The 267,700-nt window shown below is 43.3% G+C and overlaps 1 protein-coding gene and 1 non-coding gene across 8 annotated transcripts; both read right to left on the minus strand.

The window, feature by feature from the left end:
• Nucleotides 1-12,949: 12,949 nt before the first annotated feature.
• On the minus strand, nucleotides 12,950-219,182 carry DGKH (diacylglycerol kinase eta). Of its 7 annotated transcripts, none has more exons than XM_069970557.1 (31): nucleotides 218,984-219,182; nucleotides 188,244-188,405; nucleotides 123,875-123,985; nucleotides 102,297-102,377; nucleotides 84,321-84,425; nucleotides 83,187-83,319; nucleotides 77,565-77,671; nucleotides 76,615-76,740; nucleotides 75,822-75,924; nucleotides 73,013-73,175; nucleotides 71,821-71,929; nucleotides 70,995-71,134; nucleotides 70,677-70,764; nucleotides 68,497-68,588; nucleotides 67,431-67,530; nucleotides 65,131-65,410; nucleotides 61,367-61,495; nucleotides 59,729-59,863; nucleotides 57,538-57,655; nucleotides 53,475-53,585; nucleotides 50,951-51,047; nucleotides 50,294-50,401; nucleotides 46,779-46,892; nucleotides 46,463-46,597; nucleotides 42,805-42,971; nucleotides 38,360-38,465; nucleotides 37,564-37,656; nucleotides 36,851-36,970; nucleotides 30,650-30,758; nucleotides 26,640-26,770; nucleotides 12,950-17,590 (listed from the first exon to the last, which is right to left on the minus strand). In XM_069970557.1, exons 1-31 carry the CDS (start codon nucleotides 219,038-219,040, stop codon nucleotides 17,501-17,503), a joined length of 3,720 nt encoding a protein of 1,239 aa, XP_069826658.1. In that variant the 5' UTR covers nucleotides 219,041-219,182; the 3' UTR covers nucleotides 12,950-17,500. The 7 variants fall into 7 exon arrangements, with proteins under 7 accessions (XP_069826658.1, XP_069826659.1, XP_069826657.1 ...); XM_069970558.1 differs by lacking the exon at nucleotides 218,984-219,182 and adding an exon at nucleotides 216,065-216,083; XM_069970556.1 differs by lacking the exon at nucleotides 218,984-219,182 and having other exon boundaries at nucleotides 68,497-68,582; nucleotides 188,244-188,542.
• On the minus strand, nucleotides 181,607-181,799 carry LOC138794288 (U2 spliceosomal RNA). Its single transcript, XR_011363439.1, has one exon. It is a non-coding gene; the product is annotated as a U2 spliceosomal RNA (small nuclear RNA).
• Nucleotides 219,183-267,700: the final 48,518 nt, after the last annotated feature.

Genomic DNA, 267,700 nt, shown 5'->3' on the forward strand with positions numbered 1-267,700 from the left:
GCGCACGTACAGGCGACGGAATTCCGCGGAATTTATCCACGAGAATTCCTCAGTGTGAACCCACCCTAATGGTATGTTCATACTGAGGAATACTGAGTAATTTGAAGCTGATTCTGCTTGAAATTCCACCCGTAAAATATGAACAGAGCAATGTCCCATTGTGTATAGTGGGATTTCGGCTCTGTTGTTCACACATCGCAAAATTTTCTGTCGCAGATTCGCTTTCCACCCAAAGAATTTACATGTCTTTGGGTGGATTCCGCTAGGAGAAGCCCTATAGAAGTCAATAGGGCTATCAAGGTATATAAAATGTGATGCAGTACAAATAGGTGAATATTCGGGGCTCCACTGATGATGTAGATGACTCCTCTGTCAGCTCTCTGCCCATGTGTAGTTGCCACACCTATGTTTATTGCTTATATACAATTTTAGACTGTCCATTGTGGTTGGATATCAGTGGGTCCTACTGCATATCTGTATAGGATTGGTCACCTAGGATTGATGTTCGATCTGAGATGTTAGATCTTAAACAGGTATATCATGCTTCTTTTATATTTCTGTATAATTCTTGTTTCTATAATAAATGTTACATTCTAACACTCTAATTACACAGAGACAATCAAGGTCTAGTTGGCATCTGGCCCCATGCACCTTTAAATTAATTTATATGTGGGTATTGGGCACTAAGGAGAAGCCATCAGAAACAGAATGATCAGAACTAAATGCCCCATTTGAGGGAACATTTAACTACTATAAATGTATTGGTTGAAGAATGGTTGTCTGAACAATACTTATCTGTTCAGCTCTATGTAAGAGAGCATGTGTATAGGTTTATTGCCATATCTTAGTATTATACAGTGTCAATAGTCTATCTGTGAAGCCCACTGTATTGTGAGCAATACAAACGCACATGCAACTATAGATAGATGCCCCAAGATAGGTTGCTGCCACCAAATATTCTACCGTCAGAGCCAAGTGGATTGTATACTCACTTCTCACACACATACTTCTTACATGAGCCAAACTGCTTGCAGCACATATCAGGATAAAGCAGGCTTGGAAGAATTCTTCATTGTTAAGAAGCAGAATAAGAAGGTACATCTGCATGGCAACCTCATAAACATCTACATTTTTCCAGACTTTCATTCTCTGCTGTCTCAGCAATTCTTTTATTGGTTTTAAAGGGGTAGTGCGGCGCTAAGAAATTATTCACAAAATAACACACATTACAAAGTTATACAACTTTGTAATGTATATTATTTATGTGAATCGCCCCCTTCCCCGTGTTCCCCCACTCCCGCACGTGGACCCGGAAGTGTAGTGTACCATACATACCTGACACGCGCCGTCCCTGATCTTCTGTCAATGACGTCAGGTATGTATGGTACACTACACTTCCGGGTCCACGTGCAGGGGTAGGGGAACACGGGGAAGGGGGCGATTCACATACATAACATACATTAAAAAGTTGTATAACTTTGTAATGTGTGTTATTTTGTGAATAATTTCTTAGCGCCGCACTACCCCTTTAATATTGGAAGATGGTATAAGCAGATAATGAATTATAAAAGCACACCATCTCTTTTGCTATAGATGGAAAGATTTGGTTGTATAGGCTATTTCATCTTGGGCTACTTAGCAGTTGCTAACACACTGTGATATGTATTTATTGATTTTTAGGCCGGGTTCACACGCTATATGACAGCGGGTGCTGTGTGTGAAGTTCGTCCCAGGTAAAATTAATCTATTTTTAATTGGAATGGGGGAGCATTCAGATGTGCTTGCATTCCAATTACCCATAGCAGACAATGTAAAGTGCGGCTGGTGCAGCACTTTATATTTTCTCTACTGTCAGTTTTGTGTGGTGACTATTCAATGAATAGCGGCTGCACAAGACTGACATCTCTGTTTTTTCACGACCACATGGAATCCCAGCCTGAAAGTATACAGTGTGTATACGCTCCGGTTGGGATTTCATAGCAATTAAAGTGATCAGCAAATTCATTAAATAACATACCTGATTTACATCTGCTCAGAAGCAAGTGTAGACTTCTGTGCCCACCCTACGGCAGGCGCAGGTCAAGTCGGATTCATTAATAGGCATACGCCTCTTAGTGAATCTAGCAGGGCAAGTACGCCGGTCTTCATAAATGTTCCCCATGAAGTCTGGCCAGTACAGAGTGTCCCATTTCAATGTGTCCATCAGTCAAATTACTTCTCTGTGAGTGTGCAGCTGACCATGACTTTCTGTGTTTGGTCTTTTTTTCTTAACCAGCACAAGACTAAATAGCTGACTTCTGGAGACTGGACCTGGATACAAGTAAGTATAGTTTTGTTTTAAAGCATGATAACTAAAAAGAAAATAATAATGTAAATTGCAAACATGTCTTATATCACATCCCCTGCTGATTTCGATTTTGAAAGTTATAAACGATAGGTACCATTTAAGAACATTTTTTTTAAATGGTTGAATTATCAAAGCCATGGGACCACACACACGCAGCCATGATACCGTCCAGGAAAGAGACATGTTCAGTGACCTGAAGTTCAATGCACTTTAGGGCAAAACGTATAAATGAATCCAAGAACAGCAAAGAACCTTGTGCGGATGCTGGAGAAACTGGTTATGTGTAGAGGAAATGGGGGAGGAAGTTAGAAAAGCAAAGGACACTATCCAAACTGTGAACCACAAATAGGGATGGGGTGGTGGCAGCATCATGTGGTCGGGGTTCCTACTTAGTACCCTTCAGAAAACAAATGACATTATAAGAAAAGAAAGTTATGCAGAGATATTGAAGCTACATGTTAAAACATCATCCAAGAAGTTAAAGTGACTGTACCACCAGGCCCGGGCTGAAGCACTGGAGGCGGGCCGACCCCCCGCCCAGTGGGAAGAAACCCCAGCCCCTCCATGACGTGACTCCATTAGAATCAATGGAATCCTATCATAGAGGGGCTGGGGTTTCCTCCCACTCAGGGTGGGTTGGCCCGCCTCCAGTGCTTCTGCCTGGGCCTGGTGGTACAGTCACTTTAAGACTTGGGCACAAATGGGTCTTCTAAATGGCAAAATGGCTTAGGGGCAATACAGTGAAAGTAATGGAATGGCCTCTACAAAGCTCACATATAGTATTTTGGTCAGTATTTAGAATGTATTTATTGGCAATGCTACCAACTTTTTGAATGGCCAAAGAGGGACACTTGCGGTTCACTCTAGGGAAATTTTACAGACATTTCTATACTTTTTAATTCAAGGATGCAATCACACCTACAGGATCTGCTGCAGATTGATGCATATATTTATTTATATTGATATCTGCAAATGTGCAGTAGATCCTGTATGTGTGACTGCATCCTTACATCCCAGTCACAAAAGGGTAACCTTGTCTGTAATTACAGACCCACAACTGCGGACAGGATTACGAGTGTTTCAGTAACTGTCCATGTTTGCAAGAACCCACTGAACCCACTGTCATATATGTGATACACAATGGCTTAACGTGTACCTGTCATTATAACTTTCAAAATCTACATCAACAGTAGTTGTGATATTAAGCAAGTTTGCAATTTACATTTTTTCATTTTTATTTTTTTAGTTATGGAAAATATGGCATTTCCTGTTTTCTGACACTTTTTTTTCTAAAAAAAAAAAAAACAGGAAACAGTCAGAAAACAGAAAGTCCTGTGTATCTGAGTGCTCACAGAGAGAAGGCAGTCGTGTGATTGACGGACACATTGAGCCGTGACTCTCTGTACTGGCCGGAATTCCTGTGTTTAATCTGCTTTTTTTTTTTCAACCAGCACAAGTCAGAAAACCTACCTTCAGGAAACTGGACCTGCATACAGTAAGTATAGCTGTTATATAGCTGCCTTCAGGAGACTGGGCCTGGATACAGTAAGTATAGCTGTTATATAGCAGTCTACGGGAGACTGGACCTGGATACAGTAAGTATAGCTGCCTTCAGGAGACGACCTGGATACAGTAAGTATAGCTGTTATATAGCTGCCTTTAGGAGACTGGACCTTGATACAGTAAGTATAGCTGCCTTCAGGAGACTGGACCTGGATACAGTAAGTATAGCTGTTATATAGCTGCCTTCAGGAGACTGGGCCTGGATACATTAATTATAGCTGTTATATAGCAGCCTTCAGGAGACTGGACCCGGATACAGTAAGTATTGCTGCCTTCAGGAGACTGGACCTGGATACAGTAAGTATGGCTGTTATATCGCTGCCTTCAGGAGACTGGACCTGGATACAGTAAGTAAAGCTGTTATATAGCTGCCTTCAGGAGAATGGACCTGGATTTCTGGTAAGTTCAGCATTGTTTTACAGCATGATAACAACAAAGTCGATGTTAAAAATCTGACACATTGGTATGTTCACACACCATCAATAACTGCCATTTTTATTGAATGCCGCCATTTAACGGCAAATAACGGCCATTATTTTAAACCATTATTTGTTGTTAAATGACAATCAAAACAGCCGTCATTTTAATGGTGTGTAGCCTTAGACTGCCTAGTCAAGATTACTCTTCCCTTGTCCCTTGACATTCTTGAAATATAAGTAGACAGTGTACTATGATTAAAGTGTACCTGTCACTTGAAAAAAAAAAAAAACAACAAAAAAACACTTGACATTTTGACCCTGACCAATCACTAGAATGAGCAGGAGAGAAGTCCATGGCTAAACGCTTCTGTGCACAAAAGTGATCATAACTGGCACAGAGCTGGGTGAAAACTATGACGTGTAAAGTAGTTTTTTTTTAAGTGACAGCACCCATTTAAATGTCAGGAATTTAACAAATGTGGCTAAGGTTTATATCAACCTCTGATTCCAGCTGTATCATGTACACTCCACCTGTGTGACAATGAATACACCTCGTTATGTGTGCAAATTCATTTTGACACAATATGCTGTGACATCACCGCCCATAGATCCTATTCCTTCTCCAGTCACTTTCAGCTTTTGATCCAGTGACAGAGGAAGAAGTCTCCAAGCTTCTCTCTTCCTGCTACCTGCTCTAGTGACCCTATGCTCCAACAACTCATCCAGTCACTCCTGCCATCACTACTCACCTAACTAAAATATTCAACCTCTTCCTCTTCTCTGGTATCTTTCCATCTTCCTTTAAACATTTTATTATAACCCCACTACTGAAAAAAAAAACAAACAAAAAAAAACAAACATACTTTGACCCACTCTGTGCACTTATCTACCTGTCTCCAGTCTCACATCTCTAAACACCTGTAATGTCTGGTCTATTCTCACCTCACCCTGTTATCTCTATACCTCTAATCCACCCCATACATTATGGCTTCAAATTCCTTCAATGCACTGCTCTCACCAAGGTGTCAAATGGTCTCCTGAAGGCCAAATCACAAGGAAACTACTTCTTGTGGATTCTCTAGGTTCTCTTAGCAGGGGTTGACATCGTAGACCACCAGCTCCTCCTGTCCATGCTCTGCTCTCTTGGCCACAAAGACTCACCTGGTTTTCTTCTTACCTCTCTGGTGTTGCCTTCAATACCATCTCTACTGGAGATGACACCCAATTATTCCTTTTTTCTGTTGTATGTGGGGGCTCTGGCTTCCTCCTGTTGGCTTGCATTCCAACCATGTTTGTAAGTGCTATAAATAGTGATTTGTCTCCTATCTGCCCAGTTGTAGGCTTATGCCCAGTTGTAGGCTTATTTAGCCCAGGAGAGGCTATTGCTAGTGTGAAAATGCTAGAGTAAGGACCATGTCTCTAAGGACACTTTAACGTGGTGACAAGGTACACTCTGATCAAATAGTTTGCTCAGATCCTAATTTTTTATATCTATAGAGCAAGTTTTGTGTACAACGGGGGAGTAGATACAGTAAGCACTTGCAACTGTAGGTTGCTGTTGCACTTTTTTTTGTCAGTACAAAAATTGTGTGTAAATCTATTAAGAAATTGTGTGTAATCTACTGATATAGTTGCACATAAATTATCTCAAATGAAAATATAAATACTTGTTGAAGGTGGACCTGTCAGGGGAATTCATGATTCCCTGTGCCAGCACAGAGTGGGAAGACTGCACATTTGTTTTAAGCAACAACAGGACTTATACTGGACACTGCCCTTTTTTTTAAGCAACAGGACTTATAAAAACAAAAACAAAAAAACACTTCATAATTCTGCCACTCTGGGCCGGTGTAGGCAATGATAACTTCTCCCCCAGTGACTCAACACATGACCTCCTTTATCCAGAAAACAATGACTTCTGTATCATGCCAGCATTTCCATGTCCGAGGTGCATATGCACTGTTTTGCTTGTATCCAGAACATATTTGTCACGTGAACATGAAATTCATCCAAATCTTTATATATCAGTCAGCCTTGTAACCAACTAAATTGTCTTCAAGATAACTCACTTCAAATTATAAGAAAGGAGTCATCCACAGCAACAGAGAGGAGTCCTATAAAAATATTGGATATTTTTATGTGGTAAATCCATAGGCACCTCCTTCTCATATAAAACCTCGAACCACAGAAACCTTCTCATCAGTGATGGTATTTTTTCAGCTCAGGCTAGGCACTGTATACACTGTAGATATTAGTCCCATTTGTTTAATGGAGTTTCTCTTTACACATTTTCATGGAGACAGGTAACAGTCATTTTGATGCGGTGTTGTTTCCAAGGTCACAGACGGATGTTATTTTTCACTCTATGTTCCCATTTGTTCTTTTTATTGAATATGTTCCCATTTGATCAGTATTTTCACCAAAACCAGGTGTGGGTGCAAATAGTTTTTCTATGGGTCAGCTCTGGTTTTGGTAAAAAAAAAAAAAACTGGTTCTGCTTTTTGTCCCTCGTATAACTAGTGTGTACTAGCATCAATGTTTTAGTGGTGTATGTGTGCACTGTTGCACTATACTAACATGTGTTGGAAGTACAAGTTGTAAGAAACGGACCTTGGAAAATATATATCTTATATTCAGCCATTTTGGATATATTTTATAAGGTATCTATTTATTGGAATGAAGATGGAGGACTACAGATTTAGCCAGGGTTTACCTCATCCCTGACACATCAATTGTATCAGGGAGCTAGGTTAAGTCAATTTGTTTAGTTAAATGCATCATTGTGAGCAAGATTGACACAGGCTATATCTGTATATATGTATGTATATTGTTACATATCTGGAGTCCATGCAGGCTAAATACCCACTGTATGCCCAGATTCTTGCATCATATAGCCACTTGGTGTCACAGGTAGAGTGTTTACATGTGCAAGATTACATTGTGATACCAACTGACAATATGGCAATGATCTAAAAGGTAGAGACAATGACAATGCTTGATGATATAAACATGGCTGAGGGGAAGGAGGAGGAGGATAGGAGGGAGAGGAGGACAGAAAGGGGAAAGAAGGTAAAGGGGAAAGAAAGGGGAAAGAAGGTAAAGGGGAAAGAAAGGAATGACCAGACCTGAAGGAGCAACTACTGTGATGGAGACCTGTGTGTAAGAGATCTTGTTGTGGTAACTATGGTTGTATTTCATATTGTTGGAAATGTAATATGTTAGTTTGGTCTAGTGTAATGTGTATTGTTTAGTGTTACATTGTGTCCTCTTTTTGTAATTATTATTGTTTTCTGCTCTTTTATATGTTATACAACTCTTATAACAAATATAAAGGCAAAATTCCACTCTGACAATATGTGATTTACTTTACACTCGCTCTTGTATTTCATTTACTGGCCCAACCTCGAATCTAAACCCAGTAAGAGGGTGGTGTGTATATATATATGTGCATTATCTATACTCTGGATGTATATTTATATATACATAATAATTCTTACAAAGTGAACCTTTTTGAGTAATCTTCTACCAAGACAATATGCAGGCACGAACAAAAACAGGCTCATTCCATACAGTGAATGTATTATGTTTATTTGAGAAGGAAGATCTCAGTTGAGCGCCTAACAAAAGGCAGCAGCTCAATTATTTACAAAAACAAACAAACATTGCCTCCATCAATTTACAAAAATACACATCTCAGTGACTTCCATACATTAATAATAAATAGGTTATGATGCATCCAACAAAAAGGCACAGAAAACTGGTCACTTAGTAGTCATAAAAATTGCTAACTAGGTTTACAAAGCCACCCAATATCTGTACAGGGAAATGTAACATTATATTCCAAAGGTGTAACCACAAAACATTGTTTCATTGTATGCAATAAATAGCTTAAATTTGTATACAGTCTATTAAAAAATAAAACCTGTGCCATTGTAAACAGTATGTAAACAAACAAAATTCACTTTATTCTGAACATCGTATCTAAGTAAAGCCAAAAAAATTACACTGTATGCTTTATTATACTGTTTCCAATTTTGGTTTGCAGTTGTGCAATGGACAGCAGCCATTTTTTCAGAATTGTAGTCTATTATGTGTGGAGTATCAGTATCAGCGGGGTAATCATCACTACTTCAGTAAGGAGCAGAGGAGAATAAGCTATAAACCATGTACATTCAATACTTATTAAAACTCCTGTAAACTTTGATTCTTGTGTACAACCAAGCTGACTGACTACTGAGAAATACCTTCTTAGGCTTAGTGTTTTATTAAAAGGTGTGGTTACCCTCAGTTCTATTGAACAGCCACTCCATGTGGGGAAAACCTGCACTACCCTTGTGTCTGTAGACATGTCAAAAGTTTGAAATAGTTGTGATGTAAGTGTTGAGTTCCCCAATGGTCTCCCCAACTCTCCTGTGAGGGACGTCAACATAGATGTTCTACAGAATCTATCTTCTTTTTTTTTTTAAGGGGGGGGGGGGGGGGGTTAACTTTCTAAAAATACTAGTTTCCAAATAAATGAAAGCAGTTATTGGAATCTGTGTTACTAACAGGAATTGATGGCCCCAACAGATACAGGATGCTTCAATTTACTAAATATTTAGATCAAACAAAATGTGGCCTGCTTTGTAACTAGATACACCCTCATGCACACTGTATGAAGCATTTGTATGCAGATACTTCCTGAGTACAATGTGCCATGAGATGTAATCAGAGTAACGTGACATCAGATGGAGCTTGCTGCAGATTGTATCCCACAGGTTCTGTATAATTATTTGGGGGCACATGTATGGCCTACAGATTTACATGGGTGCTACAGGTTCCTATTATCAGGAATGTTTCAGATGTTAATCCTTATCGATACAAAATTATCAACACTTCGGTTTTTGGTCTTATTAAGATCATTAATAGAAAAAATCTATGCACTTATATTTAAACAGTCATCAAACATACTAGGAAGCTCGAACAACACAGAAATATTTGCATAGAAGTACTTCTGTAGAGAGGAAAGTTTTTGTTGTTGCGATAATTAAAAAAGGCAAAATCACTTACCTTGCTAGTCAGAAAGTGACCAGGGCACTTTTTAGACCTACATTTTAGTGTAGATATAATAGAATCCACAAGCTACTTTGGAATATTATAAAAAGTTTACAATTAACCAACCATTATAAATCATCGAACCCAACAGTAACAGAACACTTAATGATGGAGACCAGATTATACATGCAAAGCAAGAGTAATGTTGGCCATTGGTTAAAAGTAGGTATGGTCCGAACCTGGTTCGGTTCGGACGAACCCGAACCCTCGGAAATGATTCCCGCTGTCTGCCCGCTCAGTGGAGAGGGTGGATACAGCGGGACGACCGCCTGGAAAACTGGGATACAGCTATAACCATAGGCTGTATCCCAGTTTTCCAGGCTGTCCTCCCGCTGTACGGAGCGGGCAGACAGCGGGAATCTGATGCCGAGCATTCGGGTTCATACAAACCCGAACCTCGGCAGATTCAAACCATCCCTAGTTAAAAGTTTAAGTAATAACTAATTGTTAAAACTTTCTGACATGCCATGGAAACATGTGGGGTCTGGTTCCCAGGACCCCATATAGCACTGAAACTAAAGTGCAAACTGGCAGAGCATAGTGATAGAAAGCAGGTGAGTGCATATACCACTTGGCTCACCTTGCCAAGAAGAGCCGAGATCTTTCATTTTGGTATGTGGTGCGGATCTCAGGACCTGGACCCCTGTTAATCAAAATTTCTGCCCTGTCAGAAATGTTTTCAAGTGTCTGGTAATCCTTACCAAATGTGTTTTTCAATCTAGCCTGGCACATTATCGTTGTTATGTTACGTGTTGTAGGGAATATCTTTTGTCAGGTCAGAGAAATGTTGCCTTGACCAGAATGATTTACTTATCTTGCACAGATCCTGCGGTATTATAGCTCAGAGCGGCATTCCTAACTCTACTGGTTTAATTTAAAGCAACTGAATAGATTTGTTTATATAGCTACTGTGTATTGCCTAGTGTACAGATGACACATCAAAGATCAAAACACCAGAGACAACTGCAAGGTATTTGAAAGTATCTCAAGTTGAAAGCCTGCAGAATTATGAATGCAGCTCTTAGTTGTAATAAAGCCTGTTATCGAGCATCAGAACAATTAACACAATATTTTTTATAAATGACTCAAATGTTTATGTAGAGTCAGTCTTTAATCATGATATGTCTGTGTCTACTACTACCTACACTACTACCTACTGAATGTGCAGCTACTTTATCATAAAACTTCTGGTGGAGTTCTACATCTGTCAGGGGTTTATTGAAAAGGATTTTTGGGGAGAGTTGATGTAAAACCTTAGTACTGTGAAGCTCACACTTTTTCTACTTTTTTCCACTTGTTAAAAAACATGTAATAAAAATGCTACCAAAACAGTTATCCTGGGAGGAAAAGGTTGAGTATGAAAATCCTTCAAGAATAAATAAGAAAATATCAATACACCTTCTGTCTTCCCTTTACCTTAATCTATGACCCAGGGGGCTGTTTTTTATTGTTTTGTATTAAAAACCTTAATCTAAAACATAGGAAAACATCAGCACCATTAATTGTTACAGATTCTACAATAGGAGTGTTGGGCCTATCTTGGGTTTTTGGTTAATACTAGACCACTTGAGACCAAAGATTATTACTCTTAGGGAATATGTACACTACGATAGAGTCCATTCTGCACAGGCAGATTACGCAGTCTGCGCAGAAAATGAATGGGGTCATTCTTCATGCGGACTGTGGAATCTGCCTGACCATAGAATGGAGTCTATGGCACAGGCATATATGCGGTCGGGGGTGAGCTGGGTGATCCGCCAAGATTCCGTAGTTTGCACATACCCTTAAAGACTAATCCAGAAATCCCTTATTTTTAGGTAGTTCACATGATGGCATAATCTCCAGCCATCATGTGTAAATCTCTCCGGTCCTCAAAAGACATATCTAGAGGCAGTGTTATTGTAAAGGCACGATTGAGGCTACTACCCGGTTCTTGGTAAATAACAGGGAATGTTGTAAGTGCCAACCGTAGATGTGCTATAGACTAGTCAATTGCAGACCCACTGAGATATCTGTGACATGTAAATTATGTAATATGGCTGCTTTTCACTGCATGAAGTAAAGCACTACTGACTGGTGGAAAACTTCCCAGGAGTTTCACTGGATTTATTTTTGGAGTAACAAATCACAATATGGAAAATGATTTACTCACTTTAACAAAAGGGGCATTCTGACTTGTAAAATGTGTTGGTACTGCTGGAAACCATACAAATTATGATTTCCTTCGCACTCCTACCACCACCTTCCTGGACCTGGCACAGCGCCTCTTGTGTTTGGGATTAGAAAATGAGGAGTGAGTCAGCAGCTGATGTGGAGCACTACTACAGGCACTGATTGGCTGCACGGGCGATACATGTGCTGCAAGAACAGTGCAATGGGACTGGCTCTGGGATGAAGGCGGAGGGAGCAAAGCAGGTCAATATACATTTTTTCATGGTATCAACATGTTGTCTACAGCTTGATGCAGAATTGCTAAAGTTTGTCTGAAACCAACCTAAATAGTGAAAATGATAGCAATAGTCTAGTTATAATAGCAATCAAAAGACCAGATAAAGTAAGGGCCCTATTACACATGATGATTATTGTGTGCAAAATCGGTATATCATTCGAATTTAAGAGATAATCTTTTGTGTTTATGCAGGAAAGGTTAACACTAGAGATGAGCGAACCTGGAGCATGCTCGAGTCCATCCGAACCCGAACTTTCGGCATTTGATTAGCGGTGTCTGCTGAAGTTGGATAACGCCCTAAGGCTATGTGGAAATCATGGATATAGTCATTGGCTGTATCTATGTTTTCCAGACAACCTTAGAGCTTTATCCAAGTTCAGCAGCCACCGCTAATCAAATGCCGATCGTTCGGGTTCGGATGGACTCGAACCCGAACCCGGTTTGATCATCTCTAGTTACCACGACAAACGAAACTTCGCTTATATGTTGTGGAGCGCATCTTTTGTGCTGACCATAAAATCATTGTTAATCATTCGCAAATTTTTGGTACACATACACATCATTCATTTATAATTACGATCAATTGCATACTACGACTGATCGTAACTAATGACTATCACTGTGTATTATGGCAAATGATTTCAGGTCAGTCCCAAAAAACATTTATCGTTAATTGGAGATAACAAAAAAAAAACCTTTGTCTAATAGGACCCTAAAGAGTCCAACACATGTAGCAAATTTAATCCATGAGTCTAAATTATGAATGCATCAATGTATAGCACAAATGATGTGCAATGTGTTGGGACTTCACTATGTGCACCCCTGGTGGATTGTGGTGGGCCAGGTTATTATTTTTTTATTTTTTTTTAACAACAAAACCATTTCACAAGTCCCTCTGTACAGCTATGACACTGATGGTGTTATTAAAGGAACACCCTGGCAAAAGCTGAATTACAGTGATATGTATATTGCAAGGAATAAAAAAGGGTAGAGAATGCTACACCCAACCCATTCAAATTCTGCACTTTGCATAACATAATGGAGTAGATTTATTCTAATATTGACACACCATGGTGCATCCATTTCTCTACTTCATGCATAAAGTGCTGCAATCATTATTTGTAAAAGAAATGTGGTACTGGCTGAAACGCAGAGTTAGATCTGGTATTGTTTTCAACCACTTTTCCAATATTATAATTAGCAACTTGACATACACAGTAAATAAATGAAACACACTCTGGTCTATATACTTTTTTATACGCCCGGCTTGAATGCCATATTTGTTTAATGTACTTATACCAACAAGATGGTGTAAATTAAAGGGGTTATCCAGTGTTAGAAAAGCATGGCCACTTTCTTCCAGAGACAACACAACTCATGTCTCTAGTTCAGGTGTGGTTAATTGGAACTAATTGATAACCCAAACTGGAGACAAGAGTGGTGCTGGCTCTGGTAAAAAATTGGCATTGTTTTTCTAATGCTGGATAACCCCTTTAAGTGGGTTATCCATGATTAGAAGAAAAAAAAAACCAGCTTCTTTTTTGTGAAAACAGCACCCATCTCAGGTTGTGTGTGTGTATTGTAATTTAGCTCTACTCACTTTAATGGAACTGAACTGTAAACTAAACCTAAACTTAGGAAAGTAATGGTGCTGTTTCTGGAAGAAAGTAGTCATGTTTTGTAAGCCTGATACATTTTTTGAGTAGACTCACACACACCGGATCCGCAATGGATTTCACACAGTGAATTTGCAGCGAAATCCGCTGTGGATCCCTTGCCTGTCATTTTCAATCAGATTACATAATCACAGCAGGATTGACATCCCCGGTGGCCGGAGCATACATTACCTGCTCCACACTCCTGCTTGCTTCCGGGGCTCCTGGCGTCTGGACGTCCCAGCTGGGAACCTCGAAGCAAGCTGGAGTGCGGAGCAGATAATGTCAATCCTGTGAATTTGCAGCGTGAAATCCGCTCTGGATCCGGTGTGTGTGAGTCTACCCTTACAGTTATCCAACCCCTTTAACTAAAATCAATTATACCTGGAGTGTTCCTGTAAGCAACCTATTACATGACAAACAGTCAAAGAATAAAAAGGTAGCATCAAAAGGGCATGCCAATTTACTGGAGGCTACAATCTAGACATGAAGTTGGAGCTGCCAAGAAAATCATTTTTACAGTAGGAAACTGTCCATAAGTGCAAGAATGTATGATAGGGCAACCCTATGTACACTAATGATTTAATAATACATAGTATCTATTTGATGCAAAGTGTAATAGTGCAGGCACCCCTGGAATCAGTGTGCCATATAGGATAGCAGTAAAAAGTATAACAAAGCTTTGTAATGTTAGCCATGAAATGGTTACTCTACTGGCAACGCTGCATATTTGTGAGCCTAATGCATAATGCTTCAGTGAGCACTCTAGAAAAACAGCCTGCAGGAAGAAGAATCCGATTAAACAATTACATGACATGGTCACAGTAACCCTTCTGAAGAAATACCAGCAAATACATATTTAGTGAGGCAATATTCATTTATAGTAAAATGGATAAAAGCAAAATGCTCACATCTCTTAACACTGAAAATTAACATCCAAGTTTAAAAAAGTCAATATTACTTACACATAGTTTCATAAAACTTTATGTATGTCGATACAGTGCTGAAACATAATATACAAATATGCAGGTCAACTGCATAACAGTGAGATATTTAGATTCCAAACAGATACAGTATTAAAGTAGTGCACTGGCAACCCCTTTATTATAGGCTTTGTGTGATAAGTTACCCCACAAAAACATAGCATGCGCTTCATTAAAGTAGAAATATTGCACAAAGATTGTCCTGCTTTTCCAGAAAGCAGGGATGTTCTAATACGCAACGTCATTCATGACAGAGGGGGGCAAAACCAAACTCTTTTTGGAAATCAGTAAGCTGAAGATGGTGAGGGGGTAGCTGTAAGGAGGCTTAATCTTGAAATGTTTCCTTTCTCTTTGATAAGCACTTTGTACTGTATATTTAACATCCACAAAAAGTTTTTGCAATGGTGGAGCCATTGACCTGTCCTGAATAAAAAAACAAGCTGTGTATTCAACAATGTGTTAATATTTTTTGCAATGACTAACTGGATAAAAAATACTGCACATGGGCGTGCCCACTCATATGCCGGACTCTCTGGTTTCCACTGGCAGTGTTACAGCGATCACGTAAAGTGCACTTGTTGCCCACGCAAACAACAAACCATTTGGTAGACAGAATTTTCCCTAAGAAGGCAGCTAAGAAAATGCACAGGGTTTAAAAGTCATCAATAATTCAAAAAAATTTTAACTCATGGAATTCGTGTGCAAAATGGTTGCCCAGTTTGGGTATAACATTAGGGAAATACCGCCATTCAGCCCGTGGATTGAGTAAAAGACAGCAAACAGTACACAGCTTGAGGGGAAATTTGGCAATTTTCTATTTCACTCACTCACTAACGTTCATTGTGTGCCCATAACTTTAATGTCTGATAGTGTGGTTCGTAGCAAACCACACACATTGCTGGTCCTTTCACTAGGCTTTTATACAGTTTGACCTATTGTAATATCAGACACAATGGCTGATACTGCAAGGTATGTGAATAGCTGGAATTGGAGGAACCTCTTAACAAGAATAAAAATCTGGCCTGAATAACTGCAAAACACCATTTAAATGTAAGATTTACAAAAACTGTAAAGGTTAAGAGCTAGTTAGACCCCCATTATAACAACTTTCTTAAACCTTGACATGTAAGAACTATAAAGTATTGTGTCATGAGCCAACTCCTAGGCATGCTTGTTACTGGGGCTCCAGGGATAAAGATAGGGATAACCTAACATATATGAAAACCAAAGAAATCCTATTCGGACCAGACTATAAAGGGGTTCTCCTGCACTTCAGGAAGCAGTCAGATGTGAGCAGCATATATATTATATGCAGTACAAAGACTGTATTCCCTTTGTGGCTATGTCATTTCAAGACCTGCTTAGCATTTGCACACCTATTTCCAAACCTACAACTCGGATGTATGATAAATAAAGATGAGCGAACCTGGAGCATGCTCGAGGCGATCCGAACCCGAACTTTTGGCATTTGATTAGCGGTGGCTGCTGAAGTTGGATAAAGCCCTAAGGCTATGTGGAAATCATGGATATAGTCATTGGCTGTATCCATGTTTTCCAGACAACCTTAGAGCTTTATGCAGGTTCGCTCATCTCTAATGATAAATGAAAAATTTACAACCACACTGGATCCTGCAGTACAGAAGAACGCTAAACATGTACAAAAAGCATACAAGACTGTAAAAGTAGAAATTATCTGGCACTACCACTCTATGGGGCAGTTCAGCAAATCCTGCATCAGATTTTTGATTGTGTATAGACCTTTTAAGATCTACTTTATTAGGATGAGTGGTGTGAAATGAGACCTGGAATTTAGCAGACTACCTATGGAACTAATGAAATATTCTATATAGCTATAGAAAGTTTGTGATGGGGAAATGTGATGCAAGCAGCAAAAGAGTTGGCACCTTGGCCATATCTGTGGATGAAAGTTATGTATATGCTACCAAAAAGCTGGTGGGAAGACCACCATTATTGTATGCTATTGCTACATTGAGGATTATGATCTTACGACTGCTGCTAAACTCCCATAATCCGGCTATACATCTAAAATGATATAAGGCATTGGAAAGGGTCCCCGTGGATATTCAAGATAAATTATTTTGTGAGGTAACCATCTTTGCAGAATAAAAATTTGCAATAACCTACATTTTCAGTATTAATTACTAAACAATATTGACTATCTAGAATAAATATGTAGAACATACATAATGCACATCATTTTCTTAGGATACATGGCACATGGGCTACATGTTCACACCCACAATCCCCCGGCCACTGACCATAGTCATGCAAAAATATACAACAACTAATAGAAAAGTGCCTTTAACCAACAGACACATCAGTAGTAATAAATTAATCCATATTAAATTCAATATAAAAGTTGTTCAAGTTCTTTTTTTTTTCTTTTTTTTGACATTTTTGTATCAGATATGTCATGCAACTGAAATACAATTTCAACAGGCACTCCATGCATTTAGATTGCATTCACTTTATACAAAGTGTTTTAGAATCAAACTCCTTGGCCAGTGAATGAGCGGTACCTGAGGCAGCGTGAACCAAGATTACCCATATAGGTTTGGCTCAATTGCATTTTGGCCTCCCCTGTTGTTTGGAGGTTTGGGCCTCATACAAACTAGCATGTTGACTTTTTGCCATAAAATTATATGTTGTCAGACATTGCAGATGGCAGCTTTACAAATGTGCCAACACGACCCGAGGTGGCTTCTATCTAACCAATAGTCTCTTGGAATCAGTAAAGCCACATGTACAAGTGCAGATCCAAACTTAACCAAACTTTGTAAAAAAAATTTTTTTTTTGCTAACTTTGGCACAAACTGGTAACTCTAAACCAAGCTTTCAATAAGCCAGGCATTTTCTTCCAGCTGTATACAACCTCTTACTGAACCAGTAAACTAAAAACCGTACAGTGCCTTGAAACAACTTGAGCCACTGTCCAAGCCTCGCTCCATGCAGGGACACCAGCAGTGCCTTCACACCTCAGAAAAAGCTGGATTTTTGCCGAGCTCCTTAATTCCCTGTAGAATTCGCTTCATATGACCCACTTTCATTATCCCCAGATCCTGCAAGAAAAACCAAAGAATTTGTTATCCTTAATGCTATGCTGCAAATTAAAAAATTGTGACTTTTAAGAGCATTGTGCAAAAAAACTACAACAGTAACTTGGACTTCAGGGGGAGAGTTTTAATTATATTAAGGGTTTTTCCACTAAAGGGTAAGTTAAAGAACCTGATCAGTGAAGGACCATCTGAAAGAACCCATATAGCTCATCGGAAGAGAGGAGCTACAGTGTTAAGTCAAGTCTAGAGGCGGACGCAGATTTTATCTAAACAGTGAACCTCCCCGGCCACACAATGTGCTGTGGAACTAAAACATAGTCACATGTAATTCAAAGGATTGTGTTACAGTTTCCATGCACAAAAAATATCTAGTAAAACTGCGCAAAAAAAAAATATCAAAAGCAACTCATGTTTTTTCCATTCTTGGACCGTATTACAACATGTCTGGGTTTTTTTGTCACGGATTGCGGATCAGCAAAAAAACTAGATGTATGAATAGCACCATTGAAAATAATGGGTTGTAATGCATTCCGTATTTCCTGGTCAGGGAAAACAGATGAAAAATACTGACGTGTGAATTAGGCCTTAGTGTCAGCATCCAGTGTGATAACAAAGATCTACATTGTCAACTGGTCAGTGACCACCGCTCGGTTCTAAATGTTGAATTTGTTTAGATTCTTGACGGTGGTGAACACCTTGACAGCTTAGAGACACTGCTGTGGTCTTGACTGCCCAGTTAACAGCCAAGGTCCTTATAATGGCATGTTAAATGCTGAAACTAAATAACACTGATAGGTTAGTACTGGGGGAAGATAAGAAAAAAGTGTACAGATTTGTGGATTATGACGATCCATGGCCACTCTGCACCACAGCCCTGTAATGTTACAGGGACTAAATTCATAAGAGATTGCTTTTACAATAATACGCTTAGCAAACAAATCATATTGCATCTTGCATCTGAGTAAATGGATTTTGCCGCATTGTTTTCCTTTTTGACAAAATAAAAGAAATGAGCAGCCCAAATTATGTATGACAGACTTATAAGACATTAATTTCAAGGACATTTAAGGTGATAGAACAATGCAGGTTAATGGAGACAACAGATCAGCCAATGGATAAAATTATGGCACTGTACAATGAAACATTATAAAGTTACGCAGGGCTGATAAAAACAAGCATGTCACAGTAAAGAAATGGTTATTACAGCTAACAAATGAGGAGGAAATAGGAGTTAATCTACTATCTAAAAAATAAAATGGTTTTACAACTTGTGAAGTGACTTGGAAAACTGTCAACCCTAACATAACAACCAAGTTACAGAATCATGGTAATAGTATATACAGAAGACATATCGTCCAGAGTACACATTCATCCTTTGGGGGGCTGCACTAATAAACTAAGGGATCTTTTACACAGCCCCATACAAACACAAACTAGCTCGCATCGGTGCTGACATACAGTGCCTTCAAAAGGCACAATAAATCGTGCAGCTGAATGCGCGAACGGTTACTGCATTGTTCATGCAGACATTTACATGCCGCACAGATAGAGATATAGACATGTTTGGCCATTCAAATATAATGTCATCCTATCTTTCCCTGTTAGCAGTCCAAAAACACTAGTATTGTAAAACAATAATTTAATAGACAAACATACAGTTCCACGGCGCGGTGTCTGGTAATAGACAAACACTTTTTACTAATCTTAGACAAACCCTTTATGGAGACAAAGAAGCAGTAAATATACAACATAAAAAAATATGATAAAAACAAGTACTTGTGAATATTATTACAAGCAAAACTTCTACAATGTGCCTAAGGCAGCATCTCAGGAGGGTGGTGTATAAGACAAGGATTTTCTCCTTGGAGTTCTTAAATTGCTGCATCTTCCCGATTCCTGCACTCAACATAATATACAGTGTGCAAAAAAGGGTCCGTGAAGCCTCAGTTGCGAGTCTCAAAACACGGGAATAGCCAGGGAAGGAAAGCCTGTTGCCAAGGGGTGCCTCCCAGTGGGGAGATCACCAAACCACCCTGATAGGTAGCCCCTAAAGTCCCACTTAGTTTGAGTATTGGAACATAAATAGGGAAATACCAGGGTGTCCTCCTTTGCGTCAAAGTCTAACTCTGTGGTGAGTATCGCGACATGACAAGGGTTTACCAAAGCCAGGCATCCATCCACAGGCAGCTGTTTCAGGGTATTTGCCCCTCCTCAGTGTAGAGTAGGATTCTGGCTGACAGGGGCAATGAAAAATAGACCAACAAAAACACAGCAATCACGGAACTCAGGGAGAGATTAGCGTCAAAAAAATCTAATTTAGTACTCACTCAAGAGACTCCACTGAAACATTGCCCCCTATAAACTTATATATTCATTTGCGAGTCTCAAAACACAAAAAGAGCCAGATATCCCTCCAGGGAAGGAAAGACTGTTACAATGGGGTGCCTCCCAGTGGGGAGATCACCAAACCACCCTGATACGTAGTCCCTTAAATCCCACTCTGTTGCCAGCATTGGCACATAAATAGGGAAATACCAGAGTAGCCCTTTAAGTACTCCATTGGATTTTTTTGTCGCTGATCTCCCTGAGCTCAGTGATTGCTGTGTTTTGTTGATAACATACAGTAGCATAATCTTTACTTAAAGGATCACTTAAAGGAATGTTAAAAAGGTTTATGTGGCTGTGGCAATACAGTAAAAAAAAATATATATATTCTCACCTAGCCCTGGTTCACTGCAGCTCCTGTTTGACTCTACCTGGTCCTCCAATCATCTGTCTTTTTCCTGATTCTGAAACAAGCACTTGATGCAGGACCTGACTTCCAAGGGTCAAAGCCAAAGCCAGGAACAGAGTAAAAACAGAGAACAGGTGTCATAAGGGAACACTGGAAAAAACTCTATCTTCTCTTCAAATCCATTCCTGGCTTTGGCTGATTGCAGTGGTGTCCTGTCTCAGGTACTATTTGGCTGAGAGGGCAGATCCTACACCGAGCGGTAGTCTCCCCCCCACACACACTATGTACGTGCAGTTCTTCACACCGTCCACAAGCTTAGATGCTGCACATTTGATTTATACATGTATAAAACTTGTCTTTCTTCTTTCTGCTCTAAAATCGCTTAATTTTATTGGTGGACAGTGTTGACTCGGCAGGCTTCATGAGAGTTGGGCCCTCTCCCCGGCCAGGAGATGGGGCCCAACTACCGTAAAGCCCTGCCTAGTTGACATTGTTTTTGCAATCCGTTTAACGAATAGGTTTTATGGAAAAAACGAATGCAATTGTGTGTCATCCATTTGGATCGGTTTTCCATTGACTTCCATTATAAAAAAAAATGGATCGAAATGGCTGCATTTTTTTAACCTACAGAGAAGTAGCGTTAGGGTATAAACCCACACACCGTATACGCAGCAAATACGCAGCAGTTGTAATGGTGAAGATTTGATGCTATGTTCAGTTATTTAGATCTAATCTGCTGCGTACTTGCTGCGCATTTGTCGCGTATTTGCTGCGTATCGCAGTAGTAAATACGCTGCATATACGGTGTGTGGGTTTATACCCTTAACTATGTTTTTATGTCTGTTAAAAGTTACCAATTAAAAATGGATACGTTGAACGGATTGCAAAAATTCAGTGTGAACCCAGCCTTACTGTGCGAAAAATCATATCATTTGAATTTAAATGATAATCTTTCCGTGTGTATGCAGGCAATGATCAAATGACAAAGGAAAATTTGTTTGTGTGTCATTGATCTTATTTTTTCAGCTGACCATAAAATCATTGTTCGCTAATTGTTCGGTGTATGTACACATTGTTTATTTGTTCATATAGTGTAGAGTGTACAAACAATTGTAATAACAATCGTAATTACAATAGTTATTGCAATAGTAACTAACGACTATTGTTCCATGTATTACAACAAATGATTTGAGGTTATTCAAAAAAGTGCTCATTTGCAATTGTTATCGGAGAAAGCAATAAAATCACTTGTCTAATAGGACTCTAAGGTGGGTGACAGTATCACTTTAAGGGTCCATTCACACGTACAGAATTTGCAGCAGATTTGAATCTGCAGATTCTATGTTGTGTTTAGTCATTTAGTTACTTTGATATTTGCAGCATCAAATCTGCTGCAGATCATGTTTGTGTAAATTGACACATTAAAAAAAAAAACTCATCTTAAAAGCTGACAAACACAAAGTTTACCTCTTTACTCAATTTTCAAAGGGAGTTTCTGGGCAAAAAAAACTTTCCTTACTACCTTTCTGTATATTAAAACAATAAACAATTGCATACTTGCCTCCCTCTCTGGCTCACTGTGCTCCCCTTCTGCCAGCTTCTGATGATTTTCCACTTCCAATCACAGTGTGGTAGAGACTGAGGTAGCATGGGAAGTCATCAGAAGCTGGCAGCATGGGCCACAGCGGAGACTAGAAGATCTCACATCAGGAGCAGTGAGGAAGCAAGAGAAGTAGGTAAAACCATTTGGTGTTTTAATTCAAAATTAGTCAGTAAAGAAAGTTTTCTGTCTGACCAGTAAACCCCTTCATAGTCTCATTATTAGAGACAAATCACAGGGGTTTATCACACTATTAAAATGTAACATTTATTATACGGCTAAAACATTAACAGAGCTCAACAAGACAAAAAATATACACCAATGTACCCACTGATATAGGGTGCTATCTACATCATATTATATAGGTTGCCTGGACCACAACTGATCCTATGAATAAAGGCAACACCACCCAAAACTGAAAAAAATTGTAGTGAGAAACACATCAACTCCAACCTGACGTACTTGGATTTAGTAGCCAATACACCAACAGTTGACTGATTGGGTTGACAAGAACATGTGAATTGCATGGCATCAGCATTAATCTGACTGTACATGTGAATAAACTTTTAACCCCTGATGAACCATGGCTAACACCAACGGGGAAATGCGTCGGGTTGGTGTGTTTCTCGCTGCATTTTTTTCTGTTTTGGGTGGTGTTGCCTTTATTCATAGGATCAGCTGTGGTCCAGGCAACCTATATAATATGATATAGATAGCACCCTATATCAATGTATATTTTGTCTTGTGGCTTTTTTTAAACATTTTAGCCGAATAATAAATGTTACGTTTTTAAAGTGTGATACGCCTCTGTGAATTGTTTTTGTAATACGTATCCACAGCCCTCCCTCGGTAAGAATTTGCTAACAAAGTCAGTAACTGTCATTGTTAGAGACATTGTAGGCCTGTTTCCTTACCAGGATGGACCCACTTTAACCCCTTTCTGCAAATAGATGTACAGTACAATAAACATCTAGTTGGGTAAAGGAGCTGTGGTCAAGCCATTAGCTGCAAGTGCATGCTATAATATACAGCCAAGTGCAGAGATAATTCATAACTCTTTAACCCCCTGGATGCAGCAAACCACCAATGACAAAAATCACTTATCACTGGATCAAGCACTAAGAAATCTATAATAAAGGTTTGAAAACTGAATAATTTAGGCTTTACGGTTGTATAGAGAAGTCCTCATACAGTATCACTTTAAGCTTGCATCCACCTAAACATTTGGGTCTTTAAGCCCCTAACGACCCATGCTGTACAGCTACAGCATAGCAGCCTGGGCTTTAACGCATCATGAAACAAAAAAGTACAGAAATACCAAAGTAATCCGTATAAGTCCCACAATGGGCCAGAAGGACATGTTTTGCATATTTTTTTTTTGTGGTGGTGGTGGGGCTTTCCAACAAACAGTTTATGACTGGAAAAAGTACCTTTGTATTGCAACAAAATATAAAGTAAAAATAAAGAAAAAAATTTAATTACTATTAAAAATTACAATTACAATTTTAAACATTTAGAGCCTTGAAAAGGAGGATTGCAATGGCAGAAACGTGTTGCCAGAAGACAGAAACACACTCCAGACATCTACAATGATCGATGTACCTATTCAAATATTCAAATGAATTACGATCATTGCCAGTCTGCAAAGATCCAGACTCTCTGACTGTTTGTATTAGCAAAAATGAACTACAAGAATATGTAAAGAAAAGGCAGAATTTTCCTCATCTCCCAGGAGTGTATTACTTGCCTTCTCATAGACAGGCAACTAACTACTCTGCAGACATTGAAGGGGAGGATGCCGGGGTCTCAATGTTAATGATACTATTCTGACCAAATCTAATAAAGTAGAACTCTGTTTAAATATAACACCTAAATAAATTCTGGAATTTAAAAACATAAATAAATAAAAATTGAAGGCTTACTGCAATCTCAAGGTACCCCCCCCCCCCCAAGCTGTGTACCATTCTTTTACTCCTGTGTCTTGTCCTTGGCATCTTTTATGCTCATTTCTCTTCCCCTTCCCTTTCTGGGTTGAACACTTCACAGATCCAGCTCACAAAAATCAACTTCATGTAGCCTTGCTTATACAACTTTGTAATGTATGTTATGTCTGTGAATGGCCCCCTTCCCCGTGTCCCACCACCCCCACCCGTGTACCCGGAAGTGTGGTGCGCTATACTCACCTGTCACGTGCCGACACCCGTCTCCGATCTTCATTCAGTGACGTCTTCTTCGGCCGGCGAACAGCTCCCTCTGTTCGGAATGCTGGCCACCCTCTGCAGCGTCATCCGATGCTCAGCTGCGATTGGCTGAGCATAACTGTGCTCAGCCAATCGCAACTGAGCAGCTGATGACGCGGCCTCGTCATCAGCCGCGATTGGCTGAGCATAACTGTGCTCAGCCAATCACGACTGAGCACAGTTGTGACGCGGCGGAGGGGGGGGGGGGGACGGGCGTCAGCGACTCGGCCGTCCGTCCAAAGATGACGTTTGGCACAAAATGGCGGACGGCCCTTGACACGGATCAGGTAATGTATAATGCACCAACACTTCCAGGTACACGGGTGGGGGTGGTGGGACACGGGGAAGGGGGCAAATCACAGACATAACATACATTACAAAGTTGTATAACTTTGTAATGTGTGTTATTCTGTGAATAATTTTTTAGCGCCGCACTACCCCTTTAAGTATACAAGTATATTGTATTATTAAAAAACTTTGGGCATATTACTTATTTAGCTGTAATTTTGCCTCGCCAGAATAACCCTTTAAAGACTGTACTGGATAAAAGATTCGCACTTTACTCTGTGCTATCCAAATTTTAGACAGCAGTTTCATGTCAAATATTTGTAGATAAGAAGGCTATCCAAAGCCCCTAATACATGGGGCGATGTGGAGAGCAAGCAAGCAACCTGTGTGCTATTACATGCACCAACATCGAGTGAGGAGGAGCGGGTAAGAGTTGGGGGGGACTGTAGGGAGCTGCAATTGTCAGATCATCTGGGCAGCCCATAGGAGACAGCGGCGGTCGGATCGACGGCAGCAGATCGTTGCCAGGCTGATCGTTGGAGTTTCAGCCTGTTGAAAGACAATGATCAGCCGAGATCAAGCATGTCTTCTATTATACAAAGCGATTATCAAGCATGTCTTCTATTACACAAAGCGATTACTAGCCATAACGACCGATAATCGCTTCGTGTAACACTTGAGAGCAATGCTTAACACTCAGAATCCAAAAAGAGATGTGGTCTTGCACTACCAGAGTTATTGATTCGACCTGCTGGTTTTGGCTCCTAGTCCTTATCTAGACACATTTAGGTCTCATTCACACTATCCGTGCCGTGATCCGCATGAGGATCGCAGCACAGTTCCCCTAGCCGGTGCCCTCACCGCCCCCCCGGCACATATCCCCCCCACCTGGCCGCAGAGATGACAGGAGAGCATGATGTGCTCTCAGCAGACAGGAGAGCATGATCTGTGCCGCAATCCGCACTATGTCATGTCCTATTTTTTCGCAGGTCGCGGTCATGTGAATGGCCACATTCACTTCAATGGGCTCTAAAATTGTCTGTGGTTGCGGATCCACGACCACAGACAATTTCAAGGGATGTGTGAATAAGGCCTTAGACTGCATTTACAGGGTGCTCACTCTAATGAAGAGCAAGATTGGTTAATAGTACAATAAGCAGAAAGACAAGCGACCCTCATTATTACATTCTGAGCAATTTTCTTTATTTTAATGCGGTTACAAGTTCATAGCAGGAGTGAGAGTGCTGTGAGTGCAAGGCAGTGACGGCCTGTTTTGTGCCTTACTGGCACTTCTTCGGGCTGCACAGCTTTCTGTTTATTGTACTAAAATGCACACCAGCTATTGCAAATCCTTGTAACAGAAGGACAGCTTCCTCCAGTACAGGAGCTGTTTCTACAGGGTGACTTTCCATTCTCGTCTGGCAAGTATGGATCCACAGTGGGATTCAAATTACCTTGGTACAAAGCAAACAGTTTCATTACCTACGCTTAAGGGTGACCCTCAAAGAGGTGGAGAGTTTTTTTTTTTTTTTTTTTTTATAATCTCAGCCCTCTGGAAGCTCCACATCAGCCAGAAAGCTTTTACATAGGTGCCACTGCCGCCTTAAATTCAGTGTCACCGGTAAACTTGTATGATGCCCTGTCCAGTCATTGGGTTACCATTAATAAAATAAATAATAAACCTTGACACATAAAAACTCAGTGCCACAAACAGAGCAGAAATAGTATCAGCATTATGATATGGAGAACATGAATATAAAACATAATATTATGCAGTGAGACATGATGGATGCATAAGTTATTGATGGAGAAATCTGCCACACTGCGTGAATGGAAAGACGTCAATAAAAACACTGATTTTTCACCTTCCACACTGATCCCACTTTATCTGGAATAATACCAATTTCTTTTTATCAAAGATTTTATTTTGTAGATTTATTTAGGTTATGAACTTATTATACAGACTGAAGGCTGTGTTCATGATACCAGTGATGCTGATGTTGTAGGCTGCAATGGCAGTGTAACACATAAGGGAGTGCAGGCCACAGAACAGTGCAGATTAGTATACAGAGAGACTGTCATTTAAGCCAAGCTACAAGCACATAACAAGAAGGGGACAGGAAAAGAGGTGTAATTCCCACGAGAAGGGAAAATCTTAAGAGAGTGGAAAAAGTAGCACAAAGGAAATACCTTAAGATCCCGCCTTTCCAGATGCACTAGCTCTGAACCTCGGATGTCATGACGGATGAAGATTTCTTTGTACTCTCCCAAACTCAGCAGATCCAGCCAAGCTGCAACTTCATCTGTGCCCCATTTTTGAACTAACAAAGTTAAGAGCAAAACCCCCTTAATTTGTACATGCACAAATGCATAACAAGCATAGGTTAGGCCAAAGAGTGGAAAACAGAAATGCAGTGCTAGCAAAGGGAAAAGAGAAAAGGTATCAACTCAACAGACCTAATGGTTTGATTTGTTTTGCATGCAGGTTAAAATCAACAGTAATTCCAACAAATGTCTGTACAAGGACTGGGTTTGTTGCTTTGCAGCCGTGCTTTCAGCTTCATCTCTCACTAAGGCAAGTTGGGTAGTACTACTAATAGTAAACCATCTGTGAACTACAGAGAATTTGCTCTACAGGTTAGGATCAGTGGTGCAAGGTACACATTTGCTGTAAAATGCTACCATAAAGGTACAAGATAGAATTGAGCAGGTTCCAGGACACAGCTCAAACATATAACACAGAGTTCATTATCCATACACAAGTTACTGTATTACTGGTATGAGCAGAGAGACAGCATTTACTGGACTCGTAATACTCAGCTGATCATAGACTGTGGGAGGAATAAATAAAGATTGTAAAAACCAAAATGGTCTGGTTTACCCATAACAGGCAATCACAGCTCAGATTTCATTTCTTTACAAGCTCTATTCAAATAAAACCAGAGCTGTGAATTGGTTGCTATAAGCAAAACCAGGCATTTTAGGTATTCACAGTTTGTGTTTTTATGACAGACCTGGCCATACATAACAGAAAATATGGCTGAATGGGATCCTCCTGACCTGACTCATCCTGATGGCAGATATCAGACTAAAGAAGGATGGGTCATGCTGGATTTCAACATGTTACTTGTCCCTTCAGGAGACATACCACAGTCTGTGGCAAGGTGGTTATTTTAATATATCGGTCTAATATATCCTGACTAGAGATTAACGAACCGGGTTCGGGTCCATCCGAACCCGAACTTTCGGCATTTGATTAGCGGGGGCTGCTGAAGTTGGATAAAGCTCTACGGTTGTCTGGAAAGAATGGATACAGCCAATGATTATATCCATGTTTTCCACATAGCCTTAGGGCTTTATCCAACTTCAGCAGCCACCGCTAATCAAATGCCGAAAGTTCGGGTTCGGATCGACTCGAGCATGCTCCAGGTTCGCTCATCTCTAATCCTGACAAATAGGCATAGGGATGGAGCTGCAGTGGCATGTAGTCATTATGCTGCCCCCGCCTCCATCCAGTCACTCACGCTTAATTGGCATTCTGAGTACTGGGAACTTAATGCAAAGCCCAGTTATTAGGATCCCAAGGAAGTGTGAGTGCACAGGAGGAGGGCCATGCTGCCTCCACCCTCCCCCCAACCACTCACACTTGATTGCACTTGGGGATTAAACACTGGTATTTTAAAAATGCCACACAACAGCTACAAGGTACTGGGGGGTTTACACACCACCAGGGATGTGACTGACTGATTTTTTGTGTATTAGCTTTCAGCTATAATATTCTGACTAGAATCAAATTAATTTAATTTTCAAAAACGTAAATCTTCAAAACAGGATTAAGCTTCAAAAAGTTGAAGGTAGGCTTACGGTCAGCTGCGAATCACATTTCAAACTGCTGACACTGTTAGATGGCTGTTAGGTTAGGGAGACACATGGTACCTTTTATATATCGGTCTCTGCATCGATAACATAGAAAAATGCTTTTAATCTCCAGATTAAAAAGGTTTTCCCAAGCTCCTCATCTGCTGCCAGCTGTAATGCCTCCTTGCTCGCCTTCCCAGCACTGTCCCAGCTGAAATTCCCAATCAGAGTCAGGTATGGGAGGAGGATCAAGAACACATTGCAGTTTGCAGCAGAAAAGGAGTGTAAAAAACCTCTGACAGCAGTCAGCAGTTTGGTACATGAATTGCGATTGACAGATTCCCTTCATGCTCACTGCTAACAGACCCAAGGGTTTCAGGGCTCTAAGAGGAGCCCAAGGCTATGCAAAAGTCAAAATTTTATTCCAAGCACTGAGATCATTTTCTAATTTCTTAAATGTTGAAGGAAATTTAGGCCATGAGCAAAGAGAAGTCTTTCTGGCCTTTTTTTTTTAATGATAGTCTACCCATCAATAAACATACGTATAGGGGAGGATCCAACAACCCACCAATAAGCTGTCTGTCACAGCCATGGTACCCACAATACAGGTACATTGTAAAGTGGACGTACTGGGTAGTGCAGCTACCTTCTTCACTTTAAATGGGAGGTGAGTTGCAGTAAGGCAGCCCGGTCACAACACAATAAATAGAGCTGTCTGCTTCTGGCTCCATTCACTGTATATACAATTGCTATGGTTCTGGCCAACTACTGATCAGATGGGGTGTCCACTTTTGAAACCGCCACTGATCAAATACTGGCGACCTATCCTGAGGATAGATTATCAATAAAAAAATTGCCAGAAAATCCCTTTTATATATAATTTGGCTTTTCATTGCAATATAAATTAGCTGATAACCAGGTTTGTTGCAGAACATGGATATTACGGATTTCCTTTACTTGTACGGTGCATCTGTGCTGACTATGTCTCCACGTGTGCAGAAAACTTGGCACCTACTCATTTCAAAATGCAGCAAGTTCTTGGAACCAAACTTATCAAGGCAAAAAACACATTTAGAAGGAAGAAGTATGAACAAAAAGTTAACACAGAATTTGCCAGCTACGCAAATCATTTTCTGCACCAATGCCTTGTTAAGTTTAGTCATGCAAGGTTTCTAGGAATGGATGCCAAGGACTGATTAGAATACAATTATACAGGAAAAACCTGGGCAATATATGATTTCTCACAGACATAATTCCTCATTGCGACTGTTACTGAGCTCAGAACCTGGTAAACCAGGGAAGAGAGAAAACACTCAGAAAGATGAGGATTATATGTCTTACTAGGCTTTTTGTTACAACCTGATTGAGTTATAATCAAACTATCGATGAAAGGGGGGGGGGGGGACCTGCAACATGTTACTTCACGCTATGTAGGCAGCAGGCTGATTAAAAGTTTGCTGGGCATGAATGTATAGATGGGTTAGCAGCTTATCTTCCAGATTGTAGGCCAACACTGGTGGAAATACTGGCCGATCTAAATCCAAAACAGACATGCCTGCTCCTTTCTTGCAAAGTGCACCTTAAAGGGCAGTACCAGGTATCATTGAAATAAAATTATCACATTAATATGTGCTAAAACCCTAGAAGCAGACAGAAACATTGATAACACTGAGTAGAAGTTCTTATACGGATCAGTCCCATAACCTACCACTTTCAAACAAATGGATGTCCTTCAATACTAAATAACACTGTGCATATAAAAGAAAACCAAAGCATGTTTCCAGATATGCAGCTGGATGCACATCTACTGTACAACTTTAATACTGCGTGGTAGCATCATGTGCAGAGCAGGCTATTGCTGTTGTTTAATACTAACCAATAAGGTGTAGTAATATGTGTAAGTGGCAGATTTTAGACATTCTACATACACAACCTCTAACATGGTACAACAGACAGTATCCTTACCTTGGTAAAAATCAACAGAAAGACAAGTACCAATCTAATCTAACAGATACATATAGCTAACTGCATACAGGAAATAAAACTGCTAGGGTTTTACCCATAAGACCTAAATAGAAGCTTTAGCTTTTAGATTACAAAAGGTTGTCGGACAAATTTGTATCTAAACATGTATTAAAAAGGTAAAATACACACTAATCAGTTATCAGAGCTGTCCTTTATAAACATATATAGATATGAGTATTAATGGCTATGACTTTACCACAATATACAGTGATGAGAAACAGTTTGTGTCTCATCAAAGGATGACGTATCATGGAGCAGACAACATAAACCCAGTGCGCCATTCTGTACCAACACTACCAAGACTGGCAGACACATACCAGGCTGAGGGCTGGTCTTATGCTTCTGAGCCTTCTCCTTTTTAAACTTTGGCACTATACGAAATACTGTGCTTCTACTGTTCCTTTTTGTATATTCCAGGGGAGGATCCTGTTTAAAATAAGAAAATACTATGTTAGCACAGTAACATTATTGCAGGAAACGCTTATTACAGTAACATCTGTAACATACTCAAAGTCCAATAGGTAAAGATGACATTATAGGGGTTAATCCATAAAATAGAATCAAAAATAAAGTCCTAGGAAAGCCTGATTTGAAGACAAGGAGAGGAGGCATTGATACACATTGCTTACACCAGAGAGTGCTGGGGAGCAGACATTCCCGCTGCTTTTCAGAAGCATTAGCGAAAGACATATGAGCCAGCGGGGCAGTTCCCCTGTAACACTGCAGCTGTAAGGCCAAGGGCCATATTACACAGCCTGATATTAGGAACAAGCGAGCGCCAACCTGTTGGGGAGGGCCTTCATAGACGATCTTTACATTGTCCAGGTAGCCTGGTCTGCTGCCACTACTCCTATTGCATGGAACTGCGGCCAGTAGACTGTCCCTATTGTTATCTGCATTTTGGTTCATACAGAGAGGCAACGATTGTGCATGTGGGCTGATTGTTGCCAGGGCCGGACTGGGACTTAAAATCAGCCCTGGCAATCAAACCCCAGCAGCCCACATACCATATCCTTCCCTATATATCATGGATAGCCGTGTAAAATACGAGCTGTAGCAAATTCTGCTTCATTTAGCCATGTCCCCACTACTCCCCTAAACATGTGAACCCCACCATCAGCACCTGAAAATAATGCTATAACATGATCTGCTGATGATTTGATGCGGCATATATATGCATTCATTTCAACTGATTAAATAAGAAGCATCAAATCCGCATTGGATTAGGTATGAACGTGCCCTTACAGGAAACCTGTGGGCTCTATACCAGGTACACAGCTGTAGATCCCAGCGTATAGGTCAGGGACTGGACCTTTAGTCCAGTGTAAACCTCTATAATCATTCTTTTCATTACCAGCTGAAGTGTCACAGAGGTGGAACCACAGCAGCACCTTCTGCCCCGCCCCTGCCTGCTCTGACTGATGGACATATAGGGTGCTGCTGCTGCCGCTGCTGTTGTGAAACTTTAGTTGGAAATGAAAAGGACAATTATATAAGTTTACACTGGACTAAAGGTCAGTGATATCTCCTCACACCTGTCTGCTGAGATTTATAGCCCTAGACCTGGTACGGACCTCACAGATTCCCTTTATAGGAGAAAAACATGGCCACCTTCTTCCAGAAACAGCGCCACACTCTTCTTCAGTTTGTGTGAGGTATTGCAGCTCAGTTCCATTGAAGTGAATGGAGCCAAGTTGTAATAACCATACACAGTCTGAGGACAGGGGTGGTGCTGTTTTTGGACAAAAGTTACTATATTTTTTAAATCCCTTTTATCCTGACTATGTCTGCACTCCATATAATGGCGGTCAAAGCTACATAATAAGCTGCTAGATAGCCATTTCCTACTGGATATCTATCTATCTCCTATCTATCTATCTCCTATCTATCTATCTATCTATCTATCTATCTATCTATCTATCTATCTATCTATCTATCTATCTATCTATCTCCTATCCCCTATCTATCTATCTATCTATCTATCTCCTATCTATCTATCTCCTATCTATCTATCTATCTATCTATCTCCTATTTATCTATCTCCTATCTATCTATCTATCTATCTCCTATCTATCATCTATCTATCTATCTATCTATCTATCTATCTATCTATCTATCTATCTCCTATCTATCTCCTATCTATCTATCTATCTATCTATCTCCTATCTATCTATCTATCTATCTCCTATCTATCTACCTATCTATCTATCTCCTATCTATCATCTATCTATCTATCTATCTATCTATCTATCTATCTCCTATCTATCTCCTATCTATCTATCTATCTATCTATCTCCTATCTATCTATCTATCTATCTATCTATCTCCTATCTATCTACCTATCTATCTATCTCCTATCTATCTATCTATCTATCTATCTATCTCCTATTTATCTATCTCCTATCTATCTATCTATCTATCTATCTATCTATCTATCTCCTATCTATCTATCTATCTATCTCCTATCTATCTATCTATCTATCTATCTATCTCCTATCTATCTACCTATCTATCTATCTCCTATCTATCTATCTATCTATCTATCTATCTATCTATCTATCTCCTATTTATCTATCTCCTATCTATCTATCTATCTATCTATCTATCTATCTATCTATCTATCTATCTATCTATCTATCTCCTATCTATCTCCTATCTATCTATCTATCTATCTATCTCCTATCTCTCTATCTCCTATCTATCTCCTATCTATCTATCTCCTATCTATCTATCTATCTATCTATCTATCTATCTATCTATCTATCTATCTCCTATCTATCATCTATCTATCTATCTATCTATCTATCTATCTCCTATCTATCATCTATCTATCTATCTATCTATCTTTTTTCTGTGCATGATAACACTGTCATAGTTAACACCAGTAAGCAAATATTATCACCATACTGTACACGTTACTGCCATACTGTCACTAAGCAAACCCACCAATATTTCCTATACTAACAGTATATAAGTAACAAATAATATCACCCCACCATGAGCACGGCCATTATCACCACATAGTGACTAATACCTCTACACTGTGACTGAATACAATCCACTATATACAACACTAAAATTACCAATAATACGAGTAATACCATCACACCATGCCCACTACTCCCACCATACGGTGACTGGATAATACCACTATACCATCACACCATGCCCACTACTCTCACCATACAGTGACTGGATAATACCACTATACCATCACACCATGCCCACTACTCTCACCATACAGTGACTGGATAATACCACTATACCATCACACCATGCCCACTACTCTCACCATACAGTGACTGGATAATACCACTATACCATCACACCATGCCCACTACTCTCACCATACAGTGACTGGATAACACCACTATACTGGCACCAAATAACAGCCACTATCTAAAGACCAATATTCTCCCAAAGCAGCGACAATAGAACACAGATGTTACACTCTGTCCCTCCAGCTGTTACAGAACTACAAATCCCATCATGCCTGGACAGCTAAAGCATGACGGGAATTGTAGTTTTGCAACACCTGGAGGGCAGGAGTGTGACACCCCTGATACTGAGGCAGATCCCAGCTGTATAAAGGTTCTGCAGACCTTACAGGTGATTATAGTGCAGTTACATCCTGTCACTCACAGTAGGCGTCTTCTCTGCACTTTTCCTTTTCTTCTCCATCTGGCTCCGGTCATCAGGAAGGCTTCTCTGGCCATGACTCCTCTCCACGGGATCTGTCAGACAGACATTTTAGGCTTCTTGCTCCAGCAACATCCTCATCTATAAATTCCCCCATATAGAATAGCCCCCCCTGCATCCCCCCATATAGAATAGCCCCCCTGCTGTACATCTCCCTATATAGAATAGCCCCCCCCGCATCCCCCTCCCATATAGAATAGCCCCCCTGCATCCCCCTCCCATATAGAATACCCCCTGCATCTCTCCCATATAGAATACCCCCCCTGCATCCCCCTCCCATATAGAATAGCCTCCCCTGCATCCCCCTATATAGAATAGCCCCCCCTGCATCCCCCCATATAGAAAAGTCCCCCTGCATCCCCCTCCCATATAGAATAGCCCCCCTGCATCCCCCTCCCATATAGAATAGCCCCCCTGCATCCCCCTCCCATATAGAATAGCCCCCCTGCATCCCCTCCCATATAGAATAGCCCCCCTGCATCCCCCTCCCATATAGAATAGCCCCCCTGCATCCCCCTCCCATATAGAATAGCCCCCCTGCATCCCCCTCCCTATATAGAATAGCCCCCCCTGCATCCCCCTCCCATATAGAATAGCCCCCTGCATCCCCCTCCCATATAGAATAGCCCCCCTGCATGCCCCTCCCATATAGAATAGCCCCCCTGCATCCCCCCAATATAGAATAGCCCTCCCTGCATCCCCCTCCTATATAGAATAGCCCCCTGCATCCCCTCCCATATAGAATAGCCCCCCTGCACCCCCTCCAATATAGAATAGCCCCCCCTGCATGCCCCTCCCATATAGAATAGCCCCCCTGCATCCCCCCAATATAGAATAGCCCCCCCTGCATCCCCCTCCCATATAGAATAGCCCCCTGCATCCCCCTCCTATATAGAATAGCCCCCTGCATCCCCCTCCCATATAGAATAGCCCCCTGCATCCCCCTCCCATATAGAATAGCCCCCCTGCATCCCCCTCCCATATAGAATAGCCCCCCTGCACCCCCTCCAATATAGAATAGCCCCCTGCATTCCCTCCCATATAGAATAGCCCCCTGCATCCCCCTCCCATATAGAATAGCCCCCTGCATCCCCCCAATATAGAATAGCCCCCCTGCATCCCCCTCCCATATAGAATACCCCCTGCATCCCCTCCCATATAGAATAGCCCCCTGCATCCCCTCCCATATAGAATAGCCCCCTGCATCCCCCTCCCATATAGAATAGCCCCCTGCATCCCCCCAATATAGAATAGCCCCCTGCACCCCCTCCTATATAGAATAGCCCCCTGCACCCCCTCCTATATAGAATAGCCCCCTGCACCCCCTCCTATATAGAATAGCCCCCTGCATCCCCTCCCATATAGAATAGCCCCCTGCATCCCCCTCCCATATAGAATAGCCCCCTGCATCCCCTCCCATATAGAATAGCCCCCCTACATCCCCCTCCTATATAGAATAGCCCCCTGCATCCCCCTCCATATAGAATAGCCCCCCCTGCATCCCCCTCCTATATAGAATAGCCTCCCCTGCATCCCCCTCCTATACAGAATAGCCCCCTGCACCCCCTCCCATATAGAATAGCCCCCCTGCATCCCCCTCCTATATAGAATAGCCCCCTGCATCCCCTCCTATATAGAATAGCCCCCTGCATCCCCTCCTATATAGAATAGCCCCCCTGCATCCCCCTCCTATATAGAATAGCCCCCCTGCACCCCCTCCCATATAGAATAGCCCCCTGCACCCCCTCCCATATAGAATAGCCCCCCTGCATGCTCTCCCTGTGTGGCCACATGTGAAGGGGTTAAAAAAAAAAAAAAAACATTCTCACCTCACCTCGCTCCCAGCAGCTTCTTTCTCCGGATCTTCAGCAGCTTCTTTCTGCTGCAGCAGCGTGGCGGCGGCGGCTGCGGCTCTCCTCTCTCTCCTCCAGGTCCTCAGCGGCGCGTCAGGGAAGTGACGTCACCGCTGGGGGCCTGGTGGAGGTGGCTGCAGACGTGCCTGCGCGCGGCACGTCTGCGGCCCTTGGCACTTGGGGGAAGCACAACGGGGCGGAGACACGCCACCGCAGCCCCCTCCCGCCACCACAGCCCGCTCACCTCACCCCGGCTGGCCCGCTCCTGACGTGCTCCGCCAATCAATGAGGGGCCGCTGCGGCCCCACGTTGATTGGATTGGAGGAGCATGTCAGGAGCGTGCCGCAGCGGTGATTTTTTTTTTTTCCATTAGACAGCCCGGGCGGCCCACGGACTAGTAATCTGGCCAGCCCAGCGGGCATTTGCCCGCCTTGCCAGATTACCAGTCCGGGCCTGATTGTTGCCTTTCTGCATGAGTTATTACAAGAAACTATTATCGGCCAGGTATGGCCAATAATTGCTTCATGTAATAATACCCTAAGAAATTGTGGTAAGAGTTCAAGAGTGACATATGCAACCAGGCTCTTGCTGCAAGTACCCACAGGCACTGAAGATGTGTTCTCTACTTTTTTTTATTTTTTTTTATTTTAACCCTTTCCACTTCCACAAAAGTGAGTGGTGGTGGTGGTGATAGGATGGAGCAGCAGTATGGACTCATGACCGCAACTCACGTCAAGAAGGGGACCAGGACCAGTTGCAAGAACCGTGACGGTACCAGTGATCACACTCCTAGCAATATCACATTCCTCACTTAACCTGTGAAAAGGCAATAAATGTTGCTTGTGGCACTACCCTTTTATTATACTGTATTTATTTTCATGCATATGGTTGTGTACACATACACATAATATTTTTTGTGGAATAACCCCTTTATTAATGTGCCCTGCAAAAATGCATGTCATGTACCTCCTCCTCATCTGGCTGTAAGACATAGTAAAGCCAGGGAATCTCCGCTAGCTTGGTTAATTCTACTTCCACATCATGCAGTGCATTGGACAAAAGCTCTTCATGGTGGGCTTCCAGCTGCTGCAAAACAAATAAGAAATCGTGAAAATCAAATACTTATTGCTATTATCAAGCATTAAAAAAAAGCACAGCAACTTTCTTGCAAACAGCACCACTCCTGTCCTTAGCTTGTGTGCTGTATTGCAATTCAAACACATTAAACTTTAATGGAATAAAGTTGCACACCCAAACTGAGGACAAGAGAGTTGCTGTTTCTAGAAGAAAGTGGCCATGATTTCCTAATCCTGGATAAGCCCCTTACGAATATCTGATGAATAAGAAAATTGCAGTGAAAGCAGATGGTCTGTCTTTATACTGGTGGAGCTTCCTTATGCTGGCTTTGAAGCATAGATTAAGTAGCAAAAATATGATGGTAAATTAGTTTGATCTTAATTTGAACTTGTACAGAAATCAAGCAAGTGGCTTACCAGCTGTTAGAAAACTAAACTTTGCATGATGGGAGTTGTACTTTATTAAAGGAGGTAAGTTAGTAATTGCAATCAATTTCCCCCCTTCCCCTGCAGAATACCGGGTTTTAGAAAATGCTGGACTTCTCCTTTAAGTAAATCATTGTTACCTCTGTAAGAATTGTATGGAATATGCCAAAAACTTACCAGTGGGACTCTCCCGACCAAGAGAGATTCTGTCTCATTGTGCAGTGCCTTTACATTCACAGCTACCTCTATGGCAGTATTCCTAGTAAGATTCTATAATTGTAAAAGACAAGAAGTTGCTTGGTTTGAAAACAATGGTGAAACATCATAACACATTTTATCAGCGGGCGACCATTTTGGAAAACAGCCTTCTTTCAATCGAATTTCCTCAGATATAATCACGTTGGAGGCTGTACCGCCTCGAATAATCCCCCCCCCAAAATCCCCCACATGGTGACCCTGGTGGGACAGTGATTAATAAAGCATGGACACCAGCAGCTCTGTGCTGTAGCTAATATAAGGGGTCCCAGCCCTAATTACGGGCGGTCTTACTCAGTGCTAGTTATCTTTGTATAAATGTGCATAAAGAGAAAGCTGTCAATTACTGAGGATGACCGATCACATGACTACGTAGCGCATGTCATAGAGACATGTCCAAAGTTTTGATCGCTCCAGGTATGACCTGTACCGATCCGGAGCACTAAAAATACAAAAGAGTCAGTCTCCTAATGTAAGTCTAAGGAGCCCAACTCTCCCCACTTGTTTTCACGATCGATACAGGTCCGAACACTCAAATCCGAATAGATCAAAACTTTTCACATGTCTCTACGTTTTTACAAATGACAGGTACACTTTAATTGTGGCAACAGAATAATATCTGATACTGTACCATATGATACTATAGGGAGTGGAACTATAGGCTATGGGATAGGCATCCTTACATAAAACAAACTCATCCCAACCACTACTAACCTACCTCGGGAAATCTGGGATTGGCTTTATTCAGTGCATGTGAGCAGGCATTCACTGCATGTGCCAACTCCTGCTCCAGCAAACCATGAGTTTTTGCAGCTTCACATATTCTGTGGGGGAAAAAAAAGTATATTTAACTATGATTTTCAGATCTATATCTATTCAGTAGTGTACTAGGACACCATCCTGATGGTATTTCATCATATAAAAACAAGTTGAGACAGCACTTCAGTAAAGATCAATTCGTGGCTGCTTTATTCACCAAACTATGCACTGTTCCTGCCATGCATTGATTAGCATTTCATCATAGAAACTTAGTTGTGTTCACTGGCTTCTGAAGGACAAAACATCCTTATTTATAAAATATAGAAAAGTGACGTTGCCCATCATTTTCTATTATATCAGTTTGTCTGTAATGAGACAAGGAATAATTAAAGAAAATAATTCAATAAATCAGCTTAAATTTTAATAGTATTACAAAAAAAAAACCTACAATGTGTCTGTATAGTGTACTGGAACTATCGCAGAAAAAGAATAAATGTAGCTAATGGTGTGTTTACACAGGCAGATTTATCTGACAGATTTTTGAACACAAAGCCAGGAACAGATCATAAACAGGCAATGGGTCACAAAGGAAAGACTGAGATTTCTCCTTTTTTTAAATCCATTCCTGGTTTTGGCTTTAAAAATCTGTCAGATAAATCTGCCTGTGTAAACACACCATAAGGATTAGGCACCCTATTACTATCAAATTGCCATACCTACAATCTCCACAAGATGTCCTCGCTGTCTTACAGATAGACTATGCAACTGCAATATTAGGGTAAGGATTTTTATACCGTAAAGGCTTTTACCACATTTATACTTCTAGTCTAGTCAGATCAAGAAGATGTAGCACATTGTGAATTTGTGCATTTACAAGACTATAGAGCCCAATTGCCAAATAAAAGAGCACTAGCACAGACAGTGGTTCTTTATAAAATGGATTTAGATTGTAGGAAAAACATTATCAAACAACCTAATAGGAATTTAAGAGTATGGCTTTTCTGGGAATTTCAAATTGATGACCTATCCTTGGATGATCCCTCAGTATCAGATCAATAGTGGTTTAGGCTCTTGGCACCCCACTAGCCCTTGGCAGTCACTACTGATAAACAATGAGGAAGCCACAGCACTTGCCTCAGTCCCTTCAAACAGCCAGTCAGCGCTGTCAGTGGCCCAAAGCGGTCAAGATCAGAAAAAAACTTTAAATACAGAATAATTTCCCCATTCCAGATTCATCTGTTAGGGTACAAACCCACTTGACGTATTTGCTGCGTGAATCAGTCTTAAAAATAAGCAGGCAAAACGCAGGTTGGCTTTATACAATTGTTCTGCGTTAAAATACGCAATTGCGTATTTTTGAAGCATGAAGCTTGTTGTTAGCAAAGCATCAGTTGTTAACAACCTGTGTGAAAAACGCATGTAGCTTCATGCTTCAAAAATACGCAATTGCGTATTTTAACACAGAACAATTGTATAAAGCCAACCTGCGTTTTGCCTGCTTATTTTTAATTCACGCAGCAAATACGTCAAGTGGGTTTGTACCCTTAGCCTGATCAGACAGCTTAATTAAGCCGTTGGTAATGTTATGTAGGAAACAGAAAAGGATTTCCTTACAGAAAGCTAAAAAGGTAATGTGAAAAGCAGATAACCCCTTTAAAGGAGAAGTCCGGCCAAAATTTATTTTTTATATGTTATTACTTATGGAAAGTTATACAATTTTCTAATGTACATTAATTATGGGAAATGCTCATATACTGCTATTTCCCTTAATTTAGTGTATCAGGAAGTGTTAGAATTCTCTCAGAAGCAGTGACGTCACGACCAACGGTGTAATTCCTATGGAGTGTCCAGCAGGGGGCGCTCTCTATATAGAAGTCAATGAGTACCATTGACTTCTATATATAGTGCGCCCTTGCTGGACACTCCATTGGAATTACAATGGATGTGTGTATGTAATGTAATGTACTGTACTTTGCGATTGAATACATTTATGGAATACTTTGGGGAGCAAGTGTCCTTGCTCCCTAAAGTATCCCATAAATGTAATCAATAAATACATTTGCTGGGCACCGAGCAGGGAGGGAGAGAGGTGCAATCTACCTCCCCCCCTCATTGCTCGGTGCTGGGAACATATACAAAGTACTACTCCCCCATTATCTGCAGATAATGGGGGAGTAGTACCTGTGCTATCTTATCGCCGCCCGTGCCGCCGCTCACACAAGTCCCGCCCGCTCCGCCGCCGACGCTCAGACAAGTGCCGCCCCGCTGACTTCCCGCCACCCGTGCCGCTCCTCACACTATGCGACTGGCCACCGCTCTCTGCTCCTGCAGGCCGGTCGCGTCAGCCCTCACCCACCCCGGCCTGGGACACCAGGAAGCACCAGGAGCGCCGTGCTGCCGGCCAGGGTGGGTAAGGGCTGACGCGGCCGGCCTGCAGAGAGCGGTGGCCGGCCGGATAGTGTGAGGAGCGACACGGGCAGGCGGCGGGGAGTCAGCGGGGCCATAGTGTTTCGAGGAGGATGGGGAGCGGAGGAGGAGGGGGCACTACTGTGAGCGGCGGCGGCGGAGGAGCAGGTGGCACTTGTGTGAGCGGCAGCGGAGCGGGCGGCACTTGTGTGAGCGGCGGCGCGGGCGGCGATAAGATAGCACAGGTACTACTCCCCCATTATCTGCAGATAATGGGGGAGTAGTACTTTGTATATGTTCTCAGCCGCTGCAGGGAGGGGGGAGGTAGATGGCACCTCTCTCCATCCCTGCTCGGTGCCCAGCAAATGTATTTATTGATTACATTTATGGGATACTTTGGGGAGCAAGGACACTTGCTCCCCAAAGTATTCCATAAATGTATTCAATCGCAAAGTACAGTACATTACATTACATACACACATCCATTGTAATTCCAATGGAGTGTCCAGCAGGGGCGCACTATATATAGAAGTCAATGGTACTCATTGACTTCTATATAGAGAGGTGCCATCTACCTCCCCCCTCCCTGCAGCGGCTGAGAACATATACTTATTATCTGCAGATAATGGGGGAGTAGTACCTGTGCTATCTTATCGCCGCCCGCGCCGCCGCTCACACAAGTGCCGCCCGCTCCGCTGCCGCTCACACAAGTGCCACCCGCTCCTCCGCCGCTCACATTAGTGCCCCCTCCTCCTCCGCTCCCCCTCCTCCTCGAAACACTATGGCCCCGCTGACTCCCCGCCGCCTGCCCGTGTCGCTCCTCACACTATCCGGCCGGCCACCGCTCTCTGCAGGCCGGCCGCGTCAGCCCTTACCCACCCTGGCCGGCAGCACGGCGCTCCTGGTGCTTCCTGGTGTCCCAGGCCGGGGTGGGTGAGGGCTGACGCGACCGGCCTGCAGGAGCAGAGAGCGGTGGCCAGCCGGATAGTGTGAGGAGCGGCACGGGTGGCGGGAAGTCAGCGGGGCGGCACTTGTCTGAGCGTCGGCGGCGGAGCGGGCGGCACTTGTGTGAGCGGCGGCACGGGCGGCGATAAGATAGCACAGGTACTACTCCCCCATTATCTGCAGATAATGGGGGAGTAGTACTTTGTATATGTTCCCAGCACCGAGCAAGGAGGGGGGGAGGTAGATTGCACCTCTCTCCCTCCCTGCTCGGTGCCCAGCAAATGTATTTATTGAATACATTTATGGGATACTTTAGGGAGCAAGGACACTTGCTCCCCAAAGTATTCCATAAATGTATTCAATCGCAAAGTACAGTACATTACATTACATACACACATCCATTGTAATTCCAATGGAGTGTCCAGCAAGGGCGCACTATATATAGAAGTCAATGGTACTCATTGACTTCTATATAGAGAGCGCCCCCTGCTGGACACTCCATAGGAATTACACAGTTGGTCGTGACGTCACTGCTTCTGAGAGAATTCTAACACTTCCTGATACACTAAATTAAGGGAAATAGCAGTATATGAGCATTTCCCATTATTAATGTACATTAGAAAATTGTATAACTTTCCATAAGTAATAACATATAAAAAATAAATTTTGGCCGGACTTCTCCTTTAACAGTGAATCTTTCTGCACAATCCTATGACAGGTCCTAGAAGCCAAAAACAGCACAAATGATTTAGGCAGGGACAACTCACCTTACAAGAATGATACAGAAACTACGGACTACCATGTTTTCAGAACTAGCCTAGTTCTATTTAGATATCCTTCATCAATCCAACAAGCCTCATCCAAGCAATGTGGTTATCAACCACATTAGTTTATGCATTAGGTTTTTCCCAGGAAGCTTGTGGCTCTGTTCCTAATAATACTCGGAGAACACAATCTAACCTAGAGACTCAAGAATCCAGCCTAGGCACACATGGGCAGGTTATGCACTTCTCACATTTGGTTACTGCTAAAATAACAAACGATAAGACCTACCTTGAAATGAGTTCCTCAGCAGCCTGTGAGCAAAGATTGATCAATGTAACCTCTTCTTCTGATGCCAAGTCCACTGCTTGTGGAGAGTACAAATGGGGGCGAAGGGCTGGCTTGCAGGAGTCATACTTCTGCTTATCTTCCCAGGACTTCAATGTATTTTCAAAAGCCTGTTCAGAGAGCAATATACAGCCTTAGGGTACAAACACACACGGCATATACGCTGCGTATTTACTGCTGCGATACGCAGCAGATATGCAGCAGATTAGATCTTAATAACTGAACACAGTATCAAATCTGCTGCGTATCTGCTGTGTTTGTTTGTACCCTTAATAAGGAACAAAAAGTACAACACGATATATGCCATTGTCAATGATGTATACAAACAGCAATATCCCCTACAATGATTTAAATACTTTATGGCTCCAGTCTACAGTATGTCACACTTCTAGTAGTATGTAAATACTATGGTTGATCTGAGCAATGTCTTTTACATATAAAGTTAAAGACTCATGAGAAGAGTCTCATTGTGGCAGATCATCCACTGTCCTGTTGGTTTTTGAAAGATGAGCTCAGATTTTCCAATTGATGTAACTGTTTACGAGCAGAAATTTGGACCTGCCGTCATTGGTGGACAGGACTGCGAGGAGGAAGAGTTGGAGCAGCTGTGTGGGAGGACGTGCTTGTTTCTCCAGCAGCACAAGGTCGGTGTTCCTAACGTGTCACCTACTGCTACCCCCCTGTGCGTTGCATGAGCCAGAAGCCACATGACCAGAGGAGGAGGAGCTGGATCAGCTGGGTGAGGACGCATGCTGTGCTGTACAAGGTACCTACAGTATCCCACAAACACCTCCCTCCCCTGATGCTGCCTTGTGTTGATTAATGTCGCTGGAGCGACGTTATTTACTGTACTCTGACTAACTCAGGCACAGAGAAGCTGTGCCAGTGTCATCCACGGTGGGTCTTGGCTGTCACTGATAACTGGGCCCGCCATAACAGTCAGCACTGAAGCCACACTCCAATGTTCACAGTAACTCTATAAATGCTGCGGTAAGCACGACCTCAGCATCTATGGAGCTGCAGAGAGAAAACTCTCCCTCTGTATGGGGAGAATTCTCTCTTTGCACCATCAGGAATTTGTGAAGTGGAGGGAGGGAGCTGGCAGCTGATGGGAGCCCCGTGATCTGTGTGCATTGGAGAGAGGGCTGGCACAGAGAGGGGGCACACAAAGAAGGGCTGGCACAGAGAGTGGGCACAGAGGGAGTACTGGCACAGAGAGAAGGGCTGGCATAGAGGGAAGGGCTGGCACAGAGGGGCAGAAAAAGAAGGGCTGGCACAGAAAGGGGGCACAGAGGGAAGGGATGGCACAGAAAGGGGGCACAGAGAGAAGGGCTGGTACAGAGAGGGGCACACAAAGAAGGGCTGGCATAGAGGGAAGGGCTGGCATAGAGGGAAGGGCTGGCATAGAGGGAAGGGCTGGTACAGAGAGGGGCACACAAGGAAGGGCAGGCACAGAAAGGGGGCACAAAGAGAAGGGGCACAGAGAATAGGGCTTGCACAGAGAAGGGGCACAGAGGGAAGGGTTGGCACAGAGAATAGGGCTTGCACAGAGGGAGGGGCTGACACAAAAAGGGGGCACAGAGAGAAGAGCTGGTACAGAAAGGGGGCACAGAGAGAAGGGCTGGTACAAAAAGGGAGCACAGAGAGAAGAGCTGGTACAGAAAGGGGGCACAGAGAGAAGGGCTGGCACAGAGAAGGGGCACAGAGGAAAGGGCTGGAAGAGAGGAAAGCGCTGGCTATGTGTAGCAATGATTTAGTTAGTTAAATTTGTGCCATACAATAACCCCTCTCAGTAATTTGTCTGGTCTGCCTTACACCAATAATTCTGTAATAAACTTCAGTTCAGTTTCAGTTGTTTTACATTTTATGTAGAATAAAATTATTATTATCCAGCGCTAAAAAGACATGGCCACTTTTGTACCACTTTGGTCTCCAGTTCAGGTGTGATTTGCTTTTAAGCTCCATTTACTTCAATGGAACTGAGTTTCAAAACCTGCACCCAAACTGGAGACAAGAGTGATGCAAAAGTGGCCATGCTTTTGTAGCGCTGGATAACCCCTTTAGTTTCAATATCTTGTGCTATACTGAACAGAGACATGGATGGATTTGCTTCAGTGTTGGTTTTAGCATTATAAGGTTACTATACTGTATATAGAAGTATTTGTACTGGCAGTAGGTGTGATTTCCAGTTCTGAAAAACCACCAGAAAGGCTACCACACTATTAGGGCCCAAAAACAGAGGATGAAAAATTGGCTGGCCAGTCCTGTCTCTGTTTAATGGGGCCAGCAATGAGTCATTCATTGGCTGAATGCAACAAAACAGTAGGGAACTTCTAATAACAGTAAACTGATTGGCCAGGATGCCATAGGGAGTTTATAGCAAGATTAGTCAGTCACAATTACAATATCCCTTTAATTCTCCTTTTATGCAATTTTACCTACCTGCCATATAAAACCCTCTGAATCAAGTCAACTCTGCCTACAATCCATTATACTGCATCCTCCATTCATGTAGCATAATGACAAAGGTGCAAAATTTTCAGCTAAAATCATTAGATGAGAGACCCTGCGGAGTAAGGTCTGTTCATATATCAGAACCCAATAACAACAACACGTTTGTCATGTCCTAGTTGTGTTGTCAAATAGGGAAGTAATGTTTGACAAAACAAGCCCAGAAAGTACAGCCTGTTATTCTGACCTGATGCACTAGTCTAAACAGTCATCTGGTGTTTATTCTGAGCATAGGAAACACACACAAATCCGTCCTCCCCTTATCTATCACTTTCATATTCAGCCCACTTTATGATATAACATTGCCTCGCTGCAGTGTACAGAGAATGTCAGTTCTGCACACATCCACAATGATGCAAGACGTCACCATACTGAACACATTGTGACAGATGTCATGGCTCAGCAGTCTGTGACAGTACAGAGGGAAAATAACATCTCACATTGATGGATGACTGTGCTGTGAGATTAAATTACTGGAATCGCACACAAGAAAGAAGATTCCAAATTCTAAAAAAACAGCTTAGTAGGTATGTCCAATAACCCAAGGAATCAAAAACCAAACTGTACAGCAGAAATATAATGCAAATGCTCCAGGTATTCTAAAATCTTAGCAGCTCATATGTCCCCTTCCCCCAGTAATCATGGTTGTAGAATTGAGACATGTGTCATCTCATTGCACCATGCAGACTTGTGTACATCAGTGTTACACTGTGACAAATCTATGCACACTCCACACTTGCAATGCATGTTATTTCAGCAATTTTTGTTGCCATATTGATACTTGTACCCACACTGCCACCTAGCCAGCAATGGATACCCTTCTAATCCAGAAGAATACACGCTGGCTTGCCCTTTGTGTCATGCTCTTCCTTGCAGCAAGGATATCAGCCTGTTCCAGAATTATATTGTTGCACTCATAATGTGACTTAAATATTAAAGGAGAATAGAAATTGCTACATTATTTAAATTAAGAGAACCCAGCTAAGAAGAAAAGGTTAATAACCACCAAAAAGATGAGAAATGGAAATTAAATTGATATTCCTCAGTGGAGGGTAATGATGCATTGAACAATCAATCCTAATAGACTTACTCTATCTCTGGTTAACATCTGGGCCCTGTTTTTGTGCACAATTTTTATCACACCAGGAGGCTGGATCCAAGCTTCCCCATCAACCTGTACAGGAACCCCCTCTTCTCCAAGGATTGTAATCTTCACAGATCGACACTAAAAAGGAAGGGGAAAAGGAGTAAGAAAAGTCATGTTTTGTTGGATGTCTTATGTATAGTGGGATCTTCCCATTAAAACAATGCTTCTAGGGAAGAATATGTCTGTGCATTCAGGATCTATTCAAGTATGCAATAGTTTTTAATTTGACAAAAAGACACAATTACTCAACATTGTTTACCTGAGCTATTCTGTGATGCTGAAGCTTGATCACCCTAGAAACAGCCATCTGCATACTCCCAAAGACTGCCACCACCTCCAGGATTTTATCATCAAAGGAAGGAGCACCAAATATCTGGGATGAGCAAAGAAGCGCAACGTATGTAAATACATATTCACCGAAGAAGCCAATGTTATTTGATTCGGTTATGCCAATCTACAGAACTTTATGTTAGATCGCAATAATGACAGCTAACATTGAAGGGCTTGTCAGGAATTAGCAATTAGAATGGATTTCATTCAAAAACAGCACCTCACCTGTTGTATGTGGTATTGCATCTCAGCCCCAGTTACTTTATATATTCTGGAGACTAAAGAGCAGAGCGAGCAGTGACAGCAATCACCACTTGCTGTGCAGAGGCTGTTCTTTATGCGCTGCCACACAGAGCAGGGGATCGGGAACTGCGGGACTTGGAGAGCCCTGCAGTTCCTCATTCAAACACTGGTGGCAGCAGAGGGGTGTCACCCCTTACTGCTGCCAGTCAATGGAAGTGCCTCTGTAGATAAAAAAAAAAACACTATACTATAATATTAATTTTAATAAGCTTATACTACAAAGTAACATAACTTTATTGATGCAATGCATTTGCAACATTTTTTAGTCTTTGGATAAACCCTTTCATAGAGTTCAGCTACAATGTAACACATCAAATACAGTATACAGATTATTATGGAGCATGCTCCAGATATTTTGTATTGTTGTGAACACATAACCAGGTTTGCTACTGTTTTAAAAATATACGTGTAGTAGGTAATGGTGAGCACTCCGACAGGTGGTGGTGCCTGGGAATAGGCACAATAGACAATGGAGGAAGCTCCCGACATTCACTGATGTTCTGCAAAATGATTTATTAGCATAAGTGCAAAAAAGTCCAAACACAGACAGACTGATATCGGTCTGTCTGTGTTTAGACTTTTTTGCACTTATGCTAATAAATCACTTTGCAGAAGATCAGCGAGTGCAGGGAGCTTCCTCCATTGTCTACCGTTTTAAGAAAGCAGCCAAGTGTTTCTAATCCAGTAGAGCCCCTTTAAGGGAATATTAAAGTGCACCCACACTTATCAGACATTTACGGCATACCCTGTGGATATGCCATACATGTTTAAAGAGTCACTGGCGTAGTACAGGCGAGTATAGGAGTATAGTAGTAGTAGTATATAGTAGTACAGGTAGTATAGTACTTTGTAATTGGGTTTATTAGACAAATATGCCATTATCTTCATTTAAAAAGACTTTTCCCAGCCCCCCCCCCCCTCTCTCTCAATCACTGCTCATTATCAGGAAATCTCCACTGGTTTACATAAGTCAGATCCTGTCTGTTCTATGAAGAGGGGAGGAGGGAGATTTGTCTGCAGCAGACAGCAGAGAACAAAGGATTACACAGCAGGGAGCCATTAAAAGCCCCTATTCAGAGGTCAGAAAGGTCAGTGCTGATGTCAAAGGAGATAGCCTGGTAGATTAACTCTTTGTTGTCCCGTTTTGGTGCCTCATCTCCCTTCACCCCTCCCCTCTTCATAGAGAACAATGAAGAAAAATCGCTTATAGTACTGATTTCTGCAATAAAAAAAAACATGACAGTTACGCTTTAAGTCTTAGAATACCAGAAAGTATCCAGTGCACTGTCGACATAAAGGTAGCCTATTGCACTTATCCTTATGTGAATATGATTGTGGGAGGACAACTGTTGGATGATTTTTACATTCAGTGCCCCAGTACCCGTATCCCAGCTACTTTTCGTATAAAGTTATGTAGCTGAGGAATACCTTGGTTAGTACTCTAAATGGTGTTGGTATCATATGTTCTCTATATTTACTGCTACTTTATTGATCACACTGGTAAAACAGCATAAGGTTTATTATCAGTGTGAGGATTACCATTGCTGTGAGGATTACCATTTACCACACCCAAAGGGTCACATGTATAAAAGTAAGACACAGGGTCACAGGATTCTCTCAACCAACGAGAAAAGAGCAAAGAGACCACTTCAAAGCCCCAAGTCCAGTATTCTAGAAGTGTTTGTGAGTAGACCAAGCTAAGTACAGAAGCCTAAGCACTGGTCTCCACAAGTCGACTTCTACACAACCTGCTACATGGATGACACTATTGCCATTCCATGCTCCAAAGACACATTCTACAATCCAGTTCTAGTCCTGGGTTACACATTTTCTGCTCCAGGAACCCCTGGCATCTAACATTCTCTTATGGAACCTCCAGTGGGTCCTGATCAGCTTTTGAGATACAATGAGACTGCTTAGTTATTAGATTTTTACACAAGAACTGATTAATAAAGTTACAGTTGTTTTACAGAATCCTAGTGTAAGAAGAAATTCACCTGCACTTTCTATCACTAACACAGCTCATTGACAAAGCAGCGTGGCTTGGAACTAGGGACATTAAGCTGGCCACGTACACATACACTACTACACCCAGCTTGCACTGCCCAAGATAATACCAGTTGCCACCTCTTGATCACTGCATATATATGTTTTTATCAGTCTGGGGAATGAAAAACAGCAATAAGATTGTAGCTGGGGAGGGGCAGGGTGTCCAGAATTGTGTCCTGCTGAAGCTAAAAGCCCTATTACATGGAACCATCATCATTTAAAAATTTGCTATAACGTCTGCAAATGAGCGATTATCTGCCAGTGTAATAACACTCAATCAAATGACAAACAAAAGGTTAATTGTTGCCTTTCATCATGTCGAAAAATTATCGTTGGTTGTTCGCATATCAGTTTTTCGCAGATAGAACATGCTGTGGGTTGTCCTAAGGAATGATTAGCGACCATATAACCACGCAAAAATGATTGTTTATAACAGCAAATCAGTGAATGTAATAATCTCAGAATCGATCGCTACTAAAATCGCTAGTTTTTAATTGTTTTGGCTGTACCGAATCTTTACACAATAATCGCTATATGTAATAGGGTCTTAACTCCAAACCTCAAAAATAGAAATCAATATGACACATGAAGGCACCAAAAGAATAATAGCGGTGCGGCCCAAGACTCATACAAGTAACATATACCTTACATTCAAGTATTTATAAAAGCAGGCATAATATTATGAGGCTAAGTTACTAGGAACACTGCAGTTAATACAGCAGTGCATCTTCTTGGAAATGTGACAAGCCTACAGGTCAAAAGAAGCAAAGAAACTAGAAGAACTGAAAGCCATAGACTACAGAGTTTTCTTATCTCACTGTGCAATCGCCCATAAACTCCTCAGTCATCATGCGTCCGGGAAAAGTCTTTGTTATTTTTTTTCTTGTATGACAAGATTCCTGCACTGAATGCACAGACGTTCCCACGCCTAAAATAGCAGCACTTTGTGGAATCTGCAGCAAGCTACTGCACTAAGAATACCATGAGGAAAAGAAAGTGTAAAGGCTATTATATGACGCAACAAGAAAGAGTCAGCCATGTAAAAGCTAGAAGTCTGACATACTGTAGGCTTTCTTGTTCTGCTTAACTTACATCATCCTCTTTGGTTCCACCCCAGAAGTTGGTGCCGCCAGCATAGCTAGGGATGTTTAACACTGCAATGCCCTGGAGACTTGGAAGGGGGATGTACTGGCCATCACACTGCCAAGAGTAAAACAATGGAGAGTAATGAACAAAACATCAGGAGCTGTTTGCATGACCAGAATTTATATAATGTAAGACACAGACTATACATAGAATATGCAGACAGGAAATAGACCACAAATCAGACCATAGCTACAGTATATAGCAAACAGCTACAGCACATAACACAACGCACAGTTACAGTATATAAAGTTAAAGTACGTAGAGGCCATGCACCCCTCTGTGTGCAGCTGCAGCCCCGTTTTGCCCTCTCCCCGTCCCTCTGGCGCAAATAAGGCAGAGGGACCAGATGAGAATAAAATATTTGCAAAACCAGCTTTTGCGAATATATTTATGTGCATCGGGCCCATCTGCACCATAAAAGGCCATTTTAGCCCGATAATACACGTCCCCTATAGGAGTTCTCAAATATGTTGTGCTAATCGCAAAATCATTGCAGTCACAAGAGCTGTGAGAAATGGAAATATATTCAGACCACGGGGTTATGCAGATGAGACCATGCTGTGCAACATAAATCTCCTGTAAGACTGATCTGCTCCAGATTACCTCCAGCTGAACCTTTTGCTCCAGATTCTTATAAGTTCTTTGCAGCAACTCCTTGGTTCCAAGGACTCCATACCACATCATGTTTTTTGTACGGCTTCTGTAATAAATTGTAAATTGATTAAATGAAATATTCAGATTATAATATGAAATACTTTAGCATATATTCCATTGTAGTCATTCAGGTAAATTGCATTATTTTTTAGTTTCTTTCTATGTACAGTTTTAAATGAAGTAGAGCTTCTCAAATTGAGAGGTGCCCTCCTTGGGCTCTGACCAATCAGATACGGTGTAGTATTTAGGAAAGCCAATCAGTCTAATCAGCTGCTTTAAAAGTAAGCTGAACAAGGGATGAATCCATCATGAATTGTCAGCAGCAGCCATTATGTTAAGAGTCAACGAAAACATACAGGACAGCTGTAGTGCTACTCAAAGAAGAAATCCAGTCATCCAGTGCCGGACAAATTTACATGTGATTCTATTGCCCCAAAAACAGATGCTTCTGATGAAACAAGATTAAAGATTGAACAATGGTCTACTTTGCTGTTATGTTCCCTTAGAGTAGGAGATGCTAAGGATGAAGGTAGTTTTCTTTCCTCATCCTCAGTGCCATTTTCCTGCAATCTTCCTTTTTATTAATATGTTAGACATTTTGGTGCACTGGAGATGGTACTACAGCCCTGGGTGCACCAATCTGCCTGCCAGCTCGCTGGCTCCTCATGAATATTAAAGCAGTGCTCTGCAGTGGTGTCACTCAGGCCACTCATCATTGCAGAGTGTTGGATGAATATTTATAAAGAAGCAGCAGGTGGATCAGTTCACTGAGGCCTGTAGCCCAGCCCGCAGAGCTCCAAACCACCTAATTGACACGTTATGGAGGATTGGAGGAAAACAGCACTGAGGATGAAGGTATGAAAATTACCTATATTCTCAGCGACCCCTTCCCCATGGAAACAGAACAGCTGCTAAGATTCTTCTAACAAGCTGATAAGGTACCTGTCACAATGTTCACTGCCCCGACCAGCACGCAATTCCTCCTGCTGCTAGAAGTTCGGGTAACTATGCATTTGGCTTTCACAGGTCCATTTCCTGCACAAGCCCCATTCTGACCAAATAGGGCTGGTGCACGGAATTAATCTGATGTGATTGTATGCACAGTTACCTGAATTTCTTGTGGCAGGAGTGACTGAATGCCAATTAGGGAAGCAAACATGACAGGTAGCATTGAAATATATCACTATGTCTTTCAGCTCAGAACGCAGGATTGGAGCATTTTTGGTAATTAAAATAGCATCTCAAAACATCTGGATGTGTTCTGTAAATAGGCAAGAGTCACTGACATGTTTGACGCAATTTCTCATACTATACTATAAATATCTTTTTACTTGTACAGTTCTACACCTTACAGGGGTTATCCAGCAAAAATATTTTTCTTTCAAATCAACTGGTGTCAGAAAGTTAGATTTGTAATTTACTTCTATTAAAAAATCTCAAGTCTTCCCATACTTATCAGCTGCTGTATGTCATGCAGGAAATGTTTTATTTTCAGTCTGACACAGTGCTCTCTGCTGACACCTCTTTATATAAATCCCCATAGAAAACCCTCTCCTAATGTGGACAGTTCCTGTCTCGGCCAGAGATGTCAGCAGAGAGCACAGTGTCAGACTGAAAATAAAACAACATTTCCTGCAGGACATAAAGTAGCTAAAAAGTATGGGAAGACTTGAGAATTTTTAATCGAAGTAAATTACAAATCTATATAACTTTCTGACACCAGTTGATTTAAAAGAAAAACATTTTTGCTGGACAACCCCTTTAACAGCATTCTACTATTAAAGGGGTTGTCCGGCGAAAAAAAATTATTCACAGAATAACACACATTACAAAGTTATACAACTTTGTAATGTATGTTATGTCTGTGAATGGCCCCCTTCCCCGTGTTTCCCCCCACCCACGCTAGACCCGGAAGTGTGGTGCATTATACTCACCGCATGTCGTGTCGTCCACGGTCTCCGATCGTCAGCAGTGACGTCTTCTTCGGGAGCTTGGCGGATCTTCCCGAGTGCCGGCCACCCTCTGCAGCGTCATCCGAAGCTCAGCCGCGATTGGCTGAGCATAACTGTGCTCAGCCAATCGCGGCTGAGCGGCTGATGACGCGGCCACGTCATCAGCTGCTCAGCCGCGATTGGCTGAGCACAGTTATGCTCAGCCAATCGCGGCTGAGCTTCGGATGACGCTGCAGAGGGCGGCCGGCACTCGGGAAGATCCGCCAAGCTCCCGAAGAAGACGTCACTGCTGACGATCGGAGACCGTGGTCGGCACGCGACAGGTAATGTATAGCGCACCACACTTCCGGGTACACGGGTGGGGGTGGTGGGACACGGGGAAGGGGGCCATTCACAGACATAACATACATTACAAAGTTGTATAACTTTGTAATGTGTGTTATTCTGTGAATAATTTTTTTTCGCCGGACAACCCCTTTAACCATACATCTTTTTGTGTAAACCAGTTGATCCCCTATTACCTGCACTTTTCTGGGTGCTCCTCACGTTTGTTGTTAAATTCTAGGGAAATTTTAGCATCTAACCCAATACCAAAGTAGTTGTTCATGACACATTTTTCTGAATAACCTTCTCTGTTAAAAGAAGGAGAGAAATATTAGTTCATAATACTAACATGCAAGACAACTTTAAAAAACTTAGCAATCAAGACCTATGTAGAGCGTTTGACAAACTTGAGGTATTATCTTTATTTGCTTAATAGGAACCTGCCTCAGTGAAAATGCAGTCCAATCTGCAGGCGGCAGCATGTTATAGAACAGAAGAAGCTGAGCAGATTAATATATATGTTATAAGTAAAGTTTTTATTTATTCCTCTCTGGTCATTCTGGCCATGGAAGTCAAATGGGTCTTGTTACTTGGTGTTTGGCAGTAATCTGTGTGTGTGTGTGTATGTATATAATATATATATATTTATTGTATAGAGTCATTATCATTTGTTGCTAGCAGCGGGATATGCTGTTAAAATCCTGCCGCCAGCATGTCTGTTCGGGTGCGCGTCGAGGACAGAATTTCTGCAGCAGCACCGATCACCGTATAGTACTCACAACACATTTAACGGACTTTGCAGGATTAATACTGTCCTCGGCCGCCTGAGGAGGCATGCCATTGGCAGGATTTTAACAGAGTATCCTGCCGCCAGCAAGATATTATAGTTACACTTTAAGGCTCTGTTTACACGGAGTAAAACTGGCGGGATTCCGCGGAATGTCCATTCTTCAGCACGGAGAGAGGAGGCGCGCGAGCCTCCCATAGACTTCCATTATGACACGGAGGCTGGCGGGATTCTGCAGCGGAGAATTCCGCTAGTTTAACTCTGTGTGAACGGAGCCTAAGTGTACATGCAGACAGCGCTGTCAAACAACTTGGACCGCCCACTTGCCTCAAAATGTTATGTTGGACTTTTCTCTACAAAATTATAAACACAGCATTAAAATCTGGGGAAGGAGTCTGGGAGTCCTCTCCCAGTAAGTAAAAAGTGTATTTAAACCGGACGAACGGCTGGGCCAGGCAAGCTTATTAGTGGTGGTTTGGAGACACGAAATCCCAGCTGTGTAAACAAATGCTAGTAGATTAGTGTCCCAAAACTAGCAGACACATTCTCTCTATCGAGGGTGATCCGTTCATTTGCCCGTGCCGGGCCTCAGCGTCGCAGTGACGCTGATCCCGACTCGGCAATACATTGCACTGGCCTGCAGCAGGCCATAGCAATCTATCACCGATCTAATGGATCTTTTCTGTGTATATACACAGCATTGATCTCTATGAGAGATCAGTGCTGTGTATATACAAGTCCCCCAGGGGGACTTCTAGTTAATGTAAATGGAAAAAAGTGTTTTTGTTAATAAAAAATCCCCTCCCCTAATAAAAGTCCAAATCACCCCCCTTTTCCCATTTTATAAATATAAATAAACAAATAAATAAACATATTTAGTATCTCCGCGCACATAATCGCCCGAACTATTAAACTATCACATTCCTGATCTCGCACGGTAAACGGCGTAAGCGCCAAAAAATTCCAAAGTGCAAAATTGTGCATTTTTGGTTGCATCAAATCCAGAAAAAAATGTAATAAAAAGTGATCAAAAAGTCGCATATGCGCAATCAAGGTACCGATAGAAAGAACGCATCATGGCGCAAAAAAGGACACCTCACACAGCCCCATGGATCAAAGCATAAAAGCGTTATAAGTATGGGAATAGGGCGATTTTAAGGAACATATATTTGTTAACAATGGTTCAAATTTTTTAAAAGCCATCAGATAAAAGAAAAGTTATACATGTTATATATTGTTGTAATTGTAACGACTTGAGGAACATGCATAACAAGTCAGTTTTACCCCAGGGCGAACGGCGTAAATACAAAACTCCTCAAAATCCCAAAAATTTCCGTTTTTCTTTTTTTTTTTTACAATTTGACAGCGCAAATTATTTTTTCCGGTTTCGCAGCATATTTTATGGAAAAATAATGCCTGTCATTGCAAAATACATTTGGTTTTGCAAAAAATAAGGGCTCATATGGGTCTCTCGGTGGAAAAATGCAAGTGCTATGGCCTTTTAAACAAAGTGGAAAAAGCAAAAACGAAAATTGGCTTTGACCTTAAGGGGTTAATAGATACTCCATATACGTCTGTATTGTTGGATATTTATTGTGTAACGTAATTTACTATTTTACCAATTTACCGGGAATCTGGTTACGTGTCAGCTGCTACATTGTGATTTTTTTTAAGTGTTTGGTAAACAATTTTTCTACATATATTTTAATAAAAAAACAATATATATTTCTTCATATTTGGTCCTGCATCTTTTGTTGGTGGGTTTATTCTCCCTTTCTTTTGGTTTGAGATAATCATTGGCAGATTCAGTCATTTTGGTGAAATGTGAAATCAATCTAATGTCTACAGAGGGTTATAAGACACCAGATTTCCATCAGTTCCCACAAAGATTGACTTCAGCTATCCTATGATAAGAGACATTGCTGTTTTTGGCAGATAACACGCAGACTGGAAATACAGCTGCATAACGGCACCATCACTGAGGTTCATCTGTAATTATCTTTTTCTAACTGCTGGTTTAGTTGCTTGTAGTTTATAATTATTCTATTCAAACTGAATTAAAGTCAGCAAACAGTTTATGCACAACAGCCAATCTATTTACATAACAGCAGTGTAAAGCATGGTGGACCGAGCAGAAGCCTGAAATTCACAAGATGCCAGACTGCTTCAGAATCCCAATAGCAAATGCTTCTAAACTGCAGTCAGTGACCTGAAGTCCCACAAACATTGGCTGACTTTTATAACCATCACTGCCCATCCAATGTACTGTGGTATACTTGGTATATATGTACAATCACCACATATGCTGAGATGTGAGCAGCAGCTATTAAGTGTACCTCTGTTACCTATGCACGGGTGTCACCTGTCACTGTACTCTGTCTGTGTTGATAAGGAGGGCACTACTGGGAAATGATATGTACAGAACAGGAAGTCTCAGCTTAATTTTAGTGTCAAACATTTTAATTCTATTGAATAGAAAAGAGTAAGCACATTACAGAATTAAGTCGCCTATTTGGCCAGCAATTGAAATGTAAAAAAATAAATAAAAAAACAAAAAAAAAAAAAACCATAACCATAAGTACTAGTTTATTATCAATAAACAGTAAAATGGCACAGAATTTCTTCCGTAACATATGGGTAAAGCACTATATGCCACTTAAAGACATATGTAATAGGAGACATCTGTCACCTCAGCTTAGTTTTAAAGAGAATGTGTCATCAGAAAATGACTTCTTGTTTAATGTTTTTATTTTAAATATATATTTTTTTTAAATTATGAAATTTTTTCGAATTTTCCATTTCTCTATAATATAAAAGAATCCTGAGATCTTTCAGTTTTTATTACCACCACTAGGGCTAAAAATAATCTAAGACATCCTGTTGTGTCTGTAGTGATAAGAGGAGGTTGCTGTAAAGTGATCTGAACAGCATTGCAGCAACATGTGACATCAGTAAACAGAGAAAACAATAACAGCTCCCTGTGGAATGATCAAAAGGTTACAGAGTGTACTCAGTAATACTTCACATTCATCTCAAGGAGACATTCTGCCTATTGTCTATGTCCATGAGACTTGCAGTAAAGCATATTACTAAATGCGGTTAACAGCAGCCCATGCAATATGACAGCCCCCATAACAATGTAAAAAAAAATAAAAGACAGAAAATAGAAACAGATTAGAATAAAAGAACAATATTTGTGTCTGACACTAATCAGTAAAAGAAAATTTAGGTGACACAATCCCTTTGAGCTTAGTAGCCAGAATGAAGGCTGCAAGATTTCAGGGTTATATTATAATATAGACAGTAAATTGGAGAATTACACAAAACATATAAAATAACCAAAAAATTCTTTAAAAATATATTTTGAATAAAAACCTGATTTGAACAATAGGTTATTGCTTTTAAATAACGAACAGACAATATCTTCATGGACATAACACTGCTCTATGTCTGCTATAATTGCTATTACTTACAAGGAGTCTGAATCTGGATCAATAAAAGGTGAAGCACCAATCGCATCCATATTTGCTAATAACATTTTGTTAATAATTGAGCTGCCAGCAATGGAAGCTGCCAGTCCAGCTCTCAAACCTGTAAAATAAACATAAGAAATATGTAGTGAAAAAAATAATTATATTTGTAGGTAAGCTTTGTACTTAAGTTTATTAGGCAAATATGCAATTATCTGCATTCAAAAAGACTTTCCCCAGCCCCCCCCCCTCATCCACTGCCCATTATCAGGAAATTTTGACTCTTTTACATCAGACGTGCCCTGTGTAATCTATGGAGGGGGGGAGGGGAAGAGGGAGATTAGACTGCAGCAGAGAGCAGAGAACAAAGAATTACACAGTGGGACCTGTGTGAAAGCCAGGTTTATTAGCCGAAAAATTCATTTTTATAATGAAAAAGCAGTTTGAAGCTCTCCCCCCTGTCTTCATGGTTCTCTTATGGAGAGAGGAGGGGTTGAGGGAGATGAGGCACCAAAACAGGACTACCAAGAGTTAATTTACAGCTACATCACCAAGCTATCTCCTCTGAAGGCAGCACTGACCTCTCTGACCTCTGAATACCACTTTCACACAGGTCCTGCTGTGTAATCCTTTGTTCTCTGCTGCCGACGAATCTCCCTTCTCCCCTCTCCATAGATTACACAGGGCACGTCAGATGTAAAGGAGTCGTGATTTCCTGATAATGAGCAGTGTATGACAGAAAGGAGAGGAGGGAGGGGGGGACCTGGGGAAACACTTTCTGAATGCAGATAATGGCATATTTGCCTTACTAAACCCAATTACAAAGTTGCTTAAAATCGCCTGTACTATTGATTTCTGCAAAAAAAAAAAAAAAAAAAGACACTTTAATTAAGTTTATAAAGTAACACTCATACACAATTTAATTTCTTTTTTGGCAAGAATTTGTATCTAAAATGCACCAAACACATATTAATCCTTTCTACACCTCAAGCTGGCAAACTTCCGCAGCCTGAGTAGATGTATCATACACAAACGAAAAATTACTTTAAGGCTATGTTTCAACTACGTAAGAGACCGGGTCATGGAACAGACGGTTTCTGCAAAGATCATTCTGGCCATTACTTAAGTACCGGCCGGATGATCTTTCTGGCCGCAGTGTTCTGATGCGGGCGCATCAGCGTGCACCCGCATCAGAACTTCACACAGCACACAATGAAGCTTGCGGCCGGAGCCGCTCGCTTCATTGTGTGAACTGACAGGTCTTTCTGTGGCCGCAATTAACTGAATTGTGGCCGCAGAAAACTGACATGTCAGTTCTTTGCGGCGCCGCATGGGATCCCGGCCAGAGTGTATACTATGTGTATATGCTCCGGCTGGGATCCCATAGAAGAACAGGCTGTGTTCCACACTGTACAAAGTACGGCCGTTGTTGCCGATGGCAACAACGGCCGTACTTTTACGTAGTGTGAACACAGCCTAAGGGTGAGTTCACACATAGCAAATCGCAGTAGATTTCACGCTGCAAAATTTGCTGCGATTCCCAGCACTGTCATTTTGAATAGGTTTACATACTAGAGGCAGAATTTTCATTTAGCTGTATGTAAAGCGCCATCCCTCTTAGCCTGCTGTGGTCTGGTGAATACTTTACCGGTCCACGTTCTGGCCTGCTTCTGTGGTTCCCGGCATCCTGACTTCCAATCATTGGCTACAGAGGGGACAGTGCACCGATCGGCTGAGCAGGACGTCAGGATGCCAGGAGCCACAGAAGCAGACCAGAACGTGGACCGGTAAAGTATTCCCAGGGCCATGGTGAGTTAAGGGGGGTGGCACTTTACAGACTTGCAATGGAATTAAAATGTTACATCAGTATTTTGGTATAATTTTACTGTGTGTGAACATAGCCTATCCTCTATGGTGCGGTTTAGATCTGGTAATGGTAGCACAATAAAGAACATATTATTCCAATTCCTGTTTGTTTAGTGGTTTAAAATGTTTCCTTTATCTGTAAAAACAGGATATATCAATCTGAAATATTATTTATGAAGGTAAGCCACACTATATTTTAATGACAGGAAATAAGTGGCATTAAGTCCAACCAAATGACTTTATGGCTTTATATATAGTAATACATAGATGTAGAAGGCATTACAACAACTAGAACCACAATGACAGGACAACCATTCAGCTTTATTACCTGGGCAGATAATTCTAGTGTTCAACACAGGGAGATTTTCCTTACTGGATGCCAAAGGCGGACTAGAGAAGGAGCCACTTTGGGAGTGAGCACTACGACTTGCACGTCTGTCTGGAGAACGTGGAGCAGCTTTTACTGTTAGTAAAAGGGAGGTAAAAATTATTTTATCACACATTATATAATAAAGACATTTCTCATCATGCAACACACCCCAGTTGGCTAAAATGAACAAAACTTTATTTCCATCTATGCTGAGACACCATGGGGGAGTAGAGAGGTGTGCCAGTGCTCTGCACTTCAGAGGCTTGGCTCCGCCTCCCTGACTCTTTGAAACTACTGAATACGTTTTTTTTCTTTATCAGCAATTAGAGAGCAGAAAGTGCCCAAATATACTTAGTGTATAAGTGCACTACACATAATGATATACTGTCTAATCCGTCTGCAATTCCTTTGCCAGCTGAGATTCCCTTTAACTCCATAAGGACGCAGCCATCACTTTTCTGCTTCTGCCTTATCACAATCCATTATAACATGAAGTCTTATTGAGTGAAAAGGAAAAAAAACATATATACAATGGAAACTGTAGGTAACATACATCCAAAAATTGTATTAATGTATACATCTGAGGGACACAGCAAAACTGAGTGTAAACGTGGCCTGATAAGCATTCACAGCTCTGAGGGGCTTCTGGCATATAGGACAGTTGCATGGACTGTGGCTAGGCAAAAAATTTCAGATCTAGCAAATGCATATTCTTATTAAAACATTATAATGCGCAAAAAGGCAATGCTATCATTGAACACAATAATAGGTCCTGGAAAATATAGCTACAGATTGCCAAACGTTTATTCATCCAGCAGAAAGTATATATTAGGTTAACAGCTTCAGTAAAGCATGGAGTGTGGGCTATGGCACTCTTGTAATCCTTTCAATGTATTGTGACTAGGATGAAAGAACATTAAAGAGAACAGTGAAGAGATCATTCACTTGCGTTGTAACCTTTGTGCTCCTCTGTCACTCAGGATCTGGAAGTGCCATCTTTTGCCTCATCTGTACTCCGTGACAAAACAAGCATACTCTGTATAACAGCTGCTCTTTATTATGACAGATGGGGCTCCTGAGGCTAAGCTACATTAAAAATAACCTTTTGCTGTTCATGCTCTGATAAAAACCAACAGAGTCCTAATCACTGACAATGATGTCTTGTTGCAGGTACCCGACTTCAGATTTCATTATTCCCCCTCCACCAGCCTGCACTGGCAGCACTTATGTGTACAAATACATATATGGCTTTGGCTTTATACACTTCCTAGCTCTGAAATATGGGAAGCTGCTTTTCCATCATCTCTTAAGTGGAGCAAATAGAAAAAGGTCAGCAGTACTGGGACTGTGTGGTAAGATCACAGAGGGAGAAGATGAAAGCCGTTTACGCAAAGAAATAGGTTACAGAATATGAGAGGACTATTTCTAATGAAACACTCCGAAAGTACATGACTCTTCTGTACAAACAACATGTTACAAGCTACCCAGAAACACTGCTACTGTCATCTTCAGTCATCTGCTACTAAATTAACTTCCTAAATGTAACAGTATAAGATATCACAGATTCCTTAAGCAAGTGCTATGCAGTGTTGATACCTGACAGAGAATCCAGTTCCCTGGTGTCTTCATCTTTTTCCTCTTCTTTTGACTCTTCTAACTCTTTCCTGTACTCCTCTGCCACTTGGTTCTCTTGTTCTTCAGTGTGGGCATTCTGCTCATCCACCACTAATAAATAGAGATCATTTTTACTATACTTCATATAGGGAACACCAAATAAACACTCAAGACGAGACATAAAGCAAAAAATACATGGACTGGCATTTGTTATTTTAAAACTATAGTAGGCACCATAATGTTCTATGAAATTATTAGCTAAATGTCAGCAAGAACAAGTCCAGCCATTTACATAATGAAAGGCAGCAGGGGCAGGGGAGAACATAAAAATCATGCAAGCCTACCTCCCTCCGTGCCGGCAATGCTCCGTTTCCCCCCCAAGTTCTGATGACATCACAATTGGGGGGGGGGGGGATGCCCATCCTGGGTAATGGGCAGCCTGCTCATGGAGCAGAGATCCACGCTGGAGAGGCACAGGGGGAGGTGAGTCTGTTTAGTTTGTTATGTTCCCCTCTGCATTTTGAAAATGTTTTCATAAATGTCAAGTTTATGACTCCAGCAATTACAGATTGAAACAGTTCACATGTTAAAACAGATAACCCACGTATAGACACACAGAAGTACACAAGGAGGTCGAGTATCTGCTTTTCAGGATGTAGATCATATTGACAAAGCACAGCACAAGATTGTCTCTAGTTTACATGATTTATTTAACTAGGAGATTTGCCTGTTAAAGGGAACCAATCACTGGAAAAAAGCATATAGAGCTTTTGAAATGTGCTGTTAGAGCACACAGCACACTTGCCACACGTGTTTTCATAGCCTCTATGTCTTCCCCGTGTAAGCCGCAAAGAAACTTTATAAAACTGGCGCCCTGTATGCTAATTACCTGAGGTAGTCACCTGGGCGGTGTTCGGCTAGCAGGTAGTCACGGTCCCCTGGGCGTTCTTCCGCTGTAATCACGCCCCTCTGGGCGTGATTCAAATGGCAGAGTGGCTGTGGCGTCACTCGGGAGCGCGCCGTGCCCAACGTCGGCGCGCTTACGTACTAATGCCGGACGCCGCCGCACATGCGCAGTGCAGCCGCTTCCATTCCGGCGGTACTGCGCCTGTGCAGAATAGCCTCGAACTCCGGCTAACAGGCTATTCGAGGCTATTCTGCACAGGCGCAGTACCGCCGGAATGGAAGCGGCTGCACTGCGCATGTGCGGCGGCGTCCGGCATCAGAATGTCACAGCTACTCGGCCATTTGAATCACGCCCAGAGGGGCGTGATTACAGCGGTAGAACGCCCAGGGTACAGTGACTACCTGCTAGCCGAACACCGCCCAGGTGACTACCTCAGGTAATTAGCATACAGGGCGCCAGTTTTATAAAGTTACTTTGCGGCTTACACGGGGAGGCACGGAGGCTATGGAAACACGTGTGGCAAGTGTGCTGTGTGCTCTAACAGCACATTTCAAAAGCTCTATATGCGTTTTTCCAGTGATTGGTTCCCTTTAAGTCTAATATAAGAGGAGTGCAGCAAAGCCAGGAAAGTTCAATGAAGGTCCACACTTCCTCATGCATCTCGGTGATGTCCCTCTTATAAACATATATTCATGTGCGAATGTAACAATTAACCCTCTATAACCCCTATAATTTCTACTATGAGTAAATAATCAGGGTTAATCTTGGTATAAATTGTCACAAATTTCGACTGCTTGCACATTGTGCAAAATGTGTTCTTTCACACTAATTTCCTACTGAAAGTACTGATAAATTCCCTACATAGGCCAAATAGTCAGTAAAAGGGACTCTGTCACCTCCAATCCATCCTACTTAAAACTCTAAGCTAAAGAGAGGACTACTTAGCTCAAGAATATGTAGAAGATGACTACTTAGCCTCCTTTATTTGTGGCTTATAGCAAAGGAAAGCAAGACCATAGTAAGATAAAAATTGCAGATATAGAATCAGCGCTGTATACTCTACTGATGTATAATCTACCAATAACTTAAATTTGTACTCCGGCAGGGGGGGGCTATTTTGGGATCTGGCCGGGGAGGAGGTGGCTGAGGGAAACTACGTCCACTCACCTCCCCAGTTCCAGCAGTGGGTCCCGTATCACGGTGTTCTGGTCCCCGGTGTCAGGCCGCTTCCTGGTGTCTGACGCGGGCTCGAGACGTGACGTCTCAAGCCCGCTCAGCCAGTCATCGACAGAGGCGGGATCTGAGTGGACTTGAAACAAATCCTGCCTCTGTCACTGACTGGCTGAGCGGGCTTGAGACGTCACGTCTCGAGCCCACGTCAGACACCAGGAAGCGTCAGGACACCGGGGACCGGAAAGCCGCGATACGGGACTCGCCACTGGAACCGGGGAGGTGAGTGGAAGTCGTTTCCCTCAGCCACCTCCTCCCCGGCCAGATCCCAAAATAGCCCCCCCGCCAGAGTACCCCTTTAAGTTAAGCAGGTGTTTTGGAGGGGAGAGAGTCCCTTTAAAGGGGGTATTCAATCAACACTAATTCCCCATCCTGGATATGATCATGGTGGGTGCAACTGCTGGAAACCCTATGATCTTAAACTTCTGTCAGAATAGGGAAACGGTCATAGTTGCACGCTGCCACTGTAGTCATGAATGAATGGAACGGTAGGTGCCAGCTTACATGACCAATGCGCTATTCCAGCTGCAGACTTGGGACTCAGTTTCTCAAGATTACCAGGGGTCCAAACAGTAGGACCCCCTGCAATCATAAAGTTATCCAACCAGACCAAGATTGCGGTAACAGCAACTCACACAGGCGGAGGTAAAGAAAAAAGGAATACTTTATTCCAGCATGGCACACATAGCCGGACTTGGACTATGTTGTCCCATTAGGACACTGGTACTGTTAACTATGGCATCTAATTTTATTGTGCTATATAGGTGGATGACCGGAGGGTCTAAAAGGGAAGTGGTGTAGTAATTTTCTATTTAAACTTATGACAGTGTCACACATCAGACAACTCCCGCAATAACACAGATGTTATGTGTACACTTAAAATAGACTGGTTTAGGTAGAAATTACATCTGCAGTATGGTAAATTCAGTTTTCAGTAGCATTACTCTATTGCATGCTCTGTTACATCTGAAGGGGAAAAAAGAGCAGCATGCAGTGCTGTATTTTGTTTGTTTTTTTTTTTACTGTAAAATGATGGGCACCATGATGAAACCCATATGAAGTAATGGAGGCTACTGGGTGCTGTAAGATGGATCCACCAAAACATGAATTCTGTTATATTGTTTCTATGATAGAAAAAAAAGGAATTCACTGTAGTCATAATTGGTAAGACTTTTTTTTTTTTTGCACTAGCTTGTCAATGTTTTCCCCATACACTGCACAATGATAACCAAAGCATGTTGAGCTAAAAGTAGCTTACAGCAAGTTATTCCACATACAGTTACCAAGGTACCAGAAAATAGGAATCAGTCTGCAGCTCAGCTCCTGTAATGTGGAGAACAATTATCGCTATGAATATCATCAGCACAGCTACGTACTAAGATGCAAATAACCTGCGAGAGCATTCCCAACCTACACTATTTCAATGTATTAAGCAATTGGTGTTCTGCACTATTTTAAATGCTAGAGATTTACAGGCGGCCTGAGTAATCTGTCTAAGCAATACCCATACTACATTAGTATAATGTTACAGTAGCTTAAAATACATTTCCTTATGCCTGGAATCATGACACATTTCATTATATTAATCTAGACCCAACAAAACACCCACCCTTTTCAGCTTGTTCTATGATCTGCCTGACTGCTTTTTTCAAGCTGTTGGCTCGCAGCATGAGTTGCTCCCGTGGTTTGAAGAGCTTTGGCGTGGAAGACTTTGCAATGTTGTCTGTCAGCTGCTCCTTGCTTTCAGAGAGGGAGTCTTCACTGGAGAATTCTTCCTCTACCTCCTCCTCTACAATAGGTGGTGTTAAATGTGCCAACAACGGCGCTGCCTGAGCTTCTGCATGAAGAGTCTGAAGTAGCAGATCAAGCTTTTCATTTAATGTAGAACACTGGAATACAAAGATCACAATTATACCATATTAACTTAACTGTGATTTGTAACAAAGTAGTTTGCTGGTATTTAAAAAAAAAAAAAAAAACTACAGGGACAGGGGTGAAAGGTAACATCACAAGGTGTCTCTCTTTTGTCAGTGCTGCAATGACATTCTGTACAATGTGCATGTGACATGTCAGCCAAGGTCTCGAACCTCAGCGGGTATGTGCAGTACATGCAGGAGGAGACCACTGAAGACAGCAAGTGGCTGCAGTGCTACATGCTCAATATACAGAATGTCACCAGATCTTTTCCAGCAAGGAACACCAGAGAACTGGGGTCTGAATTTAGATTTTTTTTCTGCATGTTGGCAATAAAGAAAATATAGTGGAAATCCCTTTAACATGTGATTCATGTATTTGACTTTACAACTATACAGCACCCTGGCACCTGATAATGCTATGTAAGTGAATACTATACAGTATCCGGCACCTTATATTTGTAACTACACCAAGTAGCTTATTGGCTTAAATGGTGTCTGTGTCTTTCCATGAATAATATATAGCGTTCGCACTAGTGTCATGGTTGTTTATAACTAAAAAGACTGCTATGCTTAATGGCTTAAACTCTGACAGTCCCTAATGAATGCTTTTCTAGTATGGTTTCCAGTAGCACAGTGCAATCTGCAGCACTTGGTGTCAAAAACACTTAAAAGAATTATGGAAACCCTGACACAGGCTTAGAATGTAAATATATATATAAAGCTTGAAGTGTCCAAGTATGAAGTCTGATTTTGTCTGACAATGGGTGTGGATGCTAAAATATGGGTTGTATAATTGTTTTATGATGCATAGAGTACTGTGTATGGATCCTATTCTTAATAAAGGAATCCCTACATAATATTCTTGGGGCCATAGCAACTGTACCACACATCCCTGTAACATCTCTCCAGGCTGATGTCAGATCAGACTCGGGGAGACATTACAGTGATGTGTGTGGATTAGTAATAGAGCAGTTTCAGAAATACTTGTACTGTACATCTGACATATGTTTAATATTACAAAATACACAAATGTTTTTATTTACCTATACAGTGGCTTTAAGATACAATATTTTCAACATACAATGGTCCTTTTGGGACCATCATAACTTGAGACCAGACCAAACATACAATGCTACAGACAGTCAGGATTTGCAGGACATGTAAATAACTAGATGATCAACCAAAGAGAGTGGCCTTTTTACAGGTAAAATCAGAGTATTACTAAAGTGCATGCTGTCTAGTAGTGTTTCTGTACAGTACAGTGTGATACTAGATGTCCTGTACTGCTCTCTACCTGTACCAGGAAGAGATGCTCCTTTGGGCACCAGGTGAGGGCGGCTTCATGTTAAATTTCTGGAACCCTGTGTTATCTGTACAGGACCCTGAAAATACTCCAGTCTTCTACATAGAAAGTACATTACAGTCTCCGGTAGCTTGTTGTATGTAAGAACTTGCTTTATCCATATTAGTTAGCTGCCTATTTTTCATTTTTTTTTCTCATTTTAGGATGACATCTTGGGAGTTCAGAAGCAATTACCAGTTTTCCATGGAGGTATGGACTCAACATACAATAGTTGTCCTGGAAACAATTAATATTGTATGTTGAGGGACCACTGTATAGCTTTGTGGAACAACCCTTTTAACAATGCACTACAAGCACAGGGAAAGAACCTAATAGGACATAAAGGTGCTCTTCCTCTGTTCTACCAACTAGTGTAAGGTTGGCTATAATACAAGTTCCTATCATGATAATTGGGAGAACGCCTATATTACATGTTTTCTTTGAATGTCCAATATATTACTGCATGAGCTGCACAGAACTATAAAGGGACTATACTAAGAACTGCTGTAGCAAACAGTTCCAGATCCCATTACCGCTGTTAAATGTACACCCCTGAAATAAGGTACAATGCAAAAGAACACACAAAATCTGATAATTATGAGTAAAAGTGTAAGACGTACACTTACTAACAAAAACGAAGAAGCGGCTTACCTTCATTGCCATCACTTCTGCCTCTTCTGAATTCTCCAGCGGTTTTTCATAGGTCTTACCAACTTTTGCCACAAAATCTTTTACAGTTTCACACAAAACCCTTGAGGAAAAAAATGTATAAATTGGCTTATAAAAGTTGGGAATGAGGCGCATGTTTGCACAACATTAGCTAGCTATACAGAGCTGATGTCTCATAAATGTTTTATCCATTTCCGATTTCTACCTTGCTTCGGGTGTAGTTAAAACCCCTTCTTATCTAGATGCGGTGGTCTGCTCCACAGTGCATGGAACATATCTCCTACTCAGTTTATCACTGGTACAGACCACTTCACATGGGTAATTTTTTTTTTTTTTTTTTTTAAATATAAATGTATCTCACATTATATTACTCTGCCTATTTGCCTTATACTAAGCAAACTGGGACAACACATATATTAAAGTTTAAAAACACACTGTGCAGCTATTTGAAGTGTAAACAAATTGTTACTAAAGCACTAAAACTCAATAAAATTAAGAATAAAAAAAATAAATTCTATGGTACTTAAGGAGGACCTGTCACCCCCGTGCCGGGGTGACAGGCTCCCGATCCCCTGTTAGATCCCCCTATACTTACGTGATCCCGCCGGGTCCCGCTTCCTGAGCCGGCCGGGTCCCGGAGATTTCAGCGCCCGAAGCCCGGCGCGCGCGCAGAGAGATGTGTCCGATGCCCATAGAGAATGACGGAGCATCGGACTCCCCATTCATTCTCTATGGGAATCTGACTCTGCTGTCAGCGCGCGCGCGCCGGGCTTCGGGCGCTGAAATCTCCGGGACCCGGCCGGCTCAGGAAGCGGGACCCGGCGGGATCACGTAAGTATAGGGGGATCTAACAGGGGGTCGGGAGCCTGTCACCCCGACATGGGGGGTGACAGGTGTCCTTTAAATTGTATCCTTATGATTTAATAGCAAAACAATTGTGAAACTCAGGAAAAAAATGCCTAATATTAATTATCCCCAGAAACAAAAAAAAAATCACAGACTCATTCAACTCAACATTCAGCTGGAAGGTTTGTGTAGTGCTACTCACTTTGCAGAAGATATTACTACAGAATGCTTGTCTGAATTGAGAATCTTCGCCAGGTGAGTGGCTACTGAGTCTTCATATGCAGAAATCTGAAACTAGCAACAAATCAATGCTTCAATGTATATATAGTAAATTATCAAATAATCAAGATCAATGAAACCAAAACGTTTTGAATTAAAAAAAAACAAAAAAAAAAGGTCCTTAGACAAAGCAAGAGAAAAAGAAGAAAGTAATACATCGGATAACGGATTAATCAAAATGTAATATTTGGATAATCAAATCTCCTCCTCCTCTCATGTGGATGGTAGACGGAATGGAAGCGCATTATATTAAAGAGGTTGTCCATTTTATATTAAAATTGTTCTGTGTACACTATTAGTACAGTGTCTTCACTGCACTTACTGACAGCAGCTCCCTGTGTACCTCACAGAGCTAAAATCAGACTCCCCTCCCGCAGGCTGTGCTGTCCTGCTCTGAGGTGATTCTGTCCATAAGATGGTTGACATGGAGGAGCATGTGACCATGCCCCGCCCCCCCAGTGTCCACTATTGAGCCTGTATATGCCTATGCAGGACAAAGGCATTTCTATGGGGGAGGGGCATGGTCACATGCTCCTCTAGTTGGCCATCTTAAGGACAGACTCACCACAGAGCAGGACAGCCCAGCCTGGAGAAGGGGTGTCTGAGTTAAGCTCTATGAGGTACACAGGGAGCTACTCTCACTAATTGCAGTGACTACACCTACTTATACTGTACACTGAACAATTTTACTATAAAGTGGCCAAAGTGTATTACAATACAGCCAATGGCACTTCCAGGAGTTCCGTCCCCGACTCGCATCAGGAGAGACAACATACATGTCAGCATTTTCACAATGTATCCTGCCTTGCCGACAAAATGATAGATACACTTTAAACCCAAAATTGAAGTGACTTGCATAAAAAATACTTATCCAAAGTTTACATTTAACATAGGGTCACAAATGTAATTAGGAATTTGATTTCCATTGTGGAATTTCTGTACAGAAAATCCACAGCATTTAGAGCAACATTGACCAGCAGATAATATATCAATTTTCGATTTGCTCCCAAATTGACATGACCAAGAGTTCTGCTAGAGTAATAAACACTCTATATACATTCCTTCTGGATATTGTGTTGAAAAACTTTCCCCATCCAGTAATAATATAATAATCCATGAATTATATATCGGTCCCATTGAAGATTATCATTGGTGGATTATACCTGAATTTAAACGAGGCACACTGCATATCACATTTGTATTTAGAGTATAAGTACATAAAAACCTTGAAAGTTGTATTTAGAGTATAAATACATAGAACCCTGAAAGTTGTATTTAGAGTATAAATACATAGAACCCTGAAAGTTATATTTAGAGTATAAATGCATAGAACCCTGAAATTCTTGTGAGACATTGGGTAAATATCAGGCACTAACTGCCTTTCACCCAATTCTGATCTTATGCTTATGTGGTCTTGCACCCAATAGGAGGACTTCTGGAACTAAACACTCCGTATTGCCTCCAGGGTGCATGATGTGGAGATGGATCTATTGCCACAGGTATGTGGGTTAGGATACATAGACTCACTGACCTTCATAAGCTAGCTTTAGCCATAATAAAAAGTTATTAACAAGATTAATTGTTTGGTAAATATGGATAAGGGAATCAACTGGAAGCTAAATGCTCTGCATAAAGATGATTTAGGGGGCTACGGGTGGGCAATTCTGGTTTAGGGAACTGCGAGATTCAGATTAGGGCTGATTTGAGTAACACATGTCCTCCTTTATCTTCCTTTTCCATATGTATTTTTGTAAATACATACTAGACTACACAGTTCTTTTAGTTTTACTTAATTAAATTATGTAAATTCTGCTATCTGAGGGTCTGGGTATGTGCTTAGTGCACTTGAGTCTGTATGTATTCAACTTTTGTTATTGGGTTAGAGGGGTGGGAAGTCAGGGCTGGTCCTCCCATTAGGGGCCTCTTGTTTTTGTATGATTTAACTCTATAAAAAAAAAATCTTCAATAGAAAAAAAAAAACATCTCTGTGTGAATATAGCGTACTCTCTTGAGTGCCCCTTTAACAAAAATACTTATATCTCAGCCATGGAAAGGACTATAGTATGCCCAGAATCCAGATGCCTAGACCAGGAGCATACTTACTTGGCACTCCTCTGAATCCTCTTCTGGGGATATGGGAAGTATTGAGGTTTTTGACGGTAACTTCAATTCATAAGACATTATACTCCACCTGAAATAAAAAGTTTAAAATTATACCAATTTTTTTTTATGCATACTACTATAGCTTTCTTTACACTGGAGCACAGGCAGCACAGGTCAGTATATTGGATACATTTTGAGAGCTGGCTATTAGCTAATTGACAAGCTACTAAAACCTAAAAACACGCATTCTTTAAATTGCATTAAAAATCATGTTTTGCAACAAATGGAGTTTAGCTCTGATCCATACAGAAATCTTACCGGTCCAACATTTTAGTGCTTGCACGTTCTAACTTCTCCAATATCTGAGGCAACTGTGTATCATCATCACACGAACCACCCCAGCCGAGCACTCGTGCTAGATCATTTCCAGTACCCAGAGGAAGGACTCCTAGCTGACACTATAGTTACAGGTATACAGAGACATACAAGATTATATTGTACAACACAGTAGACCGACAGTACAGGAATACATTTTGTATTTAGAGACATTTTTCAAATCAGTCTTCCAAAATTAATTTACTATTAGTCCCATACCCGAATAAGGTCCTTCTGATATCATATCAAAAATATTGATTAAATTAGTTTAGTCAGGCCTTGTTTACATGGCTGCAGTGATGTATACACTTAGGGGGGGATTTATCAAACTGGTGAAAAGTAGAACTGTCAGTTGCCCCTTGCAACCAATCAGATTCCACTTTTCATTCCTCACAGACTCTCTGAAAAATGGAATCTGATTGGTTGCTAGGGGCAACTGAGACAATTTTACTTTACACTAGTATGATAAATCTCCCCCTTAGTGTATACCAATCACTCAGTGGCCTCTTCCCATATACCGCTGAGGCCAGTGATTGGCTGCAGGGGTGATCTAGGAATAAGGACACTTCATTACTGCAGCCATATACACCATTGAGGCGGCAGGGATTAAACAGGTGAATAAATTTGCTATTTTCCGTTAGCACAACAACAGGCCATAAATAAGCAATTTCTGGTAAGCAACTACGTTTCTATATTTACATACGTGCTACATTTTAATAGAAGCAATTAAGCACAGTTCCATATTGTGTAAAAAGAATTGTATACTGACCTGTTTATGCAAACTAAGCTTATCGATCTCAGACAAAACCCAGCCAACGCTTCCATCGCCTCCGCACACAAGTATTCGGAAATTATCAAATTTCTGAAATAATCGTAAACTAAAAAGTAAAAAGCAAAAAAACAAAAGTTAAAGGTCATTGAGTGCTATAGAGTTTACATTTAATTTTAGGAAAATTTTGAGGATATATAAGAAAAAGCAAACATTTTTTACTCTTTAGAAACAACTTCAGGACACGTGTCATTAATAAGCAAAAAAGAGCAATGTATTTCACTTAATATGATCATTTACAAATTGGCTATGAAAAAATTATATTAAGTTCATTGTTCTGCCTGTTCTTCACATAGGTTCCATCAGTGTGGGGAGTGAAGTCGTTTAATGCATTATAATTATGTCTGCTAAGGTGGTTTCTAATTGATGTACTAAATTTTCCTATATTTATTTATTTTAACTTTTGTTTATAAACATATTTTCCAAATACATGTATCCTAACTATGGAGGGAAAATCCCTAGTTATGTGCTTGTTTCATAAGCATAAAGTGGTTTTGAAAGTTATACAATCATCTAATAAATTAAGCCCAATGGGGGACATTTATTAAGTCCAGCATTTTTTGTGCTGGGCGTAAAATATCCCCACAGCTCCGACACTACAGAGATTTATGTAGAGGCGTATTGCATCCAACAAAACTCTGAGTCCAGCTTCCAGCAAGTGGTTGCAAAAATGGATTTTATTCAAAACCTTCGTCCCCGTACACACACTGCAGCATGCCCCCGACAAGATTCCTACGCGTTTCAGCTGCGACACGCAGCCTTAATCATGGCTAATCTTCAATTGCCTCTACATAAATCCCATGTGCACCACTGTGTGCGCAAGGAAACCTACGCCAGCTCAGAGCTGGCGTAGGTTTCCTTATAATTTTTCGTTGCAAAAAATTATAAATGAAGCGGACCGTAAGTCCACGCCCCCCCTGGTTCTGCCCCTCCCCACCCCCTCCCTGCCCCACTGGCGAAGGTGGCATAAAATGGCCTGATGCAAATATTTTATTCGCAAAACAGTCATTTGCGACTAAATTAATTTGCATCTGGCCATTTTACGCCAAAAAATACAACTTTCTTGTTTGATAACTTTCCCCCAATGTCTACTTTCACACATTTATTCAGAAACAAACTTGTAGCGTCTTACCCTAAATGGGGTCCTCCGTTCATCAAGTCAAAAACCTGAGCGGGGTTCAGCAACTGCTTGAATCTTCGGAGGAATTTCACACCCTGATTGTCTCCGCTTTTTGAATTCACAAAGACAAGTAAAGGACTAGCACAAGAGGGAGGGCAGGTCGCTTTCCAGAACCCTGGAACAAGATTAAAGGGGTATTCCCCCCAAAATTATTTTTGCATTAATATGTTGCCCACCCGTAGCTTTCCATCTTTCCAATATCAATGTATTAAGGATTTTGCAAAGTTTTGCTGTTATCCAGCTGCATTCACCCCCATGGATTGCAGAGAATCATCAGCTCTCAGTCCAACCCGACACACTCCCTGCTCCTGGCCCGCACCCTCCGAGACGGCATCACGTGTCCTCAGTCCCAGCACAGTGAAGTGACTGAGAACACTGATGGGGTGGCTGCTGTTAGAGAGGGAGACAGTGATCAGCGCAGCTAACTAATAGCAGCCACCCGATTACCCCCAGCCCAGAGCTCACCCCCTGTGTCCAGAGCCTCCCGACGCACCGTCCAGCACTCACCCACAGCACACAGCCCCCCGCCCCACAACCAAACGCGCCCCCCCCCCCCCCCATCACCCGTGGAATCCCTCACTCACTCGCGGCATAGCCTCCGCACTCACCCACGGCCCCCCCGGCAAGCTCCGCCCCTCGCAATCGCCTGCGACAAGCTCCGCCCCTCGCAATCGCCTGCGACAAGCTCCGCCCCTCGCAAACGCCTGCAACAAGCTCCACCCCTCGCAATCGCCCGCGACAAGCTCCGCCCCTCGCAATCGTCCGCGGCAAGGCCCCCCCCCGATCGTCCGTGCCAAGCTCCGCCCCCCTATCACCAGCGGCACCCGACCCGCGATCACCACCCAACCCTTCCACCGCACGATCACCAATTGGTACCCCCCCCCCCCTTCATGATCAGCCATGGGGCACCACCTTCACCCGCGGCACTCACCATCTCAGCTCTGCTACACCGTCCCCCCAACTCAGCTCTGCTACACCGTCCCCCCAACTCAGCTCTGCTACACCGTCCCCCCAACTCAGCTCTGCTACACCGTCCCCCCAACTCAGCTCTGCTACACCGTCCCCCCAACTCAGCTCTGCTACACCGTCCCCCCAACTCAGCTCTGCTACACCGTCCCCCCAACTCAGCTCTGCTACACCGTCCCCCAAACTCAGCTCTGCTACACCGTCCCCCAAACTCAGCTCTGCTACACCGTCATCCCAAACTCAGCTCTGCTACACCGTCCCCCCAAACTCAGCTCTGCTACACCGTCATCCCAAACTCAGCTCTGCTACACCGTCATCCCAAACTCAGCTCTGCTACACCGTCATCCCAAACTCAGCTCTGCTACACCGTCATCCCAAACTCAGCTCTGCTACACCGTCATCCCAAACTCAGCTCTGCTACACCGTCATCCCAAACTCAGCTCTGCTACACCGTCATCCCAAACTCAGCTCTGCTACACCGTCATCCCAAACTCAGCTCTGCTACACCGTCATCCCAAACTCAGCTCTGCTACACCGTCATCCCAAACTCAGCTCTGCTACACCGTCATCCCAAACTCAGCTCTGCTACACAGTCACCGCCAACTCAGCTCTGCTACATTGTCATCCCCAACTCAGCTTTGCTACACCGTCACTTCCAACTCAGCTTTGCTACACCGACACCGCCATCTCAGCTCTGCTACACTGTCATCATCTCCTTCATTGTCTCAGCTCTGCTACTTCACCATCATCAGGCAGAAGCATTGCATGATGGGAAATGTAGTTTCCTATCTTGGATATAGATCGGCTTTTAGAAAAACTTGTAACTCAGGAATGGCAGCAGCTAGAAAGATGGGAGACGGCTCAAAATACTCAGAGGGACTTGGTGAGTAAGGCCAGGTTTGGGAGCATTTCATTTTTTTAGCTCTTGGGGGGAATACCCCTTTAAGGGTACTCTTACATGGAACGATAATCGGCCCGATTCGGGCGATTATTGTTCCGTGTAATAAATACAATGATCAGCCGATGACAAAGATCATCGGCTGATCGTTGATATAGGTAAGAAACTAAAATTTTTGGAAACGGCGACCGCGCATCGCTACGTGTAATAGCGGTGCACGCCCGGCGACTGACAATATACATTACCTTTCCACGCTCCAGGGCTGCTCCTTCTCGCGTCCCGCGTGCTCTAGCTTCAGAGGGCCTGTGAGCTGACAGGCCGCTCAGCCAATCACAGTCCGGGACCGCCGCGGCCTGTGATTGGCTGAGTGGCCTGTCAGCTGACAGGCCGTTTTGAAGCTAGAGCGCGCGGGACATGGGGAGAAGACCACAGGAGCAGCCCTGGAGCGTGGATAGGTAAAGTATATAGTTTAAGCAAGGGCTGCCTTGTTAAACGATTATCGGGCCGTGTAATAGGCCCAGTAAACGAGCGCCGATCTAGCAGATCGGCGCTCATTTACAGTTGTTATCGGGCCCCTATCGGCCCGTGTAATACCACCCTAAGGTTAGGGTCTTATTAAATGGTTAATCACTCTAAGCATCTGGTCAATACACCAGTATCTGTAACATAGACAACCTAAATGATTACTTGAAAATGTCAAATGTCAAATGACTTATTTAGAAACACAAAAGAAATAGCCCGATGTACAAGACTTCGCTCACCTTTAGTTAGAAGATGATGACATACTTAAGATACTAAATGCCCTAGTAAAACATATTGCAATGACCTTAGTGATGCATACCTAAACACTGCATATATTGGAGGATTAAATAAAAACTTCATTCTGTAGGCACATACCATCAGAGTCTATACTGTTGAGAGCTGTAGGAGGTATTATAGATACTTTGCATTGGCCAAGGGGACATTTACGAGGGTATTGGTCCTTGCATGCAGTGTGTACCTAAAAAACATAAAACATATTTAACGCCTAAGGAAACATTGTTCACAGAAATGCAAAGAGGGAGGAAAACATCCAAGTTTTGAGAGAGGGCAGATCAAACAAATTATACAATAGCAGACTATAAAAAGAGAGGAGATTACATATTGGAGTCTGCTGAGGGAGAGCCCACATAAGCCGTGTATCTGTGTAGAGAGAGTAGAGAGCATTCATGGTGGAGTCTGCAGAGGAAAGACTGGAAAGCACAAAAGGAGAGGTGATCCCTCCTCATAGCTGGAAAGGGGAAAATCAGTATTAAAGGGAAGCTTTGCTGTATATGACAGCTAGTGAAGGCAGCAGCATCAAGAAGACACAGAGCTCACATCCAACATGTATTAATGGAAGGAACATGGTCACATGGGAAATGCCCAATGCCAGGAGCTATTTGCAACTTGCATACCAGGAAGTCAGAAAATGACTAAAGAAGTCATGCAGCCTGAAACATAGCCCAACTTTTTTTCTTCTTACTCTAGATATCTACCAGTATACACAAAAATTATATTTCCCATGTCAAATGTCTAATGACTTTAACAGTGGCAAAAAAACGGAAATCGATTTTAGACATTTAAGCCTACTGTTATCAATAAGGTGGTAAATATAGAATTTTATGTTTTTAACATAAAGGGGGGGGGAAAAATTATTGATCGATCTCACCATTGCTTTACACCAAAGGCACCGCCAATCCTGCAAACGTAACACACTGCCACATGTTTTATCGCAAACTGCACATTTGGCACTGACAGGCAAGTTTCCTTCTAGCCACTGATGAGGCATTGCTATCTGAAAATAAAAACCGTCGGAAACAAAAAAAATTAGCTATTGTGAGGTTTTAGCAGTGGACTATTAATGGAATGTTATTGATATTGAGCACAGACATGCACAGTATCTTTCTTTGGCAAGTTATCAATAACATAAGATACCTGTACATACTGCTCTATGCTTTACGCATAGGGATCCAATTATAGAGGCTTAAAAAACTCACTAAGGCTGCTTTAAAATGTTCACTCTACTGTCTGTGAAACATGGCCAGAAAATGCCTATCCTAGGCTGTTTTTCCTGCACGGCATGATGTATCAATATCACGCTGGAAGCAGGAAAACTGTTTGAATCCCGGCACATCTGTAAAGACACAGCCATGTGCCCTGCTTCATTACAGTGCCACAGAGATTCAAACAGTTTCCCTGCTTCCGGTCTAGGACAGGTATTCACCGGTCATCCGTGTTTCACGAACAGAACACAGAACGTGTAAATGCAGCCTCAGGCCCCGTTCACACTTAGCAAAACTAGCGGATTTCCGTTAGCCTCCCTCTCATAATGGGAGTCTATGGGAGGCGCGCGCTGCTGTTCTCACAGTGTCTCTCCGTGCTGAAGAATGAACATGTTCATTCTTCAGCGCGGGGAGAGCAGCTGCGCGCGCCTCCCATAGACTCCCATTATGAGAGGGAGGATAACGGAAATCCGCCGCGGACAATACCGCTAGTTTTGCTACATGTGAACGTAGCCTTAGAGGATCCCAGCATATGATGCTGGATATCCTAAGTGGTTTCCTCATTACAACCTTACAGGAAAAAAGATGCAAAGTACAAACAACCATCTATACTCACACCATCCTCATCCTCAATGATATCTTTGCCAATGGAAGCTAGTGTTGTCCACTTGCAGTTGTTTGTAGCTCTTACAGCACACCTCTTATGAGCCTTAAATTTACATACTAAAATGATAGAAAAATAGATATTAGTAGATGCTGTTACATTGATGCCATTAAGGAAACTAAATGCAACATTAAATATTAACTGCTATGTCTGATCCAGCTGTTGGTAAACGTGCCCCAGGCATACATATGTAATGATCTCTAAGTACTTCAGCATCAAATCTGTCTTGTTGCACAGACACGCGGACTGAATCCAGCGGAGACATGCCATGATATTGGTATCATGTAGAAGACATGAAAATTTGTTTTTCCAAATGACAAATGTAACGAGGACAACGTGCAGAAATCCCTTTTCTAGGAGTAGGGATGGTCCGAACAGAGTTCGTACGAACCCGAACCATCCGCAATGATTACCACTGTCTGCCCGCTCCGTGCAGCGGGCGGATCAAGCGGGAGGAACGCCTGGAAAACTGGGATACAGCCATAGCCATAGGCTGTATCCCAGTTTTCCAGGCAGTCCTCCCGCTGTATTCACCCGCTGCACGGAGCAGGCAGACGGCGGTAATCCGATGCCGAGCGTTCAGGTTCAGCCGAACCCGAACCTCAGCGGGTTCGGACCATCCCTATCTAGGAGGTATTGTTTCACAGCAAATTCACAGCTGACTCTTGAGCATTTCACAGACTCTTTGAAATCTTTCTTCTTCCAATGCCTCCAATTTCACAGAAATGAGTGAACTTACAGTAAGTTCACGTTTGCACAAACCCAATCGCTCAGCATTTGAATCCTACAGACTGAAGAAGATGGATGCAGCCTAATGCTGAACCATTGGGTTTGCTGCGAATTTGAGTTTACTGTAAATTCGCTTATCTCTATTCAAAATATAAAAAAATAACTAATGTGCCAGGGGGTTATCTAGCCTTTAATTTTTATTGCAGTAAAAAACAGATCTACCAGTATGCAAACTTCTATTTTCAGAGCTACTGTTGTATACACACCAGAAGCTGCCATTCAGACTACAAGTGTGTGTGATGTAAAGAGATACATGAGGGACTACAGAAGAATCCACATCCATATTGGAAAACTATTGTGAGTGAGGACAGCAAGGTATTCTATTCCAGTGCACATATATCTAGAAGAGAGAGTGACAAGCAATTACTTAGGATCTATCTGCTGGAGCGGGCAGGCTTTATAATGGGCTGTGTACAGATAGCGGCTTTCCTGCCTGACTGATTCCCGTATCATTGCATAAACAGGCTCTCTCAAGCGGCAGCTTGTTATATTTTATATTAAACACATACTCATTCGCTGGCAACAGAAGAAACACTTAAGAAAATCAGATTTTTTTTATTTTTATGGAATTGTTTTATGTTTGGTGTTATGCCCGATTGATATTTAAGTATTTAAACAGAAATCCTTTAAGTGTGCACATGCATCAGCCATGGGTGGAAAGGATAATTCACATTGAAAAAAGTAGGTTATTTCCATGGCAAACACAAAAGCATTGCAAGTTGCCTGAATTGACAGAAAATGCTCTTAAGTTTGTCAACAACAGAGAAAGAGCATGTAAGAATGCAGACAGCTCTCTACAAGTATACTAAAGAAAAAGTATATATATTATAGGGAATGAACCCGAACGCTCAGCAGCAGATTCCCGCTGTCTACCCGCTCCGTGGAGCAGGCGAATACAGCGTGAGGAACGCCTGGAAAACTGGGATACAGCCTATGGCTATGGCTGTATCCCAGTTTTCCAAGCGGTCCGCCCGCTCCACGGAGCGGGCAGACAGCGGGAATCATTACCGAGGGTTCGGGTTAGTACGAACCCAAACCGAACTCTGTTCGGCCCATCTCTACTAAATACATTACACAGCTGCTGGCCAACAATGATCCCCTATAAACAGCGTACATGTATTTCAATAGAGAGAGAGAAAATAGCACCACAGACACCTTGGGCAGCGGCTAAAACTCCACATGCTAATTCTTTCTTATGGGTTGCACCTGTAGACAGGCGACAGCTGTTGTTCACCTCTTGAGTCCCCATACACATGAATGTTTGGGCCATATATTCTGAACAGAGAAAATTCTCTCCAAAAACAAAAGAATCAGGCAGCTGACACCCAATGTTCCTAATACCTACCATCTGTCGGAGGGTATCTATAAACATTGAGCAGTCATTGATCAGAAATTGTCAGGTCACACCAAAATCAGCCAGTTTGGACCACCACCAAATCCATGGCTTCTCTTGACTGTGATGTCATGTGCATAGGCAGCCATAAGGTGCACATAGACATTAGGTGAAAGTCTGCCAAACCCACCAATTTTAATGGGACCAACTAATTGTCTAATGTGCAGAGGGTCTCAGCGCTCTTCCAAAAGCAGATTTTGGGGGAATCAAGAATTAAGTAACTGTCTGTTAAAAGTCTGGTAACATCCCAGTCTCATTCTCATCATGCAAGGCTAGCTAGGGATAGATGATTCAACCAGGTATGCCAGCCAGTTATCTTCCTCTCTAGTGACCAGTGTCGGGAAAGACTTTCCAATATCTTAGAAATATAGTCTGACCAACAACTATCTCATAAATATGGTCTCTGATATGTTTGCAAAGCGTATACAAGCAAAGGACAAACAGATATCTAAAAAAGCAGGAAATAAGTGATGGGCTGCTTGCTACAACTACCCTTATAAACACGTTAAACATTGGACTTTCCCTAATAGTGTGAAAAAAGTGTACACAATAGAGTTTATGTAGAGTATGCGGAACAGCATGGTTTATAGCAAATGATGAATGACATCGAGAAAACACTGAGAAAAATAACAAAGCAGAACATTTAGTAAAACAGGTTTCATCTATAGTTACTGGAATTAAACATTACACCACAGTGAAAACAAACAGAAGGAAACTCCCTCATCACACTTCAGGGCTTAAAGTAGTCCATTCCTTTCTCTCTAGTGGCTTGTAGCCAGAAACCAGGCTGCTTCCTTAAAAGAAAAGGCTATTAGCCCCTTGCTTTCTATCTGCTCCATTCCAGCCACAGACCAATGATGTCTGGAAGTTACCATTAGTTTACTAAAACCAGAAGACCATTACTTGCCAATATGGGAAACACACTCAATACTTTCACTTTATATTCCAATATATTTGTTTTCTGAGAGCTTTTACATATATAATCCACAATAAGCATGTCTTCCTTATGCCTGCAGCAGTTCAAATCTTATAAGGGTCGATTCAAGATCACATGACTGTATGGAAGATGTGAGTTATTTTCTAATTTTAGTACATTTTACTAAATCTAGTCTAGTATTGTGTGCAACGAAAACAAAGGGGTTCAAACAATGGAGCAAAATAATGAGAAAATAGGGCACTTAAAGGGGTTGTCCAGTGAAAATCTTTTTCTTTCATATCAACTGATTTTAGAAAGTTATATAGATTTGTAATTTACTTTTATTTAAAAATCTCAAATCTTTCCATACTTATTAACTGCTGTATGTCCTGCAGGAAGTGGTGTATTCTTTCCAGTCTGACACAGTGCTCTCTGCTGAAATCTCTGGCTGAGACAGGAGAGATTTCTATGGGGCTTTACTGCTACTCTGGACAGTTCCTGTCTCAGCCAGAGATGGCAGCAGAGAGCACTGGATCAGACTGAAAAGAAAACATTTCTTGCAGGATATATAAAAAAATGTATAGTATGGTACAGTGTTAGCCAGAAAAATCCATATCGTGGTAAATACTTGTAATCAAAGTATTTTAGGAGTGATACCTTTATCGGCAAACAAAAAATTGCTTGAGTAGTGAGCTTTCGGGATTCACAAGATCCCTTCGTCAGACAAGTTCACAAATGAATAACTTACAGAAACAGCACAACATTTTAGGGATGTTACAAGCAAGAAAAGAGAGACATCTGTGAATAAGGGGGTGGGGGATGAGGGCGTAAATACATCACAGATAAGCCAGGGCAATAAAAAGGACTTGTTGTAAATTAAGGGTATATTCACACGAACTGACTTGCAGCGAGATTCTTGCTGCGAGTCCGGCAGGTCCTGGCAGTTCCCACACACTATATACTTGCTGCGTTCTGAACGATCCTTGCAGCGAGGAGAGGTAATGTAAGCTTACAGCGGAGGAGCCGGGCGGGAGCAGAAGGGGTTAAGGGCGGTAGAATTACATACTCGCTGCGGTCGTTCAGAGTATATAGTGTGTGGGAACTGCCAGGACCTGCCGGACTCGCAGCAAGAATCTCGCTGCGAGTCCGTTCGTGTGAATATACCATAAAGCTTACTTGGAAGTCCAAGATTCTTGGTCAGTTCAGTCTTATCTGTGGAGTGTCAGGTGCCAGGTTTAATCCATGTGTTAATGACTTGAATGTTTTATCAATTTGAATTCCCACACTTTCCTCTCTCTGTCACTCTGGAAGTGACCTTTGAGGACCATAACCTTTAAATCTGTTATTCTATCGTCCAGTCCTGAGACTGAGGACTGAGGAGCCTTAAGTGTGGGAGACTTGAGATTTTTAAATAGAAGTAAATTACAAATCTACTGTAAATTTTTGTGACACCAGTGGATTTGGAAAAAAAAAAAAAAGATTTAAAAATATGTGCCATATGTAAGGATGCACCACATCATTTCAGCCCAATTATTGCGGGGTCAAAAGTAGAGTGGTGGTGTGGGTGTGGGGAAGCACAAGTAATCCAAGTCTAAAGAGTTGAAGCCACTGCTTAACATAAAAACCATAAAAGATAGAAAAAAACATTTCTTCCATAATAACAGTATTTCTCTGTTTAACCGGGAACAAGGCTTTAAAATACTGTCTAGTCACAGATCAAACATGATATGTAAGTCGCTAACTATAAGATGTAAATCGGCCATTTACCAGGGCTTGCTCTATGGCTGCTCAGTTACGTAAGGGCAGAGCTAGGATCAGTGACTACAAGAGTGCCTAGAGGTATCCTGGGACACACCCTCTGTCTATCATTGTTTTAGGCTACTGCCGTCTCCTCTTACTTGCAGCTCTGCCTCCACTGATGCTGCATATGTGCATTGGGAGATGATTTCTATTACAGCAAGGCCAGAATAATTATAAAGTACAGACTACCAAATCACCAGGGAGAAAAATAGTAGCAGGCACCTGAAAGCACATATACTATGGCCTGTAGGGTCTATCTTATAAATAGTCTGTAACATCCTATTCATGCAAAAGGTTTTGCACCACACAGTTGCTTAAAGGAAACGAGCAGCACAGTATAGATCTACTGTGCTGCTTGCGGATCATACCAGAAGCAGCCGCAGCAGTAACTTTACAGAAGGGAAAGATATGTTTTATTACGCCGTGCGTAGCCGGGGGAGAGGCTGCAACTAGTCATCAGGGTAGGGAGTCGCCCAAAACTAGTCATGGCTCTCTGCCTGCCATCGTACAGTGCAGGGGTGACTTACAGGCAGGCAGGCCACTATGCTTTGCGAGCAGCACAGTAAATATACATTGTGCTGCTGGGAACCCTAACACCACAATCATGCTGAATGGTTCCTTTTAATACATGCAATTTAAAATAAAATGGTCGATGCCCAATTCACTTGTCACATACCTTCACAGGACAGTCCATGAGAGGTGACCCCAGAAAGGCTTTCTCGGCACACATTACAGAAGGTAGGGCGGGCGTGGGAGCAGGCGTACCAGTTATGCATTCCTGAGAAATGTTCCACATTAAACTGTGCGGTCTAACAAGGGAGAAGTTGAGACAAAATTTGGCAGCACAACTACAGCTAAGTCAGTTCTATGCATTGACAATCTACAAGCACAAAGGCAGAAGAAAAGAGCAGGATCTAAGGGTCTAAACATGAAGCCAATAGACTTTATGCTAGGACAATGGTAAAAAAAAAAAAAAAGAAACATTGGATGGGGTTGGGAAGTTTAGGACCTAATTTATGATGTCACTTATGGAGAATATAATTGCAGATTTCTAAGTGTTTATGTGCGAGAGGAGGGTGTGAATTGAGCAGAAGGGAGGCTTTCTTAGGCTGTGTTCACATCTATGTCTGAAGCAGATACTGTTACATTTGATGAGAAGAACAATGCAGCTTTATTCTTCCGGTCAAAGCGACTGTCACTACAAGGGAACCTTATGGAGCCCACTTAGTCACTGTGATCCATAGGTCCCTCTTGGTGTTAATCATGTGACAGGTCTAGTGCTCAGTCCAGCTGTTCTGCAACTATGATAGAACTGAACTATCGGAATGACACAGATGTGAGCAGAGCCTTAAATGAGATAAGAGGCCAAATGCAGATATTGCAGATTATTGTCTAGAAGACAAGCCTGTGAAATCTGTGAAAATATCATTTTCATTTCATACTATCGTGACTGATTCGACTATTACCAAAATGTTAGTTTAACTTGACTTTCAATAAACAAATTTCTTAAGACAGCATTCAAAAGACCAATGTGCAATTCACCTTGTTTTTCAACCTACTATAAGAAACTATGTTTGGACTGCTAGAATCATTTATCTGAGGTCCATATAAATGCAGTGGAATATCCACATTGGACTTCCTAAATTGTATACCAGCCAGCCCGCTACTTTGTGGTCAGAAGATACGTGGCCCTACCGATACAAACAGCAGTCAGGTAAGAACCCTACTGCCAGAGCCAGCTGTTACCACCTCAAGTCACCGCTCCATACATCTCACAAGTTTCATTGCATCACATTAACAAACTGCCTACCTCGTAATGCTCTCTGGATTGCACGGACTTCAATGAGCTGATCCAATCCTCCATTTCTTTCCTGTTCTCTGCACACAATATGAGTCTTCTAAAAGGAGTGATTATCTGAGGAGGAAGGGAAAAAAAACAAAAGAGAAAATAATAAGGATCTGCAGATCTAACTGTACTAAACAACTGTGGCAGAGCTGTGAAAGCTGCGCGGATATCCAGGGAACGTGTTTCTCTTGCTCTGATCAGATGTTCTTCCGAGCTGCATAATCATTTAAGCTTTGCATAGTGTCTTGATGAAAAATACCGCGTGTGAGAGTGGGGGAAAGAAGAGTCCACTTTCATCTCATTGTAAACCACCGCAAGCAAGACTTATCTTGATCCCAGCAGACTAATTTATAAGATTTTGTTACGGAAGGGAAAGAAAGGAGCAGAAAGTCTTCCCTGATAAAACTCGAGAGGCTACATGATGGCAGAGCTGGCTGGGAATGGCTTCACAACACACTGTGCTCATATACCCACACAGACCCCTGTGATGTATAGGACCACTGAGAACTCCCCGAGCCTGTGTACATTATAATTACTCCTTACATCGAAGTGTTAGCTTAGTAAAATACTGGTTGGCTACTACTTGTACCTGTATAGCTCCAGGTCACAATTTCAGCAGTAGTTGCCTTGTACAGAATGACAAGTAATGTGGTTATACAGACATCCTATTCAGTACACTTCAATTAGGAATCACTAAATACAATCTCTATTTCATCAGGATTTTCTTTGCTCTGCTATATTTATATCCCATAGCCAAATCATTTCAAGAAATAAGGAAGTATTGTATTTGTTGGATGCAGTCATCTTACTAGTAAAGGAACTGAAACCATCATGTTATTAATAGTCAAATAAGAATAAAACGGCATTTTCCTATTTTTCTGACAGAAGTATATACTCTTTTGTAATAGAAACCTAAAAAAAGGTTCCATCAGTATTATAAGGGTTTTACCACACGGTCACAGTCTATAGGATAATGCAAATCAAATGTGGGAGCTTGGGTCACGGAAAGGGGGGCAGACCGAATCGAAACAGTGTGGGAGAGATGTGATGGAACAAAAGTCAGCAACAGGGAAAATAAATGAGCAGCTTTTCGCCTTCTATATCTGTACAATGGATTGTTTTTCTTCCTAAACAATGCCCTTCATCTACCCAAGCAGGTAAAGCTATATCTTGCAACTCACCGGACTGAGAGACAATGACAATTTCTAATCATACCTGCATCAACATAATATACTTTAATACATCAACCATAAAATTCATAAAGATCTACAGTATTGACAATGCTAACTCTATACATGAATATTTTCCTGCTTTGAGCTCTCAGCTACTATAACCATGGACTATATAGTCAACTCTACATCACCGCTTCACATTCTCTACCAGGACCAATGTGGTTAATTTTGGACTATTTTAAAATAATCTCAATTTGTCTACAATTTTTCTTCTTAAACCCAATAGAACCTTAACCTAAGAATTCAGCCAAGTTTGGTCTTAAGGAGCAGAACGTGTTTTTTCCCCCTATAGTCTGAAATAAGACTTTTTATTTTATTTACCCTATAGTGTTGATTCAGAGAAAAGGGAAAAAACATGCAGACTCCATTACTATAACCTGTAATATAGTTATCCAGAAAGGTATCCAGACAATCCTTGAACTCTTTCAGTGAGTTTTCCCTGACCATTTCTCCAGGCAGAAAGTACCATAGTCATACTGCTCTTATAGTAAAGAATCCCTTTCTATGTCAGTATAGAAAACTTCTTTCTTTAAAGGGTACCTTTCATTTAAACAAACTTCTAACATGTCAGAGGTTTGTATTGGTTGGGGTCCAGGCGTTGAGACCCCTGCCAATGATTAGAATGAAGGGGCAGGCATGTGCTGCCTCTTCTTCTCCACCTCACTGCTAAAGTAGCGATGGAGACAATTATAATGGAGCCCTATGGAACTTCCACTACAGTGATTACTGAAATATACATAGGGCTCCATCATGGGACCTTAACACAAGGCAAAAGTCAGCTTCGACAATGACCGAGATTACTATAAAACAAGATTGCTGTTTGGATTTGAGAAGCGCATTTCATTTTAAGACAGTGATGTAATGGAAGTGATAAGAGTCAGTAAGTTTGCGCTATAGGGAGCTGAGCCATAACAGGAAGAACATGTAAAGGTAACTGACATGTATAGAAACGTGGGTGGCACAGCGGCTGAATACCACTCCTCTGGAATACTGTCAGCATGGGAACAACCACTACCAACTGCTTCTAGCATCTACAGGAGTTTCCAAGACAAAAAAGTACCTAAAATTAGATACACGTCAATCCTTTACAAAGTATCACGCCTTGAAAAATCTTTTCTTATGGAAAAGCAATGCTGGAGGACAACTCTTATGATTATTTTTTTTTTTCATTCCTCCTGGAGATTTTTAAAAAAGAGCTGTCCTCTTGTGTAAAGCCTCAGTATACTTTTACTTTTATCGGAATCCCAATCATTTTGGTCTCCTACATATGAAACAGATGTAGGGTAAAAAAAAACAGTAGCACTTTTCCAGACCTTCAATGGAACATAAATGTGTGTTTTTCACTCAGGGTTACGCTCCCCTGCTTACTACAGCTTTGCCATTAGGTTCCATTTTCCAGGCATGCCATTTATGCACCAGAGAGCTCAGGATGAACACTGCTATAAGAGCAATGGTTGGATATTATTTAAAAGATAATAGTACTGTTAGAGGGATGCGTGGCACTAGGGAGGGGTAACATTTTACATGGCAAGCACTTTTCTGGACAGGAAACATGAAAATAACCATTGCATAATAGTTATTGTCACAGGAAGTATAAAATCTGTGTTATACATAATTTTCAGGTTCTGGCTTCTAAAGTATCAATAAGTGGTTTTGGGCTATGTTTAGCGCTGTGATCCACTCATACTGGTAGCCGATGGACGGCTTGCTATTTAAAGCTACAGGAAATAAGGTCAGCATTTCCAGGAAAGGATAGACACATTCTTTAAGATGTCATCTGCTTGCAACTAGTAGAAAAGAAAAGCATATGAAAACTACAAGAGCCTCTCTCTTCATCTGTAAAGTCATATAACTGCTTCTTTTGGTCGCTGTTTCCTTGTGGCTGAGCTCAACAACAGCAGATTTCTTCCCAATAAATTCTTAATGCAAAGAACCATTTTTTCCTCATTAGCTGGGAGCCAAATGCAGGCCTTATTACTTCAGTCGTCTTCTTTTTTTCCAGTGGACAGCTCATGAAGCAGAACACAGAGGAGTCATTAAAGCTCAATCTAATCCCGGCCGCCCTAACAAGCATGTAATGTTTACCACGGTCAACAATGGACAATGATGACATCATGCAAAGGATTCCCTGTAACATGCTACAGCCAAACAGCACGTCACCCACATATTCTGGGCCCCAGACGACACACAAATTACTTTCAGCCCTGTTTCTGATCGTGCAGAATGTGACAATTTAAAGGGACTTTAGAAATAAGGCAAAACAAGACTAGGAAAAAGCCTTCAGTCTTGAAAAGATCTAAGCTAAAAAGCTGAGCTTATCATTTAGCTTTTAATAAAGAGCAGAGAGGTGCAGACCTGCAGTGGGCTTCTCATAACCATTGTTTGTACATTGAAGGTACTATAAGAGACAGAATTAATAGACCTTTATAACCTTATTTTGCCCTTAGGGCAAACATGCCAGACTGAAGTAATCAATTTGACCAATCCAAGAAAGTCTTCAGGCTGGGTGCACATGTAGAGGCCGCAGCAAAAAAACAAAATGGAAAAAAATAAATCTACAAGGTTTTCAATGACGGCACAGTTTTACCAGCAAAGAGGGTTCTTATCTGTAAAACAATAACACTAACAATTTATTTTAACCCATTCACCCCACAGCAATTTGTTTTTGTTTTCTGCTTTTGTTGTTAAACCATACTTGTTTTCCTTTTTAATCATCAATGTCCTACCGATAAGGTCTTATTTCTTGTGGGACACACAGTACTTTTTGAACTTTTTTTTATTTAAATTGCTTTGCATCACTATATTCTGACTCCTATAACTCTTCTATTTTATCCATCTCCTATTACACCTTATATATGGCATGGTATAAAAGAAAGACAAACATGGCAGCCATGAAAGCCTTCACAAGGCCCAGTCTGCCATGATTGCATTGTCAGTGGGTGACCAGAGCTCATATTAGAGCAATACTGAACACCTAACTTCTTAGATGCTGTCTACGCTACTGACTGCAGCATTTATGGGAATACATGAATATGATCAGGGTTCTCTCTGATACCAGTCACTGACAGTGGGTACTAGCAGCAAATAGCAGACCCCACATTCAGCATGGATACATGTAAGGCTACTCTGTACCCACAATCTGACCCCCCCCCCCCCTCCCTCAAACCACTTGTACCTTCGGATAGCTGCTTTTAATCTAAGATCTGTCATGCGGTCCGTTTGGCAGGTGATGGAGTTATTGTCCTAAATAAATACTTTTAAACTTGCAGCCCTGTGCCAAACGTGAGTATCTGTGCCCTAACTTTGCACCACCCCTCCGTCCCTCCTCCTCATCATCATTAGGAATGCTCCAGGCAGATTGCCTTCTACTCCCCACCTGTAGCAGCCTGGCACATGGGCTGGATCGTTAAGGACCTGTGCAATGTTTAGCATGGAAAAAATGTTTCAGTGGCATTCCTAATGATGAAGAGGGTGGGGAGGAGGGACCCCTCCGGTGGTGCAAAGTTAGGGCACAGATACTCCCGTTTGGCACGGGCTTCAAGTTTAGGGTGCCTTCACACGTACCGTATGACTGCTTATTTCTCCCACAAAACTTGCATCAAACTTGCATGAAAGTAGCTGCGCTTTTTGTGGTGTTGAACTCGCCTGTGAAAATCATATGACAATCAAAACTCGCATTTAAAAATTGCACCACACACGCAGTGAGAATACACATACAATGGCTTGATAGCAATCAGTATCACTGTGGATTTATGTGCGAGAAACTCGCAGCGATAAATACACGGCAATACGGTACGTGTGAAGGCACCCTTAAAAGTATTTTTTGGGGACAATAACTGCATTACCTGCCGAACGGACCCTAGGACAGATCTTGGATTAAAAGCAGCTATCCGAAGGTACAAGTGGTTTGGAGGGCTAAGATTGTAGGTACAGAGTCGCTTTAAATGTCAAGAAGGAGTAAAAACTACACTGACCTATGATGAAACCCGATGACGGTTTTCAAACACACTGTGGCTGCTAAGGGCAAACATACCCTTACTTAGGGTTAAACATCAAACAAAAATGCTCAGATCCACCAGGTTCCATGCAATGTTAATAAAGCAATCTTAATCTGAATATTAACTATTCAGTGATTCTGTGTTTTCTGGCTTCAGACCTATAAGTGTGAACTCACATGAAACAAATTTCTGCAACTGTCCCCATCAACTAAATGGGACTTGCAGAAATCTAAGTGAATGCTGTAGGAAAAGCCATATTAACATGAATGGGACAAATAATCAGTTGTAGAAAACTCTGCAACATGTAAATACACCTTTAAGCCAGTTTTACACATACCGCATTACAGTGAATTCTACACAGCAGGTTTTACAGTAAATCCACTGCGATGCTCTTTAGTGTCATTTTCTATGGCTCTGCATTCTCAGAGTGGATTTTCATTCCACTTCCAGAATGTTGCCCCTCCCCACTTAAAGCACCGCTGCAGAGCTAAAATTTTACCTGCCCACTCTCCCGCCTACTTCTTTGGCTGCCGGAGCCACTGGTTGGGTGTCCAGGACACCAGGGAGTTGGAAGCCAGAGAAGCAAGTGGGAGGGTGGACATGTAATGTATTAGGTTGGCAGTGGTAGGTTAAATGGACAGGGGCTACATTGTCTGATATTCATTCCGCTACAAGAATGTAGATTCATTGGAAATAAAACTACAGTGCATCGCAGCACATTTTGCTGCAGAACTCACAGCGTAAAACTGCTGTGATGCGGTACATGTGAACAGGACCGTATTAACAGCTGTTGCTGCCCTAGGCACTAAACCGGAAGACGCCTATCTTGCGGAGCGTGGAGGAGAGTGGTTTCGGCCACATGCATTTCTCTACATGAAGAAACATTGTCTGAATCGCATTTTCATGTTTTTTAACAGCTTAAAACATAAATTTCCACATTGAATCAATGATTAGAGCCGTCTGCATATTTTCTGAAGGAAATAGGTAGGTAATAGCTCCAGGCGTCACAGCCATATCAGACCTGACCATACCTCCCCCCCTCAAAAAGACACCAGATTTACTGGCAAGTCTGAACAGGAGGTGGGAGACTTAAAAAAAATAAAAATAAAAACAAAAAAAAAATCTTTTTTCCACCTGCTCCCTGGTGCTGCCCCAGGCATCGGACCACGAGTGCCTAGTGGTAAATATGGCCCTGCATGTAAATCTGGTCTAATAGAGCTGAAACGTGTCAGGAACTGGTAGCCTATAATAAGTGCTCAGAATGTTAGAATATTTTAATTTCTTAAAGGGGTAGTGCGGCGCTAACAAATTATTCACAGAATAACACACATTACAAAGTTATACAACTTTGTAATGTATGTTACGTCTGTGAATCGCCCCCTTCCAGTGTCCCACCACCCCCGCACGTGTACCCGGAAGTGTGGTGCATTATACATACCTGATCCGTGTCGCGCATGTCCGCCATCTTGTGCCAAGAGGTCATCTTCGGACGGACCGATCCGACCGTCCCTATTGCCGACCGCCTTCTGCAGCGTCATCAGATGCTCATCCGCGATTGGCTGAGCATAACTGTGCTCAGCCAATTGCCACTGAGCACAGTTATGACACGGCAGAGTAAGGCTGGCATCAGGGACGGCGGCAGCGATTCGGCCGGCCTCCCGAAGATGACGTCTTGGCACAAGATGGCGGATGGGCGCACCACACTTCCGGGTACACGTGTGGGGGTGGTGGGACACGGGAAAGGGGCGATTCACAAACATAACATACATTACAAAGTTGTATAACTTTGTAATGTGTGTTATTCTGTGAATAATTGTTTACCGCCACACTACCCCTTTAACTAACCGAAACCATCTCTTTTTTAAAACCTGTTTCCCACTACCACTTCCTTTCCATTTTATCCAGTGTTTAGAGGTTTCACACACAAATAACCACATAGTGACATAAACACATTATGGATACTTTAAGTGTAACTGTCATTTATTTATTTATTTTTCAGAAATTAATGGTACAAGTGATCTCAAGAAACTCTGTAATAGGTTTTTTTTAATGAAAAAAAGCCTCTTCCTGTACTCAAAGAGCTTTTTCCCAATCAACGCCCTCCCCTTTCTTTTCTTTATCTGTGCATTATTAGGCAAAGCCGTCTTCATCACAGAGGAACAAAGTGAAGACGGGTTTGCAGAGTCCAGTTATAACCTATGGAGGGGTCATAGGGGATGAGTGAGCAGAGAGAACAGACAAGAAGTTGTACAGTTTGCAGACTGTCTGGCACACAAAACGCTGGATTTAGAAGTCAGAAAGGTCAGTGCTTATCTGAGAGCTTGGCGAGAGAAGATTGCAGGATGTAGTGTTTTGTAGGGCTGCCTTTTTTCCCTTTCTGTGCTCACTTACCCCCCTCGAATCCTCCCCTCTCGATAGAGCATAATGGACACAGAAATCCTGCTTCCTCTGAAGTGAGGGGGGAGGTAGGAAGGCAGCCTTTGCTTTTGCTTAATAAAACCAAGTTTAGAGTTTCTTAAGCTCAGTTGTACTATTGATATTCATTGATTTCTGAAAAATGACATTTAAATGAGAGTTACGCTTTAATGTACTCTGTTTTATGAAAGATGGGTTTGCCCAGATAGCTTGGCTATAAAAGCAGTATCTGTCTTCCATTGTCAATATAGCATAATCGTATTCTGAAATTTGGTACATAGACTATTTGCTGACATCAGGCTGGGTCTATTGGTTCTGTCACTTATATTCTTGCTGGGCTTTAAAACCAGTGCTGCAGTCAAATGTTTTAAAGAATTGAGTTTTTAAGAATATATGAGCACTACAACAAAAATTAAAAACACTGCTCTAAGTATTCTTTTTAATATAATCTGATCCTCACACATGAACACAGTTCACTGTAAAAGAGAAAGAGTAACTTAGATTCCACTAGTTGTTGATATCATTCTGTAGGACTCAAACAAAACTGCTAGTACATGCCCTCATCATCTCTCGCTTGGACTATTATAACATCCTCCTCTCTGGCCTCATATCTAACACCCATGCTCCCCTCCAATGCATCCTTGACCTTTGCTGCTTCCCTAATCCACCTCTCTCTCCTCCTTTGCCAACCCCATCACTGGCTAACAAGTCAATTTAAAGGGATATTGTAACCTCCTTACTCTTGCTACATTTCATCCATGGACAGTGTCACCTAAGTGAGGCTAGGACCCACCTGCCATGAAGCCCTGCCTGGATACTGTCCACGGATAAAATGAAGCGATTTTAGAGTAGTAAGACAACACAGACAAGTGTTATACAGGTATATATTAAAAGTGCAGCAGGTGAGGAGAACCGCACATAGAGTAAGTGGGTGACAGCATCGCTTTGAATTGTCAACCATAACCATACAAGGCCGTCCAAAATCTGTCCCCTTCATAGATCTCAGACTTACCAATCCTCATCCTCACAAGACCTCTGTCTCGGCTCTCCACTTTTCTGCTCCTCACACTACCATCTCCATGATTTCGCCTCAGTATCCCCCATACTCTGCAACTCACTACTCTGACATATCTGACTCTCATTCACCATTATAATCTTCAAAAGCAACTTAAAAACCCATCGCTTTAGATTAGGCCACAACCTACAATAACCCTGTTGACATGTCACCACACTGATCAGCTGATCCCCTAACCCACTGTGTCACTCCCTTGTAAGCCCTATCTATTAACCCTTATCATATGTACAGTGCTCTGGAATCAAGGGTGTAATATTATTATTATTATTATTATTATTATTATTATTATTATTAATAATAATAATAATAATAATAATAATAATAATAATAATAATAATAATAATAATAATCCCATACAGACCAGATAGTGTCTCACAGTTATTGAAAATTAGATAGAGGTACTGACATTTTGTGAACAGACTGTTTTACCTCCTTACATAGATTTGCTATAGTATAGTATAGTATAGTATAGTATAGTATAAAGATCTGATAACTGTGAAGGCCAGGAAGCAAAGAAAACTCACTTATGCTCATTCAAACCAAAACATGGCTATAAGAACCCTAACCCACAAAAGAATAAACTTGGCTGTCTAAAATGTATAGATAAGCCCTACTGTCCAAACATCCATCCACAGGTATCAGACCACCCAGGGTGTGCTAATAAAACATTCCTGGTGGGCAAAGATCCACATAAACATGAAAATACATGAATTTGGGGTTCCCATAATAGGGGTGATGAGAATCAGAGAAACACCATCTATAGGTTCTATGTGGAGTTTAGCTCAATCTCGACGAACTTGAATGGAGCCACCATGCAACACCATACACTTCCTATGGGCAGGCAAGTTGCCCTATTTGTGAAGGAAAGCAGCCACGTCTCTCTAACCCTGGACAAGCACTTTTATTTGTGCCTACTACACTTTGTAGAAGGTGATACCTGTTACTTGATGCCAGTGACTAAAAGCCTTTTAGCATGCTCCTCATATGAGTAGCAGATGCATGAACAGTAGGTGCATTATTCATAGACTTACAAGTTAAGCTGCACACACTGAACGGTGTTCACATGAAGTGTGTCACCACTTTCTTAAGAGCTGCAGGGCCATTACAGGTATTACTGCACAGTGATGCCGATCCACTGTACATGGAGCGTCCACATTTACGTGACTAAGTGCTTAGGTTACCCTTTGTAGCCAAAACTGAACTGTTCAAACCTAAGTAACCTGCATCTTCTTGATGTTGTCAAATGAAAAAACACATGATCTAACATCTAATATACTGTGGTGCCTTGGATTACGAGCATAATTCTTTCCGGGACCGTGCTTGTAATCCAAATCCACTCTTAAACCAAAGCAAATTTTCCCATAAGAAATCATTGATATGCAGAAAATTGGTTCCACACCCCAAAATAATGATTTTATATTCTGAATAACATGTAAAACAGATGAAACAAACATTTAGAAACAGCAGAATATGTCATTATTATAAGTTACTGTACAGTCAGGCCCGCTTCTGCCTCAGGCGGCAGATTTTGCGGTCCTGCAGGGGGCGGCATGCCCGGCTGATAATCTGGCGGACCGGGCAAATGCCCGCTGGGCCGCCCAGATTATCAGTTGTAGGGTCGCCTGCCGGGCCCCTCCAGAACATACACTACCGCCCCCACCTCCCTATAACACCCAAGGGCCGCGGCCGCCAGAGCTATTCAAGGCGGGTCTGCCCCTTTAAAAGCAGGGGGCTCCGCTACCACTAGCTGTTCTAACCAGTCCACTGAGCTTCCGGGACAGGTCACCTGATGCACGTCGGCCCCGTAAGCGCACAGCTCCAGCCCCGCGCACCGCACCTCTCCCGCGGTCCTGTGCGGTCAGCTGTTACATGTATGCCACTGAGCAGGAGACTAGAGAGATGCAGCGCGTGGGGCTAGAGCTGTGAGCTTACGGGGTCGGAGAGTATGGAAAACACAAGGGCTGACAAGAGACTGCAGGGAGCATGAAAGAATGAGCAGGGTATAGGGTGAGTACAGTATAGCCGCACTCTCTGTCCGGGGAGAGAGGGGGTTACAGCTATGAAAAGATTACCTCCACAGTGCTGTCCCCTGATGTAAGCCCCAGCCTGAAGTGGATCTGCTATTATTTGCAAGGTGAGGGAGACCTCAGAGTACTGTGCTGTAGACCCCACTATGCAGACCATGCCCTCCTCCACTTACGCTCCAACCCAGTATAGGGAGCTCTTAAACCAAAACAATGCTCTTAAACCAAGTCACAATTTTGAAAAAATGAGCTCTCAAACCAAAACAAAGTTACTCTTAAACCAAGGTACCATTGTATAATCTTCAAGACAAGTCAATAAAATTAATGCTACTGCAACTCTGGAGCTGCACAGATATAGTGCATGCCATTGATCTATAATGCCGTCACTCATCTATGAGCCTGAATCTGCTATTACGTTTATCGCAATGAACGGAATTACATTTTCATCCACTTTCATTAATCAACATGCAAAACAATCAATGCTAAGTAATTTATTTGTGGCCGGAGAGAATCCAGTCACTAAAGAGACCATTATCATTATGCTTCATAAATATGGGCTCAGACAGAAATGACATATGCTACATGATCCAATAAGTGCTCCAAACCCATTCACTTTATAAAGGTTTTAATTCCATGGGTGAGATCAAGCACAGACGCACCTGCCACCTTACCGGAGAGCTGTACATGGGGTGCATATAATCACTATATGATCAGAATAAAATGGGCAGGCTGGCACTGCCTGTCTATACAGAGCGAATAAGAAACATAACAGAAGGAAGACACAACAATAAAGATGAAAAGTGTTGTTCTATAAAATAAATACTGCTGTAATATAGATACACTTTACCGATCTCTCACATCTGCATCTTACAGAAAAGGGGATAAAAGGGTTATCAAAGATTTAAGAAGAAAAAAGCACAGCTACTTGCTAAAACAGCATCACCCCTGTCCCCATGTTCTGCATAGTATTAAAATTAAACTCCATTAACTTCAATGGAACGGAGCTACAAAAACACATCCAAACTGAGTACAGGAGTGGTGCTGTTTCTGGAAGAAAGCGACCATATTTTTCTAAGCCTAGACAACCCCTTTAAAATCTACCCAGTATACGTGCATGGGGATGGCTTATCTGCCTAATGCCAATTACCAATAATTGAGGACAGGGGCACAAGAAGACATTTATTCAGCAATGCCTACTCCAGTTTTACTGTAGGCATAGTTGGCACTCTCTGTTTGAACCCTTTATAGAATTCTTACACTGGTTCAAATTGATAAATTCCTATCATGTCAAATGCACTTTATACTAGTCAGCAATATCCAATTTAAAAGGGTCTTCTCACCCGGGATATGTATGGAATATCCACAAGACAAGCCATAAAGGTCTGCACACCTATGTTTAGAATGGGTACTGCCCCCCCCCCCGACCATGTTCTATTTGGTAAAAGCAAAAATGGGTGGTGCTAACCAGCTTCTGTAACTCCTATTCACTTCTATAGAAGTTACATATACAGCATAGAATAGCCTGTTGTTCAGCATAAGTAATCCCCATCACCTCTAGCCACTGTATTCTGACTAGCATTCCTATCTCAGCCATGATTGTCTGTGATGGGGATGTGATTTTAAGCAGAATATCTAAAATGATATGTAAAGATAATGGACACCAATACAGACATTTAGTGACTGCACTGTGTTATTGTAGGTTAGCTCCTATACACCTAAATGAGGGCTGAGCTGCAGTACCACTGCACAGCCACTACACAGTGGACAGAGCTGTCTGCCTGACTGTGTATGCAGCTCGGGCAAACAAATGATTGTCAGAGGTGCTGGTTGGTGGACCCACCCCAATATGATATTAAGGGCTTACCCTGATAGGCCATAGATAAAAAAAAAAAATGTTCTGGAAAGTCCCTTTAGGGTACAAACCCACACACCGTATACGCAGCAAATACGCAACAAATACGCAGCAAATACGCAGCAGTTTGATGGTGAAGATTTAATGCTGAGTTCAGTTATTTAGATCTAATCTGCTGCGTTTTTGTTGCGTATTTGTTGCGTTTTTGCTGCGTATTCGCTGCGTATCGCAGCAGTAAATACGCTGTGTATACGGTGTGTGGGTTTATACCCTTAGATATGAATGTAATTCATTGTAATAAAAGGTTTACATAGCATACATATACAAGGTTAGTAAGTTGTGCTATTTTCAATACAAAAAAAGCTATATGTACTGTCTCTTTGCTTCCTCAGTTCTATTCGCTCTGATCCTTGCTCGGCTCCGGCTTCTTGGAATCGGACATGCGATATTAGCAGTGATAATAATAACATAATGAAGTGCAGTTACAATCACTTTTATAGCTCTGTAAGAACTAGCAGCCCAAATAGGGATCTAGCTGTAATACTACAAGCAGGTTTTATTTGGAGCTGGCATCAAAATGTAAATAGTACAAAGTACTGTACAAGATCATCCTGCCAAATAGAAGCATTTCCATTCCCAAAGTTTTAAAGGACAGCGCAGAGTCTGCTAAATTGTATGCTCCCTGGTGACAAACATTCACTGCTTTGGTTTCAATTGACATTTTGGAAAACTGCCTGTATTAAAGCAGCAGAAATAAATACATAAGACAAACACTACTGACATCATAAATTAGTCATTGCTATTATTATTGGGGTTTACAGTCACTGGACTTCAGCCGATACGCATAGTCCAGAACTGTTCTCAGTATCCATAATAAACAATGCAATGGGAATAAAGAGTACAATGCTAATCTTGAAAATGAGTCCGGTTGTCAAAGAGGAAAACCAAGGTGTCTGTGTGGTGCAGCTCTGTATATGTAGGGAGAAAGTTCTCACTTGGAATCATTTACAAAAATACTGCTTTTCATTTAGTCTCGGAAGGTCCAACCAATGTGTCCAGTTCTTGTAGTCACACGTGCTCCGTAGCTCTGTCCCACTGCCTTCATTTTCTTCTACATGGGTGGATTAAAGGGGTTATTCAGTCAGGTGAAAATATCTAAAAGCCTTTTATAAAACCAGACTACAAGGCTTTCTGTAAATTGCATTGTTTTAGCACAGTATTATCATCATTTACTCTGAAGTGTATTATTCTATGAATATAGGGCAAATTTAACTAAAGTCTATTCTGACATGATCACATTCAACTTCACAGCGCTCATAAATCTCAGCGGATAATATGTCCTCCCCCCTTAGCTACTCAGACTGTGGTAAATTCACAGCTTGAAAGCAAGCCTGGATATACAGACTGAAGCTGCTTTCAATCGGCATCCACAGCCTTCAGCATGAAGAGTTCCCATGGGCATGCTTTTACTTCCCTTTAACGTAAAAAAACCCCTCCAGAATCATTCCAGCTGATGTCATGAGACTCCAGCTTCTATCCCAATCTGCTCAGCTCCAAAAATATCTTGTCTGCCATCACACAGGAACATATGCAGATCTGAGGCATTTACACCACTGAACTGGCAGGGAGGGAGAATTTTACAAGTCCATCTGTTTTTACAAAACAAATTGAAGTCGCCAAAGACAACAGTGGATGTATAAAAACATAGAAAACCCATAGCAATGCCCTAGATTACTAAGTCTTGGCAATGTATAGGAGCGTTGTCGAAGCTGATAAGCAAGCAAAAAAGCTGCCATGCACATTTAGAGAGGATTCTTTTGTGTAAGCATCCCAAAAGATGCTAATATCTTAACCCGTTTAGTCACAATTTCCCTGTATCGTTGCTCCTTTAAACTTGTAGAAAATAAGTCACTTGCTCTAGTTTCAGAGCAAAACCTGAGTGTTTCTGAGCCCCTGCTAAGAGTCAGCTGGTAAATATGCTCCACTAGACCCTGGTTAGGATGGGAAAAATGCCAAATGGGCAGAAGGTGGACTAGATCGCTCTTATTGTAGATAGAGTTGTTCTTATTTTTAGTACAGCAGTACCTTGGTTTAAGAGTAACTTGGATAAAGAGCGTTTTGCAAGAAGAGCTCACAGTTTTGCAAGAAGAGCTTCAAAATTTCTTTGGTTTAAGAGCTCCCTGTACTGGGTGGGAGGGGGAGTGGGGGAGGGGCATGGTCTGCATAGCAGGGTCTACAGCCCTGTAATCTGACCCAGGAAGTCTCCCTCACCTTCCAAATCATGGCAGATCCACTTCCGGCTGGGGCTTGCATCAGGGGCAGGACCTCTTAATAGCTGTAAGCCATCTATGTGCCCACATCTGCCCTGCTCATGCTTTCATGCTCCCTGCAGTCTGTCAGCCCTTGTGTTTCCCATCCTCTCCATCCCTGCTATAATGAGCCTTCACTCACACTCTGCTATAAACACTGCTGTTATAATGTGCCTGCACTTACACTCAGCCAATTACACCACTGTATAGAAAAGTTTCTGTCATGGTCCTCCTGCACATCTCTGTGATTCTCACTTCCTGATTGGTCCATGCTGAATACACACCCCTTCCCCACTGCTGTCATGTGACCACACAGACCTCTGACAGCAGCCCTGTTTCTCTATTCTAGCCTGTTGTACTACGCTACTGCATTATGGGGATCTGCAGCTCCATCCTGTTTCTACAAACTGCTGCTGTGTTATCAGGTTTATGCAGTTACTATACATTATACTCCACATGCTGATTGCTATAAAATGACACATTCAGCTGTTTTGAAATGTTTGTTCCATTTGTTTTACATGTTACTCAGAATAAAAAAAAGCATTTTTGGGGTATGGAAGCAATTGTCAGCATTTCAAATGGTTTCTTATGGGAAGATTTATTTTGGTTTAAGAGTGGATGTGGATTACAAGCACAGTCCAGGATGAATTATGCTCGTAATCCAAGGCACCACTGTATTTTAAATCTGTAGTTCTGTAGGGTGCCCACTTATGGCACAGAATAGGGGAGAACCCAGTGTAACCTTCATCAGGTCTTCTGCAACTATGGATGCAATATCTACATTATGGTAATATTGGTGCATCGTGGGTAATACCGGCGCAGCGTGGGTAAGTTCTGTTAACTTTCATTTCTGTTGTGTCTAAAAAAGGAGCAAACAGCATTACATTTGATGAAGTAGTGTATATGCCAGGCTACTTCCTAGGCATGTTTGACACTCTTTTTCTTGCTTATGCTGTCCGACACATTTTTCTATGTTCCCTGCTCTGTAAATGTTGTCTTCTGTGGTAATAAGCCTGTTACTTTAACTACTCACAAAACAAGACTACTAACAGTATATTAATCATGGAACAATTTAATAACGTGTTATGTAACAGAACTGGGCAAAGTTTTTGTTTCCTAAATAGCCATCAACAGACTTACATCGACGTAAAAGGCAATTCTTTCTTGTCATAAAGACTCCGAAACTAAACTGATAAAGATACTGGAAAGAAGCCCCACATGTCTTCCTCTTCTATGTCACCTAATGCTTCCACTTAACTCCACCCATACAAACTTCTAGAAGCTGCATCAGCACACTTTATAATGCAGTGAGAAACACAATTGATTATGATCCGCATATGGAGACACTAAAATAAAATAGTCTCTAGAAGCACTATTTATGGAAAAGTCAGTCCACATAAAACTAGGTTTTTCTGAAATATTATGCCCTGTACATGCGTCATGGCTGCTAAGCTTAAAGCGTAACTGTCATTTCAGGGTCATTTTTCTGAAAACATTAAATATCAACAGTACAAGCGATTTTAAGAAACTCTGTAATAGGTTTTATGTACTGAAAGAGTTTCCTTCTGTACTGAAAAAGCAATCTCCCAGCCTCCCCCCTCACATCAAATGAAGCAGGATTTCTGTCTCCATTATGTGGCTATGGAGAGGGGAGGGGCTGTTAGGAGTGACTGAGCACGGAGGATTGCTGCACAGCACAACACCCTGCAATCTTCTCTCAGTAAGTTCATAGATAAGCACTGACCTTTCTGACACCTGAATTTAGCGTTTTAGGTGCCCAGAGAATCTACAAACAGCTGACCTTCATGTCACCTCTTCCTGCTCCCTCATCTCCCTCAGCCCCTCCCCCCTTCATAGGCTTACAATGGAGAGAGCAGAGCCCGTCTTCACTGGCTTCTCTGTAATGAATACGTGTTTGCCTGATAATGCACAGATAAGAAGTCGGGGGGGGGGAGGCTGGGAGATTGCTTCTTGAGTACAGAAGGAGGCTTTTTTGGCTGATGAAACCTATTACAGAGTTTCTTAAAATCGCTTATACTACTGATTTCTGCAATAAAAAAAAACATGACAGTTACGCTTTAAGGCTGGGTTCACACTATGTATATTTGAGGCTGTATTTGTGAGGCTGTATAGCAACCAAAACCAGGAGTGGATTGAAAACACAGAAAGGCTCTGTTCACATAATGTTGTAATTGAGTGGATGGCCATCATTTAATGGCAAATATTTGCTGTTATTTTAAAACAACGGCTGTGGTATTGAAATAATGGCCGTTATTTACTGTTATATGGCGGCCATCCACTCAATTTCAACATTGTGTGAACAGATCCTTTCTGTGTTTTCAATCCACTCCTGGTTTTGGTTGCTATGAGGACCTGACATGAGGACCAAATACTGCCTGAAATATACATAGTGTGAACCCAGCCTAAAGCAAATCTGTAGGCACCCGCAACAACCCCCCCCCCTTCCTCCCCCCACACACAAACCAATAGTACTTTATGTCGCCTCAATCAATACCTGTCCAGTTCAGGAGGTTCAAATATCTTCTGGTGCCATCCTTTTGATAAAACACCCATGCTCTACGCCTGCAGAGTCTCTCTCTTCTTGCAAGAAAGGGAGGTAGAGCTACAGTTTTGCTTTAAGGTGTACATAAACTCTGAGGCAACAATGTAATGGAGACATGTCAGTATTTGCGATTGGTCAGTGTTGTGCTACTCCAGACCTGGTGTCACCTAAATGAGGCTATAGAAAAAAGTATTTGAATGAAAAGATGGTCAAGGACGTGCCATGCCAATCGCTTCAGAGTGCTCAGGACTGATGGAGAAAGAAAAGTACAGTGCAGGGCTGTTTACGGCAGTACTTATTTTTTGCTTTTATATAGAGTGTGTATTTGGTGCATGCCGGAGGCAACTTACAAAATCAACTAAAAACATATTGCTTTCAAATAATGCTAGAGGATACACATAAAACAATGGACAAAAGGTGACTTATCTACATATACATATGTACATGCCTCATATTCACAGTTGCATCTTACCGTGAAGCTGTTGTTGACATTTTTTGTACTTGATTCTGCTACACTGGCATCCGACAGGTCAACCTCATCAAATATTAGAGACTATGGAAAGACAGAAAGTAGAATATTAGGTTTATAAGCACCAACAGATGACAATGCAAACAGAGAAAATGAATGAATAATGACCAAATGGGATGGAATAGCTGAGGAAACAAGTAGCATTGCTGGTCTGCAAATACAGAGCTGCAAACGTTTATAAAGCAGACTCATCTATGAAATTACACAGTGACGTCGCTACTTCCCAATTCCTAGATATGTCTTAGAAAAATAAGACTTGCCATCAGTCCACCACAAGGCTGAAGTCATTGTGACACAGACTGCTGAACCTATTCAAGAGAGAGAATCAAAACAAAATCAAAAGAAAAGCTGAAAACACAAAACATAAGGTAACTTTAAGAGCCTAATGGCTAATTGGTTCCCCACTCTTACATAAATACTAAGCCAGGCTTCAGCGCATTAAAATCAGACAGGTCACTTCAAAACGTCTGGGGTTAGGTGTCTTCTATCAGAAAACAGGGTTTACCTATACCTAAGAAGTTTACACTGCACTTCCATCTACATCAGTCATGTAAAACTCTTGCCCGCGGGCCAAATCTGGCCCATGGTGCCATAATTTTTGTCCCGCCAGGCAATTCAGAGTTTGAATTACATCTGGCCCTCCATGGATACTATATAGGAGACTATGGGGGAGGGCTGGCTACTATATGAGACTACTGGGGAGGGCTGGCTGCTATAGGAGACTACTGGGAAGGGCCGGCTGCTATATGAGACTACTGGGGAGGGCTGGCTTTTATATGAGACTACTGGGGAGGGCTGGCTGCTATATGAGAGTATTGGGGTGGGCTGGCTACTATATGAGACTATGGGGAGGGCTGACTACTATATGGGACACTTGGGGGGCTGGCTACTATTTGGGCACTATTGGGAGGGCTAGCTTATATGTGGGGCAATTTTGGTTAGGATGGCTACTACCTGGTGCAATATTGGGGGAGGTTGGCTATTACATGAGATAGGGTTTAATCATGTCATAGCAATTTATTAATGTCTTTTATTATAGTGTACAATGCTGGGAGACGGACACCATTGATAGTGGCAGGACTCTGACAATGCCAGGACTGCGGCATTCACGCTTCAATAATTATCAAGGTTAGCCCGCAACTTTGTCCAATTTTTTTAATTTGGCCCATCTGTAAATCCCTGACAGACAATATTCACAGCACGGACATGCATACATACTTACAATCATGCATGTCTCAGCACGGTGAGAGGAACAGTTCTCTCATTGCTACTGGCTGACTAGTGAGAGGGGGATACTATAGCTGACTTTTCTTCCCCCTTCATCTTTATTGTTAGTATGCCTTATAGAGAACTCCCTCTATTAATAACACAGTTCATTTTGATGGCAGTATGATACTGAACAGAAGCTGGGCAGATGGATATATAGTTTTGTGTAAAAACAAATATTCCCATGAACTAGTAATTAAAAGGAGAAGTCCAGGTGTGGCAATTTTTTTTTTAACAAGGGCTGGGGGCATGGAGGATAAAAGAAATAATGTGCTCTTACCTCCCCGCTCCAGCGCTGGTGGCCGTGTACCGTCGCACCAGTCCCCAGCCGCTTTCTGGTCTGAGCCGGGACCCAGGTTGTGATGTATGTGGTCTGCTCAGCCTATCAGGCTTTGACCCTGCTATGGGCGCTGACTGGCTGAGCGGACTGAACACGTCACAACCCTGCTCAGATGAGGGAGCGTCCAGGGATCAGAGTGGCGGAACGCGGCCACCTGCACTGAAGTGGGGCAGAAAAGAGCATGTTATTTCTTTTATCCTCCTCCTCCTTCCCAATAGCTTTCCCGGACTTCTCCTCTAAATTTCTGAGGTGAGGAGTTCAGTTGGTGGTGTCTATGATAACCTCATATGAGGAAGGCTGAAAATCACTGAGCAGGACCACCAACTGGAGTCCTAAACCCAGAATAAGGCAAATTCACAGAAATTCACAGCTAAATCCACTGCGGATCCCTTGCCGGTAATTTTCAATGAGAATACATATTCGCAGCAGGTGTGTAAGTGGCTGCCCCCTCAACCCCACGCTGGCCAGAGCATACTGTACCTACTCGACGCTCCGGCTTTTTTAAGGGGCTCCCTGTGTCTGGACGTTCCGCTCAGCCAATCAGTGGCTGTGGCAGGGCAGCGCCCTGATTGGCTGAGCGGGACGTCCCAATGAGGGTATGTATTCTCATTGAAAATGACAGGCAAGGGATCAGCAGCGGATTTCGCTGAAAATTCGCTGTGTGAAATCCACTGTGGATCCCTTACGTATGAAACTGGCCTTAAGAAGGGATTTAAAGAACTAACTTACTAGTTATACTCTTTGAGGGGAATTTACCACCACCTACCACCTGGTAAAAGTCTCATTACAATGTGTGCATTCCTACAATCTCCTCACAACTACTGTCCATGCAGTATTAACCAGTTGATGTGCACAGATGTTTTGTTATATACATTGCTGTAAACCACAAATACTTGGACACATAACACACAATACATAATGTGAAGGATTTGCACATATTAACAAATAAATATAGAGGAAACCACACGAGGTACATCTAAGAAAAACACAGCCACACACATCACAACTGAGTAGAAAGGGAAAACATCTGTGTGCATTTCTCCACTCTTCACACTTCTTCCGCCATCTTCTGCCACGAGCACTGGTGTGAAAAAGTAACCAATGGCCATGTGCGAGTCTGAATGGCTAGCAAACAGGGTCATGGGTCTACTTATAAAACTATTATTATACTTCCAAATATAGTAGGCATGCTTTAGCATCTATTTATCCTGGATTATGGCTTCTTTTTTAACCAAAGCCCACGCTGCTCCTGTTCCAGGGCCATCTAGTGCACATTTACTCTTACAGTAGGTAAAGAATGTAAACCGGAACAGCTCTTAAGTTGCCACCACACACAGCAAATTTTCTGGAATGCTAGCACTGCAATGTTTGAGCCAAAGCGCCAAAGCCAAAAGTGGACCCAGCAGGCATAAGTCCTTCCATTTTATTTACCATTTATTTTGAACCTACTTGTATTTTTTGCTTAAAAAACTACAGTGTAAGTTTAAAAAAGAAAAACAAAAAACAAAAAAAAAAAACAGCAAAGCAATAATTATTCCCACTATCCTCTTCCACACAGCTGAGACAAATAGGCAAATGTAAGTAAGGGTGTGTTTACACAGAGAGATTTATCTGGTAGACTATTGAAGCCAAAGCCAGGAACAGAGTACAAACAGAACAGCTGAGACTGAGGTTTCTCCTCTTTTCAAATCCATTCCTGGCTTTGGCTTCAATATTCAATCTCAACAGTTCAATGTATCCCTGTGTTGTAATGACACTTTCTCTTGTTAGTGTACAATATATGAAAAGAGTCCACTCACGTTTAGTAGTCTTCACTTCGACTTCTTTTATTTGAACGCTGTAGTTAAGTTCGGCTGCGTGTGAACAGAGCACTGGAAGTAGCTGGAGCCTAGGCCGCACAACGTTTCAGAAGGCGGGGCTACCTTCCGAAACGTCACGCGGCAGAGGACGCCTAGCCTACGGCTACTTCCAGTGCTCTGTTCACACGCAGCCGAACTTAACTACAGCGTTCAAATAAAAAAAGTCGAAGTGACGACTACTAAATGTGAGTGGACTTTTTCATATATTGTACACTAACAAGAGAAAGTGTCATTACAACACAGGGATACACTGAACTGTTGAGCTGATATTAGCCAAAGAGGTGGTAATTGGCTGCATTCCGAGTTAACACACACGCCAGTGTTAAGTGAGTGGTTCCTGACCAGACCATATAATATATACGTACAATAATCAATCTGTCAGATAAACCTCTCTGTGTAAACGAACCATAACAAACGAAGGGTAGGTTCACACAGCATTATTGCTGTGCATTGTGGTTATATGTCGGCATGTCATCATAGAAGGAATGTGATATATATCAAGATGCCCATCAAACAAAGTCAGCTGGTGACTACATTTGGTCGGCTAAGGGTCCATTTACACAGAAAGATTATCTGACAGATTATCTGCCAAAGATTTGAAGCCAAAGCCAGAAGCAGAGATCAGGTCACAAAGGAAAGCCTAAAATTTCTCCCCTTCAAATCCACTCCTGGCTTTGGCTTTAAAGCGACTCCGTACCCTTAAACCACTTGTACCCTCAGATAGCTGCTTTTAATCCAAGATCTGTCCTGGGGTCTGTTCGGCAGGTGATGCAGTGATTGTCATAAAAACAACTTTTAATCCGGCAGCGCTGTGTCTAACGGCCGGGCCTTACATTTGTATATGCATTAGGCTGGCACAACCTCTCTGTCCTTCCTCCCCACCCTCCTCATCATTAGGAATACTCCAGGCAGATTGCTTCCTATTCCCCACCTGTGGCAGCCCGACACATGGGCCGGATCGTTAATACACCTGTGCAAAGCTCAAACAGCAGTAAATGTTCCTGGATCATTCCTAATAATGAGGAGAGTCGCTTTAAATCTTTGGCGGATAATCTATCAGATAATCTTTCTGTGTAAATGGACCCTAAGGATGGAATTGGGCAATCTGGGCAGTTTTCATAATAATGCCTAGATTGACAGATTTTTTTTTCCTTTTAATTTTAAATAATTCTCATGCAGGTTTGCCAATGAACTACCACATAAACTCCCAAGAGGGTAGTAGCGTCTGCAGGCAAAAAAAAAAAAAAGGCACATTCTCATTAAAATCTTACAATAAGGGGGGCGGGGCCTGGCTATGGAGGAGTAAGGACGTGTGCGCTCTGAGCTCCTGCCCGGTCTCCTCTTATGCCCGATATTTCAGCCCGACGGAACGACCACCCGGCTGCTGCAGTGATGAGGGGAAAGCAGAACACTAAGAAGACCCCCTCTACGGGCCCTGCGCCCGCCAACCGGGACATTAGCAGCTTCTTCTCCTCACAGCCTCCGCAGCTGCAGTCTGCAGGAATGGCGCCGCTGCCCGTCCACACTGACCAGTTGGCCGCTGCCGCGGTGATACTCCCCGATTCCCGGAGCTCGCAGATCCTCTCCGGGACCTCCGGTCCACCCGCCACGAGACTTGGTGCAGCACAGCGAACAAGATCCGCTCCGGTAGGAGACGCTGCCCCTTCTGCCTCCTCTCCACGTGGCGCGGCCGCCATCTTGCCCGCGCGCTCCTCTGGAGGCCCGGTTCTTCCTGCCGCACGGTCCGCGGATGCGGCATCCACCTCCCCTCTCCGGACGCGGCGGGTGGTCGCTCCTGAGGAGGATGTATGCTGGGCATCCGACGAGGATGCGGGCCCTTCACCCAGGCCTGCAACGCTGCCAGCCGCCGCCATGTCATATGCCGGCGTGGTGAAGGCCCAGATTCACGCAGCCGAGAGTGAGGGCGCCCTGCTCCACAGCCAGGACTCTGTGATCTCCACTGATGGCCACGTGGAGGAAGGTAACGGGGCCTTGAGCGTCACCCTCCCTGCAGTACTGGGGACCTCTACATCACATGATGAACTTGTTGTCCCCCTCGCCTCCCATGTCTCGGCCGGGTTGTTTTCCCTGGGGTCCCAGGCCATGGACTCCCCTGCCCCATTGCTCCCGTCCTCCTCTGAGGAAAGTATCCTGTCGCCCCCTCCTGAATGCAGCCAGGAGCTCTTTTGCGACCGGGAGGACCAGGTCCTTTTGATGGACGTGGAGATGGGTGAGAGAGGCCCATCTCTCCCTGCCTCACCCTTGATCCCACTTCCCTCATCCGCTCAGGCGCTCGTGTTGGGGGACAGACGAGCCGGCTCCTCTCAGATGGAGCTATCCTTTTTGGATGTCCTAAAGGAATTGAGGGATCTCCGTGCCCACCTGCACACCATACCAACCAAAAGTGACATGGAGGAATATGTCACTCGCCTTGAGACGTCTTGCAGGGCCGATATTTCTACTCTGCGGGCAGAGGTCCAGCATCTAGAGCAACAAGTGGCATCTAATACCAATGTGACTGACACCATATCCAATAGAGTCACTGACCATGATCACCTTCTCTCCGAACATTCTTATCAATTACAATACCTCTCTGACGCGCTAGACGATATTGAGAATAGAGGTCGCCGGAACAATTTACGAATCCGAGGACTGCCTGAGTCAGTGGAGACACGGGAACTGGACTCTACCTTACAATCTCTCTTTAACTTTGTTCTGAGTGCCCCGCCGGATGCCAGACTGGAATTGGACAGAGCTCATAGATCCCTGGGGCCACGTTCCTCTGATCCGGACAACCCTAGGGATGTCATTTGTAGGGTACACCGGTACCAGCAGAAAGAGGCTATTTTGTCTAAGCTGCGAGATGCCGGTCCTATCCGGTACGAAGGCCGGAATATACAAATTCTTCCTGACCTATCCCGTCTGACCCTCCAAAAGCGCAGAGCACTTCGTCCCCTGCTGGAATTGCTCCGCAGCCGCAATATTGCATACTCTTGGGGGTTCCCGTTTCGTCTCCAGGTGCGAAGGGATGGTCGGGTCTTATCGTTGAGTCACCCCAGAGATTTGTTTCTATTTCGTGAGGCCCTTGATCTACCGGAGGTCACCCTAGCAGATTGGCCGGAACTTCCTTCAGGCCCTCCGGTTGTTCCACCACCACGGCCGCAGCGGTCCTCGAGAAGACGGAGAGGTGGCAACAGACGGGCCGATCGCCCGCAACAGCAGCGGGATCCTGCCACCCCGCTGAGGAATAGTCCACCCTCAGCCTAGGAGTCTTCGTGTGAGCCGTAGGCTTCCCTGATACCGCCCCTTGTATGCTAAACCCCTAGCTGGTTTTTCAGTTGGACTTTATTGCATTTCTGGTATTGGTTATTTTTTTTCTTGCTGGGATGGTGTCCCTTTGTCCAAATGCCGACCCTCCCTGCGCTCTGCCGTAGAGATACGCCTTCTGGTGCACCTGTGGTCAGAATGGCTTGAATACTGTTACAACATACTGGGAGTGTACTTGATGGGGGGGTGCGGTATTTGGACAAGAGGGACGCCTCCACTACAATGTTAACATACTGTCTCTGTTCACTGCTGGGGGGTATGTCTGTCTTTTCTGCTGCACGGGGGTGGGATCCGCATGTTCAGTTCACGTTCTGTTGGTCGTTCACCCATGTTGTTACAATGGGCTTGGGGGGGGACTGGGGGGAGCACTCCTGCCTGGTTAGTCTCGCTCTCACCGGGATCCGTGCCCTCTGGGTACACGAGTAGTTTGGTCCCACTCTACCTTCCCCCTCTGTGGAGCCTACCCTTTTCTTTACTTGGGTTTTTCCACTTGTTCTCTTCTATCTCTTTCCCTCCTCTTTTGTCTACTTTTTCTACTCCCCATCCCCTCTCAGCCCCCTTTCCCTATCGTTTTATCCTTCCCAGTCTGTACTGTCCTCTTACCCTGACCAGGGATGTCGACCCTAAACATCTGTTCGCTGAATGTCCGTGGTTTTAATGTACCCCAGAAACGGTCGCAAATTCTGTATCACATGCACAAGAAGAAAATTCAGGTAGTGTTGTTACAGGAAACACACTTTAAGAGTCAACACGTCCCTAACATTAGAGATAAGTATTATACCCGGTGGTACCATAGTCCGAACCCAGATGCTAGGGCCAGGGGGGTCTCTGTTGCACTTCATAAGTCTCTACCGGGTACCGTCTTGGACTCCTGCATAGACGAGAAGGGTAGATTCCTGATCCTAAAATTGAAAATAGGCTCTATTACATACACCATTGCTAACTGGTACTCTCCTAATCAGAATCAGACTGTTGCATGTCGCTCTTTTTTGACTACTCTTTCTCAATTTACAGAGGGGATTCTGCTCATTGGAGGAGACTTCAACCTTCCCTTGGATCCGATTATGGACACATCGGCAGGTAGGAGCGCTGTCCCCCCACGACGGCTACGCGCGCTTAAGCGCGATCTGCATGGGCTCCAGCTGGTGGATGTCTGGCGCGCATTGCATCCTCAGGGTAGAGATTACACATACTATTCCCCCTCCCACACGTCCTATAGTCGCATTGATTATTTCCTGATCAGCCAATACGCCCTTACGTGGCAGCCGTCCGCCTCTGTGGGCGACATATTGTTCTCCGATCATGCCCCTATTTATCTCTCTATTTCTCTTCCCAACCACCTTAACCCCTCCTGGTCATGGAAGCTTAACGACCATCTTCTGAAGGATGTGGCGTGTGTGGCTGATATTGAGAAGACGATTACTTCTTTTATCCACACCCACGCCTCAGACCCCACCCCATTACCCACGCAGTGGGAGGCCATGAAATGCGTCCTTCGGGGCACCTTTATAAAGCATGGCGCGCGCCTTAAGCGTGACAAGGCCTCTAAAATCACGTCCCTCCTGAACCGCATCCACATACTAGAAACCGCGCATAAACGTACACTCGCTTCCGTTACTTATGCGGAATTGGTCAGATTGAAAGATGACTTGAGAACGCTGCTTGATCAGACCTATACCTCTCAACGCTTGCAATATCGTCGCTTCCTTTATGACCATTCTGATAAGTGCGGACGTCCTTTGGCCCGTCTCATCCACCCCCGGCAGGGGCGAGCATATATCCCGCGCATAACACAGCCCGATGGTACAGACTCACAAAACCCCGCTGATATCCTGAATGTTTTCCGTACCTATTACTCCCAGCTCTATAACATCCACCCCAATGACACATCTAACACCTCGGCCTCCTCTGACGTCCAGGAATACATTTCTGACACAGCCCTGCCTACGCTGAGCACGGAGGATGTTGAGATGTTGGAGGATGATATTTCTGAACAAGAAATTAGGTTCACCATTAAACACACCCCAGCCGGTAAATGCCCGGGTCCTGATGGGTTCACCCCTTCTTTCTACAAATCCTTTAGCGGCCTTCTCTCCCCCTTTATGGTGAAGGTGTTTAACTCTGTCTCGGATGGCTCTTGCTGGGTGCCCCAATCTTTGGAGGCACACATTAGTGTCTTGCCTAAACCGGGCAAAGACCATACTCAGGTTGCCAACTATAGGCTCATTTCCCTTATTAATGTGGATATTAAATTGTTCTCCAAAATACTTGCCACCCGTCTGACGCCGCTCCTTCCTGGGATCACGCACTTAGACCAGGTTGGGTTTGTACAGGGGCGGGAGGCGAGGGACAACACCAACAAAACTCTGACTCTCATATCTGGGGCCAAGGCTCGCGCACTACCGTTTTGCCTTCTTTCGGTTGATGCGGAGAAGGCCTTTGATCGTGTCGACTGGGGTTTTCTCCAGGCTGCTCTGCGGCAGGTTGGTGTTGGTCCTCGCTTCCTCAGCAGAATATTGTCGTTATATACTGGTCCCACGGCGAGGGTGCGGGTCAACGGGGCGCTGTCAGACCCCATTCCCATTTCCAATGGCACGCGGCAGGGGTGCCCCCTTTCTCCCCTTCTGTATGTCCTGGTAATGGAGCATCTAGCGACAGCCATACGAGACAACCCTAATATTCATGGCCTGTCGTTGCAGGGGACGGAATATAAGGCCGCTCTGTACGCGGATGATCTTCTCCTGTACGTTACACAACCCCACATCTCTTTCCCATCTATTATATCTGAATTTCAGCGTTTTGGCCGGGTATCTAACTTTAAGGTGAATTACACGAAATCTGAAGTGCTTAACATCTCTCTTCCCACTGACGATGCCGCCTCCATTGCCCATAATTTCCCTTTTAGATGGCAACGAGATCACCTCACATATCTTGGGATAAATGTCTCTGCCGACCTCACCCGCCTATATTCCCTGAACTACCAACCCCTCTTGGATCGCACACTGAAAGACCTCCAGGCATATAATAAGAAATCTCTGTCCTGGTTCGGCCGCATTAATGTTATAAAAATGGACATCCTCCCCCGGTTCCTATATCTCTTTCAGACTACCCCTATCATGCCCCCCCCCATTTTTTTCCGCAGGCTGCGTACAGCATTTCTGAAATTCATTTGGAATAGTTCCCGCCCTAGGATTAAATACTCCACGCTTTCCCGACATAAGTTGGATGGGGGCACGGGCTTACCCGATCTGCGCCTGTACCATCGGGCATCCATTCTCATGCGCCTATTAGATTGGCGGTATGGCGCCAGCTTAAAACACTGGGTTAGGCTTGAACAAATGGAGACACAATACCCTATATCTAATGTTCCCTGGCTCCCCTTGACGGTCGCTCCTTCTTTCTCATTGGACTTCCCCTTACCCAGAGTTGCTTTGCAACTGTGGCGTCGCCTAGTGCGAGGTAACGTACTTTCCAGACCTTATAGCCCACTCACCCCAATCTTCCATAACCCTGACTTCCCTCCAGCGTGTGGGAAAGACACGCTTTTGCTTTGGCAGGCCCAGGATAATCCCTGCTTTCAGACTGTGTTGGGCGACAAACCCCTTCCCTCCCTTGAGGATCTGCAGATGCGCGCTGGCTCCACCATGCTCTCTTGGCTCGAATACTCACAGCTCAGCTCCTACCTTAGCCCTCGTGGGGGCCGCAGCTCTCTGATGTCTACCCCTACCTCCTTTGAATCCCTATTTCTTTTGGACTCTCCTCCTGAGCACTGTATCTCTGTGATATATCGCCTTCTTCAGCAAGATGGGGTGGAAGACCCCCCCGGGTTCTGGTCTGCTTGGGAGAGAGACCTAGCTGCTACGATCTCACCAGAGGATAGACAGAAAGCACACATTTTCACCCACAAATTGTCCACGGCCTGCTCTGCACAGGAACGAAACTATAAGGTACTGTCCCGATGGTATCGGGTCCCGACGAAGGTGCACTCTATGTTCCCGTCGGTATCTGATGTCTGCTGGCGGTGTAATAGTGAAAGGGGCACCATGCTCCACATGTGGTGGGGGTGCGACAAGCTGACTCCGTTCTGGTCGGGTGTTTTTGACACCTATCAGTTAATCTCAGGGCGGACGGCGCCCAAGACTCCCCAGGTAGCGCTTTTATCTATTCTCCCTGGCGCTATAGGCCGACAGAAGAAGAGTATTTTGCGTTTCTGTCTGTCTGCGGCTAGGACGGTTATTCCCCGTCACTGGCGCTCTACGCAGATCCCCACTATGGCGGAGTGGCAGGCCGAAATGTCGCACCTACACCGCATGGAGGAGCTCTCAGCTGAGGCTATGGGGTCTACTAAGAGATATAGGATGGTCTGGATGCCTTGGTTGCTCTTTAAAGGTACTCCTGCCTTCCAAACGTTGTTTGACGGGGGGGTGACTCGATGAGTTTCTTGGATCCACGATGTCCTTTCTTACCCCTATAGGGGGGTGGCCCCCATGGTCAGGGTAGTTTTTCCCCTCCTCTCCCCCTCCCCCTCCGTTTCCCTCTTGTTGTGCCCCATCCCCTGTCTGTCTGTTTTTCTGCCTTCCTTGCTTTTCTCTTTTTTTTTTTTCTTTTTTTACCCTCTACCTGAGGTTTTCCGTTTCTTGAATGTTAAGGTACTGATTGTTCCGCCGCATGTTTTCTTACATTGATAGTGGCTCTTTGGGCCCGGTGAGACTTTTGATTATCAAACCATTAATGGTCTTGGGGAGCGTTTGTTCCATGCCATTGTGCCAGTCGGTGGGAACACTTTGGGGTCCCAGACTCTTGGGCCCCCTGTTGACTCAGCAGGTTGCGCCCGCCTCCAGGCTTAATGACATGTCCTCTCACCAGGGGCTTCTAAAAGGGCCCTCTCCATCTCATTTGCAGTTCGCAGTGGATTTTTGATTATGCTGTGTTATGTGTTCTCCTTTGTGTTATGTTTCTGGTCCTACATGTGTATTATGGACCCCCTATATGTACTGTTTTGTGTTTTGTTTTTGGTCTTCCATTGAAAATAATAAACATTGATTACACAAAATCTTACAATAAATTTTAGTCTAAAAGAAATGAAGCCAATTACAATGAATGCCGACTGAAATGAGATTAATATAGATTACAATAAATTACAGTTTCTGGAAATATGAATAGATATGAAATATAAATGTCCTCCCATCGGGAGACGGAGGCGGTCAGTAGACGGAGTTTCCAGTACTAACACACCTAGTAACACTAAGCAAACCACCATCAAAGCAAATAAACCTCAAGAGCATAAAACTGTAAGGTAAGAAGCCGTGGCCCTGAGAAGGGAGGCCTGTAAAGCTCATCATTTACATTTTTCGGGATTAGCCCCTCTGTATAGACACACTGTAACAGACTGGTTAAACTGCCTTATTTGGTTTAATGCTGAAAACTGTGAAACTGAAATTCAGCTCTACAGTGCTCTTTGACGTCAAACAGCGAGAATAAAAATAGTGTGGGTTTCTGCCTCAAATAAAAAACACTATGTCCCTGTACTGTGTGTGGTAATCTGTAATTGTGCTGCCAAAATACCATTTCCCATAGGAGTTGCATAAAAAGATACTAAAATAAGAAATCCTGAAAAATGTGCGGCTTCTCCAAGCCTCCCAGAGCTGGGACTACTCTGAACTGGAATGCTCCGAGCATATTCCTATCCACAGCGATCTAGAGGCAAAATCCTATCAAACTGGGGCAGCGCAAACACAGCTTAAAGGAAGGCATCACGTCACACTGTTATTTTTACCGACTTCGCTGTTTGTTTTCCATGTACACAAGGTTTGTGTGTGTCTACGCTATACAGCTGACACAGATTTCCTTCACAAAACTACTGCTTTTAATGTGCTTTGTCTTGCTCCACAAAAAGACTGGATACGGGATTATTAGTTAGGTATCCTACTGTATCTGCACTAAAAATCCAATACTATGTAACATTCAATACAAATTGAATATAAACTAAAGAAGGGAAAAAAATAAATAAATGAGAATCTTTTGTTTTATTGCAGTGGTGGGATACAAGGTCAAACTCCCAGCCACCCTGTAGTCTGCTCCTACAGCAAGCAGTATAGGGAATTGCCGGAATTCTGATATTGTAATGCAAGCCCATGAGACTTCTGGCAATTCAGTATACCACTCACTTCAGCAGCAGAATACAGAATGCCAAGAGTTTGTACTTGTATCCTGCTGTTGCAACAAAACGAGAGGTACTCTTTAACCCCCAAAATGACCCAGTGGACCGCGCAAATTTTCATTTTTGTGTTTTTGTTTTTTCCTACTCCCCTTCTAAGAGCTCTAGCACTTTCAGTTTTCTATCTACAGGGCCATGTAACGGCTTGTTTATTACAGGAATAGTTGTACTTTGTAATGGCATCTTTAATTCAACCATAACATGTATGATGGAATCCCAAATATATCATTTATGAAGATATAAATCGGTGTAATTGTAAAAATAGAATGCAATATGGTAACTTTTGGGGGGTTCCTGTGTCTACGTAATGCACTATAGGTCAGTGCGAACACAACCATATGCAGGTTTACACAGATTCTCTTATGTTAAATACTTTTTTATTAATGAAATCCTTTTTTTTTTCTTCAATTAATTATTAATAAAATGGGCCTATTGTGACGCTTATAACAGTTTAATTTTTTCACCTACGGGGCTGTATGGGGTGTCATTTTTTTCCGCCATGATCTCTAGTTTTTATTAATACCATATTTGTGAAGATTGGATGTTTTGATCACTTTTTATTCATTTTTTTATATATAATGTAGCAAAAAGTCCTGGCGCTTTTTTTCCCTCTTTTCCTCAACGCAGGTCGCTGTTAGTGATGACGTTTGTTATATTTTAATAGATCGGACAATTGCACACGCTACGGTATATTATATGTTCATTTATTTTTATATGCTTTATTTAGATAATGGGAAAGGGGGGCGATTTCAACTTGTATTGGGGGAGGGGCTTTGGGGTACTTATAAAGACATTTTTATTTTATTTTATTTACACATTTTAAGTCCCTTTGGGGGACTTTTACATCCAACACTTAGATTATTCACACTGATCATTACTATGCCTTAGGCATAGCATTGATCAGTGTGATAGGCGCTCTGCTAATTAAGGCTTCCTGTGGCAGACGTAATCATCAGAGCGCCAGTTGGACCGCACGGAGGAAGGTGAGACACCTCTGGCGGTCTATTAAAACGATCAGGTCCCGATCGGTAAGTGACAGGGGACTGCCCCTGTCACTCACACTTAAACGACGCGGCGTTTAGGGGTTAATGACACGCTGCAGCCTGTCATTAACGGTGAGGGCCGTACTGTTCACTGCAGCCGGCCCCCACCTACTATGAAGCGAGCGTCATCAGCCGCGATTGGCTGAGCATAACTGTGCTCAGCCAATCGCGGCTGAGCACAGTTGTGACGTGGCGGAGGGGGGACGGCAACAGGGATTTGGCCGTCCATCTGAAGATGACGTTTGGCACAAAATGGCGGAAAGCCCTGGACACGGATCAGGTAATGTATAATGCACCACACACTTCCGGGTACACAGGAAGGGGTCGATTCACAGACATAACATACATTACAAAGTTGTATAACTTTGTAATGTGTGTTATTCTGTGAATAATTTTTTAGCGCCGCACTACCCCTTTAAAATCGCTCTATTCCCAGGCTTATAACACTTTTATCCTTTGGTCTATGGGGCTGTATGAAGTGTCATTTTTTGCCCCATGATGTTTACTTTCTATCGGTACCTTGATTGCGCATATGCAACTTTTTGATGCCTTTTTATTACACTTTTTCTGGATTTGATGCAACCAAAAATGCGCAATTTTGCACTTTGGGATTTACCGTGCGAGAACAGGAATGTGATTAATAGTATGGGCGATTACGCACGTGGCGATAGCAAACATGTTTATTTGTTTACTTTTATTTATTACATGGGAAAAGGGGGGTGATTCAGACCTTTATTAGGGGAGAGGGCTTTTTATTGACATCATAACTTTTTTTTTTATTTTTTTTTTTTAACTTTTACACTTATACTAGAAGCCCCCCTAAATCTCTCAATTTGGATCTATGCTGTGTAGATATGCAGCATAGATCAATGAGATCGGCACTCGTTTGCTTTCGGCTACTGTAGCCGAAAGCATCCGAGTGCAGAGCTGGGATCAGCACCATTTTGGCTGAGACCCTGGCAGGTAACAGACACTGAGATCGCTCCTCCGGGAAAACATCCCGGGGGGGGGGGGGGGGGGGGGGGGGGGCGATCTTTGCCACTAGACACCAGGGATCGGCTGCAGCAAGTAATCGGATGCAGCTGTCAACTTGACAGCTGCATCTGATTACTTGATTAGCGGGCCCGGGCTAATAGCCGCGGCCCCGGGCTACATGCCACACCCGGGACCGCAGCGGTTCAGAGCACGGCCCCGCTCTGAACTCCCTTACCGACCGCAGGGCGTAAATATACGCCCGCGGTAGTTAAGGGGTTAAGAAAAACGCCATTAAGGCATCGCACTTATGTAAAGTTGATTTGAACTAAACAGCTTTTGACCCACGCTATTTCGGAGTCCTGCGAGACCTCTTTCTGTATATCTATCTACCTAACCTCTCACACAGACAAACACAATGCATTCAGAAAGTCGTCAGGCCCTTTCACTTTTTTCACATTTATTTATATGACTTTATGCTAGAATAAAAACAAAAAATTAAAGTTCCCCCTCTTGGACTATAAAAAACTAAAATATTGAATAATTTTACGCAGTACTTAGTTTGACAAGAGATTCCAGCCTCCAGGCTTCTTGGGAATGATGCCACAAAGTTTGCCATTTTTATTGCCCTTCTTCTCTGCAAATCCTATCAAGCTCTGTGAGGTTGGATGGAGACCATCGGTGGCGCCATCTTCAGGTTTCTCCAGGGATATTTGATTTGGTTCAAGTCACTCCTGTCTCATCTTTGCTGTGTGCTTAGGGTGGCCAGGTGAAAATTTGGCCCAGTCTGAGGGCCAGAGTACTCTGAATCAGGTTTTCATTAATACCGACTCTGCAAACATCTCCATAGTAGGATGCTGCCACCAACATGCACCATTTTAAGGATGGTATTTGGCAGGTAATGAGCAGACATGACGCTCAGAATTGAGGCCAATTAGTTCAATTTAGGTTTCCTCAGACAAGTGAATCATGTTGTGCACAGTGAGTTCTGGAAGTGCTTGTCTACAAACTTCAAACAGGCTTTCATGTGTATTTTACTGAAGAGGGGCTTTTCTCTGGCTACTCTGCCATAACCCCTTAAGAGCACAGACTATTTTTATTTTTAGGTTTGGCTTAAGTTTTGTTACCTATGAGAAGCCATACTTTTATTTTTCTATGTACAGTTTGCGATGAAGGCTTATTTTTTGTGGGCTCACTTGTACTTTGTGCTTAAACTCTTTGATTTTTCCATAAAAAATGCAGTTTAGCTTGTAGTAAATCTTACATGTTATCTATATTGTTCAAGCCAGTACAATTACAATACCCAATACCCTTTTATTTTATTACTTTTAAAAATTTATGAATGAGAGCTCCTTTTGGAGCCACTATCTGTCGTTTTTATCATTACTACTTTTACATATATGTGACTTTTTGATCAATTTTTATTCTATTGTGACGTGACAGGAAAAAAAACAGCAATTTGGGATTTTGGTACTTTTTTGCGCTTATGCCATTTACCCTGCAAGATCAGGAGCGTGATAATTCAATCATTCAGGCAATTTCATATGGAGCAAAACCAGGTATGTTAATTTCTTTATTATTTCTTTAATTTCCTATTTGAAATACGAGAAAATTGTGGAGGATAACAGCTTTTACTCTGGGATGCATTTATTTAGATTTTTTTTTATTTCCATACATTTTTGTAGTCCGACTAGGAGACTTCTATTCGTAATAACTTGATTGCTAATAAAGATCAATGCAGTACATATGAACTACACTGATCCATTTACTCATCATTCTATCACTTAAGGGGTTATCCAGCGCTACAAAACCATGCCCACTTTTCTCCCTCTCTTGTCTCCAGATTGGGTGGGGTTTCAAACTCTGTTTTATTGAAGTAAATGGAGCTTAATTGCAAACCACACCTGAACTGGAGACAAGAGAGGGGGAAAAGTAGTCATATTTTTGTAGCGTTGGATAACCCCTTTAAGTCTACAGTTTTGATAGCGGCATCTAAATGGTTAAACAGCCATTACGGACGTTCATTTTGTGACAGCTATTAGCAGCGGCCTCCAGCTACTTATAGCAGCCAGGAAATGTCATGTGTGGGGTGGGTTTAAGTCCTAAGCCTGCTCCATACCCTGTTGACAGCACCAGAGTCGCCAACTAGTTAAAGGGGATATGTCGGAGGCAACTGACATTTCAGACTGCTGGTGGCTGGATAGCAGTTTGTATGAGACAATACAAGGTAGCTTTCATATATCCATTCATTTAGTTGAGTACCCCTTATGGGTGCCTTCACACACACCAGATCCGCAGCGAAATCCTCTGTGGATACATTGCCAGTTCATCCCTATGATAATACATACTCACAGTGGGATGTCAATGCCGCTGCGATCATGTATTTTCATAGGGATGAACTGGCCATGGATCCGCAGCAGATCCGGTGTGTGTAAAGTCACCCTTAGGGTGCGTTCACACCTACAGGCTCTGCAGCAGATCTGCAGCAGATTTGATGCTGTGTTAGGTTATTTAAATGAAATCTGCTGCAGATCCTGTAGGTGTGAACGCACCATTAAAGGAAATCTGTCAGCTGTAATTCATGTTCTAAATTCCTGACACTGTTAGATAGCTGTTAGGTCAAGGAGATGCTTGAAATCTTTCTTATATCTGTCTGTGTGTCCGAAACACAAAACAATGCTTTTATTCTCTGGAAACACATAATATGGAAACACAGACAGATTTAAGAAAGATTCCAAGCATCTCCTTGACCTAGCAGCTATCTAACAGTGTCAGTAGTTTGGAACATGAATTACAGTTGACAGATTCCCTTTAAAAGGGCACTCCAGTATAAGAAAATTGTATTTAAATTAAACAATCACCCCAAGATATTTAACTTTTTAATATAATGTTGTTACTAGAGATGAGCGAACCTGGAGCATGCTCGAGTCCATCCGAACCCGAACGTTCGGCATTTGATGAGCGGGGGCTGCTGAACTTGGATAAAGCCCTAAGGCTATGTGGAAAACATGGATATAGTCATTGGCTGTATCCATGTTTTCCAGACAACCTTAGAGCTTTAGCCAATTTCAGCAGCCCCAGCTAATCAAATGCCGAACATTCGGGTTCGGATGGACTCGAACCCGGTTCGCTCATCTCTAGTTGTTACCAATTTTCCTCACTTCGGTAGATTTTCTGTGCTTCAACACTGACAGGAAATGAAAATGGAATGACTACAAAACTTGTTCTGACCCTCAGCTTCTCTCTCCTGTGATAATGCATCATCCTCTGATGTCACAGGATGCTCGGCTGGATCTCCCACCCCCCTTAATAAGGCTGCATTCACAAGTTCCTTGAATTTGTCCGTGCTCACAGATCCTTGCGCACAGACAATTTTACAGCCCACTGCTTTCTATTGAGCTATTCAGACATTCAGTGATTTCACGGATCCGTGTTGTCAAAAAATAGGACATGTCATTACTCGAAATGGATGCACGGAAAGGATTTTCCATAGAAATCAATGAGATTCGTGTTTTTCATGGATGTACATGAATGTGACATCCATGTTCAGCCGTGAAAAACACAGATGTGATGTTATCAACGTAATTTAAAATGCTTTAAAACAGATCCGTTAAAAAAACGGACACGGATGCAAAACGGACTGTTTTGCACGGATCACGTAGGTAGCTAGCAGACCACAATCCCGGACCAGGAAAACCACTGAACGTGTGAATGCAGCCTAATTCCCCATCTCTGACCAGCCTACTCCTCAGGAGAGTGAAAGAAGCAGCTGCTGCAACTTTACAGATTGTGAAATTAGGGATGTGTTCACACAGGTTGGAGTTGCATTGCAGTACTGCAGCGTACAGTGTGCTGTTACAGGTAGAGAATACAGTGTGCTGTGTGGTGTTGCAGGTAGAGAATACAGCATGCTGTGTGGTGTTACAGGTAGAGAATACAGTGTGCTGTGTGGTGTTACAGGTAGAGAATACAGCGTGCTGTGTGGTGTTACAGGTAGAGAATACAGCGTGCTGTGTGTTGTTACAGGTAGAGAATACAGCGTGCTGTGTGGTGTTACAGGTAGAGAATACAGCGTGCTGTGTGGTGTTACAGGTAGAGAATACAGCGTGCTGTGTGGTGTTACAGGTAGAGAATACAGCGTGCTGTGTGGTGTTACAGGTAGAGAATACAGCGTGCTGTGTGGTGTTACAGGTAGAGAATACAGCGTGCTGTGTGGTGTTACAGGTAGAGAATACAGCGTGCTGTGTGGTGTTACAGGTAGAGAATACAGCGTGCTGTGTGGTGTTACAGGTAGAGAATACAGTGTGCTGTGTAGTGTTATAGGTAGAGAATACAGTGTGGTGTGTAGTGTTACAGGTAGAGAATACAGTGTGATGTTACAGGTAGAGAATACAGTGTGCTGTGTGATGTTACAGGTAGAGAATACAGCGTGCTGTGTGGTGTTACAGGTAGAGAATACAGCGTGCTGTGTGGTGTTACAGGTAGAGAATACAGCGTGCTGTGTGGTGTTACAGGTAGAGAATACAGTGTGGTGTGTAGTGTTACAGGTAGAGAATACAGTGTGATGTTACAGGTAGAGAATACAGCGTGCTGTGTGGTGTTACAAATAGAGAATACAGCGTGCTGTGTGGTGTTATAGGTAGAGAATACAGCGTGCTGTGTGGTGTTACAGGTAGAGAATACAGCGTGCTGTGTGGTGTTACAGGAAGAGAATAGAGTGTGCTGTGTGGTGTTACAGGTAGAGAATACAACATGCTGTGTGGTGTTACAGGTAGAGAATACAGCATGCTGTGTGGTGTTACAGGTAGAGAATTATTCTTAAAGGGGTAGTGCGGTGCTAAACAATTATTCTCAAAATAACACACATTACAAAGTTACACAACTTTGTAATGTATGTCATGTATGTGAATGGCCCCCTTCCCAGTGTTTCCCCCCACCCACGCCAGACCCGGAAGTGTGGTGCATTATACTCACCTGATTCGTGTCGACCCCCGTACGCCATCTTGGAACAATGATGTCATCTTTGTGCGGCCGGCCAAACCGCTCCATCTGTCACTCGTGCCAGCCCCCTCTGCCGCGTCATAACTGTGCTCAGCCGCAATTGGCTGAGCACAGTTATGCTCAGCCAATCGCGGCTGAGCAGCTGATGACGCGGCAGAGGGGGGCTGGCACAAGGGTCGGATGGAGCGGTTCGGCTGGCCACCCGAAGATGACATCATTGTCCCAAGATGGTGGACCGGGGTTGACACAAATCAGGTGAGTATAGTGCATCACACTTCCGGGTTTGGCGTGAGTGGGGGGAAACAAAGGGAAGGGGGCCATTCACATATATAACATACATTACAAAGTTGTATAACTTTGTAATGTGTGTTATTTTGTGAATAATTGTTTAGCGCCGCACTACCCCTTTAACAATTAAGCAACACAATGAAAATGCAATGTGTGAACACAACCTAGATGTTCTGCAACAGCTTTGGGCAGGGAATGGGCAGCATGGAGGACTGTGATTAACAGCTGAGGGAAAGCATTGCATTCTGGAACTTGTAGTACTGAGCAACTGCTCAACCAGGAAGTAAAACCACAAAATACAGAACAAAGATCCCCAAAACAAATGGATTTTTGATAGTTTTGAGAACTTTGTTAGACAGGCAATGAATGCTATATTCTTCTGCGGCTGGTTTATTTTTTTGCTTCAGTTGGAGCACCCCTTTAAGGCTTAGATTGATTGGGTACATCAGTGATTGTTGACCTTCTGGAAGCTTCACCCATCTGTAAACAGAATCTTTGGCACCCAGCAAGAGTAAAGACTGGGTTCTTGGTCACCTCTCATACCAAGACCCTTCACCCTCAATTTCTTAGTTTGGGGAGTTCTAAGGGTAGCCCTTTCCTCCTCATTGCTTGGTTTTTGCACTGATATGTATTGTCAGCAGTGAGACTTTATATAAATGGCCATATTTTTTCTAATCACGTCCAATTAAATGAATATACCATAGGTGACTCTAATCAAGGTGCAGAAACAACCCAGAGATGATCAAGAGAAATGGAAGACCCCACAGCAAAGGGTCTTAGTACTTATGTTCGAGGAAAATTTTACTTTTTACTTTTTAATAAATTATCCAAGACATTGTCATGATGGGGTATTTAGCAAAGATTGATGAGTGAAACCCCCCAAAATTTTTTTTCCTTTTAGCACAATTTCACAACATAAAAAATATGAAAAAGTGGAAAGATCTGAATGCCGCATTGTAGTAAGTTTTTTTTTTAACATTATTTACGAACTCCTTAGTAGGCGTTACTGCAATGTTTAGTATATAGTATTTTTCTGTGGGGTGGTGAATTAATCAGTCGTGATACATGTTAGTAGATTTTTAACTATGTAATAAAAAATAATATAGAGCTGACATGCTGATTAAAAAAAGCTATGGAATTGCAGAGCCGAGCTCTCACCATATAAACACTGCTTATTGGAAAAAATACTCAACGTCAATGTCTCTTACCTTTGAATCCTTGGCATAGTAAAGAGTTCTGCCCCGGAGCTTAAAATAGCGTTTTTTCCATCTCTGAAATGAACTGGTTTGCTTCAGTAATAATCCTTCTTTGATACTTGTCTGGAAAGTAAACAGAAAAAAACACAATTGTCAAAAAGGAATGAGCGCATTTCTCTTCTGCCTCCTGAGCATAAGTGGTCGGCAGCGCATTACGGCATATGGTGTGCGATCCTCATTGCATCAAAGATTGCAGTTTCTCAACTTTTTCAATGGGATCGGGGTATTAAATCACTGTAGTAATAAAGACAGGTACTGGATGTGTACGGACATGGCTTGTGTACGTCATAAGCTTATAGAGCAAACATGACACAGATACATACTGATGCCCACGTCCATGTCATGAAAGACCAATTATCAATTCTAAGTTACTGGTGACTCACAACACAAACTAGCGACAGAAAGGATCCCAGGGTTATACTAGGATCTTCAATAATTACACATAGACAGTAAAGAGCAATAGCTTCAAAACAGAACGCACAGAATAATCACAGGAAGCTACAAAAACAGATTGAGAGATTGTACAGGTACCCTCCATAGACTCTGACCCTCAGGATGAGCGCTATTATTTTGTCATTCTATCTTGGATTCACTCAAACAGAAACACCACCTGACCTTAGAGCATCTCTTCCAGGTGGAGAGGAGAGCCTTTGGGGTCAGAGGGTCTCAGTAACCTGCCCCCGGTAATTCCATATTCTGTCAGAGAACCCTTGACTTTTTATGTACATGCTAAGCATAAAAGAGGGCTGTATTAGGATTTCTAGAGATTATGTATAATATTATATAGTCAGTTTTGCATGTTAATAGGGAGAAAAAAATGCATATTGTTCCTAAAATACACTTGATTTGCATCATTGGTGGTCACTAATTGTTTAACAATAACACAAATTTCCAATCAAAAGTGGTTTTTCCACCATTTAGTATCATATTCATTACATGGATTATTATTTTTTTTCTTTTTTCCATTTACATGCAGTTATTATTAAAAAAATAAATAAAAAAAAACCTGAATATATTTGCCTACATGACCCCCTAACAAGTACTGATGGACACACAAGCTCAGGAACTCGCCTCGCTGCCTCATGTAAAGCAGTGTGCACGTCCACCTAATAAATTCTGATGGACACACATACTCGGTAACTCCCCGAACTTGCAGGTATTGTGCAAATTAACTTATATTCCCTATACGTGCAAACAACGTCTGTTGTTGTAAAACCATGGCCGGAATTAAAGTTCACGATTATTAATTCTGGCTGCAGAGAAGAACTGGTAAAAGAAACATCAATTTGAAGAAACACACTACTTGTAAATCAGTCCCATAGTGTCCACAGATTTAAAGGGGAACTATCAGCAGGTTTGTGTAAATGAACCTGCCGATATCCCCCAGCAGCTCTTTACCTCATGACGTTTGCAGTGTTGTTATTCCTTTTTCCATGCATCCTGGCATTTTTGAGTATTTTAAGAAAAGAAGATATGTACATCACTGCCTTGGGAGCACTGTGGGCATTGCCCGGGGGCCCGGAGCACCCCTCTCAGCCTGCCCAGCCCACTACGCATATTCATAAATGCATAGTAATGGCACTCATAACCTTGTAGGAGACTGGCTGATTCCAACGCATGCGCAGTTAGAAGCGCCATTACTATGCATGCATATATATATATATTTTTTTCTTAATACACATAGTGGGCAGAGGGGGCTTGGTGGGCAGGGTGGGCAGAGGGGGCTGGGCGGGCCAAGGGGGGAGGGGGGGGAGCTCTGTACCACCGGGCAATGCTCACAGGGCTTCCAAGGTGGCGATTTGCATAAATGCTTAAGAACGCGGGACACAGAAAAATGAACGACACTGGCAACATGAGGTAAAGGGCTGCTGGGGGATATCGGCAGGTTCATTTACACAAACCGGCTAATAATTCTCCTTTAAATAACGATATACATAGATTTTTACATGACACTACTGCAGCCGATCACAAGCATGAAGCAAATAAAGATTAATGGCAGTAAACATTAATTATGAAACACAGTCTGTACCATCCATTACTGGACACTAGGAGAAACTTAATGGATCTTTGCTGCTTCAGTTCTAGGCTAAGATGCCTCTCCTGGGAATAGTGAAGATGAAGGAGAAATAAATCATTGTATACAAAGAGCCTGAATATAATAATAAGAAGAGGAAAAAAATGACAGGAAATTTAGCTACATTTAACATGGTGCTTTATTCAGCAAACGGATGGCAAACGTGTGTCAGTCTCTGCCTCTAATGGGCTGGAAGAATTTTTCTCCCTGTATAGGAAAGTGGAGAACTTTTTCTTTTTTCACTGTTGCATATATGCAGCACATGTGATTATACAGTAGAAAGATAGGAAGCTGGAAACAGTGAGAGGAGTCTCTGGGCAGCACTGTACCGCCTTCTCAGTGTCTCGCTTGATTGACAGCTCTCTCTCTGTACAGAAGAAATAATCCACACAGTAAAAAGCCTGTCCCCCCCTATTCCTGCGCTGTACATAAACAATTTTTTTTATAATACCACATGTTTTACAGTAAAATAAAGCCATTTCTAATAATGGAGCCTATGGAATTTAAATTGTCAATGACTTGGGCAGCAGGAATTTCCTGATACGTTCCCATTAAGGGGCCATTCACACATCTGCAATATATAGACAGGTCACAACAGTAGCACAGATTTAAACATAAGCATAATGAATGATGGACATGTGAATGGCCCCTTAGTGAGTAGAAAAGATAGAAAACCGGTGTCTATTATGGACTGCAATATAACTAGTTGGGTTAATGTTTGACTAATGTCTCAATATTCCTAAAAGTATGAAAATTAGTGCAAGACACGTTAGAACTCCGGAGGTATGCTGTCAAATGAGCACAACGTCGGAGTTATAATGTGTAGAACAGTAACGTATTGCATTTTTCAAACTTTTGAACATTTTGCTTACCCTCACTTAAAGCGACTTTGTACCCACAATCTGACCCCCCCAAACCACTTGTACCTTTGGATAGGTACCTTAATCCACGATCTGTCCTGGGGTCCGTTCAGCAGGTGATGCAGTTATTGTCTTAAAAAAACACCAACTTTTAAACTTGCAGCCCCGTGCCCAACGGCCGGGGCTTAGAGTATCTGTGTCCTTTGCACCACCCCTCCGTCCCTCCTCCCCACTCTCTTCATCAATAGGAATGCCACTGGAACATTTTCTCCTGTCTGAACATTGCACAGGTGCTTAACGATCCAGCGCATGTTCAGTATTCACACAGCTGATGACTAGGAGACAATCTGCCTGGAACATTCCTAATGATGAGGAGGGTGGGGAGGAGGGACGGAGAGGTTGTGCCAGCCTAATGCATACACAATCTAGTCCACGCCTGTTGGGCACGGGGCTGCCAGTTTAAAAGTAGTTTTTTAGGACAATAACTGTGTCACCTGTCGAACGGACCCCAGGACAGATCTTGGATTAAAAGCAGCTATCCGAAGGTACAAGCATTTTGGGGGGCGGCTATAAAGAGGACCTGTCACCCCCTGTGCCGGGGTGACAGGCTCCCGACCCCCTGTTAGATCTCCCTATACTCACCTCATCGCGCCGGGTCCCGCTTCCTGAGCCAGTCGGGTGACTGAGATTTCAGCACCCAAAGCCCGGCACGTGCGCTCACAGGAGAGTCAGAAGTTTAAAGAGAATGAATGGGGAGTCCGATGCTCCGTCCTTCTCTATGGGCATCAGACTCTCCTGTGAGCGCGATGAGGTAAGTATAGGGGGATCTAACAGGGGGTCAGGAGCCTGTCACCCCGGCACGGGGGGTGACAGGTTTCCTTTAAGGTGAACCCGGCAGCCTCCACTTTGCTGAGCAGGGGGCAACTGGTTAAATGCTTGTATTTCCTGTTGATTTCAATGGGGTTTGATACTAGAGTCAAGCACTCTAGCATTTTAGTCCCCCCTCAACACTAGTAGACAGCTATAACATCAATATGAGCTTTTTGGACATCAATTGGCTATCTCCAGTAACCCTTTGAAGAGTGAATGGGGCAGAGACTGAGCTTGCATGCTGCTTCACACGGGGACATATGGAAGCTCCATTGGTCAGGACCCCAAAGATCAGCTAGTTATTAGAGATGAGCGAACCTGGAGCATGCTCGAGTCGATCCGAACCCGAACTTTTGCAATTTGATTAGCGATGGCTGCTGAACTTGGATAAAGCCCTAAGGCTATGTGGAAATCATGGATATAGTCATTGGCTGTATCCATGTTTTCCAGACAACCTTAGAGTTTTATCCAAGTTCAGCAACCCCAGCTAATCAAATGCCGAACGTTCGGGTTCGGAACGACTCGAACCCGAACCTAGTTTGCTCATCTCTACTAGTTATCTATCCTCATAAGAATAGGTTGATAGCATTAGCCCTCAACAGATGTCAGCAGATTAAATGACACATATAGCATGTTGCAGCGCCATTGCTGCTTGTCTTTCTTGCACATGTGTATCATAATGTATGCTGCCTGCAGACCAAAGTGCAGATGGCAAGTTTTTGAGAGCGAGCCCAGAAAGAGAGAGGCCATCCTACAGGTTTTGTTGGGTTTTGCAGCTCAGTCTTAATCATGTGAACAAAGCCCCTGAATAGAAGTGTCACAGTCAATCGTAGCAGAAGACTCGCTCTTTACCTTAGAGAGTAGTGAACTATACACATAACATTTCAATAACCTGCTCAAGACATCAAGCAACTCACACAGCAAATATGTAAATGTTCATTTTATCACAAACAACGATTTTATTATTCACTGTGATCAAAAGCAGAGCTGACGGCCGTCCTTATGATTAGCTGAAATAGGAGTGTGTCATAACATTTATTCTGCTCACATAAGTGATGGTGCGGGGGGAGCAGAGCTGCTACACCGCTCACATAGCACAGCCATGAACTGGAATGGAGAGCTCCCGTGCAAACTTCTAGCCAAACAAAAACATAAACCTCTCCGTATTCCCAAAGTGCACCCTGGATACTTTAGGTGATTAATAACAAGGTAAGGTTCAAAAGACAAATAGGATAGAGCATGCATAGTGTAGGGGTAAATAGGGACAGGGAAACTACTGCACAACTGTGTCATGTAAATAGTTCCCGGACGCATGAGCCAGAGCTATAAATGCTGCACACCTCTGCAACATGGAAAATGTAGGGTCGGCAGGATTGACCAGGCCGAACAAAGGGAAGTCCCAACCATTATTTTTATGCTTCCAATGTACAGTGAAACCTCCCCAGAAGACCATCCCGTATCCCAACAGAATGCTTTTCCTTCCCATAAGAGTCTAGGGAGGCTGTCCCTCTATAAGCCGCCTACCCCCTTTTCCAATCAACAACCACTTTTTGAGTCAATTATTCAGAGGGAACCTATTTGGGAAAAAACACAGACAGTGAACTTACATATGCTATGATTCATCTATACATGAATCCCAATTGCACCGCATCATCAGAGGAAGCATTAGGAAAAGATTCGCAAAGGGCATCGGGGGAGAGCAGCTGCCAGCATTGTGCCACATCAAAGGAGCTGCAAGAAGAGGAGCTGCAATGAACTACCTGAAACAGCAAAGGAGCCACGACTCCTTCCCATCTTGCGCATCCCCCCCCACCCACCACGTAGGCTGCACGCCAGAGGCGCATCTGCTAAATATATAATAATATATATATAATATATATATTTATTTATTTAGCTTCTATACTGATCTAAAGGTCTCTTTGGTAATAGCCAACAAATGATGAAGTCTGGCCCTGTAGTCATATTCTCTACTGTAATATATATGTAATAAATAATTATATATATATATATATATATATAACACACACACACACACAACATACATTAGACTTCACTTTCATTCAACTCATTCATTAGAACTAATTTCTGATAAACATTTTCACACAAGGAAAATCAATCACTATGTTCAACAATGACACAACTGTGCTGTAGACTCTCCACACAGGAATATTTTTTCCATCCACATTTAGTTTCTTACCTTACCCATTATCTATTGAAACCTCAATAGGCCGCCGAGGTACAGCTAGGAGGAAATCCTTTACAGTGCACAAAGGTCAATAAGGGCAGATCTCTCACTGCTTCAGAGTCAATGCATTGCTACCCAAACATAGTAGTGGTAAAAAAAAAAAAAACACAGACAGCACTTCATTAAAGTGAAATTAAAGTGATGAGACCTTTATTCCTATAAAGCCCATTATAATATATAATGTTTCAGCAGCCTCACACTGCTGCAGGTTTTTATTTTACTTCTACACTGCTGGACCCTAGATCAAGGACCCTTCCTGCTAGCACCCATGACCTTTCTTTAGTGCCGTTTCCTGTGGAGTATACATGCAAAACAAAAATAGTAAGGATCAGATTTTCTAGATATGTCTTTAACCCCTTACCTCCCAGGAAACTTAATTTTTGCACTTTCATTTTTTCCTTCTCATGTTTAAAAGGCCATAGCACTTGCATTTTTTCACAGAAACACATGGGCCATTACTATTTGCGCAGTGAAACGGGGGGGGGGGGGGAAACTTATGAATTAAAACCTTTTTAAAAAAACAAAATGTTCTTAAAATAGCTCTATTAATATCCTTAGGCCTCGTTTAAGGGGAACTCCGGATAAGAAAAACTTGTTCTCTATTATAAGTACATTAAAAGTTATATACAGTGGTGCCTTGGATTACGAGCATAATCCGTTCTGGGATGGCGCTTGTAATCCAAATCCACTCTTAAACCAAAGCAAATTTTCCCATAAGAAATCATAGAAATGCAGACAATTGGTTCCATGCCCCAAAAATAATGATTTATTATTCTGAATAACATGTAAAACAAATAAAACAAACATTCAGAAACAGCATATGTGATATCACAAGTAACTGTACAGTAATGGAGAGGATGGGAAACATAAGGGCGGACAGAGACTGCAGGGAGCATGAAGGTATGAGCAGGGCAGATGTGGGCACATACATGCAGCACTCTCTGTTCGGGGAGAGAGCGGTTACAGCTATGGAGAGATTACCTCCACAGTCCTGTCCCCTGATGTGAGCCCCAGCCTGAAGTGGATCTGCTATGATTTGGAAGGTGAGGGAGACTTCCTGGGTCAGAGTACAGTGCTGTAGACCCCGCTATGCAGGCCATGTCCCTCCCCCACTCGCGCTCCCACCCAGTACAGGAAGCTCTTAAACCAAAGCAATGCTCTTAAACCAAGTCACAATTTTGAAAAACTGTGAGCTCTTAAACCAAAACGCTCTTAAACCAAGTTACTCTTAAACCAAGGTACCACTGTATATGTGTCTATACAATGTATTACCGTATCTGTACAGTTCTGCCACACTGGTAGCTGATAGAAATCCAGGAAGTAAAAAAAAATGGCCCCTGTGCCAATTCACATTGTCTCCTGCTGCTATCCCCCCCTAGGAGACAAATCTTAAGGCCCTATTCCACGGGTCGTTTTAGAGGAGCAAACGAGTGCTATTAGCGCTCGTTTGCTCCTCATTCGCAGCTCGCTGCCGCCGCTATTCAGCGCGGCTGCAGCGTGCGGGTGAGTGTGGGAGGGGCGGCGGGGAGCTGCGGGGGGGCTGCTCGGAGGATCGCTGATCGTCCGGGCAGCCCATAGGATATAGCAGCGTCTGCTGCCGACGCTCCTATTCAACGGAGCGACGGCAGCAGATCGCTGCTATACCAGTCGCTTGTTTTTCAACATGTTGAAAAACAAGCGACTGCAACGATCAGCCGACATGAACGATGTCGGCTGATCGTTGCACTCTATTCCACGGGAAGAATATCGTTCGTAGCGGCCGATATCGGCCGAATACGAACGATATTGCTCCTTTAAACGACCCGTGGAATAGGGGCATTACATGCCTCTGTCTCACCTTGTGTGTGTTTGCTGATGATGCAGACAAGGGGCAGGGCGTGATGTCACAGGAGGCTTGGATGGATTACCCAATCCCCTGATTCCACTGATTTACCATCTCTAACCGGCCAGAAGCAGGTGCAGCACTAATTTTACTGATTGTAATGGGTGGGGGCTGTGATGATCACATGAGGGAAAGCATTGCATTCTGGGAAGTGCCAAAAGAGGAAAAACAGAAACACAAAACAGAGCAACCCCCCCCCCCCCCCCCCAAACAAATGGATTTTTGGTAGTTTCAAAACTGGGATAGACAGGTAAGTAATGTGTTATGCTTCTGCAGAAGTTTCGTTTTTTTTTTCCTCTACCTGGAGTAAACAATAGGTGTTGGCCGCTGTTTTGCCATGTGAAAACATGGCCTTATAAAGCTTTTATGTTTTGGTCTATGGGGCTGGCATTTTTTGCACCATTATCTATACTTTCTATCTTTCTCTTGGTAGCTTGCTTGCATACATGCGACTTTTTGATCACTTTTTATTACAATTTTTCAAAATTTGATGTGACCAAAAATCAGCAATTTTGCACTTTAGCGGGATTGTGCGCTTAGGCTGTTTACCATGCAAGATCAGGAATGCAAAATATTTATAGTTCAGGCAATTCCGCACGCGGTGATGACAATTTTTTATTATTTTATATTATCTATACGGACAAATAGGGCAAGGACAGGGATACCTTCTGAATTGCAATTTCGGGAGGGAAAAAAACTAGATGCATTTTATGCTCGGCTTAGCTGGTATTTTTAGTTTTGGTGACTCCTAAAACAGACATATTTTTACCATATCACTAATCTCAGGGAGAGACCAGTCAAGCAAAAAACACTAAGCTGCTGGTTAAAGCGCTCAATAAAGTGAATTCCGAGGTGCACTGCCCCCTGGGTAATACAATATGCAAAAAGAGTCAGTAAAGCCTTATTTAAGAGTCTCAAAACACGGGACTAGCTAGATAATCCTCCAGGGAAGGACTAAGCCACGGGTTGGCCGCGAAACAGCCACGGGTTGGCCGCGAAATCAGTCCGTGGATTGATACCCGGCTTAGGTTTTCGCTTGTCATGTCCTTAAACTCATAAATTGAGCTAGATATTGAAACAAAAGGCCACTCGTGGTTTTGGTGGTCTCCATCCAGGTGCCACCCCATGGCTTTGTCCTTCCCTGAAGACATGTGGCTAGTCCCATGGTTTTAGACTCTTAAAAGGAGTTCTCCAGCGTGGGGGCACTTTTGCGCTGGGACCAGGGCCGAGGGGGCCGAGGGAAAAGACGTGCACTCACCTCCCCAGTTCCAGCGGCAGTCCCCCATCGCGGCGCTCCGGTGCCCGACCTCTTTTGGGTGTCTGAAGCGGACCCGAGACGTGATGTCTCAGATCCGCTCAGCCACTCAGTGAAGGAGGCAGGAGGTGAGTGGACATCTTTTCCTTCGGCCACCTTGTCCCTGATCCCAGCGCAAAAGTGCTTGAGTACCCCTTTAAATGAGGCTCCACGGACTCTTTTTTTAATCCACTCCTGGTTGTGGTTGCAATATGAGGACCACAATACTGACTGAAATATACGTAGTGTGAACCCAGCCACAAACAGGTAGGCACTTTATGCCACAAAAATACACTATATATCCACATGTCGCAAAACACATGAACATTGAGTAGACTAATAATATAACGACTGTACAGACTCTTCTCTCCTGTTGTATAGCCTGTTAGATACAAAGGAACCTCTTTAAATGTATGTGTACAGAAATCATGGAGCTAGTCTCTATCATGCTGCCATAGATTACACAGTACTGATATTAATATCCTATATAGGAGAGTTTTGTAAATAATATGCTATTGGCAGATGGGAGGAACAGTGGCTAAAAATGCTGTGAAGAAACAACTTTACTGCAAAATCAGACAAAAATGTCCAAAACATTTCATGAATTAAACACAGCTATACATCTTCTTGTCAATCATCGATGTATGCAACTGAGGCTCCACTCAAATACTAAACTTTTTCCATCGTAGAACCCCTAATATTTTTTTTTAACACAAGGACAAGTTAAAAACACTTACTTATGAGTGGTGGAAGTTCCTAGAGAGTTAATGGCACCTGTTGCTACACAAATGACAAAACTATACATGTCCCAAAAATGGCCCAACAGGAACACAGCATGGTATATGTGGGAAAACCTTCTTGGCAGGTCGTTCGGACCAAATTTTGTGCAGGTGTTGGTGCCTGAGCAAGAAACAAGTGTGCTGCCAGCATTTATGTTGGTAGCAGCAGAACAGCCAGCAAGGTGTGGGAGATAAACAGCCTCTGCAAGTGGTAGTCAGGATATTCCTGGAGCTATTTCTGAAGAAGAGTTTCTCAGACTTTCATATATTTGTTGGGTATGTTCTGGGCAGGGTCATGGCTTGAGATCAGGTAAATAATTGTAAAATTTGTGCTGGTAAAGAGGTAGATATTTCTTGAGCCAGTGAGGAACTTATCTCTTAGCAACTCTATAATGTGCATATCACTATGGCTACGTTCACATTAGCGTTTGACCATCCGGCACCATTCCGTCTACCTTTTCCGTTTTAGAGTAGGCAAAACAGAAACTGTCGGATCCGTTAAAATCCCCATAGATTCCCATGCTATTTTAGTGTGCTCAGTTTGCCCTAATTGTGCTCCGTTTGCATGCAATCCGTTCAAGATCCGTTTTTTTGAACAGAAGAAAAAATAGTGTTTGCAGTATTTTTCTTTCCGCTTAAAAAAAACGGATAACGAACGGAAAGTGCACTTCTGTTTTTTTTTTTACATTGTAGTCAATGAGGACGGATCTAAAACGGAAGGTATTTCCGTTCACATCCGTTTTTTTTCATCCGTTTATGCACTGAGCATGCGCAGAAGCAGCAAGAAACCAAAGAAGAAAAATAAACGGATAGAAAAACGGATGCTGACTGATGCAAACTGATGTACAAAAGTCTGTTTTTTTAAGCCAAAATACAAACGGACCATTAAAAAAAGATGAACATTTTGCAATCAGTTTGCATCAGTCTGCTCATCAGTTTATGCTCATCCGTTTAATTTAAATAGACGGATCAGTTAGAAACAAAGAAAAAGGCTAGTGTGGCCGAGCCCTATGTCTAATTTTTTTATTCCAAATTTAGCTGTCTGGAAATATAGTTGACTGGAAAATGTAAATACATTTTCTACTGTACAAATGGCTACACCAGCTTCAAAGGCTCCCTGCCTAAGTTTTATACTTGTAAAGCAACTCTGAAACTGGTATCCTGAAACATATAAAGTAATGAGTCGGCACAGGGGCAGCAGCAAAAGCCAATAGAAGCACAAATGATTGTGGTAATGTGATGGTAATAAAGTACCATAGTAATGACATTAAACTATAATCTAGATAATATAACCCACATTGAAATATATAGCTGCCATTAACCTGATCTATAAATTATGCAAAAAGGCTGCAGCATTAGGAAGCGGCTGAACCACTACAGGAGGAATGCGCTGTGTGTAGATTTCCCTGAGTAAAAACACACAAAAGACAAGCATAAAGGATAAAGCAACTTTGGTCTATGCTATGTGCAATAGCAATGTAATACACAAGGAACTCACAGCAACCAACATGCATGGTGCCATGGCTGATTTCAGGAGTGTAAAATGGACACACTTTGCTTTCATATTATAGCTGCAAACTGGGCCAAACTGCAGGTATGTTGACCCAAACTGACAGCTGTCAGGTGGGATAAGACTAGAGATGAGCGAACCGGGTTCGGGTTCGAATCGATCCAAACCCGAACGATCGGCATTTAATTAGCTGGGGATGCTGAACTTGGATAAAGCTCTAAGGTTGTCTGGAAAACATGGATACAGCCAATGACTATATCCATGTTTTCCACATAGCCTTAGGGCTTTATCCAACTTCAGCAGCCACCGCTAATCAAATGCCGAACGTTCGGGTTCGGATCGACTCGAGCATGCTCCAAGTTTGCTCATCTCTAAATAAGATCCATTGGTCAGGGTGTATTTGTATGGCACAATAAAGCATGAGTTTTTGGAAAAATGCTACAGCAATTTTTATCAAAAGTGCAAACACTGAACTGAACCTCCCTATACCTCCAATATCATGCACAGGCATAAAGAGTTTGAGGTAGCAAAAAGAGGTTTCATTGATGGAATTCTGTACAAATAAGAGAAGACAGCTGTTATTCTCTATTGGACTGTGGTACTCTCTTTTAGCAGCATGCCAGATCCAAGATTCACCTTCTACATCAACTGTATTTAACAAAAAAAATAAAAAATTCATCATCTGGCATGTCATATAAAGGAAACCACAGAAAACGCGGTCTGACCATGAGTCTCCTTTAAGCACATGCAGATATTTGCATTTCCTGAATCAGACGTCATGGCCTTTCTAAAATATCCCAGGACTGGAGTGAGACAGACGCGCTCACACCTAATTACTAAATACTTCATATGACCACAGAAATATCTTTGGGTCCGTTCACACAGGCTTGCTTCTTGTGTGAGCCATTATCTGCAATCTTTATAAATGTCTCATGCATGCAATGTACAAAGCTTAGAAGCAAAAAAAAATAAAAAATTCTAGACAGTTATGACATTCTATAAACGGCCCGCAGACAAACAAGTACCAACAACTGCCAATAAGGAGGGAGAAGGGGGACTGCAATGTGCCAAATTGGCAACAGCATGTAGCCCGCCATGTGGTGGTTTACACAGTGCTCAAAGAGAAGCAAAGGCTCCGGTGGCTCTTAGTAACTTGTGTGTCATACTTGTTTTCCTAGCAATAAGTCAGGGTTAATACTATTAACCCTTAGCCGCACTTGGAGGCCCTATTACACAGAGATTATCGACCGTATTCGGACGATATCGTCCGTTACGGCGGGTAATTGATTCATGGATTAGAAGACACTGATCAGCCGACATGCATAATGTCGGCTGATCGTTGTCTTTCAACAGGCTGAAACCCAAAGATCAGCCTAGCAATGATCTGCCCCTGTTGCTGCGTGAAACAGGAGCAGGGGCAGCAGACCGCCGATATCTCCTATGGGCTGCCCGGTACACCACCCCCCACACTACCTGCTTGCTGTCGGCACATGCAATAGCACCAGCAGCGAAAGGGGAATGAGGAGCAAGCAAGCGCTGACCTGACAGGTCGCACCTCACCTGTGTAAAAAGGCACACCTTCTGTTATACCAGGAAGACCTTTTGCTACTGCGTGTAGGTGAAGGCTGCCACTTCATGCTGGCATAAAAAATAGTCAAACAATAATAGGGCCTTTTAATACTTAAATGGTTATCTAGGATGCTTTTGAAGAATATTTGCAATGTCCTGCATGGAAAACGCTCGATCAATTACCACTGAACAACATGCAATTTTTTTTATTTTGGAAAAAAATATATAAATAAATAATAATAATTAAAAGTTTATTATATATATATATATATATATATATATATATATATATACATACACAATATATATATATATATATATATAGTTAGTGAAAAACAAGGGTATCTGTCCTATAAAACCTGTGCAGATATTTACAGGTGAAGTAGCTTGCTAAGCCTTGATCAACAACAATTGCCATCCGCCATCATTGATTCTAATTAGTCACAGTAGTGGCCCAGTGCCACAAACATAAGCAGGCTGACTATGTGTATGTATAGTGGCGTGTTACATTGTTATAATAATAGAATATCATCTCTAAGAAGGATTGTACAAGTTTCCCTCAGCTAATAAAACTCTGAACTGGATAAACTTTCAGCACTAATGAAGTGCTATACTTAATCTATGTTGCCAGGCAGAAAGACGGAGCAGACAAGCAGCAGAATATTCCGTGTATCCTTAGCAACGAGATGGGGCATGATCCAGCGCACATCTACTCCTCTTCCACAGGAAAAGTTGCAGGTGCTTATTCTGACAGTGGAACATATAGACAGGAAAACAATTCCACTCCCCAATAAGAAGAGGTGTCGGGAGCTGAGGACCATAAGATACATGGGGACACATAGGAGACCTGGGAACCCTAGCTGGTTAGGATTGTTTAGGAACACTGGGTGCTCATCCTGAACCGTCTGTGTGGGAAAACAAAACCACTGTATATTTACATGCTTTAAGTTTCCATCCAACGTCTTCCATCTAGTACATGATAAGGAGGGCTGTTTTGGCAAACAAGATGGATGAACGGGTCATGGGATACATTAGTGCGAGAATTTGTGTTGCCGGTCTGCTTTATAAACAGGAGTAGTAAAAGCCCGGCCAGTTAACATCTTAAGATTAAAGGGCCCTGCAGTTTTATAAATGTTTTAATTTAATTCAAATATTATTAGCTTAAGCTGTCAACAGCTGCTGAAGTGTTCTGGCACGGAGATCTAAGCCGCCATGAATCTACAACTGTCCAATAAATTGTAATGGGATGTTTAAAGAAACACTTCATACGTTTTGTAACACGTTAACCTCAGATTATGACTACCGCCCAGTGGCTATTGTGTGGATACCCAGCCAGAATAAAAGCTGGTCATGTTCAAAGGACCAAACATTAAAGTCAATGTACCATCAGTATGTTTGCTTTAAGTTTTGCACATGGAAAGAACAGCGCCAGCGTGGGGAAACGCGACCAGATTCCTGCGTACAGCTCCGTTCTATTTCCGGGCGCCGGCCAGGGGTGAAGCACTGTGGGAGGAAACCCGTACCCCTCTATGACGTAGCTCTATTGATTCTAATGGAGTCGCATCACAGAGGGGCGAGGGTTTCCTCACACTTGAGGTGGGTTGGCCCGCCTTCAGTGCTTCAGCCCAGGTGGGTGCCAGGGAATAGAATGGCACCATACGCGGGAACTGGGCCGTGGATCAATAAAAGTACCGGAGCACCGGCTTCCCCATGTCAGTGCTGTTCTATTCATCTGCGCAACTTAAAGCAAAGGTACTGATGTTACATTCAATTCGAAGACAGTCTGTTTAATGAGACAGTATCATTCTTGTCTCCAGTTCAGGTGTGGTTCTGCGGAAGCAGGGAGCAGCGGGGACAGGACACCATTAGATGGCAGGTGTGTGGGGGGATCAAGGCAGGTTAGTTTGCATTTCATATTTAGGTTTAAAAAGTCCACTGTGCAAAAAAAAATACATATTCCTGGAATACCCCTTTCACACATCAGTAATATACTATAACACTCTCCGTAATTGTGGACATTATAGTACCCACCGATTTCAATAGACCCTTTTACTCAGTAGTGGCTATGGATCCGTTAAAGGGTTGTGCTCCATGTGGCAAAAAATCCTGGCACATCATTGTACAACCTGTGCAACCAGATCCACCAATTACTGTCAACGGGGCCATGCAAACAGTTACAGATACATATCCCTAATCCTGTCTGTGGTTGCGGCTCCACAATTACGACCAGGATTACTGATGGGCCAAAGAGTTCTAGTTGTCATATACTTATCAGCATGCACTGAGACCTGTTCCATTTTAAAATATATATTTTATAAGTGAACTTTTTATAGGAAAACAGGTAAGGGTCCAATAATGCATCCCAGAACCCTCTTAATCTTGCTTACTCCATCATAAATATTACATCTTAAATCATACGGAACTATCCTACTAATAATAATTTATTAAAATTATGTTGTAAAGCACCAAATATAGGCACATACATTTATACAACACATGTATCCCATTAACTATAATCAGATTTAAAAATGAAAGAATATTTGCTGTATTTTTGTTGTACGCCTCCCTCCCCCATCAACCCACCTCCCCCTAAATCTCATACTGATGACTGATGGCTGCCAAACATCCACGCAGATTACACAGACAACTGAATGGAAATATAAAAAAAATTAGCAACAACCATCAGCTTCAGGAAAAGTACAGTCTCCTTTTATACATTAAAAAGAGGAACTATCAACAGGTTAGGTGAATCTAACCTGCCGATTAGAGAGGAACGAATTTACAGTATTAACAAAGCAAACCACTTAGTTACCTCGGCAGTTTGCTTATCAGTCCGCTGTCTTTGAACTCTGTGCTACTCTGCTCCAGATGCCTGGAAAAGCTGGATACAGTTCTGGGAAACTTCTGGATTCCAGCACACAAAGCAGAGAGACAAAACAAAAAAGCAAAATGCTGATAAGCAGACTGCTGCGCTAACTAAGTGATTTGCTTTGTTTTTACTTTAAGTGCACTCATCTGTACTGTAGATAGCTCCGTATTGCACACAGAGTGCTGAGGATTAAGGTATGTCTCTTACCTTCATTCTCTGCGCTGTTCATGTGCAGTATTAATGCAATCCTCTGTCTGGTAAGGCTGACTATCAGTAGAGCAGGCCGGGACAGTGCTCTTAACAGCCTTACCAGAAAGAGGACTGCATTAAAACTGCACAGAAACAGAGCAGAGAATGAAGGTAAGAGATGTACCGTCATCCTCAGCACCCCATGCACAATAGAGTGCTATTAGCAGATTAGATTAATCTAACATGCTGATAGCTGTTGAAGGAAAACTATCTTGTATCCTCATCACCAACATAATAGTGGTGGTGATCAGATCCGATAACAGATTCCCTTTAAAGGGGTACTCCAGCAAATTATTTTTATTTCAAATCAACCAGTGTCAGAAAGTTAAATAGATTTGTAATTTACTTCTATTTAAAAATATTAAGGCTTCCACTACTTATCAGCTGCTGTATGTCCTGCAGGAAGTGGTGTATTCTTTCCAGTCTGACACAGTGCTCTCTGCTGCCACCTCTGTCCATGTCAGGAATTGTCCAGAGCAGTATCAAACCCTCAAAAAAACCCTCTTTAATCTGGACAGTTCCTGTCATGGAAAGAGGTGGCAGCAGAGAGCACTGTTTCAGACTGCAAATAATGCATTACTTCCTGCAAGACATAAAGAAACTGATAAGTACTGGAAGACCGGAGATTTATTTTAATAGAAGTAGGTTACAAATCTAACTTTCTGACACCAGTTGATTTGAAAGAAAAAAAAAAAAAATCAGAGTACCCCTTTAAGCTCCACTACACCTATTTTAACAATAGAGTAAACCCAACAAATAATATAGCAATTGAAGCATTGCAATGATACAGTAAGCAGTACTCAGACATACCAGAGATGTAACAGTGCAAGTCTGTATGAACAAAAAGAGAAAGAAAAGCATTACATATTTTAAACAAGAATAAACACTGTCTACCCTGGAGGGAGTCTCTCAATGTCTGGAAGGTATTTTGGTCCTTTACCACTGTAACTACATAATGCAGCAGCTTAAATCTGCAAAACAAAGCCACAAAACAAGAAAAAGCAGATGTTTTGAATTACGCATATTTTTAGATTCAGGGATAGAATACTAAATAAAGCAACGCGCCTCTCGCCACTGTCCCCTCCTCCAGCACTTCAGAAGGTCACGTTCATTTAAAGCGACTCTGTACCCACAATCTGACACCCCCCCCCCCCCCAAAACACTTGTACCTTCAGATAGCTGCTTTTATTCAAAGATCTGTCCTGGGGTCCGTTCAGCAGGGGATGCAGTTATTGTGCTAAAAATGTACTTTTAATCCTGCAGCGCTGTGTCTAAACGGCCGGGGCTTACATTTGTATATGCATTAGGCTGGCACACCCTCTCTGTCCTTCCTCCCCACCCTCCTCATCATTAGGAATGCTCCAGGCAGATTGCTTCCTATTCCCCACCTGTCTGCATAATGAACATGGGCTGGATCGTTAAGACACCTGTGCAAAGCTCAAACAGCAGTAAATGTTCCTGGACCATTCCTAATGATTAGGAGGGTGGGGAGGATGGACGGAGAGGTGGTGCCAGCCTGATGCATAACAAATGTAAGCCTTTGCCGTTAGACACAGCGCTGTAGGATTAAAAGTTGTTTTTATGAGAATAGCTGCATCCCCTGCCGAACGGACCCCAGGACAGGTCTTGGATTAAAAGCAGCCATCTGAAGGTACAAGTGATTTGGGAGGGTCAGATTGTGGGTACAGAGTCGCTTTAAGAACGCAAATCATTTCATTATTATTAAAACCAGTCCACACTTCAGATGAGATGGACTCCGGACAGAGAGGACCAACAATGAGGGGTTATCCTGACTTCTCCACAGTGATATTCCACATAAATGTGCATGAGTAGAACGCTTTGCATCCTCAGAGCACTTAGGCTTTGTGTACATGTCACCAATTTGTTGCAGGTCTTTCAATGCCTGAAAATTTTTTGTATGTGTGTTAATGGGGTGGTGTCTGTAACATGTACCTAGATGTTTTCAAATCCATTTTAGATCTAAAAAAACACATACAAAAAAGGCTGCAATCTCTTTAAAGCAATAAACAAAGTAGAAAAAGACATGTACAAATACAGTGCACCAATGTTCTGTAAATGAGATCATTAGAAAACTATTGATAACCTTATGCAAAAGAAGGGTCCGCGGAGTCTCAGTTACGAGTCTCAAAACACGAGAATAGCCAGATATCCTATTGCCAAGGGGGTGCCTCCCAGCGGGGAGATCACCAAACCACCCTGATACGTAGCCCCTTAAGTCACACTCTGTTGCGTGTATTGGAACATAAATAGGGAAATACCAGGGTGGCCCCTTTTACGTCAAAGTCTAACTCTGTGGCGAGTATTGCGACATGACAAGGGTTTACCAAGGCAGGTATCCATCCACAGACGATCGTTTCAGGGTTGTCGCCCCTCGTCAGTGTGGAGTAGGATTCTGGCTAACAGGGGCAATGAAAAATAGACCAACAAAACACAGCAATCGCGGAGCTCAGGGAGACCAGAGACAAAAAAAGTGAAGTCTCCACTGATGCATTGCCCCCTAGGAATTTAAATATGCAAAAGGAGGGTCCGCGGAGAATCAGTTACGAATCTCAAAACACGGGCTTCCCTCCCCTGGAGGGATATCTGGCTATTCCCGTGTTTTGAGACTCATAACTGAGACTCCACAGACCCTTCTTTTGCATATTTAAATTCATAGGGGGCAATGAATCAGTCGAGACTCTTCAATGAGTACTCCATTTGATTTTTTTGTCGCTGGTCTCCCTGAGCTCAGCGATTGCTGTGTTTTGTTGGCCTATTTTTCATTGCCTCTCTTAGCCAGAATCCTACTCCACACTAACGAGGGGCAACAACCCCGAAACGATCGTCTGTGGATGGATGCCTGCCTTGGTAAACCCTTGTCGTGTCGCAATACTCGCCACAGAGTTAGACTTTGACGTAAAAGGGGCCACCCTGGTATTTCCCTATTTATGTTCCAATACACGCAACAGAGTGGGACCTAAGGGGCTACGTATCAGGGTGGTTTGGTGATCTCCCCACTGGAAGGCACCCCGTTGGCAATAGGCTTCCGTCCCCTGGAGGGATATCTGGCTATTCCCGTGTTTTGAGACTCGTAACTGAGACTCCCCGGACCCTTCTTTTGCATATTTAAATTCATAGGGGGCAATGCATCAGTGGAGACTCTTTAGTGAGTACTCCATTTGATTTTTTTTGTCGCTGGTCTCCTTGAGCTCAGCGATTGCTGTGTTTTATTGATAACCTTGGCTAAATATCTCATACTAAGGCTACATGCACACGTCTGCAGTGCAGCCTGCGACCGTGGACCGCACTACAAATAAGCATCAGTAGTGCTTCACAGACCACTACATTGAGCGATGTGTGCTGCAAATGTGAATCCGCACTACAGCCTGTGGTTGGTTTGTTTTTTGCACCATGGATCACTTTCTCAATCTCTGTGAAGCACGGGACACCAGGTGGACGCTTGGGTGAATCTAGCAGCCTGTGAGCTATTGTGTACCAGCACCTTGGAATAAAACGTTCTTGCATGGACTTATGGCCAGAGTTCATGGATTTCTTTCAGTAAGATCTAGTTACACAAAAGACTACAGTCTGGAGGTGGACAGGTACTGGTGTAATTAACACCAAGTTTTTTTCTCACTATTTTGCATAATACGTTGGATTAAGAGGGCCATGGTGGAAGTCCTCTAGTGAGAACTATTTGTTGGACATATATATAGTGCAGTGTTGCTATTTTATGTACATAGTTAGTAGACTAACCAGAAACATGAGAAAATATTAGTTTACTGAAAGAATAGTAGATGTCTAGAGTAAACTTCCAGCAGATGTGGTTGGTAAATGTACAGTAACTGAATTTAATCATGCCTGGATAAACATATATCTATCCTAAAAGAAGAAAAAAGCAGCTAGATGGACCGCGTAAGTCTTCTGTCGATAATCTTCTATGTTTCTATATCCATCCTTCCTTTATATAGTATATATAATGAATAACCCCAGTTGCAGGACATGTAACTAAATATCTGATCATACAATTTGACATTTTCTTAAACTGACAGATGCTGAAATATCTTTTTTTGCCTTCACTTGTGGCTCCTTCTAGCAAACAAGTGTTGGCAGGGTGCCCTCCATGTAGTTCTATCTAATGATGATGTTATATCAGGTATATTGCAGGACATATATTAGCAGTAATTTATACAAAAGGTATAGCGGCTGTTTGCTTAACCATGCCGAGATCACTAAGCCAAGTGGGGAGGGAATCCAGAGGACAGCGTGGCCTGCTCTGACAGCGGCATCCTGCTAGTTACCAGTAGGACTCGCCATAGTCTCCCTCTAATTAGGACAATGGGAATAAAAACATTGCAGGAGAGTGACAGCTTGGCATGACCTAGTCAATGCTGTCATATCCCGGTGGGGGAAACAAACCCCAGCAAGCTCTATTTTTAGAAGTAGATCCTTCATGGCTGGAGGTCTGCCAGCGATGCAGGGATATGACAGGATGATAAAACATCCTCACTTTGCTGCTGAAGTCACAGCGGTCACAGGAAGCAGGGAGCCGAGGTTGCAATGTGACCTGTTGTAACATGAGACAGTGAGTATGCATTTATAAGGAGTCTGAACTCCAGAGAAAGCTCAAGTCTTCCACTCTAATAAGCCTCCTACCATAGTAAACAATAGCACACACACTCCGGCCTACTCATCCACAGCATCAGGTGAAAGGCTAAACTAAGGGACGTATACTGGCGAGTACACAAATTTAACACAAGCGTGTACTAAGCTATCTAATATTATACAAATAGTAAATTAAAAAGCCACAATTACAAGTCAACAACGCAAATGTAAAGAATAATTAAAATGTATTCTATATTCATTACATCACAGAATAAAATCTGCAATATTTCAGAATCAAAGCAAACTTTAGGATTAAGGCGTCTATAAGCAATTCTAGCCAGAAAGATGGTTACTAAGAATTACAATGCATAGGAGCTCCGGGCCATGTAATGTCAGCGTACCTACCTTCCAAATTTATCAAAGTCAAACCCCAACGTGACCACGACACAAAAGAACTGTATTTAAAGCATTCAACTCTTCTCTGGAGCAGATCTAAATGACGTTTTAAAAAGTGTTCACGGCTAAAAGCAAGAAACCACATTACAATTATATCTTGTCAGATCACAGAGCTGATGCTAACCTATTCCTGACAACCCGCTATTTTCACACTTCAAAATTAACATCAAACCTATCATTAGGAACTAGGTTTCCTACTTCGGCCTCTCACTGCTGGAGACACGTACGCATGTGACCTGTGCTAAAAAAAAAAAGCTATATTCAATAAGCATCAGTGTATAAATATAGAGCTGGAGTGGAGGAGATGAGGGAAAAAATATAAAAACACAAAAATATTTTCCTTATGGCCCCGAAATCTGGCACCATGATGACTGCTAGAAGGTACTTGGGGTATGGGTAGGTCTGAAAATACAGGATTTAGTCAACGTGTGAAAGGGATAGCTTTGTTATAACCATTGGGCACTGTTATATGGCGGCCATCCACTCAATTTCAACACAGCCTTTCTGTGTTTTTAATCCACTCCTGGTTGAGGTTGCAAAATACTGACCAAATACTGACTGAAATATACTTGTGAATCCAGCCTTAGGCTGGGTTCACACTATGTATATTTGAGGCTGTATTTGGTCCTCATGTCAGGTCCTCATAGCAACCAAAACCAGGAGTGGATTGAAAACACAGAAAGGATCTGTTCACACAATGTTGAAATTGAGTGGATGGCCGCCATATAACAGTAAATAACGGCCATTATTTCAATACCACAGCCGTTGTTTTAAAATAACAGCAAATATTTGCCATTAAATGACGGCCATCCACTCAATTACAACATTATGTGAACAGAGCCTTTCTGTGTTTTCAATCCACTCCTGGTTTTGGTTGCTATACAGCCTCACAAATACAGCCTCAAATATACATAGTGTGAACCCAGCCTTAAAGTCCAAGAAGTATCTGTAAGCAATTTTTATACCTGAAAAAGAGGATAAGCGGAGTTGGTGGAAGCTGTCCGGGGGCGGGGGTTGTGGCGCCGGGAGGGAGGCCTGCGCTGCCGCTGCCTGTGGGGAGGTAGGGGTGCTTGTACTTCAGGAAAGTGCTTGTGATTCCGCCGCCCCCATAGACTTCTACGGGAGCGTCCGGGCCGGAATTCCGGATAAAAATAGGACATGTCCTATTTTTTCCGGATCGGACACCCTTCCGGAAAAGTCCGTAAGGGTTTCCGTGACTAATTAAAGTGTATGGGTCCGGAAATCCGTCCGGATTTCCTGATAGGAAATCCGGATGTTTTTTCCGGACGTGTGAAGGGGCCCTTAGGGTCCATTCACACAGAAAGATTATCTGCCAAAGATTTGAAGCCAAAGCCAGAAACAGACTATAAACAGAGATCAGGTCATAAGGAAAGCCTGAGATTTCTTCTTTTTTTTCCAAATACATTCCTGGCTTTGGCTTCAAATCTTTGACAGATAATCTGTCAGATAATCTTTCTGTGTGAATGGACCCTAATGGTGCGTTTACACAGGCAGATTTATCTGACAGATTTTGGAAGCCAAAGCCAGGAATGGATTTGAAAAGAGGAGAAATCTCAGTCTTTCCTTTATGACCTGTTCTCTGTTTATAGTCTGTTCCTGGTTTTGACTTCAAAGATCTGTCAGATAAATCTGCCTGTGTTATTAGGTTATTTTTGTCAAGTACAAAGAGACAAATAGACTTTCCAGAGCTACTGAAGTGCAGCAAGCTGCAACACCTCTATAAACCCCCTCTCCATGTCATACCATGCTTGGGACTTTCAGGTGTCAACCAAGCCAGGAGGGAGGGGGTGAAAAGGTGTTACAGATTACAGAAGATCAGGACCTTAAATATATAAAGGGTACCATGTTTCTCCTTGACCTAACAGCTATCTAACCATGTCAGCAGTATAGACACAGAGTTACAGCTGACAGATGCCCTTTAGGGTATAAACACACACACCGTATACGCAGCATATTTACTGCTGCGATACGCAGCAGATATGCAGCAGATTAGATCTAAATAACTGAACACAGCATCAAATCTGCTGCAGATCTGCTGCGTATCTGCTGCGTATACGGTGTGTGTGTTTGTACCCTTAAGGAGAGGCCAACCATGAAGAGACTCTACTTCACAGGAGCCCTGAACCAATCTCAGACAATGTATTGATAATTAAGGTAGCGGTGTGCACACGCTTCTGCTGACAGACTCCGTTCCTAATTTCTGTGGTGAAGGGAGGTCCCAATGGTAAGTAACAACATGATCATACGCATATTCCTTATCCTATGACTAAAGTAAAAGTGTTAATGAATGACCATGTAAATCATGCAGGATACTAGTACCATAATGACAAACTTTGCAGTTTTGTTTAATTCATTTACTATATCTGCAAATAATGTTTGCAGATATACCTTCTTACTAGGGTCAATCTAAGAATATAATGTCTGGAGAATTAAGGGTTAAGAAAGACCAGTTGTGATGTAATGACAGGAAAGAGTCTGCAGGCGTTAAGTGTAACCGAGATGAACAGAGCGACTTTCTCTGCTGGATCCTATCCTTTTCTGAACCCCTTTCCATTCCAATGCAATTGGAATTTATTGCTATAAATAGCAGCTTTACCTAAAAGGTCCATCCAGATGGAGTATATCAAAGGGCTCTGTTTATTGTAGTCTCTAGTGATGGTGCCAAGCCACCCTAAAAATAAACAGGAATAGTATATGCACTTTTCACCGCCATCCTGTAACGCAGGGCCTGCACATTCCTTTGGTTACACCTCGGGACACTTCAGTTTTTATATAAAATCCTCAACATCTGGCCTTGCTTCAGGACTTTCTAAATGAGAAAACTGTACTAATCCCTGTGGCCATATAGCAGGTACTCAGGTAGGTAGAAATGCATTACTTTTGCTGTGGAGTATGGACGGTGCAGTGGCTTAGTCAGTAGCCAGCCAATAAAAGGGACATCACCATGTATGTTCTCCTTTTAGCGTCTGTGCTTTCTCCCACACCTAAAAGCAAAGTTCTAGGTGGTCACCAAATTATTTGGCGATGTACCCCAAAATTTGCAAACGGCAACATGAATTTATGAAGTATCGTGTATTACAGTCTAGAGATGCATCAAGATATGGATACTACTGTCGATCATCTACCAGAATTCCCAGGATTCTTAATACTTTATGGTAAAGTGTCACTGTTATAGAGTCATGTCACTCTCTCTAATAAATTATCATATTCCAAATTTTGCATGGTAAACAGCGTAAACACATTATATATTTATTTATTTTTTAAAAGTACTTTATTAAGTATTGAATTGGTATTAAGTTTCAAAATACTAAAGTTGGTATAAATATCGAACTCAAAATCCTGGTATTGTAGCGTCACTATTACAGTCTGTACCTTACTTATCACTATATACACCACCAGGCTCAAACCCCCCCCCCCCCCCCCCCCAAAAAAAAAAACTACACTACTTCTTTATAAAAACAAATGAAATGGAAAAGGCGACATTTCAAAAATGCCATTTAGTGGCATTATATGACATCAAGAAATTAAAAGAAAAACATAGAACACACAATTTCAATTGCAGGTTCAGTGCATCACGACTGCCAAAGAATGGTGAGTTTTATACTAACTATACCTGATGCACTGATAGATCTTTACCTATATGTAAATAGGAAGGGACCTGTCAATCATGCAAGGGGGGTGGGGAGAATCCGACTGGGACATCCCTGAAGGCGCAAAGCTCCAAACGCAGTGTAAATGCAGTTCATAGTTATAATAAAGTCTGACCCTGTTTCATGCTGCCTGTGCTTGGAGCTGCATTTGACTCCTGACAGGCTTCTATAACAAAATACTATTAAACATAAAAAATTTACAACTAAAGCAATGCAATGTTCAACAATATAGCCCCCCAGTGTAAATGTAATATTCATGGCAGGAAAGGGGTTAAAAATATCAAATTAACATTTACAGCTTACAACCTGTTCCTAGGCAACCTCCCTCCCTAAGTCCCTGGTAGTCTGCCAAATCCACAATAAGAGAAACTGGAAGGAAAAGTGGGACAATTAATTTCCTTCACATCAAACTAAATTAATCATAAAGTGTTGGGCCTGAGCGATAAAACACACAGCCCTAAAAGGGGCTGCACACTGCCGGCCTCCTGACAGGCGCCATCTCTTAGTGGGTTCCTTCAGCACACTGTGCATTGTGAGAGATAGCGTCCTCTCTGTCCAGCCAAAGTGTATATCTCCGCCGTCACACTGCTCCATCTTATTTGCAGAAAAGGAAACAGGTGGAGAAGCTTGTTACAGCACAAGATAAAAGCAGCCGCTTCTGCAGCCGAAAGACAAGGAATAAGCAGAACCGGCAGATTTCTATTACTTTTATGTCATAACAGCTGCTAAAAATAAACAGGATTACACAATTTATGCTGCCATAAACAGTGCTATAAATAGGCTGGAGAACCAACGGGGTTTCTATTATAAAGAATTAACAAGCCAGAACATTTTTTAAAAATTCCCAAACGTGATGTGTAACCAAAGGCGATTCTAGAATCCCCCTCTGTAGAAGAAAAAACTGTTATCATAAAGATAATAGTAATGATAATAAAATGTATAATACAGGACAGCTCAGGTTCATATTCTTTACCAAAAATCCGCAGGACAAAACAAGTAAAAGGAGATTTCCTCTCGGATCTTATAGCATGCCACAAGATTTCTCAACCCATAGCACAGCTTTTCCCTTTTTGAAAATACTAAAGATTTTTACAGTGGATTTGACCCCTCTTAAAAGGGATATATCAAATTACAAACGAAAAAAAAAAAAAAGGGGGGGGGGGGAACAAAAATTATATATACACAGTGGTGCCTTGGATTACGAGCATAATTCGTTCCGGGACTGTGCCTGTAATCCAAATCCACTCTTAAACCAAAGCAAATTTTACCGTAAGAAATGATAGAAATGCAGACAATTGGTTCCACACCCCAAATATAATGATTTTTATTCTGAATAACATGTAAAACAAATGAAACAAACATTCAGAAACGGCAGAATATATGATATTATAAGTTACTTTACAGTAATGGAGAGGATGGGAAACAAAAGGGCTGACAGAGACTGCAGGGAGTATAAAGGAATGAGCAGGACATATGTGGGCACATATATGCAGCTCTCTCTGTCCGGGGAGAGAGGGGTTACAGCTATGAAGAGATTACCTCCACAGTCCTGTCCCCTGATGCAAGCCCCAGCCTGAAGTGGATCTTCTATTATTTGGAAGGTGAGGGAGACTTTCTGTGTCAGAGTACAGAGCTGTAGACCCCACTATGCAGACCATGCCCCTCCCCCACAGTAAAGGGAGCTCTTAAACCAAAGCAATGCTCTTAAACCAAGTCAAAATTTTGAAAAACTGTGAGCTCTTAAACCAAGGTACCACTATAATAAAAAAAAAAAATATATATATTTTATATATATATATATATATATATATATATATATATATATATATATATATATATATATTCCCCTCCCTCATACTTCCTGTCTCCGGATCTGACATCACAACTGAGACAAACAGGGAAAAAAAAGGATATTGACTTATTACGGGAAATGCTGATAAAGTGCTTTTTTTTCCCTGCACTTACTACTACATCAAGGCTTCACTTCCTGGATAAAATGGTGATGTCACAACCCGACTCCCAGAGCTGTGTGGGCTGTGGCTGCTGGAGAGGATGATGGCAGACGGATGCTCAGTGTCCCTCCGGTGCCCTGTGTCCCTCAGTGTCCCCCTGCCATCGTCCTCTCCAGCAGCCACAGCCCGCACAGCTCTGGGAGTCGGGTCGTGACATCACCATTTTATCCAGGAAGTGAAGCCTTGATGCAGTAGTAAGGGCAGGGGAAAAAAGCACTTTATGTGTATATTGGTGATTTGTATAACTTTTGGGGTCCAATAAAATACTTAAAGGACAAGTGCCATGAGAAACTTTTTCCCAGTAATTGAAGCACATTACACAGTTATATAACTCTGTAATATGCTTCAATCACCTATCTGCCTCCCTTCCCTGTCTTTTCCCCCCTCCACCCCCCACCAGGAAGTGTCCTAACTTACACAGACCTGATTACTGTCGTCACCGTCACCAGGCAGCTCCTTCTTGTGAGGATGAGTCATCAGCAGGAGGGCTGCTCTAGGTCCTGTTACACCAGTCTCCCCCTCCTTGTCAGGTGACTCTGCTTGCTCAGCTTATCTTCTCTAGTGACATGACTCCTTCACTGAGTCCACGCAGCAGGAGAGCGGGTATGAGGGGAGGGGGGAGCTGCCTATGTGCCGGAGTCAGTCTGAGGGAAGATAAGCAAGTGATATGTGACAAGTAATGGCTTGCAGTTGTTCAGCCAATGGGAGCTGAGCAAGTCTGTCACCTGACAAGGCAGGGGAGGGGGGAGGCTAGTGTAACAGGAGAAGGAGCTGAGAGAAGAGCTTGGTGACGGTGACGACAGTAATTAGGTCTGTGTGAGTCAGGACACTTCCTGGTGGGGGGTGGAGGGGGGAAAAGACAGGGAAGGGAGGCAGATAGGTGATTGAAGCATATTACAGAGTTATATAACTTTGTAATGTGCTTCAATTACTGGGAAAAAGTTTTTCATGGCACTTGTCCTTTAAATAAAATTTTTTGCTGGACTTCTTTAAATCCCTTTTAACGTTTATAAATAAATCTGCCCTGCCTATCCTTGCTTCCTGGGGACAGGGCTGTAGCTTTGAAGCAGTCTCTGAGCAGACAGGCTGCTTAGTCAATCACTGGCCGTGGTACAGAGAGTTCAAGTACTTTAAATATAAATATATATATATATATATATATATATATATATATATATATATAAGCTAATGTCTGTGCAGCCCTTGCCAAGCAATCATCGAGCTGAGTAACAGGCACAGCTAATGGTGCGTTTACACAGACAGATTTATCTGACAGATTCTTAAAACCAAAGCCAGGAAAGGATCTAAAAAGAGGAGAAATCAGTCTTTCCTTTATCACCTGATCTCTGTTTATAGTCTGTTCCTGGTTTTGGCTTCAGAAATCTGTCAGATAAATCTGCCGGTGTAAACGCACCATAAAAAGCACTAATCTAGCGCCAATCTTCACTCGTTTACATAATTGATTGGGCCTTCATCAGACATTTACTTGTTATGGTGCGTTTACACAGAAAGATTTATCTGTCAGATCTTTAAAGCCAAAGCCAGGAACAGACTATAAACAGAGAACAGGTCATAAAGGAAAGATTGAGATTTCTCCTCTTTTCAAATCCATTCCTGGGTTTGGCTTCCAAAATCGGTCAGATAAATCTGTCTGTGTAAATGCACCATTAGACCCGGCAATCTCAAAGCATATATCAAGCTAGAACAGTCTATGTTTTTCTAATGGGAGTCCACCGTATAAGTTACAACACACAAAATATAGCCACACTTTGTACTTCAGGCCTAGTATAGGATACAGTAACAAAAGTAGTAAACATGTTCTGAGCAGGCACACATCTTCAAGATTAAAGCCCTAGTAATTCTATGCTACCGAGTGCTATAGTGTCCGTCAGACTGCTGGACCAGTGCCATCATCTGACTAGCTCAAAAGGCACATACAGGAGTTTTGTGTGAAACATTACTTTAAAGGGGTACTCCTGTGGAAATAAAATAGTTGCCATATAAACTAGTGTCAGAACGTTATAAAGATATGTAAATTACTTTTATTTAAAAAAAAAAAAAAAAAAATCAAGCCTTCCTGTACTTATCAGCTGTCGTATGCCCTGCAGGAAGTGGTGTATTCTCTCCAGTCTGACACAATGCTCTCTGTCCAGAGCAGTAGATATTTTCTATGGAAATTTGCTCCTGCTCTGGATAGTTCCTATCACGGACAAATGTGGCACCAAAGAGTACTGTGTGAGACTGAAAAGAATACACCACTTCCTGCAGGGCATAAAGCAACTGATAAGTACAGAAAGGCTTGAGATTTTTAAATAGAAGTAATTCACTAATCTGTATAACTTTCTGACATAAGTCGATCTGAGTTCCCTTTTAACCCCCTGCCGCGACTGCACTGTAAAATAATGTCACTGCAGCAATGTTAACCCCTTAAGGTCAATGCAAATTTTCATTTTTGAGCTTTTGCTTTTTCCACTTTATGTTTTAAAGGCCATAGCACTTGCATTTTTTTCACCTAGAAACCCATTATTTTTTGCGTCACTAATTGTACTTTGCAATGACCGGCTGAATTTTTGCATAAAGTACACTGCAAAACCAGAAAAAAATTCAATGTGTGGTGAAATAAAATAAAAAACAAAAACAAAACATATTTCTTTTATTTGGAGGGTATTTGATTTTATGCCATTCGCCCTGGGGTAAAACTGATATGTTATGCATGTTCCGCAAGTCGTTATGATTAAAACGATATGTAACATGTATAACTTTTCCTTTCTCTGATGGCAAATATATGTTCCTTAAAATCGCTCTATTCCCAGGCTTATAGCGCTGTTATCCTTTGGACTATGGGGTTGACTGAGGTGTCAATTTTTGCGCCATGATGTTTACTTTCTATCGGTACCTTGATTGCGCATGTACGACTTTTTGATCACTTTTTATTACATTTTATCTGGATTTGATGCGACCAAAAATGCGCAATTTTGCACTTTGGAATTTTTTTGCGCTGACGCCGTTTACCGTGTGAGATCAGGAATGTGATTAATTAGCGCGTGGCGATAGCAAACATGTTTGTTTGTTTATATTTATAAAATGGGAAAAGGGGGGTGATTTGGACTTTTATTACGGGAGGAGATTTTTTTATTAATAAAAACACTTTTTTACATTAACTGGGGGACTTGTATATACACAGCAAAGATCATTGTAATTGGTGATAGATTGCTATGGCCTGCTGCAGGCCACAGCAATCTATTGCCGAGCCGGGATCAGCGTCATCGTGACGCTAAGCCCCGGCAGGTGCAGAAGAAAGGATCTCCCCCCCACCCCCGCGATCGCATCGCGGTGGGGAGATCCGACCCACTGGACACCAGGGAGATTATGAATGAAGCACTTCAATGCAGCTGTCAGGTTTGACAGCTGCATTGAAGTGCTTAATTAGCCGGTGCGGGTCCCATTGCAGCCGAGAGCTGTGCCGTTCAGAGCGGGTCCCAGCGGGACCCCTCTCTGAACACCCCCCGCGGCACCATGATGTACCAGTCATGGGTCGCTAAGGGGTTTATTAACGCTCCCCAATGACGTAGGCACAGAAGTTGTGCCTGTGTCATCCGCGCCAGGTCCCTGGCTGTCAGTGATAGCCGGGGACCCGCCGCAACTGTCAGCATCAGAACGGCGCTCCGATGCTGAAAGTTAACCCATATTGAAACTGCAGTTGGCAAGACCGCAGCATCTATAGGGCTTCAGAAAGAGAATTCTCCCTCTACAGAGGGAGATTTCTCTGTCTGATAACCATCGGGGCTCTGCCTCAGGCTTCCAAGGTCCTTGGTACAGAGGCCGGTAGGGAACGGGAGGGAGGTAAGGCCACAAGCTCTGCACCCTCTAACAGCGGCAGGGGAGAGAGCAAAACAACCTGGGCATTGAGGAATCAATGACCCACAGTCATGAAAGGGTTAAGCATACTACACTATTTTTCACGGGATGGTGGTCACTTATAGAAACAGGGGATTTAATTTAAACCATTTTGCAAGTTCTGAACAAGTCTAATCTAAAAATAAGTCATGAGAATCAATCTGCTGGAAGGGAACACAAAAAGGCACATTACCAACTTTCTTCATTTAAGACATCTGCAGACATCAAGGAAATCTACTATATTCCACTACTGTGATTATACGCATGTGGAATAAAGAAAATATATACTCCTGGAACATGTATATGGCTAACTACACCATGAAGATTAACCCATAAACTTTCATTTGGGAGTTAGAAAAAATTATAATGGGTATACACAAAGTGACCAACATCAGGAGCATCAACTAATCCGGTTCACTGGTTCCAGCACATGCTTCTGGCAGATGAGAACTTGTGTGTGGCCTTACATTACATTGTGTGTGGCCTTACATCAGGCTTCATAATATTACTGGTGCATCCTTGTGAAAGCATCTCTCTCTTCTATATAATTACATAGCACACTTGTTGTTAGTTTGTTTCTTTTCTTTAGTCGATGTGTCTATGCACTACTTTCCTATGTTTTTTTTCATGTTTTCTTTCTTTATTGCTCCTCCCCTCTCCAAAATTCACAATTCACTCTGAAACATAGGTCCAATACGTCTTGAGAGACTAGAAAAACTATAAGTTCACTAAGGTATCAGGTTACAGCTGTCCATGAGAGGAGAGCAACAATAATGATCCAGCAGCAGATGGAGAGTACTAGATCTCATAATAGTGCTGAATTCACAGCTTAAACTGCTCTGTACTGCTCTATAATGTCCTCCATGCTGCTACCTCTTACAGTAGAACTTCAGCCAAATCTGGTGGGGGGAATAAAATAAAGCTCCTGCTACATCATGGCTAAGAAACGCCCGCTCAGTCAATCAGTGACTGGGGTGGGACACCACTGTAATCACTGTCTGGCCGAGCGAGTATTCTTGGTGGGACACGGCGATGCAGGAAGCCGTGATGATGGAGGAGACTGGCAGCTGTCAGAGAGCTGGGGACACTGCACTGCAGGGGCATGGGGACAAGTAAGCATAGATTCTTTAACATGTTCCCCCAACCCCCTGCCTACACAGGATTTGGTTCCCCTTTAAGGTGTGTACAAAAACATAGAAGAGCAGGTTTCTCTCTTCTGTGTGTGCAGTTTATGGGAGACACCATGGGGGAGATTTACTAAATTTGCGTCCCAGATGTACACCAAGGAGAAGGCGCAGATTGGTGTGTGCCTCTTAGTGAATCTGGCTGTGGGATGGTGCCTAAATTAAGACCAGCAGGGGTACACCAGTCTTCGTAAATGTCCCCCCATGCCTTCACACACCAGTTCAGGAATAACCAAAATTCATTCAAAATTGAAGTTTGAAGAGGGTAAAACTGGTAAAAAACAAAGACACATTATAATAGCCAGAAATGTACACACACAACAACTTATATGGAAAAGCTACTTCTAGGTGCACATAAAAGAATCTGCTGCTAACATTCAGGTGCAAGATACCAGAGGACACCTTTAAAGTGTCACTAATGTTTAATTATTATTATTATTTTATTTTTTATTTTTTTGCAGAAATCAATAGTACAGGCGATTTTAAGAAACTTTGTAATTGGGTTTATTAGCCGAAAAATGCATTTTTAGGCTATGTTTCTACTACGTATGAGGCCGGGCGGTCTCTGCCCGAATCATCCCGGCCGGTATTTAACTGATGATCTTTTCGGCCGCAGAGCTCTGATGCAGGCGCATCAGCGCGCACTCGCATCAGAGCTTCCCATAGCACACAGTCAAGGGAGTGGCCGGAGCCGCTTGCTTCACTATGTGAACTGACCGGGTTTCCTACGGCCACAATTCATTGAATTGCGGCCGCAGAAAACTGACATGTCTGTTCTTTGTGGCGCTGCACAGGATCCCGGCCGGAGCGTATACGATGTGTATACGCTCCGGCCGGGATCCCATAGATCAGTAGGCAGTATTCACAGGAGCCGATGGCAACAACAGCCGTACTTATACGTAGCGTGAAGATAGCCTTATGATGGAAAAACTGTTAAAATCTCTCCCCCCTGTCTTCATGATTGTCTATGGAGAGGGGAGAGGTTGAGGGAGATGAGGCACCAAAACAGGGCAACAAAGAGTTAATTTACAGCTACATCACCTGCTATCTACTCTGACAGTCAGCACTGACCTCTCTACACTAGCTTTACACAGCTCCTCACTGTGTAATCTTTTGTTCTCTGCTCCCTCCTTCCCCCTTCCCTCTTTATAAAACAGATAGGATCCGACTGATTTAAAAGTCGAGATTTCCTGATAATGAGCAGTAGATGAGAGAGAGGAGGGCGGGGGGGACCTGGGGAAAGGCTTTTTGAATGCAGATAATTGCATATTTGCCTAATAAACCCAATTACAAAGTTTCTTAATATCGCCTGGACTATTTATTTCTGGAAAAAAAAAATGAAACGACAGTGACACTTTAAGAGATCTTATATAGTCCAATCCCAGAAGAGTCTGAAACACACACTGTTTTTTTCCAGACCAATCAATCACAGCTCAGGTTTAATTTTACCAGGGCATATTGATATATAAAACCTGAGCTGTGATTGGTTGCTGTGGAAATCCATGGACATGTAACACCACACTACAGCAGAGTCCATAGGATTACAGAAAAAAAAAAGATGCCTTGCTTTCTTAGCAAACGTGTCAAACTAATGTAATGAATAAAACAGCCGACCCCACAGATGCTTTAGGGGAGCGGCAGCCCACCATGGCTTTGTTTCTCTTTTATGGATATATATTATAGATTAATGTAGCTTCCCATAGCTGTAGATCAACAGGCGAAGGAAGTTTTCAGCTTCATCTCTATTTGGATGAAAAACTTTTAGCAGCAACTATTTTTAGTCGTTTTCCATGACTTTACCATTTACTTCCTTAAATAGAAATCTGGATGTTTATCTTAAAGTAGCTGAAATCCAAGGGGTTCGGGGAGATCAAAGCACGATACGCAACAGGGTATCTGTCACATTGCTGTTAGGAAAGGAAGACGGACATATTTTTTTGGGGTTTTTTTTTTAACAATCATACCATCTTAAGGGTATATTCACAAGGGCGGGCTCGCAGCGAGATTCTCGCTGCGAGCCCGGCAGGTCCTGGCAGTTCCCATACACTACATACTTGCTGCGGTCTAAACGACAGCAGCGAGTATGTAATTATACCGCCCTTAACCCCTTCTGCTCCCCCGCTGTAAGCATACTTTACCTGTCCTTGCTGCACGGGTCCGGCGTCCTGCTCTCCCGCCCGGCCAATCAGTGGGCAACACACTAATTGGCCGGACAGGAGAGCAGGACGCCAGACCCGTGCAGCAAGGACAGGTAAAGTATGCTTACAGCGGGGGAACAGAAGGGGTTAAGGGCGGTATAATTACATACTCGCTGCGGTCGTTTAGACCGCAGCAAGTATGTAGTGTATGGGTACTGCCAGGACCTGCCGGGCTCGCAGCGAGAATCTCGCTGCGAGCCCGCCCGTGTGAATATACCCTAAATGATTATTGAAAGCAAGATTAATAGCCATCAATGTCACTATACTGTTCCCTATAAACATTTAAAAAAAATTTTTTCTCCTTTCAAGCTTAAAGGGCAACTCCAGTGAAAAATGTCTAAGACATACAGCGGCTGATAAGTACTGGAAGACTTGAGATTTTTTAATAATGGTAAATTACAAATCTCTGGCACTTTCTGATACCAGTTGATTTAAAAGATTTTTATTTTCGCTGGATGTACACCTTTAAAGGAAGAAATAAAACAGGTCTAAAACAAAAAGACTAAAACTGTGAGGTGGGGAATAAAATGAATTTATGTAATAGAGTTCAGTAACTACTAGCGTAGTAGGCAGACTTTGTTGGTGCACTAAATAGGGTGAAATCTGAACAAAAATTCTGCAAAAAACCACAACCAAAAAATGGCTGACATAATCCACATTTAAAACCCATACACATCTACGTGTATTGAACAGTTACCTTCTATAAACTTTACTCACACAAATCAAAAGGTAAAAACAGTAGAGAATCGACTGTTACGAACTAGAAGGGTGTCATTAGGACCTGTTCACATCATGTTTTTGAGTGTATGCAATAAAACATATTAATTATGCTATTCCATACCTTTCCCGCCCATAAAAAGGTACTTTTAAACATGGTAGCCTATGGACAATGGATGCTGCTGTATGGCTTCCATGAAATGTATACGTCCGGAGCTTTCAGTAGTTTTCCATATCAGATATATTAAACAATGCCATAAATAGCCTCAATAAAGCATGTGTTAAATAGATGCCTAAGAGTGGCACCCATTCAACGTGTATATATGTTTGGGAAATATATATGTAAAACAAAGGAAGAGATGAAGACTCATTATGGTGTAGTGTGCCCTGGTACATCTCCTATTCCCACATAAAATTAAAGGTTGAAAAAGTAAAAAATAAATATAATATAAAGTATAAAACTAAAAAAATGGTTATAACAGCAGCAGCTGTCACAGTATATGTGTGAGAGAGATGATAAAATCTACTCATCACATATAAACATATTTCCCATATGATGCACCATTATATGTATATAAAAAAATATTTCACAAGTTTCCCCACATACGGCATTTTCACAGTTCATATTGCAATTTGCATTACAGTGTATGTTATGAAAAGTTATACAAAAGTTTACTACATACATGACAAACACTACTCTAGTTTCTTCTAGCGACGGATGCCACTGTAAGGTATACAACAGCCTGAGTTTACTGTGTACATAGGGAGCTTTCCCAACTGTGCATAATAAAGGCTAACAAAAAACATAGTGTGAACAGGGCTTTTATCCAACCCTCATCGCTCACCCACACAGGTTAATAAATGAAACTTGGAATGACGGGACTGAGTACAGAAGTAGATTCCAAATAATAAATAATGCCCAACAAGTATTCCCATACATGAACCAATCTAATAAAAAAAACAAAAAAAAAAACACAATAAGCGAAACTTAATGGCTAAAAAAAACACTATATATAAATGGCATCAAGAGGATGATTACAAGCAGCTAGAAGGGAAATCATAGCATAGGGAATAATTAATAATACAGGTCTTTGGTGCACATCATTTATACAAACAAACAAACCCCCCTGACAATGGCAGTATGGTGGCAGTATGTAACTCCGTGCAATCTGTCCTGAAGCGATACCACAGCAAATCCATGACACTAATAACATTACAGTATTGATTTAGGCACTGGCAATGGCAGCATTATGTGATCCAATAAACTAACTAAGTATAATGTTAGATAAGATTTCAGTATCAGTAAAACAGTCAACGCTTCAGCACAGCTGAGCCACAGTTAGACTGGGGATCTAGAGCTGAGATTTTTTTTTTTAAATAAACTAAAACCATCCTAACCGGGAAAATGAAGGGGGTGGGGTAAAATGAAAAAAAAAAAAAAAAAAAAGGGATTTGCAATGTCTGTTGCCTATCAAGCACATTACATGACACTTAAATGATGCGATAGGTGTACAAGCTACAGTATTTTTTTCTCTGGGATTCTGTAGAAAAGCAGAAGCAGATAACTTGCCTTACATACAATTTCCTTAATACTTCACAGAAGTTCAGGGAGAAAGAACTTGCTTTAGATCTAAGCAGACATCTAGTTACCATTTGAGAGTATCACCACGAAGCAAACAGAAAAAAACAAATATTCCCCAACTACATATCCACAATGTCACTTGGAAGATAAACGGCAGCGAGAACTTAGGATCTAGCAGAAGTGTACAGTCAGCGGGCAAGAGAAAGCCACCATACGTACCTCAAGACAAACATTTACTGTCTGGGAGGAAGAATTCCAGAAGAGTATGGCTTGATCCCACATTTACACATGCCCCAAGGTCGGAGCTCTGAGAAGTCTTGTCAGTGCCCAAGTGCTTTATGGAGGAGGAAAAGAAAGGAGACTCCTGCATGCTGAAGTTTACTGGCAAAGGACCAAGATGGGAAGGCACAAGCTTCTCAGAGCGAGCAGGGAAGCCAATACTACGCGTTCTCATCTGGACAGAGATGTATGGGGGACACCAAGTTTCTGCTCTTGCACCCAGATCTGGTGCCCCATCCAGAAGACAGCTATTGTAGAAGTAGCTAAATCCAATTTACCATTATCTAACATTTAGATCTGGTTTGTGTATATTTGATCTGTGCAGCAAATGTGATTTACAAATTGAATTTTCGTACAGTTTCCTAATGTCCATTAATGCGTCTCTTCTTCTTAAATGAGCTTTTACACCATTTCCAGTTCAGACAGACAGTGTTTGTAATTAGATGTGATCCATCCTGAAATATGGAAAATTGCACAGTAAGTGAGGGAAAGGCAGCCTGTCATTTCCTCCATAATTGTAACAAGCCGCAAATGAGCGAGATAACAACTCTTTTCCAGGCCTTATCTTCACCTCCATCTGCAGACCCAAACCTCTCCAGCTCTGCTTCATTGCATGCAAACATAAAGGGCTCACCAGAATGGGCAATCTGCAGAGCCATGATTAAAGGCATAGCCCCACCGTGACTCCTGTCTAATATCCACTGCACTTACATGTGACAGGTTATCTGCCAACAGTGCATGAGTACAAAGAGGTGACGTGAAGTGTACATGATGGAAAATACTGAACCATTATACTGCTCCTACAGTCATCACTAAGATGGGTCAGATCACTGGCCATTAGCCATCATTCATAAGGTGGACATAAGGGGTCGGCAGAGGAGGGGGGAGTGAAGTGTGCAAGAAACCAAAGCAAATTTATGTTAGTAAGATGTAAGGGACAGATAAAAGAGTATGACTGCAGGCTCACATTGCACAGGGCGGGTGTGTTCTTGTAACCATGGAAACAGATGGATCTGCACTGAAACTGTAAACACAAATCAGTAAAATCTTGACACTATAAAGATACTTTATTTATTAAAAGTGGAGTTCCGGAGAAATATTTCTACAACTAAAATTTCTCATGGTGAGGGGAAGAAAACCTGTACTCACCTGGCACCAATCCCCTGCCATTGCTATTCCCCGCTGTAACAGTTTCCTGCTCTATGTCCTGCCATGCAAAAAAATGCCTTTTCGCTGACTGAGGCAAAATCACCGCTGCAACCATTGTATCTGAGTGGACAATTCCTAAGTGTCGGGACAGAGAACAGGCAGCACTGACAGTAGGGAACAGCTGCAGAAGCTATTGGAAGCAGGTGAGTACAGGTCTCATTCATCCTTGGCACGCGTAATGTAGAAAAAATTCTCTGGAATTCCCTTTAAAGGGGTTATCAGGTGAGGGTTTTTATATATTATTGCAAGTATATAAAAACAATAAAGAAGCTATGCTTACCTCTCTGTGCTCCCCCAATGTACTCCTACGAGTCTCCAGGTCCCCCGCTGAATAATCCTGCATTCACTCACTGGCTGAGAGGGCTGTCACTGCTGAAACAAGTCCTACCGGGAAGTAGGGGTGGGATCATTCAGCGGGGGGCCCAGAAACCAGGGAGTGCGAAGAGATAAGCATGTAAGCATAGTTTCTTTAGTGTCTTCTATATACTTGCAACAGTATATAAAAACATTCCCTTCATCTGATAACACCTTTAACATGTAAAGGAGAAAGAAAAAATTATAAAGTTAGAAAGCAGACAGAATATAGACTATTTTGAATGTAACAATTAGGAGTAATATATTTCATAGGCATAAGTTGCTGTACTGCCACTAACTATAATAAACACGGTCCTTTTGTGACACACAAGCTATTGCAACATGTCAGTCAGCATCCTAACACTGCAAAGTCGTGCTGTGCGGCCACAAGTTGACATGTAGGCAGACTGGTCAGCTGATTATGGTGCTCTATGTAAGGGCAGCATATTACACTGTATAGGTTCATTCTCCCAGTTATAGCCAAAATATTTTAATAGCTGCATGTTATGACACAGTAAATATAACAGCTTGAAAATTGCAATCTCTCTGCCAAACAGGTGAGTATACAGAGTGCGAAACTGCAGAAAAAAAAGTGCCTGTACAAACAAACAAAAAAAAGATATATATTATACACACACACACACATTGTGAAGTGACGTGTTTGTACACTTTAATCAAATTACATTCGTTTTGATTGTGCTGAGAAGCAGTGGATCAGTGTATAGCATGTACATTAGCAGCCATGTCTGTTTTTCTCTTTATAGAATTACATATGACTATATTCTGTTAAAAAAGACAGCTTAAGCCAACTGCTCAAAGGCTACCCCCATAATAATACATTAAAAATACTGTACTAACAGGAAAATTAACATTTTTGAAAAAATAATGTTTCCATATCCAAAAAAAGGATAAGCAAACATTGAAAGCAATTTATTTAAACTTTCAAGGGGCTATCCGCTTCAGACAATTGCTTTTTGTTAGAATGATCTCCTGACAATAATCTGGTCACAGGGGTCTTGCTGCTAGAGATCAGCTGGAATCTGTGTGGAAACACACCCGCCAGTGTTCAATTTCTCTGAAGTGACACAGCTACGGAAATAAACCATGAACACAGTTCCCAATGAACTAAATAGACTGTCCGGGTGTAATACATGGACATGCAGAGCAGAGTTCTCAACATCATGCACACCTCATAACTGTTCTGCATGTAGGATATTAATCTTTAATCCAGGGTAGAGGTTTTTCTCTAGTAACAGGGGATATGAATATCAGTTTTAGCCAGGGCTGTGGAGTTGGAGTCATGGAGTTGGAGCTAGTTTAGGCTGGAGTCAGAAAAAATGTACCAACTCCGACTCCAGCTTAAAAAAAAAATCTTAGAACAATTTAAAATTGAGTTTTGATATGAATTTTATATGTTTTGCTCATCAATATATATTATAAGCAACATTCTAATAGGTCACTGGCCCTATTAGATAAGGGTGGTCGGAGAAAAGTTGTCGGTCACTATTTGGCAGTTTGTTTCTGAGCTGGAAGAGTCCATTGTGTGGGGGGAGATCTGTGCTGTTCTCTTCCTGGATGCTGGATGACTGTATATGAGCAGCAGTGTAATATGGAGATATCGTGTGTAATATAGAGGAGGAGAAGACATAAGTAGTGTAGCAGTAACCTCTGTCCTCAATGTGGTGTTTTTCTTAAGTGTTCTATGGTTGCCGCTGTGTGTGTATGCTATGGCTGCATCTGTGTGTGTGTGTATATGTGTATGTGTGCTATGGCTGCAGCTGTGTGTGTGTGTGTGTGTGTATGTATGTGTATGTGTGCTATGGCTGCAGCAGGCTGTGTGTGTGTATGCTATGGCTGCAGCAGGCTGTGTGTGTGTGTGTGTGTGTGTGTGTGCTATGGCTGCAGAAGGCTGTGTGTGTATGCTATGGCTGCAGCTGTGTGTGTGTGCTATGGCTGCAGCAGGCTGTGTGTGTATGCTATGGCTGCAGCAGGCTGTGTGTGTATGCTATGGCTGCAGCAGGCTGTGTGTGTGTGTGTATGCTATGGCTGCAGCTGTGTGTGTGTATGCTATGGCTGCAGCAGGCTGTGTGTGTGTGCGCTATGGCTGCAGCAGGCTGTGTGTGTGTGTGCTATGGCTGCAGCTGTGTGTGTGTATGCTATGGCTGCAGCAGCCTGCTCCATCTAGTCTAGTTGTGGAGACTGGCTGCATCCACTGCACCCACAGGAGAAGCTGCTTTATATCTTTCCTTATTCCCTCAGAAATTGCCTCAGGATCATGTAGGACATTAGGGAGAAGCTGCTGAGCCAGTGTGATAAATAACTCCCCTGGTATATGACTGGTCATTTATGAAGGAGCAGGAGTCGGAGTTGGAGTCGGAGCTGCAGCTTACCGACTCCACAGCCCTGGTTTTAGCTACCATTCTAGCAAAAACATTCAACCAGTCCTAGAAATGTTCATAATGAAAGCCTTGTTACACAGGTTCTAATGTACGGAAATCATCACCTGTAGTCGGAGAATTTCACATGCAATCTGCAGACCCTATATTTTGACAATGTTCTCCGGAACCCCTGTTTGTTTTTTTTTTTTTTTTAATTAAGTTTACTTTCTTAGCTTCTCCAACACATATGCATACCATGGTGTCTCAGATCAATAAATGAAGATTAAAAGGGGAATTCTAGCCATACAAAGTGTTCTATAGAGGAGTCAATGTGCTATAAAATAATTAATATAGGCAAATGTCCAGAAGCACAGGTTTTATTGGTGAGTAAGTATATAAGTGCATTCAAATGCAGCAGGTGCACCTCACCAGACCCAGGTAGGTATGAAATCCAGAAAAAATATCAGAGACAGCACCTCAAAAAAAAAAAAAAAAGAGTTTATTCACACCAATGCAACGTTACGGCAAATTTACAGCCTTTCTCAAGCAGTGACAAAATCACAGTTAACAAGAAGCCCAGGTTAGTAAAGTGGCTCAGCCCATCCAGCCCCACCTGCTGACCCATTCAGACACTAGCCCACTCCTACTAGCCCACTACTACAGAAAGGTCTGTAGGAGTGGGCTAGTGTCTGAATGGGTCAGCAGGTGGGGCTGGATGGGCTGAGACACTTTACTAACTTGGGCTCTTTGTAGATACGGCTAGTCCATGGGTTGTTCCTCATTACAGGACAACATTGATGCTTTTTGCCACCTTTTGCTGTCACTGTTCGAGTTGTGGAACTCGCCTACAGTGTCCTCACACCTCCCGTTTGATATGGCCATGCAAATACACCCCTGAGATCTATTCTCCCTACAAATGGAGTTGTATTTCAATGGAGTACTTTACACTTCTTTATTTTTATTTTAAATCCCAAGGCTGTGATTTATACCCTAGTTTATGGTTATTCTCCCATATTTTCCACCTTTGTTAACTTTGTGTTTGCAACATTAACCTGTTACATCTCTGGGTGACTTTCCGTTAACCAAAATAGCGCTATGTGTGCGGGGTGGGACGCAGACGCCCTCCACTGTCCGGACGTCCACAATGCGCATGCTGGGGCCTACTGATGATCACTTGATAGTGACGCGAGAAGGGAAGTGATCACATGATGAGGCCATACAGCGTATCCTTTTATGGTCCTAACACTACAGTTATATGCTACTAGTTATATGCTAGACGGTACGCTATATCGTACGGAAAATTCGTTTTGCGAGTGCTTAAAGGGGTAGTGCGGCGGTAAAAAATTATTCACAGACTAACACACATTACAAAGTTATACAACTTTGTAATGTATGTTATGTCTGTGAATGGCCCCCTTCCCCGTGTCCCACCAGCCCCACCCGTGTACCCGGAAGTGTGGTGCGCTATACTCACCTGTCGCGTGCCGACACCAGTCTTCTATCTTCATTCAGCGACGTCTTCTTCGGGCGGACGGCGAACCGCTCCGACTGTTCCGAATGCCGGCCGCCCTCTGCAGCGTCATCCAATGCTCAGCCGCGATTGGCTGAGCATAACTGTGCTCAGCCAATCGCGGCTGAGCACAGTTGTGACGCGGCGGAGGGGGGACGGGCGGCAGTGACTCGGCCGTCTGTCCGAAGATGACGTTTGGCACAAGATGGAGGACGGCCCTCGGCACGGATCAGGTATGTATAATGCACCAACACTTCCGGGTACACGGGCGGGGGTGGTGGGACACGGGGAACAGGGCGATTCACAGACATAACATTCATTACAAAGTTGTATAACTTTGTAATGTGTGTTATTCTGTGAATAAATTCTGAGCGCCGCACTACCCCTTAAAGCCTATCTCACACATTGGTTAAATCAGCGAATGACTGTTCACACGGAACGATCTGCAAATTTTTTGCAAACGATCATCGACGATTTGAGAAGTTGTTGAAAGATCAAAATTAACGATTTCTCGTTAGTTCTCGATAGTTCACTGCGTTTACACGTACAATTATCATTGAAATTCGATTATCGTGCAAATTCGCACAATAATCGTTCCATGTAAACGCAGCATTACTTTTATTCACTATAGTTTATTGAATTAGTTAATAATTATGTAATTGATTGCACTTTTGTTTGATCACATATACTGAGCTGGTTCACTGTCCTTTTGTCACTGCTTGAGAAAGGCTGTAAATTTGCCGAAACATTGCATTGGTATGAATAATCTCCGCACCCTTTTTTTGAGGTGCTGTCTCAATGATACTTTTTCTAGATAAAAAAAAAAAAAAATGCATACTTACCTGCCCCTATCCCCTGCACTCTGAAAGCTCCCAGACGCTGCCGCCACCAATCCTTTGATATAATTGCTGCAGGAAATGTCACTCAGCCCATAATTTGCCACAGCAGTGACAACCTGTGAATAGGTTTTTCTTGGTAATTTTTAAAGTACCCCAACATAAAAAAAAATGGCACACTGGAATACCCCTTTTAAGCCCTAAAAGGGATATACAATAAAACAATTTAAATAATGTATTAAATGGTCACATTTACAATCATATAAAAAAAATTTTTTTAAATCAGCTGGTGCCAGACAGTTATACAGATTTGTACATTACTTCTATTTAAAAATCTCAAGCCTTCCAGTACTTATCAGCTGCTGTGTGTCCTGCAGGAAATGGTGTATTCTCTCCAATGTGACACAGTGCTCTCTGCTGCCTCTTCTGTCAGTGGCAGGAATTGTCCAGAACAGTAGTAAATCCCCATAGAAAACCTCTGGACAGAGGTGGCAGCAGAGAGAACTGTGTCAAACTGGAAAGAATACACCATTACCTGCAGGGCATACAACAGCTAATAAGTACTTGAAGGCTTCCAAGCAGCCCTCTGATCTGGCTGCAGGTGCAATATCATCATAGAATCCTGCCAGCCAATACTGGGTGATCACGTTTCTGTTTCTCATAGGCTGCAGGCAGAGGTTCCTGCAGTCTATGAGAATAAATGGTGGGGCAGTTACTAGCAGCACCCGCTCTGCCATTCTAACTTACTTTATCTGTGTCTGGAGGAGGACACATACTGTGAGCTTTGCCACCCGCTGCTCAGAGATCCCGGCCCAAGCTAGTGACTGTTGGCAGTGAGCAGGGCACTGCGCAGCTTAAAGGGTACAGTTGTCATATGTGGCCCATACAAGTTTACAGGCAGGGGCAAGGAGATAGATAAGTGAAGGAGTCAGTTTTGAGAGCCCAGGCAGAGACACACAGAGACTGCTAACTGTACGAAACAGATCTCACCCCAGGGCTTGATTTATACTGTAGCTTAGACTAAGGCTGGGCGATATACCGTGAAAATACCGATACCCTCTCTAGTGTTGGTTAGCAACCTCAACCTTGCCACCCCTTTGCAACCCCTTTAAATATACAGTGGTTTTCAATTTATGTTTTGGTTTTTTTTTTTTCCCAATACATACCCAAATGCTCTAAAGCAAGCATGTCCAAACTTTTTTCGAAGAGTGCCAAATTTGATGAAGTGAACATGTGCAAGGGCCGACCATTTTACATGCTACATGCTATATGCTTTATAACACAGGCAGATAATAGCAAGCTGGATACCTGGGGGGCCGTAAAAGTTCGGAACGCGGGCCGCAAATGGCCCTCCGGACGGACTTTGGACATGCCTGCTCTAAAGGAACTAAAAATTCATCACCTAACAAGTTATTCAACTCCCTTGTCCTGGGGAGGGGCCAGCAAGAAAGATGCAAAAATACCATTGAAATCTGAATGATAAGCCCTGTGCCCATTCCTCCGAAATACAGTACTAGCAGCTTTGCAGTGTGGCTTCTGTAAGAAGGATGAGGAGCATCTAAGAAAGGCCACTTGACCTGCTCAGCTCTATGATCTGTGCGGTGCAGCCTAGACTATGGGTGGTCCAGCAAAATATCTTTATACAGAAGCCAAATCCACTAATGAATTCTATTACAGACCTTGACATAGTTGTAAGTACTAGCTGGTTTACTATCCAAGTTAGGAGAACAGTTTATATGGGTAATTTCTAGACACATATGAATAGTTTATGACCACTTCTATGTTTTAACATCTCTCTTAAAATGTAATCCACTATGGATCATATACATATATGCCCATTCATTCACTAAAGGAGTTATGCCACAAAATGGGAAGAAACAAAAAAAGATCTGAAATAACACACACCACTATCCATGGGAAAATATCTGCTCTCCTGTTATGTTCACCCTTATATTATGGTCTCTGTCCACTATGTGGGTGGCCCCAGTGTGATCATAGGACCATGAAGCAGCAGTATTTCACAGGAAGCATTGCAATCTGGCCCTTAGTAACTTCCTAATTCTTCTATATCCCTCCATTGATCAGCATAGAAAGTAGTTCCTCGCACACCGCTCCAGAGATCTCACTAGTACAAAGTGCTGTGGGATCTCATTTTAATGAAGCCTCTTCTCAGCTGTCAGCTGTCAATTCATATTTCTTGTGGATCAAATGTGCTTTATAAACTTCTTAAAAGGGAAGCTGCAATTCACATGCTGTTAGGACAAGGAGACACTTGCTGCACTTCAGGGGCTCAGGAATGCCTCTATGACTCCTTTTAATATAGAACAAAATCATTTAAAGGGGTTATCCAGTGCTACAAAAACCACTTTCTTTCAGAGCCAACACCACTCATGTCTACAGTTCAGGTGCCGTTTGCAATTAAGCTTCATTCACTTCAATGGAACTGAGCAGCAAAACCTGGCCCAAGAATGGGGCAGTCTCTGGAATAAAGTGGCCATGTTTTTGTAGCGCTGGATAACCCCTTTAAATGATTTTGTTCTATATTAAAAGGAGTCATAGAGGCATTCCTGAGCCCCTGAAGTGCCGCAAGCTGGAACCCCGCCTTTCACACCTCCCATACCCAACTGTGCTTTAAACTCAGCTTCCAGCTTAGCCTCTTTGACACGTTGTGCCAGGGAATAACATTTTTCTACATTCTGGAAGCACAGCTGGATATGTGAAAGGTACCATGTGTCTCTTTGCACTAAAATCTAGCAGTGTCAGCAGTTTCGAATGTGAACTACAGCTGACAGATTCCCTCTTAAGCACTTCTATAGGCCTGTGTATGTCAAGAAAGGAACAAAATAGCACAGGTGTGCCCAGATGAAAGCAGAACAAGGAAAACAGAATTTTTGATCAATTGCTATGGATGAAATATTTATAGGGGTTGTGTCATTGAGAAAACTAGCCCTAAACTGATGAATTATGTAAAATTTTAAATATATTTAAAGTACAAGCCTTTCCGAAACTCTACTGCTTGAGAAATTCCCATGTGCCTGCATTGTGTTGATAACCTGCTGCCCTTGGTAATGACCCACTAAGGTAGACCAGGCATGATCAGTCCAACTTGCAATCTTCAGTAAGCACTGATGTAAAGCCCTATTACATGGCCCGAAGCCTAGCCCAATATGCCAGATAAGCAAGCGGCGATCTGCTAGATCATGCAGCCCTTGCCTTTAAGTTTAAAATAATAAACTGTATACATACCAGACCACGCTTCCCCATTGTTCTCCAAGCTTCTGCCAGCCCTGCAGCCGTCACTGAAACATCAGACCCAGTGTCTAAGGTGACAGGCCGCTCAGACTACCATTGACTGTGGCACTATCCCGTCTCGGCCAGTGATTGGCTTAGCGGCCTGTCACTTCAGAGACCGGCTCTGAAGTTCCAGTAACAGCTGCAGGCAGCTGAGAGAAGCTAGAAGAACATCGGAGAGCATGGAATTTATAATGTTCATTATTTTTTACACAGTCATCAGCCATGCATTATTACTACACATAGCAGTTTGCAGCTGATGATTTTTGAGCATGTTGAAGTGCAACAAGCAGCTGGATAATTGTTGTCTTTATTACATGGAGCGATAATCAGCCTAACTAGGCAGATTATCGCTCTGTGTAATAGGGCCTTTAGTCTACACTGAGCCAGCAAGCGAGGAGGTTTGTGGGGAAAATGTGTGCACAATTTAGAATAAAAAACAGTGATAAAATCCATGGCATGGATTTAATCCATGACATTTGTTCTCCTTTACATATTTGTATGTGGTACACATCTGGTTTCACCAACTTTGGTTCATGACACAACCCCTTTAAAAGGGGTAGTGCGGCATTTTTATTCACTAAATAACACACATTACAAAAGGTACACAACTTTGTAATGTGTGTTATTTAAGTGAATTGCCCCCTTCCCCGTGTTCCCCCCACCCCAAAAGTGTTGGTGCATTATACTTACATGTTCGCTGTCGCCGACATAATCTTCGAGAGGCCGGCCGAACCATCCCTCATGCCGGCCCCCCCTCTGCTGCGTCATCAGCTGCTCAGCCGCGATTGGCTGAGCATAACTGTGCTGTGTGGTTTGGCCGGCCTCCCGAAGATGACGTCGTTGACACAAGATGGTGGCCGGGATCAACAGCGAACACGTAAGCATAATGCACCAACACTTCCGGGGTGGGGGGGGAACACGGGGAAGGGGGCTATTCACTTAAAAACACACATTACAAAGTTGTATAACTTTGTAATGTGTGTTATTTAGTGAACAAAAGTTAAACACTGCACTATTCCTTAAAGTTTCCCCACAGTGTTGATGTGTGCCTCCTTTTCCTTTATACCTTGGAAGTCTCGCTTGGTACGCACCGTGTGCTTTAAGTGACACTGTCATCCCCTGACATCTATCCAGTGGTGTCACCTTCTTGGTAGGCAATCAATAAAAGCATTTAGAAGCATCAATACTTGTTACCTGTGTCTTTATTTGGGCCATAAATAGCGTCAAGAACGCACGGCCCACCATTCCCTGGGCCCTAGCACTGCTACGCCTCACTATGCTGTATGCACAATACTCAACCCTCATTATGCAAAGGGGGAGGCATAAAGCATACTCAGGCGCAGCAGTGCTGAGGCCAAGGAAACAACAGGCCCCACCTCCTTGACAATATTCATAGCCCAAATAAAAGCCTTTTATGACAATAAAAACACAGACAAGGACATCAAAAGGTATATTCTAAATGCTTTTATTGATATCCATCCAGAGGCGCCACCAGCTCGCAGGCAGTCAGGGGGTGACAGCGTCTCTTTAATATCGTCCCTGGTTTTGAAAATGAACAGATTAAAGAATTAAAAAGAAAAAAAAAGTTGTGGCTTTTAGAATGACAAAAAGAGAAAAAAAATTATGAAAGGAGAAAACCAATAAGTAGATCTTTACTAGATGCTGCATACTTTTTTTTTCCCTCAAACATTTTTTGATTTACACATTAAGCCTTCATAATTTACTCACTAAACAAAGTACTTTCTAAGCAGTCTCCATTGTGTGAAGTGGCAGTGGCAAGTCCTTTATTGCTGACATAACAAATGCACTATTCATACATAACCCACTTGAACTGCGCTTATTTACACTGAATTATTAAAGGACAAGGCCTACAGTAAACACTTGTAGAAATGAATGGGCGACTCTGCCATAGTGTTACTGCAGCAGAAAGAATAGTGGAGACCGGTAATCTGGTCTTGATACGAACCCTCTCTCTCACCATCACACACAATAGACATTTACAGGCTAACTCATATACCCAGGAAGCTATACTTACGGTGTAATGAAGCCCCCTGTTTCCAATCCCACCTCTCTCGGAGCATCGGCACTCAGGGACGCCCCCTGTGACATGCAATAGGCCCACTGACGCTCATAGACAGGCGGGATTACAGCCAACTTAAAGCGTAACTGTCATTTCAGGGTCATTTTTCTGAAAACATTAAATATCAACAGTTCAAGCGATTTTAAGAAACTCTGTAATAGGTTTTATGTACTAAAAGAGTTTCCTTCTGGACTGAAAAAACAATCTCCCAGCCTCCCCCCTCTCATCAAATGAAGCAGGATTTCTGTCTCCATTATGTGGCTATGGAGAGGGGAGGGGCTGTTAGGAGTGACTGAGCACGGAGCAGTCCTGCACAGCACAACACCCTGCAATCTTCTCTCAGTAAGTTCATAGATAAGCACTGACCTTTCTGACACCTGAATTTAGCGTTTTAGGTGCCCAGAGAGTCTACAAACAGCTGACCTTCATGTCACCTCTTCCTGCTCCCTCATCTCCCTCAGCCCCTCCCCCCTTCATAGGCTTACAATGGAGAGAGCAGAGCCCGTCTTCACTAGCTTCTCTGTAATGAAGACGTGTTTGCCTGATAATGCACAGATAAGAAGTCAGGGGGGGAGGCTGGGAGATTGCTTCTTGAGTACAGAAGGAGCCTTTTTTGGCTGATGAAACCTATTACAGAGTTTCTTAAAATCGCTTATACTACTGATTTCTGCAATAAAAAAAAAAAAACATGACAGTTACGCTTTAACCCCTAGACGACCCTGGACGTAGGGTTACGTCATGGAAGTCTGTCCCCAGACGACCCATGACGTAACCTTACGTCATGGGTGTTATTCCCGCTATGAAGCGCGCTCCGGAGCGGAGCGCGCTTCATAGCAGGTGGGGGCCGGCTGCAATCAGCAGCCGGGACCTCACCGGTAATGACACGCTGCAGCGATCGCGCTGCCGCGTGTCATTAACCCCTTAAACGCCGCGATCGCGGCGCGACCGCAGCGTTTAAGTGTAAGTGACAGGGGGAGTCCCCTGTCACTTACCGATCGGGACCCCCGCAGTGTGACTGCGGGGGTCCCGATCGTTGAAACGGACTGCTGGAGGTCTCTCACCTGCCTCCATGCGGTCCGATCGGCGCTCAGCTACACTGAGCCGGCACAGGCAGGCTCAATGAGCAGAGCGCCGATAACACTGATCAATGCTATGCCTATGGCATAGCATTCATCAGTGTATAAATCAAAGTACTGTATGTAGAAGTCCCCCAAAGGGACTTCAAAAGTGTAAAAAAAAAAAAAGTTCAAAACACTATTACACTACCCCAAAGCCCCTCCCCCAATAAAAGTCTAAATCACCCCCCTTTCCCATTATATAAATAAAACATATAAAAATGAATAAATAGATAAACATATAATATACCGTAGCGTGCGTAATTGTCCGATCTATTAAAATATAACAAGCGCCATTGCGACCGGTAAACGGCGTACACGAAAAGAGGGGAAAAAGTGCGCAGATTACCGATTTTATGTTACATTATATATTAAAAAAAATCAATAAAAAGTGATCAAAACGTCCGATCTTCACAAATATGGTATTAATAAAAACTAGAGATCATGGCGGAAAAAATGACAACCCATACAGCCCCATAGGTGAAAAAATAAAACCGTTATAAGCGTCACAATAGGCCCATTTTATTAATATTTAATTGCCAAAAAAAAGGATTTCATAAAAAAATATATATATAACATTAGAGAATCTGTGTAACCTGCATATGGTTGTGTTCAGACTGACCTATAGAATAATGGTATCATGTCGCTGTTACCATATAGTGCATTACGTAGACACAGGAACCCCCCAAACGTTACCATATTGCATTCTTTCTTACGATTTCACCTATTTATATCTTCATAAATAATATATTTGGAATTCCATCATACATGTTATGGTAAAATGAATGACGCCATTACACAGTACAACTATTCCTGTAAAAAACAAGCACTTACATGGCTTTTAGATAGAAAACTGAGAGTGCTAGAGCTCTTAGAAGGGGAGGAGGGAAAAACGAAAGCACTAAGATCAAAATTTGCGCGGTCCACTGGGTCATTTTGGGCCTGGTCCTCAAAGGGTTAAGCAAAGCACCATCGATGACTAGTTTGGGCCTGAGGAATGCCACCATTACTACCTGAGGGTAAGAGGGACAGTCCTTGATAAATGCACAGGGTAGAGAAGGGGAAAAAAAAAAAAAAAAAACTATCACTCACCAATAGCTAAAAGTTTTTTTGCTTTATTCCATTAAATCAGGAATGGGGAACCTCCAACTGTTGCAAAACTAAAATTTCCATTATGCCTGGATAGCAAAAGCTGAAAAGGACCCTAAGAGACTTACCTTCATCCTCTGCACCCTTCGCACAAAAGGGAGATATCATTCCTAAGCGCATGTGTACAGCTGCTGTGCATCTACATTCAGTAGCAGAGAATCCTGGTAGCACTCGCATTGTATGGTAAGCTCTCCTGTCACACAGCACCAAAACCTGGGTTACCACACAGTGACATTATATTGAATGAATTGTTGCATAACAAAAAAACGATGTCTCCTGATAACCATGCATAGTTGATAATATAATTCGCAAAAATAAATAACAGCCTAAATTAATTGCCCTCAGATGATATACAACCTGCATGATGAACGTGTCTTTACCTGAGTGAGCATACAAAGGACTGGGACTTCCCGTTTTTGGCCTCTTTTTTTTAACAAAGACAAGACCAAATATAGGAGGGAGCACAGTTTGGCTTTATGTATAATTATGTATAATTATAATTATGTTAATTCATACATAGAAAACCTTAAGGAAAAAACAATAATATTGAGAATATATTAAAAATCTGCTTGCGCTCACAAACCATGTTCAAGTTGATACGGTCTACCCCCCGACTGTGTGTGTGGTTCTTCCCACCATTCCCAAGCTTGGATGGTGCACAATCATATTCATATTTGCATTTCATATATTCATTTACATAATCAGGGTGGTCTTTGCAGGCATGTGCAGGAAGAATGCCTATATGGAGGCGGGCTGCTATCCTGCGCATTAGAGATCGGCCTGATTATGCCTATGTGAATATGCATATGTATGCGTCACCGAAGACAGTGGGCGGACCAAGGAGGGGGCTCAGGGCGGTCGAGGAAAGCCCTGGGCTCATAACTAGCCTCTTTGCATATTTGCTTTGGATTAGGAAAAAAAAAAGAAAACCAGTGCCAGAAGCAGCTGTAGGGGGATATCAGCAGGATTGTTTGCACTAACTTGCTGATAGTTTCCCTCTAAAACCAATAGGAGTTATGTTAAACAGTCTCGCTGGAGGTTTTAAAAATCCCAGCCATCAAGCCAGAAGGGGCTACAGAAAGATGCAGGTATATCTAGTCTGCCCTTATATTATTTTCTGATTTAATAACCATGTTTGTGGGACTGGAGAGACGTTAGCAATATCAGTACAACCCTTGCTGTATAGAGAATATAATAAAGATGTATACCAACCTCTGCACACAGGATTGTTCTTCTGCCTGATCTCCGTTGGCTGCAGTGGCTGCTGACACTTCTAAACACATCTCTGCAGGTTCTGGACACTCAACGGGGAACAGGCAGGAGGACAATGAGGAAAGTAGACAGGTAAGCATTTATCTTTATTATTTTCTTTAAAAGCTTTTAATCCGCTAGGGTGAAGCAGACTGGCCAACAGAGAAAAGGTAGTTTTATACCCCTGAGGTCCACTTGGCATGGTTACGTATAAAGAAAGGAGCTGGAACCCCTTTAAAAATGTGGGTCTTTAAAAAGCTAAAAATGAGAAGAAGATGTAAAGAGTTACCTGATCTCTATAAAGACACAAAGTAAAGATATTGTTTGGCTTCTGTACTTTGCTTTACTAGCGGTTTCACGTATCCACTTATGCTACAATAGCAAACATACACCACCCATGACCAGGAACCGTCTGTCTAAAAATAAACATCTTTAAATAATACATTGGCAGCTATAAAATAAAGTGCAAGTGCATTATTTAGAGGGCTTATTAATTCCATGAAAAAGATACAACTTGTAACTAAAGTGAAGGGCAATGTTTGCCTAGTTTTTCGTTCAACACCCACTAAATGAAATTAGATCTGCCATTCATGATCTTTATCTAAATATCAGCTTCCCAGGTACAATGTACAAGGCACTAGCTGTCTCTTTGGATACATGGATGAGAGGGTATAGTAGCAACATAGAAAATTAAAGGGGTTATTCAGGGTTAGAAAAAACAAAACAAAAAAAAAAGCCTTAGGTTGTAGGTACTATTACAACTCTACTTCATTGACTTCAACGGAACGGAGCTAGAAAAGCACATAGGACTGCCTGGGTAAATATTTAAAGGGGTATTCTCATCTCAACTCCATATTTTTGCAAACACATTAGTTTAGCAAACTTCTCCTCCTCCTGATATACGGCCCTTTCCCTCCCATTGTTAACATTTCATTGTCTAGGTTACAGACCAGCGCTCTGCTCTAAAAACAGTGGTGGTCTGGCTGGTGTAAATATAAATATAGTTTACATTAGTGATATCATGATACCAGAATTCTGAGTTCGATACCAACTCCACCTTTTTTTTTTTTCAATGCTCGATACACCACGGAGAATGGTATACGCACAGATTCTCACCTTTTCCGTGCCGTAAACCAGCTGTAACACCCACTCGCCTGATGGGCCGATGGTGTACGCCACCGCCGCAACAATGATAACTGATTATATATATATATATATATATATATATATATATATATTATAATATAAATAAACACTGTATATCTAATCAGCCAGAACAGTTTTAAGAGCATAGCTCTGGTGGGGAGGAGCTGTGGCCGGAGATACCATGATTTATGCCAGGCATATATAACAGAAATGTAAACCAGGGCTGTGGAGTTGGAGATAGTTTTGGTAGGGGTTGGAATTGGAAAAATGCACCGTATGGCTGCAGCAGGCTCTGTGTTTGTGCTATGGCTGCTGCAGGCTGTGGGGCGGGGGGGGGGGGGGTGTATGCGCTATGGCTGTCACAGGCTGTGTGTGTGTGTGTGTGTAGCACACATGCTATGGCTGCAGCAGGCTGTGTTTGTGTGCATGCTCAATGGCTGTGTGTGTGTGTGTGTGTGTGTGTGTGTGTGTGTGCGCGTATGCTGTGGCAGCAGCAGGCTGTGTGTGTGTGTGTGCGCACGCTGTGGCTGCAGCAGGCTGTGTGTGTGCTATGGCTGCCATAGGCTGCGTGTGTGTGCACTATGGCTGCAGCAGGCTGAATGTGTGTACGCTGTAGCAGGTTGTGTGTGTGTGTGTATGCTGTGGCTGCAGCAGGCTGTGTGCGTGTGTGCTGTGGCTGCAGCAGGCTGTGTTTGTGTGCATGCTCAATGGCTCTGTGTGTGTGTGTGTGTGTGTGTGTGTATGCGGTGGCAGCAGCAGGCTGTGTGTGTGTGCGCGCTGTGGCTCCGTGTGTGCTATGGCTGCCACAAGCTGCATGTGTGTGTGTGTGTGTGTGTGCTCGCACACGCTATGGCTGCAGCAGGCTGTGTGTGTGTACTCTATGGCTGCAGCAGGCTGTGTGTGTGTGCACTATGGCTGCAGCAGGCTGTGTGTGTGTGTAGGCTATGGCTTCATCAGCCTGTGTGCGTATATGCTGTGGCTGCAGCAGGCTTTGTGTGTGTGTGCTATGGCTGCGTACGCTATGGCTTCATCAGGCTGTGTGTGTGTATATGCTGTGGCTGCAGCAGGCTGTGTGTGTGTTTTGAGAGAGAGGCAGAAACTAAAGGTATATTCTGGGCAACAGTGAAAAATCCAGGGTGGATAGGGGTTGGTAGAATCATAATAAAGAAGTCCTATTTGCCCATCCCTGTGCCCCTGCAATGCAGTGAGGGGACAGCAGAAGGGGAAACAATTTTAGGGAATGTTATAAGTGTGCCTGAAGTCTTTAGGGCACACTGGAAACTGTAAGGACTGGGTAAGAGTCTGAGGTCTTTGGGCAGGGCATTCCAGAAGCCAAAGCCACAAATGGATTTTAGAAGAGGAGAAATCTCAGTCTTTCTATTATGTCTTTTCTACCTGATCTGTTGATAGTCTGTTCCTGGTTTTGGCTTCAAAAAGGTGTCAGATAATCTGTCTGTGTAAACACACCATTACACTTGTCACTGCTGGGAACTTCCTCCAAAGGGGACCAGGAAATGGTGAGCAGCCAGGATCAAGCATCTTCAGAATCCCAAAGCCTACAATAGACAGCAGTGACCCCTAGCATCCAATTACAGGTAAAGATGGAACACTGGAAACAATAGTTTTTACAAGAGTTTCCTGTTAATGCGTTCCTGCCAGTAAACTGATGCTCCTCTATCAATCACCGCTTCACCAAGAATGCCAAAATCCTGTTAATCCAGTTACAATCTGACATTCAATCTGGAATTGTCTGACAGCCCGTGAGTCTCCCAACAAAAATAGCCCCAAAGGTCATATTAATCTGAAACTAGCCAACTGTCTAGAATAAAGCAAGGCGATTAGTAGGAGAAAGGGCATGGCCGATGCTCAATACTGAAGCAGAAAAGCTGACCTACATTTATAGGAATACTCTGTAGAATAACATTTATGGGACGCCCGGTATTCCAGGAGCTCCCCATGAATTGCATGACTATAAAATGTGGAAAATTACATTTTACTTTTCTATTTTTTGCAACCATGTGGTAAAGCTGCCAACTAACCAAGTAAGGGTATGTCGTTGGGGGTAAAAAAAAACAAAACAAAAAAAAAAACAGAAGTTCTCCTAAAAGCAGCCTCAGATTTCTGCACTACATTTTAAGGTTTCAGACCTTTTTCACGTGTTCTGGACTTCTAGTGCATTTCCACACAAAATAAACATCATGTCACTTACTCCAACAGATTTGAAAAAATTGCTAAAAACAGAGTGTGATCTATAGCACATATTCTCTGTAAAATCACTGGGATGCCCACTGCACGTGTGTCTTGGCATGCAATCCGCACTCAAATGCTGGTGACAGGACCATACTGTCTGTATACAGCTAGTCATGTTTAGCAATCTTCTCGGTTTTTAGACATAGAACTTTCAAATGCATGACAAGGGATACACATTTATATAGGTTACAGTATATGCTGAGATATTGTCAGCTTACTGTATAGGAGTTTTCTTTCAAAAAACAGAACTGAAAAGCAAAGAAAAACCTTGAAAATGGGTGTGTGAATATATATTCAGATATGTGAATGTGGAGACAGATGGAGGCTGAAGAAGGATTTGAGAGTGAGCCTTTAGCACACCCAGGGCAGCATACAGCAGCAGAGGGGTGTGGTGGACAAGTGAACAAAACTTCAGGAAGTTTGTTTGCTGTTTTATTCTTTTTACTTCCTTTATTCCTGATTCCTGAGGATGTGCATCCTTGTAACATATGTATTATCAATATCATCTACTTCAGGTAATGGCCAAATTACTTACATTTTTCTTTCTTTCTTTCTATGCAAAATTGAAATCCTTTCTCCCTTACAATGAATAAAGCTTTGTCCTTACACTGTATTTTACTATAGCAGAGCATATTCTCACAGACAGAAGGGGCCTGTGTAGTATTACTGGTGCTGTAGGCCTATGGTGTTATTTATCATGGGGGTCCCAGGTGCCAATACAAACTGATGCAAGTGATTGTCCATACTTAACAACTGTTGTACACCCCTTTAGGAGGCATTCACACAGTATTTTGTGGTACAAAGAATAATGAAATACAGCTGCTATTTTTTCCCCGTACTCCCTCATAAAAAAAATAAATAAGTAAAAAGTGATCAGGGTGTCATGTCCCCCAGAATAGCACAAATGAAAACGTAAACTTGTCTTGCAAATATATTTTGGCACCCCAAGGCCTCAGTGACTTCATATAATGGCTAAGAAAAAAACCTAGATTAAAGGATGCCCCATCATTCACCAGGCCTCTGGTAGAGTCAGAAGCCACATACGGGGTATTTCTGATAACATTGGAATAAAAGTAATAAAACGTAAGTTGCATTTCTCAGTTAGGATTTGCTGTGTTAGTGAAAATTATTTTTAAAATTAAAATGGAATATCTGCAAACAAATTTAAAGTTTTAATTTCCCCTTCAACTTGCTTAAATTTTTGTGAAACACCTAAAGGGTTAATAAACTTACGAAATGTCACTGTGAATACTTTGAGAGCTGCAGTTTTTACAATGGAGGGATTTATAGACAGGGCCTGACAAATCCACTTCAGAACTAAACTGGTCAAAAAAAACTAACAAAAAAAACCTCTGACTTTTAATCTTTCCAGAAAATTTGAAAAATCACAGCTACATTTCAAAGCTCTTTAACATCCTAAAAAGTAAAAGGACATTCATCAAATGATGTCAACATAAAGTAGATAACATCAACATGTTGTAGATGGGAATTACTAATTAGTTCATGGGGCATGACTATCTTTCTTAGGGTGCGTTCACACGTACAGGATCCGCAGAAGTTTGGATGGCACAGTGAACGTGCATGTGAACGCACCCTAAGGCTGTGTTCACACACAGTATTTTGGACAGTATTTTGCAACCACAACCAGGAGTGGATTGAAAACAGAGAAAGGCTATGTTCACACACTGTTGTAATTTAGAGAATAGCCGCCATTTTATGATAAATAATGGCAGTTATGTCATAACAACGGACAATGTTTTAAAATAACCGTAATTATTTCTGGATGACGGACATCCACTAAATCTCAAAACATTGTGTGAACAGAGCCTTTCTGTGTTTTAAATCCACTCCTGGTTTTGGTTGCAATAGGAGGACCAAAATAGCATAGCCTTAGGGTGCGTTTACACAGAGATTTTTCTGACAATTTTTTTAAGCCAAAGCCAGACTATAAACAGAGAACAGGTCATAAAGGAAAGACTGAAATTTCTCCTCTTTTCAAATGCATTCCTGGCTTTGGTTTCAAAAATCTGTCAGATAGGGAAAAGTAGGAGATTGTAATGAACAGAGCCGCAGGTACGGCATGTGACCCCACATATCTATCTATTCCTATGGAGCCGATGAAAAGAGAAGAGTACATCGGTCTTCTGCAACACTTGGCTCTTTCTGTCGCTCTATAGGAATGCACAGAGCCGCCGGGGCCCAATACAGAGATTGGCGGGGGGTACGGAGGTCGGACGCCCTTGATTTCCTCTTTTTCCCCTATCCTCTGAATACAAAGCTATCCATATTTTGAACAGTAAGACCCCTTTAACACATCTGTTTATCCCTGGAACCACTGCAATACCAGGTCAATGTCTGGAGAGGACATAGCAAGCTCTTTTTGCACCTCCTTATTAAAAGAATCCATTTAATATATGGTCTCCAGATAGTGAACGTATCAGATATTAAACTGATAAAAACAGATCCTACACTTGATCTTAGCCAAAAGTCAATACACATTGGTTTATTCTGTCTGCATGTGTAGGAATGTAGACCCATTCATAAAAACAAACTGAAAAAGGGACACAAAATACGCGGGTGTGAAAAACAGTCCTATTGCCATATTTTTTATAGGCTTTTCTAGAAATCAGTGCCACAAAAGCACACACAAAATGACACAAAATATTGGTACCAAAAGATTTAAAAAAAAAAAAAAAAAAAGTTAAAAATTAAAAACAAAGCAAAATAAAATCTGTTAAAAAAAAAAAAAAAAAACTACATAAATAAAAAAGAAGAACTCTGGGAAGAGAGTGTTGTGTGCAAATCTGTACAGTATATGAGTGCAATGGCCTTAGGTGAAAGTATGCTGGTAAGTAGAGGTTAACGGGGTAGTTCACCAAAAAATGTTTTCTTTTAAATCAACTGGTGATAGAAAGTGCCAAAGAGTTGTAATTTACTTCTATTAAAAAATCTGGTGGCAGCAGAGAGCACTATATCAGACTGAAGAGAATACACCACTTCCTACAGGACATACAGCAGCTGATAAGTATTGGAATACTTGAGATCTTTTTAATAGAAGTTAATTACAAGTCTCTTGCAGTTTCTGGCACCAGTTGATTGGAAAGAAAACATTTTTGGCAACCTACCCCTTTAATAGCAAGGTGCCATGCCAGAGTCACTGCAGGTGAAGCTTTGTACTCACCAGTGATAACCCAAGCTGCCCTTACATTGTACCCTGACTGACCTGCACATGACTATGATAACCTTCAGAAAACATGTGATGTGTCTTGGTAGTATTTTTGCATATTGCATTTATAGAGGCATCCTGGGAGACTCCCATTGGCAAAGAGTAGGTCTCTAGACGTATTCTCACAGGTAATACATATTTCACACCAACAGACAGAGAAGAACGTAACAAAAAACACTTATTGCCCTGGAGCAGAGGAATATTCTTTCCATGGTCTAGTTGTGTGGATTTTCTACTGGATCAACACTGCTCTGCGAGCTTATATTAATTCTTGTGTAACCCTGGATGCTGTGCCCGGCTTAGTTGGGCATCCAGGCTCGCTGCTACATCTCACAGCATGTGTAATCCGCTCAGCACATCAGAGACCAGGAAGCACTGACAAAACAGGCAACTTCTCCAGAGCCAGAACCAGCACTTATGTAACATAACAAGCCGGACAAATGCAGGTCTGTGTACCAGAGCAAACATGGTATACACCACCAGCAGAACCTATATACTGGGGGTCCCATGTGTGTATAACATAGGATACATCTCAGGGTACAACAGATAACAGGCAGGATTGCCACATGTGACTATATACATGTGCAGTACAAGAATGGCCGATTACCACCATACAAAGGGAAGCTCATTCTATAGGGTACAAGCCCTGCCATAAAGACACATGTAACTGCACCGATGTGTTTCTAACCTACAAACAGTTCTTATTCATGGCATTACATATGTTCACTATATAAGGTGGCAGCTGACAACAGTTTTTCTACAAACAGTGAGGATCTAGTTAGCCTTGTCAGCTACCAGTATATACAGCAGGGATGGGGAACCTGTGGGCCCCCTTCCAACTGTTGCAAAACTACAATTCCCATCATAAAAGTCTATGAGAAAGTAGGAGTCTGGCACCACCTGCACGCAGTATACAGTATTAGACCAGATGGTTGTGGAATCCTCAATTCAGGATGTGTGAATTACCACCTATGGGGTGCTCACTTTAAACATAACAGATGGCAAGGTTTCCGAAATATAGATAAAGCAAGGGGCACTCACTGTGTCTTCAAGGCTCAGTAGTCATCTTAAAATGAATTGCATGGGAGGGAGAGTGGCTGCGAGCGCATGGAACAGTGACGGCCCGTTTCGTGCCATTCCATAACTTTGTCAACCTGGGCCGTCGCTGCTCCATACAATCGCAGCCACGCTCCCTCCCATGCAATTCATTTTAAGATGTGAATAAAAAAAAACGAATGCACCTTAAAGTTAATGTACCATCAGGCCCGGGCTGAAGCACTGGAGGCAGGCTGACCCACCCACAGTGGGAGGTACCCCCCGCCCCTCTATGACATGGCGCCATTAGAATCAATGGAGCCACATCATAGAGGAGCAGGGGTTTCCTCCCACTGGGGGTGGGTCAGCCTGCCTCCAGTGCTTCAGCCCGGGCCTGATGGTACATTCACTTTGAAAAGACACTGTGAGTGCCCCTTGCTTTATGTATATTTTGTGAAACATTCCAATTGCCATCATGTATGGACAGCCGAAGCTTTGGGAATAGTCGTTTTGCAACAGCTGGAAGGCTATAGCTTCCCAGTCCCTGAAATAAAAGGTGCAGCACTGGCGAGAGCTTGTCACATACTACTACACCAGGGTCTAGTACACGATTGTCATGGAACAGTAAATAAACATGCAGCTTTGGGTTACAGGTCACCCACATACCAACAGCATAGGAAACCAAGGCAAAGGGGCTTACCACACAGGTGAATTAATCTTCTCAAGCATTTTATGTATGGGAACAACACTTTTAGAGCAAAGAAGCTGTGAGGGTCCATGCAGGCTAGAACAGGCAGAACAGTGCCCTGCACATGATACCAGTGTAGTCTGGAGTGTCATACAGGTAGGTATAGTACAGTGCCCTGCACATAATACCAGTGTAGTCAGGAGTGTCAGTCCTGGATGGTATAGCACAGTGCCCTGCACATGATACCAGTGTAGTCTGGAGTGTCATACAGGTAGGTATAGTACAGTGCCCTGCACATGATACCAGTGTAGTCAGGAGTGTCAGTCCTGGTTGGTATAGTACAGTGCCCTGCACATGATACCAGTGTAGTCAGGAGTGTCATACAGGTAGGTATAGTACAGTGCCCTGCACATGATACCAGTGTAGTCAGGAGTGTCAGTCCTGGTTGGTATAGTACAGTGCCCTGCACATGATACCAGTGTAGTCAGGAGTGTCATACAGGTAGGTATAGTACAGTGCCCTGCACATGATACCAGTGTAGTCAGGAGTGTCAGTCCTGGATGGTATAGTACAGTGCCCTGCACATGATACCAGTGTAGTCAGGAGTGTCATACAGGTAGGTATAGTACAGTGCCCTGCACATGATACCAGTGTAGTCAGGAGTGTCATATAGTACAGTGCCCAGTCCATGATACCAGTGTAGTAGTGAGCGTCATACAGGCAGGTTACAGTACAGTACCCAGTACATGATACCAGTGTAATCAGGAGTGTCAGTCCTGGTTTGTATGGTACAGTGCCCAGCACATACCACCAGTGTAGTGATGTCAGTCCAGGTTGGTACAGTACAATGGCCAGTCCTCAGTGTCAGTCCTGGTTGGTACAGACCAGTACCCAGTACATGATACCAGTGTAGTGGTGTCATACAGGTTGGTACAGTACAGTGCCCAGTACATGATACCAGTGTAATGGTGTCATACAGGTTGGTACAGTACAGTGCCCAGTACATGATACCAGTGTAGTGATTAGTGTCAGTCCAGGTTGGTATAATATGGTGCCCAGTCCATGATACTAGTGTAGTGGTGTCATACAGGTTGGTAGAGTACAGTGCCCAGTAAATGATAGCAGTGTAGTGGTGTCATACAGGTTGGTACAGTACAGTGCCCAGTCCATGATACCAGTATAGTGGTGTCAGTCCAGGTTGGCACAGTACAGTGCCCAGTCCATGATACCAGTGTAGTGGCGAGTGTCAATCCAGGTTGGTACAGTACAGTGCCCAGTCCATGATACCAGTGTAGCGATGTCATATAGGTTGGCACAGTACAGAGCCCTGTACATGATGCCAGTGTAGAGGTGTCAGTCCAGGTTGGTAGAGTACAGTGCCCAGTACATGATGCCAGTGTAGTGGTGTCATACAGGTTGGTACAGTCCATGATACCAGTGTAGTTTGTCAGTCCAGTGCCCAGTACATGATACCAGTGTAGTGGTGAGTGTCAGTCAAGGTTGGTACAGTACAGTTCCCAGTCCATGATATCAGTGTAGTGGTGAGTGTCAGTCCAGGTTGGTACAGTACAGTACCCAGTCCATGATGCCAGTGTAGTGCTGTCATAGAGGTTGGCACAGTCCATACCACCAGTGTAGTGCTGTCATACAGGTTGGCACAGTCCATACCACCAGTGTAGTGCTGTCATACAGGTTGGCACAGTCCATACCACCAGTGTAGTGCTGTCATACAGGTTGGCACAGTCCATACCACCAGTGTAGTGCTGTCATACAGGTTGGCACAGTCCATACCACCAGTGTAGTGCTGTCATACAGGTTGGCACAGTCCATACCACCAGTGTAGTGCTGTCATACAGGTTGGCACAGTCCATACCACCAGTGTAGTGCTGTCATACAGGTTGGCACAGTCCATACCACCAGTGTAGTGCTGTCATACAGGTTGGCACAGTCCATACCACCAGTGTAGTGCTGTCATACAGGTTGGTACAGTCCATACCACCAGTGTAGTGCTGTCATACAGGTTGGCACAGTCCATGATACCAGTGTAGTGCTGTCATACAGGTTGGTACAGTCCATACCACCAGTGTAGTGCTGTCATACAGGTTGGTACAGTCCATACCACCAGTGTAGTGCTGTCATACAGGTTGGCACAGTCCATGATACCAGTGTAGTGCTGTCATACAGGTTGGTACAGTCCATACCACCAGTGTAGTGCTGTCATACAGGTTGGTACAGTCCATGATACCAGTGTAGTGCTGTCATACAGGTTGGCGCAGTCCATACCACCAGTGTAGTGCTATCATACAGGTTGGCACAGTCCATGATACCAGTGTAGTGCTGTCATACAGGTTGGTAAAGTCCATGATACCAGTGTAGTGCTGTCATACAGGTTGGCACAGTCCATGATACCAGTGTAGTGCTGTCATACAGGTTGGCACAGTCCATGATACCAGTGTAGTGCTGTCATACAGGTTGGCACAGTCCATGATACCAGTGTAGTGCTGTCATACCGATTGGCACAGTCCATGATACCAGTGTAGTGCTGTCATACAGGTTGGTACAGTCCATACCACCAGTGTAGTGCTGTCATACAGGTTGGCACAGTCCATACCACCAGTGTAGTGCTGTCATACAGGTTGGTACAGTCCATACCACCAGTGTAGTGCTGTCATACAGGTTGGTACAGTCCATACCACCAGTGTAGTGCTGTCATACAGGTTGGTACAGTCCATACCACCAGTGTAGTGCTGTCATACAGGTTGGCACAGTCCATACCACCAGTGTAGTGCTGTCATACAGGTTGGTACAGTCCATGATACCAGTGTAGTGCTGTCATACAGGTTGGCGCAGTCCATACCACCAGTGTAGTGCTATCATACAGGTTGGCACAGTCCATGATACCAGTGTAGTGCTGTCATACAGGTTGGTAAAGTCCATGATACCAGTGTAGTGCTGTCATACAGGTTGGCACAGTCCATGATACCAGTGTAGTGCTGTCATACAGGTTGGCACAGTCCATGATACCAGTGTAGTGCTGTCATACAGGTTGGCACAGTCCATGATACCAGTGTAGTGCTGTCATACCGGTTGGCACAGTCCATGATACCAGTGTAGTGCTGTCATACAGGTTGGTACAGTCCATACCACCAGCGTAGTGCTGTCATACAGGTTGGTACAGTCCATACCACCAGTGTAGTGCTGTCATACAGGTTGGCACAGTCCATACCACCAGTGTAGTGCTGTCATACAGGTTGGTACAGTCCATACCACCAGTGTAGTGCTGTCATACAGGTTGGTACAGTCCATACCACCAGTGTAGTGCTGTCATACAGGTTGGTACAGTCCATACCACCAGTGTAGTGCTGTCATACAGGTTGGCACAGTCCATACCACCAGTGTAGTGCTGTCATACAGGTTGGCACAGTCCATACCACCAGTGTAGTGCTGTCATACAGGTTGGTACAGTCCATACCACCAGTGTAGTGCTGTCATACAGGTTGGTACAGTCCATACCACCAGTGTAGTGCTGTCATACAGGTTGGTACAGTCCATACCACCAGTGTAGTGCTGTCATACAGGTTGGCACAGTCCATACCACCAGTGTAGTGCTGTCATACAGGTTGGCACAGTCCATGATACCAGTGTAGTGCTGTCATACAGGTTGGTACAGTCCATACCACCAGTGTAGTGCTGTCATACAGGTTGGCACAGTCCATGATACCAGTGTAGTGCTGTCATACAGGTTGGCACAGTCCATGATACCAGTGTAGTGCTGTCATACAGGTTGGCACAGTCCATGATACCAGTGTAGTGCTGTCATACAGGTTGGTACAGTCCATACCACCAGAGTAGTGCTGTCATACAGGTTGGCACAGTCCATACCACCAGTGTAGTGCTGTCATACAGGTTGGCACAGTCCAGTGCCTAGTCCTGAGTGTCACACAGTGGAGAAGGCAGCTGGCATGCACAGGAGATGGCACAGTATATAGCGGGCTCACCTTGCTGCGGATCTGGCCTGAGGTGGACACTTTCCGGATGAGTTTCTGGGGTCCTTCATGTTCCCCCTCGCTGTCTGAGGACTCTTCTCCTGCAGCAGTCCCTGAAGTTGTCCCGGCCGGAGGATCCCTCATCATGCCGCTCCCGGACATCTTGTCACACTCCTGCCGGGGGAAAACAAACCAATCTGTGTCAGGCAGGCCACCCACTGCTCTCCTAGCGGCCGGGGGCAGGGTGGAGGTGCCGGGCACTGTGGCGCGCCTGGCCGCCATCTTCCACCGACACCGCCCCCTCTTACTACTCCCCGTACGATCACACCGACCACCCGGCCCCGCCCCTCTCCACTCATAACCGACCGATCGGCCCCGCCCCTCCGTGCAGTCCCGCCCCCTCCCCGACCACCCGGGTCCGCCCCTTCCTCCCCGTGCACTCACACCCGACCACCCCCACTGCCTGTGACATGTACTGACCGCCCCTGCAAGTGTCTCCCGGGTCACTTCACGTCTCTCCCGGATACACAGCACCACCGACATACTGTCCTCCCCCCGCAGCAGGGCCGCCCCCGCACAACACCCCCATGTGAAGGCTATCCCCGGATCCCGGCATCTCACAAGTCATAGTGCGTGTCTATAAATAGCCTGAGCGGGGTCACAGACAGGCGGCTGCACCGCACACTGAGCGTGCGGCTATATATTTATTTATATAGTGTTACCTCATATCCCCCAGCTACTATACACACATGTACTGTCACCTCTCCTGTCCCCCCAGCTCCTGTAAACACATGTACTATTACCACATATCCCCCGGTACACACATGTACTGTCACCTCATATCGCTCCAGCTACATGTACAGTCACCTCATGTCCCCCTCCTGTACACACATGTACTGTCACCTCATGTCCACCCTGTACACACATGTACTGTCCCCTCATGTTCCCAGCCCCTGTACACACATGTACTGTCACCTCATTTCCACCCCGTACACACATGTACTGTCCCCTCATGTTCCCAGCCCCTGTACACACATGTACTGTCACCTCATATCGCCCCAGCTACTATACACACATATACTGTCACCTCATGTCCCTCCGTACACACATGTACTGTCCCCTCATGTCCCCCCCGTACACACATGTACTGTCACCTCATTTCCACGCCGTACACACATGTACTGTCCCCTCATGTTCCCAGCCCCTGTACACACATGTACTGTCACCTCATGTCCCCCCCGTACACACATGTACTGTCACCTCATGTCCCCCCCGTACACACATGTACTGTCACCTCATGTCCCCCCCGTACACACATGTACTGTCACCTCATTTCCACCCCGTACACACATGTACTGTCCCCTCATGTTCCCAGCCCCTGTACACACATGTACTGTCACCTCATGTCCCCCCTGTACAAGAATGTACTGTCCCCTCATGTCCACCCAGTACACACATGCACTGTCACCTCATGTCCCCCACCCCCTATACACACATTTACTATGACCTCATGCCCCCCCCCCCCAGCCCCTGTACATACATGTACGGTCACCTCATGTCCCCCCCAGCCCCTGTACACACATGTACAGTCACCTCATGTCCCCCCCAGCCCCTGTACACACATGTACGGTCACCTTATGTCCCCCCCCAGCCCTTGTACACACATGTACGGTCACCTCATGTCCCCCCCAGCCCCTGTACACACATGTACGGTCACCTCATGTCCCCCCCAGCCCCTGTACACACATGTACGGTCACCTCATGTCCCCCCCAGCCCCTGTACACACATGTACGGTCACCTCATGTCCCCCCCAGCCCCTGTACACACATGTTCGGTCACCTCATGTCCCCCCCAGCCCCTGTACACACATGTACGGTCACCTTATGTCCCCCCCAGCCCTTGTACACACATGTACGGTCACCTCATGTCCCCCCCAGCCCCTGTACACACATGTACGGTCACCTCATGTCCCCCCCCTGTACACACATATACTGTCACCTCATGCCCCCCTGTACACACATATACTGTCACCTCATGCCCCCCTGTACACACATGTACAGTCACCTCATGTCCCCCCGTACACACATGTAATGTGACCTCATGTCCCCCCCGTACACATGTACTGTGACCTCATGTCCCCCCCTGTACACACATTTACTGTGACCTCATGTCCCCCCCTGTACACACATTTACTGTGACCTCATGTCCCCCCCGTACACACATGTACTGTCACCTCATGCCCCCCCCTGTACACACATTTACTGTGACCTCATGTCCCCCCCCGTACACACATGTACAGTCACCTCATGTCCCCCCCAGCCCCTGTACACACATGTACAGTCACCTCATGCCCCCCCCCCATCTCCCGTACACACATGTACTGTCACCTTACATGTCTGCTCAAGTCAGTGATAAAACCTGAAGCATATATAGTACATGCTATTACCTCAAGACATACACACAGTTAACATGATAGGGGAGATTTATCAAACTGGTGTAAAGTAGAATTGTCTTAGTTGCCCCTAGCAACCAACCAGATTCCACCTTTCATTCCTCACAGATTCTTTGAAAAATGAAAGGTGGAACTAAGGGGGTACTAGGACAATTCTACTTTACACCATGTTTGATAAATCGTCCCCGATATTTCTTTAAAAGTGAATTCTTTCTATTGATCACTTAAGTACCTATATTATGGAAGCTTACCGGAGATCTAAGCATGTGCTAGTATGACCCATAGTATGCTGCTGGTATTATTATTATTATGAGATTCTTTTATATCTCTGCCATATTCCACAGCGCAGTATAGAGATTGTCATTATCCATCAGTCACTGTCACCAATCGGGCTCACAATCACAATTTTTTCATTACAGAGACTAGGGTCAGATTTTCACAGGAATCCACTGATCCCTTCAGTACATGTGTGGGAGGAAACTCAGGTAAACCTATAAATTCCATGACAACGTTGTCCTTTTTTTAACAGATCTGCCACATTATATTATACCCTTAAAGGGAAACTGACAGCGAAGACATGGACATTCCCTTATCATTTCTAAGGTTTATTACATAAAAAGTATGCCCTCCTGCAGTGTACCTCAATGGGGATGGGGGCAGTATATACTGTACACAAGATCTTACAAACGTAACAGTAAATGAGTAAAAAGGGAAGACGGAAGACTAAAAAAGTAATCTCTATGCTGCCACCACATGGCGGCCTGAGTGCACGTTCTTACCAAACATCTTTACAACAAAGTCTCGATGCCTGCCCCAAACTCTGTGCAAATAAGCCCAGTGTTACCAATGATTTTACAGGCTGCGTATTCCATGCAGCAGCATAAATACATGTGCATTGGATTGTGCAGCAGATCTTCTGTGCTCTTTCCTAAAGACAGTGCGAGAAAATCTGCATTCCCTAGAATGCTTCCCGGCTCATAGTGATCTCCGTCTCACTGCGCAGGACCATCTGCACTATTAGGCTATGTTCACACACAGTATTTTGCAACCAAAACCAGGAGTGGATTTATAACACAGAAAGGCTATGTTCACAAACTGTTGAAATTGAAGGGGTAGCCATCATTTAATGCCAAATAATGGCCATTATTACAAAACAACGGCCGTTATTTGCCATTGAATGATGGACACCCTTTCAATTTAGACAGTGTGTGAACATAGCCTTTCTGTGTTTTCAATCAACTCCTGGTTTTGGTTGCAAAATACTGAGCAAAATTTTTTTGAGCATTTTTCCCGCTGGCATTTTATCCCCAGCAGTTTTTTTTCAGCACAAGCCACATGATTCTTTATGATGTAGTTCCAGGATTTCTACTGAATAATTGGGAAAAAACACCAAAACAACCCACCAATATGCATTAGGACACTATTTTTTTTCTGATGTCCCCCATTAGAACTCTATAGGAGGAAAACACCAACGTTTCTGTGGAAAACATGGCATGGGATTAAAAAAAAAGTAATTCCATAGAAAAGAATGTGTTGTGATTATTGCATTTAATCTTTCCCAATTAAACCGCAGCTAACATCTGCTGTGCGCAAAATTAACATATAACTGAAAATGAATTTGACAAGAAAAGTCTCATCAGAGAGAAGCATTAACGGTAACCTCTCTGTGACACGCGACTATATCAGCAGGTGGTAGTTTCCCTGGAAGCAGCAGATACCGTACTTACAATGTCCCCTAACACACACAGACATATGCCACTCTTCTTTTTACCGAAAAATAATGAAAAAATACTAGGTGTCATTACCTCAAAACCGAATAATAATTGAGGCTATAAAAAGGACAAAAAAATCTGATAATGTTAACATTTATTAACGGTTCACTAACTTATTAACTAAAGAGAAAACAGCTGAACTAAAAGGAAAGAAAATTCTAAACGCGTGGAACAGAAGCAATGGTTACTGTGTTTGATCACTTATTTAGAAGAGTTGGCTTTAGTGCCTGTCACATCCTTTTGATTCAAAACCTGGAAACAACAGGTTTAAAGGGGTTATCCAGTGCTACAAAAACATGGCCACTTTTCCCCCTACTGGTGTCTCCAGTTCAGGTGTGGTTTGCAATTAAAGGGAACCAATCACACTAAAATTGGGCATAAAGGTAAGGAAACGTGCTGGTACATCAGCCAGCACGCTTCCTAAGCATCCCCCTGTCCCCCCGTCCCATGAACATTCAGCCCGCAAAGTTAGTTTAATCGTGTCCCGCGCTCTATGCAAATTACCATACAAGTAGTCACGGTGGGCGGGACGGCTGTTCGAGTAGTCACGGTGAGCGGGGTCTTCGTCAAGTAGTCACTAAGTCCTGGGCCGGCTCCTGCGCTGTAATTACGCCCCTCCGGGCGTGTTGTAAAGCGGCGCCTGGTGACGTCACTCGGGGGGAGAGGGGGGGGGGCATTGCACGTCGGCCACGCCGACATCTTTACTAAGCTGCGCATGCGCAGTGCAGCCAGAGAAGACGCTGCTGTACTGCGCTTGCGCGGCGTAGTACAGCAGCGGCTTTACCCAATGTACTGCGCATGCGCAGCTTAGTAAAGACGTCGGCGTGGCCGACGTGCAATGCCCCCCCAACGAGTGACGTCACCAGGCGCTGCTTTACAACACGCCCGGAGGGGCGTGATTACAGCGCAGAAGCCGGCCCAGGACCCAGTGACTACTTGACGAAGACCCACCCCCACCGTGACTACTCGAACAGCCGTCCCGCCCATCGTGACTACTTGTATGGTAATTTGCATAGAGCGCGGGACACGATTAAACTAACTTTGCGGGCTGAATGTTCATGGGACGGGGGGGACAGGGGGATGGTTAGGAAGCGTGCTGGCTGATGTACCAGCACGTTTCCTTGCCTTTATGCCCAATTTTAGTGTGATTGGTTCCCTTTAAGCTCCATTAACTTCAATGGAATGGAGTTTCAAAACCCCACCCAAACTGGATACAACAGTAGGGGGAAAGTGGCCATGTTTTTGTAGCGCTGGACAACCCCTTTAAAGCAAATGTATCACCTACGATAATGCATTTTTATTCATACATCACTTGATCTGCGTCAGCGTTGAGATCCCGGGGACACATCTGTGCTGAATTCTTCATATGTAAATTAGGCCGATCCATGCACTGGAGGTGGGCCCGGTGCCCCTAGTACAACACTATCCCCCTACCCTCGGTGACACAGCCAGACTTTATTATGAAGGACGTGCGTCACCAAGGGAAGGGGATGTCAGTACACTTGGGTGCTGGGCCCCCCTCCAGTGTATGGAGTGGCCTGATTTGCATGTTAAAAAAAAACAGCAGAGATGGTGAAAACTGGGACCTCCTTGCTGGCACAGACCAGGTGATATAAAAAAAGAAAATGCAAGCTGCATTCGCTTTAAGTTATGTTCACACACAGGATTTGGGGGATTTGAATATTTTTTAATGAGAATTAAAAAAAAAAGAAAAGACTGCAGTAAAGGTGGATTAAAAATACACCGAAAGCAGAAAATGGCGTAAAAACAGGCTCAAAAATAACAAAAAATATGTGAGTATAAAGAGTTAGGAGGCTACACCAGTGGCTACAAAATGACTGGCAGACCAGTTTTTAATCTGAAATTCAATTTTATACAGAACGGCTTTGATTCACCCACACTTGCTTAAAATCCCAAAACACTTATAGAAGTCTGTCCTTACTACTGTACATTGTCAGTGTTAAAAAGAGGTACATAAAATTTAGTGTTGAGAGACAGGTTTAATAAAGCTTTGTACACAATTCTTACTATGTTTGTATTTCTCAACAAGTGTTTTGTGCAAACAGATATCAGCTGATAAATGCTACTGTAGAAGTGAAAAAATCCTGCGCCACCTGGTACCATAAACAACTATCACACCTCTGCACTGATCTGGACAACCACAATAGGGCTTGGTTTTTGGTTGCATAGTTTTTAAAGGAGGAAACACAAGATAAAAAATACCTTTCCACTAAAAAGTACCAAAGGCCAAATGTGTGAAATATATGGAAAGGCTATGGTCACACATAGTATTTTAGCCAGTGTTTCTGTCCTTATTTTGGTCAGTACAATGGAAAAATGTGCACAGTTTCTGTGTGTGTGTGTGTGTGTGTGTGTGTGTGTGTGTATATATATATATATACATAAACACTTTTTTTTTTGTCCTGCTCTTTGCAATTGTGTTTAAACAAAGTATACTTTCCGAGCAGAGGTCAAAATTTTTGCTTCTATTAGAAAATACAGGTCTATGGATATATTTGCCAATACACCTCCTCTCCAGGTATGGGTCAGCTGGGCGCACGTCCAATGGAAATAAAAAAAATGTTTACCATAAGGTAAAAATAAATAACCACATTTATTTATCAGACACAACGCGTTTCAAGACTGGTCTGGTCTCTTTATCAAGTGTCATATACCGTGATCTCTTGATAAAGAGACCAGACCGGTGGTATATGACACTTCGTAAAGAGACCAGACCGATCTCGAAAGGCGTTGTGTCTGATTAATAAATATGGTTATTTTTACCTTATGGTAAACATTTTTTCATTTCCATTGGACCTGTGCCCAGCTGACCCATACCTGAGAGGAGGTGTATTGTCGTATGTTTGTTCCTGTGAGGATCATATGGGAGTGGCAGCGGTCCTGATTGCATGCTTATTCAAGAGTGGTGCCTTGCAGTTAGCACAACTCCACTAGGTGAGAACCTCCATTACTGACTCACCTTTGTTACCTGTCAGAATTATGCTATGGAGCGCTGTCTTTTATTCTGTTTATGGATACATTTGACATTTATGCCGGGAGTTTTCCCTGTGTATGTGGTAAACATGCATTAACAGTTTAAATCTTCACACTACTCTAGTCACATATGTAGCACTGTCATTACAGTAGCATGAAGATTTTAACCGTTTCAGAGATCCAACATCATCATAAATGATAATGTTGTGAGTTCCGAAGTCCAGTCTGTAGCACATAGTCTGTAATTGTGGACCGTGCACAGAGCATGTGAATGACCCTTAAAGCGACTCTGTACCCACAATCTGCCCACCGCAAACCACTTGTACCTTCGGATAGCTGCTTTTAATCCAAGATCTGTCCTGGGGTTCGTTCGGCAGGTGATGCAGTTATTGTCCTAAAAAGCAACTTTTAAACTTGCAGCCCTGTGCCAAACTGGCGTGGCCTAGTGTGTGTAATCATTAGGCTGGCACAACCTCTCCGTCCCTCCTCCCCACCCTCTTCATCATTAGGAATGCCCCAGGCAGGTAGTCTCCTTTTCATCAGCTGTGTTAACACTGCACATGGGCTGGATCGTTAAGGCACCTGTGCAGTTTTTACTGCAGAGGAATAGGAAAATAAAGAGAGGTTGAAGAGAGGGTGGGGAGGAGGGACAGAGGGGTGGTGCAAAGTCAGGGCACAGATACTCTAGGCCACGGCCGTTTGGCACAGGGCTGCAAGTTTAAGAAGTTGTTTTTTATGACAATAACTGCATCACCTGCCAAACGGACCCCAGGACAAATCTTGGATTAACCCCTTAAGGACAGAGCCTGAAATGGCCTTAATGACAAAGACAAATTTTATGAATATGACCTGTGTCACTTTAGTCATTAATAACTTCGGGATGCTTTTACCTATCCGGCTGATTCTGAGATTGTTTTCTCGTGACATATTGTACTTTACATTTCTGGTAAATTGGAGTCGATATTCATAACAAATCTTTATTAAAAAAAAACCAAATAATGTGAAAAAATGTGAAAAAATGCATTTTTCCAACTTTGAAACTTTTTTGCGTATACAGAAAGGGGTTATACCACATAAATTATATATTAAATAGCATTAGCAACATGTCTACTTTATGTTGGCGGCATTTATTAAACTATCTTTCATTTTTTTTAGACAATAGGAAGCTTAAAACATTAGCAGCAAATTTCCAAATTTTCAGTAAAATTTCAAAATCAGATATTTTTAGGGACCTGTTCAGGTTTAAAGTGTATTTGAGGGGCCTGTATGATAGAAAGCCCCACAAAGCACCCCATTTCAGAAACTGCACCCCCCAAACTCTGCAAAAGCACATCCAGAAAGTGTTTTAACCCTTTAGGGGAGTCACAGAAATAAAAGCTAAGTGTGTAAGAAATTTGAAAATTTTATTTTTCTGTGCAGAGATTTTATTGTAATCCAATATTTTTCATAATTATAAACCTATTACCAGACAAATGCACCCCAATAATTATTGTCCCGTTTCTGCAGTTTATAGAAATACCCCATATGTGACCCTATTGCGCTATTTGACGCAACCACAAGCCTCAGATATAAGGGAGCGCCTAGTGAATTTCAACGCCTCCGTTATATTTGGTCATTTTTGACTGTACCACTTCAGGTTGGCAGAGGCTCTGGGGTGCCAAAACCTAAAAAACACCCCTAAAGGGACACCATTTAGAAAACTACACCCCTCAAGGAATGTAACAAGGGGTGCGGTGAGCATCTGGACCCCATAGGTGCTTCACAGATTTTCCGAACAATATGTCGTGAAAAAAGAAAAATTTATTTTTTACACTAAAACGTTGTTCTAGCCTTAAATTTTTCATTTTCTTAAAAGGATAAGAGGCAAAAAAAGACACAAAATGTGTAGCGCAGTTTCTCCCGAATACGGAAATACCCCACATGTGGCGATAAAGTGCCAAGGGGGCGCAGGACGAGCCTCCAAAGGGAAGGAGCGCCAATTGGCTTTTGGAAGCTGAATTTCACTGAAAAGGATTTCAAGCGCCATATCGCATTTACAGAGCCCTCGTGCTGCCAAGACACTGGAAACCCCCCACAAGTGACCCCATTCTGGAAACTACACCCCTCAAGGAATCTAACAAGGGGGGCAGTGAGCATATGGACCCCACTGGTGACGGGCACAAATGTGGAACAATGTGACGTAAAAGTAAAAAATTTCATTTTTTTACTTTCATGGCACAAATGTGCCCGTAATCAAGGGGTCCATATCCTCACTGCACCCCTTGTTAGATTCCTTGAGGGGTGTAGTTTCCAGAATGGTCACCTGTGGGGGGTTTCCACTGTCTTGGCAGCACGAGGGCTCTGTAAATGCGACATGGCGTTCATCATCCATTCTAGCCAAATCCAACCTCCAAAATCCAAATGGCGCTCCTTCCCTTGGGAGGCTTGCCCTGCGCCCACATGGCGCTTTATGTCCACATGTGGGGTATTTACGGACTCGGGGGAAATTGCTCTACACATTTTGTTTTTTTTTCCTCTTTTAACCCCTTGTGAAAATGATAAATTCAAGGCTAAACCAACATTATAGTGTAAAAAATGTAATATTTCATTTTCACGCCACATTGTTCCACATTTGTGCCCGTCACCAGTGGGGTCCATATGCTCACTACACCCCTTGTTACATTCCCTGAGGGGTGCAGTTTCCATAATGGGGTCACTTGTGGGGGGTTTCAACTGTCTTGGCAACACAGGGGCCTTTTGAATGCAACATAGCCCCTCGAAATCCATTCCATCCAAATCCAGCCTTCAAAAACCAAATGGCGCTCCTTCCCTTTGGAGGCTTACCCTGCACCCGAATGGCGCTTTATGTACACATGTGGGGTATTTTCGTACTCAGGGGAAATTGCGCTACACATTAAATGTTTTTTTTTATCTTTTAACCTCTTGTGAAAATGAAAAAATTATGACAAGATTAATGATTTAGAGTAAAAATTTTACAGAAATTACACTAAATGTTGGTCTAGCCTTGATTTTTTTCCATTTCCACAAGGGGTTAAAAAAGAAAATGAACACAAAACGTGTAGGGTAGTTTCCCCTGAGTACGAAAATACCCCACATGTGGACATAATGTGCCATATGGGCACAGGGCAAGTCACCAAAGGGACAGAGCGCCATTTAGAGGCTGGAATGGAGGATAGAGGCCATGTCGCAATTACAAAGCTCCTGTGCTGCCAGGACAGTAGAAACCCTCCGACAAGTGACTCCATTCTGGGAACTACACCCCATAAGGAATCTAACAAGGGGTGCAGAGAGCATATGGACCCCACTGGTGACGGGCACTTACGTAGAACATGTGCCGAGAAAATAAAAAATACAATTTTTTTCATTTTCACGTCCCAAATGTGGCCGTCACTTGGGGGCCATATCCCCGCTGCCCCCCTTGTTAGATTCCTTATCGGGTGTAGTTTCCAGAATGGGGTCACTTGTGGGGGGTTTCTACTGTCCTGGCCGCACAAAGGCTTTGTAATTGCATCATGGCATCCTCTAATGGGAATGGCGGCCATACCTACTTAGCTGGGGAAAAGGGACAATTCTAATTTATTTGGGGGTATTGGGACAATTATTAGTTTATAAGGTTGGAAATGACAGGTGTCCATCAAACTCAACCTGTGTTGATCCAGAGGAAGGCAAAAACCCCTCGTGAGGCAGACGACAGTAGCCTCATCACTGGGAAAAATTCCTTCCCGACTCCATAATGGCGATCAGAATAATCCCCGGATCAACGTGACCCCTGAAATAGGAATAAGGGACAGAATTTAGATAATGTAGAACCCCAATGACGTGTGGTGCGCCTTGGAGCGATCCTGTATGCAGAGGCCGGGGTGATCAGGACAGGTGTCACACTGGTAAATGGCGTCCTTCCTGATCCCCCTGTTACGCCACACTCTGCACTTCTTCTGGGGTCTCCTGTTTTCCAGTGTGGGGGACGTCACCTGGAAAATGTTTCCCTGGTGCGATACGGGGTCCTTCATATCCAGAAGTGCTGGGTCCGCTCCATGGCTGCTAAATATTAGGGCTCTATTACTACTTCTGATATTTTCGGATCGTGCCTCAAGCTACAGGGCAGCGAGGGACCGGAAGAGGGGGTGCTGGTATAAAAGTTATCCCCGTACAGGTGGTAACCTTTATCCAGCAGTGGGAAGATCAGTTCCCGGACGATCTTCCCACTTGTTCCGCGGAGGGGGGGGGCGGGGGCATCTGGGGCTGGATTCGGGTGTCCCTTCCTACATACACTCTAAGGGTACGTGCACACTGCGGAATCGCGACAGATAACCCTTCGTGCATTCCGCAGCTGGCACCCGCCGGCTGACTGATGCAGGCGCACGTCTCCGTCCGTGTCATAGACTCCATTCTATGCACGGGCGGATTCCGCTCTCCGTCCAACGTGTTCATTCTTTGGACGGACGATGGAATCCGCCCATGCATAACATGGAGTCTATAACACGGGTGGAGACGCGCGCCCGCATCAGTCCGCCGGCGGGTGCCAGCTGCGGAATGCACAAAGAGTTATCCTTTGCCATTCCGCAGTGTGCACGTACCCTAAATCTGTAAGTGTACCCTGAGGTACTGTCACAGAGTTTGTAGAATTTCACGCCATACCGTCATCTCTTATTGGGACGGTACTGGCGGAAAAGACGTGTCTGGGAGGCAGTGTACGCTACGCTACCCACAGACACGTCACAGGATGATGAGGAGGATGAGGATGAATGGAGGAAAGAAGGATCCCCCCATTCATCCTCACTGGCTGTTTCGGTGTCGGAGGCAATAATAACGTATCCCTCTGACGCCGAAAACACCCTGGGGGCCATCTTTATACGGGGATTGGTATATGGGATATGTAGTGGTGTAGTGTCAAACTTTATTCAATGTAGTGTGGTGTAATGTAGTGTTTTTTTTTACGTGTTTTTTTACAGTAAGTATAAAAAAAAAAACCTACGCCAACAAAGGAGTTGCTGATAAATGCCGCACTTATGTGCGGCACTTATAAGCAGACCGTGGCAGTAGAATATAGAAAAAAAAACACCCTACGCCAAAAAGGAGGAGTTGCTGATTAGCAGCGCACTTTCGTGCGATGCTGATCAACACTCAGCAGCGATAGGGTGCGGAAAATAGAAAAAAAAAATTTGAAAAAAAAAAAAAACTTTTTCTACATTCTGAACATCCCTGTAGCTGCTGATAAGTGTATTACACATATCAGCCGCTAGAGGGCAGCAGAGCGCAAAATACGGAAAAAGCCGACGCTGGAGCCGAAAATAGCCGAGAGAAGCCGAACGTGACGTCACGGAGGAAGCCGAAGACCCGAACGAAGACGAGGACGCCGCGAACCCGGAAGACGCCGATCAGGAGCCCGGGACAGGTGAGTAATGTACAAATACCTGCTCTGGACCCCTCGGCTACCTAGCTGAGGGGTCCAGGGCAGGTATTTACTATTTGTGGGACTCTGATCGCCGTGCCACCGGCCCGATCGCCGTGAACGGCCGGCCGGCCGTTCACGGCGATCGGGCCGGTGGCACGGTGACCACCATTACTTTTTACAGTAATGGCGGTCGGTGCCGTCCTCGGACAGCACCGACTGCCATTTTTTTCCGGGTCATCGGAAAGGTTCCGATCGCCGCTATTGGCTGATCTGAATTGATCAGCCTATAGCGGCGATCGTAAGCACGGGGGGTGTTAACCACCCCCCGTGCCGTGAAGCTAAGATGGCCTGCTATGATTTATAGCAGGCCATCTCCCCCGACCGCTGTGTGTGAACACACAGCGATCGGGGAAACATCGGGCGTACCTATACGCCCGTTTGCGTTAAAGCCCACCCTGCGGGGGCGTATGGGTACGCCCGATGTCGTTAAGGGGTTAAAAGCAGCTATCCGAAGGTACAAGTGGTTTGGGGGGGTCAGATTGTGAGTACAAAGTTGCTATAAAGCCTTATTCCCATGTTCCATGAAACACAGACCTTACGGACACCAAAACCCTGTAGTGGACTCATTCCATGCTCAGCATCATGTAGTCATGTATCAATATGATACCGAGGGCGGAGAATGTGTTTAGATCTTCGCAGCACTGTAATGACAGAGCTGCACAGCAGCACAGGGTGCCTTCACACCTACCGACTCGCAGCGTTAATAACACTGCAAGTCGGCTAGGTCCTGGCAGATCACTGTCATTACATACACGCAGCGGTCTGAACGACCACTGCGTGTATGTAAATCTGCCGGACGCTTAACCCCTTCTGATGCCGCCCGCCTCCCGCTCCACTCTGTATACATTACCTGTCCTCGCTCCACGGGGTCCCGGCGTCCTGCTCTCCTGCCCGGCCAATCAGTGGCTGCGGCAGGGCAACACACTGATTGGCCGGGCGAGAGAGCAGGACGCCGGGACCCCGTGGAGCGAGGAGGTATGTATACAGAGCTGGAGCGGGAGGCGGCCGGCATCAGAAGGAGTTAAGCGACCGGCAGATTTACATACATGCAGCGGTCGTTCAGACCGCTGCCTGTATGTAATGACAGTGATCTGCCAGGACCTAGCCGACTCGCAGCGTTATTAATGCTGCGAGTCGGTAGGTGTGAAGGCACCCTAAGGCTATTTTCCCAGCAGTTTTTAGTTCTCTTTGACAATTTTTCTGGTGTTTATTTCAACTCAGTGTATATTAGCATAGATGTTATTGTTTCTGTTTTCCCCTTATTTCTTTACAAGTCATGTAATTCTTTCATAGTCTGATTCCAAGATTTCTATTGAAGAATTGGGGAATAAAAATCAGAAAAAAACTCCAACAGGCATATAGACATGGTGTATAGTCTATGGGTACTATAACACAAAGCAATTTTTCGACGATCAACGATTAACAATAAACAATCTGAAACGACCACCATAGCGAACGGCCTGAAATCGTTCACCCAATTACACGGAATGATGATGGTTACTTATGATCTTGCGGTCGTTTTGTCGTTGCTATTGCGTTCATCGCTACTGTGAATTACCGAACCACATCTTATAACATGCGAATTTGCAAACGATCAACAATACACGATCTGCTATTACACTAAACGATTATCGTTCAAATCCGAATGACCTAACAATTTTAATAATTGTCCTACGTAAGGGTCCATTTACACAGAAAGATTATCTGACAGATTATCTGCCAAAGATTTGAAGCCAAAGCCAGGAATGGATTTGAAAAGAGGAGAAATCTTAAACTTTCCTTTATGACCTGATCTCTGTTTATAGTCTGTTTCTGGCTTTGGCTTCAAATCTTTGGCAAATAATCTGTCAGATAATCTTTCTGTGTAAATGGACCATATGTCTTGAAGGGGAAAAAAAGAGCCACTTAGCCTGCCACAATTTTGCAAAACTACAAAAGAGCAGAAAAGCGACAAAATGCCCAGAAAAAAATGACTAACACAAAAAAAAGTCAAGTGGGTATATTTTCCCACTGACTTTCAGCTGACATTTTTGAGCCAAAAAACACCATGCATGAATCTTGGCAATTTTAGGGGGGGGGGGGGGTGTCTTATAGTGTGATTAGATTAATACCCCTGTTATTAATTAGTACAAAACACATTATAAACACAGTATATTTCAGGCAGTATTTGGTCCTCATGTCAGGTCCTCATGTCAACCAAAGCCAAGAGTGAATTAAAAGCACAGAAAGGCTGTGTCCACATAATGTTGAAATTGAGTGGATGGCCGTCATTTAATGGCAAATATTTGCTGTTATTTTAAAACAACGGCCGTTGTATAAAAATAATGGCAGTTATTTACTGTTATATGGCGGCCATCCACTCAATTTCAACATTGTGTGAACAGATCCTTTCTGTGTTATCAATCCACTCCAGGTTTTGGTTGCCATGAGGACCTGACATGAGGACCAAATACTGCCTGAAATATACTGTGTGTGAACATAGCCTTAAACTGGTGATTTGGCCCTTGCAACTTCTGTTCACACCATAGTTTCTGCTGACCATAGTCTCATTGACTTAAAGGGTACTTGTTAGGTTGAAAATGTAGTCCAATCTAAAAGTGATATGTAATAGAGCAAGTCTGGCTGAGCCAACTAATATCTTATTCCAGGATAACTAGTTATTTAGTCATGTAAATATCTGCACATTCAGTTTATGTACACACCATAAAGTTATATTGAAAATACGGCTGTATTTTCCCTTATAATGTGCTGCACTGAAGTCAATGGGACAGGACTAAGCAGTCATGTGGGCGGTCCTACTCATTGATTGACAGCTTCCTATATGCACACTTATAAACAATTGTCAGTCAATCACTGCATATAACCACACACATGATTATTTTACTCAGAATGAGCAGATATCTACTGTACATGTTATCATTGAACTTTCCCCACAAAACTAGGTATCAACCAAGCCAACACTACTAATGGAGGTTGAACAGACATAAAGAACACAACAGGGATGATAACAAATACTGGTACAAAGAGAATGCTATTAATATTACAAATATAGTAGATTTCAAAAACCTTATTCTCCTGTTGCAGGCACTGAGTATTTCCTGTACAATGTGCAACAAAATTATTTACTTCCTTTTGGAAAGAGACCTGTTTTTGTCTGCAGTTGGTGTTGATGGAAGGCTTCCGTCAAGGAAGACCCACATAGGTAGTGTGTGTTCCTTTCCTCTGCATTTAAGCTTGTGATAAAGTGCATCTGTGTACATAAATGGGAAATTCACCAAAGAAATGTTTTTCACATAACATAATGATGAGTCAATAGATCATCATGAAGTCTCCAGAACTATAAAATGCACCCAAACCTACTTTAACACGTCCAAAAGATTTTTATCGAGACACTGTTCAGCTACTGGACATTGGGACCTGCCTCTTAGCATCTAGGATAAGATACTTCTGAGACTTGGGATCACAAGAAATGAGCACTTGGGGACAGAAGGCTTCAGCCATGGTCTGCCCCCCAGACAACGCTGTTAAATGTTTAATCGTACTCTAGGGGTCCGTGTAATAAAGACAATGATCAGCCAAAGAGACGTTCATCAGCTGATTGTTGTCTTTTGGCAAGTTTAAAAATCATGATAGTGTATATAAAATAATAAATTACTCACCTGTCCAGGCTCCACCAGTGTCCTGCCTTGTTACTCTGACTCACTGCAGCCACCTCTTGGACTTCTGAACCTGTCTCTGAAGTAACAGGCCACTCAGTCGGCATATTTTTCACAACTCCTGACTCCAGCCAAAACTAGCTCCGACTGTGACTAGGACTGCACAGCCCTGCAGGTAAGTAATCCTTATTATTTTACACTAAAGAAAGAGCTGCACACATGTCACTAACAATGTCCGTGTAGCCCTTGCTGCACAATAATTAAAGCGTAACTATAAAATATTTTGACCTTTCAGTTTTACTTAGCTTAGGGCATAATAACAATTTTTGCTATATACATTAATAACCTAAAATGAACAGTTTTTTTTAATACAAAAGGCTGATTATGCCCTTACAGCTCTGTCTGGCTCTGACTTATTTCTGCATTCCTGCTGGACACGCCCCCTCCCTGCAGATCTGTGCTTAGAGTACAGACTGACAGCAGGATCAGATAACAGCCCTGACACAGAGAGAAACAGAAACAAAACCTCCCCCCCCCCCCTCCCCATACCTCCTAGCAGCATGTTCTCCCCCCTCCCCTCACAGAGGTGACTAAGCAGAGCTGAGGGTGTTGTGTGTGAGGAGCAGCACAGGAAAGGAGATGGATGGAGGCACAAGTGTTTCCAGTGCCACCATCACTCCAATGTACTGCATTAGGGAGAGTGGGTTAGTCACTGAGGGGAGGACTACAAGTCCCAGCACAACACAGCTGTAGTCCTTCCATAGTACATATAACATTCACTATCAGATGTCTGCAGCAGGTGCTCCCACCTCCATGGCTGACATTATCCTACAGTGTAATGAGAGCAGATGACTGTATCTAATCCCACTGTGTGGGATACCATCAGCTGGTGCTTTGTATCTAATCTTACATTGTGAGGCTGGGTTCACACTACGTATATTTCAGTCAGTATTGTGGTCCTCATATTGCAAGCAAAACCAGGAGTGGATTGAAAACACAGAAAGGCTCTGTTCACACAATGTTGAAATTGAGTGAATGGCCGCCATTTAATGGCAAATATTTGCTGTTATTTTAAAACAATGGCTGTAGTATTGAAATAATGGCAGTTATTTACTGTTATATGGCGGCCATCCACTCAATTTCAACATTGTGTGAACAGAGCCTTCCTGTGTTTTCAATCCACTCCTGGTTTTGCTTGCAATATGAGGACCACAATACTGACTCAAATATATGTAGTGTGAACCCAGCCTGATACTGTATTCTGGGGCTCTATCTGAACCTGCTATGTGTGATACATCTGCTGAGGTGCTGCTCAGTGGATAGAGGGACCCAGCCAGGCAGATGAGGGATAGGCCACGCCCACTTTCTCTCAGCCAAAAGAAAAATTAATTTATTCTTCTGAGCCAAACAACTGGGGATATCTCAGTGAGGGTACAAGCTATCAACGCAGTTTAGGGCTCTTTTTAAAGGGTAACACGTGGGCTTTTTATTTGAGAAATTTAATTTTTTGGCTACTGCAATTATAGTTATGCTTTAAGCTGTGTAATAGGCCTGATTCGGCCGATTATCGCTCCATGGAATAGAGACAACGATCAGCCGATGATCGTGTCATCTGCTGATCGTTTATTTAGGTTCAAACCTAAAATCATCAGGCACCGACCGTGCATTGCTGTATGGAATAGCGATGCACGGCGGGCGACTGACGATTTCGCAAGCACCATGCTTTATCTAAGCATGTTGCAGGTCTTCTCCTGCGCTCCTTATTCCTCCCGGTCCCAAGCGCAGCAGTAGCTTCGATGTAGTCTGTCTTAGCTGACAGACCGCTCAGCCAATCACTGCCCAGGACCGCCGCGGCCAGTGATTGGCTGAGCGGTCTGTCAGCTCAGACAGGCTGCACCTAAACTGCTGCTGCGCATGGGACACTGTGTTTCTCTGAAAGTAAGTCTTTTTTTAAAAAAAAAAATTGTCTGAAAAAAGGTCTTGGCTTATTTTCTTGATAGAAACATGGTATGGCCCTATACTACATAGTAGTCAGCAGCCATACTGTATGTCCCACTGTTGATAGGCTCCTATACTGTAAGTTCTTCTGTAGTTAGGTTTCCATATCCCATACTCTATACCTCCCCCCTCTGCAGGTAGTCCCCATACTTTATACCTCCCCCCACCTCTGTAGTTGGCCCAAGTACCCTGCCTTCTACTTATATTCAATGGACCTTACTGTGCATCTTCTTAGGTGTGGTGTCTTAGGTGTGGCGTCCTTCAGTACCTAATTTATCAGGGTTTAAACTGTTTGCAAATAGTAACCAAAAGCTTCAATATTTTTGTAGTATTTTTTTTTTTTTAGCGGTTGGGAGCAGGCATAAAACCTTGTCAGGAATCTATACTTGCCCCGGTACAGGGGTATGTTTCTGTGCTAGCCCTGCAAGAGGTGCAGGTCCCATCGGCTTTACTTAGAGGGGAGCACCTATTAGTAAATCTGGCCAGATTGGATTTGGATTTAAGAGAACAAGTACACCAGTCTTAATAAATCTCCCCTAAAAAGAATAAAAACATACTAGGTGTAAACATTTCACCAGTAAGAACATGACGATCTAAAATTCGCTAATCAGGCATTATCTAGCTACAAGACTTGTGACTGCTGTTGCGTGTTAGCAGAATACCTTAACCTTACCATCACCAGACACGGCACATGAGGGACCTCACAGTTTCCAAGGTGACAGCCACCCTGTGATGGTCTCTCATTTTCAAGTATAATATTTAAGACCAGTCAGAATACAAACTTTCAAGGTCTTGTTCCCTCTGTGTTTTTTGAGTGTATTTGGTGCATATAATGCAACAAAAACACATTTGATTCATCCATTTTCAACTTGCACCAAAAAAACATGTGGCAGATCAAATACACATGAGCTAAAGTGGCTTATGTGGCAGAGGGGCTACATGTTTTTGTAGCGCTGGATAACCCCTTTAAGCAATGGCACAACGCTAGGATATGGCATATTGGTAGGATACCATTACTTGATGACTGGGGAGGTCTGACTTCTGTGGCCCTCAGCAAATCTAAGAAGACTGTGGATCATTCAAGTCTTTGCCAAAATGGCAGCTCTCCAGCCTCCCACTTCACCACAGCTCCACTGAGAAGGAATTGTCAAGCCACAGAGACAGTACCACCCTTGTCTCCAGTTTGGGTGGGGTTTTGCAACTCCATTCCATTGAGCTTAACTGCAAACCACACCTGAACTGGAGACAAGAGTTATTTTGTCTCTGGAAGAAAATGGCCATGTTTTTCTAATGCTGGATAACCCCTTTAATTCAGATGGCATCATTCTTGATGAACCAGTAAGTAGCTGTTTAGCAGCAAGATCCTTTTGCCTAACAAAGATCACTATTAGCCCTGGCTATACAGTCATTATCACATGGATTAAACTACACAGAGACTGCGAAGTGCTGATAGTTTACCTTTAATGGCCATACAATACAGCAATAGATTGCTCAGTCTGGCCATTGTATTGATTGTGCCATGTAAAGGCACTGCAAACAAGCAGATGTAAAGCAGTCTGTTATGGTGAATTAGGATATGTGCACACTACGGAATCCGCGCGTAGAACTTCAAGCGGATTCTGCCACGCTACCACCCTCTTATCCCCGCTTAAAGTTTCGCCCATCCCATAGGCTCCATTCAATGCTTAGGCAGATTCTGCCATCCGCCCAAAGAATTGACACGTCAAGTCTTTGGGCGGGCGATGGAATCTGCCTGAACATAGAATGGAGCCTATGGGACGAGTGGAACTTTAAGCGGGAATGTGTGGCAGAATCCGCTTGAAGTTCTACACGCGGAGTCCATAGTGTGCACGTATCCTTAGAGGCAGGAAGAAAATAATGCTCATACAGCACATTGTAGAGACTACAAAAGCAAAAGTAAGCACACTTTTAAAGTGACTGTCCCACCAGGCCCAGGCAGAAGCACTGGAGGCGGGCCAACCCACCCTTAGTGGGAGGAAACCCTAGCCCCTCTATGATAGGGTTCCATTGATTCTAATAGAGTCATGGAGGGGCTGGAGTTTCTTCCCACTAAGGGTGGGTCGGCCCGCCTCCAGTGCTTCTGCCTGGGCCTGGTGGTACAGTCACTTTAAATAATTACCGATGGAAAAAAGTTTTTGGGTACTATAATAAAAAAAAAAAGGCATGGCTTGAAGGATATGGTTTTCAGAAATGTCTAAACAACACCTCTTTTTATAATCCAAGGGAACTACAGGAAGTATGCTTTTTAGGCTTACAAGGAAGCACACATTATAGCATTTGAGTAATAAAAGCACTAGTGTTTGAGCACCAACACATTGTCTCATTTACACCGGATTTATGAAAGTATTTCACAACATTGAAGCTTAGACGTAATTAAAGTGCTCAACAAGTCAAGACTCTGCAATGCAGCTCCATTGTGCAAAATTTTTCCACCAAAACAGGCTTGTGCATGTCAAACTTCAAGGCAAATTAAGAAGCTAACAGAAGAGTAAAGTATAATATTATTCCGTTACTTAACTGGATGGCTTATGCTTGCTGCAGGCAAAAAAAAAAAAAAAAAACATGTGATTACTTGACGGCAACCACTAATACGAGGAGGAATAGTACCAGCTAAACCTGTGCCTATCATCTAGACTTGCAGAGGCTTGTGGCATGTAGTTAATGGAGCGATTCAAGGTTTTGGCTTCTTTCCAATTAGCTACCATTTTGGAGAAAAGTCAAATGAAAACTAGCAAGAAAAGTAAAGATAGTGACTGCTAACCAATGGCAATGGTTGAGAGTGAGCAACAATAGAGGTATTTGTGAAGGGGAGGAGATGCAAAACTCACACGTATAGATACACAGCTGTGTCTGGATCTCCTCTGTTGCGCTGGCCACACACAGAATGATCAAATCCTAAGGGCCAGAGAGGCAAGTGAGGTCACAGCAAGTCGGCTCACACTTTTCTTGTGTTCACTTTTTTCCATATAGAACAAGGTATGCATTGCTGACTACTAATGTGCCTTTATTATTTTCATCTTCTGAGCAGTTTTTGTAAAATCTTACTCTGCATTCATATACTACTGAGGTGCACCTAAGGAAGGGGGGGGGGGGTTACTTTACCCATCAACAACCATTGCTTCCTCATAATTAATATAGGTAAAGTACTGTTCAGTGCACTAAACACCCTCACATTAGCATATGAATACAAAGTAAGATTTCACAAAAATGCCACATTGATTGAGAGTAGTGAAAGTACAGTATATTAGTAATCAGCATAATAACAGGTCATAGTCTTCTAACCTGCTGGTTGTTAAGCAAAAATGTCCACAAGTGAAAATCTCTACGGACAAGAATATAATCACTATATATTCTACTAAACACAAGGGTTAGTGCACGCTCCAAAGGTTTCTTATATAATCATTCTCCAACAATGTGTCATACTGTAAAACATAAATATATGAAACCTTCGCTATGCTGACACACTTGACTGCACGCTGTTTGCTTTGTACAGTTTGAGTTATTTGTGCAGCCAACACCTTTATTTAATGCTGTTTGTATAAGTCATCCATGCTACAAGGGAATTCATTTATATTACTAGTAAAAAATAAATATAAAACCAAAAGTAATGGCATGAACTTTATCATATTATTCAATACTACTGAGATTAAAAAGACAACCATTTGGATTTCAGAGCCCAACCGGCTCATGCAATTTCAGTTGTCCTAGATAGAATGGGTCAAGTCTGTGAGGGCTCCCATACACTGTAAGCAGCAGCATGGAGGACATTATAGAGCAGTACTGCTGATCAATGACTGATAAGTTAGCCTAGGGACAGTTCATCAGTATGTTTTGCAATGGAAAACCCCTTTAACAAGTATTTGTCAGCTCTCCCAGCATGTCTATTTGAATAAATACCCATATTACTCATGATAAACAATTGTGGAGCATCTTATTTTAAAATCCTACATTCTGCTATTCCTTTCGTATGCCTCCAAAAATGTAAAGAAAATTAACAGATGGGTGTCTCTGTTTAGTACCAGTTTGTATAGGAACACACTACTTTCACAGGAGGAATGATAGCCCACAGTTATCACTTTATTCAGACAGAGTAATGACTAAATGTGGAATTCCTTGAAAATACTTCAAAATTATTATTTAATTAAGAAATCAAGTATCTACTAAAACAAACATGTCAGAAGAGCTGCCAGAGCCTCTTCAATCTGAAATGGGCTAAATTCTTAAAAGGTTTTACATTTGCTTTGTGGCTCCGGCAGCTCTGTAATCCTGCCAAATACTGAGATCACATGGTGATTATAACAGCCCTGAGACCCTCTTGTGATTTCACTCTGACCCAGTCAGTAAGAATTGCGCTGAGGCTTGTATATATGTTATGAGAAAATTAAAGCTTAGCTGTACCTAACGTGTACTCAGCAGTTAGTTATCTTCTACATCCCAATCAAAAGTACAAAAGGAACTGCTCTAGTAGCCAAAGGACACAGCATTCATCACCAACATATAACAAGTCAATGGAATTCCATAAATAGCCGAGCGCTCATAATGTCACCGACTGCTTGCTGCCTGACAGCAGAGGAGCAAGGGATTGTTTCTCAGCCTCTGTTCTTTGGAAATGAAGCTGAATTGTCAACTTCCAATGTACTATGTCATTTGTGAAATGAAGGTTCATCTCTGGTAAAAGCATATTCACACAGACTAAAAAGAAGATGAAAATCCATACTCTGTGACAATCTACAGCATACCATTGCAGCATGGTGCAGATTTTGGCATAGCACGTTGCTCATTTGGCCATAGGCAAGATTTTTAAGCGGAATCCGGGCCTATTACAATTAGAGATGAACGAACCTGCCGAGGTTCGGGTTCGTCTTCAGCCTCCGTGAAGAGAGCGGATACAGCCGGAGGACCGCCTGGAAACCTGGGATACAGCCTATGGCTGTATCCCAGTTTTCCAGGCGGTCCTCTGGCTGTATCCACACTCTCTACAGAGCGGACAGACAGCGGGAATCAGACCCCGAGAGTTCAGGTTCATACGAACCCAAACCTCGGCAGGTTCGCTCATCTATCAATTACAATGCAGAACAAGAGTGAATTCTGTGACAAAATCAGCACCAATCTTGCCAGTGTGAACATGACCTAAACCCTTCAAAAGGATATGAGAGACTAGAGTAGTGACAATTCCATAATATAATATTTTCATTTTGCTGCCAGGGATACAGAGGACTTAGATAATAACATGTATCCGTTTACTAACCATTTTGATCCATTACTGAATCCATTAGTATCCAATGACTTCTATGTGTATAGACAACCCTCATTACTCCATTTTCTCCCATTTGTGATGTTTACTGTTAGGATATATTCATACCTGGCAAATTTGTATCAAAACTGTCTCTGCCTACTCCATCCATATAAGCAGGGCTTGCAGAAATCCATGCACATGCTACAGAAACAACCCCATTAAGACGAATGCAATGGATTTTTAGTTGGAGAAAAGAACGCAAAAATGTGCTGCATGTGAACATGCCCTTATGGTGGTTCTGGTAACCACTAAACAATTCCAAGACACAGGGGGCTGAGCCTCAGCAGAGAGAAGTAGGGAGAGAACATGACCATAAAGTAAAGGCCCTATTACATCAAATGATTATCAGCTGATAATCATTTGGTGTAATAAAACAACGTGCATGTTGGCTGATCGTGGTCTTTTAACATGTTGAAAAATCCTAATCATATCAGCATCTGTCTGATGCTCATCGCACTGTGTAATAGGCGCAGCAGCAGACCACTGCGGACTTCAATGGGCAGTCTGGAAGATCCTCTGCCCCTCTCGCTACATAAGGGTATGTGCACACGAATCACCCGCCATGGATTCCATCGCTTGGCCCTGCTCACGCTGTCCTTCCAAAGAATGAACCACAGAATGCTCTAGGTAATGTTCTTTTGTGAAACCCTGGGTCCTGCCATTTACATGGATGTTACATTACTACAGGATTATTGCAGCCTAGGTAATCCTTCCATAGCCGTTCAATAATCACAATAAGCAGCTTCTTGGAAAACTGCCAGTGCAGTTTTTGAGCCAGAACCAGAAGTGGATCCAAAAAAACTGCTGCGTGTGACAGAAGCCTATGGTAATGGCCCCTTTCAGCGGGATAGGGTACACACACAGTATTACCCTAAATATGTATCCAGTATTTTTTTTTAACCAAAAACAGGAGTGGGTTAAAAACACAGAAACTAGGCAAATTTTTCCATTATAGTTTTTTCGTTTAATAGTTTTTATGTCAGTTTTACTCTACTTTGCTCAAATATGGACCAAAATAGCGGCAGAAATACTGACTAAAATACTGTGTTTGAACATAGCCCTAAAGCTGCAAAAATAATTAAAAGGTTATATTAAGTTGTTGTAAAAACTAAGCAGCTAAAGCTATAAAATATCAAACACTGCCTTACTAACTCTTAGGCTATGTTCACACTTTGTAAGACGCCAGCCGGGTCACGGAAAGGCCAGTGTCAGAAAAGATCATCCTGGCTGATACTGCAGTACCGGCTGGAAGATCTTTAGCACCGCTGAATTCGGCTGCCGGGGCATCCTTGTGCGCCCGCATCAGAATTCCCCACGGCTCACAATGGAGCGTGCGTCCGGAGCCGCATGCTCCATTGTGTGAACTGACAGGGTTTTCTGCAGCCGCTATTCAATGAATAGCGGCGCAGAAAAATGACATGTATGTTTTCTACGGCGCTGCTATGGAGCCCGGCCAGAGTATATACCATGTGTATATCCTATGCTTTCACACACAACGTGTGTTCTGTAGATTGTCTACAACGCATACATTGTGTAAACAGCCTCAGGGTGCGTCCACAAGTACAGGATCTGCACCTGTACCGGCACATAAACAAAGACTGGCAGGGAACCAGGGGAGCAATGAGGGGCAGGGGCTTTATCAGGTTATGTGCTTTTTATTATATTTCTGCTTCCAGTTTCGATAACTAATGCCCATTGCAAGCAGGAAGTCTGTTTTATTATGTCATTAATTATATATGTATTTAAATTTGGTGACTAAAATATTGATTTGCTTCTTAAATTTCTGGAGTCTGGAGCCCATCAGCATGTTATAGGCTATTAATGGGACATACAGTAATCTCTGCTCCCTCCATAGACTATGCACTTGGTAAGGGTGCAGATTTTCATACACTAACATGGATTATGGCGCAGAATATTAGTAAATGGGGCACATCCTCCAGACACAGAAGCAGCGGCTTTTCTCTGGCCATATGCTGCCTGCTTTTGTTTGCGGTTTCTCCTAACCTACAGTACATCTCGGTGTAAGGGACCACTGAAAACAGCACGTCTTTCCCAAGGTTATAATGCCCTCAGAGAGGGAAGCATAACCTGCACAACAAGTTACCTTTAAATACAGCAAGAATACAAGCAAGTGCTGGCAAACATCTACAGTATATTTTTGACATCAAAGGCTCATCACACACCATTATCCATGACAGATATGATAAATTAGTCAAAATCCTTCACGATACTATTGTGAGAGATGACAATCTCTGTACAAAGCTGTGGAATATGTTGGTGCTATGTACATATTATTCAGCAATAAATTAATAATGGATTCAGTAGCGGAGTGCTTACAGCTCTAAGTGCATACACAGTAGCATCTGATAGATGTGACCTCAGCAACTTTTTAGATTAGATACAGAGCATAAAAGCTTAAATAATAATAGGAAAAATGTGATAAAAAGCGAACTAAATAACGCCAATGTAAAAAGAGTTTCAATTTTGGCTGGTTGCATTCTTTCACATTAGTCCTTGGATCTCTAAGGGGACACATCTACCATCACACCAGCAATTACATAGCAGCTGTGAATAACAGCAGAGACCTGCAATACTATTAGTTATTATTTACACTACTACCATGTGGAATGTATATAAAATCTAAAGAAAATACAAGTAGATGATAGTTTCCTCAATGGAGGGATCACTGAGCTCATGAACAACTGTAGTACAAGCAGATAAATATATATCTGCAGACTGGTGCGGTTTTACATTGCTTGGCCATGACTTTTTGGCAGGAGCAAAGGACTGTAGGCTCCAGTCACATTTGTATCAAATGCTTTCAGACTTGACAGGAAGAGAAGCATTGACTGCAATTCTTTTTAAAGCCTTAGAACCTGACAGAGAATGCAGCTGGGCATCAGGGCTCCTGGTATGGCTGCAGCCATGGCACAAACGTGTAAGGATGCTCATATGTGCACAATACATATACTATGTATAAGCAGCCTATGGCATGAACATGGGCAACCTATGTGCAGTACTGTAGCATGAAGAATTCACTCATTCAGATCTCACGGCATCAGGGCCGATTCTAGGTTTTCTGCTGCCTACGGTGAAACCAGCAATGGCGCCTCAACCCGCCACCCCCACCCCATTGACCCCCCCAAGCCTATTGAAAATCAAAAGCAAGTAAGGTGTATGTGCACAATCCGGCTCCACCATAAATCTACCTGTTCCAGCACTACCTTCCAACCTTGGTGAGGACAAGGCAGAAAAGGTTTTAAAGTATCCATTTGCACCAGTGTGTAACCAATTCTTCAGGCTGGGTTCACACTACGTATATTTCAGTCAGTATTGTGGTCCTCATATTGCAACCAAAACCAGGAGTGGATTGAAAACACAGAAAGGCTCTGTTCACACAATGTTGAAATTGAGTGGATGGCCGCCATTTAATGGCAAATATTTGCTGTTATTTTAAAACAACGGCTGTTATATTGAAATAATGGCAGTTATGTACTGTTATATGGCGGCCATCCACTCAATTTCTACATTGTGTGAACAGATCCTTTCTGTGTTTTCAATCCACTCCTGGTTTGGGTTGCAATATGAGGGCCACAATACTGACTGAAATATACATAGTGTGAACCCAGCCCCAAGCTGTATGGCTTCTCCAAGAATAAAAGCACCTGACCTATACAAGAGTCAATGCACTGTGACTACTTATGGTGATCTTATTCATAGTCATACTACCATCACACCTTGTACTCCATGTAAAGGGGCAGTGATCACTTGTAGTGTAGTGATATGTAAAGCATATAACAATACCTGCACAGTGTTTGCAGACCTGGGTCCAGCTACCATTTACAGGTCATGGGGTCGATACAATCAGTGATGTGTAGCAGACAGTATAATTTATGGCCACTCCATAAAATCTGCTCCTGAGCAATAAGCTCATTTCACCTCATGGCATAAACTGCCCTGCACGGCATCATAAAGAATGAAGATATACAATCTGTGTAAATCTGGCCTAAAAGTTATTACCTCATCTCAATCAGTCAATAAACTTCTAAAACTCATCTAAAAACTATTTTCATCGATCTATTCCTGATACACCCAAAATCTAAGTCAACAGGGGATGTGATAGGCCAGTTTGCAATTTGTATTATTTATTTTTCTTGTTATCATGCTGTAAAACAAAGCTGTACTTACCAGAAATCCAGGTCCAGTCTCCTAAAGGCAGCTTTCTGGTCTTGCGCTGGTTGAAAAAAAAAAAAGACTGAACGCAGGAAGTCACGACCATCTGCACACTAACAGCGAAGGCAGTCATGTGATTGATGGACACATTGAGCCATGACACTGTACCAACCGGGACTTCATGTGTCTCTTTTTTTAAACCATCAGAAGACTAAAAAGCTGCCCTTAGGAGACTGGACCTGGATACAAGTAAGTATAGCTTTATTTTACAGCATGATAACAAAAAATAAATTACTTAAATAGCAAACATGCTTTATGTAGGTGTACAGAAGTGCTTCTCTGGTTCAGAAAACCCATTCTCACACACTGTTCCTCTCCACAGGATCCTCATCTCTTTGTGAGAGCAGAGGGAGTCACTCCCACCCTGGAGGACCTGTCCAGTATAGTGTTCCGTGGATCTGTCAAAATGTTTGGGTTCAGCAATGTTATCCAAACCCAAACGCTCAGCGTTGATTTTCCCGCAGATGCAGAAGTGAGAAACCACCCTAAGGAGTCCTGGAAAACAAGGATACAGCTGCAATATGCTGTATAAATGTTTTTCTAGGCAGCATCCAACTTTTTCAGCTGTAAGGAATGAAACACTGAGTATTCGGTTCGGATAATGTTGCTGATTCCAAGCAGTGTACATGTGTATGTCCAAAATAGCCGATGCTTGTATGTATGGCTTAACGATGAACACTATCTAGAATACTGCCCACTATAACCAATGACCAACCATACTGTACCAGTCTGTAGTAACCAGCAAACAATACATAGTATACTGCTTACCATGACCAGCCATACTATACCAGTCCATAGTAACTAGTGAACACTACCCAGTATACTGACTACTACAGCAATGAACAGCCATACTATACCAGTCTATAATAACCATTGAACACTAACCAGTATACTGTTCCAGTCTATAAGGACCAGTGAAAACTACCCAGTACGCTGTTATAGTTTATAGTAACTGGTGAAAACTACCCAGTACACTGTTCCAGTCTGTAGTAAACGGTCAACACTACCCAGTATACTGTACCAGTCTATAGTAACCAGTGAACACTACCCAGTATACTGTACCAGTCTTTTACAATAGTCAGTTATAGTCCGTATACTGTACCAACTACACCATACCAATCCACAACACTCTGTGCCCTATACCCTAGCAGAGCCCACTGGGACACACAGAAGTGGCTCATCGGCAACTTTTACCTCCAAGGTCCACCCGCCCAAAGCTGACACAATTAGGTCATCTCCCAGTAGATGTGCCCACAGCCCGGCTACCAAGTAGCAGCACAGTCTGGGACATTTGCTGCACCCCCGATCACAGAGCGGACAGTAGCTGCGCCCCCGGTCACAGAGCGGACAGTAGCTGCCCCCCGGTCACAGAGCGGACAGTAGCTGCCCCCCGGTCACAGAGCGGACAGTAGCTGCCCCCCGGTCACAGAGCGGACAGTAGCTGCGCCCCCGGTCACAGAGCGGACAGTAGCTGCGCCCCCGGTCACAGAGCGGACAGTAGCTGCGCCCCCGGTCACAGAGCGGACAGTAGCTGCGCCCCCGGTCACAGAGCGGACAGTAGCTGCCCCCGGTCACAGAGCGGACAGTAGCTGCCCCCCGGTCACAGAGCGGACAGTAGCTGCGCCCCCGGTCACAGAGCGGACAGTAGCTGCGCCCCCGGTCACAGAGCGGACAGTAGCTGCGCCCCCGGTCACAGAGCGGACAGTAGCTGCGCCCCCGGTCACAGAGCGGACAGTAGCTGCGCCCCCGGTCACAGAGCGGACAGTAGCTGCCCCCCCGATCACAGAGCGGACAGTAGCTGCGCCCCCGGTCACAGAGCGGACAGTAGCTGCCCCCGGTCACAGAGCGGACAGTAGCTGCGCCCCCGGTCACAGAGCGGACAGTAGCTGCCCCCCCGATCACAGAGCGGACAGTAGCTGCCCCCGGTCACAGAGCGGACAGTAGCTGCGCCCCCGGTCACAGAGCGGACAGTAGCTGCCCCCCCGATCACAGAGCGGACAGTAGCTGCCCCCGGTCACAGAGCGGACAGTAGCTGCCCCCCGGTCACAGAGCGGACAGTAGCTGCGCCCCCGGTCACAGAGCGGACAGTAGCTGCGCCCCCGGTCACAGAGCGGACAGTAGCTGCGCCCCCGGTCACAGAGCGGACAGTAGCTGCGCCCCCGGTCACAGAGCGGACAGTAGCTGCGCCCCCGGTCACAGAGCGGACAGTAGCTGCGCCCGGTCACAGAGCGGACAGTAGCTGCGCCCCCGGTCACAGAGCGGACAGTAGCTGCGCCCCCGGTCACAGAGCGGACAGTAGCTGCGCCCCCGGTCACAGAGCGGACAGTAGCTGCGCCCCCGGTCACAGAGCGGACAGTAGCTGCGCCCCCGGTCACAGAGCGGACAGTAGCTGCGCCCCCGGTCACAGAGCGGACAGTAGCTGCGCCCCCGGTCACAGAGCGGACAGTAGCTGCGCCCCCGGTCACAGAGCGGACAGTAGCTGCGCCCCCGGTCACAGAGCGGACAGTAGCTGCGCCCGGTCACAGAGCGGACAGTAGCTGCGCCCCCGGTCACAGAGCGGACAGTAGCTGCGCCCCCGGTCACAGAGCGGACAGTAGCTGCGCCCCCGGTCACAGAGCGGACAGTAGCTGCGCCCCCGGTCACAGAGCGGACAGTAGCTGCGCCCCCGGTCACAGAGCGGACAGTAGCTGCGCCCCCGGTCACAGAGCGGACAGTAGCTGCGCCCGGTCACAGAGCGGACAGTAGCTGCGCCCCCGGTCACAGAGCGGACAGTAGCTGCGCCCCCGGTCACAGAGCGGACAGTAGCTGCGCCCCCGGTCACAGAGCGGACAGTAAGTTCCCGCAGCTGCCCTGCTCCCTGTGCCCCGTACCCACCATCTCCTCCCAGGCTGGGCTCCGGCCGCTGTAGGAAGGATATGTGTGCTCCATCATCCCCCCAGGAAGTCGCCAAAGGTGTCAGGAAGAAACAAGGCTCAGAAGGTCCCGGGAATACTGTGCCCGAGCTGCCCGCTGGAGCTCCCGTCCGGCTGATCAGGGCTCCCCGCTCCGTGCTTCCCGCTGCTCCGCAGCTTCCTCCTCCAGTGCTCGGCTGACACTCCTACTCATCTTCCCTTCTCCTCCTGAGCGGCAGCGGCGGCTCCTTCCCTCCTCCTCCTCCTGCTGCTCCCCGCCCTGCTCACTCCCGTCCCCGCTTCCCTGCCCTCCTCCGTCCACTCTCAGCACCCACTGACCGCTACATAATAGTACACGAGGGGGGGGCACTAATACTACTACTGCCCACACCTCAGGGGGCTACAGACAAGATGTCCAATAATAAAACCAGCACTCCTTCAGCTTACTCCCTTCTGCTCCTACTGTCAGTACATGTAGTTTTCTCCATGATAGTTTATCATACTAGATGGGAGCACTTTATTACACCTTGTCCCTAATAGTAGTAACCTATAGGGGTATTCCACAATGCACCCAGAGGGTTTTTTTGTGGGCCAGGGGTCATGTAGCTGGTTGTTGTAGTACCAAATACGGCAGGTGTCATGGTGGCCAGGAGTGGCATGTTTTCCCACCCCTGGATACACTGGCAGAGGGCTTTTTGGTAATAGAACTGGTGTAGTGCAGTTGTAGCAGTAAACAGGCACTTAAACGGTTAAAGGGGTTGTCCAGCAAAAATCTTTTTCTTTCAAATCAACAGAAAGTTGGTTTCAGAAAGTTACATAGATATGTAAGGGTTCATTTACACAGAAATATTATCTGACAAATTATCTGACAAACATTTGAAGCCAAAGCCAGGAACAGACTATAAACAGAGATCAGGTCATAAGGAAAAGCCTGAGATTTCTCATCTTTTCAAATCCATTCCTGGCTTTGGTTTCAACTCTTTGGCAGATAATCTGTCAAATAATCTTTCTGTGTAAACAGACCCTAATTTACTTCTATTTAAAAGTTTTTAAGTCTTTCCATACTTATCAGCTGCTGTATGCCCTGCAGGTAGTGATGTTTCCTTTTCAGTCTGACACAGTGCTCTCTGATGACATTTCTGTCCATGACAGAAACTGTCCAGAGCAGCAGCAAATACCCATAGAAAATGGCTCCAGCTCTGAGACCAGTGATTGACCACAGGGTCCCATAAACAGTTTACATCAATGGGGCACGTATAAATGGCAATCTGTGATCTTTCTTCCTAAATACAGCTTAAGGCCATGTTCACACAGCGTGAAACACCAGCCGTTCTGTGACCCGGCTAGGTCACACAACGGCAGGCGTTTCTTTAGATCATCCCGGCTGGTACTTCAGTACCGGCCGGATGATCTTCCTTTGTGCTGATTCGGGATGCGGGCGCACCCGTGTGCATTTCAATTCACCATATCCGACAATGGAGCGTGTGGCCACTATTTAATGAATAGTAGCCGCACAAAACTGACATTTCAGTTATTTATGAAGACCAGCGTACAAGTACAATTAAGCCCCGCCCCCTTTTCGCGGCAGGATTAGCTAAGAGGCGTGTGCCTCTTAGTGAATCCAGCCGGCCGGGCGCCCGAATCTGCGCTCGAAATACCAAATCTACACTGGCTTCCAGCAGGTGTAGATCTGCATCATGATTCTGCATCTGCATCATGATCAGCATCATGATAAATGAGGCGCGGAAGGAGGCCACACCTCCTCCCCACCTCGTCACACCCCCCTAACTCCGCCAGCCCGCCCATCGGGCGAGCAGGGCGCTTGGGAGCCAGGGAGAAGGGGCGAATCTGCACCTTCTACCTGGCGTACGCCTCTGTCGTACCCTTCGTAAATCCCCCCCCTATTTGTATACACTCCGGCAAGGATTCCCTCAGCCTGCATTGCACTAAAGTTTTGAATTAATCACAGCCGTTGTTGCGAATAGGTGTTATCCAACGTAAGAAAAACACTTTCTTCCAGAGACAAGACGACTCTTGTATCCAGTTGAGTAGTGGTTTGCAATTAAGCTCATTTTACTTCAATGGAACCGGGTTGTAAAACCTACACTCAAACTAGAGACAAGAGCGGTGCTGTCTCTGGAAGAAAGTGGCCATTCCCACGTCTACTGCTTGCAAGAGCTGACAAAGAGAAATTTATCACAAGCAAGTGTCAGTCTGAAGGTATGTGTACACTACAGAATCCCGGTGGATCACCCGCCATAGACTCACCGACGCTGGGGAACGTGCGCATTTCCGCTGGTCCCATAGGCTTCATTCTATAATTTACCAGATTCTGCCGTCCACCCAAAGAATGAACTTGCTCATTCTTCGGGTGGACTGTGGAATCTGGCAAAGCATAGAATGCGTCTGCGAGCAGAGGCAAGCTGCGGAATCGCCCACCGGGATTCCGTAGTGTGCACATACCCTGACACTGTATCACATAGGGACATGATAGAGGGCGGTATGTATAATTTGCACAATAATTTTTCACAAAAATTATCATAAGAAGCACGGCCTTGATAAATATTGCGCAATTTTGCACTTTTTTGGCTAAAAAAAAAAAAAGGCGCAAAACAAAAAAATTGCATGTGATAAATCTGGCTACAAAAGTAGCCCCCTCCAAAAAAAAAAAATGGCGCAGTCAGTGTAAACTGCTGAAAAATAATGCAACGGCTTGATAAATGCAACGGAAAAACATACAGTGTTAGGTTCACACTATGTATCTGTGTGGCTGTATTGCGGGCGGTAAATCATCGGCCGGATTTTTCCGATTCATGCGTACGCTGGAAAGTATACGATTTACGGCTCCACAGTGCACACTATGTATGAATCTACGGCCCTATCGTAAACGGACCCGTAAAAAATGAACAAGACCATTGTTTGCGGCTGGAACTGTGCAAATTCACGGCCGTGGATTGACAGGCGGTCCGTACGGAGTACTTCAAAAATAGCCGGCAATGATTCCGAATGCCGATGCCTCTAATAGTTAATATATTAAATTAATAAAACACATTTTCTTTGTAATAAAGTCCCTTTCGTTGTTCAATAATTTAATTCTAACGAATCCATCATTGTGCAATTAAATATACTGTTAAAATAAATATATATATAAATAAATGTATATTTATATATATATTTATTTTTTGACAGTATATTTAATTGCACAATGATGTATTCATTAGAATTAAATTATTGAACAACGAAACTGATTTTGTTTCAACGAAAATGTGTTTTATTAATTAAATATTAATTAGTACAGGAAGCTCCAGTAAGCCGTTAATTCATATTGCCGGCAATAGAGCTTTCTGTACTAATCATCACTTTACTTTAATTAAAACATCAAATGTTTCGTCTAATTATGTTATCACAATAGCATTATTAGAAGAAACATTTAGAATTATATGTGCGCTCAGCTGATTGGCTGATCGGCTGAGCGCACATATAATTAGCGGGTCTGCAGCACAGTGACTTCATTATGCTGCGGACCAGCGAAGAGGACACATCGGGGTGAGTATAAAGCTCTCTCCACCCCCTCCCCAGCACTGCACCCATCCCAGTAAGGAAGGGGGGTCACTTAACCCCTTCCTTGCTGGGATGGGTGGTCTGACATCAGTCTGGCCCCCAAGGGGTTAAGGGGGATGCAATGCATCCTCTCTTAATCCCTTGGGGGCCAGACTGTAAGCAGCGATCTGTAAAGATGCTGAATACTGTAAGGAGCACAACACTGCTCACAATGATGGGTGTTGTGCTCCTGTTTGTGTGTTTTTTGTGTGTTTCTCCCTTTTTGTTTTTCAGATATCGGTATCCTGTGGATTACGTCGGATTCGGTGGACTACGTCGATGACCAGCGGTTGTTTGGTGTTTTTTTTTATAAAATGGTCAATGAGGGGTGTGGGGGTGTTTTTATTTGAATAAAATTTTTTTTTAACTTGTGTGTTGTCTTTATTTCTTTACTTTATAGACTTAGTAGTGGAAGCCGTCTAATAGACGGAATCCATTACTAAGTCGGGGCCTAGTGTTAGCCGGTATAAAATGGCTAACACTAACCCCCATTATTACCCCAGTACTCAATGCCACCAGGGTACTGGGAAGAGCCGGGTGCCAGTGGTCAAAATTGGCGCTCCTGGATCGGGCGGCAGCAGGCTGGTAAGATTTAGGCTGGGGAGGGCCTAAACCAATGGCTCTTCCCATCCTGGTGTTACCATGCTGGTTATAAAAATGGGGGGACCCTATGCGGTTTTTTTTTTATATTTATTTATTAAAAAAAAAAACTGCATAGGGTCCCCCCTATTTTTATAACCAGCCGGGTCAAAATCCAAACGACAGCAGCCTGGTAACACCAGGGTGGGAAGAGCCATTGGTTTAGGCCCTCCCCAGCCTAAATATTACCAGCCTGCTGCCGCCCGGTCCAGGAGCGCCAATTTTGACGCTCCGGGACCACTGGCACCCGGCTCTTCCCAGTACCCCTTTTGGCATTGGGTACTGGGGTAATAATAGGGGGTTAGTGTTAGCCATTTTATACCGGCTAACACTAGGCCCCGACTTAGTAATGGATTCCGTCTATTAGACGGCTTCCACTACTAAGTCTATAAAGTAAAGAAATAAAGACAACACACAAGTTTAAAAAATTTTTATTCAAATAAAAACCCCCCCACACCCCTCATTGACCATTTTATAAAAAAAAAAACACCAAACAACCGCTGGTCATCGACGTAGTCCACCGAATCCGACGTAATCCACAGGATACCGATATCTGAAAAACAAAAAGGGAGAAACACACAAAAAACACACAAACAGGAGCACAACACCCATCATTGTGAGCGGTGTTGTGCTCCTTACAGTATGCAGCATCTTTACAGATCGCTGCTTACAGTCTGGCCCCCAAGGGGTTAAGGGAGGATGTATTGCATCCCCCTTAACCCCTTGGGGGCCAGACTGATGGCAGACTGCACCCATCCCAGCAAGGAAGGGGTTAAGTGACCCCCCTTCCTTGCTGGGAGGGGTGCAGTGCTGAGGAGGGGGTGGGGAGAGCTCTATACTCACCCCGATGTTGTCTCTTCGCTGGTCCGCAGCACAATGAAGTCACTGTACTGCGGACCGGCTCATTATATGTGCGCTCAGCCGATCAGCCAATCAGCTGAGCGCACATATAATTCTATATGTTTCTTCTAATAATGCTATTGTGATAACATAATTAGAAGAAACATTTGATGTTTTAATTAAAGTAAAGTGATGATTAGTACAGAAAGCTCTATTGCCGGCAATATGAATTAACGGCTTATGGAGCTTCCTGTACTAATTAATATTTAATTAATAAAACACATTTTCGTTGTAATAAAATCACTTGCGTTGTTCAATAATTTAATTTTAACGAATCCATCATTGTGCAATTAAATATACTGTCAAAAAATAAATATATATATATATATAAATATACATTTATTTATATATATATTTATTTTAACAGTATATTTAATTGCAAAATGATGGAATCGTTAGAAATAAATTATTGAACAACGAAAGGGACTTTATTACAAAGAAAATGTGTTTTATTAATTCAATATATTAACCATGAGAGGCATCGGCATACTGCAGAGGATCGCAAACCCCGGTAATAGCGATTCATGTAAACTGTGTCCCTGCTTTCCCAGATGCATCCAGAGGTGTTTGCATCACTTTCTAAATATTTTATTTGTTATTTTTAGTTGAACCAGATTTCCAAGTAAATGACCGTATGTTTTCAGCCGCATGTCTATTTTTTCCCACCGCTGTAGTTTCACCTTCTGAAAAGTTCTTTATGGGTACAAACCCACACACCGTATGTGCAGCCTATTTACTACTGCGATACGCAGCATATACGCAGCAAATACGCAGCAGATTAGATCTAAATAACTGAACACAGCATCACATCTTCACCATCACATCTGCTGCGTATTTGCTGCGTATTTGCTGCGTATAAGGTGTGTGGGTTTATACCCTATCACTGATCTATCACTTGCTGCCATTAGACTCAGAGAACAGCTGATCAGTGATGTGACTGTCTCCGCCTCTGTTTCTGCAAAGTCAGAGGCATCATGGGAAATGTAGGATGCTTTAGGAAACCCTATCAGAGAGGAGTTTTAATAAAATATTAAACTAGCACTGTGGCCCACTCATATTAAGTCAGGTGGGAGTCCTTGAGGTCAGAAACCTTAGTAGCTTAGTGGAACTCCATCACTGTAAAGCAACAGCCATACATGTAAAGCCAGAAATATTTTATTAGAACAATTCATCTTATAATGTAAATTCATTACCATTTCAAAATATTTCTGTTATATAATTTTAAATGTTTTATTAGAAATAGAAAATTCAAGTTAAAGGCAAATACCTTGTTGTATATAATTCACTGAGCGTACACTTAACATTGTAGAATGTCTTTTATGTCCCATTCCCATTAGGTGAAATAATGACAGTGTCAGTGACATGATGTCTTTGCTGAGAGTGATAAAGCCTGATTAATTTGCTCTGATTTGGCAGCAGTCTAACCCAGAAAAGCTGTACAGACTGTGATGAGAAATATAGGAATAAAGGGGCAATAAATCCGGCATACAATCACAGCTATATATTTTTCAGATTTTTAGTTTTCTTAAAAATGAGAGTAGATTGAAATGCTTCTGCATGGATTTCCTCCCCTATAGAATAGCTAATTATCCAGAAACCCCAACTCATTACTAATTCTAAAGCTTCTTTGAGATTTACACACCCAACTAAAAGAAAAAAGAATCACTCACCCTGTAAATAAATTGTTGGGTAAATATAAGACACAGGCTCATCGAGGTTATTTTATGGTTACTGACGTCTGTGCCCTATGATGCGCTTAGAATAGGTAAGGGACAGATTGATTTCCACTGTATTTCCCATGAGAACTCAGAAAGTCTGACACAAAACTCATGTAAGAAGACAATAGGCAATATTAAACAAGGAGTCTCTGAGAAGACATGATTAAAAATATGTGAACTAGGACAATAGGGGACCTATAGTCCTCTGGCTGCAGTACCTTTATGAGTATCTAAAGGCTTTGAAGCATGACATATTTTTAATTGCAATTCCTAAAAAGAAAGCCAGGAAAGGATTTGAAAAGAGGAGAAATCTCAGTCTTTCCTTTATGACCTAACCTGACTGTGTGACCACAGTTATTAAAAGTCTACATCCCCACACCTGCTCTTCATGTACCTTGAATGGGGCCTTAGGGTGCGTTCACAATTACAGGATCCACACCAAATTTCAAGTTGCAAATTTAAAGCAAATCAAATCTGGGCCATCAAATCTGCTGCAGATCCGGTACATGTGTTTGTACCCTTAATGTGAAAGGACAGTCAGGCCCAAGAGTCAGATCCCCTTCATATGTCCATGTCAGTTTTACAAAGGGCATCAGGAATCCATCAGGAAATGACTTCAGGATTCCTTGATGCGTTATGCGTAGATGTAGTTCTACCTCTTACCCTATACACCATGCAAGGAGATGTAGTTCTACCGCTTAGGCTATATGCCGTGCTGGGAGATGTAGTTCTACAGCTTACCATAAATGCCATAATGAGAGATTTAAAGGAACCTGTCACCCCCGTGCCGGGGTGACAGGCTCCCGACCCCCTGCTACAGCCCCCTATACTCACCTGATCCTGCCGGGTCCCGCTTCTGGATCTGGTCAGGTCACGGAGATCTCAGCCGCCGCAGCCCGGCGCGCGCTGAGAGATGAGTCCAACGCTCATAGAGAATGACAGAGCACTGGACTCTCTGTCATTCTCTATGAGCTTTGGACTCATCTCTCGGCTGAGATCTCTGTGACCCGACCGGATCCAGAAGCGGGACCCGGCGCAATCAGGTGAGTATAGGGGGCTGTAGCGGGGGTCGGGAGCCTGTAACCCCGGCACGGGGGGTGACAGGTTCCCTTTAAGCTCTACAGCTTACCCTATACTCAATGCTAGTAGATGTAGTTCTACTGCTTACCCTATCGCCAAACTGGGAGATGTAGTTCTACTGTGCCACTGCCTCCCCTCTCCTATACTGTATCATCCTCTAATCTGTTGCAGAACTACAACTCCAATTATGGACTGGGTACTGGGGGGGGGGGGGCGGCAGCTGGAGTGACACACTGCTAGGGTGAGCAGGCGCATGGTTACAATGCTGGGATCCAGGTTGGAGGTGGAGGAAATGGCAACCGGAGGAAAACAACAACAGGGATCGCTGCTGAGATCAAAGGAGGGGAGAGGGGGTCGGAGGATCACCATTGAAGTGAGTGCTGGGTCCAGCAGGGATGAGCCTCAGGAAAACTTCTGGAGTTCCTGACGCTCCCATACACTTCTATGGGGCATTCCATGCCAAAACTCTAGACAAAAATAAGACAGGATCTATAAAATCCTGACCTATTTTCCCTAACAGACACCCTTCAGGAAAAATCCTGAAGGGTGTCCGTCACTAACAAACCTCTATGTGTCCGTAAATCCACCCAGATTTCCTGATAAGAAATCTGGGCAGATTTTCTAGATGTGTGAAAGGGGCCTCAGAATCGTATAAATAGTGAAAACAAAAAAATTAGATTTATAAACAACACAATGAGCCAGTGTTTGCAACGTGATGTACAAGAGCTGTTGATGCTCTGTTTCTTTACGCTTCAGTTATTGAAAGATCATGCATTTTCTTTTGGGTTTAACTAAGGTAACTAGAACCCGCTTTATGCAATGTTATGCATATTCTTTCCCAGCTGTCCTCCAGTGGGACTTCTTGTTTGTGCTTTACTTTTGAAAGTTAAAAGTTTACTTAATTCCTTACAACTTGAGTGAAACTTGACTAGGTAATTTTTAACCCTTTTAATTTTAAAAGAACAGAACAACCTATTATAGGTAAATAAAAGAAATTCCAATTATTATCCAGTATAGCAATGTTTGCTACAATTTGTTCCACAAAACCTTGGGATTCCATTGACTCGTTTCCAGTTTTAATGATGGTTCTACACCTGCTGTAAATGTATGTAGATTGGCCTTTAAGTAACCCTAAAAACTGCTCCCCCTACCAATCACTGCCCTATGACTAGTGCCAACCCTGTAATCCTTAACTGGACATTTTATAAATGAAAATAATAATGAACACAAAATCTAAGCCTATTTTAGGTTTATAACATATGAAAAGCCCGATTAGCCATTCACTAATATTTGCCCTTATCAGTGTGGAGTAGGATTTTGGCTAGTGGGAGCAAAGGCTTTTCTAGGCTTTTGCTCCCACTAGCCAGAATCCTATTCCACACTGATTACATAGCTTGCATATCTGCTCACTCCCATGTCTGATTTACTTTCAGGCCTTAGGGGCCTATTTCACGGGAGCGATAATCGGCCAAATCGGCCCCATTCGGCCCGATTGGGCCGATTATCGCTCAGTGGAATAGAGAAAACGATCAGCCGATGATCGTGTCATCGGCTGATCATTTATTTAGGCCCAGACCTAAAATCATCGGTCCCCCACCGCGCATCGCTACGGTGGAATAGCGGTGCGCGGCGGTTGACCGACAATTTGAGAAGCAGCACCATACATTACCTGGCAGGACTTCTCCTGCGCTCCGTCTTCCTCCCCGGGTCCCGCTGCACAGCATCAGCAGCTCCGGAGCGGCCTGACTGAGTCAGACCGCTCAGCCAATCACAGGCCAGGACCGCCGCGGCCAGTGATTAACTGAGCAGTCTGACAGCTCAGTCCCGCCCATCCGGAGCTGCTGATGCTGTGCAGCGGGACCCGGGGAAGAAGACAGGGCGGAGGAGAAGTCCTGCCAGGTAATGTATGCTGCAAGGGCTGCAAGGACATCGGTAACGATGTCCCTGCAGCCCTCGCTTAACGTTCATCGGGCCGTGAATTAGGCCCAGTAAACGAGCGGCAATCTAGCAGATCGGCGCTCGTTTACATCGTTGATCGGGCCCCCATCGGCCCGTGAAATAGGACCCTTAGGGTATGTCCACACTAAGGAAATCATGCAGAGAACTCACTGCGGAGTCCGACGCTCGTCACTGCGCACTCCCACTTCACTGTCCGCCCATCCCATAGACTCCATTCTATGGTCAGGCAGATTTCATCGTCCGCCTGAAGAATGAACAGGTAACTATCTTCACATTGTCCAAACTTAATAGGATGAGCAGTCAATGTGTAAAGCCATTAGTTTAGCTTGGTCAAAAGAATAGTAATCTGACATGCTATATCTATGCCACCTTGCTGATGAAAGATATTATATCCGTCTGCTGTGTAAATCTGTTTACATTTATATAGACTGTATCAAATACAGTGTATAGTCCATTGTAAAGAAAATGATGCTTTTTTCCATATATTAGATTTGTAGGGACTTATACATCACAGTAGTGGTATAATGTTACAAATAATATCCATATTATACTGGTAATAATAGAAGTGAGCTGCAGGCAATGGGCATATCCCATGGCAGTAGTGTCCTAAAATACTATTTTTGATACTGCCTCCAGCTAAATGCTTTCAGAAGCACTTCTCCAAGTCTAGCATTATTGGAAATATTACTCATTTGTACGGAAGGCTGTCAAAGTACTGTACCACTTGTGAATTGTGGAAAGAGCTTAAAATATCCAGAGCTTCTAAAACACTGAAAGACGGCTAGGAAAGCGCCAGCTAAATGATTGAGGTGAGACAAAAGTGGCACAAAGACTTAGGTCGGGATTGATTACACATCATATTTTTATGTCAGAACAATAAGCAGCAGAAATCTGAGACATACACTTGGATTTCACTCTATTAAGGAGGATTTTGCTCAGTTTTGGAAACAGATTATTCTTTGTCTACCTGATGCATATTTTGCACGGAATAATTGATATTGGCACTCAATCAAATTTAATATAAAAAAATGGAGCCATGCAGAAATCCATAGACTTTCAATACAGAACCATAAGATAGGAGTGTGCCCTTAGAGAGCCATCTAAATTATCTGTACATTGCCCAAGCTTAAAGCTCTGCCTTTCAATGTAGAATTGCAATAATACATGACAGATTGAAATCTGTCATGACACAAACTCAAAATCCCTGCATAGTATGTCAAGCCACATTTGCATTGACACATGCATGGTAAGGCTGTCATCAGGCTCCATGTTATTAGGCCCCATATTTCATGAACAATTTCAATTAGTATTATTATGTGTAACTGGAAAAACATTGTCTCCTCCACATTAAGGCAGTAATTTAATAACGGCCAAAGAGGCTTTATAGGATGTTATCAGCCGGAAACACTCACTTAAATCAGTGGGGGATCGTCCAATAACGGTCGGTGTGATTAAATTATCTCCTGAAAGGGAAATCTGAGTAAGTTAATGTCAGTAAATCTCTGGGCAAATGTATGAGGCAGTAATTGTTACTTAAAATTTTGCCCATGTTTGTTGATCAATATATTGGCATAATAAGTTCCAATACATTATTTAACCTGCAAATAAAATTTCCTAAACCCGATTTATTATAGTCCAAAATAAACCATGGCTGGTGTGCAGGTAGTTTTAGGGATATAACGCAACAAAACTGAACATAACATGCTGTCAGTCTGGGCTCAAACTAAACCTTAGGTTTCCTCGAGTATGCATAAACTGCAACCTCAGATTGTTCATAATGCAAAGGGTCAGACCTCCCACACCAGTCTAAGGTTCCTTTTCCACTCAGCGAGATGGCCTCTCTCACACTGAGCTTTCATTGCACCTTCCTTTCACCCACACAATATTAACCCCTTTGCCTAACCTCTCACCTTCTGTGAGCCATAACGTTTTCATTTTACCATATACAGAGCCACATGATAGCTTGCTTTTTGCAGGACCAACTGTACTTTTTAAAGACACCTTTCATTTTACTATAAAAAGTTCCAAGAAACAGAAAAAAAAAATGCATGAGCTTAAAAAAAGTCCCGCAACTTTTGAGGGATTTTGTTTTTATGCCATTCGCATTGCAGTAAAATAACTGACAGGTTATGTTTGTGCTGCAGATTATTATAATTACACTGATATTCAGTTTTTCTATTTTTTTATTATTTTTTACTACTTGAAAAATAAAAACTGTTTGAATTCTAACCCCTATAGTTTTTTTCTATAGTTCTTTGTCTATCAAGCGTTATGATGGCTCATTTTTTGCATCATGATTTGTAGTTTTACAGACTAGAGGAGCAGAGACTGATGTCCCTGCTCCTGTATGCATATTCTGTGGTACGCTATGCTAATAGGGTACCACCCAATGAAATATGCGTATGGAAGCAGGGACTCTAGTCTTACACCAGACTCCCTGCTCCTGCATGGTATGGGCGCCCCGTCGTCAGCTGTATCTGTGTCCTGTTAGGGTGAAGTTACAGCTGACAGGAGGCACATAGCAGAGAACGATCAGCTCTGTGCCATTCACTTCTAGATGGCAGGCTGCATAAGGCCTAAGATCTAGAGGTGATCTGGAGCAGCCAGTAATGTCTTTCTGGTCAGGCTGTTCAATGAGATCAGTGAGCAGCCTGAACCAGGAAGCATCCGGGAGGCCACAGCAGCATGGGAGCCATTGTTGAGGTGAGTAGGGTGTTTGTTTTTTTACTCATCCAGGAGATGAGGACTACAGGGGGAAACAGGAGGAAAACTACAGGGGGGATTATGACTACATGGGGACACAGAAGCGGGGATTATGATTACATGTGAAGAGAGAGGGGGACTATAATAGTGTGGAGGTGCAGAGGGGATCTAATTAAGTGTCAGAGCAAAAGGGAAGTATTTACAGCATGGAGGAAGAGAAGGGGCTAGTTGTTGTGTGGGTGTCAAATAGGGGAACTATTCATGTTGGGCACTATGGATGAGGTATTGCATGGGGATGAGAATGGTGCTGGAAAAGTGTGGAGCCTAAAATGTTTGTCTGATAGATGCTGCAGGCACAAGTAATGGCTAACAGAAGTCTTTATGATGGCCAGGACCGAATGGAGAAGAAAATAAAAAGTGGACGACTCTGATGAGTGTTGTGGATGAGGCTTTTTATTTTCTCAGATAGTAGAGTTGCCCATTACTCTTGGCAAAAAGCCTCCAGTTCCTGGAAATTCCTGGGCTGTCTTCCATGAACTGAGTGGTTCAGATCTCCCCAGAGTGGCTCGATGATATTGAGGTCAGAAGACTGAGATAGCCACTCAGGAACCTTCACTTTGTTCTGCTTTGCCAGGGACATGTCAACTTGTAACACTTTTTAGGTCCCCCTAGGGGATATTTATAAGCAATCTTTCGATTGTTTATATTGATCAATGCAATGCTAGTCAGGTTGCACGGACATGGATGCCTTCAGACAGCCTTTGGCTGCCATGTTATCCAATCAGCAACTAACATTTCACTCTCTACAGGCCGCAATCAATACTGATTGTGACATGCAGAGTTAAACTTCCAGGATCAGACTGGAATTTGCTTCCTATAGCTGCAGGCAGGTGTCAGGTGAAAGATACAGCCAAAACCCAGAGCATATAAAGTGGCCTCAGCTCTTCATCCAATCACTGATGAGCTATCATAAAAGGGATGGTGGTCATTAAAGGGGTAGTGCGGCGCTAAGAAATTATTCACAAACTAACACACATTACAAAGTTATACAAGTTTTTAATATATGTTATGTACGTGAATGGCCCATTCCCCGTGTTCCCCGACCCCCGTCCGTGGACCTGGAAGTGTGATGCACTATACATACCTGATTCGTGTCGAACCCCGTCCGCATTTCTTCTGACAGTGATGTAATCTTCGGGAGGCCGGCCGACCCGCTCCTGCTGTCCCTCATGCTGGCCCCCTCTGCCGCGTCATACCTGTGCTCAGCCACGATTGGCTGAGCACAGTTATGCTCAGCCAATCGCGGCTGAGCAGCTGATGACACGGCAGAGGGGGGCCGGCATGAGGGACGGCAGGAGCCTCCCGAAGATTACATCACTGCCAGAAGAAATGCGGAAGGGGGTCGATACGAATGGCCCCTTCCCCGTGTTTCCCAACCCCCGCCTGTGGACCTGGAAGTGTGATGCACTATACATACCCGATTCGTGTCGACCCCCTTCCGCATTTCTTCTGGCAGTGATGTAATCTTCGGGAGGCTCCTGCCGTCCCTCATGCCGGCCCCCCTCTGCCGTGTCATCAGCTGCTCAGCCGCGATTGGCTGAGCATAACTGTGCTCAGCCAATCGTGGCTGAGCACAGTTATGACACGGCAGAGGGGGCCAGCATGAGGGACAGCAGGAGCGGGTCGGCCGGCCTCCTGAAAATTACATCACTGTCAGAAGAAATGCGGACGGGGGTCCACACGAATCAGGTATGTATAGTGCATCACACTTCCAGGTCCACGGGCGGGGGTTGGGGAACACGGGGAAGGGGGCCATTCACATACATAACATACATTACAAATTTGTATAACTTTGTAATGTATGTTAGTTTGTGAATAATTTCTTAACGCCGCACTACCCCTTTAAAGCATTGCTGTCATTTGGAGTAACTTATGACATGTAATAAGACATGTAAAAAGTTACTGATCGCAGCAGGTCTGACTACTGACTACTGAGGCTTTCTACACTCCTGAGATGCAGTTGGGGAGAGCGCATAGCAATGTGTTTATCTCCCCGCCCGTCAATCAAACCTGAGTCTTTTCATTACAGTCTATATAGCGAAACAGTCAGATGTTCAGCCGGATCAGGGGTTGAATGCACTGCCACACACTCCTCCTGGGTGTATTTCAGGACTGACATATCAAAAGTTACGCCACATGACAGTAATGCTTTATGCATTACTTCTCCATTACAGACATAAAGCTGACTGATGTAAGATCTATGTATTTTCTTCCCGTAACTATTACAACCTACATGAAGACTGCAATACATTTTCTATTATTACAACATAATTATTGTGAGTCCTCTACCTGAACAAGCATTTTGGGTGAAAATAACATATATCATAGTTTAACAGTTCGAGGTAGGGCAGCACAGAGAATATAGTCATAATTAATGGTAGGATAAATGCAGTATCTTATCATAGTAAATTTTATTATTTTCATTATGGGTATCTTTTATGTCTATGTCATGCTCAAAGCTGCAGACATGGGCAAATGCCTCTACCATCTTAACTAATGGCTGTTTGCAAAGTTATATAATCATGTTTTCATGTTTCAAGTGTCACAGATACTATGCTGAGCTGCAGCATGCATGCCTCTTTCCTTACTTCTCTCTGCCTTGCATGATTGATTTACAAGCGTCAGTGCTGCCAGCCAGACCTTGTACATCAATCATGTACAGCATGGAGGGGTGGAGAAAGTATGCGTGTTGCACAGTCTCTATGACACTTTAGCTTGGACTTATAGGACTTTGCAAATGGCTAATCAGCTATGAAACAGGTAGCATTCCTTTTATCTCTCTGTTATATACCCTGTCTGCAGCTCTGACTACGATATAGTGCTGACTGGTTCTGTGATGCATATAATATCAAACATGTTACAAATGACAGGTGTGCACATTCTGATCACTTATGTTTTCATACAGAACACACACTAGGAACAAAGTATACAGATTTGCTCAACATTTTCTTGCACATTTCTGTTTACAAAGAAAAGGTGTTCACCCATGCCAAGTGTTGCTGTTTTCCCACAATTATTCCTGCAGTTATGAACAGTCCCCATTTACACTATCCAGTTTTCCTACTTTGATCATATTTTCACGCAATAAATAAGTTGTTATTGAAGCCACTCTTGCAGTAATAAGATGTTATTTATCTCGATAATCTACCTTGTCACCAGTTGTATTAAAGCCTCCTATTTAGTGACAGTAATGCAGTCTGGCTAGAACAATGCTTTTTTTATGGTATGATAATGCATATCTGGTAAGCTGTAGGGTACAATCCAATAGGAAAGCAAGAACCTGTTTAAATATGCATTGGTTGTTTTCGGGTTTGCAGTCTCCTAAACAATGAAAATGTCAACCACTGTCTAGAGTATGTGATTATCTAATTATAGGTTATTTCCAGTCTGAAAACAATAGAAGAATTATGTCGGAAAACTAAAGAAGAAAATAGATATATGTTGATTAAGTTTGATATTTGTACATATGTATTAAATATATGGCAAACATACAATTTAACGCCCAGACGACCAAGGACGTACCGGTAAGTCCTGAGCTATGGTACCAGCAATCAGCAGCCGGCGCCTCACCGTTAATGACAGGCTGCAGCAATCGCGCTGCAGCGTGCCATTAACTTCTTAAACGCCGCGATCACGGTGCGGCCGCGGCGTTTAAGTGCAAGTGACAGTGTAAGTGTGACTGCGGGGGTCCCGATCGTTAAAACGGACCGCCGGAGGTCTCTCACCTGCCTCCGTGCGGTCCGATCGGCGCTTTGGTCACTGAGCCTGCACAGGCAGGCTCAATCAGCAGAGCGCCGATAACACTGATCAATGCTATGCCTATGCTCAAGGTTGGCTCCTCTTTACAGGCAAATTACAAGGTCCTGTTTAAATGCTGTGCTCCCGGTCTCCCTGGTGTCTGGTGGGACAGATCTCCCCGATCCGGGGGGAGGGGGGGGATCCGTTCTTCTGGCTGGGCCGGGTCTCAGCTTTGAACTGACGCTGATCCCGGCTTGGCAATACATTGCTCTGGTCTGCAGCAGGCCAAAGCAATGTATCACTGATCTAATGGATCATTGCTGAGTATATACACAGCATTGATCTCTATGAGAGATCAATGCTGTGTATAAAGAAGTCTCCCAGGGGAACTTCTAGTTAAAGTAAAAATGTTTTTTTATTAATAAAAAATCCCCTCCCCTAATAAAAGTCCAAATCACCCCCCTTTTCCCATTTTATAAATATAAGTTAAAAAAAAAAAATAAACAAACATGTTTGGTATCGCCGCGTGCGCAATCGCCCGAACTATTAAAGTATCTCATTCCTGATCTCGCAGGGTAAACGGCGTATGTGCAAAAAAATTTCAAGTGCAAAATTGCGCATTTTTGGTCGCATCAAATTCAGAAAAAATTGAATAAAAAGTGATCAAAAAGTTGCATATATACAAACAAGGCACCAATAGAAAGTACAGATCATGGTGCAAAAAAATGACACCTCACACAGCCCCATAGACCAAAGGATAACAGCGTTATAAGGATGGGAATACAGCAATTTTAAACACATTTAGTCTTTTCAAAAAGGTTTTAATTTTTTAAAAGCCATCAAATAAAATAAGTCATACAAGTTACATATCGTTATAATCATACTGATGTGAGAAACATAGATAACATGTCAGTTTTACCATAGGGCGAACAGCGTAAACACAAAACACCCTGAAATGAAAATAAAATAATTTGACAGCGCAAATGATTTTTTTTTCAGTTTTGCTGAATATTTTATGGGAAAATAAAGTCTGTCATTGCAAAGTACAAATGGTGTCGCAAAAAATACGGGCTCATGTGGGTCTCTAGGTGAAAAAAATGCACTATGGACTTTTAAACTTAAAGTGGAAAAAGCAAAAGCACAAAAACGAAAATTGGCTTTGACCTTAAGGGGTTAATAAGCCAGTTGACATGCACTTTTCCTATGGCTATTTTTACACATAGCTTTTAATTAGCTTTAATTAGGAAGTAGGTGCTCCACACAAGAAATTGTGATGTAGATTATTTATTGGTATAAAAGATCAGCTTCTCAACAGTAAATGTAACGTTTCTGCCTATCTGACCTTCATAATATAGTGTAATAAACACTGTTGCTTGGGTTTGTGGTTGTGGTGTCAGCTTCTATGCTGTGGAGGGAAATTCTTGGATGTGGCACACCTTATTTAGGTCCTTTGACCACGTGGAGTCAGGAAAGTTCTTTTAGTCAGTGCCAGTCAGTGGGAGCCGTGCCAGGAGAAAAAGCGTGCTTGCTCTTATCGTGATGCGCGGTCAGCGGCCAATGATTTTAAGTCAGGACCAAAATCCATGATCAGCCGATGAGCGTCATCAGCTAATTTATTACACGGAGCAATAATCTGCCAAATCGTCCTGATTCGGCAGATTATTTCTCCATGTAATAGGGCCCTTAAACTGTACTGAAATCAATTTCTGCATTCTGTTCAATGCAGAGGAATTATAGGTAATATTTGCATTTGCATGATATTTAGAATGCATGCAATTTTTCTGGCTTATGCGCTAAAGAAAGGTTCATGAACGTAAACAGAACCTTAGGGTGTTTTTGCTGTGGTAAATCCATAGCGGCAAATCCACACCAAATCATGTGGATTTTGATGGCGATTTGCCTCTTCAGATTTTAGTATATTCCCATCTGGAACATGTGTGTCCCACGAGCCCCTCTGGCATTTTTGTGTACACCAAAGGCGGTCGGGAAGTGGAAAAAAAAAATGAATGGTCTGTTTCCATTTAAGTAACTCCTGTAGAACTTAAAGGACAACTCCCACAAAAATTTTTTGGGCTTATTTAACACACATTACAAAGTTATATAACTTTGTAATGTGGTTAAATACCCGGTCTGGCCCCCTTCCCCCACTTTCTGACCCCCCCCCCCCCCATCCCGGAAGTTAAAGAATGTATACATTACCTATTAAGATCGTCACGGCCCTCTTCTCCCGGACGGCATCTGGTGATGACGACGTCAGAGCCGGGGGGCGGTCCGGGTCTTCTTCCTCCTTGGCGTCTTCATTGAAAGTGAATGGGATGGAAAAGGCTGCTGGTGCACATGCACACCAGCAGCCTTTTCATGATTGGCTGAGCTTGCTGGAAGCCATGTGATGCGCTCCAGCCAACAAAAAGGCTGCCGGTGCACAAGCGCACTGGCAGCCTTTTCTCTCCCATGGACCCGGAAGTAAGAGACATCGCTGGACGGCGGACGCAGGTGATGGTGAGGCTTACGGAGGGCGAATGGAGTGGCGATCGTCACCGGAGAGATGGTGAGTATGGTGTCTGTGTGTGTCTGTGTTTTTGTTTTTTTGGGGGTCCCGCCGGAGAGAAAAACTTTATGAATATGACCTGTGTCACTTTATTCATTAATAACTTCGGCATGCTTTTACCTATCCGGCCGATTCTGAGATTGCTTTCTCATGACATATGGTAATTTACATTTCTGGTAAAATGGAGTTGATACTCATAACGAATCTTTATGAAAAACACCAAAATAAAGTGAAAAATTGTGAAAAAATGCATTTTTCCAACTTTGAAACTTTTCTGCTTATACAGAAAATGGTTATGCCACATAAATGATTTATGTAGCAACATGTCTACTTTATGTTGGCAGCATTTGTTAAACTATATTTCATTTTTTTAGACAATAGAAAGCTTAAAACATTAGCAGCAATTTTCCAAATTTTCTGTAAAATTTCAAAATCAGATATTTTTAGGGACCTGTTCAGGTTCAAAGTGTATTTGAGGGGACTGTATGTTAGAAAGCCCCACAACACACCCCATTTCAGAAACTGCACCCCCCAAACTCTGCAAAAGCACATCCAGAAAGTTTTTTAACCCTTTAGGGGAGTCACAGAAATAAAAGCTAAGTGTGTAAAAAATTTGAAAATTTTTATTTTCTGTGCAGAGATTTTATTGTAATCCAATATCTTTCATAATGATAAACCTATTAGCAGAGAAATGCACCCCAATATTGATTGCTCCGTTTCTGCAGTTTATAGAAATACCCCATATGTGGCCCTATTGCGCTATTTGACGCAACCACAAGCCTCAGATATAAGGGAGCGCCTAGTGAATTTAAACGCCTCCGTTATATTTAGTCATTTTTTGACTGTACATCTTCAGGTTGGCAGAGGCTCTGGGGTGCCAAAACCTAAAAAACACCCCTAAATAGACACCATTTAGAAAACTACACCCCTCAAGGAATGTAACAAGGGGTGCGGTGAGCATTTGGACCCCACAGGTGCTTCACAGACTTTCTGAACAATGTGGTGTAAAAAAGGAAAAATTCTATTTTTTACACTAAAATGTTGTTCTAGCCTCCAATTTTCATTTTTAAAAGGGGATAAAAGAAAAAAAAAACACCAAACATATAGCGCAGTTTCTCCCGAGTACGAAAATACCCCACATGTGGACATAAAGTGCCAAGTGGGCGCAGGACGAGCCTCCAAAGGGAAGGAGCGCCAATTGGCTTTTGCAAGCTGGATTTTACTGGAATGGATTTCAAGGGTCATGTTGCATTTACAGAGCCCTCGTGCTTTCAAAACACTGGAAACCTCCCACAAGTGACCCCATTCTGGAAACTACACCCCTCAAGGAATCTATCAAGTGGTGCAGTGAGCATATGGACCCCACTGGTAACAGGCACAAATGTGGAACAATGTGACGTGAAAGGGAAAATTTCAATTTTTTCACTTTAACGGCACAAATGTGGCCGTTATCAAGGGGTCCATATCCTCACTGCACCCCTTGTTAGATTCCTTGAGGGGTGTAGTTTCCAGAATGGGGTCACTTGTGGGGGGTTTCCAGTGTTTTGGCAGCACGAGGGCTCTGTAAATGCGACATGGCATTCATAATCCATTCTGGCCACATCCAGCCTCCAAAATCCAAATGGCGCTCCTTCCCTTCGGGGTATTTACGGACTCAGGGGGAATTGCTCTACACATTTTGTGTGTTTTTTTCTCTTTTAACCTCTTGTGAAAATGAAAAATTTAAAGCTAAACCAACATTATAGTGTAAACAATGTAATATTTCATTTTCACGCCATATTGTTCCACATTTGTGCCCGTCACCAGTGGGGTCCATATGCTCACTACACCCCTGGTTACATTCCCTGAGGGGTATAGTTTCCATAATGGGGTCACTTGTGGGGGGGTTCAACTGTCTTGGAAACACAGGGGCCTTTTAAATGCAACATGACCCCTCAAAATCCATTCCAGCCAAATCCAGCCTCCAAAAACCAAATGGCGCTCTTCCCTTTGGAGGCTTACCCTGCACCCGCATGCCACTTTATGTCCACATGTGGGGTATTTCCGTACTCAGGGGAAATCGCTCTACACATTTAGTGTTTTTTTTTATCTTTTAATCCCTTAAACTTATGTGCGGCACTTATCAGCAGACAGTGGCGGTAGGATATAGGGTAGAAAAAACGCCCCTACGCCAAAAAGGAGGAGTTGCTGATCAGCGGCGCACTTAAGTGCGATGCTGATCAGCACTCAGCGGCGTTAGGGCGCAAAAAAAGGAGAAAAAAAAATTGAAAAAAAAAAATCTTTTTAACCCAAAGCAACTGATCAGTGAATGATATTCACTGATTAGCCGCTAGGGGGCAGTAGAGCGACGCTGCCGGAGATTCCAGAGGCCCGCCAAACCCGAGGACCCGAGTGTTTCCGAAGATTTCCGACGCTGGACGACCGAACCCGGAAGTGACCCGAAGAAGACACCAGGGCGGCGCGGACCGCAGATCGTCGCTCCGGACGCCCAGATCAGGTGAGTATGGCACACCTGCACCACACACATCTGTTCTGCACCCCTCAGCTACGTAGCTGAGGGGTGCAGAACCCTGCAAAACTGTTTTTTTACAGTATGATCGCCGTGATGGGCTGGCCGGCCTATCACGGCGATCGTGGGGGTGGCACCAGCGCTATCTTTTGTGTGGACACTAATGGCAATTGGTGCTATCTCGGACAGCACCAATCGCCATTGCTTTCCGGGTCACCGATGACCCGGAAAGCTGTTTTCAGCTGCTATATGCTGATCTGTATTGATCAGCATATAGCAGCGATCGTCGGCACGGGAGGGGTTAATCACCCCCCGTGCCGACGAGTAGAGATGGCCTGCTATACATTATAGCAGGCCATCTTCCCCGACCGCTGTGTGTGAACACAGAGCGATCGGGGAAACATCGGGCGTAAGTATACGCCCGTTTGCGTTAAAGCCCACCCTGCGGGGGCGTATACTTGCGCCCGATGTCGTTAAGGGATTAAAGGAAGTTGCTAAACAGTGCAGGACTGTGACTACACTGATTTTATATAGCTTAGAGTACACATCATAACTTCTGATGATATGCTGTTTATGCAACTTAAATTAACATCAATAGATCTGCATAAAACAGTTGGGCCGGTTCTGATTGCCTCTGATGGCTTTAAAGCGACTCTGTACCCACATAGCTGCTTTTAATCCAAGATCTGTCCTGTGGTCCGTTCTGCAGTTGATGCAGTTATTGTCCTTAAAAAAAACTTTTAAACTTGCAGCCCGTGCCAAACGGGAGTATCTGTGCCCTAACTTTGCACCACCCCTCCGTCCCTCCTCCCCATCCTCTTCATCATTAGGAATGCCACTGAAACATTTTCTCCATGCTGAACATTGCACAGGTCCTTAACGATCCAGCCCGGGCTGCCACATGTGGGGAATAGGAGGCAATCTACCTGGAGCATTCCTAATGATAAAGATAATGATAAAGGTTGTGCAAAGTTAGGGCACAGATACTCCCGTTTGCCACGGGGCTTCAAGTTTTAAAAGTATAATGGGGGGAAGAGGGGGCATCTATGAGGGTGGGGGGAAAGATGGGGGCATCTATGAGGGTGGGGGGAAAGAGGGGGCCATCTATGAGGGTGGGGGGAAAGAGGGGGCCATCTATGAGGGTGGGGGGAAAGAGGGGGGCATCTATGAGGGTGGGGGGGAAGAGAGGGCCATCTATAAGGGTAGGAGGAAAGAGGGGTCCATCTATGAGGGTGGGGGGAAAGAGGGGGCCATCTATGAGGGTTGGGGGAAAGAGGGGGCCATCTATGATTGTGGGGGGAAAGAGGGGGGCATCTATGAGGGTGGGGGGAAAGAGGGGGCCATCTATGAGGGTGGGGGGAAAAAGGGGGCCATCTATGAGGGTGGGGGGAAAAGGGACCATCTATGAGGGTGGGGGGAAGAGGGGGCCATCTATGAGGGTGGGGGGGAAAGAGGGGCCATCTATGAGGGTGGAGGGAAAGAGGGGCCATCTATGAGGGTGGGGGAAAAGGGGACCATCTATAAGGGGGGGGGAAGGGGACCATCTATAAGGGAGGGGGGAGAGGGAGCCATCTATAAGGGAGGGGGGAGAGGGGGCCATCTATAAGGGAGGAAGAGAGGGGGCCATCTATAAGGGAGGGGGAGAGGGGGCCATCTATAAGGGAGGGGGGGGGGGAGAGGGGGCCATCTATAAGGAAGGGGGGGAGAGGGGGCCATCTATAAGGGAGGGTGGAGAGGGGGCCATTTATAAGGGAGGGGGAGAGGGGGCCATCTATAAGCGAGGGTGGGGGAAGAGGGGGCCATCTATAAGGGAGGGTGGGGGAAGAGGGGGCCATCTATAAGGGAGGGAGGGGGGAGAGGGGGCCATCCATAAGGGAGGGTGGGGGGAGAGGGGGCCATCCATAAGGGAGGGTGGGGGGAGAGGGAGCCATCTATAAAGGAGGGGGAGAGGGGGCCATCCATAAGGGAGGGTGAGGAGAGAGGGTGCCATCTATTAGGGAGGGGGTAGAGGGGGCCATCTATAAGGAGGGCGGACAGGAGGCCATCTATAAGGGAGGGGGTAGAGGGGGGCATCTATATGGAGGGGGAGAGGAGGCCATCTATAAGGGAGGGTGGGGGGAGAGGGGCCATCTATAAGGAGGGCAACATGGGGGGAGAGGGGCCATCTATTTGGGGGGGCAACATAGGAGGAGAGGGAATACACATAGGGGGCATATATTATTAGGGGGTCACATAGAGTCAGGGCTACCCACTAAATGAGGGCATAAAGGGGCCAATACAGATGTGCAGTGTGTAGAGAGACGAGGATGGTGCCAGAGTGAGGAGACTAATATGTCTGTCTGGCAGATTCTGTGGATTCGTGGCTCGGAGAAGTTCTCATAACGGCCCAGGACGGATGGAGAAGAAGATGAAAAGGAAATAACTCTGATCAGAAAAGACGTCCCCTGTGAGTCACCTGATATAACTGCACTGTAATGTATATGGTGTATAGAACCTGTGTAGAGCTGGGCCCACCTCTATATGACTGGATGAGGTGATTTAGTACACTGGATTTGGGCAGTAACAATATGGTGGTGATGGTAGTGGTTGTGGTGTGGCAGTAATGTTTCCTTCCTATATACTGGTATTACTGGTAATATTGGTCTCTGTATACAGGATTTGGTCGGTAACAGTATGGCGGTAATATGTAAGGTGATAATACTTTCTCTTCCAATAAACTGGTGTTATTGGTAATATCTGTCTTGGTGTGTATACAGTATATATATATATATATATATATATATATATATATATATATATATATACACCAATAGCATCACTTGGTCGTGAAAGGAGGGGGGGGGGCCAAGTTGGCCTCTCGCACCAGGGGCCAGGAGACATTAGCTACGCCCCTGTTTGGGGGGGTCAGATTGTGGGTACAGAGTCACTTTAACTAGGCAATCAACTTATATTAAATGAGACACCTGGCTTCCATCTACGCTCTGATTCATCCCAAAGGTGTTCATTGAGGTTGGGGTTAGGGCTCTGTAAGAGGCAGACATCTTGGGGGCTACCTAGGCTTGTATGCTGCATCCTTGATTATCCTCCTTTCCATGCTCATCTGCTTCCCCCTGTTCCTGGCTTTGTCCATTTGTGTGCATGTTTACTTTGTCTTTTAAAGGGCCAGCATGAGCACGCAAACCGGCCCCAACCAATCACCCCTTTCTCAAAGTAAAAAAAAAAAAAAGTAAAAAAAAAATCAGGTGTCTTTTTTTCTGCAGCAAGACAACAACCTCAACAAACAATAGATGTAATTAAGAATAAGGATGGTCCGAACCTGCCAAGGTTCTGGTTCGTATGAACCCAAACGCTCGGCATCAGATTCCCGCTGTCTGGCCGCTCCGTGCAGCGGGTGGATACAGCGGGAGGACTGCCTGGAAAACTGGGATACAGCCTATGGCTAGGTTCACACTATGTAACTGTGCGGCTGTATTTTTTATGCGTCTGTAAATGTGCGGATGAAACTCCGGCCGTGGGAAAAAATAGACATGCAGCTCAAAACATACGGTCATTTACTTGGAAATCTGGTTCAACTAAAAATAACAAATAAAATCTTAAGAAAGTGATGCAAACACCTCTGGATGCATCTGGGAAAGCAGGGAAACAGTTTACATGAATTGCTATTACCGGGGTTTGCGATCCTCTGCAGTAATGCCGATGTCTCTCATGGTTAATCTATTAAAATAATAAAACACATTTTCTTTGTAATAAAGTGCCTTTCGTTGTTCAATAATTAAATTTAAACTAATCCATCATTTTGCAAATAAATATACTGTTAAAATAAATAGATATATAAATAAATGTATATTTATATATATATTTATTTTTTGACAGTATATTTAATTCCACAATGATGGATTCGTTAGAATTAAATTATTGACCAACGAAACTGAATTTATTTAATCGAAAATGTGTTTTCTTAATTAAATATTAATTAGTACAGGAAGCTCCATAAGCCGTTAATTCATATTGCCGGCAAAAGAGCTTTCTGTACTAATCATCACTTTACTTTAATGAAAACATCAAATGTTTCTTCTAATTATGTTATCACAATAGCATTATTAGAAGAAACATTTAGAATTATATGTGCGCTCAGCTGATTGGCTGATCGGCTGAGCGTACATATAAAGAGCCGGTCCGCAGTACAGTGACTTCATTGTGCTGCGGACCAGCGAAGAGGACACATCGGGGTGAGTATAGAGCTCTCCCCACCCCCTCCCCAGCACTGCACCCCTCCCAGCAAGGAAGGGGGGGTCAGTTAACCCCTTCCTTGCTGGGATGGGTGCAGTCTGACATCAGTCTGGCCCCCAAGGGGTTAAGGGGGATGCAATACATCCTCCCTTAACCCCTTGGGGGCCAGACTGTAAGCAGCGACCTGTAAAGATGCTGCATACTGTAAGGTGCACAACACCGCTCACAATGATGGGTGTTGTGCTCCTGTTTGTGTGTTTTTTGTGTGTTTCTCCCTTTTTGTTTTTCAGATATCGGTATCCTGTGGATTACATCGTATTCCGTGGACTACGTCGATGACCAGCGTTTTTTTAATGTTTTTTTTTTAATAAAATGGTCAATGAGGGGTGTGGGGGTGTTTTTATTTGAATAAAAATTTTTTTTAACTTGTCTCTTGTCTTTATTTCTTTACTTTATAGACTTAGTAGTGGAATCCGTCTAATAGACGGAATCCATTACTAAGTTGGGGCCTAGTGTTAGCCGGTATAAAATGGCTAACACTAACCCCCTATTATTACCCCAGTACCCAATGCCACCAGGGGAACTGGGAAGAGCCGGGTGCCAGTGGTCCCGGAGCGTCAAAATTGGCGCTCCTGGACCGGGCGGCAGCAGGCTGGTAAGATTTAGGCTGGGGAGGGCCTAAACCAATGGCTCTTCCCACCCTGGTGTTACCAGGCTGCTGTCGTTTGGTTTTTAACCCGGCTGGTTATAAAAATAGGGGGGACCCTATGCGTTTTTTTTTAATTATTTATTTAAAAAAAACGCATAGGGTCCCCCCATTTTTATAACCAGCCGGGTTAAAAACCAAACGACAGACGCCTGGTAACACCAGGGTGGAAAGAGCCATTGGTTTAGGCCCTCCCCAGCCTAAATTTTACCAGTCTGCTGCCGCCCGGTCCAGGAGCGCTAATTTTGACGCTCCGGGACCACTGGCACCCGGCTCTTCCCAGTACCCCTGGTGGCATTGGGTACTGGGGTAATAATAGGGGGTTAGTGTTAGCCATTTTATACCGGCTAACACTAGGCCCCAACTTAGTAATGGATTCCGTCTATTAGACGGCTTCCACTACTAAGTCTATAAAGTAAAGAAATAAAGATAAGACACAAGTTAAAAATTTTTTTTATTCAAATAAAAACACCCCCACACCCCTCATTGACCATTTTATTAAAAAAAAAACATTAAAAAAATGCTGGTCATCGACGTAGTCCACGGAATCCGACGTAATCCACAGGATACCGATATCTGAAAAACAAAAAGGGAGAAACACACAAAAAACACACAAACAGGAGCACAACACCCATCATTGTGAGCGGTGTTGTGCTCCTTACAGTATGCAGCATCTTTACAGATCGCTGCTTACAGTCTGGCCCCCAAGGGATTAAGGGAGGATGTATTGCATCCCCCTTAACCCCTTGGGGGCCAGACTGATGTCAGACTGCACCCATCCCAGCAAGGAAGGGGTTAACTGACCCCCCCTTCCTTGCTGGGAGGGGTGCAGTGCTGGGGAAGGGGTGGGGAGAGCTCTATACTCACCCCGATGTTGCCTCTTCGCTGGTCCGCAGCACAATGAAGTCACTGTGCTGCGGACCGGCTCATTATATGTGCGCTGAGCCGATCAGCCAATCAGCTGAGCGCACATATAATTCTAAATGTTTCCTCTAATAATGCTATTGTGATAACATAATTAGAAGAAACATTTGATGTTTTCATTAAAGTAAAGTGATGATTAGTACAGAAAGCTCTATTGCCGGCATATGAATTAACGGCTTATGGAGCTTCCTGTACTAATTAATATTTAATTAATAAAACACATTTTCGATTAAATAAATTCTGTTTCGTTGGTCAATAATTTAATTCTAACGAATCCATCATTGTGCAATTAAATATACTGTCAAAAAATAAATATATATATAAATATACATTTATTTATATATCTATTTATTTTAACAGTATATTTAATTGCCAAATGATGGATTCGTTAGAATTAAATTATTGACCAACGAAAGGCACTTTATTACAAAGAAAATGTGTTTTATTAATTTAATATATTAACTATTAGAGGCATCGGCATTCGGCATCATTGCCGGCTATTTTTGAAGTACTCCGTACGGACCGCCTGTCAATCCTCGGCCGCATGTCCAGCCGCAAACAATGGTCTTGTTCATTTTTTACGGGTCCGTTTACGATCGGGCCATAGATTCATACATAGTGTGCACTGTGCAGCCGTATATCCTATACTTTCCAGCGTACGCATGAACCACCAAAAATACCGCCGCACAATTACAGCCGCAAATACAGCCGCACAGTTACATAGTCTGAACCTGGCCTATGGCTGTATCCCAGTTTTCCAGGCGGTCCTCCCGCTGTATCCACCCTCTCCACGGAGCGGGCAGACAGCGGGAATCATTGCAGAGAGTTTGGGTTCGTACGAACCCGAACCTCGGCAGGTTCGGACCAACCCTAATTAAGAATGATCTGCAGCATAGAGAAGTTTAAACAGTCCTGGAAGTGAAGATATGGCCCCCACAGAGCGCTGATCTCCTGATCATGGGAAGAAGATCTGGGGTTAGTTCTGTGTTTAGAAAAAGCAATGTAGGAGACAGCACATCCAAGGGAACTTCACTTTTTATTCACACCAATGCAACGTTTCGGCTGTAAGTGTAGCCTTTCCCAAGCAGTTATACAATACACTTCAGAGTCTCAGTATATATGTATGTAAACATAATTAACAAGTGATTAGATAATTACATTCCAAATAGCAATCATAAAAGGTAAACATACCAAAAATAATGTGATATTACATGATCAATAAAACTGTGTGTATACTGTATGTGGTCATATGTGGGACCAAATGTAGTGTACTAGTGGCGGGCACAAAACATAATCTGCCAACAGTGTTAATGATTGTGCTAATATATACAGGTGTAAACACTCAAACTAAATCATAAAGAAAAAAATACCTAATTGTGATGCAAACAGATTGTCCTGGATGGAATCCACATGGCTGGTGACAAGCTAGGGTGCGCCAGCTCCCACCACTGATGTCACTTGTACCGGAAGAGCCATGGCAAGTGACGTCAGTGGTGGGAGTCGGCGCATCCTAGCTTGTCACCAGCCATGTGGATTACACCTGTATATATTGGCACAATCATTAACACTGTTGGCAGATTATGTTTTGTGCCCGCTGCTAGTACACTACATTTGGTCCCACATATGACCACATGAGATGGGCAGTTGCACTTTAAATCATGAGTATACACACAGTTTTATTGATCAGTTAATATCACAATATTTTTTGTATGTTTACCTTTTATGATTGCTATTTGGAGTGTAATTATCTAATCACTTGTTAATTATGTTCACATAGATATATACTTAGATTTTGAAGTGTATTGTATAACTGCTTGGGAAAGGCTACACTTACAGCTGAATAAAAAGTGGAGTTCCCTTGGATGTGCTGTCTCCTACATTGCTTTTTCTGTATACCTACACGGACCTGGGTCCGGTTCGGTGAGACAAGCCCCGTTTACCATTGTGTTTGGTGCTGCTTGGACTTGCTTTTTGTTAGTTCTGTGTTTGGAGCAACCTCTCTGCCAAGTTCCTTGACAAACTGGGTGTAAAGGCCATAGTACACGGCACAATGTGAGAGAGAAGAGAGCGCCGACCTGTCAGGGGGGCTGTGGAAAGCTGCGGCTGGTAATCGTCGAAATACGGACGATAATCGCTTGGTATAATAGGGAGCCATAGGGAGCTGCGGGAGGGGCTGTCTAGACGATGTTCCATAGAAGAGAGCGGTGGTCTGCTGCTGCCACTCCTATTACACAGAGTGACAGGCAGCAGACCGTTACCTTAGTGATTTTAGAGCAGGCTAAAAGATAACAATCAGGTGACTTTGTGCGTGTCAGCTGATAGTTGCCTTTCAGCATGAGCTATTACATGAAACAATTATCGGCTGAAATGGGCGTAACTCAGCCAAGTACGGCCTATAATCGTTTTGTGTAATAGGACCCTCAAGGCCCTCTTCAACGGAGCGATTGCAACGAGTGCAGCGAGTGCAACGATCAGTGGACATCGTTCATGTCGGCTGATCGTTGCAGTCGCTTGTTTTTCAACATGTTGAAAAACAAGCGACTGATACAGCAACGATCTGCTGACGTCGCTCAATTGAATAGGAGCATCGTCAGCAGATGCTGCTGTATCCTATGGGCTGCCCGGACGATCGGCGATCACCCGGGCAGCCCCCTCGCAGCTCCCCACCACCCCTCTCGCACTCACCAGCTCGCTGCTGCCCTGTTGAATAGCGTCAGCAGCGAGCGGGGAACGAGAAGCAAACGCGTTTGCTCCTCTAAACGACCCGTGAAATAGGGACATTAGTTGTCCCAATCTAGCAGAAATATCCTCCTCCTCGGTTAGGCCACATTTCAGTTTCATCCAGTCCTCCTTCCTCTGTGACATCAGGAATGCCAATTGGGATGCCAAATAATAAATTCTGTGCTGATCCTTAGATAAGAAGGAGTTAAATTGGCTGGTCTTTTCACTTAGGTTTAATACTGACTTTTTGATACACTCATCCTTGAGAGGAACACTTTTAAAGCCTCATTCTTTTATCTGCAGCCATTAATGGACCTGATCTGCATCTAATAAAGTGGCTACAACACTGAAAGCATTTGGTCTTGTGTTTAGGGAATATAAGATTTTTAAGCAGCTATTTGGATAGCTCTCTAAAAACCTTTCCATTGTCTGTCTACAAATGGCATCAATTTAACTTCAACATCTCTTTGTGGTAATCTTGAGAAACATCACTTTATGATGAACATCCTTATTAGTTTTCACATAACACTTACTTCTACGACCTCCAAAGGGCAACACAATACTTTTCTTGTTATATTTTATGTTAAAAAGTCGCATATACGCAAACAATATAGATAGAAAGTACAAATCATGATGCAAAAACTGACACCTTACCCAGCCCCACAGACCAAAGCATAAAAGCGTTATAATGATGGTAATAAAGCAATTTTAGGGTGTGTTCACACCTACAGATCTGCAGCAGATTTGATGCTGTGTTCAGTTATTTAACTGAAATCTGCTGCAGAAAATCAGCTGCAGATCCTGTAGGTGTGAACGCACCATTAAGGAATATTTAGTTTTTTTTAAAGATTACATTTTTTAAAAGCTGTCAGATAAAATAAAAGTCATGCAAGTTGCATAATATTGTAATCGTACTGACTTGAGGAACATACAGTATATAACATGTCAGTTTTACCATAGGGTGAATGGCGTAAACTCACCCCCCCCCCCCCCCCTCAAATGTCTGTCATTGCAAAGTAAAATTAGTGGCACAAGAAAGGGCTAATGTGGGTCTGTAGGTGAAAAATACAAGCACTACAGGCACAAGGAAGAAAAAACTAAACCACAAAAATGAAAATTGTCTCAGACCTTAAGGGGTTAAGGAGTTTTTGAAGGTTCCAGCACAGGAATTTTGGAAAAATAAACACTTTATTTGGGTTGTTGATTTGTTTGAGGGGGTACATTAAAAAATATGAATGGTTGAATATAGAAGGAAAAGGTGACTGGTTGTATAAATTTATATATATGCAACTGAAAAATGCAGTTGATAGGACACACAATAATTATTTGTTTCTAGTAGGGATGGTCCGAACTGAGTTCGGTTCGGGTTCGTACGAACCCGAACCCTCGGAAATGATTCCCGCTGGCTGCCTGCTCCGTGGAGCGGGCGGATCCAGCGGGAGGACCACCTGGAAAACTGGGATACAGCCATAGCCATAGGCTGTATCCCAGTTTTCCAGGCATTACTCCCGCCGGATCCGCCCGCTCCACGGAGCGGGCAAACAGCGGGAATCTGCTGCCGAGCGTTCGGGTTCATACGAACCCGAACCTCGGCAGGTTCGGACCCTCCCTAGTTTCTAGTATTGCACAATGAAGGTAAATACAATATCACAAAGTTAGAGGGTGGGTGATGTCTAATTGCTAGTGTTATTAAAATCCTAATTGAACAAAAATATGATGCAGTCTTGTTAGGTTACAGGAAGAAATGGGAAACAGAATTGAGTCCAATTTCAGGTGAGAGATTGGGAAACATGACTTCTAGTGTTTATAAAGCATCCAGTAACCCCGAATATAGGCTTATGCAAAATATTACACAAAATTTACTATACTCCAGCATTAGGCTATGTTCACACACAGTATATTTCAGGCAGTATTTTGGTCCTCATATTGCAACCAAAACCAGGAGTGGATTGAAAACACAGAAAGGCTCTGTTCACACAATGTTGAAATTGAGTGGATGGCCGCCATTTAATGGCAAATATTTGCTGTTATTTTAAAACAACGGCTGTTGTATTGAAATAATGGCAGTTATTTACCGTTATATGGCGGCCATCCACTCGATTTCAAACAAAAGTAAGCTGGTGGTGCAACAATCCAGAACCAGTCACTAAAGGATGGCTTTCATCTGCCAAGCCACAACTCCCTCCAAAAAAAGAAAATTGTTTGCATATAGCTCCCAGACAGACATCCTTGATAATCTAGGTCTTTCATGCAGATTCTGCTCCAGAGAGATGGGGAAGGAAGGCATGAACACCTTGACCTTAGGCTCAACTGTAGCGTCATGTATCCAGACAAAGTAACAAAGGACAACACACACTTGGGTCACCTTTTCCACATTCTCTGCACTCATGTGGAGGACCCTCCACTTGCTGCTTAGAATCCTTCTTGCACAGGTGAGGTAGTAATTGAAAATGTACATTTGGTCATTCAGGATGCCTTGAATGGGAGCAACAATTGAAGAAAAGGTTCAAATGCTTCTGCTATCATTACATAAGGCACTAGAGGTCCAGAAGATCCCAGCTGAGGTTTTGTTTCTGGAAGGGCAACCTCGTTAGAATAAAGTTGCCAAACTATTCTAGAAGCCTTGAAGACGTAAGCATCCAAAAAGCTTCCATATTTATGATTACAAACCAAGGGCTACTGTTAATTAAGGTAAACAGGACTGCCAAAAAATACTGTTTGTAATTGAAAAATATGCACCCTGAGTGAGCTGGCTTCTTAAAGGGGAACTCCGGGTAGAGGTTAAAAAAATGAAACTTCCGCAGAAGTATATAGCACTACTTACCTATCTATCTATCCCAGTTTTGAAACTACCAAAAATCCATTTGCTTTTTTTTTTTTTGTTTTTTTTTGTATTGTGTTTCTATACTTCCTGGTTGAGTAGTTCCCAGAATGCAGTCAGATTCCAGAAGGCAATGCTTTACCTTAGCTGTTCATTACAATCCTCCACCCTGCCCATTCCTGGCCCAAATCTGTTGCAGAACATCTAGGTTGTGTTCACACATTGCAGTTTCATTGTGTTAATAAATTATTTGCAGTACTTTATCATTTCATTGTGGTCCTACCCACACAGCACGCTGTATTCTCTACCTGTAACACCACACAGCACAGTTACTACCTGTAACACCACACAGCACGCTGTAATCTCTACCTGTAACACCACACAGCACACTGTATTCTCTACCTGTAACACCACACAGCACGCTGTATTCTCTACCTGTAACACCACAAAGCACACTGTATTCTCTACCTGTAACACCACACAGCACGCTGTATTCTCTACCTGTAACATCACACAGCGCGCTGTATTCTCTACCGGTAACACCACACAGCACGCTGTATTCTCTACCTGTAACACCACACAGCACGCTGTATTCTCTACCTGTAACACCACACAGCACGCTGTATTCTCTACCTGTAACACCACACAGCACGCTGTATTCTCTACCTGTAACACCACACAGCACTCTCTATTCTCTACCTGTAACACCACACAGCACGCTGTATTCTCTTCCTGTAACACCACACAGCACACTGTATTCTCTACCTGTAACACCACACAGCACATTGTATTCTCTACCTGTAACACCACACAGCACGCTGTATTCTCTACCTGTAACACCACACAGCACACTGTATTCTCTACCTGTAACATCACACAGCACACTGTATTCTCTACCTGTAACACCACACAGCGGACTGTATTCTCTACCTGTAACACCACACAGCACGCTGTATTCTCTACCTGTAACACCACACAGCACACTGTATTCTCTACCTGTAACACCACACAGCACGCTGTATTCTCTACCGGTAACACCACACAGCACACTGTATTCTCTACCTATAACACCACACAGCACGCTGTATTCTCTACCTGTAACACCACACAGCACACTGTATTCTCTACCTGTAACACCACACAGCACGCTGTATTCTCTACCTGTAACACCACATAGCACACTGTATTCTCTACCTGTAACACCACACAGCACACTGTATTCTCTACCTGTAACAACACACAGCACACTGTATTCTCTACCTGTAACACCACACAGCACACTGTATTCTCTACCTGTAACACCACACAGCACACTGTATTCTCTACCTGTAACACCACACAGCATGCTGTATTCTCCACCTGTAACACCACACAGCACGCTGTATTCTCTACCTGTAACGCTGATATTGGTAAAGAACTTCTTGAATTTTTTTTTCTTTTCATTTCCACACACATATTATGATCAGGCATCTTTTATCTTTAAAGTTGAGCCCCACAATAAGAAGTTTATCCAATATTATCTTACATGGGATATACTGTTTATGCCTTGTTTTTGTCCAGGTGGGATTGGCAGTGCTGGCTCTGATCCTCTCTGCTGTTAAGCATAATTTACTTGTGTTGCTGCATCATTTTTGTGAAGTACTGCAGTACTGCAATGAAACTCCAACATGTGTGAACATAGCCCGATTCTCACTGCAGACTACTGGACAATCAGTTAAATCAGTGCAGCAGCTGCTTCTGGGTCATCAGAGATGGTGAATCACTCAGGGGATTGGGGGATCCAGCCAAGCCTCCTGTGACATCACACCCTGCCTCCTGTCTGCACCATCAGCCTAATGTCAGCAAACACACACAATGTGAGACAGAGGCATGGAAGATTTGTCTCCTAAGGGGGGAGAGCAGAATGAGCAGGAGACAATGTGAATTGGCACAGAGGCCATTTTTCTTCACTTCCTGGATTTCAAACAGCTACCAGTGTTGCAGAACCGTACAGAAATGGCAATACATTATATAGACACATATATTTAACTTTTAATGTACTTTTTATAGACAAATTTTCCCCACTCTCAATGATTATCAATGGAGGGGGCCAGCTGGATCGGTGCTGTAAGGGTAGCCCTGCCCCCAGTGCTTCTAATGGCTTACAGGGCAGAGAATTTCACAGCTAACAGCACAGGAACAACTCTGAGGATGAAGGTTATAGACATACCTTCATCCTCAGCACCCCATGCCTACTAGGGAGTTATCAGCAGGAGGTTAGAGAAGTCTAACCTGATAGTTCCCCTATTAGGTTACAGGATGTGTCACAACTATCTGATAGATGAATGTCCCATTCTTTGGCACCATCCAGCTTGATTGCAGAAGAAATTTGCTGTCTACGTGACTCTACTAGATGTTAATTGTCATTGCATAATCAGCATAGTATTACAAGCTGCACTGTTGTCGTAAACTGAGGAAAAGAGCTCTGTGTACTCAGAATCCAGACAAAATCTGTCTGCTGCAACCAGGATTGTTGGGAGATGAGAATACACATTTGAAGATGTTATATTACAACATACTGGGTTAAAGTTATGACATGTCATGTTATGTAGTTAAAATGTATCCAAACAATAAACTTCTGACATCTCATTGTCAAGGATGCCAATGTGAACAGACCCTAAAAATGTTTTATACCTGTAATTTGCTAAAGGTCCATCTGTGGTCCTTTCAGAGTAATGAAGACTAAAGGCCCTATTACACCAAGCTATTATAGGCCGTACTTGGTTAAAAGGCAACAATCAGCTGACATGCAAAACGTCGGCTAATCCTTGTCTTTCAACATGTTGAAAAAAACTAGAACGATTGTGGTGGTCTGTCTGTTTTCTAAAGTTGTTGTTCGTTTTTATTCACACCCATACGGCCAGCAGACTTGTTTAGGTGGAAAATAATGTTCCTACGGCTGATAGGAGAGAAGGCAGCCCTGCATTAAATAACATTCTGCTAACTGATACAGATAAGAACTGTGTGTGTGTGTGGTGGGGGGGGTAAACAGCTTTCTAAGTACAGAAAGAGGCTTTTTTTCCCCCTAATAAAACCTATAGCAGTTTCTAGAGGTGTACTATTGATTTCTGCAAATATGCCATCGGCAACAACGGCCGGTGAACAATGCCAACGCCTATTGTTCTATGGGATCCCGGATGGAGCGTATACCCATCGTATGCGCTCCGGCCGGGATCCTGCACGGGGCTGCAAATAACTGACATGTCAGTTTTCTGCGGCCGCAATTCAATGAATTGCGGCCATAGGAAACCCTGTCAGTTCACACAGTTAAGCAAGCGGCTCCGACCTCTTGCTTCACTGTGTGCTATGGGAAGTTCTGATGCAGGCGCGCGCTGATGCGCTGATGGTCACGGAACGGCCGGTCTCTATACGTAGTGGGAACATAGCCTATGGCTGGGTTCACACTACGTATATTTCAGGCAGTTTTGTGGTCCTCATATTGCATCCTCAACCAGGAGTGGACTAAAAACACAGAAAGGATCTGTTCACACAATGTTGAAATTGAGTGGATGGCCGCCATATAACAGTAAATAACTGCCATTATTTCAATATAACAGCCGTTGTTTTAAAATAACAGCAAATATTTGCCATTAAATGGTGGCCATCCACTCAATTTCAACATTGTGTGAACAGAGCCTTTCTGTGTTTTTAGTCCACTCCTGGTTTTGGTTGCAATATGAGGACCACAATACTGACTGAAATATATATAGTGTGAACCCAGCCTAACTACTTCTATGCCAGACCAATAAAAATAAAAAAGACCACTCAGCAAATCACTGACTGTGGCGGGACAGTGCAGTGATTGGCTGAGCAAGCTGTCAGCGAGTCAGGACCTAGAGTAACAGACAGGAGCAGGTAAGCATTATGGGGGAGATTTATCAAACTGGTGTAAAGTAGAATTGTTTTAGTTGCCCTTAGCAACCAGATCGCACCTTTAAAGAGTCACTGTCGTATTTTTTTTTTTTTGCACAAATCAATAGTCCAGGCGATTTTAAGAAACTTTGTAATTGGGTTTATTAGCCAAATCTGCCATTATCTGCATGTAAAAAGCCTTTTCCCAGGTCCCCCCCTCCTTCCTCTTTTTCATCCACTCTGAAAAATCTGAAAATTGTGACTTGTTGCAGGAGACGTCCCCTGTCTGTTCTAGGGAGAGGGGAGGGGGGAGGAGGAAGGAGGGAGTTAGCTGGCAGCAGAAAGCAGATAACAGAGGATTACAGGCACGGAGCTGGGTGACAGCTGTAATCTGAGCTCAGACAGGTCACTGGTGATGGTCAGAACAGATAACGGGTGAGGGATTTGTAGATTAACTCTTTGTTGTCCTGTTTTGGTCTTTTCTTTAGCTCTCTCCATAGGAGAACAATGAAGACAGGGGGGAGAGCTTCAAACTGCTTTTTCATGATAAAAATGCATTTTTCGGATAATAAACCCAATTACAAAGTTTCTTAAAATCGCCTGGACTATTGATTTCTGCAAAAAAAAATTTCACGACAGTGACACTTTAATTTTTCAAAGAATCTGTGAGGAATGAAAAGATGGAATCTGATTGGATGCTAGGGGCAACTGAGCCAATTCTACTTTACACCAGATTGATAAGTCTCCCCCTATGTCTTTATTTTTTTTACCAGCCCAGCATAGAAGTAGTTAAAAAAAAGTTGCCACTAATGCAGGGCTTTAGACTCAAATGGGACAGCTACAGAAGCGTGTCAAAAAAGGAATCCCACTGGTAGGCTCAATACTGAAAAACACCTCTAAAGGGCAAATAGGCCCTAGTGGGTCCCACTAGTTAAAACATAACTTTTAATACCCCTCAACTAGTTTCACTCCCGTAGGAGCGTCTTCAGGAGGGCTTATTATGCTATTACATCAGTGAAACTAGTTGAGGGGCTAGTTGGGTTATGTTTTTAAAGGGGTTATCCAGCGCTACAAAACCATGGCCACTTTCTTCCAGAGACAGCCCCACTCTTGTCTCCAGCTTGGGCGGGGTTTTGCTGCTCAGTTCATTTGAAGTAAATGGAGCTTAATTGCAAACCGCACCTGAACTGGAGACAACAGTCGTGTTGTCTCTGGAAGAAAGTGGCCATGTTTTTGTAGCACTAGATAACCCCTTTAATACACCTTATAAAATATTCGAATTTATTAATTTTTGTTGCAAATCGTTAAAAGTACGGTTATCACTACTACATATGAATATAGCAGTGCCATGTTGACATGTTCATCTAGTTAAAATATAGCTGCAGCCAACTGACTAATTTCAAATGTACTGTCTAGTGCTGTTAGAGTGATATTAAAGGGGTTATCCAGTGCTACAAAAACATGGCCACTTTCTTCCAGAGACAACACGACTGTTGTCTCCAGTTCAGGTGTGGTTTGCAATTAAGCTCCATTTACTTCAATTGAACTGAGCAGGAAAACCCCGCCCAAGCTGGAGACAAGAGTGGGGCTGTCTCTGGAAGAAAGTGGCCATGTTTTGGTAGTGCTGGATAACCCCTTTAAAAGTTATGTTTTGGCTAGCGGGACCCACTTATGGTGTGTTTTTGGGCTATTGGACCTTTAGAGGTGTTTTTCAATAGACTCTAATGGTAACGAGTATCAAAGCAAATTTGCTGCAATACGCACAGCGTGAAATCCTTTATGTGTGAATCTACCATCAAGAAAAGAACATGTTTCATTTAATAGTTATGTTGTAGATGAAAGCTTTCTGCATTCCTACACTTTGAATATATTTTCAGTCACCTACTTATAAATTATGTATGTCATTTCCAGCACTAATGAGCTCTGAATTTAGGATTACAGAAAAATAAGCTTGCACATGACAGATTGATTTTCCATCTTATCAAGCACTTGTTTTCAGCAATCCTTCCTCAGAGAACACTGGTTTAGGCCAATGTTCTGCTTTGTTCCATTGCTTCCACTGTAATGCCAGAAAACAACCCTGACAAACAGAATTCTAATAATTTCACCTCCTATTTACTGTTATTTCTGATCAGTCATTCAACAGTGTATAAAGTGAACAAAAACTATAAGGTCTAATGTCATTGTGTTCACTATATTCTGGGTGATAACCAGGATATAGTCAGACAGAGATCGTGGAAGTGCATTTCCCTTCATAGACAGCAATAAAGCGAAAGCCAGGGAGAGATGCACACTGCCACACTCTATCTCCTTGGCTGTATCTCTCACTACGATCAATAACTTTTGACATGTCTGATGACATTTAAAATGACAGAAACGCTTTTGTCTAATTTTGTGTAGGTCCACTAGTGCCGCAAAGCTGCCCGGACTTGTTAAGACTAGATGCCAGAAGACTTCTGAAGGTGTTCTGTGGTATCTGGCACTAAGACATAAGCAGTAAAACCCGTAATGTCCAGCAAGTCGCAAGGCGTGGTCTTAATGGATTGGCCTTTTTTATTTCCAGCACATCCCGCAGATCCTGGATCAGAATTTTACCTGGGGAATTTGGAGGCCAAGTTACAAATTGAACACTTGGTCAAGTGCCACAGACCATTTGTAGTGTGGCAATGGGCATATTCCTACTGAAAGAGGCCATTGCCATAAGGGAACCCTGTAGGGGTGTACTTTGTCTGTATAACGTTGAAAGGGGTACTCCAGGCAGGAGAGCTTTTTTCACTATGGCTGGGGAGCGGGTGGGTTCCAGCACTGGGCACTGGATTGCGCTGTTCCGGTCTCCATACGCTTCGTGTTTTATGACACGTTTCAGAAATGACGTTTCAAGCCTGCTCAGCAGTTGTAGTGGGGTCCCGCCTCTAACGCTGAATGGCTGAGCAGGCTAGAAGTGTCACATCTCAAGCCGTGTCACAGACCAGGAAGCGGCTGGGGACAGGAGACCAGAACAGCACAATGCGGGACCCAACACTGGAAGCAGGAAGGTAAGTGGACAACATTGTTTTTATCCACCCCCTCCCCAGCCATAGTGAAAAAGCCCTCCCGCTCAGAGAACCCCTTTAAGTATTTGGTATAAAACTAAAATCTGCATAAATGCCAGGTGTCCTTGAAAAACGTGAGCTTTGAGCAATACACTGCCTTCACCAGATTGCCTTCATCCGATAGTGAATCTTGGCAGCAACTCTTTCACATCACACCCAGTCACCCATATGATGTAAATAAATGAGATTCATCAAACCAGGCCATATTTCTTCCATTGCTCTGTGGTTGTATACCGATGCTTATGTGCTCTTGTAGGCACTTTCACCAGCACAAGGCGGTATCAATGAGCCTTGGGTACCAATAAACCTGTTGCAGTGGTTGTCTTCCCTTTTAGTAGATATGAACTTCTATAAATTGGGAACATCTTTCACTAGATTTGCCATTTGGGGGTTGCTGTGACTCATTCATCCGGTCATCATAATTTGGCCTATTTCAAAGTAACAGAAATCCTTACACTTGCCCATTTTTTCTGATTTCAACACATCTTCAAGAACTGTTTACCTCTCAACAGAAGCCATTTATAACAACATATTCAATGATAATTTTAGCAGTTTTAATTTTGTGACTAAACTGTGTATATCTTTACAGTTTATGCCAAATATTTGAGTAAAATAATAAGACAGATACCTCGTATTCTTATGATTATCTATATGAATGCAACACGGTCTCATCTCCTTCTAGGACCTGTGATCATCATGTGCAATCTTGTTGATGGTGAAATTAATCTATTCTGGATTTACTTATTTTTGTGCACTTGAAAAATAGGACGTTTGTGTTGTGTGAAGGTACAGGTGCGGCACAAGGAAGATGACAGCACTTAACCAGTAATTGATACTTTACTTGTAAAAGTTTCAGTGCAATACAAAACAAATACAGTGTGGAACTACTTATAGGTGCTAGTGCAAAAATCATACAACTCTTGAGGTAGACCTTAGGTAGAGATGAAGAAGTAGAGAAAGATTTGGTGTAGCAAGGGTGGTGTAGGGGCCTTTGTCTAATGAGTGCAGTACTCTGTTGGGATTGTAGTGTAGATACTTGAAAGAAGACATTTTTGTGCTCATGTATATATATATATATATATATATATATATATAGACACTGCATATTTGACTGGCTTCCACTCCACCAGCTCGGAGACCACCATGGGAGGTAGTACGAGTCCTAGGTCTCTGTCTCTAAGTTGAGCTCCCATTGAATATTTCCCCAAGTGGACGAGCATTGTCAATAAGATACTTCGGCACTTGGCAACTTTGTCTTACTGGTGATCAGTCCCTCTTCCTTTCCTTTAGTGGGTAACTGTTCTGACATTTAAGAAGGATCCCAGGTGTAGACAAGCGTTTAGCCAGTTCATGGTTACCCCACTTCTAAAGCGTAGTACTGCATACTAACAGTCTACACTATCCTGACTGGAACAGAACCAACTAAACAGGAAGCTTCTATCCTCTATAGGGTCATGTGACAGAAAGAGAGAAGAATAGGAAAAGAATAGTGTAGAGTGTCTGCACATGTGATTGGACAACACATAACAAACAGGCTAAACCTGGGTAGGGAACCTTGTCTCTCCAGGCATGATGGGAGTTGTAGTTTTGCCACAGCTGGAGAGCTGAGGTTCCCTTCCCCATGGCTAAACCCTACATAAATATAGTTTGCACACAGGTTATACTCAGATATAGCCAGCTCTCATCCTTCCCTTTTTGATCCTGTGTTCACCTTAAAAGGGTTACATAGGTAATAATATATATTTATATAGGTAATATTCATTTTGTCAAATATTACCTTCAATTATATAATGCTTTGTTGTATCTACAATACCTTGAGTGATGTCTCACTTTTGAATTATGCTTGACCTATTTAAAAAAGTTGCTCTGTCTTGCATCCAAGAAATGAATACGTTGGAGCAACTAACTTTGATTTGTAGATGTCACAATGGGGATAACAGATAACATATTGGTTGTAAACATTTCTGCAATTGTAAAATGCATTCCAAACATGTGAATAAGATGTTTCAGTACTACAGGTACTTGTTTCAGCAAGTGTCATTCCGATGAATGGGCAGTAAGAGAAAATCTGCCCCATGTAAATACAGTAATCCAACAAAGGATGGCCCCAACATGCAATATATTTAGATTATGATAGCCTCTCATGGGCCACTGAAAGTCATCAACTTATGATGCAGAGATAGTTTGTGGCTAAGCTCTTCTCCCTCAGGCTCATTGTGCCGTGGCCTTGAATCCTGGTATTGCAACAGCTGGTGGGCTCTGGTGTTTTGGGGTAACCTTGTCATGATGATCAGGAGTGGTGGTACCCACCCGGACACTGCGCTTGAAAAAGGATGGTGGTGTGAGGGTGCAGGTGCGATGGTAATAGAGTGCTGCACTTAACCAGGAGTTGAATCTATATTTATGAAAAACTTCAGTGTGGTACAAAAGTATACAAAGGGACTGCTCAGAGGCACTAGAGCAAACCAATAGTGCTTAAGGTAGGCTTTAGGGTAGCTTCACACATACAGGATCTGCAGCAGATTTAATGGTCAGATTTGATGCTGTTTTCAGTTAATTAGATTAAATCTGCTCTGGATCTGCCACAGATCCGCACCATCAAATCCGCAGTGATACGGTATGTGTGAAGCTACCCTTAGGTTGAGGTGAGGAAGAAGGATAAGACTGGGTGTAGAAGGGTAGTTTACATACTGCAGCTGTGTCCCTCAATGTCCCCCTGCCATCATCCTCTCCAGCAGCCACAGCCCACACAGCTTTGGGAGTCGGGTCGTGACATTACCATGTTATCCAGGAAGTGAAGCCTTGATGCAGTAGTAAGTGAAGGGTAGTGACTAAATCCCAAACCGTACAGGGACCTCGTTGGGGGCGCACACACAGCTCTCCAGGCAAGCCAGCCCCAGCCAGATTTCATTGGCTGCTCCACTCCAGGCTTCCTAGCAGCAAAAATCAGACCGTGCTGCACCCCAACCCTAATCCGAATGTTTAGTTTTAGGGTTGGGGGTCGGATTACGGTTACTACCAACATATAACCTAACTATCCCCCGCCCACACAACATCCCTAACCCTCAGGTTGGTGCTAATCAGGAAGGTTAGGGTTAAGGTTGGGGCTGTGGGGAGGCTTAGAACATGACAAATCAGTGGGACGTAACCCAAATTCGCCCCCCAACCCTAAAACTAAACGTTCGGATTAGGGTCGGTGTCCAGCAGGGTCTGATTTTGGCTGCTAGGAAGCCCGGAGTGGAGCAGCCAATGAAATTCGGCCAGGGAGGGGCTTGCCTGGAGAGCTGTGTGTGCACCTCCAGCGAGGTCCCTGTACAGTATGGGATTTAGACACTATCGTAAGTGAAGGGAAAAAAGCACTTTATAAGCATTTCCCATAATAAGGGTATTGGTAATTTGTTTAACTTTTGGGGGGGTAATACAATACTTCACTGGACTTCTCCTTTAACATGAATTTCTGCCATAGGCTGGCACTGAGGGAGAGGGCACAGGTTATAAACTATTTCCTGCCAGAAGCGGGGATGGAGCCAGGAAGCTGCAGACTGTACTACAGAGTGCGGGATAGGAAGTGTGTATAGTAAGAATGCTCAGGATTGGCAGGTGCACATAGGTGACCAATGGCTTCATGGTTTGGTGGAAAGATTATGTGGTAGGGGGCTATTGCACATCATGGACAAGCTTTTGACCCCTTGTGGCCTCATCTGAGGCTCTTGTTATAGGATAAAAAGGCTTTGGGTCCCTCTGTGTCACTGATAGTGGCTGCTGCTTTTTATACTTACAGCCCTCCATCCATCATGCCTGCAGCATGTGTCCTAAACACTAAGCCTGTCCCTCCCTTCTTATGATTGTCCTAACAGTCATATACACATCGTATTACAAAGCCACGGGCCCGGTGACGTCACTGCAGCCGGTGTACAGCCCTCCTCTAGAACGCTTCCGGACAGTGGCGGGACTCAGGAACTTGAAAAGCCATGTGATACCTCATGTTATCAAGCTGCCGGGTCACCTGACCACTCTCCGTGTGTTGTTGACTGCAGGGTAGAGCCTAGAATGTATCCTCTCCTTTGAGTTTCTCAATGCAGGGGATACATTCTAGCATGTTCACTATTGAAACGTCTAAAATGTATCCTCTCTGAGTCTCTCACTGTAGGGGATACATTCTAGCATGTTCAGGTTACAAGGTCTAGAATGTCCCCTTTTCTCTGTGCTAATACCCTCAACACAACTCCGCCCCCTTCTGGAAGAGGCCCCACCTCTTTTTGCTGACATCACACTCAAAGGATAGGGTACACTTTAGCATTTACTATATTGTTAAGTCTAGAATGTATCATCTCCTCAGAGAAGTTATATGTTAGCGCATGTTCAAAGTATCAAAATGTCTAGAGTGTATCCTCTCTCCTGAGTTTCTCACTGCAGGGTATACACTCTAGAACAGCGCTTCTCAATTCCAGTCCTCAGGCCTCACCAACAGGTCATGTTTTGAGGATTTCCTTAATATTTCACAGGTGATATAATTATACTCAGTGCATCAGATATTACCACAGCTTTTCTTTGTATGGGATATCCTCAAAACATGACCTGTTGGTGAGGCCTGAGGACTGGAATTGAGAAGCACTGCACTAGAATATGTAGCATAAAATCTCTAAAATGTATCCTCTCCTAGTGTATCCTCTTCTCTAGTCTCTCACTGCAGGGTATACATTCTAGCATGTTCAGTACTGAAATGTCTAGAGTGTATCCTCTCTCCTGAGCTTCTCACTGTAGGGCATACATTTTAGCATGTTCAGTATTGAAATGTCTAGAGTGTATCCACTTTTTTGAGTCTCTCTCTGCAGAGTATACATTCTAGCAAGTTTAGGGCTATGTTCACACATAGTATTTCCCATCAGTCTTTTTCTCAACCAAAATCAGGAGTGGGTTGAAAACAGCTGTGCAAATCTTTCCATAATTAATTTTGCCCTGTTAGTTCCACTCCTGGTTTTGGTTGAAAAAACCCTGACAGAAATACTATGTGTGAATATAGCCCAAAACATGCTAGAATGTATACCCTGCTGTGAGAGATTCAGAAGAGAGGATACACGCTAAACATTTCAATACTGAACATGCTAGAATGTATGCCCTACAGGGAGAACCTCGGGAGAGAGGATACACTTAGAGGAGAGGATACTATGTGTGTCTAGTAATGTAAAGTTTAGTGTGTATCCTCTCCTCTGAGAGGGCATGCATTCTAGCATGTGTAGCACTGAAATGTCTGAAATGTATATTCTCCTCTGAGAGGGCTTACATTCTAGCATGTTTAGTACTGTAATGTCTGGAGTGTATACTCTCTACCAGGTGTATCCTCTCCTCTGAGAGGGCATACATTCTAGTATGTTTAGTACTGAACTGTCTAGAGCACAGGTGTCAGACTTTAGCCCTTAGTTATTATAAACTAGATTTCCCATCATGACATACCTGTCCAGGCATGATAGGAATTGTAGTTTTGCAACTGCTGGAGTCTGACACCTCTGGTCTAGAATGTTCCCTTTTCTCTGACTTTCTCACTGCAGGGTATACGGTCTAGCATGTTCAGTATTGAAAGGTCTACTATGTATCCTCTCTTTTGAGCTTCTCACTGAGTGGGCCGCATTACACAGCATGATTAAGAGGTGAAAGCGAGCGGCGACATGTTAGGTGAAAGCGAGCGGCGACATGTTAGGTCAGTGCTCGCTGTCTGTGTTATTACATGCAAAGACAGTGAGCAGGGGAACCGCGGGCATCTGTGGGAGGGGCAGCCCGGACACTGCTTACAGTAGATCATTCAGGCTGCCCATTGAAGACAGCAGTGTTATCGTGATCTCAACCGGTTTGAAGACCACAATCAGCCGATATCGTGGATTATTACATCAAATGATTATCAGACAAAATGGCCTGGAATCGTCAAAGTACGGCCAATAATCCTTTCGTGTAATAGGAGCCTAAGCTGTACAGGGAACAGGACAGGGGTGTGTGGGGTCTGTATGCATTGGATGAGGTCTGGTGTGTGGGGTCTGTATACAGGGGAAGAGGACTGGTGTGTGGAGTCTGTATACAGGGGAAGAGGACTGATGTATGGGGGGGTCTGTATACAGGGGAAAAGGACTGGTGTATGGGGGGGTCTGTATACAGGGGGAGAGGACTGGTATGTGATGTCTGTATACAGTAGGGCAGGACTGGTGTGTGGTGTCTGTATACAGATGGAGAGGACTGGTGTGTGTGGGGTCTGTATACAAGGAGAGAGGACTGGTGTGTGTCTGTGGGGTCTGTATACAGGGGGAGAGGACTGGTGTGTGTGTGTGTGTGGGGTCCGTATACGTTAGGGGAGGACTGGTGTGTGAGGGGTCTGTATACGGGGGGAGAGGACTGGTGTGTGGGATCTGTATACAGGGGAAAGGACTGGTGTGTGATGTCTGTATACAGGTGGAGGGGACTGGTGTGTGGGGTCTGTATACGGGGGGAGAGGACTGGTGTGTAGGGTCTGTATATGGGGGGACAGGACTGGTGTGTGTGTGTGTGTGGGGGGGGTCTGTATAAAGATGTAGAGGACTGGTGTGTGTCTGTATACAGGGGGGAGGACTGGTGTGTGGGGTCTGTATACAGGGGGGAGGACTGGTGTGTGGGGTCTGTATACAAGGGGAGAGGACTGGTGTGTGGGGGGTCTGTATACAGGGGAGAGGACTGGTGTGTGTGTGGGGGTCTGTATACAGGGGAGAGGACTGGTGTGTGTGGGGGGGTCTGTATACAGGGGAGAGGACTGGTGTGTGTGGGGGTCTGTATACAGGGGAGAGGACTGGTGTGTGTGTGTGTGTGGGGTGTGTGTGTGTGTGTGTGGTGTGTGTGTGTGGTGTGTGTGTGGGGTGTGTGTGTGGGGTGTGTGTGTGGGGTGTGTGTGTGGGGTGTGTGTGTGGGGTGTGTGTGTGGGGTGTGTGTGTGGGGTGTGTGTGTGGGGTGTGTGTGTGGGGTGTGTGTGTGGGGTGTGTGTGTGGGGTCTGTCCTCTCCCCCTGTATAAAGACCATGCCCCCCACACACACACCAGTCCTCTCCCCCTGTATACAGACCCCCCACATGACAATTCCTCTCCCCCTGTATACAGACCCAACACACAATTCCTCTCCCCCTGTATACAGACCCCACACACCAGTCCTCTCCCCCTGTATACAGACCCCACACACCTGTCCTCTCCCCTGTATACAGACCCCACACACACACACACACACCAGTCCTCTTCCCTGTATACAGACCCCACACACACCAGTCCTCTTCCCTGTATACAGACCCCACACACACCAGTCCTCTTCCCTGTATACAGACCCCATACATCAGTCCTCTCCCCCTGTATACAGCCCATGCCCCACACACACCAGTCCTCTCCCCCTGTATACAGACCCCACACACCCCAGTCCTCTCCCCCTGTATACAGACCCCACACACACCAGTCCTCTCACCCTGTATACAGACCACACACACCAGTCCTCTCACCCTGTATACAGACCACACACACCAGTCCTCTCACCCTGTATACAGACCCCCCCACACACGCACACACACACACACCAGTCCTCTCCCCTGTATACAGACCCCACACACACCTGTCCTCTCCCCCTGTATACAGACCCCACACACACCTGTCCTCTCCCCCTGTATACAGAACCCGCACACACCAGTCCTCTCCCCCTGTATAAAGACCCCGCACACACCAGTCCTCTCCCCCTGTATACAGACCCCCCCCACACGCACACACACACACACCAGTCCTCTCCCCTGTATACAGACCCCACACACACCTGTCCTCTCCCCCTGTATACATACCCCACACACCAGTTCTCTCCCCTGTATACAGACCCCACACACCAGTCCTCTCCCTGTATACAGACCCCACACACCAGTCCTCTCCCCCTGTATACAGACACCACACACCAGTCCTCTCCCCCTGTATACAGACACCACACACCAGTCCTCTCCCCCTGTATACAGACACCACACACCAGTCCTCTCCCCCTGTATACAGACACCACACACCAGTCCTCTCCCCCTGTATACAGACACCACACACCAGTCCTCTCCCCCTGTATACACACCACACACACCAGTCCTCTCCCCCTGTATACACACCACACACCAGTCCTCTCCCCCTGTATACAGACACCACACACCTGTCCTCTCCCCTGTATACAGACCACACACACCAGTCCTCTCCCCCTGTATACAGACACCACACACCAGTCCTCTCCCCCTGTATACAGACACCACACACCAGTCCTCTCCCCCTGTATACAGACCCCACACACCAGTCCTCTCCCCCTGTATACAGACCCCACACACCAGTCCTCTCCCCCTGTATACAGACCCCACACACCAGTCCTCTCCCCCTGTATACAGACCACACACACCAGTCCTCTCCCCCTGTATACAGACCACACACACACCAGTCCTCTCCCCCTGTATACAGACCCCACACACCAGTCCTCTCCCCCTGTATACAGACCCCACACACACCAGTCCTCTCCCCCTGTATACAGACCACACACACCAGTCCTCTCCCCCTGTATACAGACCCCACACACACCAGTCCTCTCCCCCTGTATACAGACCACACACACCAGTCCTCTCCCCCTGTATACAGACCCCACACACACCAGTCCTCTCCCCCTGTATACAGACCCCACACACCAGTCCTCTCCCCTGTATACAGACCCCACACACCAGTCCTCTCCCCCTGTATACACACCACACACCAGTCCTCTCCCCCTGTATACAGACACCACACACACCAGTCCTCTCCCCCTGTATACAGACCAGTCCTCTCCCCCTGTATACAGACACCACACACCAGTCCTCTCCC

Source organism: Dendropsophus ebraccatus, chromosome 5, assembly GCF_027789765.1.
Source record: "Dendropsophus ebraccatus isolate aDenEbr1 chromosome 5, aDenEbr1.pat, whole genome shotgun sequence".
Lineage (NCBI taxonomy): Eukaryota > Metazoa > Chordata > Amphibia > Anura > Hylidae > Dendropsophus > Dendropsophus ebraccatus.

Bases quoted from the DNA above. Each gene is read 5' to 3' on its own strand.
- DGKH (XM_069970553.1), bottom strand. From the start codon at position 188,513: ATGGCGGCCAGGCGCGCCACAGTGCCCGGCACCTCCACCCTGCCCCCG. The intron at 76,741-77,564 runs GTGAGTATAGAT...TTTTATTTTCAG, and splicing joins TCATTGAGGATGAGGATGGT to ATAGCAATGCCTCATCAGTG. The intron at 50,402-50,950 runs GTAATCTGGAGC...TACTCTTGGCAG, and splicing joins AGCAAAAGGTTCAGCTGGAG to TGTGATGGCCAGTACATCCC.